We start from the raw sequence: 288,358 nt of genomic DNA on the forward strand, positions 1-288,358 counted from the left end.
CTGACCACCATGAGTCTGCACTGGGCCTATTTACTGACCACCACGAGCCCGCACTGGGCCTACTTACTGACCGCCACAAGTCTGCACTGGGCCTACTTACTGACCACCATGAGTCTGCACTGGGCCTACTTACTGACCACCACGAGTCCATACTGGGCTTACTTACTGACCACCACAAGTCTGCACTGGGCCTACTTACTGACCACCATGAGTCTGCACTGGGCCTACTTACTGACCACCATGAGGCTGCACTGGGCCTACTTACTGACCCCCACAAGTCTGCACTGGGCCTACTTACTGACCACCATGAGTCTGCACTGGGCCTACTTACTGACCATCATGAGTCTGCTCTGGGCCTATTTACTGACCACCACGAGCCCGCACTGGCCTACTTACTGACCACCACGAGTCCACACTGGGCCTACTTACTGACCACCATGAGTCTGCACTGGGCCTACTTACTGACCACCACGAGTCCACACTGTGCCTACTTACTGACCACCACAAGTCTGCACTGGGCCTACTTACTGACCACCATGAGTCTGCACTAGGCCTACTTACTGACCACCACGAGTCCACACTGGGCCTACTTACTGACCACCATGAGTCCACACTGGGCCTATTTACTGACCACCACGAGCCCGCACTGGGCCTACTTACTGACCACCACGAGCCCACACTGAGCCTACTTACTGACCACCACGAGCCTGCACTGGGCCTACTTACTGACCATCATGAGTCTGCTCTGGGCCTACTTACTGACCACCACAAGTCTGCACTGGGCCTACTTACTGACCACAATGAGTCCTGACTGGGCCTACTTACTGACCACCATGAATCTGCACTGGGCCTACTTACTGACCACCACGAGCCCGCACTGGGCCTACTTACTGACCGCCACAAGTCTGCACTGGGCCTACTTACTGACCACCATGAGTCTGCACTGGGCCTACTTACTGACCACCACGAGTCCACACTGGGCCTACTTACTGACCACCACAAGTCTGCACTGGGCCTACTTACTGACCACCATGAGTCTGTACTGGGCCTACTTACTGACCACCATGAGTCCACACTGGGCCTATTTACTGACCACCACGAGCCCGCACTGGGCCTACTTACTGACCACCATGAGCCCGCACTGAGCCTACTTACTGACCACCACAAGCCCGCACTGGGCCTACTTACTGACCATCATGAGTCTGCACTGGGCCTACTTACTGACCACCACAAGTCTGCACTGGGCCTACTTACTGACCACAATGATTCCTGACTGGGCCTACTTACTGACCACCATGAGTCTGCACTGGGCCTACTTACTGACCACCACGAGCCCGCACTGGGCCTACTTACTGACCGCCACAAGTCTGCACTGGGCCTACTTACTGACCACCATGAGTCTGCACTGGGCCTACTTACTGACCACCACGAGTCCATACTGGGCTTACTTACTGACCACCACAAGTCTGCACTGGGCCTACTTACTGACCACCATGAGTCTGCACTGGGCCTACTTACTGACCACCATGAGTCTGCACTGGGCCTACTTACTGACCCCCACAAGTCTGCACTGGGCCTACTTACTGACCACCATGAGTCTGCACTGGGCCTACTTACTGACCATCATGAGTCTGCTCTGGGCCTATTTACTGACCACCACGAGCCCGCACTGGCCTACTTACTGACCACCACGAGTCCACACTGGGCCTACTTACTGACCACCATGAGTCTGCACTGGGCCTACTTACTGACCACCACGAGTCCACACTGTGCCTACTTACTGACCACCACAAGTCTGCACTGGGCCTACTTATTGACCACCATGAGTCTGCACTAGGCCTACTTACTGACCACCACGAGTCCACACTGGGCTTACTTACTGACCACCACGAGTCCACACTGGGCCTATTTACTGACCACCACAAGTCTGCACTGGGCCTACTTACTGACCACCATGAGTCTGCACTGGGCCTACTTACTGACCACCATGAGTCCACACTGGGCCTATTTACTAACCACCACTAGCCCGCACTGGGCCTACTTACTGACCACCACGAGCCCGCACTGTGCCTACTTACTGACCACCACGAGCCCGCACTGGGCCTACTTACTGACCATCATGAGTCTGCACTGGGCCTACTTACTGACCACCACAAGTCTGCACTGGGCCTACTTACTGACCACAATGAGTCCTGACTGGGCCTACTTACTGATCGCCATGAGTCTGCACTGGGCCTACTTACTGACCACCACGAGCCTGCACTGGGCCTACTTACTGACCGCCACAAGTCTGCACTGGGCCTACTTACTGACCACCATGAGTCTGCACTGGGCCTACTTACTGACCACCACGAGTCCACACTGGGCCTACTTACTGACCACCACGAGTCCACACTGGGCCTACTTACTGACCATCACGAGCTCGCACTGGTACTATTTACTGACCACTACCTGTCCACACTGGGCCTCGATGCCTTTGCTGTCATTGCTGTGAGCTCCCAGGCACTTCAACAAAAAGTAAGTAAAATAAAACAGAAGAAAAGAAAAAAATGAAAGGAAAAGTGGATGGAGCGAACCAGCCCCAGGCTCAGAAGCCCTACTCTACCTCCATCTTACCGGAAGTATGGGGTTTATGACATGATACATTTGCTCACTGAGGAAATGGTTGAATTGCCTGCTCAGACTGTTATCGTTTGAATATAAACAGCCAGCTAGGAGCAGTATTGGCAAGAAGCCTCAGGGTGTAACTGAACTGAAACTGGAGAACAGGACTGACAAGAATTCTCTGAAGATCATCAGAAATTAATAAGACAAGAAAGCTCAAACCATTGTCAAAATGAATCCCGATTATTTCTTCTTTATTTCTGTTTTTGAAGGAAGTTTCAACAATGAAACTGTTCAAAATCTAATGCACACACTGGACCCAACCATGTAGAATTATGTTTAGTTAACAATGGGGCTACTTCAACTTGGATTTAATAGATCATGTACTGAGTCTCAAAGCAGGAGTAATTTTCTGTTTAAATTAAAAAGCAGCCAGCAGACTTTAAGAGAAATGTTGGCTTCTATGACTGGAAGTGTCAGAGTCTAACTTAAAGACTGGTGGTGATTTAATAGCCTGTTCTGAACTAAAGTCTCTGTGGATGACTGCCTGCATTTTGTAACATACATGTGTCAGCAGGATGAGAAAGGTCTTTCAACTTCATGAATTTCAATTCTTCCAGAATATTCCATTTACAATCTATGGAGCTCTTGGGAAAAAGCAGGTGGCTGGACTCATTGGCTCTTCCTACCAAAGCCCAACAGGCATAATGGGCTGAATGGCCTCCTTGAGGAGAAAGTGAGGTCTGCAGATGCTGGAGATCAGAGCTGGAAATGTGTTGCTGGAAAACGCAGCAGGTCAGACAGCATCCAGGGAACAGGAGAATCGACGTTTCGGGCATAAGCCCTTCTGCAGGAATGAGGAAAGTTTGTCCAGCAGGCTAAGATAAAAGGTCGGGAGGAGGGACTTGGGGGAGGGGCGTCGGAAATGTGATAGGTGGAAAGAGGTCAAGTGAGGGTGATAGGTCAGACTGGGGTGGGGGCGGAGAGGTCGGGAAGAAGATCTCAGGTTAGGAAGGCGGTGCTGAATTTGATGGATTTGACTGAGACAGGGTGGGGGGAGGGGAAATGAGGAAACTGGTGAAATCCGAGTTCATCCCTTGTGGTTGGAGCACCTGGAATGACAGGTCTAACATATGAGGAACGGCTGAGGATACTGGGATTGTATTCATTGGAGTTTAGAAGATTGAGGGGAGACTTAATAGAGACGTACAAAATAATACATGGCTTGGAAAAGGTGGATGCTAGGAAATTGTTTCAGTTAAATGAGGAGACTAGGACCCGTGGACACAGCCTTAGAATTAGAGGGGGTCATTTCAGAACAGAAATGCGGAGACATTTCTTCAGCCAGAGAGTGGTGGGCCTGTGGAATTCATTGCCACGGAGTGGAGTGGAAGCCGGGACGCTAAATGTCTTCAAGGCCGAGATTGATAGATTCTTGTTGTCTAGAGGAATTAAGGGCTACGGGGAGAACGCTGGTAAGTGGAGCTGAAATGCGCATCAGCCATGATTGAATGGCGGAGTGGACTCGATGGGCCGAATGGCCTTACTTCCACTCCTATGTCTTATGGTCTTATAGACAGAGAACACAGGGGGCTAACACCTTCAACATATTGTCTAGCTATCACCATTGTTAACAGCTAACCCAAGAATGTAACTTTAAAAAAAAGGGTTTTGTGATTTACACATGAAAGAAGTGAAACTATCACTGTATTCTAACAGATGAAAGGCTTAACAGACAATCAATTCTTCAATGTATAATTTCAGTTACATCACACTGCAAATTTTTGCTATAAATTCTGTGTTACGATCGAGCCCTCCACTACCACCTGATGAAGGAGCGTCGCTCCGAAAGCTAGTGTGCTTCCAATTAAACCTATTGGACTATAACCTGGTGTTGTGTGATTTTTAACTTTATAGAAAATTACACTGTGTATATATCTTGAGTTATAGAAGGATGCAGCACAAAATGAAGCCATTTGCCCCCCTGTACTCTGCTAGCATTGTGGTAGATATTCAGTTAAACCCAACCCTCTGCTTTTCCCCATATCCAACCCAAGGCGTTGTTATCCTTCATCCAAGATTGTGCACAGAATTGGACACGATTCTTCAGCGGTTTCATAAGGACACCCTTACATTTGTACTCTGTTCCCCTCCTAACAAAGACCAGAGTCTTTTTAACAGCCTTCTCAACATTTTATTCCTTCACGGGATTGCTGGCTGGCCCAGAATTTGTTACCCATCATTATTTGGACTAGAGAGGACAGCAGTGAGCCTGCTTCGTGAGCTGCTTCAGTCCATTTGTTGTAGGGAAATCCACGATGCTGTAGAGAGGAGAGTTCCAGGTTTTTAATCCCAATCCAGTGCTGGTGAAGATATCGTGATACAGATTCCAAGTCAGGAGATTGTGCGACTTGGAGAGGAACGTGCAGGTCATGGTGATCTCCTGAATTTGTTGCCCTTGTCCGTCTCAGTGCTGAGGTCACAGATTTGAAGGTGCTGTCTAAGTATCTTTTTTGAATTTCTGCAGTGCATCTTGTTGGTAGTGTATACCGCTGCTACGGAGTGTCGGTGCTGGAGGGAGTGGTTATTTCAGGTGGTCCTGTCATGTTCAAAGTTTGTTTACATACCTCCTCAGATGCCTCTCTCCCGACACTATTAGAGTTATAGTCATACAGTATAGAAACAGGCCATTCGGCCAACTATGTCAGTGTCAAGCAACAAGCACCAATCTACACTAATCCCATTTATCTGCTTGGGCCACAGGTTACCATGCCCTGGCATTTTAAGTGCTCATCAAGATGCTTCCTACATGTTGTGAGAATACTTGCCTCCACCAACCTCTCACACAGCCTTTTCCATATTTCTACCACCCTCTGGATGCAGAAGTTATTTTTTAGATCTCCTCTCAACCATTTACTCCTCACCTTAAACATGGTCGGTCTGCTCTTAGACACATCTGCCATGGGAATAGATTCACACAATTTAATTTCATAAGTTTGTATCCCTCCTCAATCATATCCCTCCTCAGCCTCCTCTGTTCTAAGGGAAACAAATCCTGCCTATCCAGTCTCTCCTCATACTGTCCATCCCAGTGACATCCTGGTGAATCTCCTCTGCACCTTCTCCAGTGGAATCACATTTTTCCGACAGTGTTGTGACCAGAACTGCACACAGTATTGCATCTGTAGGTACCTGATGGGGGAGCTGCGCACCAAAAGCTAGTGCTTCCAAATAAACCTGCTGGATTATAACCTGGTGTTGTACAATTTTTTATTTTGTCCAACCCAGTCCAACATTGGCTCCTCCATATCACCTGTAGCATAACTAATGTTTCATAAAGTCATTCTTTGCTCTTGTATTCTATGCCCTGGCTAATGAAAGCAAATATTTCCTAAGTCTTCTTCACTACCGTGTCCATCTGTGCTGACACTTTCAGAGATCTATGTATTTGAACAGCAAAGGTACGTTTACTGTTCATTACCCCTTAGGACCTACAATTCATTGTGCATCTCCTTCCCATATTAGATCTCCCAAAATGCATCACCTCATGCCTATCAGGATTAAATTCCATTGCTGTACCCAATATACTGGATGATCAGACTGTAGTCTGAGACCATTCTCCTCACTATGAACAGCACCAACAATTTTTGCATCATCTGCAAACTTACTAATAAAATGCCCTAAATTCACATTCAAGTCGCTAATGCACATTAATAAACAGTAAAAGGTCCCAGAACCAATCCCTGCGATGCACCACTGGTCACAGGCTTCCAGTCACTTAAACATCTCTCCATCTTCCCCCACTGCTTCTTATTTGTAAGCCAATTTTGGATCCAGTTTGCCAACTCTCCCACGGGCTCTTGACCTTTTGAGAAGTGCATGTAAACAAAATCAACTGCATTACCCTCATCAATACCTTTTCAAAAAACTTAAATAAATTTGTCAGACAGGCTGTCCCTCTAATAAATCCATGTTGACTATTCCTCATCATCCCTCCTTTAATTAATTCATTAAATGTGTGTGCTTTCATGGAACATCACTAGTCCCTGTTGAGAAGGTAATGATGATCTTTCTTTTTGATTAGCTGCAAGCCTTGTGGTGTAAGTCCACCTACAGTGCTGTTAGTTCATATATTCTGTCCTCATTCTCCCTAGCAAAACATATCATTTCATTGTTCTTTGCATCAAATTACATCTAAATTCATTCATTTTCACCTGGCTACATCTTCCCAAGGAATGTGTTTACCCCATTTATTGTTTGCTATTCTTGAGAAGCCTTCAGAAATGAGATAACGAGAATCCAGAGAAAGTATATTCCTGTCAGGGTGAAAGGAAAGGCTAGTAGGTATAGGGAATGCTGGATGACTAAAGAAATTGAGGGTTTGGTTAAGAAAAAGAAGGAAGCATATGTAAGGTATAGACAGGATAGATTGAGTGAATCCTTAGAAGAGTATAAAGGCAGTAGGAGTATACTTAAGAGGGAAATCAGGAGGGCAAAAAGGGAACATGAGATAGCGTTGGCAAATAGAATTAAGGAGAATCCAAAGGGTTTTTACAAATACATTAAGGACAAAAGGGTCACTAGGGAGAGAATAGGGCCCCTCAAAGATCAGCAAGGCATCCTTTGTGTGCAGCCACAGAAAATGGGGGAGATACTAAATGAATAGTTTGCATCAGTATTTACTGTGGAAAAGGATATGGAAGATATAGACTGTGAGAAAATAGATGGTGACATCTTGCAAAATGTCCAGATTACAGAGGAGGGAGTGCTGGATGTCTTCAAACGGGTAAAAGTGGATAAATCCCCAGGAAGGTCCACAGGTGTACCCGAGAACTCTGTGGGAAGCTAGAGAAGTGATTGCTGGGCCTCTTGCTGAGATACTTGTATCATCGATAGTCACAGGTGAGGTGCCGGAAAACTGGAGGTTGGCAAACATGGTGCCACTGTTTAAGGGCGGTAAAGACAAGCCAGGGAACTATAGACCGGTGAGCCTGACCTCGGTGGTGGGCAAGTTGTTGGAGGGAATCCTGAGGGACAGGATGTACATGTATTTGGAAAGGCAAGGACTGATTCGGGATAGTCAACATGGCTTTGTGCATGGGAAATCATGTCTCACAAACTTGATTGAGTTTTTTTGAAGAAGTAACAAAGAGGATTGATGAGGGCAGAGCAGTAGATGTGATCTGTATGGACTTCAGTAAGGCGTTTGACAAGGTTCCCCATGGGAGACTGATTAGCAAGGTTAGATCTCATGGAATACAGGGAGAACTAGCCATTTGGATACAGAACTGGCTCAAAGGTAGAAGACAGAGGGTGGTGGTGGAGGGTTGTTTTTCAGACTGGAGGCCTGTGACCAGTGGAGTGCCACAAGGATCGGTGCTGGGCCCTCTACGTTTTGTCATTTACATAAATGATTTGGATGCGAGCATAATAGGTACAGTTAGTAAGTTTGCAGATGACACCAAAATTGGAAGTGTAGCGGACAGTGAAGAGGGTTACCTCAGATTACAACAGGATCTTGATGAGATTGGCCAATGGGCTGAGAAGTGGCAGATGGAGTTTAATTCAGATAAATGCGAGCTGCTGCATTTTGGGAAGGCAAATCTTAGCAGGACTTATATACTTAATGGTAAGGTCCTAGGGAGTGTTGCTGAACAAAGAGACCTTGGAGTGTAGGTTCATAGCTCCTTGAAAGTGGAATCACAGGTAGATAGGATAGTGAAGAAGGTATTTGGTAGGCTTTCCTTTATTGGGCAGAGTATTGAGTACAGGAGTTGGGAGGTCATGTTGCAGCTGTACAGGACATTGGTTAGGCCACTGTTGGAATATTGCGTGTAATTCTGGCCTCCTTCCTATCGGAAAGATGTTGTGAAACTTGAAAGGGTTCAGAAAAGATTTACAAGGATGTTGCCAGGGTTGGAGGATCTGAGCTACAAGGAGAGGCTGAACAGGCTGGGGTTGTTTTCTCTGGAGCGTTGGAGGCTGAGGGGTGACCCTATAGACGTTTAGAAAATTATGAGGGACATGGATAGGATAAATAGGCAAAGTTTTTTCACTGGGGCCGGGGAGCCCAGAACTAGAGGGCATAGGTTTAAGGTGAGAAGGGAAAGATATAAAAGAGACCTAAGGGGCAACTTTTTCACACAGAAGGTGGTATGTGTACGGAATGAGCTGCCAGAGGAAGTGGTGGAGGCAGGTACAATTGCAACATTTAAGAGGCATTTGGATGGGTATGTGAATAGGAAGGGTTTGGAGGGATATGGGCCGGGTGCTGGTAGATGGGACTAGATTGGGTTGGGATATCTGGTCGGCATGGACGTGTTGGACTGAAGGGTCTGTTCCCATGTTGTACATAGGGCCACATTTCGAGTACTGTGTGCAGTTCTGGTCGCCTCATTTTAGGAAAGATGTGGAAGCTTTGAAGAGGGTGCAGAGGAGGTTTACCAGGATGTTGCCTGGAATGGAGAATAGGTCATACGAGGATAGGTTGAGAGTGCTAGGCCTTTTCTCATTGCAACGGCGAAGGATGAGGAGTGACTTGATAGAGATTTATAAGATGATCAGGGGAATAGATAGAGTAGACAGTCAGAGACTTTTTCCCTGGGTACAACAGAGTATTACAAGGGGACATAAATTTAAGGTGAAGGGTGGAAGGTATGGGGGGATGTCAGGGGTAGGTTCTTTACCCAGAGAGTGGTGGGGGCATGCATTGCGCTGCCTATGGGAGTGGCAGAGTCAGAATCATTGGTGACCTTTAAGCGGCAATTGGATAGGTACATGGATAGGTGCTTAAGCTAGGACAAATGTTCGGCACAACATCGTGGGCCGAAGGGCCTGCTCTGTGCTGTATTGTTCTATGTCCTATGTTCTATGTTGTATCTCTATGACTCTTTTCGTCTGTTTCTGCAGTTCATTCATCTTGGGAAAGGTTGCTAGCTACATCTTGAGACGGCATCATTCCACGTCAACCATGGCTAACCAGGAAACTGTCTCACTCTTACCAACTACGATAGACATATGGGAAGGATTTGGAGAGAAATAATTGATCTTATGTGGCTCTGATATGAATATGGCACCTTCCATGGTCCTAAAGTCCAGGACTTAAGAGGAATTGAACCTGAAATAAGAATTCCTGACTTTGTGTGTATGCCTTTTATAATTAAGTCCTTGATGTAGAGAAGATTTTATTCGGACCTAATATGTTAAGTCAGTCCTAACTCTAACCCTATCTCAATCCAGTCACAATCCAGTTATTGGATACTTCAGCTCTGAGCTGCTTTGTGTTTCTGGCCTGACTTTTACTGTAAATCCTGGCAGAAGTGTGTCTTGCATAAAGTAATTGTTATTCAAGTTAGAGCAGCTGATTCAACAACCTCAGGAAAATGTTAGTGTGGCTTATTACAAACATATGAAAAAGGAGCCAAAGCAATCCTGCTCTGCCATTCAGTAAGATCATATTCGATCTTTGTGAATATTACATTTCACTTTCCCATGTAGCTCTAGTAATCCTCGATTGCCCCCCCTAATGAAAATCTATTGGTTTGACCCCACATTCACCACTTTCTGAGGCATAAAGTCCCAAGGTTGCACAGTCCTCTGAGAGAGAAAAACATTCTCCTCTGGTTCTGACAAGGAAACCCATAATTTTAAACCAGGGAATTGAGAAAGGATGGGGAAATGTTGGATTCGAGGTGTGGAGAAGATTTCTCAGAGTGATTTGAGGGGTGAGGGACTTCAGTCAAGTGTACAGATTGGCAAACAAGAAATGTTGTCCATAGGGAAGCGAAGGCTGAGAAGAGGCATTCCATATAATGAGGAGTCCGAACAGGCGAGATAGGGTGGCACTGTTCTCATTGGCAGAAGCATCTGGAATCAGAGGGTACTGAGTTAAGGTGATAAAAGCACAGACACAGCCTAAGGGAAAATCTTTTTCATTCAGTGAGTGGTTAGGATCTGGAATCCTGAAAGTGTGGTGATGACAGATTTAATTCTGGGCTTTCAAAAGGAAATTGTATAAATATCGAAAAAGGAAAGATTTACAGGGTTATGAGAGAATTGCTGTTGTGTGGACTTGCTAAAGTTGTTCCACAGTGAACTACATGGACATGGCAGGCCAAACAGTCTCATTCTGTGCTGTAACCATGGGAAGACTCGATTTGATTTTGTAAATAAGGAATATACCTCGATCACTGATGATAACTCTTGAGCATAACATCACTCCAGCCAGCCCAGGCTGTGTGCTATCTCTTGAGAAGCACATCTGAAATCTCTCGTGGAGTGTAGTGCTAATAATTACTTTATATGAAGCATATCACAAGATATAAGATGCTAGAAGTATCTTAATACAATATTAGATCAGTATAGTTAATGCTCGGCAAAATTAGCTTATGTAATTGACAGAGGATGATAGGAGTAAATTATCATTCGTGTGAAGTAAAGATGATGCATTTGTAAAGTTTCCATTTCTGAGCTGTATGCACCCAGAAGCCCCCGTGTGGAGTTGAGGAGTTGAGTTAGTTGAAAAGATTGGCTATAGATCACTCTCGTGATGGTCAACAGAATAATAAAATTTTATGAATTGAAAATTAGAATTATAAAAGGGGGCACAGTGGCTCAGTGGTTAGCACTGCTACCTCACAGTGCCAGGGACCCGAGTATGATTCCAGCCTCAGGCAACTGTCTGTGTCGGGTGAACACATTTTCCCTGTGTCTGTGTGGGTTTCCTCTGGGTGATCCAGTTTCATCCCACAATCTAAAGATGTTCAAGTCAGGTGAATTGGCCGTGCTAAATTGCTTGCAGTGTTAGATGCATTAGTCGGAAGGAAATGAGTCTGGATGGGTTACCCTTCAAAGGATCGGTGTGCACTTGTTGGGCCAAATGGCCTGTTTCCACGCTGTAGGGAATTTAATTTAATCTAGTATTGAATGTGTGAGCACCAGCTGATTATATAGACTGAGCTGCACTCAAAAAAAATTAATACCAGCCCTTAATAATGTCCAGTCAAGCAATGAACTGTTAAAAGCTGTTATCAGATATGTTAAAGCAGGGCACTCAGAAAAATTTAGAGTCAACATTGTTTTATAGTCATAGTGCGAAAACAAAAGCACATTTAGCCAATTTATTGGAGTTCTTTGAAGAACTAACATGTACTGAGTACGAGGAGGGATATATTGACAACATCAAAAGATATTGCAGAAAGTAATCTAAGGTGTAACAAATTGGCATGGATAGAAGGTTAGCTCATTAATGGGAAAGAGAGAGCAAGTTAAAACAGGACACTTGCTGGTTAGCAAGATGTAAATGAATGGTGTGCCTCGAAGATTCAGGTAATACTCCAACTTTTTACAATTTATAAAAATGATTTGAATGAAGAGTTGATGATATGGTTGCTAAATGTGCCGATGACACAAAGATAGATATGTGAAGAGAGCATATGGAGAGATATAGATAGACTAAATGAATGAGCAAAGTTCTGGCAAATGGAGTACAATGTGGGAAAATGTGAAATTGTTCATTTTGGCAGAAAGCATAAAAAATAAGCACATTATCTGAACTAATGAATGATTTTATTTATTATCATTTGCATCTTACAGTGAGTAATGTCAGTAAAATACAGTGAAAAGCTTCAACAGTTGCCCACAATCTGGTGCCATTTTGAATAGTTTAAGAATAAAAAGGATAAAGCAAATAACTGAAAGAGTGCTTTGACTTCTGAGCCGGCTCACCAATGAAACCTGCACCAGACCCTTCAATGTAGGAGGGGCCATTCTTTAGGCGCCATTTCTTCGCCAGTGGACCCACCTCACTGAAGCTGCCACTGATGCCGATGCCGGGTCCTGTGCTGAGCCCACACTCACCCACAACAAGGGTCCCCAGCTCTGGTGCTGCCTCAGAGATGCCAGGAGTCCTGGCTCTGGGCATATCACACTGTCGCTGCTGCAGAAACCGCCTCACCAATGCTAGGAGTCTCTGCTCTGGTCTACTGCAAACAAGAGTCCCTGGCTCCATGGTCATACCAGGCCACTGTCTCACCAAGAGTCCCACTCTGGCCATCCATGATGCCGTCATTTTGAAAAGTCTGCTGCCCCTGCCACCTCTGATCGCTGGAGGAGATCTGCCGCTACTGCTGCTGTAAGGCCCGAATGGCGTGAGGACATCTTTGCTGCCAATGCCATGCTGCCGCCACCTCCGATCACCAGGAGGAGTCGCCATCCTGCGCACGGACCTATATACCTAATAAACCGATTTCACTGATTTACCCACCAGAAAAGGCTCCAAAGAAAGAAAAAAATGAAAGGAAAAGAGTAGAAGTAAAAAGAAAGAGAAAAATAAAATTGTGAGGGCTTGCAAAATTGTGAGTAGCGGAAGGGAGATCTGCGCCTTCATGCATGAATCACAAAAGGTCAGTATTCAGTTACTGCTGATGAAATATTGCAGCCTTTTGTGATTCAACTTGGATTCAAACATAGCAGGTTATGCTTTAGTTATAGAGGGCATTGGAAAGACTCCACATCAGGAATACCATATCCAATATACGCTCTCATATGTAAGGAAATGATGTTGGGGGAGTACTTCAGAAAAAGCTTACTGATTTCATTGTGGCTATCCCTTGAGGTTGAGGATTATGGTCTTCATTCCTTGATCTATTTATGGGCTTTCAGGTGGCTTAGGAGTCCAATCTTGGCTTTGAGAGTTATTCCGCATTCAGGACAAGTTGTTCCAGATGGCACATCAGGCTTTGCTTGTTGATTCCTCATTTTCCATTTTCTTCTCTTCTCTTTAGTTCTGCACATCTGTTGGCTTTGAAAGTTGTTGTTCCTTCTCAGATGATGGTTTACCAGAGTTTCCTGCCGTTGCCATTGGTTGCCCAATTGTTGATGTCGATGTTATATTTCTTCATGTTGGCTTTTAAAACGTCTTAAATCTCTTCTGCTGTCCGCCTCTTTGACGTTTGCCTTCTTTAAGTTGGGAGTAGAAGATTTGTTTCGGCAGATGTTTGTTTTTCATCCAAACAACATGACCACTCCATCTTAGTTGGTTCTTGATGATGTAGGATTCAATGCTTGTTGTTTTTGCTTCATTCAGCAGGCTGACGTTGGTTCTTCTATCTTCCCAGCTGATAGTCAAGATGTTCCGAACGTAGCATTGATGGAACTTTTCAAGTGCCTTCAGATGTGGTTGGTACATTGTCCAAGTTTCTGGTGCGTTCAGGAGTGTTGGGATTACTACTGCTTTGTACACTAACATTTTAGTGTCTGTCCGTTTGTCACTATCATGAAAGATTCTTGTTTGGGGACATCCAAAAGCTGTTCCAGCGCATTTAAGATGATGTTGGATCTCGTCATTAAGGTTGACACTGGAGGAGAGGTGACTTCCAATATATGGAAAGTGGTCCACATTTTCCAGGGTTGTTTCACCAAGTTGAATTGATGGTTGCATCTGATTTGTCTCAGTTGGTGATGGTGATCTGAGTTGTCTTGGAATTGATGGTAAGTCCAAGTTTTGTGTGTGCACAGTTGAAGGCAGTCAGAATGTATTGTAGGTGGTTTTCTGAGAGGGCTGCAACACTGTTGTTGTTTGTGTATTGGAACTCAGTGAGGGAGCTCATAGCTGTCTTGTTTTTGGACTTGAGACGGACAAGATTGAAAGCTCTGCCATCTGGTGTGTAGACAATTTTGATTCCTGAGGGTAGATCGTCCTTGATGACGTGGATGCAGTAAAGATGGTGAACAAGGTTAGGGCAATCACGCATCCCTATTTTACTCCTGATCTAGCTTGAAAAGGCTCACAGTTCCTGTTGCTGACCATAACTGTGACAAGCACGCCATCGTGGAGGAGTCTCAGGATTCGAAGGTACTTTTTAGGGCATCCCATAGGAGTTTCCTTGATGCCAAGTCAAAGGCTTTGGTGTGGTCGATGAATGCCACATACAAAGGTTGCAATTGTTCATGACATTTTTTTTTGTAGTTGTCGCATAGTGAAGATGATGTTGAATATTCCTCGTGGTGATCTAAGACCAGCCCATGTCTCCGGAAGGATCTTCTCAGCTAAAGGCTTAAGCCAATTGTTCATGACGCCGGTGAGGATCATTCCTGCTGCTGCTAACAGGGAAATTCCACTATAGTTACTGCGTTCAGATTGATCACCTTTCCTTTTGTAGATGGTAACGATTGCTGAGTCTCTAATGTCTGCGAGTCCGTCTTTGTTTATTCAGATCGCAATGAGAAGTTGATGCTGTTGGTGTTGAAGCAGATTACCTCCAATTTTGTAGATTTCAGCTGGTGTTCCATTGAGTCCAGTGGCCTTGTTATTCTTCAAGGTTTTGATGGCTTCCTTGACTTCTTCAAGTGTTGGTATTTTGCTTAGGGAGTTGTCAACGGGATGTTTTGGAATGTTGTTGATCACATTCCTGTCAAATGAGACAGTTTGATTTAGAAGATCTTCAAAGTGCTCGCTACATTTGGAATTGATGGCAGCATTGCTCTTCAGGATGGTTGAACCATCTTTGATTTTGAGAGGGGCTTGACCATGTGGATGGGCCAAAAATAGCACTAGGTGAAAGTGAGTCCTGCAGATGCTGGAGATTAGAGTCGAGAGTGTGGTGCTGGAAAAGCACAGCAGGTCAGGCAGCATCCAAGGAGCAGGAGAGCTGATGTTTCAGGTTCCTGATGAAGGGCATTTGCTCAAAATGTCAACTCCCCTGCTCCTCAGATGATGCTTGACCTGTTGTGCTTTTCCAGCACCACACTCTGGACAAAAATAGCATTAGTTGCGTTGAAGAAGCCTTGGATGTTGTTGGCATCTGCTAGCTGTTGGATTTCTCGAGCTTTTATCCTCCACCGTTGGCTTTCAGGTTTCAGGTGCTCTTCTGGACTGGAGCCTTGCATTCCTGTTAGCGTTTCCTCTCTGTAGCCGATTGTTGGTCATTTTGTAAGGTGATGAAAGCGCTTCTCTTTTCATCAATAAGTTGTTGGAATAGTTTGTTGTTATCATCGAACCAACCCTGATGTTTTTTTTGTCTTGAACCCAATTGTTTCTTTGCAGGAGGTGATGATAGTGTTCTCCAATTGATTCCAGTATTCTTCTACGGATGGTGGGATTTGTTGAGGTAGTTGTTTTTGAAGATTTTGTTGGAACTTCTGTACATGGTTCATGTCTTGGAGGATGTCAACACTGAATTACGTAGAGTGTTCTGATTTTGTTGTTTCCTTTTGTGCTGAATCTACATTCTCACGGTGGACAAGATGAGTCGATGGTCTGCCCAGCACTCGTTGGCAACAGGAACAGCTCTTGTTATCAGTACGCTTGTTGGTCCTGAGATCGTACGATGATGTAATTGATGAGGTACCAGTGTTTGGAGCGTGGTTGCTGCCAGGAGACCTTATGCCTGTTTTTCTGGCGAAATAGAGTTTTGTAATCACCAGATTGTGTTCAGCAAATTTGGTGAGGAGGAGTGTTCCATTGATTTACATGTATTTGGAAAGGCAAGGACTGATTAGGGATAGTCAGATGGCTTTAGTGTGTGGGAAATCATCTCTCACAAATCTGATTGGACTTTTTGAGGAGGCTACCAACAGGTTAGATGAAGGAAGAGTGTGAGATGTTGTCTACATGGACTTTGGCAAGGCCTTCGACAAGGTTCCACATAGTAGACTGGTCAATAAGGTTAGATCACATGGGATCCGGGGGCCAATTAGATACAAAATTGGTTTGAAGGAGAAGACTGAGGATGGTGGTAGATGGTTGATATTTAGACTGGAGGCTTGTGACAGCGGTGTGTGACAAGGATTGGTGCTTGGTCCATTTGTGTTCATCGTTTATTTCAAAGATTTCGATGAGAATATAGGAGGCACGGTTAGTAAGTTTGTGGATGACATCAAAATTGGTGGCATAGTTGACAGTGAAGAAGATTAGCTAAGAGTACAATGAGATCTTGATCAGCTGAGCCAATGGGCCGAGCATTGGCAGATGAATGCAATAAGGAATAATTTAGATAAATGCAAGGTGCTGCATTTTGGTTAGACAAACCAGGGCAGTGTATACTGGAAGGGCCCTAGGGAGTGTTGTTGAATAAAGGGACCCAGGGGTGCAGGTTCATAGTTCCTTGAAAGTGGTATCCCAGGTAGACAGGGTGGTGAAGGTGTTTTTGCTTGACTTCATTGGTCAGAGCATTGAGTAGAGGAGGTGGGATGTCACATTGTGGTTGTACAGTACATTGGTGAGGCTAATTTTAGAATCCTGCGGACAATTCTTGCCTTGCTATAGGAAAGATATTGTTAATCTCGAAAGGGTACAGAAAACATTTACAAGGATGTTGCCAGACTGGAGGGCTTGTGTTATAGGAAAGGCTGGATAGGCTGGGACGGTTTTCCCGAGAGCGTAAGAGGCTGAGGGCTGACCTTACAGAGGTTTGTAAACTCACAAGGGACATAGCCAAGGTCTTTTTCCTTGGGTAGGGGAGTCTAAAACTAGAGGGCATGGGTTTAAAGTGAGAAGGGAAAGATTTATAAGGGACCTTAGGGGCAACTTTTTCACAAAGATGGTGGTGCGTGCATAGAATGAGCTGTCAGAAGAAGTGGTAGAGGCTGGTACAATTACAGCATTTAACAAACATTTGGACAGGTACATGGATAGGAAAGGCATAGAGGGATATGGGTCAAATGCAGGCAAATGGGACTTCTTGGATAATTTAGGATACCTGGTCAGCACAGATAAGTTGGACAGAAGGGTCTGCTTCTGTGCTGTATGACGCTATGACTTAGACTAATACCTGGAATGGGAATGTTGTCTCATGAGGAAACATGTACAGGCCAGGCTTGTGACCACTGGAATTTGGAAGAGTAAGAGGCAACTTAATTGAAACAAGTAAGTCCCTGAGCGGTTTTAAAAGGATAGATGTGGAAAGATGTTTCCCCTTGTTGGTGAATGTAGAATGTGGGAATTCTGTTCACAACTTAGAGGTCACCCATCTGAAAATATTTAAACACTGAAAGACTGCAGAAAGCTACAGAGCAGAGGGATAGTTGCGTTCTCACGCAAGGATCACAAAAAGCTAGCATCCAAGTTCAGCAGGTAATAGGGAAGGCAAGAGGACCATTGACTTTTATTTCAAAGGAAATTGAATTGAAAAATAGTAAAAACGTGTTGAAACTATACAAGGCACTAATTGAGCCACAGCCGGAATACTGTGAACAGTACAGGTCCCCATACCGAAGGAAAGATATACTGGGATAGGAAATAGCCCAGAGAAGATTCACTAGGATGATGGGTATGCAGGACTGTCGTATGAGGAGAGTTGAGTAGACTGGGCCTGTACTTATTGGAGTTTAGAAGGGTGAGAGGTGACTTTATTGAAGCATGCAAGATTCTTAGGGGATTTGACAGGGTAGATGTCGAGATGTTGCTTCCCTTTGTGGGGGAGTCTAGGACCAGAGGGCATAATCTCAGAGCAAGGGGTCACCCATTTAAGACAGATATGAGGAGTAATATTTTCTCTCAGAAGTAGTCAATCTGTGAAATTCTTCACCTCAGAGGGACATCGAAGCTGGATCATTAAGGATACTCGAAGTTGAGATAGATTTTTACTCAATAAGGGATTCAAGGGTTAGGAGAAAAGGCAGAAAAGTGGAGAGGAGGATCACCTATGATCCCACTGAATGATCAGCAGACCTGATGGGCTGAATGGCCTACTCCTGCTCCTATATTGTAATGGGTCTTTCTGTGTCTTAAGACAGGATTGAGGAAATTTTCTTCTAGCACAGGGTTATGAAACTTTGGAATTCTTTTCCTCAAACAGGCAATGAAAGCATCGACCGCCTCAACCTGTCCAACTCCCCCACTCCAACCTCTCACCCTCACAACGCGCAGCCCTCCAATCCTTCTGCTCTAATCCCAACCTCACCATCAAGCCAACAGATAAAGGAGGCGCAGTGGTAGTCTGGCGCACTGACCTCTACACCGCTGAAGCCAAACGCCAACTCGAGGACACCTCTTCCTACTGCCCACTCGACCATGACCCCACCCCCCATCACCAAACCATCAATTCCCAGACCATACAGAACCTCATCACCTCCGGAGATCTCCCACCCACAGCTTCCAACCTCATAGTCCGGGAACCCCGCACTGCCCGGTTCTACCTCCTTCCCAAGATCCACAAGCCTGACCACCCTGGCCGACCCATTGTCTCAGCATGCTCCTGCCCCACTGAACTCATCTCTACCTACCTCGACACTGTCTTATCCCCCCTAGTCCAGGAACTCCCCACATACGTTCGAGACACCACCCACGCCCTCCACCTCCTCCAAGACTTCCGTTTCCCCGGCCCCCAACGCCTCATCTTCACCATGGATATCCAATCCCTCTACACCTCCATCCGCCATGACCAGGGCCTCCAAGCCCTCCATTTTTTCCTCACCAGACGTCCCCAACAGTACCCTTCCACCGACACTCTCATTCGTTTGGCTGAACTGGTCCTCACCCTTAACAATTTCTCCTTTGAATCCTCCCACTTCCTCCAGACCAAAGGGGTAGCCATGGGCACACGTATGGGCCCCAGCTATGCCTGTCTCTTTGTTGGCTACGTAGAACAGTTGATCTTCCGTAATTACACCGGCACCACTCCCCACCTCTTCCTCCGCTACATTGATGACTGCATTGGCGCCACCTCGTGCTCCCGCGAGGAGGTTGAGCAATTCATCAACTTCACCAACACATTCCACCCTGACCTTAAATTTACCTGGACCATCTCTGACACCTCCCTCCCCTTCCTGGACCTCTCCATCTCCGTTAGTGACGACCGACTTGACACTGACATTTTTTACAAACCCCCCGACTCCCACAGCTACCTGGATTACACCTCTTCCCATCCTATCTCTTGCAAAAATGCCATCGCGTATTCCCAATTCCTCCACCTCTGCCGTATCTGCACCCAGGAGGACCAGTTCCACCACAGAACACACCAGATGGCCTCCTTCTTTAGAGACCACAATTTCCCTTCCCACCTGGTTAAAGATGCCCTCCAACGCATCTCGTCCACATCCCGCACCTCCGCCCTCAGACCCCACCCCTCCAACCGTAACAAGGACAGAACGCCCCTGGTGCTCACCTTCCACCCTACAAACCTCTGCATAAACCAAATCATCCGCCGACATTTCCGCTACCTCCAAAAAGACCCCACCACCAGGGATATATTTCCCTCCCCACCCCTTTCCGCCTTCTGCAAAGACCGTTCCCTCTGTGACTACCTGGTCAGGTCCACGCCCCCCTACGACCCACCCTCACATCCTGGCACATTCCCCTGCCACAGCAGGAACTGTAAAACCTGTGCCCACACCTCCTCCCTCACCTCCATCCAAGGGCCTAAAGGAGCCTTCCACATCCATCAAAGTTTAACCTGCACATCCACTAATATCATTTATTGTATCCGTTGCTCCCGTTGCGGTCTCCTCTACATCGGGGAGACTGGGCGCCTCCTAGCAGAGCGCTTTAGGGAACATCTCCGAGACACCCGCACTTTTCAACTCCCCCTCCCACTCTGCCGAGGACATGGAGGTGCTGGGCCTCCTCCACCGCCGCTCCCTCACCACCAGACGCATGGAGGAAGAACGCCTCATCTTCCGCCTCGGAACACTTCAACCCCAGGGCATCAATGTGGACTTCAACAGTTTCCTCATTTCCCCTTCCCCCACCTCATCCTAGTTTCTAACCTCCAGCAACACGATCCCCTTGACTTGTCCGGACTTGTCCGACCTGCCCAGCTCCTTTTCCACCTATCCACTCCACCCTCTCCTCCCCGACCTATCACCTTCATCTCCTCCCCCACTGACCTATTGTACTCTATGCTACTCTCTCCCCACCCCCACCCTCCCCTAGCTTATCTCTCCACGCTTCAGGCTCTCGGCCTTTATTCCTGATGAAGGGCTTTTGCCCGAAACGTTGATTTTGCTGAAGCTCCTCGGATGCTGCCTGAACTGCTCTGCTCTTCCAGCACCATTGATCCAGAATGAAAGCAGTGTCGTTGAGTTTGTTTAATGCAAAGGTAGATAGATTCTTGACGAGCAAGGGGGTGAAAGGTGATTGGGTGGGTGGGAATGGGGAGTTGAAATGTCAATCAGATCAGCCATGATCTTATTGGACAGCAGAGCAGGCTCAGCAGGCTGACTGACCTGCTCCTAATTGGTACCTTTGTATGAAGGGTAACTGCATTGTACAAGACATAACTTCACTGAGGGAATTAATTTCTTCAGGTCAGGTGGATGAAATGAACATCCTAGAAAAAAATATGGACAAATTGATTCCATGTTTTTGTGAGGTGTAGTGCAGCAGAGTGGTGATGGTGTTTCCACTTCCAGAGTAAATCAAAACTTCAGGCCACAAATTAAAGATAGCCACTAATCCACCCTTCTGAAGAAGCCGCTGATGAATTGACTATATGTTACTGAGACAGCATTCAGAAACTCACTTCTTCAAGGGAATAGGTGAGGTGAACAGCACAGGTGTCTTGAAGGGGAAGCTAGATCATTACCTAAAGGGCAAAGAAGGCGACGATGACAGGATGACACAAACGAAGGATTGAGGAACTGATGGTTGTGGAGTATAAATGCCAGCAGAGGCCAGTTTGGCTGATGGCCTGTTGGGCAAGGTCATGTTGGCCTTTGTTTCAAAAGGTGTGGAAGATACAAGGTAGGGCAGTAGTGAGACTACAGTTGGAATACTGTCAACAGTTTTGGGTTCTTTTTTGAAGGAAAGATTTACTCACAATTGGAGGCAGCCCAGAGAAGGTTCACTAATCTGATAGTAAGTATGGAGGGACTGCCTTATGAGGAGAATTGAGTAGTTAGGCCTGTACTTGTTGGAATAAAGAAGAATGAGAGGTAACCTCATTGAAACATACAAAATTCTTAGAGAATTTGACGGTGCAAATGTGAAAAGATTGTTTCCCTTTCTGAGTGAATCTAGGACCAGAGGCATGCTCTCAAATCAAAAGGGGATGCACATTTCAGACAGAGAAGAGGAGGAATTTCTTCTCTCAGAGGATTATGAATCTGTGAAATTCTTTACTGCAGAGGGTTGTCAAGGTTGGGTCATTAGCTATATTCAAATCAGAGACAGACAGATTTTTAATCAATAAGGGAATCAAGGAATAACAAGAAAGTGGAGTTGGGGATTATCATAGAGTCATAGAGACAGAAACAGACCTTTCGAATCAACTTGTCCATGCCAACCAGATATCCCAACCCAATCTAGTCCCACCTGCCAGGACCTAGCCCATATCCCTCCAAACGCTTCCTATTCATATACCCATCCAAATGCCTCTTAAATGTTGCAATTGTACTAGTCTCCACCACTTCCTCTGGCAGCTCATTCCATACACGTACCACCCTCTGTTTGAAAAGGTTGCCCCTTAGGTCTCTTTTATATCTTTCCCCTCTCTCCCTAAACTTATGCCCTCTAGTTCTGGACTCCCCCACCCCATGCAAAAGACTGTCTATTTATTCTATCCATGTCCCTAATGATTTAATAAACCTCTATTAGGTCACCCCTCAGCCTCTGATGCTACAAAGAAGACAGCCCCAGCCTATTTAACCTCTCCCTCTAGCTCAAATCCTCCAACCCTGGCAAAATCCTTGTAAATCTTCTCTGAAACCTTTCAGGTTTCACAACTTCTTTCCGATAGGAAGTAGACCAGAATTGCGCGCAATATTCCAACAGTGGCCTAACCAATGTCTTGTACAGCCGCAACATGACCTCCCAACTCCTGTACTCAATATTCTGACCAATAAAGGAAAGCCTATCAAACGCCTTCTTCACGATCCTATCTACCTGCGACTCCACTTTCAAGGAGCTATGAACCTGCACTCCAAGGTCTCTTTGTTCAGCAACACTCCCTAGGTCCTTACCATTAAGTGTGTAAGTCCTGCTAAGATTTGCTTTCCCAAACTGGAGCACCTCACATTCAATGGTGCAGCAGACTCGATGGGCTGAATGACCGAGGTCTACTTCTGTGTTGTAAATTTCACATACTTCCAGACAGTGAGGATCTGGAGACAGGCAAGACCAAGATGTGAGACTTTTAACTGTTCAGGGATGTGGGCATTGCAGGCCAGGCTGGCATTTATTGGCCATCCCCAAAATGCCCTTAAGGTGGTCATATCAATCAGACACCTTGTGCCAGGTCCAATGACAACAGGGGACACAGTGTGTCATCTTCTCTGTCTCGATATCCGATTCATCACTTAACAAATTACTGTTTAACACAATTGTTTGATAGGTAATAGTCTAAACTGCAATGCAGTATTGATTTGGTGGATTTCTGAAACTGGAACATTGACATTACCTGCAGGGTCACCACTGATCATGAACTGAATTGGGCCAGCCTCATAAATACTTTATCGGGAAAGAGGCTGGATATTGTGTGGTGAGAGGCTCAGCTCCTGAAAAAAAAACACAAGCTTACCTCCTAAATGCAAAGACTGTCTGATCATCTACATCCACATTGTGATAAAGTCATCACACTTTTTCGGTTCAGACTCTGGGCTCACTGCAAACACTCTAATTGTTGGGTGTGCTGCGGTTTTCTGACAGTGAAGTCTTGCCCACAAGAATGGGTGGGAATAGGACATGGATTCTCAAACCTTCAGCTGTGTTTGGGATAGGCAGGAGACATTTACAAATGACGGGTGACACTTGATTCTGGTATTTCCAGCTCCATTTCCACCATTTTTATGGTCATGGGGATCAAAGCTGATGAAGGGTCATCTAGCCTCGAAATGTTAGCTTGCTCTGTCTTCATGGATGCTGCCTGACCCACTGTGATCTCTAGCATTTTTTGTTTCCAATGGTTACACAGTCACTATTAGGCTAGACTTTAATTCCAGACTTTAATTGAATTCAAATTTCACCATCTGCCATGGGGGATTCAACCCCATGTTCCCAAAGCATTAGCCTGGAACTCTTGGTTACTAGGCAGAAGTGGGTACTGCAGATGCTGAAGGTTAGAGTCAAGATTAGAGTGGTGCTGGAAAAGCACAGCAGGTCAGGCAGCATCTGAGGAGCAGCAGCAGGCAAAAGCCCTTCATCAGGAATCTTTCACCTGTGTTGGTAAACAGTGCCATAGCAATGCAAGCACTATTTACATTGGAAGGCGTAAGGGTGCAATCCAGAATCAGACACTAGCAGAAGAACCACGAGACTCCCAGTTTCGGAAACCTCTCATTTATTTACAATTCCAGTCAATCACATGCAGATATTCTCAAATACAACGCAATTAATTAGCAAAACAAAAGCCATCAAAATTTCAAAATAGCAATTAAATATACAAAAATATAGCTTACAAATAGCAATTTTTAAAATATATTCTGCTGCAGAATTCTTATACAAACATGTCTATGAAACTGATAGCCTAAGTTCCATATACATTAGAGAGTAGGTTTATTACAGGGTGTCATTAGAAAGGCAGAAAACCCACCCACAGGAGCATCTGCTTGAGTTACATTGCTACTGCAGGAATAGACACACAGGGTTTCTACTTTAGAAAACGACCTCTTCACCCCACAGCTTGAAGAAATCACATTTTCACTCACTTCGTATTTGTAAAAATTTGTAATACTGGATTATTTAAAGTGGCTTTCATTGCACCTTCAAATGGCTGCCATCATTTCTGTTTAAATCTTGTCGTGAAATGTATTTATTGATAGTGAGATGGGAATGGAAAAAAAAAGGACAATTCAGGAGATGGAGATGAGAGAAAGGTCAGCGTTTTAACAAGGGAAAGGACGACAACAAAAAAGGCAAGGGGTAAAAATGGGAAAAGCCGAGGGAAAAATGGGAAAAAAAACACCAAAAAACTCAAAATATTCACTATTTATCTGTGATTCATGCTTATCTGGAATGGAATGAGCTGGGTTAAGATGAGTTTAAATTCTCCTAGAAATGCTGGTGGTCTTTTTGTTAGGACATTTTTCTTTATTTCTTTTATGTTGTGAAGTATTAATATATATTAATCAAAATAGTGGCTTCACTTATTTTGAGATCACCAAGTTTTGGAAACACGGCTTGACTTGCTATAAGGACCACAGTGCTCCTGTAACATTACAGATTGACTCATCTCCATCACCTCAGCTTTTTGTTGATTGGGGACAGTGGGGGTTGGGGGTCAGTTTAAATGTCCAATGTAAGATATAAATACTCAACCGAGACACAATTCAAGCTGCAAAAGCCGTAAGCAGTTTCGTCTTTCATAGCCTGTCCTGTTAGAAGTCACTTGGAGAGACCATGAACAGCATAGCAATCTTCAATGCCTCTTTTTTTAACAACTACATTAATTCACAGGATGATGGCATTGCTGGCTAGGTTAACATTTATTCCCCATCCGTAAGGGCAAGAAAGAGTCAACCACATTGGTGTGCATCTGGAGTCATATGTTGGTCAGACCAGGTGACGATGTCAGATTTTCTAAAGGACATTAGTGAACCAGATGGGTTTTTCCAACAATCAGCAATTGATTCATGGTCATCATTTGACACTTAACTCCAGATTGTTATTGAGTTGAAATTCTACCATCTGCCATGGGGGGAATTCGAAACTGGGTCTCCAGAGCATTAATTGGGTCTTTGGGTTGACAGTCAATACTACTAGGCTGCTGCCTGCCCACCAATGAAACACTGCTGACTAGTTTTGCCAATGTACCTCAGCCACTGGGCCTCTTTGGAACCCAAAGATCCTACCACAATCCCACGAATTTCTTTCATATTAGCCCTCCACGGTTACATCAGGGAGCAAGAGGCTTCAGGCAGAAATGTAAAGGTGAACTTTATGGATGTAGTAACCCTGGTTGTTGGGGTGATTGACTTCGATAAAACAGAGAACTGTGGTTGCTGGAGATCTGAAATAGAAACAGAAATTGCTGGGAAGACTGGGCAGGTCTGGCAGCATCTGTGGGGAGAAAGCAGTGTTTCCAGTCTGGTGACTTCATCAGAAGTTTACTTTGATGCTGTTACTGCACAGATCCTTTAATTAGGCACCAGTCCTATTTTCATGGGACTACAGCTATATGAGTGCAGCTCACACTGCATTCAACACCAGTTGCCTCTGTATCCTCTCTGCAGTGTTGAATAATCTATATTCGTCTGGACTACTCTGTGTGGAGCTTAGCCACTATTGGTATATGCCACAATGATAGGTGGGGGGGGGGGGGGGGCGGGTAATGAGGAAGCAGGGAAGCCACAAAAGGACTTGGACAAACTAGGAGGGTAGGCAAAGAAATAGCAGATGGAATACAATGTGACAAAGTATGAGGTTATGCACTTGCTAGGAAGAATAGAAGCACAGACTATTTTCTCAATGGGGAAAGGCTGCTGAAATCTGAAGCACAAAGGGAGTTAGAAGTCTTAGTTCAGGATTCAATTAAAGTTAACATGGAGGTTCAGTTGATAGTCTGAAAGGTAAATGCAATGTTATCATTCATGAGGGCTGCAATACAACAGCAGAGATGTGCCGCTGAGGCTGTATAAGACTCTGGTCAGGCTATGTTTGGAATATCGTGAGCGGTTTTGGGCCCTGTATCTAAACAAGGATGTTCTGCTTGGACGGGGGGGGGTGTCCAGAGGAGTTTTACAAGAATGATCCCAGGGACGTGGGGCTTGTGAAATGAGGAGCGGTTTAGGACTCTGACTCAATGGAGTTTAGAAAGATGAGGGAGATCTTATTGAAACTTAACAGAACGAGTGGACGTCAAGAAGATGTATCCACTAGTAGGAGAGACTATCAGCCTTGGGCACTGCCTCAGAGTGAAAGGTCAACCCTTCAGAACTGTGACCAGGAAACATTTCTTCAGCCAGAGGGTGGTGTATCTGTGGAACTCATTGCCACAGAAGGCTGTGGAGATAAAGTCGAGGAATATATTTAATAGATATAGATAGGTCCTTGATTAGTAAGGAGATCACGGATTACAGGGAGAAGGCAGGAGAATGGGGTTGAGAAACATATTAAACATAGTTAAATGGTTGCTCAGACCTGATGGGCCAAATGGTCTAATTATGCTCTATAACTTATGATCTTGTGGTGTGACTAGCCCTTGCTCTGTGGATAGTTCAAATCTCAAGTTTCTTTAATATGCCCTTGCTAAAATTTAGCATCAGACCTGAAAAGTTTTTAACTGTATTTCGATATTTTTTTAAATGCCAATCTTCTTCCACCCATTTCAGTTTTTCATTAAATTTCATACAAGTGGGAACTGTTGGAGAAATGTTACCACATTTGGTGAATCTAGTCTCTGAGATTTTTTGGTTTGCAGAAAAAACGAGTTTAAGGTATACACACTGATTAAAATAGACTCAATACAGAAAGCCAAGCCATCCTCTGGTCAGTTTGTTTGGGTAAGTTTAGGGTTCAGCTTCTGAATGTCAACTTGGTTCTTGGATTGGAGTGCTCTTCCCTAAGATTACTCACCTTATCACTGTAAACTCTTACCTCAAACACAATGTACTTGGAGAGAGGCATAAGGCTGACCTTTGGCCGAGGTAAGACTGGAGAAACCTTTTAGGTTTTCAGGTCTTAAAAAGAGATGTCCCAGATGTGACTCTGCATTATCCTGGGATCTGTAACTGTGATTTGTAGAGCTCCGGGCAAATGTCTGCCCTTGATTTTGTTCAAACAGAAACAGAACAGAAAAGGTACATCCAAAAGCTTACTCGAAAGCACTTTGCAAAGTAGAATTAGGGGAGTTTCAAATTAGTAAACTGTAATTTGGTGGCACATGCTGATATCTCCATCCAAAACATAGGCAACAGATGAAACAGCCTTGCAGACAGTGTAGTTCAGGCTAATTTAATCAGATTCCCTACAGTGTGGAAACAGACCCTTCAGCCCAACAAGTCCACACCGACCCTCCTAAGAATAATCCATCCAGAACCATTTCCCCTGACTAATGCACCTATCACTATGGGCAATTTTGCATGGCCATCCACCTAACCTGCACATCTTTTGGACTGTGGGAGGAAACCAGAGCAAACCCGTGCAGACACGTGGAGAATATACAAACTCTACAGTCACCCGAGGCCAGATTCAAACTTGGGTCCCTGGCACTGTGAGACAGCAGTATTAGCCACTGAGCCACTATGCCACCCTGGGATAATTTAAGAAGAACTGGAGTGTGTAATGGGGTCATTCTGGACGATCTAAAGTGGCTTGAATGTTCTTCTCTGCAAAGACCTTGTGATTTATGTAATGGGGTGGGAGTAAGGAGGCTGGGGGAGTATCCCTCTACTCTCTCACTCTACCCCTCTCAGACAGAGATCACCTGAAAAATGATAGGAGTGAGGACAGTGGACAAACGCCTGCTCAGTGATGCGGTTGCCCCTGGTGGTTGGGGGGGGTCAACTCAACTCATGACAGTTAATGTGGGAGAATGTTATTAAACTGGAAAGGGGGCAAGAAGCATATACAAGGACATTAGTGATACTGGAGGATTTGAGTTATAAGGAGAGGTGGACAGTCTGGGACATTTTCCCCTGGAGCATAGGAGGTTGAGGGGTGACCTTGACGAGGTTTATAAAATCATGAGGGATATACATAAGGTGAATTGCTGAGGTCTTTTCCCCAGTGTACGGGAATTCAAAACGAGAGGCATAGGTTTGAGGTGAGAGGGGAAAGATTTAAAAGGGACCTAAGGGGCAACATTTTCACACAGTCATGTGCATATGAAACAAGCTGCCAGAGAAAGTGATAGAGGCTGGTACAATTACAGAATTTAAGACATTTGGACAGGAATATGGATAGGAAAGTTTTAGAGAGTTATGGGCCAAATGCAGGAAAATGAGACTAGTTCAGTTTGGGAAACCTGTTCAAGTTGGACCGAAGGATCTGTTTCCATGTTGTATGACTCTATAACCCTCCTGGCAGCAGATGAAAAAAGGTGACAGAATCTTTTGTTTCTGTTGTAAGTCTCACAAATGGAGCCACATGAAACAGGAACAACAGGTAAGTCAGTTTTGGGGGGAAAGCAATGGAAGGTTGAATAAAACAAGTACTGATGAAGATTTTGAAAGCTTGACCTGCCTTGGGAGAGGAGGGAGGTGAACCCGCTGATGTGGACTGCGATTAAGAGCTGGTGCTAGAAAAATGAAGCAACATACTGTGCTGTTGCCAGGCACAATCTCTTCTCTGTCTTGTTCAATGCATCCCAGTTTCAACATAGAAGGCTAGGGTATTAAGCAATGTGTACATGACCATTTTTGAACATGTCAATACTTGTGAATGATCCTGAGGTCATGAGCACTAAACAATCACAAAGGACTGACCAGAAGAAGCAGGAAGGTGCAGCGAAGAGACCACATTGTCTCGCCTGATGAATATAAGGCTCCCCTTCAGGGCCTAACACTGAGTATCTTTGTAAAATAACAATATAAACAAAAAGAAAATTGTAACACAAGCAAGCTTGGTGGCTTTTGAAAAAAAAAGAACGTTCTAAGTATATTAATAGGTCAACGGTAAATATTTACACCATCTGTAGTGAAGGAACATACCTCCCTAACTCTCAAAGTAAACTCTGGAAGATGTGGCTGCTATGTTGGAGGTGTGGTGCTAAAGACAGCCTGCGCCATGAGCTCTATGCGGATGGGACTGGAAGCACAACAGAGGCAGGGGTCAGAAGTGGGGGCAGTTTTAGTTCCACAATAGATTCCTATTAGTTGAAGCAGTGATGAGATTCCAGTAACACGAGAACAGAGGGTTTGGGCTGATTAAACCTCACACCCACGGAAGCTCAAATCTTCCCAAAGCTCACTAAGGAAATATTATTCAACTGGAACAAAATTGCATTTCTCAAAACCAAAACAAAAAAAGGTTAACAATGTTGATGACTTTTTCATGATTATACCAACATATGCAATCCAATGGTGCAATCTGTCTGGCATGCAAAATAGGATGGTTAAGGTGGAAAATTCATGTTGGTAAGATTTACTCTAAGCTTTCTTTTCAAAAAACTGTCAGGGTCTGGGCACTTTGTGGTAAATTTGTGACGTTTGCATGAATTAATCTACTAACAGCTTTGAGACATAAAATAGGATTAGAAGTATTTTTGTTACAATCAAGCTAACCAGTTTTCTCCATTTACCCAGGATTCCTTTGTAACTTGTACAGTTATGACACTGTAGTGTCCAAGACTATTTGAGAAGACACTCTATCACGTCATGGGGGGTGATTAATATAGGCAAACATATATTGTTGTCTCCACATTGATGAGTGCACTCAATTAATTCCCACAGAAATATCAAGAAAAGGGTTTTGAAAAATTTGACCTGAGCAAAGCTTCTAGTTTTGTAAAGATGAATTATCATCATTTTCGGTTGAGTTGATGACCCTCCATTGGCAATGGTGTCTTTGATCAGAGCTACATCTTCACATTAAGCAGTGGATTAATTCAAGTCTTTTAGATGGACAAGATTTCATCAAATGATTCCAAAATTAAAATCAATCTCTTTGTGTGATGAAGCGTTGAGATACGTTTGTTAAATTGTAACGGTGAAGAGAATGTACCTAACTTATATTTGTATGCACAATGAATATTATTGCTCAGAAACTGGCAGTCTTCAACTTGCTACGACATTTAATGCAAAATACTGTGTTCCTTGTGCTATAATTGAGAAGTCATTTATATTTGTAGAATTGTCACCTGATAATGGGTTGCAAGTGGTGCATTTGTTGTCTTTGGAAGTATTTGCTCATATGCTGATTTGAGATGAAAGCCACGCCCCACTATAGGGCACTTCTAGTTACAGCTTTTATTAACATTGTTCACCATTCCTTCATTTCAAGTGGTTTTGATGCTTGTACCAAAATAATTCCTTACTCCCTTGTCCTCGTCCACCATACATCAATCCCCATCTAAGACAGCAGCAGGTTTCTAGGCCTTTCTTAGGGGATGGTTCTGCTCTACTTTCTTCTTCCGAATAGGCATGGCTGTGATTGGGAATTTGTTTGATGGGAAGTCACATGTTTAAGCTTGGTTTTCCAGACTTGTTAAGTGCTTTGTATTATTGTATTTTTAAAAAAAATATAATTCTCAGGTTGTATCTCTTCGACTCCTTGCCTTAGAAATTGAGGCAGTGTAGGACTCATCGCAGACTGACAAACCCAACAATTGGCCATCTTGAGAAACTCTCGGTTGTGGCACCATTCAGGAAGGGATTTCATTTCAGTAGCTCACTGCAGAACAAACTCCCAGCTCCTCAGCAAACAACAATTCACAACCAATGACTTTAGCAAAAGAAGAGCGCATGAGGGAATAATTCCAATTGAATAGGCCTTTGTTCAACTCTTCTCATGAATCTCCTTTCAGGATTCCTTCACATTCTGGGGAGCAGGTAGCAGGATTACATAGAGAAACCATGTCATCAGCATTCTGGGTCAAGATCAGAGGAGTGAATGCCATGACGAGTAGCAAGTCTATTGAGAACCAAGAGTGAAGGCAGGTTACAAATGGCTGAATAATGAATACCACTCTCCATGGGTTTGACAGCATAGGTGTTCTAGTTCTTTGGTATCTTGGTGAAGTAATCAGTTTTAACACACAAGCTACTGTCGGTGGGTTATTTATCTTCAGAAGGCATCAGGTCGTCAAGGAAATCCATACATGGTGAACTTTCGCAGCATTATATGGATTGGTTAAATATGGATCTAGAACATGTTGTTAAACTCTCTGCCGATGTTTCTGAAACTCAGCTGCCTCAGAGGCAAGGATTGAACCTGCCTCATTCCCTCAGACAGAAGGCTCAATTTCACAGTCGGTAATGGACCTGCTAACTCAGCTGATAGTGGAGCCTATATTCTGGGAGAAGAAAAATATCTTACACAAATTATTCAAGGATTCAATCTCCGTCACACCTTGCCTTGATGAGTGCAGGTTGGAATGGTTGGGATATCCAGTCCTGATTTTTGGCTTCATGAATCATAGATGGCAATTTTGGAAATGAGATAAAGCTACCTTCCTATCTGACTCTGTAGGTTTCGTGTCTGGCAAGTTAGGTTAATATCACACCCTCCCATCATCACAATGTCTGACAAAAGGAGGTACTGAGAGAGAGAGAGAGAGAGAGAGAGAGAGAGAGGAGAGAGAGGAGAGAGAAAGTGAAAGAGGGGAGAGAGAGAGAGGAGAGAGAGAGGAGAGAGAGAGAGGAGAGAGAGAAAGGAGAGAGAGAAAGAGAGAGGAGAGAGAGAGAGAGGAGAGAGAGAGAGAGATAAAGTGCACCTGGGTTCGAGAACACTGAGTACATGCCGAGTGAAAAAGACAACCCTCCTGCCTCATTGTGCCTCACTATCAGCAATTAGAACTGGACATTTCTAACTGACTAGAGGGTCTAGTATGTTCAAAGAGAGCTTATAGTTCAGTCCCATTAAAATCACAGTCTCATTAAAATCCTGCCTAGCTAAAAGAAAAAGAGTCTACAATTAAAGGGAGGAAAACAGAGGTCCCAACAAAAAGGAGTGAGAGGAAGGGAGTGAGACTAATTGGATAACATTGTCAAAGTGCTAGAATGGGTATGACGGGCTGCAAAGCCTCCACTGTGCTTTAAAATTTGAAGATTTCTTTATCCCACGGCAGACAGTTGTAAAAGTTCAGCTCACGAGTTAGAGTAACTCAGAAACAATAAGGAAAAAGGCGTTTTAACAAAGTGCCATGTAGCCTGATAAAGAGGGAAAGTGTAAAGCCATCACAATGTTCTGCTATAAAGAACTGGGCATACTGAGATCTGGGGGAGGTTAAACAAAAATATGGGGAACAAAAATGGCATCTTTTTCACTTCAAATGCGATATACTTTTCACTGACATTCTCAAAAAAAGCATTTCGGATAAAGGTCATGTGTAACTCAAATAAGATAAAAATGAATCAATTGTAGGTTCCTAACTGCTGCATCAGCAACATTCTGAATCTCAGAACAAAGCTCCAGCATTCAATCTTTCTTTCAGAATCACCTCTTTATGTTGCTCATTATTGGGAGAGCAGGACAAGGTTGCAATGAATTTGAGGAAATTGGTCTTTAAATGAATGATGTTATACTGTCATACTGCATGGAAACAGACCCTTCGGTCCAACTAATCCATGCCAACAATGCTGCCAAACTAATCTTGCCCCACCTGCCTGCTTTTGGCCCATATCCTTCCAACCTTTTTTTATTCATGAACTTATCCAAATGTCTTTTTAATGTTAGACTGTACCTGCATCTACAATTTCTCTGGCAGTTCATTCTACACACGAACTATCCTGTGTAAAAAAGTTGCCCCTCGTGACCTTTTTAAATCTTCCTCTTCCCACCTTAAAAATATGCCCCAGAGTTTTGAACTCCCCAACCCTAGGGAAAAGATCCTTGCTATTCACCTTATCTCTGCCCCTGATGATTTTATAAATCTCAAGAAGATCACTCCTCAACCTCCTACGCGACAGCTAAAAAAATGTCCCAGCCTTTCCAGTCTATTTTTATATATCAAAACCCACCGTTCCTGACAACATCCTTGTAAATCTTTTCAGACCCCTCTCCCTTTTAATAATATTCTTCCTCTCGCAGGGCAACCAGGAATGGACACAGTACTTCAGAAAAGGCCTCACCAACATCCTATACAAACTCAACATGACATTTTAATTCTTGTATTCAAAAGTCTGAGCAATGAAGGCAAACATCTAAATGCCTTCTTAACCATCCTGTCTACCAATGACACAAATTTTAAAGAATTAGGCAAAGGTCCACAAGGCTTTCATTAGCTGTGCTGGTACACATCCCAGTGCTACCTATCTTATTAATACAGATGAGAGGTTCAATGCTAATCCTAGTCTGATTTCAGTTCAGATAGTTTTCGGTTTTCCAAGCAGCTCCACTTGCTCTCTAGCCATTCCCAAACCCACCTCCACCTCTTTCCTTTCTCAACCTACACATTTTTCTCACCTTTCTTACCCAAATTCCTTATTTGTTGTTTTCTTTTAAAGCATTTTTTTTTTAACATTATATTACTTCTTTGCACAGGATCTCACTATCGACCACACTTACACTCTTGGCCATAGGCTGATGTATTCGACAGCTGAGATCGGCTGAGTGGGTCTCTAATTAACACTATAGTGTTCTCTCCACCTGCCTGAGGAGCCTGATTGAATAAACTGACACATCTCAGCTCCTGACCAACCACAGAAAGCATTCACAAAGACTCAAAGTGTTTGAAAACTCTTCTTACAAAATGTTCTTAATAATGCTTTACTTTTAAAAAGGAAAATAAAATCATCTATTCACTAAGGGGATTGTCCCAAAGAGCTCCACTCATTCAGCCATATGTGTAGTGTCTTGAACAGAGTTTGACCACTTTTCCAACCCCTCCCCCAAAAAGAAAGTGCCTCATCATCAAATATTTCGGTGGTTTAATGCCAAGAGGCTCTGGCTGAGGAATAAAGGGCGGTGAACGATAATTCGGGCATTATCATTCACAGACCTAATATAAAATAGGAGTGAGAGCTTTAACACTTTTGTTTTTGGCAATTTTGTAACTTGGGTTTAAGCATGAAATCATTGAGAAGTCCTGCCTCATGGTTGGCTGCTTTGCATAGTGTCATGTAATGCTCAAAGCTTCCACTTTGTAAAGGCCAAAGTCCATTCCCTTTGTTTGCTTATCCCTTAAAATGTTGACACGCCCCTTTTTGCCACCCGAGTGCTCAATCTGAAGGAACTTTAAGAAAACCCTATGCAGTACACACCTCCAGTCTCTTTTTTTTTGTACCTGTGACAGTTGGAAAAGGGGAGGAGAATGAGTCATTGTAAAGTGCTCCTTCGTGTATAACTCAAGTCAGATTGGCCGCTATGTTGTACTGACAGGTCCAGCAGCACCTCCTGGTGGAACCAGCGACAAAAAAAAAGTGCTTTGGTGTTCGAGACTCTCCAGTCCCCTTGCGGTGTGTCACGGTGCGCCATTAACCACACACTCAGGTTGGGTCCGCAGGATCGCCACCTTGTGAATCGGCTCCATTATACACACGGAAAAAATGAAACAACAAATGAACAAAAATAATGATGATACAAAAAAGAAAATCCTTTCTCTTGAGTTGAAATGCGAGCTGCGTGTGCTACACGAGGTTGTCCGTTCCACTCATAGCTCCTGACTCTTGGTTATTTTGGAGGACAGGTGTATTACAGAGTGGACAAACTTTCCTTACTTCGAGCCACTTGATCAGACACCTATGAAAGAGAGAAGCAGAAAAGAAAATACACTTATTTCTCAGTACACTGGGCTCTGTATTTTTGGTGTAATTTATACTCATGAAAACAAAAGAGATATCAGCCATTGACAGTACAACATCTTATATTCCATTTTGCACAATTAGAAGTTCAGGAAAGTCCCTTCTCCCTCTGTCCCACCAATCTCATATAGCAGTAATAGGGCAGCACACTGGCTCAGTGGTTATCACAACTACCTCACAACACTAGGGACCCAGGTTCGATTCTGCCCTCAGGTGGCTGTCTGTGTGGAGTTTGCATGCTCTCCCTGTGCATGTGTGGGTTTCCTCCCACAGTCCAAAATGTGCAGGTTAGGTGGCTGGGCTAGCCATGGGAAATGCAGGAGAAAGTGAGGGATGGTGATCAGAGTCGAGAGGGTTGATGCTGGAAAAGCACAGCAGGTCAGGCAGCATCTAAGGAGCAGGAGAATCAATGTTTTGGGCATAAGCCCTTCATCAGAAATGCATGGATAGGGTAGGGGAGTGGATCTTGGTGGGATGCTCTTCAGAGGATCAATGCAGACTTGATGGGTCAAATTACCTGCTTCTGCACTGTAGAGATTCTATGACTTTACTGTTAAATTTAGACTAATTTTATAACAATATAAAAGTAAAAGCAGGAGCAAACCTTTAGCCTTTAAGCCTGCTCTGCCAATTCAACAATATCACAGCTGACCTTCTCTGTCAGCTTTCCCTTCCAGCAATATTCCCCAATTCTCCGAGTATCCAAATCTCCGACTATCCTCAGCGATTGGCTACCCAGGGCTCTCTGGGTACATAATTCTAAAGAATTATCATCCTTAAGTGAAGAAATCTATCCGCATTTCAGCCCTGAAAGGCTGATGGCTTATTCCAAGACTGTGACATTAACCAGGCCACTTATTAATGCCCAGAAAGGAATAGGTCAATGTCTCAGCTTCCAGAAGCATTACTTTCTTGGAATCATTGAATTTTAAGGCAATAACGCACCGTAGGGATGTAGAGTCATAGGGTCTTACAGCCCGGAGAGAGGCCTTTTGGCACAAGCTGGTCCATGCTGACCAAAATGTCCATCCACGCTAATGCCATTTCACTGCACTTGGCCCATATCCTTCTAAATCTTTCCTATCCATGTATTTGTCCAAATGCTTTTTAAGCGTTGTTAATATACCCACGTCAACCACCTCCGCTGGCACCTCATTCCATATGCATACCACCCTCTGTATAAAAAAGTTGCCCCTCAGGTTCCCTTTTATTCTTTCCCCTCTAACCTTAAACTGATGCCCTCTTGTCCTCCATTCCCCAACCCTGGGAAAAAGACTGAGTGCATTCACCACAATATGCACCATTCCAGTCTGCTGCACAATTTCCACTGTACTCACTTTCTGTGAAATGCATGTTTACATGGACAGATCCCAAGCTCATCCTTCGGCTTGAACTCCTCCAAGCAGACTGCGCAGATCTGTCAGACACAATAAAACAGTCAGTTAAAAAAAACGACATTTGGAAAGACAACAAAGGCTTACAAAGTAAAGTGGATGATGCAATGACGTTTAACAGAATGTTTGAAGAAAGACTTTGATTATTATAACACTGACCAAGAAATTATTAGGTGTACAACATTCATATGGTAGTTAAACTAAATATAGCATGAGTTTAAAGGAATCAAAACACATAGAAAACTACAATCCCATTAATCCCAACAGCTTTACAGTATTCCCACCAGAGAGACCTGCCTTCTCTATCACACTCATGGGGCTTCTCTGTGGATTCCATTCCCTGTCTGGAGAATCTTACAACCTCTTCCTTGAGTATTCATACAACTGAGCTTAGACCTCTTCAGATTTAAATAACTCTTCCAGATTTTAACCAAACACTTCTGATTTGGAACTTTCAGACTAACTCCTTACACTGAGATAACCCGTTTCAGAACAGTTCTAAAATCTTCTTCAGAAGCAAATGTTTTCGACATCCAGCTTCAGCCAAGACTTCTGCAAAATAGCCCAACTCAAAAGTGCTTTCTTCCAGCCACGCTGTTAACCTAAGCCAAACAAATTTCAGAATCTTCTAAGCTTCACATCACTGCCTATTCTATTCAGACAAAATTCTCCCAGTGTGAACAAAATCCTGTTTCTCTCCAGGAAGTCTCTCTCTCTCTTATTGTTTTTTCAAAGAAATCACCATGGCTACAGAAATAATTACAAGTTAACCATTAAACTTTTGCATAGTCCAAACCCAGATGCTGCTATTTCAAAACCAAACCCTAAGATATTAAAATATATATAAATCACACATCTTACATCACATCATTAATCTCCTAACTTGTGAATGTCCAAACAACACTACTGTTATTATTATAAAATGGAGAACTGTGGATGCTGGAGTTCTGAAACAAAGACAGAAATTGCCAAAGAAACTTGCGAGTCTGGAAGTATCTGTGGACTGAATCTGGTTCTGAAAGGTCTTGAAATGTTAACTCTGTTTTCTCTCCACATATGTTCCCAGATCTGCTGAGCTCCTCCAACAATTTCTGTTTTTGTGATATTTAACTTAATTTGCACTAAGATACTTTGGATGGTCTTCAGAACGTCACAGGATGCAACCCGAACTTACTGAAGCCTACTTTTGGCCATAGTCTTCTCGAAGATGTGGACCTATCCAGATGATATATTTTAAAATTCTTAGCTAATTCAACACGTCACAGCAGATGATTATCAGATGAAAACAGACTTTGTAATGGAATGCTGCATGTTAATGAAAATCCAGCTTCCTTCCATCTACAAAAACTGCTGGGTACGTAGCAAACATTCCACTTCTAGATGGTGTCTTCATGTAGTGGTCCCATGTTGATCAGTGAAGAGGTCATGAGGTGAAGAGGCAGATTCTGACACAAGTGCTGCACACAGAGTTGCTGTGGATTATTGTTCTTAGTACTGGCCATTGTTGGCAAATCACTGGACATCACACTGGTGCACTCCAGGTCTCAGCGAGTGCTCCCTTTTCCCTCTTATGTCAACTGGTGACCAGGCATAAAAGTCAATGTTGAGTGCTGCTGAGTCACATTTGCAAGCCTCCTGGAAGCACAACTTTGGGTGCTGACTGACTGTCTGTCTCCAGCTGATTCCCTATATAGAGAGTCCTTGGGTAGGTGACTGTATTCCATCCTGTGCATGTGGCTGAGCTAGTGAAGCCGCCTCTGTTTGATGAGCTGACAAACTGGGCAGCTCTGCCTTTGAGAGGACTGTCATGTTCCTGATTTGTTTCTGACAGAATATACCCGGAATGCACTGCCGACAGCGAAAATGGAATGGAACAAAAATGCTACAAATGGACAGATTGCCATCACAAGGGTAAAACGAAAATGAGCATTGTTGTGCAGATTTACGCTGATGGCAAACTACCAGGTCAAAAGGTGCAAATATATACACATAAAAAGGGATATACACAAATATATATCGTAACAAAATTGCCTGGATGGAAAAATAGACAATCTCTTTCCAGCTTCCTCTAGTGGTTTGCCCTTTGCAGTGTAATAAGATATAGGTATCTGGCTTAAGCAGGCAGATATTTGTCAAATTTGCTACCTGAGCTGTGTAAGGGAGAGCATTCAGCTAAACTCAGACACTGGCCTAAATGCAACAGAATGGAGAGTGTAACTCCTTCTTATAAGCTCCCCAAAGCACAGGAACATTTGACGGAACGTCACACACGGGTCTCACTGTAAGGTCTGGCATCAAAAGCCTTTGATGCTTTGGTTACCTGACACCCCTTGAAGTGCCATGTGTTTAAGGAGGTCATGTGCTGGACTGGATGCTTTGCCACATAGTCGCAGCTTGGCAGCCATCAACCCTGTAACCACACAATAGGCCTTTGTTCATTACTCAGATTACACAAGAAAGGAAAAGGTGTTTTAATCTCCAGTTTCAATCTCTTATAAATGTTAAACTCCAAAGAGAAATGTGCATACACAAGCCATCTCATACTTTCGGATTTATAAATCGGGCTTCCGGACTGTCTGATGAATGCAAATTTATTGCTACCGAGAGTGATTGCTATAAACAGAGTGGTGCACATTGTTCATGACAGGAACATTTAATCCACATAGTTAGAACTCATTTACTGAACAGCATTATTTCCCTGCCACCTACTCAACTTCAAATATTAAACATAGAAACCAGGAGCAGGCGTAGGGAATTCGTCCCTTCCAACCTGCTCTGCCATTCAATGTGGTCACAGCTGACCATCCATCTCAATGCAACAGTCCCGCTTTCTGCCCAGACCCCTTGGTGCCTTTAAAATGTAACAATTTATCAATCTCTTTCTTTTGAGAGGATTGTCATGTTCCTGATTTGTTTCTGACACGATACACCCGGGATGCACTGCCGACAGTGAAAATGGAATGGACCGAAAATATATTCATTGACTTGGCTTCTATAGCCTTCTGTGGGAGAGAATTCCACAGGTTCGCTATTTACTGAGAGAAGTAATGTTTTCTCATTCCAGTCCGAAATGGCCTCCACTGTATCATGAGACTGTGTCCCCTAGTTCCAGACTCTCCAAACAGGGTAAATATCCTCCTTGCATTCTAATCTGTCCAGTTCTTTTGGAATTCTATGCATTTCAATCAGGTCCCCTTTCATTCTTCTAAACCATAGTGATTATGGGCCCAATTGAAACGACCTCTCCTCATCAGCGTAGTGAATATCCACTGCACTCCCTCTATGGCAAACAAATCCTTTCTCGGATAGGGAAACTAATATGCATCTAATACTGCAGATGTGGTTTCAACAACACCCTATAACTGCAGTAAGAGAGCCTTACGTCTGAGCATAAACACCCTTGCAATGACGGTCAATATAGCATTTTCCCTCCTAAATGCTTGCTGCACCTACCTGCCTACTTTTATTGACTGATGTGGAGGAGCTGGTGTTGGACTGGGGTGGGCAAAGTTAAAAAGCACACAACACCAGGTTATAATCCAACAGGTTTATTTGGAAGCACTAGCTTTCGGAACGCTGCTCCTTCCTCAGGTACTGACTTGACAATCCAGGTTTGTTCAATATATCACTTCAGTTACATGGCACTGTAATCTTTTGCTATAAATTCTGTGTCTTTTGATCTTATACTCCACAACCACCTGGCACAACTTTACTGAGCAGCTTAAGGGAAAAGTCAAGGAGCAGCGTTCCAAAAGCTAGTGCTTCCAAATAAACCTGTTGAACTATAACCTGGTGTTGTGTGATTTTTAACTTGACTGACTGATGTACAAGGGGCACCCAGATCCTTTTGTACATCCACACTTCTTTATCAGCATTTAAATAATACCCTTCCTTTCTTCTTTTCACATTGTACTGCCACAGTGTCCTCAGATCAGGTCAAATCACAGCTACCCTGTCCACCCCTGTAGCCTCAGTGGCAACTATTCCACACTTGACTCTTCCCTTAAACTGCCAGTAAAGTTGTGCCAAGACATGGATCCCATTACACGTAAACAACATGACCATGGCAAGCAAACAAACATTTGAACTGAGAGACTCAAGTGTTGAAAAGCATTTCTTGCAGGGCAGGGGAAGGGCTCTCAGAGGAGAGCTATAGCTCTCTGAATCTCACATGAGCACACTGCTGTCAGAGGTGAACTTACTGAACCAGAAAAGATTTGGATGAGGTTTGACAAGGTAGTTGCTGAGACCATACAACCCCATGTGGGAATCGAGAATTTGAGGTGCAGTTTTATATTAACAAGTTTTCCACTTAACATGGAGATGAGGCAAAACTTTGTCTCTGAGGGCCATTAATGTTTGGAATTCTCTTACTCAGAGAACAGTGGAAGCTGGGTCACTGAATAAACTCAGTATGGAATAAGACAGATTTTTGATCGATAACAGAGTTGAGGGCTGTGGGGTTGTGCAAGGCAAGAGAGTGCCATGGAGTTATGGCCACAATCAGACCAGCTGTGATCTTACGTTGTGATGCTTCTAAAAGACATTCTCAGCAGTGCTATCCTAACATTCTGCTCTCTTCTCAGTGTCTTGATGGCTTCCTGTGTGCGGTGTAGACATGACCTTTCACGCAGACAGCAAACATGTTAAATAAACTATTAGGTTAGTCACATCTCAACTAATACTGCAGAATTAACTACCTAATGAGGAAGTGAAATGTCAGGGTAGGGGAATACAGCGAGAATGATCAACTACAGGATATAGCACACGAGGATTTAGGGAAAGCTGAACATTTGCAAACTGGGGTAATTTTAACCTAACCGATGGGACCATGTATAATGCTGTTTTTAATGCTGTCAAAATGAGGAAATGAAATCTTATCTTTATTAGTCAGTTTAAAGAGAGCACAGTCACTTCCCAGGAACAAAATGTTGCTAATATAAAAAATGCACTAGGAAGTTAACAAAGGTGGGAAGTTAGGTGAAAGTGACGACTGCGGATGCTGGAGATTAGAGTCGAGAGTGTAGTGCTGGAAAAGCACAGCAGGTCAGGCAGCATCCGAGGCGCAGGGAATCGATGTTTCGGACAAAAGCCCATCATCAGAAATGAGGCTGTGAGCCGAGGGGGTGGTGTGATAAATGGGATGGGAGTGGGGATGGGGGGGAGGTAGCTAAGACTGCGTTAGGTAAATGGATGTGGGAAAATAGTGATTAGTCAGAGGGGAGGGTGAAGTGGATAGGTGGGAAGGGAGATTGGCAGGTAGGACAGGTCATGAGGATGGTGCTGAGCTGGAAGGTTGGAACTGGGATAAGGTGCGGGGAGGGGAAATGAGGGAACTGGTGAAGTCCACATTGATGCCTTGGGGTTGGAGGGTCCTGAGGCGGAAGATGAGGCGTTCTTCCTCCAGGCGTCAAGTGGCGAGGATGTGGCGGTGGAGGAGGCCCAGGATCTGCATGTCTTCGGCAGAGTGGGAGGGGGAGTTGAAGTGTTCGGCCACAGGGCGGTTGGGTTAATAGGTGCGGGTGTCCCGGAGACATTCTCTGAAACGCTCTGCGAGGAGGTGTCCAGTCTCCCAAATGTAGAGGAGACCGCATTGGGAGCAACGGATACAGTAAATGACATGTGTGGAAGTGCAGGTAAAACTTTGATGGATGTGGAAGGCTCCTTTGGGGCCTTGGACGGAGGTGAGGGGGGAGGTGTAGTCGCAGGTTTTGCAATTCCTGCGGTGGCAGGGGAAGGTGATAAGAGGGAGGGTGGGTTGGTGGGGAGTGTGGACCTGACAAGGGAGTTGAGGAGGAAATGTTTTTTATGGAAAGTGGATAGCGGTGGGAAGAGAAATATATCTTTGGTGGTGGTGTCCGTTTGTAAGTGGCAGAAATGGCGGAGGATGATGCGGCATATACTGAGGTTTGTGGGATGTAAGGTGAGGACCTTGATGTGGTTGGAGGGGTAGGTTTCGAGGGCAGAGGTGCGGGAAATGGATGAGATGCACTGGAGTGCATCATCAACCATGTAGGAGGAGAAATTGCAGTCTTTAAAGAAGGAGGCCAGCTGGTGTATTCTGTGGTGGAACTGGTCCTCCTGGGAGGTGGAGGAATTGGGAATAAGTGATAGCATTTTTTTTACAGGCGGCAGGGTGGGAGGAGGTTTAGTCCAGGTAGTTGTGAGAGTTGGGTTTGTAGAAAATGTCAGTGTTGAGTTGGTCACCATTGATGGAGATGGAGAGGTCCAGGAAGGGGAGGGAGGTGTCTGAGATGATCCAGGTGAACTCAAGTCGGGGTGGAATGTGTTGGCGAAGTTGATGAACTGTTTAACTTCCTCGCGGGAGCACAAGGTGGCGCCGATGCAGTCATCAATGTAGCGGTGGAAAGGTGGAGAGTGGTGTGTTACCGTTGAAGGAGATGGAGCTGGAGAAGGTGGGAAGTTGCATGTCATTTGGGAATCAGTCTTGATGTGAACCACATCAGTGCTATTCATGGTAATTCAACTTGCTACAACTGCATTTGTCAAATTTAAACCTGTGTAATGGGACAGCTTTTGGTAATAAGGTTTGCAAAGTTTGTATTATTTTGATATACAGTGTGACTGTTCCATATTGTTCTGACCAGTCTCTTGATGAAGTTCTAGAATTTTTTACAGTTCCCGATAATCAAGTTTCTGGGTGAGGAGGGATGAATGGCTTCCCTTTTATACTCACCTACACCCTCAGTGGATCACAGGGAATTGACTCCTTCCCTTAGAGATGCCTTTCTCACAGTCCAAATGAAGTTATGAATAAAAATGAGCCAATTTAACCAGGTTATCTCATGTTAACGAAGACTTCCTAAACACAAGAAGTGTATAATCCAACACTCATTTACATATCTTAGAAATGAAACTAAAATGATAGAAATTAAAACAGATACACAAGTCTAAATTCTGCAAAGAATAGATTACGAAATGTTATGATCAATAATACTTGCAGCAGTGATATTAGTTAGTGAGCAGTCCATTTCAAGTTAAGTAAAATTATTTTGTCCTGTTGCCAGTCCAAAATTGGTGTTTTAGGGAACAAGTAATTTTCTGTATCCTTTTTACCTGCAGTGCTGGGGTGTGTAATGGCTGTCCTCAATCTCTGACTTTACTATATGCTAATTGACTAACACACATAGACTGGGGCTGCAGAGGGTTTTAATCCCAGGAAAGGTGACAACACAAGTCTGTGTCTTAACCGATACCCCCAGTTTGTAACATAACTCATAAGAGACAATTTCCTGTTGAATGGGTGTAATTGGATCAAGTTACATGTGTCTTTTTGAAGTCTCACTCTTTGAAACTTCATTAGCACCTACAAAGGTTCAGACAGGAAATCTCATGCTCCACTGTTACTTCAAACGCCAGAATTGGCTGGCAATGTTTATGAAGAAAGTACGCCTCTTCCAAAGGTTCAAATGACCTTATGTAATTCAAGGTTCCACTTAATAATCGTGACAATACAAGCTGCAGTCTAGTTTGGAGACTACTTCTCAGAAGTACCAGGATGAATGTGGATATCATACATAGTCTAGTGTAACTGAAGGAAGGTTAGGGTTGAAGTACTCCTTGTCTGCCAGTAGTGTCGGACATCATGATGAACTTTTCTCAGATTTTGGAATTTTGGATTGGGGAATCAAACTATTTTTTAAATGAGAGAGCTGTGAACTGCCCATACCTCATGATACGGATGCATTTGTCATCGTTATTATATGAGGATGTTAACTCAATTCTCAACATACAGCAGATATCAAAACCCAAGAAATGAGTCGATGGTGATCTGCATTTGATTGCTACATCACACTCACCCTCCTGCATTTAGAAATCTAATATATGCAAGTGTCTTGCTTGGAATTCCAATTGCATAGTTGCATGAGGTAATCATTCTACAGAGCTGGAGCCAAGAGTTGTAAATCTGTTCTACTCCAAATAGTGTTCAGCTTTCATCTGTACATTCAGAAATTAAGCAGCATTCATTATAAACCTGGCATCATCCCTCTCCCTGGGCCATGCTCTGAAGTTTCTTCTTTTCAATCTCCTGCTCTCTAAACATGGAAAATTATAAGATTTAAGCAGTCAGTATATTTTTTAAAGCCTCCATGCTGGGGAGTTCTGGTTGACAAGTGATGTAGTATGGGTTAGAGAAGCATATCACTAGTGGGTCATATCATTTAGATTTATTAGCATTTCCCCAAGGGCTATTATTTGTCATGATGAATGCGAGGCTGAGTGTCAAAGGCTATAACTATTTTAACAGGGGGATCTGAGCCAGTGAAAGTAACATTTTAAAGGTTTACTTCTATGAGATGATAAGTTGTCTTGGATATGTGGTCTGAACAGAAGTTTGATTATTTATGTAAGAGATTAACCATTTGATGAAAATTAAAAACTTTGAATGGGATTCTTGCATTCACTTTCAAATATTTTTGAGTGAAAAGCTGTATTCATTTTGTTTTCATCTCCATGTGGCTTCTGAGGTTTGCCCATGATGAATATTGGGTGAGTGGCTATGGAAGTGACGTCAGGGTTTAAGGGGCATGAGGGGTGGGTTGGGGTGAATAACATTGGGCATGAAGAGCCATGGAAATGGGGGGAGGCATGAGTTTGAACTGGGGACTAATAGAGGTCATGGGATGGGGGAATTAGGGATTTGCATGGGGTGAGCACTAGAGGGCCTAACTGGTCTAGGATAACTTGAACAAAGTCCCAGGAAACAGTTGCCCTTCTAACAGTCTGCTTAGGGCCACTCTATCCCACCCTGATCTCCCTGCAGTGAAAATTGTCTAGTTTCTCTTTAAAGGAAGGCATAGTTTACTGGGAATTTCTGAGTTGTGTTATCTGCCTCAGTAGACACAATCCGGTCTTAAAATCACAAAACAATTTACAGAATTGGTGGAAGTTAGAGCTGGACATCATCAGCATACACGACTCCATGTCTGTGAGGCACCAGGTGGGAAAAGAAAGAAATAAGGGTGGGATAACATGTACATGGGGGGAGGTGCGGGGAGCAGGCTACTCAGCCCATCGAGCCAATTAATTAGATCATGACTTACTTTGGAGGGATCCTAGTATGGCACTGTGGAGTGAGTACAGAAGTTAGAGACTGTGTTCCATTGAACACATGGGTAAAAATAGGATAAATACTGGTCTTGACAGAGACGGTCATATCATGGGAGTGAATTAATAAAAGGGCAACAGAGCTGAAACATAGAGGAGCAGTGCTGTTAGAGAATAGTGTGGTCAATGCTGCTAAAAAAAAGGCAGTCAAGTAGGAACAGTGCTTCATGTCTACAGGTCTGGGAATGTCATTCAGTACCTTACCTGGGATTGTTTTGGTTCCATGGATATAGAACATTAAAAGGATTAACACAAGTGTTTCAGAGAGATGGGCACTAGATGTGGGAGTAACAACGATGCTCACAGCCTGGAGAGGAACGGGATTTGGCAACAACAAAAGCCTTGAGGAAGACTTTCCTGCAAGGAGGATGGATGGGGTGATGTTGGAGGTTTGGAAATGGAGCTTGACAGCAGGTGAGCAAAGGAAACCCTCCAATGTCAGCTAACCTGGGACCAGGGAAAGAAGCTGGCGATCTGTAGTGTAGTGGGAAATGCGATGCTGGAGCAGGAGACTATTTCATGAAAAAGAAATACACTCATTTAGGGAAAAGGAGAGATGGGAAACGAACAGAGAGCGGGGAAATTCAGAACAGTGCTGAGCACTGGAGCTCAGCTTAGAATTCTATCATGTCACACTGCTGCAGAGAGATTAATAAATTCTTGATCTTGCAAGGAATTAAGGGCTACGGGGAGAGTGCAGGTAAGTGGAATTGGAATACCCATCAGCCATGATTAAATAGCAGAGTATACTCGATGGGCCGAATGGCCTTTCTTCCTATGTTTTATGGTCTTATAGTCTTATAAATGCCTAAATGCATTTGTCTGCTGTTTCAGAGAAAATGCTAAGTTCAAACAGATTAATAAGACTAACTGAAACAGATTAATAAGACTGACTGAAACAGAAATTTGCTGGGTTTCTGGAGCTATGAGCAAAGTGAAGGCTTTAATATTTTGCCCATCCTGTGGTACTGTGTGCACGGCTAACCAGGAATAGCAAACTAGGAATTTCCCACTCTTACTGGCTGCCTTTTCAGTGCACTGGCTGATGAAACAACCTGCTTGCCCAACATGCCTTATTTGTACACCCAAGTCCGGGAACGGGACTCGATCTGTCAGCCTGAGGCTCAGAGACAGGGCATGCTACACCATGTGAAGTTCCTTGCGTAAACCAGCACCCCCCCCCCCCCCGCCCCCCCCCCCCCCCCCGTAAGCTTACAGTTGTACATTTGAAGAACTGTCTCATAACATTGCTCCAAAATAGGCTTTCTTTTTTTAAAAAAAAACTTGCCCTCTACCATCACATTCCACGGATGGAACTCCCGTTAAACAGTAAACTTTTATGTCAATACATTTTCCAAGCAACAACATTGTCACCAGCCACTGTCCTCAAACAGCTCCTTTAACATTCATAACTTAGCGCTCAAAACACTCTGTTCCCTTTGAAACAATGAATCTTTAATCTCTGCATGCTTGAAGCAGAATAGTGTCACCATAACTTGTACATTTTCAACCTTGCATATCCATTGTTCAAAAGACAAATATGTTACCATTTACCCTGAATATGTTCCTATTTGCTGCACTGCATCTCAATAAGAGTATTGCTTGTTCTTCAAAGAAATGAAATGCATTCTTCCTGTTTAAAAAGGTCAGTATCTACTTTTCAAACTTTTTGGATGCAGGGAGAAAATTCCTAAGCAAATACAGGAGGTCATGTTACAGTGGTACAGGACATTCATTGGTTAGGCCAATTTTGGAATACTGCGAGCAATTCTGGTCTCCCTGCTATAGATTAGATTACTTACAGTGTGAAACAGGCCCTTCAGCCCAACAAGTCCACACCGACCCGTCGAAGCACAAATCACCCAGACCCATTCCCTTACATTTACCCCATCACCTAACACTATGGGCAATTTAGCATGGCCAATTCACCTAACCTGCACATTTTTTTTTTGAACTGTGGGAGGAAACCGAAGCACCCAGAGGAAACCCATGCAGACACAGGGAGAATGTGTAAACTTCTGAGGCGGGAATTGAACCCGGGACTCTGGCGCTGTGAGGCAGCAGTGCTAACCACTGAGCCACCTGGAAGGATATGTTGAAATTGAAAGGGTTCAGGAAAGATTTACAGGACATTGCCAGGGTTAGAAGGTCTGACCTATAGGGAGAGGCTGTTTAGGCTGGAGCTATTTTCCCTGGTTTAGGCTGGAGCATTGGAAGCTGAGGTGTGACTTTATAGAGGTTTATAAAAGCATGAGGGGCATGGGTGGGATAAATAGACAAGGTCTTTTTCCCGGGTAAGGGAGTCTAAAACTAAACAGCTAGGTTTGAGATGAGAGGGGAAAGATCTAAAGGGGGCCTAAGGGACAACTTTAGCACACAGAGGGTGGTGCGTGTATGGAATGAGCTGCAAGAGGAAATGGTAGAGGCTGGTACAATTCCAACATTTAAAAGGCACCTGTGTGGGTATATGAATAGAAAGGGTTTAGAGGGATATGGACCAAATGCTGGCAAATGGGACTAGATTTATTTAGGATGTCTCGTTGGCATGGATGAGTTGGACCAAAAAGTCTGTTTCCACGCTATACATCTCTATGACTCTAAATAAGGATACAGTCAGACACTGCTGGAACTAACACATTCCCATGGACAGTGTGTTAACCCTGACTTTCTCTCAGGGATAGCATGCCAAACTTGGCACATCTGTATCAGTCTACTAACATCATAGGTAGATTTCCAGGCATACCCTTGCCGCCGCCCCCCCCCCCCCCCCCCCCGAATTGAGGTAAATTCCAAATACCTCAATTTAGCAAGGTAAAAGAATGTTGTGGAAAATCCTTCATGATAATAACTTTACACAAAATCATCTCGTCTGCCACCCAAAAACTGAATTGTCAAGAATCATAGAGTCATATAGATGTGCAGCATGGAAATAGACCCTTTGGTTCAACTTGTCCATCAGAAGGTAGTGGGAAGGGGATACACAGGACTTTTCATGTTGTTAACAAGGGACACTCCTGAAAGCAAGTCACACCTTGCAGGAAAGTGAACTGGATGATTATCAGATCAGTCATGATCTAACAATGGCAGAGCAAACTCAACGGGCTGAATAGCCTACTTCTGCTCCCATGTCTTAAAGTCTTAACCCCTCCCAACCTCTCAAGCAGCCAACCAATAATTTACTTCCTCTGATCTTTGTACTCTAGGGGAAAGATTAGGAGATCTACTCTAGTCATCCAAATACTGCTAGTGATACAGAATCTCAAAAATCAAAGGAGACCTTCCTGGGATCTCCCAATAAATCTCCATTATTACAACCTGCGATGGCAACCCAAGTAATGAATCAATACTGGTGACCCAGGGAACAGAAAGTTGAGCTGGGAATGCAGCACCAAACTATCAGGTTGTTCACTGAGAGAACAGGAATGACAGATTCACCCTGATCTTCTCAGAAGAAACACATTGAAAGAGAATGGGATTAAAATGGAAGAGGTTTGGCAATCTCTAAATGGAGTTATAGCGAAGGATGACAAACACGAATGAAAGGATTCATCTCTGTTTGCACTTCAGGCCCATTAAAATAGTGGGAGTCCACGTAAAAACTGAGGGGTGTGAGGGGGTTTGACTTTTCAGCAAGTCTCATGAATCACCCATTTGAAAAAGAATGCTGGCGAGACTGCACAAACTAGGTGAAGACAGAAAGCATGTTTGTGTGCCATCTGCACATAAATGACTGCAATCAGTTGGAATTGGAGTCAATCACTTGACTAATGGCTGTGACAGCTGAAGCTGTTTATACTTTGTACAAACACAGGACATCCATGGATTATTCTGTTATCACTGGTATTTAGGATTCCCTGTGATTCTACTAGAACAGGATCAATTGTGGTTTTGAAAATGTAGGCTGATCGAATTTGTTAGGCACAGGCTTTAAAGATTCCAGAGATTGGCCGCGACACATCCCAGCTAAAATCTGAGCAGCAAAACCAGCTTAAAGGGATGAATGGCTCACTCCTATTACTACATCACTCGGTTCCTACATGGCAACTCCAGTCTTCAGATGTTCGGGACAAGGTGGGAGCTCTGTTTTCCAATGAGACATTGAGAACACTTGGCACAAACCAGACTGTCTCTCGGCATCACTGGTGCCTAACTGAAGAGTACTGGTGACTTTCTGTAGCCACCACCTTCACCTCTTTCCCTGAGGTTTGCAGCTATTTTGGTGGATGAGTTCACACCCTTACACACAGGTCTGAAGGGATCACAGCACAAAACAGGCCATTCAACCCCAACTAGTTGACTGCATTGTTTATATTCCAAAACAACTTTCCCCAATCTTTCCTTACTTAACCCCATCAGATAAACGTTCCACTGCTCGTTCCTTGTCTCTATCTATCTTCTTCCAAATGTATGTTATTCATCTCAATGATTCCTATGGCAGCAAGTTCACACAAATCTCTCAGCAAAAATGCTGTTCCTGATTTCCCCAGTCAATTAATGGTAACTAGCTCAATTTGTGATCCAAATTGTCTGTTTATCCTATCCATGCCCCTTATGATTTTACAAACCTCTATAAGGTCACCTCTCAGCCTCCAACACTCCAGGGAAAACAGCCCCAGCCTATTCAGCTCAAACCCTCCAATCCTAGCAACATCCTTGTAAAACGTTTCTGAACCCTTTCAAGTTTCACAACATCCTTTCGATAGGAAGGAGACCAGAATTGCACGCAATATTCCAAAAGCGACCTAACCAATGTCCTGTACAGCTATAACTCCTATACTCAATGCTCTGACCAATAGGATATCTGGTCGGCATGGAGAAGTTTGACCGAAGGGTCTGTTTCCGTGCTGTACATCTCTATGACTCTATAACAGCAATACCTTTTTTTATGTCAGCATCAATATATGTTTTCATGCAATCCTTAATATGGAGAAGTGTCCCAAGGTGTTTCACATTATAAAACAAACACTGAGTCAGATAATGAGATATGTGGTCAGATCATCATTACTTTGGTCGGTTTTATGGAGTATCTTCAAGGAGAAAAGCAAACTAAAGAGATGGAGAGGTGTGTGGCCGGAATCTAGGTAACTGAACGCACAGTCATTTATATAACTGGGAAATCCAGCTACTGTGGAAATTGTGGTACTGAGGGATATTACAGAGATAGAGAGGGCTCAGGGTTATGCAGGATTTGAAAACAAGCTTGAGCATTTTAAAGGGAAAAAGTGAGGACTGCAGATGCTGGAGACCAGAGCTGAAAAATGTGGTGTTGGAAAAACACAGCAGGGCAGGCAGTATCCGAGCAGCAGGAGAATCGACGTTTCGGGCATTTGAGCATTTTAAAGTCAATATATTGGTAGCCACCGCAGACCAGTGATCACAGGAATAATAGAGGAACAGGATTTGCTGTGAATTTAGGTTTTCAGATTTATGACGAGTATAATGTGAAATCCCAGCCAGGAATGCATTGGCATAGTCAGGCCCAGAGACAATAAAGGCAAAAGTAAATGTTTTAGTATTAGATAAGTTAAGATGGAGTAATGCCTACTATGGACAGCCCAGATTCAGGGAGGATGTGATCTCTGGTGGGGAGTCTAGAAAATGAGGTAGACCATTAGGACTAAGGTGAGGAAACATTTCTCCACTCAGACAGTGGTCGACCTATGGAATTCTCGACCACAAAAGGCTGTGGAGGCAGGGTCATTAAGTATATAAGAAAAAAATGGACAACTTTTTATATAATAAAGACACCAAAGGATAAGGACAGAAAGTGGGAAGTTTGATTAGGAACAATGGACACTCTGGAGGGCCACAGAATGTGTTAATTTCACTGTATTGCAAATCTGGTGATAGTGACTGATTTGGTTTGGCTTGTTTTGTCTGTGTTGTAGCATTGAGATAGAGAATCAGCCATGGTCATACTGAATGGTGGAGTAGGCTCAAAGGGCCAAATGGCCTACTCTGGGTCTTATTTTCTATGTTTCTTAATCTTCAAGACCTCGATCAGCTCAACGCTCACATCAGATTCACCAGTAAGAAAAACAAGCAGAATCATTCTCCATGCAATAGACATTCATCTTCTCATCGGGTTGTGTGTAATAATGGCTTTGGCAGCAGTAAAATTAAAATGGCCCCTTTACTCTCCGCACAGGGAGCTCAGATTACTTTGCTATCCATGGGACTAGATTTGACCCCTCTATTGGAGTATTTGAAGGTGGATGGTGGCCTTCCCATCACCTTCTCTCCCATACTGGCCTGGTTCCCACTCTATGGTGGGGAGGGCAGCCTGCTTGACCTTTGGCCTATTGAGGTCTTTAAGTGGACAATTAATGACCACCCAAGAGTTTCATTCTGGCTCTACCATTACTTTTACCTCCAGCGAGGGAAGGTACAGGCTAAGTTAGTACCCCAGCTGTCTTTTCTGCATGGGCTAGTGTTGGGTAAAGGGGCTGAATGGGGAAGGGAGAACGGGAGGTCAGAATGAGATTGGTGTGTGTTTGATTTTAACTTGGTGTCAAGTTGTGGCATATTCGTTTGAAGCAGAAGGCTGTGGGTTCTTGTCCAATGTGAGGTAACTTCCCGTCTCTCAGTTGTACAAATTTCGAACAAGTCTGTTGTAATAATATCTTTGCACAGTTAAGGAACCACAGCCAGCGCCAGCACTGCACAATTTAGATTAGATTAGATTACTTACAGTGTGGAAACAGGCCCTTCGGCCCAACAAGTCCACCCTGACCCGCCGAATCACAACCCACCCATACCCCTATATTTACCCCTTTACCTAACACTACGGGCAATTTAGCATGGCCAATTCACCTGACCTGCACATCTTTGGACTGTGGGAGGAAACCGGAGCACCCGGAGGAAACCCACACAGACACGGGGAGAATGTGCAAACTCCACACAGTCAGTTGCCTGAGTCGGGAATTGAACCCGGGTCTCTGGCGCTGTGAGGCAGCAGTGCTAACCACTGTGCCACCGTGCCGCCCAATTCCAGCTATCATGTTAAGAGAATGTGACCTCTGCATCTTTGGGTCATCCTTTGTTGCTCTTTCACTTCCTCTGTCTTTGTAATACCCCTGGATAGGCTCAGTGGGCTATCTGGCAGCTTCCTGTTGACTGTGAAACACTCAGTGATCCACAGAAAACTTTCCTATATCCTTGACAGATCTTTTTAAATATCCAGAAATGCTATTATAAAACCACCAAGTGCTTATTTCCCTACCACCAAATCATCCTTGATAGTTTTCAGCTATTATCCACCACCCATAATCACTCATGTTCCGAATTAATCAAATCACATGCAATGCCTGGCAAGGGCAAATCCTGAATGAATTAAATCTCCCATTAAGGTTGTCGAATTAAGTCTCATTTGACACCATTCTGGTTAGTCAACCGTTTCAAGGAAGGTGTCACAAGTTCATAAAATTGGGAAAAGGTGAGGAACCCCACTTTGCACAACAATCTAGCAAGGGTTCACAGGCCTCTACTGAATTTACAGACTGTTTTGAAAGGATTCCAGAGTGGGTGCATGTTGTAAAGGTATTCCATCACACAGCAAAGACATTGAGCTGCATTGTATATTGTGTGGGAACAGTGCTGTTTAGGAAGCCTGGATGGCATGGACAAGTTAGGCTGAAAGGTCTGTTTCCATGCTGTATGACTCTATGACCTCAGTTTATAGAGTTTTAACAGGTTGGAAAGAGGCCCTTTGGCCATCATGTTCATCTTTCTATTCTAATCCAATTTTCTAGCACTTGGCCCATACTTGGTATGCAATAATGTTTCAAATATTCACGTACATACTTAAGAGTTTTTTTCCATTGAGAGTTCCTGCCTCTTTTGGTCAGTGAGCTCTAGCTACCATCAAGCTAATTCTTGTTTACCTTAAATCCACTCTAAACCTTTTGCGCCTGTCCTTAAAAAACAGTCCCCCTGGATTTTTAACATCCTACTAAAGGGAAAAATCTGGTGGCTAACTTGCATCCATTTCTTTGGCTTGGCCCAGTTAATATTTTGCATGATTGCCCTTTAGTTAGTCAGAGGTACGGACTTCCTTCCATCTCCAGGAGGAGGCACATTTTAGTCGTACCACTGATCTTCGGCTTATAACAGCGTGTCCTATAACACTATTCAGTAAACTCTGATCATAAGTATAATGTCTTCAAGAGACAACTATTTAAAGGCAGTTTATAAACTAAAACCAAAAACAATAAATTTCACCTTTGTTGTAAATAAAGGAAATGTTGAATTTCCAAAATATTGCCTGGCATGTTAGATTTAAAACCTGTCTCAGACACAGGACACTTCCTTTAGTGGTGAAATCTGCAGAACACGAGCTAAAAATAGGACGGAATCCTAACTCTCAAAGGCCAGCGAGTAAACAAGTTGAGCTGCATCGTCTTCGCTTACCAGACCCTGAATAACAAGGAGAAAACAAATCAAACTCGATCATGGAGAGATTGGTTCTTACAAAAGTGGAAAATAGGAGCAGAAGTAGAGCAGTGAGCCCTTCAAGCCGGCTCCACCATTCAATACGATGATGGCTGACCATCCAACTCTGCGCCCTGTTCCTTCTTTGTCTCCCTGCCTGTGGTACCTGTAGCCCGAGCAGCTTTGTCTAACTGATTCTTGAAGCCATTCAATGTTTTGGCTTCAGCCAGTTTCGGAGGCAGAGAATTCCACTGGCTCCCAACTCTCTGGGTGAGGCAATTTCTCCTCATCTCAGTTGTAAATACCCTACCTTGTATCCTTTGATTGAAACTCCTTGTTCTGAACTCCCCAGACACTGGGAACATCTTTTCTGTGTTTACCCTATCTAATCCTATTAGAATTTTACAGAGTTCGACAAGATAACCCTCTTCATTTTTCTGAACTCCAGTGATCATGGTCCTAACTGATTCTGTCTCTCTTCATATGCCAGTCCAGAAATCAGTGTGGTAGACCAGCAGCAATGTGGTTGACTTTTAGTTGCCTTCTCGGATGGGCAATAAATGTTGGTCTAGCCAGCAACATCCTTTTCGTGTGAATTAATAATTTTAAAAAAATCCTGCACAATGGGACTGAATACCAAGTGGAGTGTAAAATAAGATCTGATCATAGTCTCCCATAGTCTCAGTTTATATAAAGTACAAATCTTCTATTTCAGGTGTAGTACAGAAAAACAGGTTACAACTGGGCTCAGAGTTAAACGGATCAAAGAGTATGGGGAGAAAGTGGGAACAGGATACTGAGTTGGATGATCAGCCCCGAACATAATGAATGGTGGAGCAGACTCGCAAGGCCATATGGCCTCCTCCTGCTCCTACTTTCTATGTTTCTATAGCTACTGAATACAGGAAGGGTCAGGACTGGAAGGGTCAGCAAAGTCAAAAAGGTTCGGTGATACTAAACAGACAACCTAAGTAGGCAGTGGAGGAAGAAGGTGTGGAAAAAAAATTCAAGGAAATGTGAGGAAATGGATCACTGAGATGTATTAAATTTATTCCCGAGTGACTTCAGAGTATTCCCCTTGCCTGTACGTTCCTATATCAGTCAACGATATTTCAACAACATCGAGAGCTGTTCTTATCAACACACAGGAGTTTCTGATTTCCCAACAGAAAGGTGTGGCAGATACATAACTTAAACACTCATTTCATTATCATGTGAACAGTGATGTAGAACATATAATAAAAGGCCAAAACACACTGTCCTTGCTGTATAAACCATAAATACAAGTCACATTTTACTGTAGGCTGTTTTATAATGACCCACTTAGTTACATTAGCATCTTGTGTATAAATAAAACTGCCCAAATAGGTACTGGGCGACAAAATTGACATAATCTCTTTCGCAGATAAGGGACACTCTCCTGAACAATAATACGTTTGCATCTGGTGATTTGTAGGTGAAACCCAAGACGATTGGGTCATATTATAGTTCCGACAGCCTGCCAGAAAATGTCAACCTAACCTATCATGTCATCTGTTGGACACTATCTCACACACTCACAGGCCTGCCGCCCTCACTTAACAACATGCTTTCCTTCCTCAACACACAAAACCAAAACAGACTCTCTGCTCAGCCATTATTTCGGACATGGCCACATTTATTGCCTACCACCAGTTGCCTCAAGAAGATAGTAACAGGTCTTCTAGATTGCCCTTGCTCTTGGCAGGCCACCTCAAAGGGCATTACTGCACAGTGTGGGACAAGAGTAGAATAAATATGAAGGCAGCCCTATTAATAGGGACAACAAAAGAAAGACAGTAGCCATTGTCAGTTGCCAGTGCCAAATTTTATAGAGAGCTTAGTGAAGGATGAAGCTCAGTTACAGGGTATCACATTGTAAAGCAAAATACTACGTTTGCTGCAAATCTCAAATTAGAATAGAAAGTGCAGGAAACACAAAACAGGTTGTGCAGCATCTGTGGGAAGAGAAACTAAGTGAACAGGCTGGACAGGAACTCTGACATAGGGCACATTTTTGGGTGCAGGCCTCATGCTGACATGATTTCTGATGAGCCAGTCGATGAGCAACCAGGAAGCATGCTCACTAGCCAATTAAGGACGGAGAGCATTGGTGAGTGGCGAGGTGGTAAGTGATTTGATACTGGCGTACCCCTCAGGCAGAGTGGCCACTAGGAGGCAGTCCAGCTCTGACAGATTGGCAGCTCCCTGTGCCAGAGGTAAGAGAGAGTACGAGAGGGAGAGAGAGAGGATGGTTCAAGGTGAAGGTGCCCTTAAAGATGATGGGAAAGGTTGGATGAAAACTGGCCACTGCTGCTGGACAGGAACCTTCAGGACACCTGGGTGGCACGGTGGCTCAGTGGTTAGCACTGCTGCCTCACAGCACCAGGAACTTGGGTTCGATCCAGCCTTGGGCAACTGTTTGTGGGGAGTTTGCACATTCTCTCCGTGTCTGCATGGGTTTCCTCCGGGTGCTCCGGTTTCCTCCCACAGTCCAAAGATGTGCAGGTTAGGTGAATTGGCCATGCTAAATTGCCCATAGTGCTCAGGGATGTGTAGGTTAGGTGCATTAGTCAGGCGGTAAATATAGTATAATATAGTAGGGGAATGGGTCTGGTTGGGTTACTCTCCGGAGGGTCGGTGTGGACTTGTTGGGCCGAAGGGCTTGTTTCCATACTGTAGGGATGCCATAAGTATATCAATAGGTTTCAAGTTATTTTGAGACAGTCAGTTACAAGTGCCTAAAAATGGCACTCTAGTAATACTGTATTCTCTTATATGGAGCTGTTTCCTTTATGTTTCCTCTGAGACGCAGAGAGAGCTGGTCAATTGTGTTTTTTACTATGTGTTGTTCCAAATTTTAGGTACTTGTAGGCGTCCTGTTTTGCCGATCAGCTGGCATAAAGAGCAGCTTGCACACCTGAGAGACTGAATCCTGGCACTGATGGGTATCGCTCAGGAGTGAGTCAGGTTACTAAACAACAAGGCTCACATTTCACTACGACAAGTGCCTGCTCCAACAATCCTGGGTTGGCACACAAAGCTTAGCTTTGATTTAAATATCTGAGCACAAAGCTTCAGAGTTCTGGGTGAGAGTTCGACAGGAAGGAGTGACAGCTGAATTGTTGCTGCTGGTGGGCTTTGAAAACTCCTATAAAACACTGAGTTTTAATTGTAGCAGCTTGTGCTCCAAGAACAATTTGTGCAGTGTCAGAGTAACCTCACAAAAACTCTTTGCACTTTTGCTTTGTTATTTTCTGGAGAGGCTACAGCCAGCGCTTTCAGCATGGACCATAGACAGAAGGAAGCTTTCATCTTAGGTCATAGAGATGTGCAGCATGGAAACAGACCCTTCGGTCCAACTCATCCATGCCGACCAGATATCCCAACCCAATCTAGTCCCACCTGCCAGCACCCATTCAGTTAATTATTTTGACCTAGGCAGAAGTCCAGGTGTAAGAGACAGTTTTATTTCTCTCTCTCTTCAGTTTAAAGTTAAGTGTTTCATCGCTGGACAAATTTAGGTCACTGAAAAATCTCTACAGATGATGAGTGTCCTTGAGTTTTCCAAAAGTTTAGAAAAGTTTCCTAAACTTCTGCCACATTTTTCCAGTATTTTTACCTAACTCTAGCTAAGAAGCTGAGTCTGTGGAGTCGAAGATCAAAGATGGGTTCACAATATCAGCACCAAACTTTTCTCAAGAGATTTATCTTCTTAATGTTGATGTTAACGTTAAGCTTCCGTCTGTAGTATTATTCATAGCTGAAAAATGTGTTGCTGGAAAAGCGCAGCAGGTCAGGCAGCATCCAAGGAGCAGGAGAATCGACGTTTCGGGCATAAGCCCTTCTTCAGGAATCTCCTGCTCCTTGGATGCTGCCTGACTTGCTACGCTTTTCCAGCAACACATTTTTCAGCTCTGATCTCCAGCATCTGCAGTCCTCACTTTCTCCTAGTATTATTCAGCTGCCAATGGAGTTTCGAAGCAGGAGATCCATCCCATCAGCAAAGAGATAACTTTCTTTCCTAACTGCCCTCAGCATGTGGATCAATTATAGACTCAGTTTAGTAGCAAATACTCATCCCTGTGGATCACTGTAGGTTCAGTTATTTAACGATAAATGTTTACTTATGATGCCTTAATGATTATGTCCTTTGAGGAAGCCATGTTAAAAAGCTTTCGAGAACCATCCTGCAAGGGAGGCATTGATGCCTTTTACAACAGGGTTTACAATGGAAATATTAAAAAGTTAAAGGTCTCATTGGTGATTAATAGATAAAGAACCACTCCAACGATGACATCAAGAATATGCAAGTTGACTGCTTTGCTGGTGAACTAAAACTGTCCAATTGCTGAATCACATCTAATGTTAGACACGGTGTTGAGAGTTTTGCAAACAAAAGTTGATTGGGTAGATCATGAACCATTGATGTAGGAGCAGAATTAGGCCATTCAGCCCATTGAGTCTGCTCTATCATTCAATGTTTTTCACCCCGATTCTTCTGCCTTCTCCCCATAAACCTTCATCCCCTTACTAACCAAGAATCTATCTATCTCTGTCTTAAAAAGTCAATGACTTGGCCTCTACATCTCTCTGTGGCAACGACTTCCACAGATTCACCACCCTCTCGCTGAAGAAATTGCTCCTCAGCTCCATTCTAAAGGTCATCCCTTCACTCTGAGGCTGTGTCCTCGGATCCGAGCCTCTCCGACTAGTGGGAACATCTTCTCCATGTCCACTATCCAGGCCTCTCAGTATTCTGGTACTTTCAGTCAGGTAGGGTCTGCTTGTTACACTTGAAGGCACTTCCTATTTGATACAATCTGCCGGTCTTTGGGGCTTTTAAGGCATAAGTGTAACATACCTGGCATCATTCAGCAGCCCAAGAGACAGAAAGTAAGGCATGTCTTTATATACACCTCCCACCAATGAGGCTAGTGTCTAATCATTTTATCATCCGAGGCAGGTGGGACAACACTTGACAATGCAAAGACAGAGCAAGCTATAGATGATCTGTATCATTAGAATGGCAGCACAATCATCAGCACAATAAAATTTCAGGAGCTTGTGCTGTTACCAACATTTGAGAGCAGATACATTTATGGCAATTAAATTCTGTTTTGGAACATTACACCTTTTTTTTTTATCAGTTGCACCATACTTGCTGCGCAAATAGAACTTTGAAGGGCCAAAGTGGGTAAAGCTGTCCAAGTTATTCAGAACAAATTCTACCAAGTTAAATTATAAAATCCTTCGCAACATGTTTACTGGGAGGTATCACTATCGACCTCTCTAGACTAGGACAACAAGAAGGTTATCTGGAAATGCAGCCAGATCTTGATCAACTGGGCCACAGGGTTGAGGAATGGCAGATGAAGTTTAACTTAGATAAATGCAATTTGGTAAGGCAAACCAGGGCAGGACTTACACAGTCTACGTAGGTCCCTGGGGAGTGTTATAGAACAAAGAGGTACAGTTTCATAGCTCCTGGAAAATAGGCTCACAAAGTAGACAGGGTGGTGTAGAAGATTTTCAGCATGCTTGCTTTCATTGGTCAGAGCATGGAGTATCGGAGTTGGGATGCCTTTTTGAAGCTGTACAAGACGTTAGTGAGAAAACATCTGGAGTACAGCACGCAGTTCTGGTCACCCTAATATAGAAAGGATATTACTAAACTGGAAAGAGTGAGATCAGGACTTACTTAATGCTATCTGGAGTGGAAGGCTTGAGTTATAAGGAGAGGTTGGATAGGCTGGGAGTTTTCTCCCTGGGGTGGAGGAGACTGAGGTCTATAGAGGTCTATAAAATCATGAGAGGCATAGATAAGGTAAATAGCTGACAGCTTTTCCCCATGGTAGGGAAGTCTAAATCTAGAGGGCATAGGTTTAAGGTGAGAGGCAATTTTTTGACAGTTCAGAAACGTTTAGACAGGTACATGAATGGGATAAGTATGGAAGGATATGGACCAAAGAAAAGCACAGCAGATCAGGCAACATCCGAGGAGCAGGAAAATCAACGTTTTGGGCGTAAGCCCTTCATAAGGAATATCGACTCTCCTGCTCCTCGGATGTTGCCTGACCTGCTGAGCTTTTCCAACACCACACTTTTCAACTCTGATCTCCAGCAGCTGCAGTCCTCACTTTCTCCTTGGGATAGCAACCAAACACTGGCAAATGGGACTGGTTTATATTTTGAAAACTGAGGGACATGGGCAAGTTGGGCCAAAAAACCTGGTTCCATACTGTTAACCTCTAAGATTTTAACTTGGTTAGACCTTTCTCTGTCTCACCACCCTACTAACGCGTGTTTCTTGGCCAATAATTATCTAACCTGTGTTACAATGAGGAACTTAGAAAGTGTTGCTCGGTATGCAATGGGAATTAGTCACACTATATTTACACTAACAAAACCAGCAGAGCAGCTTCCTGTCAGTCAAGTGTAAACTCTGATATGCAAACTATGGAACAGAGCTGAAAAGCTGAGAGTTGATATTATACAGGTACCTGGTGAGATATCATATGGAGTACTGTGCATAGTTCTGGATTCTATCTTATACAAAGGAATGCATGGAAAAATGTGCAATAAAGACTTACAAGAATGATACCAGAAATGAGATGTACAACAAATACTTCCACTTGCAAGGTTCATAAATGTAACATAGTCCCTAATAAATCCACACAACATTCAGGAGCAAAGAGATGAAAGGCCCAGGTAAAGTCTAAGGCTGAGCTATCTACACTGCTGCACTGCCGAGTGCTAATGATTTTAAAGAAGCTTGAAGGAAACAAAATTATAAGGGCAACTAAATCCTCATTAAAAAATACACAAAACATTTTCCTTACCTCATGCAAATTAAGTTCTTTTACTTTCTCTTTCAGTATGACCTGTAAGATAGAAAGAATCGCAATGTGTCAGACTGATATAAATGACCTACATTTAACTGTCACATCGGCACTAATCAACCAAACTCACAAATATTCTACTGTAATACTTGGAAATTACTGATAATGACAAACTAAAACCTTGATGGTTATATCTGACCATTAATGAATTATGTTGCATAAAATGTACAGCACAAACTAAGATCCAACCAGTCAGTGCTGCTGTTGATGCTGCACACCAGTCTTCTCTTATTGGCTAATATCTCTGACTTTTCGCAAATTTTTTTTCTCTCTCTTGTATTTTGTTAGCTTCACTTTGAAACCATCTTAGTTTTTGACCCAACCACCTCCAGGGTAGCACATACCACATTACAGCCACTCTCTGACGAAATACATTTCTCCTGTTGGTCTGACTATTGGCTTTGCAGGATTCATGCGCCCCGATTTGAATTTCCTCACAAGTGGAAACATATTCTCTACATAGATCCTGTCGTCCAGAACTTTTAAACCCATATCATGTCAAATTGAAGGGTAAGGTTTTCACTGTAGGCTTCAGGCTCAAATTGGTAATCATTAAGTGAGGTCTAATAAGGGAAGGAGATGGAAGGAGATGCACAATGAATAGCAGATCCCTAGAGAGTACTGAAAAGCAAAGGGACGTTGAAGCACAATCCATAGATCTTTGAAGGTGACACCAAAGACAGACAAGTTGGTGACGATGGCACATGAGATGTTTGCCTTCAAGAGGCCCAGGGTAGAATATAGGAGCAAAGAAGTCTTGTTACAACTTTATAAAACATTGGTTAGGGCACAGATAGAATACTGTGTACAGTTCTGGTCACCAGGCTATCAGAAGGACGTGATTGCACTGGAGAGGCTGCAGAGGAATTGACCAGGATGTTGTCTGGGATGCAAAGTGCCAGTCATGAGCAGACACTGGATAGGCAGGGTTTGTTTTCACTGGAGCAGAGGATGGTGAGGGATGGAAGAGTGTAGAGAAATCTGATTGCGGTTTACAGAATAATGAGAGGTACAGACAAAATAAATCACGAGCATCTTTTTTCCTCGTGGCAGACAGGTCTAAGACCAGACGGCACATGTTTAAGGTGAGGAGAAAGTGGTTTAGAGTAAATCTGAGAAAAAAATGTTGACCTAGAGGGTGACAGAAATATGGAACTTTCTGCCTGAGAGGATGGTCAAGGCAGATACTCCTCCAATATTTAAGAAGGATCTGGATGAATACTTAAAATGCCAGGATGTAGTAAGCTATGGTCGTAGCAGGTAAATGTAGATTGGTGTTTGTTGGTTAGCATAGACATGTTGGCTGAAGGGCCTGTTTCTATACTGTCTGACTTAATAATTAATAAGGCAAAGGAAGTTCTGGTCTTTATTGCTAAGGAATTCTGTTATAACTGTGCAGGGTATTGCTGAGGCTAAGCCTGGAGTACTGCATACAGTTTCAATCCCTATTTTTAAGAAAGGAGACACTGGCGTTGGAGACAGGTTCAAAGAGATACAGGAGAGTGATTCGTAGGATGAAGGTGCTGTCTTAACCAGAACTGCTAAAAATGTTAGGCTTTTATTCTTTACAGTATCAGAAAAAAGTGTGGATTTTGAGGGGGCTGGACAGGGTAAAATGTTGAGAAGATGTTTCCTTTAGTGGTGGCATCTTGTACCAGGGAAATAGTTACAGGATAAAGGGACACTCATTTGAAATTGAGCTGCAAAGGAATTTCTCCTTTCAGAGGGGGATGAGTGTCTGGAACTCTCTGCCCCAAACAATTCTGGAGGCTAGATCACTGAAACGTTCAAAGAAGACGTCAATGTATGTTTAAATATCAAGAGTTGAGGGCTATCAGGAACTGGCATAAAAGAGATGAGACCCGAAGCATGAGTGATGGTCTGATAGAATGGTGAGGCGCCCTGTCTTCATTCCTGATGAAAGGCCTTTTGCTCCTCAGATGCTGCCTGACCTGCTGTGCTTTTCCAACACCACTCTAATCTAGACTCTGATTTCCAGCATCTGCAGTCCTCACTTTTGCCCTTCCTGACAGAATGGTATGGCAGGCAGGATGAGCCAAATAAATTATTCCTGCTCCTATTGCTTACGTTCGTGTGCAATGTGTTATCAACACCATTTGGTTTTCTCAGGCCAAATTTGTAAAATACTTAATGAATATTAGGAGGGCTCAGCTGCTAAATTAAAAATCGATCAAAAATAAAGGATGAATTGAACAGTCTATTCTTAATCCTAAAGTGTTGGTCAAGTTCTGTAGAGTATGATTGATTCCGAAGAATTTAACAAATGAGCAAGAATTAAGGGTTTTAAAAATTGACCACTTTGTAAAATATGGGTAAATTTTGCAATTAACATTTAACTTTAACCATAATCTGTTTTTTTCACAGTTAGCCTGTAGTAAACAAAGCTGTCTGTTCATGGCTGTTGCACAGTTTGTTAATTAGGTGGCTGGATATAACTGGTAATTATTGTCAGTAGGGGTGGAATTTGGCGATTGAAACTTTTGCAAAAATAAATCCAGGAAGCTTTTGTTAATGCACGACGTGAGAACAGCTGAGGTTTTGAGACATTAATTAAAATCGATAGTCTAAACTAGGTTCGAACTAAAAGGCCCAACAGCTTTTTTTAGATCTAAAAAGCAATGGAGCCCTGCTGCTTGCAATTAGGGCACCATGTAGGAACTTCAGAACATTTTAAAGTCATAGTCACAGAGTCATACAGCATGGTAACAGTACCCTTCGGTCCAAACTCGCCATGCTGACCAGGTTTCCTAAACTGAGGTAGTCTCATTTACCTGTGCTTGACCCATATCCCTCTAAACCTTTCCTAAACATGTATCTGCCCAAATATCTTTAAAATGTTGCAATTGTACTCGCCTCTACCACTTCCTCTGGCAGCTCGTTCCAAACACGCACCACCCTCTGCATGAAAAGGTTGTCTTTCAGGTCTTTTAAATCTTTCCCCTTGCACCTTAAACCTATGCCCTCTAGTTCTGGCTTTGTGGGTCATGACAAACGACAAATAAAAGGAAGATGTGCCTTGTGCAGGTGTGCTCATGCCTGAAAGCAAAAACAAGAGAAAACGAGAAATGTGCAAAGGGAAAGAAGCAAAATGGGAAATAGAGTGACATTGTTAATCTCAGCGCAGAAGCCTGTAAAGCACTTAGTCAAAAGATGAGATGCTATTCTTTGAGCTCACACTGAGATTCAGTGAAACACTATGATAACCAAAGGCAGAAGGGTTAACATGCAAGCAAGGTGGACCTTACATGACTAATTCTCTGTCATTTAATTTCTCCCATCTGCCATGTTATCACTGAAATTCCCATTTGTTCTTTTCCCATTCACTCTTTATCTCCAATTTTTCCCAGTTCTGATGAAAGGTCACTGAGCTGGAATGTTAACCCTGTCTTTCATCCACAGCTACTGTCAGACCTGTCAAATATTTCCTGTCGTCATTTTCTGCTGTCATTTCGGATTCCAGCATCCGCCGTATTTTACTGAGGGAGATTTGGTAGAGAGACTAGGAAAAGCTGTTCCCATTAACTCTCAGAGGAATGACTAGGAGACACAGATTTTGGGCAGGAACATTATCTTTTGGTTGATAATGACCCTGGACTCACTGGCTATGAAAGTGAAGGAGACAAGTGATACATAATTTGAAAAGCAAGGCTGGACAGTTGAGGGAAATAAACTTGCACGGTCAGCTAAGAGAAGGGGAATAAAATTGACTGAATTGACTACAGTGAGCAAGCACAAACATCATGGGCTGAATGGTCTCCTTCTCTGTGGTAATGATTTCATTTCTGTGTGGATAGATTCCAGGTATCAGGTGCTGAATGAATAGAACTCTAGTGTTACAGGAGTTTGAAATGTGCAATCAATCTTACAGATATTATCTCTTTATGGAAATGCTACAGTAACATTTCTGCCTCAGGAACAAATTAGTCATTGGGTTAGCACCCATCAGTAACACACAGCTTTTGAACACAACAGAAAAAAGCCACACTGTAAATTACTAATAGATCACCCTCATAGCCATGAGGTAACTATTGTTTGTGAGTTCTGTGTACAAAGCAGTACTTCAGTTGTTGTGAACGGAACACACTATACTTGTATAACTAGTATTTACTCCTAAATCAGGAATAGTACAATTACATGCAGAATGAAATCACAGTTATTCTCCCAAATAATATGCTTCAATTTAGGGGAACATTCCCTATTTTTGTTTCGAATGCCAACAGGCAGTGGTTAGCACAACTACCTCTCAGTGCCAGGGACCCAGATTTAATTCCAGCCTCGGGCGACTGTCTGTGGGAGTTCTCCCTGTGTTTGCGTGGGTTTCCTCCAGGTGCGCTTCTTTCCTCCCACAGTCAGGTTAGGTGAATTGGCCAAGTTAAATTGCCCATAGTGTTCAGGGATGTGTAGGTTAGGTGCATTAGCCAGGAGAAATGTAGAGTAATAGGGTAGGGTAATGAGTCGGGGTGGGATATTCTTCGGAGGGTTGGTGTGGATTTTTGGGCCCAAGGGCCTGATTCCACACTGCAATAATTCTAATTCTAAAAGGAGGGAATTTGTTGAATTTGCTCACTAATCTAGACCTAAATAAGGGTAATGTTAGGATCAAGGGCAGTCTGTTGTACCCCATAAAACCTCACCAAACTGGGTACTGGCCAGCCAGGTCCTCCTATCACAGCAAGAAGACTGCCCTTGGATGCTTGATGCCCCTCTGAAGCTAAGACCATAAGGAATAGGAACAGGAATAGGCCGTATGGCCCTTCAGCACTGCTCTGCCATTCAACAGGATCATGGCTTATTCTACATTCCTCACGTTTACTCCCCCCCGTAACCTTGTACAGATCAAGAATCTATCTATCCTAACCTTAAATATGCAGAATGAATCTGCTCCCACACCTCTACTGACAACGACTTATAAAGAGCCACAACCCTCTGAGAAGAAATTCCTCTACATCTCAGTAAACTGATGCCTCTTTATTCTGAGACTATGCCCTCTCGTTCTAGACTCTCCCATGAGGCGAAACACCCTCTCAGCATTTACCCTGCCAAGTCTTTAAGAACCCGATGTGTTGCAATGAGATCACCTCCCATTCTTGCTAATGAGCCTTTGTCCTTATGGTGGACCAGACCTCCTATTGGGATGATAGGGCTGTTAGTCAGCATACTCCACTGGTCAATGGCCAATGTAGAAGCTCTGTCTCAATATCAAACTAAAAGAAATGTCCCCGAACTTGGCGTTATTTAATATAAACACAGCCCCTGAGGTATGCCCATGGTGGATGCATGCTCCTATGCAGTGCTCCTATAACATTCTTGTACAACCCTAAGTAGAAAAATCGCATTTTAGAAACATTGCTGAAAGCGTTGGCAAAGTAATCGCATTAGTCAACACATTTTAAAAGTTCGCAGTTTAGAAACAGCGTCCTTAATTCGTCAATTGTGGTTATGAAATGCGGGTTATAACAGAATGACCTGAACTGAGTTTGCATAGAGGGTAAAGAGTTCATGATGGGGGCATGGGTGATTAGAGAATGAGTTGGCATGGAGGATTTAAGAGTTCAATGGGAGGGACAAGGTGGGAACACGCTGGAGAATATTACCTCATATGTTTTCTACCAATTATTAAAACAACAATTGGTGGACAATTATTCAAAATATTCATTTTCATTAATTTATATTTAGATGGCTTTCTGAGGACACCGGTGCTGCTGCAGATCTTTTATGTGCCCTCTGGTGAGGGCTAGAGGGCCTCGAGTCTCACAATATCCAACTGGGAAAAAATCCCAGAGAATTGAGATGGCCTTTTTTAATCTGGCTACCGATGACGATTTACCAGGGTAGTGGGCCCAACTCCATTCCACACCATTCCCTCCTGAGTGGATATCATGCTACTAGGGGGCATCTCTAGCAAGGGGAGGGGGGGGTTAGGCAAATCTGGAAATTCCCTGCCTTGAACTGCCTACTTCAGGATCAAAAAAATCAGGCCAACATGCCATTCTTTATTGGGAGAGGTCCAATGTGTTTCACAACGACTGCAGAACATCGATGTCAATGATGAAATTATGTGAGGGGGTGGAACTGGAGTCTTTCCACATGTTGACTGTGGTTGATGGAGAAAAACAAAGTTTGTGAACACAAGTAAGGAATATCATGTACAGCTTTGCACAGTGACATCACGTGTGAGTTACTTATTGAAAGAATGCCTTTAGGCAACTGGTTGTCTGAATAGGTTAGATTCCATACAGTATGGAAACAGGCCACTTGGTCCAACAAGTCCTCACTGACCCTCCAAAGAGTAACCCACCCAGACCCATTCCCCTATATTTACCCCTGACTAATGCACCTCACACTATGGGCAATTTAGCGTGGCCAATTCACCTGACCCGTACATCTTTGGAGGAAACCGGAGCACCCGGAGGAAAGACACAGGAAGAATGTGGAAACTCCACCCAGACAGTCGCCCGAGGTAGGAACTGAACCCAGGTCTCTGGTGCTGTGAGCCTGATCGGTTTTGTTTTTCAACACTGAAAATAGAATTTTGACAGTTCAGATTACAAGGTGTTTTTTAACAACCTGCAAATTATCTTCATCAAATGATTCTGGATGCATTTATTTCCAAATTCTGACAGGGGATAGGGTCATGGCACAATATTGATCCCAGTTTGACATGTGTTTGGAATTGGACTCAGCTACCTGATGTGGGAAATGGTCACAGATTAGCGAGATATAGTTCACAGCCTTTACTCAAAGCACTCCAGGTGAACTCAAAGCGTTTGATGCTGACCGTGCACATTTGAAGGGTTCCATCACTCAGGGTTCACCTGCCTTAACTTGGTGAGCACATAACTCACACAAAGGAAGGAACTGCCATTTTATTGAGTGGATGTTAGCAGATTTAGGATACCATCACCTGTCTGTTCCATTGAGGGGAGAAATGGTCTTACCTGTTTATATGCATAAAGCTCCTTGTGTGCTTGATGTCGTAACCTGCACAGAAAGGAACGAGAGAGAGAGAGAGAGAAGTTGGTCAGTCCTACAGCTGACAAGTTGTTGCTCTTGTAATTGAATAGTTCATCCCCCAATGTCATTTGTTGCAGAAGTCCACATAGTCAACTAGTGAGAGGCAATGCCCATTGATCATAGTGGATCATTTGTGCTATAACCCTGGTGTCAGAAAGACAATGAATAAATGTCCTGTTGCTGAAACTCAGAAAGGGAGATGAGAACCCGATGTGTCGTCAGCGTGTCTAGATTGTCAGTAAGGCTGTGCATATAAATGTTTGCTCAAAGTTCCACACCACCAAATCTCTATGAGGGTGGCACAGTGGCTTAGGGGTTAGCACTGCTTCCTCACAGCATCAGGGAACAGGGTTTGTTTCCAGCCTCGGGCGACTGTCTGTGTGGAGTTTGCACATTGTCCCCGAGTCTGCATGGGTTTCCTCGGGGTGCTCCTGTTTCCTCCCACAATCCAAAGATGTACAGGTCAGGTGAATTTGCCATGTTAAATTGCCCATTGTGTTCAGGGATGTGTAGGCTAGGTGCATTAGTTGGGTAAATATAAGATTAGAGTGGCGCTGGAAAAGCACAGCGGGTCAGGCAGCATCCGAGAAGGAGAACCGACATTTCGGGCAAAAGAAAGGGCTTTTGGTCAAAACGTCGATTTTCCTGCTCCATGGATGTTGCCTGACCTGCTGTGCTTTTCCAGCACCACTCTAATCTTGACTCTAATCTCCAGCATCTGCAGTACCCACCTCCCGTCCAGGGGTAAGTATAAGGTAGGGGAATGGGTCTGGATGGGTTACTCTTCAGAGTCGATGTGGACTTGTTGGGCCGAAGGGCCTGTTTCCACACTGTAGGAATTCTAATTCTATCACTAACACAGGGCAGTATAGTAGCTAGAAGTGAATCTCACGATTGAGAGGGTTCAGATAAGCTTATAACTGGCTTTGGGCAGTCTCTTCTTAGTTCCCTTATGCACAACTCCATTGAATTCAGCAATGATGTTTAACAGCCTTCACAGATTGAACTCATCCCTGCTGAACAATAAGAAATTACAATTATTCTCTACTCTTAATTATTCAAAATGCAAACTATCACCATAGGAGCTCAGTTATCAATGGTGTGCCGCAAGGATCTGTTTTGGGGCCACTGCTGTTTATCCTTTCATAAGTGATCTGGAGGTGGGCATAGAAGGATGGGTTTGTAAATTTGCTGATGACATTAAGGTAGGCAGAGTTGTGGATAGTGCCGAAGTTGTGGGTGACAGAGGGACATAGATAAGACACAGAGCTGGGCTCAGAATTGGCAAATGGAGTTTAATGCAGAAGTGTGTGAGGTAGTTCACTTCGAAAGAAATAACAGGAATGCAGAGTACTGGGCGAATGGTAAAATTCTTGGCAGTGTAGATGAACAGAGAGGTCATGGTGTCCAGGTGCATAAATCCCTGAAAGTTGCCACCCAGGTTGATAAGGTTGTTAAGAAGGCATATGGTGTGTTGGCGTTTATTGGTAGGGGATTGAGTTTCAGAGCCATGAGGTCATGCTTCAGCTGTACAAGACACTGGTAAGGCCGCACCTGGAGTATTGCATGCAGTCTGGTCACCGCATTATCGGAAGGATGTAGAAGCTTTGGAAAAGGTTCAGAGGAGATTGCCTGATATGGAAGGGAGGTCTTACGAGGACAGGCTGAGGGAACTGAGGCTGTTTTCATTGGAGAGAAGAAGGTTGAGAGCTGACTTAATCGAGACGTATGAGATAATCAGAGAGTTAGATAGGGTGCACAGTGAGAGCCTTTTTCCTTGGATGGTGAAGGCTAACACAAGGGGACATAGCTTTAAATTGAGGGGTGATAGATTTAGGATAGATATCAGGGGTACTTTCTTTACTCAGAGAGTAGTAGTGGTGTGGAACGGCCTGCCTGCAACAGTTGTAGACTCAGTAACGTTAAGGGCATTTAAATGGGCGTTGAACATAAATATGGATAATAATGGATCGGTGTAAGTTAGGTAGGCATCAGATTAACTTTGCAGGTTGGTGCAACATTGTGGGCTGAAGGGCCTGTACTGCGCTGTAACGTTCTGTCAGGTCGAAGAACACAATTATAACTTTCGTTAGTGCAGTTCTTTTGAGACAGGATAAGCAGCCTATTTTAGTCCCAGGGTGGTGTGTGGGAGGAAGCACTATGATCGATTCTGACACTATCCTTATCCAAAAGCACATTTCACCATAGGGTAACAATCAGAACCAGCTCCCGTTGCCCCTTACTTCCATCAGCTACCACCTTCTACTTCACGTTCATTCCTATTTCCACAGGCTGAGCTAAGTTTGTCCAACATGGAGCAGTGTGATGGATTTCAGGTGTGGATGTCTGTCTTCCATTATTGCTGGGCTGTGATTTTACCCTCACACATCCTAGGCGGATCTGAGACCAGGACGGCTTGAAAGTACATTGTTGTTCTTCCATATGGCCTGTATTTTTTCCCAGATATAGAATGAGAATGGTGAGCAGTATCATTAGCAGCACTTCCTAATGCTGTGACCTCTGCCACCGGGAAGGAATTCAGCTGCAGCGTATGAACATCATCATTCCCAAGACCCTCCCTGAGGTGCACACGATCCTGCCATTGTTCCTTCATCATCGACTGGCCTTACATCCCGGAATTCAGTCCCCGACAGCATTGTGGAAACACTTTCACCACATAAACCAGAGCTGTTCAAGAAAGTGGGCCATCCACCACGTTCTCAAGTGTCACTAGGTTTGGGCAGTAAGCACTGGTCTTTCCAACAGCATTCACATCCAAACAAGAACGTGATATATAACACATGGGTTGTCATGTGATGCCTCACCAGCGATGTTTTTGCTGATAATAAAAACCCTGTACTTCAGATTATTTGTTTAACAAGATTGAAGGATATGACCTCAAAGACACAACTGTCAGGGCAGAGTCCCACGTGCCCGATAATCCGAATCAGAATATTATCCACAGTGGCCCGTTAATATACAGAGCACTTTGTGAATGATTAATTAAGTTTTAATTCCTTCACTTCAGAAAATGCCTTTTGGTGAGGGGTTTCCTGTTCACTGACAGCAGCTATTGAGGACAGGTGCTTACCAACTGTCTGAAATCACTTGAAGAGCCGACACTTAGCTCACTGGAACTGTTCTCTGCACTGACTCTGCCCACTCCTGTGGCCCATTCAAAGGCAGGATTATCACTGATGCAGCGAATACAATACGAATTCTGTCAATTCACTGGGTCAGAAGAGAGGCACCCTTTGGCTCAATGGTTACCCTCAGAGGCAGGAAGTGCAGGTTTTGAGTCATGTTGCAGACAGTTCTGGTACATGGATGTCCTGAATTCTGGTTTGGTGCACTTGCGTTGATTGGTCTGGACAGTCTCAAATCCCCCTTTCATCTGAGAGGTTATGGGAGCTCATCAAACTACTCTGCTGATTGGATGTAACCACTCACTGGGTTAGACTGTGGCTTGTCAAATGTGTTCAACAGCCTCTCAATCCTTCCATCACTCCCCGCAGCAACATGCGAAAAAAATTATTAAAAAAAAAAAATTACTTTCCTCAGGAATGCTAGCAGCCCTTTGGCACCAAACCCAATGACTGTCAACGCTTTGGTTTGTAGCTATTCCACAGTGTTGATATCACAACCCAGCCTGATCCTGCCCTTGGTGCTCACATTTACAAATTATCCAGCTTGAGTTATGATTCCTCCCTTTCCAGTGGAGAAGATACCGGAGACAATTAGACTGCTCACACTGCTAACTTATGACATCTAACTAACCAAAAGGCCTTTTGAGTATCAAATACACTATCAGCAATAAACTAGTAATCTCCTATCAAGCCATCAACACCCACCCTGTCTCATTGAGAATATATTCTGTTTCAAATTTCTGGTCACTGTGTAGAGTAAATCAGTAAAAGTTCATGAGTACTTGTGATGATGACAACCCCTAGAAGGTGCATGGGGAATCACTAACTAATCCCCCTATGGAGTTGCTTGAGTATTAGCTCCCTTGGTAACAACAGTGGCCTGCCAGTTGGAACTCATTACCTGAACCTTTTAGAAAGCAGACCCAGATCTGAAATACTCAATTAGGAGGCTGCATGTCTAAAGGTCCTGATTCAATTCAGGGTTTTGACAGATTAGGCACGTAGCTTTCCGTTTCAGTATTCCTTCAAAGGGACTCTCCTATGGTGCAGTGTAGTGTCCCTACACCTGGACTGTGAGGCCCAGGTTCAAGGCCCATCTGCTCCAGAGGTATGTAATAACACCTTTAAACAGGCTGATTAGAAAAACAGGTCAAATAAAAAGATTATAAAGCAAACCCAAGGATGGGACTACAGAGCTGTCTCTCCCTAGGTGGGACGAACCTATGTTTGGATGTGAACATAAGAGGTACAGTTAGTAAGTTTGCAGATGACACCAAAATTGGAGGTGTAGTGGACAGCGAAAAGGGTTACCTCAGATTACAACAGGATCTTGACCAGATAGGCCAATGGGCTGAGATGTGGCAGAATTAGTTAGAAGGAGTTTAATTCAGACAAATGCGAGGTGCTGCAGTTCGGGAAAGCAAATCTTATCAGGACTTATACATTTAATGGTAAGGTCCTAGGGAGTGTTGCTGAACAAAGAGACCTTGGAGTGCAAGTTCATAGCTCCTTGAAAGTGGAGTCGCAGGTAGATAGGATAGTGAAGAAGGCGTTTGGTAGGCTTTCCTTTATTGGTCAGAATATTGAGTACAGGAGTTGGGAGGTCATGTTGTGGCTGTACAGTACATTGGTTAGGCCACTGTTGGAATACTGCGTGCAATTCTGGTCTCCTTCCTATCGGAAGGATGTTGTGAAACTTGAAAGGGTTCAGAGAAGATTTACAAGGATGTTGCCAGGGTTAGAGGATTTGAGCTATAGTGAGAGGCTGAACAGGCTGGGGCTGTTTTCCCTGGAGCGTCGAAGGCTGAGGGGTGACCTTATAGAAGTTTACAAAATTATGAGGGGCATGGAATGGGTAAATAGGCAAAGTCTTTTCCCTGGGGTCAGGGAGTCCAGAACTAGAGGGCATAGGTTTAGGGTGAGAGGGGAAAGATATAAAAGAGACCTAAGGGGCAACGTTTTCACGCAAAAAGGTGTATGGAATGAGCTGCCAGAGGATGTGGTGGAGGCTGGTACAATTGCAACATTTAAGACCCATTTGAATGGGTATATGAATAGGAAGGGTTTGGAGCGATATGGGCCGGGTGCTGGCAGGTGGGGCTAGATTGGGTTGGGATATCTGGTTGGCATGGACAGGTTGGACCGAAGGGTCTGTTTCCGTGCTGTACATCTCTATGACTCTATGTATGCAGTATTTTGGCAATGAATAATAAATGATGTTCCTTTCCAATAGGGCTTCCTGGGTTATTATAAGCATTAGGAGAAAGTGAGGACTGCAGATGCTGGAGATCAGAGCTGAAAAATGTTTTGCTGGAAAAGCGCAGCAGGTCAGGCAGCATCAAAGGAGCAGGAGAATCGACGTTTCGGGCATAAGCCCTTCTTCAGGAATTAGGAACCTGAAGAAGGGCTTATGCCCGAAACGTCGATTCTCCTACTCCTTTGATGCTGCCTGACCTGCTGCGCTTTTCCAGCAACACATTTTTCAGCTTATTATAAGCATTTACAGGAAACACCATTATATGGAAACCTATTTATGTATATTAGACCAAATACTATCTGAATGAGGGAACTTTGATACAATTTTGGTATTTTCTTCTCAATGCCAATCAGGGACATTGTATTCTGGAAGAGATGGCAAGCAATGTTCACAGGTGGGCACGAAAGATTCAACAGTATTACTGGGGCAAGACAGGTCATGGCAAATAGTGACCCTTTGAGCAGTACCACTGAAAAACTGCTGCTTGTTGGACTTTGACAGGCACAGGTTGGCTTTGGTATGTGGCTTTATTCCTGATGAAGGGCTTTTGCCCGAAACGTCGATTTTGCTGAAGCTCCTCGATGCTGCCTGAACTGCTGTGCTCTTCCAGCGCCATTGATCCAGAATCTGGTTTCCAGCATCTGCAGTCATTGTTTTTACCTATGGTATGTGTATGTGTGTGTGAGACCCACCCTCCCTACGTCTGTAAGGGAGTCTGCCAGCATTTACTGTGTTGCGTTCCACATTGTGGAGGCTCTCTCTTGTTTAGTCTGTTGGTGAAAGTGCTATCCTCAACCATGACTGCATCGCAGGGAGACAGGAAGCACAGTCCAAACTCCCCTCACCTTTACCTCACCTCTAATTTTGCAACAGCATCTCCCCAACCCAGCCAAATCACAGCCCACTGCCAAAACTCACACTGCATGTTAAAATGTACTGTGTCATCAGGAAGTTTCAAAGTATTTCATAACCAATTAATAACTCTTGAAGTAAAGACACTTTTGTTCCTGTAGACAAATGCAGCAACCAATGGGTGCACTACAAGATTCTAAGAATAGCAAATGAGATGAAACAAAAGTGGATCTGTCCTTGTGCTGTTGATAAACTGAGGCGCATTAGCCAGGCTTGGAGAAACCTCTGTGATTAGGTGCTATCTGATAGCTCTGGCTATCTGAACTACTTGAACAACTGCTTAGTTTAATTTTTTAAAAAATCATTCTAGGCCTGTATTTATTGCCCATTTCTAATTGTCCTTAAGTAGGTGATGATGAGCTGTCTACTCGAACTGCTGCAGTTCTTACGGTGTAGTTGTACAACCATTCCACTGGGGAGGGAATTCCACATTAATGATCCAGTGACAATGAAGGAATGTCCAAGTCAGGATGGTGGTATTCCCATATTTCTGCTACTGAGTGAAAGTAATGAAAGGCTGAATGTTGTGGATGTGGTTCTACTTAAAGAGACTGCTTTGCCAAGAAATGTTGGAGCTGCACTTATCCAGACAAGTGGGGCTTTCCATTTGAGGCGTCAGGAATTACTTCAGTATTCCTAGGCTCTGACCTGCTGCTATAGCCACTGTATTTATATGACTAGTTCAGCTCAGTTTCTGGTCAATGGCAAATCCCAGATAATGGTCCACCAGTGGCAGACGTCTCTTCACTAGCTAAAACTCTAAGCTCCAAAATTACATCATTAAATTCCCCTGTTTCTCTAGCTCTTCTTTGTAGCTGTTCATAGAATCCCTACAGTGTGGAAACAGGCCCTTCGGCCCAGCCAGTCCATACCAACCCTCCGAAGAGTAACTGACCCAGACCCATTCTCCTCAGACTAATGCCCTAACCTACTCATCCTTGAACACTAGAGTAACTTAGCTTGGCCAATTCACCTAACCTTCACATCTTTGCGATTTTGGGAGGAAACCAGAACACTTGGAGGGGAGAATGCACAAACCCCACATAGACAGTCGCCCGAGGCTGGAATCAAACCCAGGTGCCTGCTACTGTGAGGCAGCAGTACCAATCACTGAGCCACCCAATTCTTTGATTAATCATTTGATCTTCTTCCCTGATATCTCCTGTGACTTACTGTCAAATTTAACATCAACTCCTATATTTATATTACACTCTTTTGTAATAAAATCCCAAGGTGAGTGATCGAGGCATGATGAAACAACATCAGTCTCATGCCTCGTGATCCAATCTGAGTTGGGGAGGAGGTGGCAGTGATGAAGAGGTTGTGGGTGAAATACACCCCTATACAGATTCAGTGTGAACGACCCTGCCTGGAATGGTCAGTGCCAACAGCACATTGACAGCAACCCAGCAACGATAGAAACTAAGACCCATTTCAATGTCAGACACATGAGAGTTTGGTGGAGAAAAGTGCAACTGAATGGATTCCTTTCGGGTCATTATGCTTGTTATGAGTCTCCGACCATCCGATCAACGCATTGTTCTATTCCTTCCTGCTTCACAGATTTATCGAGACCCCTAAATCTATCTGTATTGACTCTCACAACATGCCATAGTGGACTTGCACTCACTAGACACGCCAAGCAGAACATTATGGCCTCTGCTCCCCACACACTGAGGAGAAATTAGCAGCACCACATCTGAGAATGGGCTAAGGGTTACAACCTTAATCAGAACAATACTGTTTAACTTTTATCCAGCATGGGATGCTTTATTACACAAGCCTCAATAAAACACCCGTCCAGCTGACCTTATCCAAGCAGTAATAAGAGAAACAGTCAAGGTCAAAGAGCGAGGATGATGCACAGGGGTAGGGTGGGTTAGTTTGACTGACGCTGACAAACTGAAACCTGTTTTTCAAACTGCGACACGAACAGACCTATAAAATCAAACAGTGTCATCTGAGAGTGTCATTTATAACAAGGCCTGTGAGTATAATGTGTCAAATCAATTAAAGCGTTTGAGGAGAAGGAGTCAAAGAGTCACAGAGATATACAGCATGGAAACAGACCCTTCGGTCCAAATCATCCATGCCGACCAGATATCCTAAATTAATTTTGTCCCATTTGCCAGCATTTGCTCCACATCCCTCTAAACCCTTCCTATTCATATACCCATTCAGATGCCTTTTAAATGTTGCAATTGTACCAGCCTCCACCACTTCCTCGGCAGCTCATTCCATACACATACCACCCTCTGCGTAAAAACATTACCTCTTAGGTCCCTTTTATAACTTTCCCCTCTCACATTAAACCTATGCCCTCTAGTTTTGGACTCCTCCACCCTTGGGAAAAGACCTTGTTTATTTCCCGATCCATGCTCATGATTTTATAAATCTCTTTAAGGTCACCTCTCAGCCTCTGACCCTCCACAGAAAACAGCCTGACCCTGTTCAGCCTCTCCCGATAGCTCAAATCCTCCAACCCTGGCAACATCCTTGTAAATCTTTTCTGGACCCCTTCAAGTTTCACCAACATCCTTCCTATAGTAGAGTGACCAGAATTGCACGCAATATTTTAAAAGTGGCCTAACCAATGTACTGTACAGCTGCAACAAGGCCTCCCAACTCCTATACTCAACGCTCATACCAAATGCCTTCTTGACTATCCTATCAACCTGTGACTCTACTTTCAAAGAACTATGAACCTGCACTCCAAGGTGATTCTGGTCACCAACACTCCCCAGGACCTTACCATTAAGTGTATAAGTCCTGCTCTGATTTACCTTTCCAAAGTGCAGCACTTCACATTTATCTAAATTAAACTTGATTTGCCACTCCTCAGCCCATTGGCCCATCTGATCAAGATCCCGTTGTACTCTGATGTAACCTTCCTCATGTCCACTGCACCTCCAATTTTGGTGACATCTGCAAACTTACTAACCATACCTCCTATGCTCACATCCAAATCATTTATATAAATGATGAAAAGCCGTGGACCCAGCACTGACCCTTGTAGCACACTACTGGTCATTGGCCTTCAGTCTGAAAACAATCCTCCCACACCACCCTCTGTCTTTGACCTGGTCAATGCAAGGTTTGTTGAGACCCTAAATTTTACAGCACAGTCAACTGTGCTCACAGCTCTAGGCTTCACAAAGCCTCTTTCCACCCTTCTCATAGAGCTCGATCATCATTTGTTTCAATTTTTTCATCAAATGCTGTCAAAGCCAATATCCCCTCCCCGTCCGCAACTGCCCTTGACAAATTAGTGTAGGGGCAGTCACAGTGGTGCTGGGAACGGAATGCCAGGATTTTGTTCCAGTCATATATTTCCCAGTCAGGATGGTGAGCTGCTTGGGAGCGATCTGTGGGTGATGGTGTTGCCACGTACCCCTGCTGCCCATGTCCATTTCGATGGTCGAGTTTGGGGTTTGGTTGGAACTGCCTGAGGAGTCTTGGTGAGATGCTGCAGTGCATTTTTTCTTTATATTCTGTGATGGGGTGTGGGCATCCTTGCGAGGCCATTGTGGGATGTCAATCCTTAATTATTTTTGTATTGAGGGCATTGACGGAGGGGAATTAAGTCTCAACTATATTGCTGTGGATGCACTTGTAGGTCAGACCAGATAAAGACTGTGGATTTACTTCCCTAAAAGGATCTGTGAACCAAATGTGCTTCTACGACAATCAATGATACCTTCATGGGTCCATCACTGAGGCCAGCTTCAAGGATATTGTTACTCAACCTGCTTAGATACTTTATGACACATCTCTGGGGCAGGTGGGTCTTGAACCCGGGACTCTTGGCTGAGAGGTAGGAACTCTACCACTGCACCACAAGAACCCTTGAGACTAGCTTTTTATCCAGATTTCCGAATTGATTTTAAATTATACACCAAAGGCTGTGCTGGAATTAATCCATCCCCAGAGCATTAGTCTGGATAGCTGCATTGCTCATCTGATGACATCACTACTAGGTCACCTTCCGCCCAATAAACGGTTCGCATTACTGACACTGTGGGTTGGTAGTGGAGGGTTGCAGGTCAAGTGGGTTCCTTTGTCCTGGGGTGGCTCAGTGGTTAGCACTGCTGCCTCACAGCACCTGGGTTTGATTTCAGCCTCAGGTGCCTGGAGTTTGCACATTCTCCCTGTGTCTGCGTAGGTTTCCTCCAGGTGCTCCAGTTTCCTCCCACAGTCCAAAGATATGCAGGTCAGGTGAATTAGCCATGCTAAATTGCCCATAGTGTTAGGTGCATTAGTCAAGGGTAAATATAGGTTAGGGAGATGGATCTGGGTGGGTTACTCTTCAGAGGGCTGGTGTGGACTTGTTGGGCTGAATGGCCTGTTTCCACATTGTAGGGATTCTAATTCTAATCAAGCATTGAACTTTGGGAAGGTTGCTGGAGCGGCACATCCAGGCAAGTCAAGAGAAGTCAGGCCCAAGCCTACATGTTGTCCAGATCTTAAACATTGGATCATATAAACAGGAGTAGGCCATTCAAGTGTTCCAACATTCAATGAGATTGTGCTTGATCTGTGGCTGAATTCCATAAACCTGCTTTTGGCTCATATATCCCTTAATACTTTTGAGTAACAAAAATTAATCTGTCTCAGATTTAAAATTAACAACTGATCCAGCAAACTGTGCTGTTTGTGCAAGGGAGTTCCAAACATCAGCCACCTTTTGTGTATAGATGTTCTTTCTAAAATCTCTCCTGAACTGAGTCTGACCTAATTCTCAGACTATACCCTCTAGTTGTAGAATCCCCAATCAATGGAAACAATTTATTTTTATCTACCTTGACTTTTCCTGTTAATATTCTGAAGACTTCAATCAGATCACTCCCTAACCTTCTAAATTCCAAAGAACACAGGCCTAATTTGTATTGTCTTCTCAAAACCTCTGAAGTACAGGTACAGTTCTTGCAAACCTATGTTGTATGCCCTCCAAGGCCAATATATCTTAATGAAGGTATGGTACCTTGATCTGCTTACAATACTCCAAGTGGGGTCTAACCAGGGTTTTGTATAACTACAGTAAAACATCTGCATCCTCGTACTCTCGTCCTAAAGATATAAAGGCCAGCATTCCATTAGCTTTCTTGATTACTTTCTGCACCTGTTTGTGATATTTTAGAAATGTGTTCCTGAATCTCCCATTCTCTTTGCACTGTATTTAACTTCATACCGTCTAGAAAGTGCCTCGAAATATCCTTTCTCGACTTAAAATATGTAACCTCAAACTTGATCACATTGGAGTCTATCTGTGGAGTCATGAATATAAGTTAGCTCGCTGAGCTGGAAGGTTTGTTTTCAGACATTTCATCACCATGATTAGGTAACATCATCAGTGAGAGTCTCCGGTGAAGTGCTGGTTACCTGGTATGGTAGTGAAACATCTGAAAACAAACCTTCCAGCTCAGCGAGCTAACTTACTTACTTATCATCAATCTGAGCTGCCAATCTTCTCAAAAATCACTATTTAATGAATATTGCTGAAGGTTGTGTTAATATCCCCATTTCTGACGTTGAACCGAGCGCAGGCGGCTCGGTTCAAAATATCTCCTGCCTGCTCTCCATATTCTTTGATCTCCTTAATAATCATGAACCTGTCTCTGATTTAAATACACTCAATGACTTGGCCTCCATAGCCCTCTGTGGCAATGAATTCTCCAGTTCCACCTTCTGGCTTAAGAAATTCCTCCTCATCTCAGTTCTTGAGGGTCATCCTTTCATTCTGAAGCTGTGCCTTCAGGTCCTCGTCTCTCCTAACTGGTGGAAACATCTTCTCCATGTCCACACTATTAAGGTCTCTCAGTATTCCTTCAATCAGCTCCTCAATTGGGTCAGCACTGGGCAAAAACAACCACATAACAAGTCCAATTTTGCCAGCTCTTGGCCCAAAGCCTTGTATGCCTTGCCAACTTAGCATATTATACCAGTGATATATCGGGGGAAATGTTTGAGATGCTTCATGAATGCCAGTGTCATGGCAGCACTAGAGCAACATTTGTAGAACACTGCTAGTTCTGAAATATAGACCTTCAGTACTATAGGTGAGATGGGGCAGGGCCTCTGTTAAAGCCTCTCAACCACAGCATTTACAGTATTCAGATCTTTGAGTATTTCTTCATATCACGTAGAGTGATTTGAATTAGCTGAAGAGTAACATCTGCAATGTTGGGAAACTCAGGATGAAGAGAAGGTTAAGTCGTAGTCATATCACTGTCTGGTCATCTATGGCCCAGGCTAATGTTCTAGGGAGATCCTACCTCAGCAGCTGATGGCATTGGATAAACAAATCTGGAAATAAAAATCCAGTTTACCCATGGCGAACATGATACTATCATCGAGTGTAGAGAAAAAAATCTACTGTCCTTCCCTGATGTGGGGAACAAATTATTCTAGACTCATGGCAATGTGATTGGCTCTTAACTGCTCCCTCAATTGACCAAGCAAACCACCCAATGGCAATTAGGGTTGGGTTGACTCCTCATTTTTCATGACGCCTGGTACTGCTCCTGGCAGGCCCTCCTGTACTGTTCATTAAATCAGAGTTTAGGATAATGGTAGAATGGGGGATATGCTGGTCCATGACGTACAGCTTGTGACTCAATGCAGTTTTGGGTTGCTAGATCTGATCAAAATCTATCCTCACTGTGAAGACCGAACTTAACTTCCTTAAGGACCATTGTCATGTCATTCCTATTGATACTGTGTTGAATTGAACATTGCTAAAAGGGACACAAAGTTGAAGCTTTTCATTTTGTACTTATCAGGAGTTTAACATCAGAAAGCAAAATTTGAAAGGGTACATCAATACAACATATGAAGAAAGTACTGATACTCTCATGAGCAGATGCATCTGCGACAGGTAGGTGGGTGAGGGAAAGGCCTAGCACGTCTTTCCCTCTTGTTGGTTACTTTAACACCTGATGCTGAGCCAATCTAGCAGCAATGCAGCTTGGCCTGTCGTGCTGCTACCAATACTCTTGTGGTGGACATAGAAACCCCTGCCCAGAGTACGTTGATTATCCTTGCCAAGCTAAGCGCTTCTCTGAATTAGTGATCAAAAGGAGGAGCATTGATTCATCAACAATGGGGTTGAGGACAGGTTGTAACCAACAAGAAGTTTAATTTTCACGTTCAATGTGGAAATCAAATGGATACTCTGTTTTTCTCTTCAGGCCTGAGCTCCATTTTTATTTCAGATTTCTCGCATCTGCAGTATTTTGCTTTTACTAAAATAACTGATTGTATCATGTTTTGCTGGTGCACAGCAGGTCTTTCCTGCAAAATCTTTCACACCCACCAGAACAGCCAGCAAGGGCCTTTGTTTAATGCCTCTTGACCAAAAGAAACCATTGTCAGCAAAGAAGTGTTCCTGGCGACCCAGGAAATTCTGGGACCCAGGTTCAGATCCCACCGTGGCAGATGGTAGAATTTGAATTCAGTAAAGAATCAGCAATTAAGGGTCTAATAATGGCCGTGAATATGTTGTTGATTATCGGAAAAATCCGTCTGGTTCACTAATGTCCTTTAGGGAAGGAAACTGCCATCCTTACCTGGTCTGGCTTACATGTAACTCCAGACCCACAGAAATGTGGTTGACTCTTAACAATGTAGGATGGGCAATAAATGCTGGCCTAGCCAGCGTTGTCATCATCCTGTGAATAAATTTTTAAAAAAGTACTGCCTCATGATTTCATTTACAATGGGTCAAAGTCACCAATAACATGAAGGACACACACCAAAGCTAAAAAAAATCTTGTTTACTGGCATTTGCAGTTAGATAAATTAAATCCACTTTTATAACCTGCAATTATAAATACAAATTAAACCGTAGTTTGCTGAAGTAATTAGCAGAACCTTGATTAAGATAAAACAAACATGTGGCACACCACTTGTGTATTTTGCCAACCTGAAACAAGCCAATTTACGGCTTGTGGGCGGCACGGTGCCACAGTGGTTAGCACTGCTGCCTCACAGCACCAGAGACCCGGGCTCAATTCCCGCCTCAGGCGACTGTCTGTGGAGTTTGCACATTCTTCCCGTGTCTGCGTGGGTTTCCTCCGGGTGCTCCGGTTTCCTCCCACAGTCCAAAAATGTGTAGGTTAGGTGAATTGGCCATGCTAAATTGCCCGTAATGTTAGGTGAAGGGGTAAATGTAGGGGAATGGGTCTGGGTGGGTTGCACTTCAGCGAGTCGGTGTGGACTTGTTGGGCTGAAGGGCCTGTTTCCACACTGTAAGTAATCTAATCTAATGCCTATTCTCTGATTCCTGTTAGTCAGACAATTCTATCCATGCCAAAATGTTACCCTGTATAGCCTGAGCTTTAATATTCCACAATAACCTTTGATGTGGCACTGTTCATGAGAACTTCAAACTAGTTAGAGGGGAGGCAGTGTCTGGGAGAGGGGAATTGTAGGTTTATAAAGCAAGTGGATATGGCAGAATTACAGAGCTGCTATTTGGATAATGATATCCAGAGTGGGCACAGGAAGGGACAAGTCTACAAACATAGATAAACCATGAGTAACAAGGTCAAAGGGCAAAATTTGCCTAAAAGGAGAAATGAATGGTTCTTTACTTGAATGTAGTATTTAGAATAAAATAGAGGATTTAATCACACAGATACAGCTTACTGAATGATTTTATAACCATTACGGAGCTATGGTTTCAAGGATTTCAAAGCTAAGAACTAAATATTTGGAAGTATGTGTCTTTTGAAAGGAGAGACAGAAAAGAAAGTGTGATGGGGTAGCATTGTTGGTATAGGATGGAATAAGGTTTATAGCAAAAAAATGATCTTGTATCAGGAGACATTAGTAGGAGTACTCTATAGGTCCCCTAAAAGTAGTTACACTGTATGACAAAGAATACATCAGGGCATAATGAAGACATGTAACAAAGGCAGTACATTAATCATGGGTGACTTTAATCTTCATGTTGATTGGGATTGTCAAATGAGGAAGAATTCACAGAGAATATTCTGGACAGTTTTCTAGAATAATATGTTGTGGATCCAATCAGGCATCAGGCTATTTTGAATCTGGCAACGTGTAATGAGGCAGATTTAATAAAGTACATCAAAATAAAAGATCCCCTTGGAAACAGTGACAATAACCCGGTGGAATGCAGTATTCAGTTTGAGAGGGAGGTATTTGCTAAACTTAACTAAAGGTAATTACAAAGGATTGAGGGCAGATCTGACTCGAGTAGACTGGGAAAGGAGTTTAGCAGCAAAGATGGTTGAGAAAGAACGGCAGATGTTTAAGAAAATAGTTCATGGATCACCGTGAAGATACATTCCAGTTAGGAAGAATCGTGTTCCTGTCCTTCCTAAATACCCTGCACCCATCAAGATTCAGGGCCTCCTCAATGTCACTGTAATGGCTACCAGATCATATATACCACTCATTTATATGTGTTCTCAGGTCAGAGAGAGGGATTTTGTTTTTATCACTTTACTGGCTTTGTAAATAGTCTTCCTTGTTGACTGACTTTTAGATTGATACTCTACACCCTTTCCTGACATGGTCTGTTTATCATTTCGCACATTAATATCATTCTCTTTGGCCTTGAGTCTATGCTTTGATTTGCTACGTATCTCCTGATTTGATCCTTTGCCCCCAGTACTCAGCTTGAAATTCTCTCTACTTCCCAAGTTATGTGGTTGGGAAGAGCACCGGCCCCAGCACAGTTCACAAGGAGAATGGTTCACTGGTACAGAACCCACTTTCCCCAGTTCTAGTGCCAGGGTCCGACAAACTGAACCCACTTTTCCCACACCGTTTTTGAGCTACACATTCATCTCTCTCTAATTTGATTTGTCCAATGCCAAGTTGTACTTGGTTCTGATAAGGACACACAGATTAAGACTTTTCAGGTTCTTCTTCTTAATTTGACACCTAGGTCCTCACACTGACAATGTAGAACCTCGTTCTTTGTCCTTCCAAACATCACTGTGGACTACATTTACCCTTCCACTGCAAGCTCCTCTACAGCTCTGAAGAGACGTCCTGAACCCTGGCACTGCCCAATTAATACAGCCATCTGGAGTCACACGCTGTGCTGCAGACAACACAGCCAATCCCCCTCACCATATAACCACTACATTTCTTCTCTTTCTCCTCATTTCCTATGCCATGGTGTCAAGGTCAGTTCGTTGATCCTCTCTGTAGTCCTCACTCTCATCAAGAGAAGCTGCAAGAACCTCAAACCATTGAGTAATTGCAAAGGCTGTGATTCCTGAACTGCTACCCACTGGGTCCCCTTGTCCGCCCCACTCACACTCACAGTCTCCTGTTCCTGAACACTGATCACATCAGATGACACAAACCTCAGAGGTAGGACACCTTCTTGGTACAAAGATTCCAGGTAACCTGCTCCATCTTGTGGGGCTTGTCTGAAACTTTGCTTCCCGTGCCTGATCGCATATTAAGAACCTCCTATTTATCATTGTGGAACTACCTGGGCTCCTGGTCCAGCAAAATCTCAAACTGAGAATGTTTCTTTTTGTTCTCAAATCCTTTCCTGGCTTCATGTGTTGCCGGCTTCAGGATCTCTTCATTCTTCCAGTTCTGACCTCATGCGCACCCTCACTTTTAATTGGTCCAACATTGGCATCATTATAAACGCTGACTAGGTTCTGAGATCTGGAATTCCCTTCCTGAGCATTTCGGTCTCTCCACTGCCTGAGAGTGTGGTGGAGGCAGGTTCAATCGAAGTATTCAAAAGGAAATTAGATGGTTGTTTGAAAAGGAACAATGAGCATGGCGAGGGAGTGAAAGCAGTCGAAACCGCATGGGCTAAGATGCTCATTTGGAGAGTCAGGGCAGAGAGAATGGGCTGAATGGCCTCCTTCTGTGCAGTGACAAGTCTGTGATTAAAACCGACTGGTGTTATTCAGTTTTTGGTCACCAGTTCTAATGTCTCCTTGTGAGGCTCTGTGTTCAATTTTGTCTGATATCATACTTGGGCTGTTTTACTACATGTTATTTAAAGGCAGGCTGCGCTTTTTTCTATTAGCTATTGCCGTAAAAATTACAATCTACTTTTGCTGAGTTGACTTGAAGCCATCCCTTACCTGATTAAGTAACAGCAGAACAGTAAACTGAGGATGAAGACAAAGATTGCTGTCCCAAAAACCACAATGTAGATATTGAGCGGAAGGTTCTGGAACCCTATGTTTGGCATCCTGAAGTTGTACTGCCGGAAATCAGTGCTCATGGATAGCCTGCAAAAGTGGGAGGAGAAAGAGAGAGCTGCTGGTTAATATTTGTCACCAATGACGTTGCTTGCACTGCAGCGTGTCCCACTGTAATTTCAATGATTGACAATGGACAGAAAAATTAAACAGTTGTCCCCCTAAAGATTGCACAGTGTACAAAGTACAGGTTGCTCCAGAGCTCCGGAATTGATTGAGTGGATTGCCCACAGTGTACTGTTCCAGTCACGAGTATGGTGTTTACACTAGTACACTGTCTCAACCATGCTAGGCATATCTCAACACTGTCTAGACTGTATTGGTCTCCATTCCTGAAATGGTGTACTCCCAGCACCTCATCCATTGTACTTGTTATGGCTTACCCTGCATACCATTATTGACTGCACTCATTTCTACCTGGTGCTGCTCTTGCGGTATTACCTTGACCTATCCACTGTGTTTAATAATTACATAAGGCCCACAGTTGAATAGGTAGTGCCAGTTTGGAAAGCTGCACTTACTAATGAACAAGTGTGAGAGCATTCAGATAGAAGCACTGAAACCGATTCCAGGTAATGCCTGCCAAAGCTGCTCTGACACAACCAAACAACTGAATACGCATTCCCTTGCTGAGAGACACAAAAAAAGCCTAGTCTACACTTCACCAACAAACTCTGGGATCCCCCAACCTCTCGTCACCTTCTCTTGCCACAGTCACATGGATGTAAATCTGTGATGGAATTAAGGAGGAAAGGCATTACTCTACAAATCTAGAACTAGGGGGTCACTGGTTAAAAATCACTGGCCAACCGTTTAAAATTGAGAGGAGGCGAAACATTTTCTTTCGGAGGGCAGTGGGCTTTTGGTACTCTTCCTGAAACATTGGAAGCAGAGTCCGTCAATACTTTTATACCAGAGATAGACAGACTCTTGTGAAACAAGATGGTGAAAGTCTATCAGGGGAGGCAGGAATGTGGACTGAATTTATAATCAGATCAGCCATGGGATCATTAATGATACAGCGAGCTTGAGGGGCTCAATGGCCCACTTCTGCTCCTGTGTACACAAGGATATAGGATAAACAGATACAAGACAGCCCAATCCCTACTTTACAAGGCCCACTCCCGCTCCTGTGTGCACTAGGATATAGGATAAACAGATACAAGACAGCCCAATCCCTACTTTACAAGGCCCACTCCCGCTCCTGTGTGCACTAGGATATAGGATAAACAGATACAAGACAGCCCAATCCCTACTTTACAAGGCCCAATCCCGCTCCTGTGTGCACAAGGATATAGGATAAACAGATATAAGACAACCCAATCCCTACTTTACAAGGCCCACTCCCGCTCCTGTGTGCACTAGGATATAGGATAAACAGATACAAGACAGCCCAATCCCTACTTTACAAGGCCCACCCCTGCTCCTGTGTGCACTCGGATATAGGGTAAACAGATACAAGACAGCCCAATCCCTACTTTACAAGGCCCACTCCCGCTCCTGTGTGCACTAGGATATAGGATAAACAGATACAAGACAGCCCAATCCCTACTTTACAAGGCCCACTCCTTCTCTTGTGTGCAATAGGATATAGGATAAATAGATACAAGACAGCCCAATCCCTAATTTACAAGGCCCACTCCCGCTCCTGTGTGCACTAGGATATAGGATAAACAGATACAAGACAGCCCAATCCCTACTTTACAAGGCCCACTCCTTCTCTTGTGTGCAATAGGATATAGGATAACAACAGATACAAGACAGCCCAATCCCTACTTTACAAGGTCCACTCCTGCTCCTGTGTGTACTCGGATATAGGATAAACAGATACAAGACAGCCCAATCCCCACTTTACAAGGCCCACTCCTTCTCTTGTGTGCAATAGGATATAGGATAAAAACAGATACAAGACAGCCCAATGCCTACTTTACAAGGCCCACTCCTGCTCCTGTGTGTACTCGAATATAGGATAAACAGATACAAGACAGCCCAATCCCTACTTTACAAGGTCCACTCCTGCTCCTGTGTGTACTCGGATATAGGATAAACAGATACAAGACAGCCCAATCCCTACTTTACAAGGCCCATTCCCGCTCCTGTGTACACGAGGATATAGGATAAACAGATACAAGACAGCCCAATCCCTACTTTACAATGCCCACTCCCGCTCCTGATTGCACTAGGATATAGGATAAACAGATACAAGACAGCCCAATCCCTACTTTACAAGGCCCACTCCCGCTCCTGATTGCACTAGGATATAGGATAAACAGATACAAGACAGCCCAATCCCTACTTTACAATGCCCACTCCCGCTCCTGATTGCACTAGGATATAGGATAAACAGATACAAGACAGCCCAATCCCTACTTTACAAGGCCCACTCCCGCTCCTGATTGCACTAGGATATAGGATAAACAGATACAAGACAGCCCAATCCCTACTTTACAATGCCCACTCCCGCTCCTGATTGCACTAGGATATAGGATAAACAGATACAAGACAGCCCAATCCCTACTTTACAAGGCCCACTCCCGCTCCTGATTGCACTAGGATATAGGATAAACAGATACAAGACAGCCCAATCCCTACTTTACAATGCCCACTCCCGCTCCTGATTGCACTAGGATATAGGATAAACAGATACAAGACAGCCCAATCCCTACTTTACAATGCCCACTCCCGCTCCTGATTGCACTAGGATATAGGATAAACAGATACAAGACAGCCCAATCCCTACTTTACAATGCCCACTCCCGCTCCTGTGTGCACCTGGATACAGGATAAACGGATACAAGGCAGCCAAATCCCTACTTTACAAGGCCCACTCCCACTAATGTGTGCACTAGGATATAGGATAAACAGATACAAGACAGCCCAATCCCTACTTTACAAGGCCCACTCCCGCTCCTGATTGCACTAGGATATAGGATAAACAGATACAAGACAGCCCAATCCCTACTTTACAAGGTCTACTCCTGCTCCTGTGTGCTCTAGGATATACGATAAACAGATACAAGACAGCCCAATCCTCACTTTACAAGGTCCACTCCCGCTCCTATGCGCACTAGGATATAGGATAAACAGATACATGACAGCCCAATCCCTACTTTACAAGGCCCACTCCAGCACCTGTGCGAACCAGGATATAGGATAAACAGATACAAGACAGCCCAATCCCTACTTTACAAGGCCCATTCCAACACCCGTGAGCACTAGGATATATGATAAACAGATACAAGACGGCCCAATGCCTACTTTACAAGGCCCCCTCCAGCACCTGTACGCACCAGGATATAGGATAAACAGATACAAGACAGCCCAATCCCTACTTTACAAGGCCCACTCCTGCTCCTGTGTGCACTAGGATATAGAGTAAACAGATACAAGACAACCCAATCCCTACTTTACAAGGCCCACTCCCGCTCCTGTGTACACGAGGATATTGGATATACAGATACAAGACAGCCCAATCCCTACTTTACAAGGCCCACTCCTGCTCCTGTGTACACGAGGATATGGGATAAACAGATACAAGACAGCCCAATCCCTACTTTACAAGGCCCACTCCTGCTCCTGTGTACACGAGGATATTGGATAAACAGATACAAGACAGCCAAATCCCTACTTTACAAGGCTCACTCCCACTCCTGTGTACACTAGCATATAGGATAAACAGATACAAGACAGCCCAATCCCTACTTTACAAGGCCCACTCCCGCTCCTGTGCACACGAGAATATGGGATAAACAGATACAAGACAGCCCAATCCCTACTTTACAAGGCCCACTCCCACTCTTGTGTGCACTAGGATACAGGATAAATAGAATTAAGACAGCCCAATCCCTACTTTACAAGGCCCACTCCTGCTCCTGTGCGCACTACTATATAGGATAAACAGATACAAGACAGCCCAATCCCTACTTTCCAAGGCTCACTCCCACTCCTGTGTACACGAGGATATTGGATAAACAGATACAAGACAGCACAATTCCTACTTTACAAGCCTCACTTTAGGATAGATGTACTTTCACACAAAATGCAATGTGCTGTAAACATTTTTTTTCTATTCTGTAAATGACGCAGTCTGAATTGCTCAATCCTTTTTTTTGTATTTTATTTTAATTATTGTATATAACTATGTTCACTTATGTACATATTTGATTTGTATCATAATCGTTTACACAATTTGGCCCCAGGCACCCTGATGGTTTAACAAATCAATTACCTTTGATTGAGTTTTTTGTCTATCTACCTATCCTTCCATCTGTATATGTCCCTTCTGGCCTTTCCATCTATCCTGGCCTGCCAGTCAACTGCTGCTAACTTCACATACCAGTGCTACTGTCTGAATTATGTGATGTTGTTACCTCAAGTTACATAGGATCAGTTGGTGTGGAATTTACTCACAGGTGAGATTCCCTGGGCTCTCTTCCCACCGTAAAAATTTACTTGTACGCTGAACTTGTCACTGGACCCCCTACGCCAGGTACTGTTTGTCCTGGGTACTTTGCTGTTTTGCACTACCTCTCCAGCTGTGCTCAGCCAGGCCCTAACTCAAAAAGACACATGGGGTATGGAGTTACACAGCATTCAAAAGCACAGGACACGAAGTGTGTGACTGAATACATGTTGTGGACCTGTTTGATAAGGTACAGAGATAAAGTCAGTGGCAGGTTTTTGGTGTTTTGGGTTTCACAACATCTAATAGTGGGTTTGTATTTATAAAACATCATATACCACAAATACTCATTAAAACCTTTTAAAAATATGTACACCTAACCTTTAAGATAAAGTCATTGGTGTAGGAGATCCTGTGGCAGCCGATTCCCTTTTGTTTACAGGTTGGTTTGTGCAGTTGTGTGCAAGGGCAGCTTTTTTTTAGCTTTCTTGGAGTGTGGACATTACTGGCAAGGCCAACCTTTCTAGCCCATCCCTAACTGCCCCTGAATTGAGTGGCTTGTTGGGGCAATTTCAGACTCAACCACCCTGCTCTCGAGTCACACAGAGACTGGGTCAAGAAAGATGACAGATTTCCCTTCCGTTAAGGAGAGAAGTGATTGAGGCAGGTCCATGTAACAATCAGTGACAGTTTCACAGTCACCGTCACTAATTTTCAATTCCAGTTTCATTATTAAATGTAAAGCCCACAATGCTACTGTGTTGGGGATTTGAATCCTTGCCCTCAGGGCATTCGAACAGAGAACAAAGAAGAACAAAGATAATTTACAGCCCAGGAACAGGCCCTTTGGCCCTCCAAGCCTGAGCCGATCCAAATCCACTGTTTAAACCTATCACCCAATTCCTAAGCATCTGTATCCCTCTGCTCCCCACCTACACATGCATCTGTCCAGACGCATCTTAAATGAATCTACTGTGCCTGCCTTTACCACCTCTGCTGGCAATACGTTCCAGACACATACCACCCTCTATGTAAAGTACTTGCCGTGTGTATCCCCCTTAAACTTTTCATCTCTCACCTTGAAAGCGTGACCTCTCGTTATTGAATCCTTCACCCTGGGAAAAAGCTTTTCGCTATCTACCCTGTCTATACCCTTCATGCTTTTGTAGACCTCAATCAGGTCCCCCCTCAATCTCTTTTTTTCTAATGAAAACAAACTTAATCTACTAAATGATATATTGGATAACTCTTTCAGTCACATTACCACAGGGCCACCATTTCCTCTCATTAGGAGCAGAGCTGTTTCTGTTGTTTAACTCCACAACACAAGGTTGGGAAGCAGGGTAATGTCTTCTTACAGAAAGCACAGAACAACTGAGCCTGTAAGGTCAGAGATGTCCCACTGTGTGGCAAGCACAACACTGGAAACTAATGTAATAAAGAGAGAACAAAAATAAAACCAGCATTGCTTTTTTTAACAATCAAGTAATGTCCCTAGCTCCCCTGTAACAATCAACATGTATCAATGCTGAGTGTGTCAGGACATTTAGCTCTGACAGAATTTGTCTGAACAAATAACGATGATGCATGCAAGAATGAAGTGAAACTAATGTAAAGAGAAACATTTACAAGTGAATTTTAAATTTGAAAAACACGTGCCACTTCTGTGCTCCCAATAAACCTCATGTTAATGGCAATGGAGTTAAGTAAGAAAGTTGTGGCCATCAATCTGATCCTTCCTATTTGTCCAGGAAGATCCTTTCTATCTGTATGATAGCCATCTCCTGTGAGTGTTGCCGGCACTTTCAATTTTAACTGGAATTACATGGAAAAATGTAGGAATGTGGAAATCTCTGATTACGCCGTTGTGAAAGACACACTATTGATAACCCCGACCCTGGAACACGCTGTCTGACTTGGGTTAAAGGGTTCCAAAGACGATAGAGTGTAACTGAGGTCAGAAAGATTTTGTGAATTGTATTGTGAGGTTGAACTTGAATTGTAGCTCGTTGGTGTTACTCAACAGTCAATTGAGAAACATAGTTTCTTTAATTTCCTTGTCTTCTCCCACTGATCGGAACAGCTTCTTATTTTGTTTGTACAGACTGAAGAAGGGACCACTCCCATTCATCCTCAAAACCAAATGTCAAACAATGCTTGGGTTTACAATTCAATGTGCATTAATTACTGGCTCACATCTAATCCAGTGTCTGTCACTACCTGGATTATATTCCAGTGTCTGTCACTCACTGGATTATAATAGATTAGATTACTTACATTGTGGAAACAGGCTCTTCGGCCCAACAAGTCCACACCGACCCGCTGAAGCATAACCCACCCAGACCCATTCCCCTACATTTTACCCCTTCACCTAACACTACAGGCAATTTAGCATGGCCAATTCACCTAACCTGCACATTTTTGGACTGTGGGAGGAAACCGGAGCACCCAGAGGAAACTCACACAGACACGGGGAGAATGTGCAAACTCCACACAGTCAGTTGCCTGAGACAGGAATTGAACCCAGGTCTCTGGCGCTGTGAGGCAACAGTGCTAACCACTGTGCCACCGTGCCACCCACTAATAGTGCCTGTCATTCCTGTCATTGTAGAGTCATAGAGGTCTATAGCACAGAAAAAGGCCCTTTGGTCCATTGAGTCTATGTTGATCAAAGCAGCCCCCGAACTATTTTAATTCCATTTTCCAGCACTTGGTCACAGCCATGTATGTCATGGCATTGCAAGTACACATCTATCTATTTCTAAAATGTTATGAGGGTTTTTGTTTCTTTCACCCTTACAGACAGTGAGTCTAGATTCCCATCAGCCTCTGAGCGAATTTCTTTTTCTTCATTCAGAGGATGAGGCTGTCACTGGCTGGGCCAGCCTTTATTGCCTAACCCTAATTGCCCAGAGGGCAGTTCAGAGTCAACCACATTGCTGTGAATCTGAAGTTACTTGTAGTCCAGGCCAGGTAAGGACAACAGTTTCCTTTCCTTAAGGACATTAGTGAACCAGATGGGCTTTTTCCTGACAATTGACAATGGGTTCATGGTCACTAGTACTCTTAATTCCAGGAATTTATTGAGTTCAAATTCCATTATCCGTCATGATAATATCCAAGCCTGGGCTCCTAGAACATTAGCCAAGTCTTTGGATTAATAATCTAGCATTAATACCAATAGGCCATTGCCTCCCCTATATTTCTGCACATGGCCTCTAAACCTCTTGCCCCTTACCTCTATTTCCCTGGTCATTAAACACTCCATCAAGGAGAAAAAAATCCTTCCTGTTTACCTAGTCTAGGCCTGTCATAATTTGATACATCTTAATTATTTCCCTCCTCAGTTGCCTCTGCTCAAAGGAAAATAACCCCATCGTCTATACTTCCCACTGCCTTGGGAAAGCAGTCAATATAATCAAAGACGCCTCCCACCCCAGTTATACTCTCTCCCACCCTCTTCCAGAAGATACAAATGTTTGAAAACTCATACCAACAGATTCAAGAACAGCTTCTTCCCCGCTATTATTAGACTTATGAACAGACCTTTCATATATTAGAGTACACCTTTCTCTACATCTTCTCTATAGCTATGACACTATATTCTACATTCTATTACCCTGATGTACTTATGTAAGGCAGCTCCTTTGAGCTTACCCACCCCTCTCGTCCTATACCTATGTCCTCTAGTAACTGACATTTCCAGTTTGGGAAAAAGACTCTTGATGATCCATGCTATCCATGCCTCTCATAATTTTATACACTTCTTTCAGGTCACATCTCAGTCTCTAACGAAAACAATCCAAGTTTGTCCAACCTCTCCTTATAGGTAACACCTTTCAATCCAGGCAACATCCTGTTAAGTCTCTTCGACACCCTCTCCAAAGTCTCCACATCCTTCCTTTAGTGCAGCGACCAGAAGTGCACACAATACTCCAAATCTGACTTGTCTGGTTAGCACGCAAAACAATACTTTTTACTGTATCTCGTTACATGTGACAATAATAAATTGAATTGAATTAAATAATAATTAAAACCCTCCAGCTCAGGCAAAACCTGGTAAATCTCTTTTAGAACAAAAGCATAGAACATAGAACAGTATAGCACAGGAACAGACCCTTCATTTACCATGTACGTACCAACCATGAAGTTTGATCACATGCACCAACTGGTTCAGGACAGCTTCCTCCCTGTCGTTATTAGTCTGATAAATGGACTCTTTAACTTCAAATAATGCTGATCTTGTTAATGTTGATCTTGCCGCGTGCATGCCCTGTGCAGTGTAATCTGTATACTTCTGTCCAAGTTTCTTTTTTCTCACCTTATGGTCTGTACATTCTTGCTTACTATGATCTGCCTGTTCTACTCATAAACAAAACTTCTCACTGTCCTTAGGTGCATGTAACAATAAATAATCAAATGATGCCATTCTAAACTAATTCCATCTGTGTCCACATGGTCTGTAATCTTCTATTCCCCGTCTGATCATATATTGGTCTAAATGCCTCTTAAGCGTTGCTATTGTATCTGCTTCTATCACCTCCCTTGGCTGTGCCCTCCAGGGACCTACCACCCTCTCCAAAGCCTCCACATCCTTCCTATTGTGCAGTGACCAGAAGTGACACAATACTCCAAATGTGGTCTGACCAAAGTCTGATACAATTGCGACATGACTTGTATCCCAAAATCCCTCTGTATTTCTGTTGGTACGTAAAGGTCTGGCCATTAACAGTATACTTTCCTCTCGTATTTGACCCCCCAAAATATATCACCTCACATTTGTCTGGACTAAACTCTATCGGCCATTTCTCTGCCCAACATTGCTGTTGATCTACATCCTTCTGCACCCTTCCTTACTATCCACAACTCTACCAATTTTCGTGTCATCCGCAAACTTACTAATCTGACCATTGGCATTTTCATCCAAATCATTTTTATACATTACAAACAACAAAGATCCCAGCACTGATCCACGGAGCAACACAGGTCGCAAAACTCCAGTCATAAAAACACCCCTCCATAACGACCCTCCATCTTCTATAATCTTTGAGGTCCAACTTTTCAACTTACTTCTGAATTCCATACAGTCTGTTTTTAGGACCATCTCTTATTTTACCTGTATCATTTGTACCAACATGTACCATGACCACTGGCTGTTCACTCTCCCCCTCCAATAAGTCCTGTAACTGCCCTGAGACGCCCTTGACACTAGGGTGGCAACATACCATTGTGGAGTCTCATTTGCAACCATAGAAACACCTGTGTATTCTCCTTACAGCTAAATCTTGTTTGACTATTTCATTCCAACACATTTTAATCTTTCCCTGTGCAGCAGAGCCAATTTCCTCTGCAGTTAAATCACTCCTGTAATGTGGATTTCAGAACTGCATGCAATATCCTCGCTGTGGCCTAACCAACCTTATATATCGCTCCAGCATAACCTGCATGCCCTTAAACCAAAAAGAGAAAAGCAATTATCCCATGTTCCTTCTTAACCACTTTATCTACCTGTCCTATTACATTAAGGGGCCAGTGGAGATGCACAACAAGGTCTTATGATCCTCAGTACTTCCCAGCGTCCCACTGTTCATCATGTTGTATAATCTAGTGTCTGTTGTGCCCTGGTATATAATCCAGTGTCTACTGGTCACTAGTTTATATTCCAGTGTCTGTAAGTTACTGGTTTATAATGTAATGTCCATAATGTGCAAATTTGGAAATGATATAAAATTTTTGGGAAAAGCATTTACAGCAGATTATTGCAGGTGTGAAGGTTAAAAGACCATGTCTGGAATGTTCTGTTTTTGCTTTAAGTGTGGGTCAGGTGTTTTTAAGGATGAGTAACTTCCTGCCCTCATCAACGAGAAAGCACATGGATGACGAGCCGAACAGGCACTGAAGTGTGACCGGCTCCCCAATCGATCAGGTGCCCTGGCCGAGAAGTCCTACCCTGCCTGATTCTGGCAAATTGGATGTTGGCAGCTAGTGAAGATGCAGAGAATTACTGGAGGCTGAAGTTGCTCACAGTGCAGATTGGCACTGGAGAGAAGCCAAGTGGTACATAAGGATCTCAGTCAGGTGTTTAATAAGGTTCCCCATGGTAGGCTATTGCACAAAATATGGAGGCATGGGATTGTGGATCATTTAGCGGTTTGGATCAGAAATTGACTAGTTGTAAGAAGACAGAGGGTGGTGGTTGATGGGAAATGTTCATCCTGGAGTTCAGTTACTAGTGGTGTATCGCAAGGATCTGTTTTGGGGCCCCTGCTGTTTGTCATTTTGATAAATGACCTGGATGAGGGTGTAGAAGGGTGGGTCAGTAAATTTGCGGATGACACTAAGGTTGGTGGATAATGATGATAGTGACGAAGGATGTTGTAGGTTACAGAGAGACATAGATAAGCTGCAGAGCTGGGCTGAGAGGTAGCAAATGGAGTTTAATGCGGAAAAGTGTGAGGTGATTCACTTTGGAAGGAGCAACAGGAATAAAGAGCACTGGGCTAATGGTAAGATTCTTGGTAGTGTAGAAGAGCAGAGAGATCTCTGTGTCCATGAACATAGATCCCTGAAAGTTGCCATCCAGGTTGATAGGGTGTTAAGATAGTGTGTTAGCTTTTATTAATAGAGGGATTAAGGTTCGGAGCCATAAGGTACAGCTGTACAAAACTCTGGTGCGGCCACATTTGGAGTATTGTGTACAGTTCTGGTCACTTCATTATAAGAAGGATATGGAAGCTTTGGAAAGGGTTCAGAGGAGATTTACTAGGATGTTGCCTGGTATGGAGGGAAGGTCTTATGAGGAAAGGCTGAGGGACATCAGGCTGTTTTTGTTAGAGAGAAGAAGATTGAGAGGTGACTTAATTGATACACAGAAGACAATCAGAGGGTTAGATGGGGTGGACATTGAGAGCCTTTTTCCTCTGATGGTGATGGCTAGCATGAGGGGACATAGCTTTAAATTGAGGGGTGACAGATATAAGACAGATGTCAGAGGTAGTTTCTTTACTCAGGGAGTAGTAGGGGTGTAGAATGCACTGTCGGTAACAGCAGTAGACTCGCCAAGTTTAAGGGCATTAAATGGTCATTGGTTAAACATATGGATGAAAATGGAATAGCGTAGGATAGATGGACTTCAGTTTGGTTCCGCAAGTCAGTACAACATCGAGGGCCGAAGGACCTGTACTGCGCTGAAACTACGTTCTAAGTAGTTCTTAAAGGGTTGGTGGGATTGCAGGGTGAGATGGTGAGAAGGGAATGGGGTGTTTAGTGGCAACGGCAGTCAAAGTGGCTTTCAGTAGCCAATCCGTTGCCCACACCATCTGTGTTGCCCAACCTCTCTCCCCCATCTTGGGAAAAATGTGGATGACCCTCCCCAACCTGCGAGCAGTCATGTTAACAGTAATGTATCTTACCACAGTCCATGTGCGGCAGTGACTTCCAGAACGAGACACCAATGCATTGGCATGGCGATGAGCAGGTGAGGAACCTCCGAGGGAACACTGCCTTGGCAGGGAGGTCACCATGGTTTCTCTGTCGGGAAATCAGACACTTTTCTCACCCATCGGGATGGCGAGTCACTGGGCTGGTGTCCAGTAGAGGCCTATCCGTGGTTGTGAACCGACCACTGAAAGGCCTTAATTGGTGGCGAGTCGGCAAAGGCCATTATGGACCTTCCCATCCAGAATGTAATTCTGGACGCAGTAGGAATGGCGCAGGTACCTCTCCTGAGCTACCTGAATATGTGATCTTTCTGTCATCTTCCCTGTGGCCACTTGTCAAGTGGGAAGGGTTCCTGTCACACGGACTTCAGTAAGGCATTCGACAAGGTTCCCCATGGGAGACTGATTAGCAAGGTTAGATCTCATGGAATACAGGGAGAACTAGCCATTTGGATACAGAACTTGCTCAAAGGTAGAAGACAGAGGGTGGTGGTGGAGGGTTGTTTTTCAGACTGGAGGCCTGTGACCAGTGGAGTGCCACAAGGATCGGTGCTGGGTCCTCTACTTTTTGTAATTTACATAAATGATTTGGATGCGAGCATAAGAGGTACAGTTAGTAAGTTTGCAGATGACACCAAAATTGGAAGTGTAGTGGACAGTGAAGAGGGTTACCTCAGATTACAACAGGATCTGGACCAGATGGGCCAATGGGCTGAGAAGTGGCAGATGGAGTTTAATTCAGATATATGCGAGGTGCTACATTTTGGGAAAGCAAATCTTAGCAGGACTTATACACTTAATGGTAAGGTCCTAGGGAGTGTTGCTGAACAGAGAGACCTTGGAGTGCAGGTTCATAGCTCCTTGAAAGTGGAGTCGCAGGTAGATAGGATAGTGAAGAAGGCGTTTGGTATGCTTTCCTTTATTGGTCAGAGTATTGAGTACAGGAGTTGGGAGGTCATGTTGCGACTGTACAGGATATTGGTAAGGCCACTGTTGGAATATTGCGTGCAATTCTGGTCTCCTTCCTATCGGAAAGATGTTGTGAAACTTGAAAGGATTCAGAAAAGATTTACAAGGATATTGCCAGGTTTGGAGAATTTGAGCTATAAGGAGAGGCTGAACAGGCTGGGGCTGTTTTCCCTGGAGCGTCAGAGGCTGAGGGGTGACCTTACAGAGGTTTACAAAATTATGAGGGGCATGGATAGGATAAATAGGCAAAGTCTTTTCCCTGGGGTCAGGGAGTCCAGAACTAGAGGGCATAGGTTTAGGGAGAGAGGGAAAAGATATAAAAAAGACCTAAGGGGCAACTTTTTCACACAGAGGGTGGTACGTGTATGGAATGAGCTGCCAGAGGATGTGGTGGAGGCTGGTACAATTGCAACATTTAAGAGGCATTTGGATGGGTATATGAATAAGAAGGGTTTGGAGGGATATGGGCTGGGTGCTGGCAGGTGGGACTCGATTGGGTTGGGATATCTGGTTGGCATGGACGGGTTGGACCGAAGGGTCTGTTTCCATGCTGTACATCTCCACAACTGTATGTGAGTGCCCCAATTCGAAATACTTACGATTGAGCTGCTGTAGTTTGAGGTTGTTAGTTGAGCTTTGCAGTTTGAAGGAAGGAGAGGAAGCATCTGCTTTGCTTCTTTCCTGTTCACTGAGCCCTCTCTTGGTGATAGAGGCAGAGAATGTTCTTCAACTGAGAAACCTGGCATTATATTGTTCAATTCCTCCACAGGAAAGCAGGCTTTACAGCAAATAATACGTATTAGCTTATTATCATGTTTCAAGCAAAGAGGCCAGGCATTCAGCATAACTGGACAATTCCAGGGTTTATTTTCCACAAATGTTTTAATTCTTTCATGGGATGTGGGTGTCGGTGTCGAGGCCAGCATTGATGGCCTGCGCCTTGAACAGAGGCTAGCTAATGGTTAACCATGTTCCTGTGAGTCTAGAGTGACACACAGGTCAGGCTGGGTAAAGACGGCAGATTTTCATCCCTATTGTACATTAATGAACCGGGTGGTTTTTATGACAATTGACATGGTCACTATTCAAGTAGCTTTTAATTCCAGATTTTATTGAATTCCAATCTCACGATCTACCTTAATGTAACTTGAAACCATATTCCCTCGACTATTAGCCCAGTGACATTTATCCTATGCCACGGTCTCTCCTAAACCCCATGTGCCCTGACCTCTCACCAGAGTATTTGTTGCCTTACATTGGTTCCCTGTCTGTCTGATTTCTTGGAGCACACAGGAAGGTGGAGTTGAGACCACAATGAGACCAGCCCATGCTGTTACTGAATAGCAGAATTGGCACGAGGGGCTGAATGGCCCACACATTATTTAAGTTCAATGTTGATATGTTCCAAGGGTAGTGTCTTTTCTAAAATTCTATCCCTTGTATCCAGATCTCTCTGCGGCATTCCCTGTTCTACCATTTCCAGCCAGCTCCGAGACCCTGACCTCCCTCAATTCCAGCCTCCTGCACATTTCTGCCCCACCAGTGCTGACCATACCTGGAGCTGCCTAGGCCCAAAATGCTGTGTTAGGTCTCATGGCCAGTTTGTCAGCGAGCCTTTAAAAGAAGCACTCGTATTATCATCACCGCATGGTAATATGTAAGAAGAGAGTATAAAACCATCTCATACTCCATTTTAACTCAGATTGCTTGAAGCATCACAGTCTACTGGAAGTAGGTTCCTCCATTGCAACTAATTGCTTATGCTCAGCCAAGACAGTTAAGTGTCTGAGGAAAGCAGTGTATATAACTACTAGTTAGTTATAATAAATGTCTGTTGCTTCTTCAAACAGCATTATTCACAGTTGTTTATGCAATGGGAGATAAAGTAAGCATCAGCTGCATCAGATAAAACACCTGGATGGAGGCAGACTCACAGCACCTTATTTCTCAGAAAGTAACAAGGAAGGAGGCTGAATGTGCAAAGGTCACAGGAGTGCAGAAATATAGAGCAGTTTCTGAAACGGTTGGCATACACCCCTCCCGTGAAAAACTGGTTATTAACCAGGATAAGAGGTTGGGTCAATCTGAACTTTACAAAGTGCTTTTAAAATGCACCCTGTTGCCAACAGTCTGATGGAATCTTATGTAAGACAACATGCATGCCAGGAAATATGTTGAACCTGTCAATCTGGTCATGGAGACAATTTAGAATGCTAAGTTACAAGTCTGGTACATGAGACACTTTTTACAATGAATTATTTCAAACTCAGTGCAGAAAGAGGCCATTTGGCCCAACAGGACTGTAGCAGCATTTACATTTCCTCCTCTCCGAATTCGCCTCCCCTATCAATGTATCCACTACTTCTTTCTCCCTTGGACAAGGGTGGAACAACAGTATTCAGCTTTCACAGTTAAAAAAAAGCCTCAAAAGTGATATCAATCAAAACACTACAATGAGCCACATCATGCACTGTTGCGGCATTAGTCACAAGCTGGCTCAGAGAACTACTAACCTAGTTGGGCCTGTGGCCTTCACCAAAGCATTGATCCGCTCACATCCTCCGAGATTGTGAGGCCAAGGAAAAGAAGTACATTTCAAGATAACACAGTCAGCAAGGTTTCACTCAAGCCATTTGGAAGTCAAAGCAGAACACAAAAGACTACAGCAGTAGTTTATACTTTTCTGTTGAAGAGGAATAATATGCAAGAGAGAAAACAGATAGGGGTGGAGGAAGGCAGAGACCGCAGTGTGACTTTGAATCATCGAATTGTAACAAAGGAGGCCATTGGAACCATCATGTCTGTACCAGCTCCCAAAATAGCATGGGGAAGTAACTTCAATACAATCACCAAACAATCTCTTTAACAGTTACCAAATACAAGTCAACCAAGCCAGGAAACAAGCAAAAGCTAAAGTACAACTTCAAAAATGTCACCACAAATAACTTATCGCTGACACGCAAAAACCATTGTTGGCATGGACGAGTTGCACCAAAGGATCTGTTTCCTGCTGTACATCTCTTGACATATAAAGGTTTCAACTAATGCTGAGGTACTCCAATTTTTCTGGAAATCAAACTCACAGACAGGAAGTCCTGAAGGGTCATCGCATAAAATCAGAGGTTAAATTACAAGGACAGATGTTACATATTGGGCCTGTTTTTTCTAGAATTTAGAAAGTTAGGAGTGATCTGATCTAAATCTTCAAAATATTAACAAGAAAAGACAGGGTAGATAAAGATGAACTATTTCCACTGCTTGAAACTAAGTACTGCAGATGCTGGAGATTACAGTCAAGAATGTGGTGCTGGAAAAGCACAGCAGGTCAGGCAGCATCCGAGGAGCAGGAAAATCAACATTTCGGGCAAAAGTCCTTCATCAGGAATGAGGCTGGGAGCCTTGGAGGTGGAGAGATAAACGGGAAGGGGTGGGGCTGAGGGGGAAGGTAGCTGAGAGTACAATAGGTAGATGGACGAAGGGGTAAAGGTGATAGGTCAGAGGGTAGGGTGGAGCGGATAGGTGGGAAGGAAGATGGACAGATGGGACGAGTCATGACAATAGACAATAGACAATAGGTGTGGGAGTAGGCTGCCCCACCATTCATTATGATCATGGCTGATCATCCTTAATCAGTATCCTGTTCCTGCCTTATCTCCATAACCCTTGACTCCACTATCCTTGAGAGCTCTATCCAACTCTTTCTTAAACGAATCCAGAGACTGGGCCTCCACTGCCCTCTGGGGCAGAGCATTCTACACACCCACCACTCTCTGGGTGAAGAAGTTTCTCCTCATCTCTGTCCTAAATGGCCTAACTCTTATTTTTAAGCTGTGCCCTCTGGTTCGGGAGGACAGTGGTGAGGACAGTGCTGAGCTGGAAGGTTGGAAAAGATTCTATAACTAGGGGGCCTAGTCTGAGAATTCGGGTCTGACCATTCAGGAGAAGTATTAGGAAACACTTTGACACACAAAGGGTGGGAGAAGTTTGGAACTCTCTTCCACAAACAGCTGGATCAACTGTCAATTCTAAATCTGAGATAAATACATTTTTGTTAAGCAAAGATATTAAGGAATCTGGGCCAAAGGCATCTATATGGAGTTAGGCCACAGATCAGTGATGGTTTCACTGAATGGTGCAACATACTTGAGGGGCTGAATGGCGTACTCCTGTTCCTATGCTCCTAAAGGTTGGGTGGGAGGCTGAACAGTGAGGAGGATGCAAAGATGCTTCAATGTGATTTGGACAAGTTGGGTGAGTGGACGAATGCATGGCATATGAATTATAAAGTGCATAAATGTGAGGTTATCCATTTTGTTAGCAAAATCAGGAAGTCAGATTATTATCTGAATGCTGACAGATTGGGAAAGAGGAGAGGTGCAACAAGACCTGGATGTCATAGAGTCATAGAGACGTACAGTGCAGTAATAGACTCTTTGGTCCAACTCATCCATGCCGACCAGATACCCTTAATTAATCTAGTCCCATTCGCCAGCACTTAGCCCATGTCCAAGTAAATCATTTGTCCTTGTAAACCAGTCTCTGAAAGTGAGCAAGTGGTGGTGACTTTCATAGCGAGAGGATTCAAGTGCAGGGGTAGGGATGTCTTGCTACAATTGTACAGGGCTTTGGTGAGACCACATTGAGTCACAGAGATTGACTGCACAGAGAAAGGCCCTTCAGCCCATCAGTCTGCACCAGCCAAAAACAACCACCTACCTATTCTAATCTCATTATCCAGCATGTGGCCCACAGCCTTGTAATTGCTCTCATAATTTTACACATATCATGTCCCCTTCAATCTCTTCTGCTCCGAGGAAAACCCAATCTCTCCTCATAACTGAAACTCTCCAGCCCAGGCAACATCCTGGTGAATCTCCTTTGCACCTTCTGCAGTGCCAGCTCATCCCTATCACATCGTACCTGCAGTATTGTGTGCTGCTTTGGTCACCTTACCTGAGAAAGGATACTCTGGCTATGGACAGACTGCAATAAAAAGTTTACCAGACTGATAGCCAGTGTATAAAAAGAAACTGGATTGGTTAGGACAATATTCACTAGAATTTTGAAGAACGAGGGGGGAATCTCATAGAAACTTATAAAATTCTAACAGGCAGGGTACAGAAGAAGCATGTTCCTGATGATGGGGGGAGTCCAGAATTAGGAGTCACAATGTAAGGATAAAGGGTAGGCCACCTACCACTCAGATAGGGAGAAATATCTTCACCCAGAGAGTGATGGGCCTGTGGAATTTACTGTTCGAGAAAGTGGTTGAGGTCAAAACGCTGAAAGTTTTCTCAAAAGAGATAGATACAGCTCTTATAGCTAAAGGGATCAAAGGATATGTGGAGAAAGTGGAAACAATTTACCCTGGATGGTCAGACATAATCATAGTGAATGATGGAGCAAGATTAAAGGGCCCAATGGCCTTTCCTCTTCCTATTTTCAGTGTTTAATTGGTGATGATTTTTCATAGTTCAAGGTGGTAGGGAAATGGGCCCGAGGATATACTCAGCTGTAAATTGGGATTTGTATTTAGAATCCAAATTGAAAAAAAGAGAAAGAATGAGAAAAGAATGTTACCCTTGATCTCACACAAAACCAGGTTATAGATACTTTGGAGTGCTTCCAAATAAACCTATTCAACTATAACCTGGTATTGTGTGATTTTTAACTTTGTCTACCCCAGTTCAACACTGGCATCTCCAAAACATCCCTGCACCCCCCCATATTAAATTGCTTTCAATGGCAGTATCAAAGGTATTGAAAATTAACAAGTCGCCCTTGACAAAATTAAACGAGGCAGTCTTATTTCTCAAAGAAAGAGCCATGTAAATAGGACATTATTTTTAACTCTGATCTTTGTTGCTGCTGTTCTTTACCACAGAGGATGGTGTTGACAGTGAGACACTCTTGACATCTGCCTTTGACAGCACACTAGATAACACAGAAAGGCCCTTATAAAAGCTCCAAATATCCTGCCCCATGGTTTCCAAAGTTACCAGACAAATCTGTGGAATGCACACAGGCACTTTCAAAACTAACACTGACTAACGGTAACACTTTCTGTTTGCTCATTTGATAGAGGACTCTCCTGGAAAAACAGGAACAAGTTGGTCAGGGCTCCGCCAACAGCAGACAACTAAGGCCCGGTTGGCGACTCTCAAAAAGAGAATGACACAATGGCTGGTACAGCAATACTTGGTTCCTCAGCCCAGAAGATAAGAACGTGTTTATCAATACTCACCTGTGCATCTTGCTCACTTGGAACTTCATTACCTTGTGCGCAATGAAATGTGGGCAAAATTATGCCTTAGAGTCTGATGCATACAAACACCGGAATTCAGTACATGAAGCAGATCTCTGTGTTCGATTTGGATTTAGCTCCGCCCTCTTCAGCCACAAACTCAGCCACGAAGTTTGAATGTCAATGTCATTTAACTCTTTCAGTGTGGGCTTTGTATGTCAGTGCAACAACGATTTCTGCTGTTCTCAGCAGGAACATTGCAAAGTTTGGTTGGAGGTATCCCTGGAAATTTCACAACTTGGTCTTGTCTCCTACTGCCTGGCCAAAAGTGAGGACTGCAGATGCTGGAGATCAGAGTCTAGATTAGAGTGATGTTGGAAAAGCACAGCAGGTCAGGCAGCATCCGAGGAGCAGGAAAACCAATTTTTCGGGCAAAAGCCCTTCATCAGGAATGGAGGCAGAGAGCCTCCGGGGTGGAGAGATAAATGGGAGAGGGGTGGGGGTGGGGAGAAGCCAGCAAAGAGTACAATAGGTGAATGGGGGTGGGGGTTGAAGGTGTTAGGTCGGAGAGTAGGGTGGAGTGGATAGGTGGAAAGGAAGATTGGCAGGTAGGACAGGTCATGAGGACAGTGCTGAGCTGGAAGTTTGGAACTGCGGTAAGGTGGGGGGAGGGGAAATGAGGAAACTGTTGAAGTCCACATTGATGCCCTGGGGTTGAAATGTTCCGAGGTGGAAGATGAGGCGTTCTTCCTCCAGGCGTCAGGTGGTGAGGGAGTGGCGGTGAAGGAGGCCCAGGACCTGCATGTCCTAGGCAGAGTGGGAGGAGGAGTTGAAATGTTGGGCCACGGGGCGGTGGGGTTGATTGGTGTGGGTGTCCTGGAGATGTTCCCTAATGCGCTCTGCTAGGAGGCGTCCAGTCTCCCTAATGTAGAGGAGACCACATCGGGAGCAACGGATACAATAAATGAAATTGGTGGGTGTATAGGTGAAACTTTGATTGATATGGAAGGCTGCTCTGGGGCCTTGGATGGAGGTGAGGGAGGAGGTGTGGGCGCAGGTTTTGCAATTCCTGCGGTGGCAGGGGAAGGTGCCAGGGCGGGAAGGTGGGTTGTTGGGGGGGCGTGGACCTGACCAGGTAGTCACGGAGGGAATGGTCTTTGCGGAAAGAGGTGGGGAGGGAAATATATCCCTGGTGGTGGGGTCTATTTGGAGGTGGCGGAAATGTCGGCGGATGATGCAGTTTATGCGAAGGTTGGTAGGGTGGAAGGTGAGCACCAGGGACGTTCTGTCCTTGTTACGGTTGGAGGGGTGGATTCGGAGGACGGAGGTGCGGTATGTGGACGAGATGCGTTGGAGGGCATCTTTAACCACGTGGGAAGGGAAATTGCGGTCTCTAAAGAAGGAGGCCATCTGTTGTGTTCTGTGATGGAACTGGTCCTCCTGGGATCAGATGCGGTGGAGGCGGAGGAATTGGAAATAGGGGATAGCATTTTTGCAGGAGGTACGGTGGGAAGAGGTGTAATCCAGGTAGCTGTGGGAGTCAGTGGGTTTGTAAAAATTGTCAGTGTCAAGTCGGTCATCATTGCTGGAGAGGGAGAGGTCCAGGAAGGGGAGGGAGGTGTCACAGATGGTCCAGGTGAATTTAAGGTCAGGGTGGAATGTGTTGGTGAAGTTGATGAATTGCTCAACCTCCTCGCGGGAGCACGAGGTGGCGCCAATGCAGTCATCAATGTAGCGGAGGAAGAGGTGGGAAGTGGTGCCGGTGTAATTACGGAAGATCAACTGTTCTACGTAGCCAACAAAGAGACAGGCATAGCTGGGGCCCATACGTGTGCCCATGGCTACCCCTTTGGTCTGGAGGAAGTGGGAGGATTCAAAGGAGAAATTGTTAAGGGTGAGGACCAGTTCAGCCAAACAAATGAGTGTCAGTGGAAGGGTACTGTTGGGGACGTCGGGAGAGGAAGAAACAGACGGCTTGGAGGCCCTGGTTATGGCAGATAGAGGTGTAGAGGGATTGGATGTCCGTGGTGTAGATGAGGCATTGGGGGCTGGGGAAACGGGAGTCTTGGAGGAGGTGGAGGGCATGGATGGTGTCTCGAATGTATGTGGGGAGCTCCTGGACTAGGGGGATAGGACAGTATCGAGGTAGGTGGAGATGAGTTTGGTGGGGCAGGAGCAGGCTGAGACAATGGGTCGGCCGGGGTGGTCAGGCTTGTGGATCTTGGGAAGGAGGTAGAATCAGGCGGTGCGGGGTTCCCGGACTACGAGGTTGGAAGCTGTGGGTGGGAAATCTCCTGACATGATGAGGTTCTGTATGGTTTGGGAGATGATGGTTTGGTGATGGGGGATGGGGTCATGGTCGAGGGGGCGGTCCTATTGCCTGGCCCATCGTTCTTTCACCAGTGCCAACATTTTGCTTTCTGACTAATAACAACAGATTGTTCAGACAAATTGAGACCATATCCGTATTCCCTCAGCTACGCCGGAGAGATTGATCTCTAATTCTTTCAAATCCAGGAATCCTATCCATTAGACATCTCCCAGAGACTGACAGTACTCCAGATTCCACGGATGGATTGTGGGCTGGGGAAAGGTCTTGCAGTCAGACCAACAGCACAGTAAGACTGGTTTCAAAGGGTGATAACACTTGGGAGTAGTGTCTAATGGAGACTGTGTTGGGATAGTCCAAAGGAAAACTGGTCTAGTTTAGCTTCACACTGCATAGCCATGACTGACAAATCACGGGTTTGGATAGCTACCATCGGTTCTGAGGAAGGGTCACTCGACCTGAAACGTAAACTCTGATTTCTCTCCACAGACACTGCCAGACCAGCTGAGCTTTTCCAACATTTTCTATTTTTGTCTACGGTTTGGGTAAACCTATCTAGTATATTCACAAATGACAAGGGGAGGTGGTGGGATAGTGGTAATGTGACTGCAGTAATAATCCAGAGGCCCAGAGTAATGCTGAGGGATGTGTCAATTTTGAAAAGGAGCCATGAAACAATCATTGGTTATCATCAAAACTCATCTGGCTCACTGAAGTCCTTCAGAGACCGTAATCTGACCTGTTCTAGGCTACACATGACTCCAGATGGATAGCAATGTGGTTGACTCTTTACTGCCCTCTGGCAAGACATCATACAGGGTCAATTAGGGATGTGCAGTGTGACACCACTGTGCCTGGCCCACCAGGGTCTCATTGTCTCACACCAATTACTCAGAATTTGCAGACAGTTGTTCAGATAAAATTTGGCCCTGAGTTACAGAATGACCAGAAGGCCTGGTCAGCTGCCTTGCTCCTATACAAACAGATATTTTGGACCAACCTACCAGATCTGAACAAGTAATGATTTCACAATCCAACCCAAAAACAGCACCTCTAACAGTGGAGCACACACAAAAAGAAAAACTAACACATACAGTCATAGAGATGTACAGCATAGAAACAGACCCTTCGGTCCAACCCGTCCATGCCGACCAGCTATCCCAACCCAATCTAGTCCCACCTGCCAGCACCCGGCCCATATCCCTCCAAACCTTCCTATTCATATACCCATCCAAATGCCTCTTAAATGTTGCAATTGTATCAGCCTCCATCACTTCCTCTGGCAGCTCACTCCATAAACGTCCTTACCATTCTTCAATGGCACCACATTAGCCAACCTCCAGTCTTCCGGCACCTCACCTGTGACTATTGATGATACAAATATCTCAGCAAAAGGCCCAGCAATCACTTCTCTCGCTTCTCACACAGTTCTCGGGTACACCTGAGCAGGTCCTGGAGATTTATCCATCTTTAGCGTTTCAAGACATCCAGCACTTCTTCTTCTGTAATCAGGACATTTTGCAAGGTGTCACCATCTATTTCCCTACAGTCTATATCTTCTATATCCTTTTCCACAGTAAATACTGATGCAAAATACTTGTTTAGTATCTCCCCCATTTTCTGCCGTTCTACACAAAGGGCACCTTGCTGATCTTTGAGGGGCCCTATTCTCTCCCTCATTACCCTTTTGTCCTTAATGTATTTGTAAAAACTCTTTGATTCTCCTTAATTCTATTTGCCAAAGCTATCTCATGTCCCCTTTTGCCCTCCTGATTTCCTTCTTAAGTATACTCCTACTGCCTTTATATTCTTCTAAGGATTCACTCAATCTATCCTAGCACCATTGATCCAGAAACTCAATTTCATTAGTCATCCAGCATTCCCTATCCCTACCAGCCTTTCCTTTCAGATTGGAATAAAAACAAGATGTACTGGAGAAACCCAAAAGCTCTGCCAGCAACTGTGGAGACAGAGAGAAACTGAGTCAATTCTTCTTTAGAACAATCATATCTTTTCTCAAAATCTTAACTATGTTTCTCTCCCCTGTGAAGTTTCTCTCATATTTCCTGCTTTCCTTTTAGATTTCTGACACCTGCAGTGTTGGCTTTTATATGACACATGCTGTATTAGTGAGTGAGTGAGAGATATTGCATTGAACTGTCAGCTTAATTCCCTGGGTTTAGAACTAGAATTTAAACTATATAGTCAGAGAGTCATACAGCACAGAAACAGACCCTTCGGTCGAACCTTCGGAACCATCTCCTAATGGTTCCATTGGAGAGGTACGATCCAAAGTGGAGCTGAAATTGACAAAGGGGGTGAAATTACATTGTGCAATACTAATAGGATCATCAGAACTAGGAGCAGGTATCAGCTCCTCAGTCAGTAATATCGGAGCTGATATTATTATGGCTTTAACACTAATTTCTTGTCCATCCTCACAGTCTTGACCCTTGCAGAACAAAGGTTTGCATAATACAGCCTTGAATACATTCAATGCTATGGCCTTCATTGCTTTTTCTAAAGATTAATGACCCTCTGAGTGTTTGCAAGAAGGAGCTAATTATAGCTCTTTAGAGCTAAAAAGATCAAAAGGACGTGAGGAGAAAGTGGGAACAAGACACAATGTTGGATGATCAGACATGATCAGGGTGAATGAGGAAACAGATTCGAAAGGCTGATGGCCTATTCCTCCTCCTATTTTCAGTGATTAATTGGTAACAAATGTTTACAGTTGTGGGTAATAGGGAGAAGGTTCTGAGGACATGCTCAGTTGTGAATCGGGAATTGTATTTGGAATCCAAATTGAGAAAAAAGACAAAGAGCGAGCGATGAATGTTATCCCTGAGCTCCTCATATTAAATTGCTTTCGATGGCAGGTACTAAAGGTATTGAAAACCAGCCTCGATACTCTCAAGCCGCCTCAGATTCCATACCTTCCGACAGATCATCATGAATAAGTACTGAATGAGTTAACTTCAAACTCAGTATTGCCTTTGTTAAAATAACAGAACTTGGAAATCATTAATATACAGTCACATCCATGAGTAATGTAGCAGAGTGCAATTTTAACCCTAACCCCTGTCCTGATTCAACACTAAATCATGAGCACCTGACTCCATCATCAGATTTTAACAAAACAAAATAAATCCTTACAAAGAATTAGAGAAAAGTGCGTGGCCAATTGCAAACATTATTCATGCCCTCAGCAGCTTTCTGCCTTGCTGTTAAATGTTTCCATATTAACAGCCTCTCTGGGTAATACATTGCATACAAATGTTCATGAAGTTATGCAGTGAGTAGTTAAATCTGACCTGTGCACCATCTCTACTGTCAAAACATGAGCCTTTCATTCCCCACTTACAGATCTTAGCACAATCTTCAACATATTATTATACTTGCCAGTGAGACCAACAGTTTTTTAAAAAGATGCATTTCCGAATGATTGTTGGTAAAGTTAAAGGTAAAGATTTCATGTTCTGGCACTTATATTCAATCAAACTAAACACAATTTGGACCAAACATCACTTAACAACAAAACAATGCACTAAAGAGAGGGAAGATTCACATTAACCAATTAACATAATTGGTTACGGTTCACTTCACAAACACAAACAATTGTAAGAACATCCAATAAATACGTACAACATTACACAGATGGGTCCTCTGTGATTCCCAGTTCTCTGCCAGCGTTACTTCTTCCTGCCACACTCAGTCTAAAATTTCTAGTGTCCTTCAAAATCTGATCCACACTGCCTGAGTCATCCAGTTCCAATTTTCCCGAGTAAGGCCCAACTAGGTGACTCTTTGTTCCTTAAATCTCATAAAGTCCTGTCTGTTCTTTCCCTTTTTCTTCTGAACACATAACAAACTCTCTCCAAGCAGCCTGCTTAGCTTCTCCACAGCTGCCGTCGTTTTGTCTCACACAATCTCTCTCACTCTTTCTACCTCAGAACGGTAGCTGTTCCTTTTCTGTGAGGTGCTGTGTAAACATCTGAAAACCTTTGCTTTATATCCCAAAGGGCTTCTGTTATTTGTTTCGCCCCCATGGCAATCTGATCACATGGGTTCTGAAGAAGTCATATGGACTTAAAACATTAACTCTTAGAGTCATAGAGATGTACAGCACGGAAACAGACCCTTCGGTCCAACTTGTCCATGCCAAACAGATATCCCAATCCAATCCAGTCCCATTTGCCAGCACTTGGCTCATATTCTTCTAATACCTTCCTTTTAAATGTTGTAATTATATCAGCCTCCACCACTTCCTCGGACAGCTCATTCCATACACGCACCACCCTCTGTGTGAAAAAATTGCCTCTTAGATCCCTTTTGTATCTTACCCCTCTCAGCTTAAACCTATGCCCTCTAGTTCTGGACTCACCCACCCCAGGGAAAGACTTCTCTATTTATCCTATCCATGTTCCTTAAGCTTTTATAAATCTCTTTCAGGTCACCTATCAGTGTCTGACCTCCAGGGAAAACAGACTCAGCTTATTGAGCCTCTCTCTATAGCTCAAATCCTCCAACCCTGGTGACATCCTTGTAAATCTTTTCTCAACCCTTTCAAGATGCTGCCAGACCTGCAGAATTTCTCCAGAATTCTTGGAATTTGTTTCACAAAGGCATGTCTCTGAATTCATGTCTTTCTGAATTCCTCAGTTTTACCTTAAATTGAAGAGAGACGTTTAAAATAAAACTGCCTCTAACTTCATAACAGTACTGAACACGAAGACAGTTACCTCAGAGTACAACGGGATCTTGATCAGAGTGACAGATGGAGTTTAATTTAGATTTGGAAAGGTAAATTAGAGCAGGACTTATACACTTAATCAAAAGGTCCTGGGGAATGTTACTGAACAGAGACCTTGGAGTTCAGGTTCATAGTTCCTTAAAAGTGCAGTCACAAGTCGACAGGATAGTAAAGAAGGTGTTTGGTCTGCTTGCCTTTATTGGTCAGTGTGTTGAGTATAGGAGTTGGGAGATCATGTCGTGGTTCTATAGGACATTGGTTAGGCCACTTTTGGAATACTGCATGCAATTCTAGTCTCCCTGCCACAATAATGATGTTGTGAAACTTGAAAGTGTTCAGAGAAGATTTACAAAGATGTTGCCAGGGTTGGAGAATTTGAGCTGTAGGGACAGGCTGAATAGGCTGGGTCTGTTTTCCCTGGAGCATCGGAGGCTGAGGGGTGACCTTATAGAGGTCTATAAAATCATGAGGTGCCTGGATAAGGTCATGGTCTTTTCCCCAGAGTAGGGTAGTCCAGAACTGGAGGGCATGGGTTTAAGATGAGAGAAGAAAGATTTAAAAGACACCTAAGGGGCAACTTATTGATGCAGAGAGTGGTACCTGTATGGAATGAACTGCCAGAGGAAGTGGTGGAGGCTGGTACAATTACAACATTAAAAAGGCATCTGGATGGGTATGTGAATTGGAAGGCGTTAGAGGGATATGGACGAAATGCTGGCAAATTAGGCTAAATTAATTTAGGATATCTGGTCGGCATGGACAAGTTGAACCGAAGGGTCTTTTTCTGTGCTGTACATCTCTATCACTCTAATATTTTTAAGATGTAATTTATCAATTCTTTTAAGTAACTTGAATCATCTCCATCTGTTCTTCTTGGGAGAAAACAACTCCCGGTTTTTGCAAACAGTTAATTCAGATAATGTTGGTGTTTATGCTGCATACAAATTCATTCCATTTTAATTCATTTACATTGTTCAGTATAACCTTCTATTCCTTTCATCTTCATGTATTTAACTGCTGCTTAAATGGACCTAAAACCATTTGCCTCTGTTATTCGGTACAGTGACCTGAGCCACATTCTAACAATATTAGATCAAGCAGTTTCTCCCATACTCCTTACTGGAGTTACTAGTGACTGCCTTGTATTTATCACCCAGAGTTTGAAACCGTCACAAATGAACACCTCTGATCTACATTTGCCTTATCAAATCCCTTCAGAATTCTGAAGAACTCTGTTGGGTTCCCCCATTATTAGTCTTCTCTTTTCTTAAGAAAAGAGTGTCAGCTGGTTCAATCTTTCCTGGTTGTTATAACTTCTGAATCCTGATACCATTCCTGTAAATCTCTCTTGCACTTTCTCTAGTGTCTCTACACCCTTTCTACAATGGAGGTGAGACCTCAGGGTTCTTAAATTGCTGGATCAATACTCAGACATTTTGTACATCAACCTGTTGCCATATGGAACGGAAGGATTTCTGCAGAAAAACAATGACCATGAACAAAGAACTGGAGAAAACAAGGATATTAACAAATCACAGTCAGCTGAAAGATCTGACTGATTAAAAGTGATAGGCATGCAGAAGAAGTTACAAGCGCTTTCACAACTGTAATATCTTTCTGCTATCTACTTTCCAACTGTGGTTGAAGACTTGAGACATTAAGTGTGAAAAAACAGAAGTGTCTCTTATTAATACAATAACCAAGATGGAAAAAGGAGCAAAAACCAAGGTTTACTGGAACATCCTGCTACGGGGTAAATCCTTTTACATAGTCCTCACCTATTGTGGAAATGAAACTTTATTTTGCCAATTAGCTGCTGATTTCCTCCTTAAATATCCGACCTCCAGATTACTCTGTTTTGAAGTAAATGATAATATTGAATTTGTTGGACTGCCAATCAGGCAATGCCAGAGGCAACCGGTTTGAGTTGTCATGGTCAGTTAAATGTTTAAACAGATTAACGAACCTAGTTTATAAGCTACTTGGGCTCTGCATTCATAGATTAGAATTTTACTTCAGTCTTTCACCTGTCCTAGCGCAGAGAGTCAGATGACCTCCTATGTCTGAAGACATGAGGCACACAAAGAATACTCTTGAATCCAACAAGACATTTTTTTAGGAATTGTTCCAGATGTCCAAAATCCAAGGTATTTTACTTTCTTCCAGGTTGAACAGTGACATGTCGCAGAGGAGTTATACATGAGTATACCTGATAACAAAATACATTTTGTTGAAGCTATTCTAGATTTAGATTAGATTCCCTACAGTGTGGAAACAGGTCCTTCAGCTCAACAAGTCCACACTGACCCTCCGAAGAGTAACCCACCCAGACCCATTTCCCTCTGACACCTAACACTATGGGCAATTTAGCATGGCCAATTCACCTGGCCTGCCCATCTTTGGACTGTGGGAGGAAACCAGAGCACCCGGAGGAAACCCACGCAGACACAGGGCGAATGTGCAAACTCCACACAGTCAGTCGCTCGAGGCCAGAATCGAACCTGGGACCCTGGTGCTGTGAGGCAGCAGTGCTAACCACTGAGCAACCGTGCCGCCCCATGAGGGCATTTTGCTAGAATACCAATTCAAGGGCAAAACCAGTATTTATACTGCATATGAGATGAGTGCTGATTCCACGTGACAACCAATCACCATTTCCTCTCATGCAAAATGAATGTTCTTTCCACTAACAGTGGTTTCTTGCAAAATATCCTGATGGATGCAAGACAAAAAGCTTCAACAAACCATGCCCTTATTCAGTAATACTCGAGCTCTATTACCAAAAGATTAAGAGTAATATCTCACAGAAATATCAATATATAATCCAGGAGAATAGCCATACAATAATTAAAGGTGGTTGGAGGAAGAATGGTTAAAAAGAAATTAATGTGTATGAATTCCCTTTTTGAAGACGGAAATTATAGCGTTACTATATCGCAAATTGAAGCTGCAAACATTTGAGTTCATTTAATGTCATCATGCTCATTCCTACTGGTTGTCTAGCAACTACTGGAACCAAGCTTATGGTAGTTCCTGTTGACGAAATGGAATTTGAGTTATTTTTCTTTCTGACGGTTCCATTGAAATAGGTTTATGGTAGAGGCCGAGCACAGTATTTAAATGGAATGTATGTGGCGTTAACGTGCGGGTGGTCTAAGCTTACACAGTCCATCAAACCTTTGGTGTGTGACAACGGCGAGAGGCTGGATCAATGTCAAGTTCAAACAGAGCTAGGCGTCCCTTTCATGTTGGTTAGTGGGCTGCTGTTCTTTGTGTCTCCACATTTAATTAAAACACTTTGACAGCTTTCTGAAGATTAATTTCTATCGGGTAAGGGTTAAAAAGATTTAGGTGCAGCACGTACCAACTACTTCAATGAATGTGCATTACATAAGTATTTTAACAGCGAGGGCAGTCAACCTCAGAGAGCTCTAACTAGCTCACTGGAGCTCTTCGTAAACAATTACAGATAGTGCAGCTGCTTAAGAGTTGGCGGTATTTTGCCAAGTTTAGAGAGGAAGGGTATAACCGTGGCTTGAACTCTGCTGATTTCCTGTGGATTTTCATAATCACAAAATTAAACTTAAGTAACTTTGGTTTCTCATGCCTACACTGGCTCACCATCTGGCAACACATGAGAACATCATCAGCTGCAAGTTCTCCTCCAAGCGGCTCACCATTGTGACTTGGAAATGTATTGTTGTTCCTTCAATTGTCGCCGAATCAAAATCCTGGAACTACCCCCACCTCAGGTCATTATGGGTCAACCTACAGCACGTGGACTGCAGTGGGTAAAGAAAGCAGCTCACCACTATCTGCTCAAGGACAACTAGGGACAGGCAATAAATGCTGGCCCAGCCAGCATCTCAGGAATGAATGAAAGAAATGCTCTCCTGGATTTTTCTGAGGTTTCACTTTTCCCTGGCTCTGTAACCTCCTCCCACCCCAGAACCCTCAGAGTTCCCAAACTTCCTTCAGATCCTGCTGACTGAGCATTCCAGGTTTCAATCTCTCCACAGCAATTCAGGCAGCATCCGAGGACAGGCAAAATCGACGTTTCGGGCAAAAGCCTGATGAAGGGCTTTTGCCCGAAACGTCGATTTTGCCTGTCCTCGGATGCTGCCTGAATTGCTGTGCTCTTCCAGCACCACTGATCCAGAATCTGGTTTCCAGCATCTGCAGTCATTGTTTTTACCTCTTCAATCTCTCCACCACAGGCCTTCAGCTGTTAAGGTCCTCAATTCTGGAATCCCCGCCTAAAACCTGGCTTCCTCTATCTCTCTCCACCACGTACTATGTTTTCAAACCCTCTTCTTTGAGTAAGCTTTCGGTCTCATATCCTATAATCGCTGTCAAATATTGTCTGCACAACTGATCAAATATTTTCAAAGTGTAATCACTTGTGTCAAGTGGAAAACAAAGTAGACAAATTTCATGCTACAAGCTGCCTCAAAAATTAACAGGATAAAGAGCTATTAACCTGTTCTTTTTCTGAAATTTGTAAGAGCAGAATTACAAGCATGAGTAGACTATTCAGCCCCTTGAAGTTGCAGTGCTATTTGATAAGGGCTGATGTGAATGTGGTACTTACTTCCTGTCTAACCCCTTCCTGATAAGTCAAGAAACTATCATACTCAGCCTTGAACACACAAAATGACTCTGCCTCTTCACTGCTCTCTGAGCTGCAGCTGAATGGTGGGTAATCAATGGCCAAAGATAACTCGCTTTAGCTTCTTCAAAAGCGCATCAAAGGGTATTTTACATCTGCATGGGAGGACAGACTGGACCCTGATTCCATGTTTAAATAGAACATGAGTTGGCACTCATGACACCATCGCACTCCTTCAGTACTACACTGGAGAGTGTTATTGTACACTGTTGCCCTGAAGACCTGAAATGAGACTTGACCCACCATCTTCTACTCACAGGAGACTGAGTGCCAACTGAACTACTTTCAAGGCTGAATTTTTGGTTCCCAGTAAGGTGCTGATGAATTGGAATGTTTGCTTTGAACAAGGTTGGCCACTTGTGACCTCCTGTGTCTGCCAAGGATATATTGTGTGGTGGGGCAGGGAGTCCGGAGTTGAGAATATTAGTTAGTAAGGCACTGCCTCACACGCAATCAGCACCATTTTAACATTCATTGCTTAATCATTCATAGGCAGTCCCTCACAGGTGAGTATGACTCTCTCCCACTGTCAGGGTGAGTCTGTAGGTGGCTGTACAGACCAATATGGCTACCACAGGCTCTGTTATACTCAGGCAGAAGGTGGTCACAGGAAGGGGTGAGTGAGGCTTGGCTATGGCAGCACGCTCCTTTTCATTTTAACATAAACACATTCTGAGCAACATGTGTAATGTTGAACTGACATTCAAAGGCCCAGCCAGGTACAATCTAAGGGTCTTTGCTAGTCCTGTACATTTTCAGCCAATCGCAGTGCTTTAAAAATTAAATGGGACAAGTTTTATTTAACGCTTTCATAGGATGTGAGCATCATTGCTAAGGCCAATATTTGGTGCTCATCCCTAGTTGCCCTTGTACAGGTGGTTTGCTAAGTTATTTCACGCGGAAGAAAGGAATCAATCACATAGGCACAGACCGAGAGTCATATTTTGGCCAGACCTAGTAAGGGTGGCCTTGTGAACCTGAGTGAACTTGTTTTTTTTAAACCTGTCTTTTGAACCAACCTGCTTAGAGATGTTATTATGCATCTCTGGAGCAGGTAGGACTTGAACCAAGAACTCTTGATCCAGGGGTAGAGACATGAACAGTGTGCCTCAGAAGACCCCTATTACTGCAACATAAGGGGGCCCTCCAGATGGGTTTTATGTTAATTGGCAATAGCTGCATTGTCACCATTACTAAGAAAACCTTCAATTACAACTGGATTTAAACTTTGCAGCTACCAGAGCAAGATTTGAACTTGTTTCTGTGAAACTTTAACCTAGCTTTCTAGATGACATGTCCAGTAGCATTAGCACTATGTCATTGCCTTCGCTGGCTTAATGCTCCTTAACTCTCTGCTGCCTGTGATAGAAATAGCTTATTTGTCCTATACAGCACTCTACCCTCCCGTCAGTATAATCGAATCAAAGAATCTTCCAACACAGCAGGTGGCCATTCTACCCAACTGTGTCTGTGCTAGCTCTTTGAAGGAGCTCTCCAATTTGTTCCACCATCCTGTGTGTTCCCCATGGCTGTGCAAATCCATTTAAAACAACTTCCCTTTTACCATGAATCTGTTTCTACCACCCTCTCAGGCCGCATGGTACAGATTAAAACAACTTGCTGAATTTAAAAGTCTCTCATCTGCCTTGGATTTGGATACTAATTATATACAATCTGTGTCCTCTGGTTATTGACTCTCCTGCCTCTTGAAACAGTTCCTCCCTGTTTAATAGAGTCGAATCCTGATGTAACTTTGAACACATTCATTACTTTCAGGAGTAAAGTCCTGGATTCTATGATCAATTCACAGAACTGAAGTCCCTTACCTCTGGGACTATTCCAGCAAGTCTCTTCTGAGCCCTACTCAAGGATTTGACATCCTTCCCTGATGTGTGGTGCCCGGAACTGAACACAGTCCTCCAGCTGCCTGAATATCTATTTCTTTCATTTTGAATAGCTTCAACTTTCTGCCAGACTTGCAGAGAGCAAGCTTGCACTGGGTATTGGCAGGGGGGGAAGGTGGAAGGCGACAGCCTCCACGGCTTCCCCTTCCCCTTCCTTCCACACTCTTTCCCATACACACACCATTCTCAGCCTTTTAGGCTGGACCTGAGCAGGAGAGAAAAATTATCTTGAGCTTGCTCATGGCAGGATGCCAGACTAGTGACTCAGGGCACATCCAGGGCAATGCCAACATGTTGTCAGCTCTCTCTCTCGCTTTCTCTCTCCCTCTCTAACTGCCACACACTCTGCATGGAGGGATTGGGTCAAAAGCAGGATGCTTTGAAAATGCACCACTGAAGTCCTTCCAAAGATGGAAATTACAAAAGTCACGTCTGTTTGAGATGGCTGATTAATGTGTGGCAAGGAACAAATGTTTATTAGCTTCAAATCCCAGGGGCTCTTGCAGACTGAAATGCTGACCTTTGCTCTCAATCATATCAGATCAAGGGGATCTCCCAAAGGTTTGTTTAGTTCAGTCAGAAATATGGAAGGTCCTCCTGTAACCTCACTCACAGCCCTCGACAGGACACATGGACAAAGCCCGTCTGGTGTGGAAATACAGGAAAGCTATATTGACCTCGGAGGGGATAATGCAGAGTTATCAGAATGAATCGTGTAATGATCCAGTCTGTGCTAGCTCTCTGAAAGACCTCTACCCACTGAGCCACACTCTCCTACTCTTTCCCCACAGGCCAGCAAATTTCCAGTCGGAGTACTCATCCAATTCGTTTTTGTGAGTTATTCCTCAAGCTGTTTCCATTCTCCTTTCCGGCAGTGTGTACAAAACTCACTGCATAATGCCGTCTCCAGTTCCTTTGCCAATTGCATTTGGATTCTTTGACTCCCAAAGCCCTTTGCCACTAGAAACCACTTCTCCCTATTTACTCTATCAAAGTTTTTTTTAAGAGGTTGAATATCTCTATGAAACCCTGCAAGTACCTAAAAACATTCAATTATGAGGACTGGTTCCACATTGCATTCATGTTTAAATGGCAGAGGCACAAAGGCATTTAAAAATATTAGGAATTCAACAGAAATGATTTCCTCTAGTGGGGAGAGTCCAGGTCAAAGTGACACCAACTGGGTCTGAAATCAGAAAGTGACTACTTTCCACAAAGGGGTATGGGGAAATCTGGAATCTTTCATCCAACAAGTTGCGGACGTTGTATCAATTGACATATTTCAGGAGAATTGGCAGATTTAGTTGGCCAAGAATCAACAAAAATATATGGAAGAAAATTTGGTAAATGGTTTGAAGCTTAAATCTGTTATAGTCTAATTGAAAGGGACAGCAGTTTGGAAGGAGTGAATGGTCTCCTCTTCTTTCCGATGAAGAACAACAAACTCACCTTTTCTCCTGTATTCCTCGCAGCATTTGGTTGATGCACCTAAAATCTTACTTTCCCATAACCCACTGACTCCAATTTAGCTGAAAGGTTCAGACCTTCCTTAATACATTATCAGTGCTCACCTCAAAAACAAGCACAAACATTCATTCTAATCCTGCCAGAACTATCACTGGGCCTTGTGCAGCTGTGGTTCAGTGGGTAGCTTTTAAATCTGAGAGCCAAGTCCAGTTACATGAAATCGTGGTGTGGCGCTGAGGGAGCCCAGCACTGTCAGAAATACCAATTTTAGATACACATCCCTGTTTGCCCTCTCAGCTAGATATTAAAAAAGAACCTCAGGTTGCAAAACAAAAACAAAACTGAAACTGGTGAGGATGATGGAAGAAAAGTCAGCTTGTATTTTCCCACACTGGGTTAATTACTTTGACTGGCTGTTCTGACTCATAATTAAGAAAATATAAACACACAGTTTAATCTTCACAGAGTATGTATATTCCTGTTATAACTTTAGTTTCAGTTTCAGTTTCCTGTCCAGGGTGAGCTGCCCTCCCTCAGACTAATCACTGTGCACTGTGGATGACCTTTACATACAATGGTCTAAAGAGAGGATTTCAGGCATTGTTTAGCACCCATTTGATTTTGAAAGTAAGCACAGCAAAATCCAGAAAGGCATTGATTAATAGCGCAAACATCACCAAGGGGCACTCTGTTCTAATTCTCTGCGACCAGCTCACCAAAGGATGTCAGATTAATGTTACATTTTCACTCAGTGAACCTGGGATGCACATACCCAAAATCCTCGAACTATTTGGTCCATAGTTTCTCTCCCCCTCTTTGAAAGTAGTACCACTCCCTTGGTTCTTGCCATGTAGCTCTGCAGTTCTTCCAGCTGGTCAATTTGATTTTCTTTTGCTAAGTTTCTATTACCAGCCATAGACAAGTTAGCACAGGAGGAATTCAATCTGTGCCCAATTTAGGTTCACTCTGCATCGATGTGTGTCAATCCTATTTCCCTCTATCTTCAATATCTTTCATTATTGTTTTGCCCAATTCATTCACAGTCAGGCTTTCAGCAGCTACCTAAGTACACTAATAAATCCTTGTATCAGAAAATTCTTCCAAACTTTTATTTCAAGCTCCCACAAAGCAATCTAGCTTTGGGATCTTTTAAAATGCTGGCTGCCTGTGAGAATTTAAAGGAGAAAGCGAGGACTGCAGATGCTGGAGATAAGAGTCAAAAAGTGTGGCACTGGAAAAGCACAGCAGGTCAGACAGCATCCGAGGAGCAGGGGACTCAACATTTCGAGCAGAAGCTCTTCTTCAGGAAGCATCCTGATGACGAGCTTATACTCGAAACGTCGACTCTCCTGCTCATCGGATGCTCATCAGCGATTAGGCACTTTGCTGGCATCCCTAATCCTGGTAGCTTGACTCAGTGCAAGTACATTAACTGTGGAAACAAAGCAAAGCAGAGTCATGTTCACAAAGGTATCTGAACTGAAAGGCCTGTGCAGTAGCAAGAAGGTACTGCATTGTCAGATGCCTTCACAGAATCCCTACAGTGTAGTTGAAGGCCCATTGACTCTACACAACCCTCTGTAAAGCATCCCATCCAGACTACCCCCAATCCCTGTAACTCTGCATTTCCCATGGCTAATCCACCTAACTTGCACATCTTTGGACTGTGGGAGCAAATCCCCGCACACATGGGGAGAATATGTAAACTCCAAACACAGTCGACCGAGGTTGGAATTGAACCCATGTCCCTGGAATTGTGAGGCAGCAGTGCTAACCACTGAGCCACCATGCTGCCTTCTTTACTAAACATTTTAAACTCATTCTTTCATGAGTGAGAACATTGCGACACTATTAACTCCATCCAGAACTCTCCTGGTTTTAAATATTGCTAAAAGTTCTCTCTCAGCCTCTTTCTCTCAAAGAAGAAAAGTTCTAACTTCACCAACCTTAATAGAAATTCCTCACCCCTGGAACCATTCTCTCCAAAGTCTAATGCGCTCTCCACAATTCCTTCAATCCTTCTGAAAGTGCAGTGCCCTGAACTGGACATGACGTTCCAGCTGAGGTTGAACTGCTCAACATTACATCCTATCTTTTATGCTCTCTGCCCCTACTTCAAAACCCTCCGTTCATGCATGCTTTATTAAACGCTCTTTTAGTTGGTCTTCAAAGACATTTTCTGAAACCTCCTTAATCTTACTTCTGAATGGTATGCGTTCAATATCAGAGCTCAGGTGGTGAGGCAAAATACTGATTAAAATGTGATACCAGTGACAATGCGAATCTTTTACAACTGAAAGATGATCTCATTGAAGATAGCATAAGCTAAATAAAATCTTGCTGTGAAAGCACATTCTTTTTTTTGTTCATTCACGGGATGAAGGCAGCATTAGCTAGATCAGCATTTAATGTCCATCGCCTCATTGCCCAGAAGTCAGTTAAGAGTCAACCACATTGTTGTGGGTCTGGAGTCACACGTAGGCCAGAACTGGTAAGGATGGCAGTTTCCTTCCGTAAAGGGCATTAGTGAACCAGATGGACTTTTCCCCAATTGGCAATGGATTCATGGTAACCACTAGACACCTAATTCCAGATGTTTATCGATTCAAATTTCACTATCTGCCATCGTAGGATCAGAACCCAGGACATTACCTGGGTCTCAGGGAGAGTAGTCTAGTAATAATCCCAGTAGGCCATTGCCTCCCCATCTGCTGAGAGAAGAGAAATTTACACTGAAGAAAACAATTAGCCTGTACAAAAACTTACAGGTAATTCATCATCAGCTATGTGTATTAATGGGAGAATGGATGAAGCTTTGCATTATCCTGAGAGTCAGTCTAAGCCAAACAAGAACAATATAACCTGAGGGAAACCTAAATTGTAAGGAAAGACCAGCTATTAACAGGGAGTAGCAAAACTGTGTGGTAGACTAAAAGACAGCAGAAACAAAGCTGAGCATCGAGTATTTCCCTTGGAGTCTGCTAAATTGTGATTCTGATACAGAACTCCCATCTACACTGCAGGAAAAAATATTTTGCTACCAGAAAATCCATGGTCTTTTGAAATGGCTATCAGACCATGTGACTCTGACTGATTGGGCCAGCATTTATTGCCCATCCCTAATTGGCCTTAAGAAGATGATGATAAGTTGTCTTCCTGACCTGCTGGTGTCTACGTGCTATAGATAGACCTACAAAGCCATTTCCAGGAGGTAATTCCAGGATTTTGATTCAGCAACACTGAGGGAACAGCAATGTATCCCCAAGTTAGGATGGTCAGTATCTTGGGGAGGTACTTGCAAGTGGTGGTATTCCCATGACCTTGCTTCCTTCATCCTTCTCAATGGTAATGATGGGGATTTGGAAGGTACTGGCTGAGGAGCCTTGGGGAATTTCAGCAGTGTATCTTGCTACTGAACACCAGTGGTGGAGGGATTGGATGCTTGTGGATGTGGTGCCAATCATGCATGTTAATTTGTTTTGGATAGTTTCAAGCTTCTTGAGCGTTGTTAGAGCAGCCAGGCAAATGGATGATATTCCATAAAACTCCTGAGTGGTATCTTAGTGGACAGGTTTGGCAATTCAGGGGATGAATTGCTCATAGAATCATACAGCACAGAAACAGACCCTTCAGTCGAACTCGTCCATGTTCCCAACCTAAACTTTTTGCACATGCCTGTGTTCGGCCCATATCCCTCCAAACCCTTCCTGTTCATGTACTTGTCCAAATGTCTTTTAAATGTTGTAATTATGCCTGTTTTCACCACTTCCTCTGGCAGTTCATTCACGCACAAATCACTCTGTATGTAAAAAAGTTGCCCCTCATGTCCTTCTTAAATCTTTCTCCTCTCACCTTAAAAATATGCCCCCTACCTTTGAATTCCCCACCCAAGGGAAAAGACCCTTGAAATTCACCTGATCTATGCCCATGATTTTATAAACCTCAATAAGGTCACTCTCCACTCTCCTATATTCCAGAGAAAAATGTGCCAGCCAATTTTATAACTCAAATCCTCCATTCCCGACAACAACCTGGCAAATGTCTTCTGAACCCTCTCCAATTTAATAATATCCTTCCTATAGCAGGGCGACCAGAACTGTACACAGTTCTCCAGAAGTAGCCTTACCAATGTCCTGTACCACCTCAACATGATGTCCCAGCTCCTATACTCAAAAGCAATGAAGGCAAGCATGCTAAACGCCTTCTTAACCATCCTGTCTATATGTGAGACAAATTTCAAGAATTATGCACCTGAATCCTAGGTCTCTCTGTTCTACAGCACTACGCAGTGCCCTAACATTAACAGTATAAATCCTGTTCTTACTTGTTTTACCAAAATGCAATATCTCGATTTATCCAAACTAAATGCCAACTGCCACACTCCTCAGCCCATTGACCCAAATGACCAAAATCTATTTGTAATCTTAGATTACTTTCTTTACTGTCCACATTACCACCACTTTTGTTGTCATCTGCAAACTTACTAACCATACCCCTCATATTCTGATCCAAATAAAAATGACAAACAAAAATGGACCCAGAATTGATCCCTGTGGAACACCACTGGTCACAGGGCTCCAATCCAAAAAACAACGCTCCATCACCACTCTCTGTCACCTGTCATCAATTTTGTATCCATTTGGCAAACTCTCCCTGAATCCCATGTCACCTAACTTTACTAATTAGTCTACCATGCAGAACATAGAACAATACAGTGCAGAACAGGCCCTTCGGCCCTCAATGTTGCGCTGACCTGTGAACTATTCTCAGCTCGTCCCCTTATACTATCCCAGCATCATCCATGTGCTAATCCAAGGATTGTTTAAATCTCCCTAATGTGCCTGAGTTAACTACATTGGCAGGTAGGGCATTCCACGCCCTTACCACTCTCTGAGTAAAGAACCTGCCTCTGACATCTGTCTTAAATCTATCACTCCTCAATTTGTAGTTATGCCCTCTTGTACAAGCTGTCGTCATCATCCTAGGAAAAGGACTTTCTCTGTCTACCCTATCTAATCCTCTGATCATCTTGTGTGTCTCTATCAAATCTCCTCTTAGCCTTCTTCATTCCAATGAGAACAGAACTAAAGGCGATGTAAACAACGTCCACTGCTCTGCCTTCATCTATCCTTTTGGTTACTTCCTCAAACAAAATCAAGTTTGTGAACGATGATTTCCCTTGCATAAAATTATGGTATCCATAATCATTCCTTGCCTCTCCAAATAGATATAAATCCTATCTTTCAGAATCACCTCCAAAAAGCTACTGACCACTGGTGTTAGGCTCACAGGTCTATCGTACTCAGGCTTCTCCTTAAAGTTTTTTTTTAATGGCCTATGTGCTGCAAGATTCTTAGTCTCTGACCTGATCTGGTAGTCACTGTATTTAAATGGCTAGTCCTCTTCAGTTTCTTGTTAATGGTAAACCCCAGCATGTTGGTAACGGGGCTCAATTATAGTAATGCAACTGAATATCAAGGGAATGTGGTTCGATCATGTCTCATTGCAAATGGTCATTGCCTGGCATTTCTGTGCCATGCAAGTTTCTTGACACTTGTCAGCCTAAGCCTGGATACAATTGAGATTTTGTTGCATTTGCACACGGACTGCTTCAGTATCTGAGGAGTCACGAATGGTGCTGAACATTATGTAATAATGGGCGAACATCCCCACTTCTGACCTTATGGTGGAAGGAAGGTCACTGATGAAGCAGCTGAAGATGCTTGGGTCTTGGATACTGGGGACTCTTGCAGAGATATCCTGGAGCTGAGATGACTGAGTTCCCAACAAATACAATCATATTTCTGTGTGTCAGGTATGCCTCTAACCAGTGGAGAGTTTGCCCCCTAATACCCATTGACTCCAGCTTTGCTAGTAATCCTTCATGCCACATTCAGTCAAGTGTGGCTTTACATCACCTCACCTCTGGAATACAGCTCTTTTGTCCATGTTTGAACCAAGGCTGTAATGAGGTCAGGAGCTGAGTAGCTCTGGCGGAATCCAAACTTGGCGTCACTGAGCAGGTTGTTGCTGAGCAGGTGCTGCTTGATGGCACTGTTGATGACCCCTTTCCATCACTTTACTGATGATCGAGAGTAGACTGATGGAGAGATAATTGGCTGGGTTGGATTTGTGCTGCTTTTTTGTGTACAGGACTTACCCGGGCAATTTTCCACATTGTTGGGTAGATGCCAGTGTAGTAACTGTACGGAAACAGCTTGGCTAGCAGAGTGACAAGTTCTGAAGCACAAGTCTTCAGTACTACTGCTGGAATATTGTCATGGCCTAGAGCCTTTGCAGTATCCAGTGCCTCCAACCATTTCTTGATATCACGTGGAGTGAATCGAATTGGCTAAGATTGGTAACTGTGATGCTGCGGACCACTGGAAGAGCCTAAGATGGATCATCCACTCAGTACTTCTGGCTGAAGATTGTTGCGAATGCTTCAGTCATATCTTAATGACATCCCTAGTGAATGTAATTTACATATCATGTGCCTTACAAAGAAATTCACCTTTTAAAAAAGGGGCAACAAAAACAAGTGAGTTGACGATCTCCCTTTACTTAAAGTAATAAGCACTGTGTGAAACAATAATCAATCAATACACTTGGCAATTTTTTATGAAGCTTTCAGAGAGATTCTGGACAGATTTGCTTGAAGAGGCAAGGGAGTTCATGTCGTGAATACCAGTCTGTACAGCTGAAGGCACAACCCTTCATCTGGGCTCAGGGGTGGGATCAATGAGAGGATTGGGAGATTGGAAGATACCCTGTCTAAATTGCCATCTTGTGTGCACTCCGACTGCATCGAAATAGTGGTGGCACAGTATCGGTTTGTCATGGAAATCTTATCCTGCTGGAAAATATAAACAAAACAGGTACAAGCACATCAGACCACGAGACCTCTTAAGCAGCTCCTCAATACTCGGAAATCCACCCACTGTGTGTAACTTGAGGTTGCTGCACACACTTCTATGGTAACTGAAGCCTCATCCTCTTTGATTCGCAAATCAGGCAGCTTTATTTTCATCCAGGCTTTAACTTAATTAAAGGAACTTATTTTCGTGTTTGGAATAATTTATTTGCTGCTTATTTACTGGCAATACAGGACTTTTCAGACACATTTGTCAATCTGATTTCGAGTCATAGAGATTTACAGCATGGAAACAGACCCTTCAGTCCAACTCATCCGTGCCAACCAGATATCCCAACCCAATCTAGTCCCACCTACCAGCATCTGGCCCATATCCCTCCAAACCCTTCCTATTCATATACCCATCCAGATGCCTTTTAAATACTGTAATTGTACAAGCTTCCACCACTTCCTCTGGCAGCTCATTCCATATACGTACCACCCTCTGTTTGAAAAGGTTGCGGCTTAGGTTAGGTCTCTTTTATATCTTTCCCCCCTCACCCTAAACCTATACCCTCTAGGACTCCACCACTCCAGGGAAAAGAACTTGTCTGTTTATCCTATCCATGCCCCTCATGATTTTATAAACCTCTATAAGGTCACCCTTCAGCCTTCGCTGCTCCAGGAAACACAGTCCCAGCCAATTCAACCTCTCCCAACAGGTCCTTCCAACCCTGGCAACATCCTTGTAAATGTTTTCTGAATGCTTTCAAGTTTACAGCATCCTTCCGATAGGAAGGAGAGCAGAATTGCACGCAATATTCCAAATGTGTCCTAGCCAATGTCTTGTACAGCCGCAACATGATCTCCTAACTCCTACACTCAATGCTCTGACTAATAAAGGAAAGCATACCAAACACATTTTTCACTATCCTATCTACCTGCAACTCCACTTTCAAGGAGTTATGAACCTGCACTCCAAGGTCTCTTTGTTCAGCAACACTCTCTAGGACCTTACCATTAAGTGTATACATCCTGCTAAGATTTGCTATCCCAAAATGCAGCACCTCGCATTTATCTGAATTAAACTCCATCTGCCACTTCTCAACCCATTGGCACATCCGAACAAGATCCTGTTGTAATCTGAGGTAACCTTCTTTGCTGTCCACTACACCTCCAATTTTGGTGTCATCTGCAAACTTACTAACTGTACCTCTTATGCTCTCATCCAAATCATTTATGTAAATGACAAAAAGTAGAGGGCCCAGCACCGATCCTTGTGGCACTCCATTGGTCATAGGCCTCCAGTCTGAAAAACAACCCTCCACCACCACACTCTGTCTTCTACCTTTGAGCCAGTTCTGTATCCAAATGGCTAGTTCTCCCTGTATTCCGTGAGGTCTAACCTTGCTAACTAGTCTCCCAAGAGGAACCTGGTCAAATGCCTTACGGAAGTCCATATGGATCATGTCTACTGCTCTGCTCTCATTAATCCTCTTTGTTACTTCTTCACTCAATCAATTTGTGAGACATGACCTCCAATGCACCAAGCCATGCTGACTACACCCAATCAGTCCTTGCCTTTCCAAAGACATGTAAATCAGGATTCCCTTCAACAACTTGCCCACCACTTTTCCTTACCACCCTTCTTAAATAGTAGCTCCATCTTAGCCAACCTCCAGTCTTCCGGCACCTCACCTGCGATTATCGATGATACAAATATCTCAGCAAGGGGCCCAGCAATCACGTCCCTAGCTTCCCACAGAGTCCTAGGGTATACCTGATCAGGTCCTGGGTATTTATCCACTTTTATGCATTTCAAGACATCCAGCACCTCCTCCTCTGTAATATGGACATTTTTCAAGATGTCATCATCTATTTCCCCACATTCTATACCTCCCACGTCCTTCTCCACAGTAAACACTGATGCAAAATACTAATTTAGTATCTCCCCCACCTCCTGGGGCTCCACACATAGGTTGCCTTACTGATCTTTGAGGGGCCCTATTTTCTCTGATTTGAGTCATAGTTTTGATGGCTACTCTTCATAAAGGTGCCATCCTTTTACAACATTAACCACTATGCAAAGCTTTCTCAAAAGCTGAGTGGAGGACATAGAATCCAAGTTAGATTTAATGCCTTATTTCCTTTAGAGAGTTCAACGAAAGGTCAGAACTCTGGATGCTACAAGGTTCTTTACTGCTAGTAAATGGAAGTGTTATGCAGTGTTCAGTGACCAGCCATCACTGGGATTTCTTATCGTCTTTCCTTAAACTGGGGGCTCCCTTTCCAGAACACAAGAAGAAGATAAAACAAAACCTAGTTCCCTGCACAATCCTCTCTCTCTCTCAAAGAGCCTACAACTATGATTCAGATCGCCTGTGGAACAGATTGTCTGAAGCACTTTCAATGGCTTAACACAGAAATGCTGCCATCTTAACAATGTTTTCCTGCCTGGTATTCACCTGATAGTTATCTTTAACTTGTAAAAGATAATTCTTCTGTTGCACTCTCTCACTCAGACAGGCACTTCCTGAGGGTGTGCTTTTCCAGCCACTGAGTAGTCAGAAAATGTTGGAGATATTCTGGATGATGGAGTCAGATCTCCAGCACACCTGTGTGAAATGTATGCAATTTTTAAAGTAAAAGTATGTAAAAGAACAGCCAGAGAAATGGGAGGATATGGAAAACAATTTGTATTCTTCACTTTCTCTCCAATCATGTTCACTACAGCCTTTGTGCCCTAATATAAGTCAATGATTATCAATATCTGTTCTTCCCATCAGTTTCCAGTGGGAGATAGGTCTCAAGTGGGCACAACCTTCTCACTCACTGAGGCTGAGGTGGAAGGCAGCAGATTCAATTGCAGCTTCTGACATGAACTGGATCATTATTTGATGATAAAGAATTTCTAGAGCTATGAGAAATGAAATGTCACTATCCCCCTGCAACTACTTCCTCAATGTTGGTGATTTTCTCAAATAGAGGGTTGGGGTAGACATGATGGGACAAAGTGGCCTCTCTCTGGGTTGTAACTATTCTAGTGAGGGGGAGAGGCAGGAGGGTGGCCATTATTGTGAATTTCCTGAGGGAAACTTTGTTGTAGCATTTGTCCTGGAAATCCCAGGAAAGCCCTGGGATTTTCCCATTCCTCATGACCCTTCTGTGTGGGAGATATCCACCGAATCATCAAGTGGAGGACAGGAAAACCCCTGATATTTTTAAACTCAGACTCACTTTAGAAGCAAATTCCCGCTTGTCTGTGCACGCGTCTGATTGTGCAAGAATATGTGTTTGTGTGCCTCTGTATGTGTGAGGGTGTGAATGTGTATGCGTGTGTATGCCCGTGTGATGGTTTGTGTGTGTGTGCGTGTGTGTGAGTCTGTGTGAGAGCATGTGTGTGTGTGTCCCATCATTCTCCTTTACTGATAGGATTATGTTGCTGTTAAGCTCTGGCCCAGATAACTGGCCTCTTCACTGCACCTAAATATTTTAAGTCTGGCCTCAACCCCATAACATTTTGAAAAAACACAATTACAAAATAAATAGATAATTTCAACAATTAAGTATTCCAATAAATTCTTCCCTTTTTGTCAGAAAGAGTGTGGGGAGAAAGGTTTTTACAATAGTTAAGCGAATCGGTCTTCCTCAAGTTGGTTAATATTTAGGGAGTCTAGTAATGGTCAATGAGGGAATTGTAATTGTCCCTGACATTGACAATAGTGAAAGTGAATTGCTGATATCCTCCCATGAATAAATGTCATACTAAACTGGCAAACAATTGCAACAATTGAATTGTCAACACGGACCATACTGGCAAAAAGCCCGGTCAACCATGAGCGGGCCACCACTTACATAGCTGCTGTCAATGGCTTGAAGTGCAGCACAGCTCGCAATTTCTTTCTTGCAAGGTGGGAATGTTGGAAAAACCTCATCAACTTAAAATCAAGCAGTCAACAGGGAAAGGGTTTTGTGGATTTACTGTAACACTTTAAAGGAGTGTAAAGGAGTCAGAGGTCTTTCAAAAAGGGAAAGGATTTAAACACAGCCTGGGAAAGTCAGCTGTCTCTGAAGACCAAAAGGCATGAAACCCAATGCAGCTGCAAGGTGACTGACTTGAAGCCTGAAACTATCTAATACTCACAAGCCAAGTAACAGTGAGCCATCAGAACCTGGCCACTGGAAGTATGAGAATACAGAATGTTTCCCTGTATAAAGTAGAAAGGAAAACAAATGCATCCTGTTTATCAGTGTCTCTAAAATCAGTTGCACATTTTAAGCTGGACTTTCGTTTTTTTACTCCTTAGAGCATCGACCCTTTGACTTGGAACTAAATCACTCTTTGTTTCACTGTCACTAGGTCAAAACCCTGAAATTCCCTCTGTCACAGGACTAAGGATATCCCGACAGCTACAGTTCAAGAAGGATTAGATTAGATTCCCTACATCATGGAAACAGGCCATTTGGCCCAACAAGTCCATGCCGACCCTCCAAAGAGTAACCCACCCAGAGCCATTTCCCCACCCCTGACTAATACACCTAACACTATGGGGCAATTTAGCATGGCCAATTCACCTGACCTGCATATCTTTGGGACTGTGGGAGGAAACCCACGCAGACACTGGGAAGATGTGCAAACTCCACACAGACAGGCAGGAATCAAACCTGGGTCCAAAGGTGCTGTGAGGCAGCAGTGCTAACCACTGAGCCACTGGGCCGATCCTCAACGTCACCTTCCCAAAGGCAACTAGGACTCAGTGACAAATACTGTATTTCTCAGAGATACTGTCATCGCATAAGCAAATAAAAAATGCATAAAATGTGAATTTAATTTCTTCTCTTTTTATCTCTATTTATACCAGTCTTTTCTCATAAACACTTGGTTACTCTTATATACATTATTAACTCCCTCTTCAATTTCTGTTTTTGGCTTGGCTCTCTGTTGTATTTTTGACATGACACTATCATGTGCACACTTTTTCTTCTTCACCTTATTCTCTATCTTCCTTTTCTCATCAGGGAGCTCTGGGTTTGTTTGCCCTATATTTTCCTATTGTGGGAAAGTAACTCAACTGTGATCAAATCATCTCCTTGTTGAAGGCAGTCCATTATTCACCTATGGTTTTTCCCATCAGTTCCAGTCTATCTGACCCAGCTCTGTTCTTGTCCCACTGAACTCAGCTTTCCCTTAATTAATTATTGTTACTCTTGGTTATTCTTTGTCCTGTTCTACTGTTATCCCAAATGATACAATGACCACTGTCCCCTAAATGATACAACATAACCTGTGGTATAATATGAGTTGCGGGTGGCAGTGAGGAAAAGATGGTTGATAGGGAATGTGGGGAACACACCTTTGTCAACAGTCACAATCACAACTCTGCCCCGAATGATCAGTGACAGTATCATACTGACAGTCACCCGGGAACCATAGAAACGTAAGTGTAATTAATGTGGGACACACAAAAGTTTGGGACATGGCTTTCTGTCATGCTTCTCTGCTCTGGTGAAAATGGCACATGCACCCAGAAATTGGAAATGTTGCTCCTTAACATGACACTGTTCATTTTTGTGTTGGTGTGAAAGGGATCGTGTCGGGATTTACGAAAGCAGTGGCCAGTTAACTCTAAGGTAAGGCATGCTGTTTATATGGTTAGAACATGTTGTTTATATATATTTTAATAGCATTTCTTTTGGTTTTTGAACAAGTGATATGTGTGTTTGGCCTGTGTCTACGAAAGGATTTATTCATGAACAGAAGTATTTCTGGAGCCATGGTGGTTCCTTTTAAGACACAGTACAAGAGAGACTTCCTGGTCGTTAATGGGGTTACGTTTTCATTGAGTCAGTTTTATGAAGTTAAAAGTTAGGTTTCAGTTAGAAGTTTCTAGAATGGAACAATATTTAGCTTAGGACAAACATCCAGAGCTTGAAGAAAGCTCTGTTGGTGTATAATTTGCAGAAGTCTTGGCTGGATCTGGATGTGTAAGACATTTTCTCCTGTAGAGATTTGGCCAGGTTTGACAGTCAGAATCCTTTCCCAAAGAGTTGAAAGGTATATTGCTAGGGGGCACGCATTTGAGGTGAGAGGGGACAGTTCAAAGGAGAAGGGAGGGGCAACTTTCCTTTTAGGCAGAGAGTGGTAAGAGTGTGGAACAACTGCCAGGGGTGGTGGTGGTGGGGGGGTAGATATGAAAGGGCATTTAATCAGCTTTTGGATAAGCACTCAAATGTCTCTTCCCTTTATTCATAGGCGGGATGGTTAGAGAGTTTGTAGTTGGATACCAGAACTGGTGGTGGTGCAGTAGACAGCAAAGAAGGTTACCTCAGAATACAATGGGACCTTGATCAGATAGGTCACTGCAATAGCTTACCAAAGCTTTTCTTAGGCACAAAGCCACCCTCCCATGCAACTGTCGACCTCACTGTTCAGGTGATAGAGGGTGGAGGTTAGAAAAACTTTGGTATATCACTGCAGTACATCTGAGAATGTGGGAGTGAATACTGAAGAAGGTGGATGGAGTGCCTTTAGACAGCCTGCTGAGTCCTAGACAGTGTCAAGCTTCGAGAATATGGTTAGAACAACACTTATCCTGCCAAACAGAAAGCATTTCTTTCCACTTCTGACTTGCACTGAGTTCATAATGCTGTTGAATCTGCAGTGAGGACTGCAGATGCTGGAGATCAGAGCTGAAAATGTATTGCGCTTTTACAGCAACACATTTTCAGCTCAGTGTTGAATCTTTTTGGCTTGCACGTTTTTTTTGATTTGATTCATCTGAGCAATTAAGTTGTCTCAACACATACCTGCTCGAAAACACGTATCAGCAGGGGAGAAAGAGGCTAAGAAATAGCTTTGGCAGATAAGGTTAAGGAGAATCCAAAGTTATTCTATAAGTATATTAACAGTAAAAGAGTAACTAGAGAGAGACTAGTGTCCCTTAAAGATCAACGAGGCCATCTATGTGTGGAACCACAGGATGCTAAATGACTATTTCTCATCAATATTTATACCATGGAGAAAGAAATGGAAGATAGGAGTCTTGAGGAAATAAGTAGTGCTGTTTTGAAAGGAGTTCATGTTACTGAAGAGATGATGCTATACATAAAGGTAGATAAATCCCCAAGACCTGAGCTGAGAAAGTCAGGAATCAGTTGTACGAAGACTCTGGAAAGATGCTACCACATTCTCAGGACCAGGAATTTAAACATTGGATAGGTTAGCCTTCCAGATGTGAAGGAAATTCTCTCTGGTGTGAGTACTGCAAAGGTATGTTATTAGGATTAATGTGATTGCCTTTTAGTGTTTGTTTTGAAATCTTTAAACTTTTTTTGGCTTACTCGATTTCATTTTCATTTCCTTAGCATTATTAATTTCTGTTTCATTAAAACCAAATCTGCAGCATTGTATGTTTGTGTTCCAGTGAAACAAAGGTATGAAGTATCAAATCAGATTTCAGTGATTGCCCTAGAATTACAGGTAGTTCTTCTAAAATGTGATGGTTATGTTCTTGCGTGACACCACTTAAAGTGTTGGTGAGTAATTGCATTACAGCCACTGCATGATTTAAACATTTGCGCTTTTGAAACAGTGTCCCCAATTCGTCAATCATGTTCCAGCAAATTTGCACTCAACGAAATGCGCGTTATAGCAGAACGACCTGTGCATCAATTGAGTTCATAAGAATTCATTGGCTGCCTCTATTCCTGTTGATATTAGGTGTGTGTTACAGCATTCCGTCTAATTCCTTTTCTTCTCCGATGTCTGTGCACAGCCTACACTTCTGGCATTGGGAATCAATGCTGAGATCAGCATCAGCACACTGTTTACCACACACGGAATACTGAAACACTGCTGAACAGGAACAATGGGAAGAAACACAGTAAACCTGGTAGGAGCAGGCCTGACTTTCATGTTTTACTTTGGATGGCAGCAAGGCCTTTGAAAAAATATGGTACTTCGTTGGCTCCAGTCCTCGGAGATCAAGAGTTCTTGGTAAGGCGTCATTTGTAATGTTCAAAAGTAGTTACAAAAGTACATGTAAAGTGCATAAATGTCTTGGACCTGTCAACAGACCTGTCAAAATTAATAATCAAAACTATGAAAAGCAACTTTAAAGAGGACACCTCAGGAAGGACATACTGGCACTGGAGCGTGTCCAGTGGAGATTCACATGGATGATCCCTGGAATGGTAGGCCTAACATATGAGGAACGGCTGATGATCCTGGGATTGTATTCATTGGAGTTTAGAAGATTAAGGGGAGATCTAATAGAAACTTACAATATAATACATGGCTTGGAGAGGGTGGACGCTAGGAAATTGTTTCCGTTAGGCGAGGAGACTAGGACCCGTGGACATAGCCTTAGAATTAGAGGGGGTAAATTCAGAACAGAAATGCGAGACATTTCTTCAGCCAGAGAGTGGTGGGCCTGTGGAATTCATTGCCACAGAGTGCAGTGGAGGCTGGGACGCAAAATGTCTTCAAGGCAGAAATTGATAAATTCTTGATGTCACAAGGAAATAAGGGCTACGGGGAGAATGCGGGTAAGTGGAGTTGAAATATCCATCAGCCATGATTGAATGGCGGAGTGGACTCGATGGGCCGAATGGCCTTACGTCCGCTCCTATGTCTTATGGTCTTATGGACCTGTGAAGGGAACCTGCCAGGTGTGTCAAGAGGATCCATCAAAAATGTTAAGATGACCTGTCAGAAGTGTTAAGGTATCCTGACAAATACAACCATCAAGCACTTAAAGGTCCTACCCATTAAATCTTTGAAAACTATGTTGGGACTGTTAAAACTAATCTCTGTTTGCTGTTGAACTCTGTTGACATAAGCCTACAGGTTACCATTACTGGAGGACTAATTTCACAACTTCCGCAATCAGAGTAAGCCACTAGCCAATTCAGTTTGGCAACTCCAAGTGGTTACAGACTCTTTAAACTGGGATTAGAAATGAATTCCCAGGTTTGTTGCTTCAAGGAAATGTGCATTTAATTTAAATATTTATTCCTACTTTTCTTATATTTGTCCTATTCACTATGTAGTTGAAGGAAAATAAATGTAATATAATGAAGTCTGAAACAGACACATCTCATCTCGTCGCACGGTCTACCCAAAGTAGATCTGAGTTAGCATGGTAAATGTAAGGGCAAAATTGGTGAGTGGGGTCATGGCTTGGTATGAGTTGGAAATGGGGACATAAAGGGCAATTGGGTTTGGTATAGGGGAATACAGGCTAGCATATAGGATGTAAGTGTTAAACAAGTGGATATAGGCGCATAAATTGGTGTGGAGGGAATGGAGGAGTATAGGAGTGGATATAGGGGCTTGGATTGGTATGGAGGGGATGTGAGGGTACAGGGCATGAAGGTGACAAGAGTTGGCATGGATGAAGTATGGTGAGTGTGAGGCGGCTGAGGTGAGATGAGGGGAGAGTTAGAGGGCTGTTTATGTTTTCTTTTGGTACGGTATGATACCAGTACACCAATGCACCGTTTTTTTGTCCACACTACCTCCATACCTGGTAATGTACTTTAAGCTCAGGATTTCCTGACCTGATTTGTAATACTGTCCCCCTCTCTAGACTGAGAATCTGAGAATCATGCAGCCATTTGAAAAAGGTGCTCTGACAGTACACTAGGCTGGCAGCCAGGGGGGTGGGGGGGGGAGGGGAGGTTAAAGCTGGAATGTCTCACTGACTACCTAACACCGTAGTTATTATTCATTAGGTTCATGTGCTTTCACCTATAAGCACAAACAAGAAGCACTTTTAAAAAGCAAGGACTGGCAGATTTTAGACTATTAATCTGGGATTTATTGAACTAATACACCTAGATCTTAGCTGGAATGTGTGTTGATCTGCTCGTGATCATTACCAAACAAATAATACAGATTAGTCAACTGTCTCCTTCCGCAATCTAAAACCCATAACACTTATTTTAACAAAATATACAGTTATTTTAATTCTCACCCTGTGTTGCCTGCTCCTTCAGCTTTCCCTTACTCAGATACAGAGATGAATACAGTAATTGGGTGGTACAATGGAGTTGCTTGGAAACAAGGTCAAAGTGTATGGGCGTGGGAATGTGCAGCTGCAACATCCTCATTTCGATAACATTAAAACATGCGAGTCTGGTAAAAATGACAAAGTAATTAATTAACAGCTTATTATTTACTGCTACTTTCTAATAAATGAAATAAATGTACATCATTTTTATGATGTTATACATTGGTCATCAATAAAACGTTGCTATATTTAATTAAATAGTAATTATTGCCCTTTAAGTCTTATATATCAGACTATATACTAACTCTTAATATGTTTTTCTTCAATTTATTCTTTCACAGGAAATGGGTCTCACTGGCTGGGCCAGCATCTATTGCCCGTCCCCAGTTGCCCTTGAGAAGGTGGTGGTGATCTGCCTTCTTGAACAGCTACAGCTCAACTGCTATGGGTTGACCAATAAAGGAAATGGCCGTGTGTTTGGAGGGTGTTGTCTGAGGATCTCTGGTGAATTTCTGCAGTGCACCTTGTATACAGTAGACACTGCTGCTACTGAGGATTGGTGGAGGGAGTGAATGCTTGTGGATGTAATGCCAATCGAGTGGTCTGCTTTTATCCTGGATGGTGTCAGGCCTCTTGAGTGTTGTTGGAACTGCACACATCCAGAGCAAGTGGGGAATATTCCATCATACTCCTGCCTTGTAGATGGTGAACAGACTTTAGGGAGGCAGGAATTGAGTTACTCGGCGCAGCATTCCTAGCCTCTGACCTGCTTCTGTAGCAACTGCAGAGTCGAGTCCAGTTGGGTTTCTGGTCAATAACACCCCAAGGGTTGACAGGGTTGTTTCTTCTGTTGTCTCTCCCGGTGCCTGGGTTGACCCCAGGTGGTTTATCCAGTTTCACTTCTTTGTTGAGACTTTGTAGCAACTGATACAAAATTGATTGGCTTTCTAGGCCATTTCAGAGAGCAGGTGAGAGTCAACCACATTGCTATGGGTCTGGAGTCACATGTAGGCCAGATGGGGTGAGGATGGCAGATTTCCTTCCCTGAAGTACATTTGTGAACCAGATGAGTTTTTCTGACAATTGACGATGTTGATAGTGGGGATTCAATGATGATAACATCATTGAATGAAAAGGAACAGTGTTTAGATTGTCTCTTATTGGAAATGGCCATTGCCTGGTATCTGCCCGAAACGTCGATTTTGAAGCTCCTCGGATTCTGCCAGAACTGCTGTGCTCTTCCAGCACCACTGATCCAGAAATCTGGTTTCCAGCATCTGCAGTCATTGTTTTTACCTCCGAGTTTGCCTGGTATTTGTCAGGCATGGATGTTATTTGCCACTTGTCAGCCTAAGCCTGGATACATCCAGATGTTGTTACAATTGCACAAGGACTGCTTCAGTATCTGAAGAGTCATAAATGGAGCTGAACATTGTGTAATCATCAGCAAACATCCTCACTTCCGACCTTATGATGGAGGGAAGGTCATTGATGAAGCAGCTGGAGATGGCTGGGCCTAAGACACTACCTTGAGGAACACTTGAAGAAATGTCCTGCAGCTGAGATGACTGACGTCTAACTACCATGATCATCTTCCTAGGTGCCAGGTATGACTCCAACCAGTGTGGAGTTTTCTCCTGAGACCCACCTCACTCTGCCTGGGCTACTTGATGCCATACTCTGCTGAATGCAGCCTTAATGTCAGGGCTGTCACTCTCACCTCACCTCTGGAATTCGGCTTTTTTGTCCCTGTTTGAGCCAAGGCTGTAATGAGGTCAGGTGCAGAGTGGCCCTTGGCAGAACCCAAACTGGGCGTCACTGAGCAGGTTATTACTGAGCAGGTGCTGCTTGACAGCACTGTTGATGACACCTTCCATCACTTTACTGATTGAGAGTAGACCCATGGGGCAGTAGTTGGCAGGATTTGATTTGTCCTGCTGTTTGTTTACAGGACATACCTGGACAATTTTCCACAATGTTGAGTAGATTCCAGTGTTGTAAATGCACTGGAACAGGTTGGTTATAAAAGCCGCAAGTTCTGGAGCAAAAGTCTTCAGTACTATTGCCAGAATGTTGTCAGGGCTCATAATCTTTGCAGTATTCAGTGTCTGCAACCATTTCTTGATATCACTTGGAGCTGGGGACCACTGGAAGAGACTGAGATGCATCATCCATTTGGCATTCCTGGCTGAAGATTGCTTTTTCACTGAGAGTTGGGCTCTTCCATCACTGAGGATGGGGGTATTTATGGAGTCGCCTCCTCTACTGAGTTGTTTAATTGTCTATGATCATTCATAACTAGATGTAGTAGGATTGCAGAGGTTGGATCTGATCCGTTGGTTGTGGGATTATTCAGCTCTGTTTACCATCTGCTGTTTGGCATACAAGTAGTCCTGATTTGTGGCTTCACCTGTTTGACACCTCTCTTCAGGTATGTCTGGTGCTGCTCATAGCGTGCCCTCCTGCACTCTCTATTGAACCAGGGTTGATCTCCTGGCTTGATGGTAATGGTTGAGTGAGGAATACGCCAGGCCATGAGGTTACAGATTGTACTGGTATACAATTCTGCTGCTGCTGATGTCCCCCAGCACCTCGTGGATGCCCAGTCTTGAGTTGCTAGATCTGTGAGACTACTAGTCTGTGAGACAGCTCTCCCAGTGTTGGTACTAGCTTCCAGGTGTTAGTAAGGAGGACTTTGCAGGGTTGACAGGGTTGTTTCTTCTGTTGTCTCTCCCGGTGCCTGGGTTGACCCCAGGTGGTTTATCCAGTTTCACTTCTTTGTTGAGACTTTGTAGCAACTGATACAAAATTGATTGGCTTTCTAGGCCATTTCAGAGAGCAGATGAGAGTCAACCACATTGCTATGGGTCTGGATTCACATGTAGGCCAGATGGGGTGAGGATGGCAGATTTCCTTCCCTGAAGTACATTTGTGAACCAGATGAGTTTTTCTGACAATTGACGATGATTTCACGGTCATCATTAGACTGATAACTACAGACATCTTTAACTGAATTCAACTTTCACTATCCATGACAGCAATCAAACCTGGATCCTCAAAACATTAGCTGTCATCAAACTCAATACAAGGCTGGTTTTAACTAGCCTGTTTGCACCCGTTCAGATTTGTGAATGCACGCATATGACTGGAGAAGGATGTTAACACCGGGTCCTCCAATTTTTAAAAAGAGGAATTAGAGATTTAGGCAATAATCCAGTGATTTCTTTGGCACACTGAGCTCTGCGTGGATGTGGATATCCAATGAGGAAAGGATTCTGTTTGACTGACTTTGTCTTCAACGTCATTGCCATTAACTATCAATCAGCTCTCGAGAGCTTTACCATCAACACTCGTCCTTGAAAGATGTTTACTTGCCTGAGGCACCAGTAAATAGGATTTCCATTGAAGAGACATAGCTCGGTGAATAACAATGTTCCCAGAAAAACTCCAAGGGAACGTTTGGAAAAAGGAAAACACAAAGCTTTGAAGCCAATTGTGTTGGGAAATTGTTACTTGGCTTTGATTAATTAAACATCCAAACTTCCTACTCCAAATCAGATGAACTTGAGTCTCTTTGTTTGCCAAGGTAAGTTTGAGGGTTTGCCAAGAAGGTTTTATGAGGTAAGGTTGAGTCTGCATCGATTGACATTTAGAAAAATTAATGATGGTCCTGTTGAAACATGGAAGACCCTGAGGGAATGTGACAGAGCAGATGGTGACAGGATGCTTCTCCCTGTGGAAGAGACTAAAACTGGGTGGTACAGATTAAAGATAAGAGGTCTCCTACTCATGATGAGGAAAAGTCGTCTTGTCTCAGAAGATTGTTGGTCAATGGAATTTTCTTTCTCAGAAAGCAGTGCAGGTGACATCACTGAATACCTTTAAGTCTTCTTCAGATAGCCTGTGGATTTGTAAAGGAATCAAAATTGTGGACAGGAGAGTAGAGAACACAATCAGATCAACCATCTTCTTGTCAGAAAGTGGAGCAGATTTGAAGCAACAAGAACCTACTCCTGCTCCTAACTGACTTATTTGTGCATGGTATGAGTTATTCTGAGACTGGTTAACCTTCCCTTGATTTTCGCAACTAACTATTAAAAACACAGACATGTTGGGGGAAGTTCTCCCCCACAAAATGTGGAGAACTTTAAAATGAATCAATCAGTTGCAGCAACATTTTTGTCTTACAATCTTATATTCCTGTTAACTATTCCCTCTCTTCTCCACTGAAAACACGCATCTATATTACACCTTCACCACCACCATGCAACACAAAACACTTTAGAATCAGTCAAGCACCTTTTAAAGGGTGGTCACTGACGTATTGTAGGAAATGTGGTAGCCAATTGCATACAGTAAACTCCTCCCCCCCCACCCCCCCCAAAGTGCAACGTGATAATGACCAGCTTTCTGAGTGATGTTGGTTGAGGAACCTGGATACCAGAGAAGACTTCTATGGTCTTCTTTGAAATAATACCATGGGATCTTTTACATCTCACTGGAACACAGAGGTAGGGCGTTGGTTTTACGTCTCATCTGAAAGAAATGTAATCTTTAATTGCCTTTCTGTCCACGCTTTGTACCATGTTCAGTGCTATCCTGGATTATCCCAAACACCAATACACTCTCTCAATTCTCATCCCCTTCCACACTTCATTATGTGGACAATCAACACTCAACAACCTGCCTCCATTTTAGTTTACTCCTTCCCAGATACTCACAACAGCATCATACATTTATATAGAAATTTCAACATTTGCAAAAAATATCCTGAGACACATTAAAAGGGAATGTAAACAGTCAAATATTTATTACTGAGCCACGTGAAGACACAGCAAAGCAGGTGACCAAAAGCTAGGTCAAAGAGACGGCTTTAGAAAGCATCTTAAGAGTTCAAAATAGAGAGCTTTATGTTGTGAGTTTGATTCCAACAGAGTGTTTCACGTGTTGTGGCAATGCTTATGTTATCTCCCATAACACAAAAAAAACTGGGTGTTGTAGTATTGAAAAATCCAACAATGTTTTATTGCGGCTATCCTATTATGAAGCCATTGAGTTACAATGAGAGAGTATGCTACTAATGGAGTGTCACGCTTTAAGTCATCCTAATTAAGATGGAGATTGCAATCTTTAAACAGTCAGGTCACATGCTATGAAAATATCATAAGCATGTCTCTTAAAGATACACTTACATACCTTGAGACACAACATAGCGTCTTTTTTTCCTGAAAATAAAAGCACATACTAAAAAGATAAACACGCTTGTACATAGGCACAAGTTGTCAATCCGATAACTGTTCATGCAGGTAAACAGTTTACAACACTAAATTTCAAAAAATCAATATAACATTTATAAGTTTGACTTATGGTGATCAAATACATGCCTGAAGAGGTACATGTTGGTCTCTGTTGCACTTGTTTAATCACTCGGTTGTCTTGTTGCTTGGTTTGCTGCTGTATCACTAACAATCATCACTGGACTGTTCTTCCTCCCTCCCTCCACTTATGATTGTGTGCTCAACGTGGTCTGAGCTGGGTTCCATCCCTTTACAGTTCAACACCATGATCAGCAATGACGCCATGTGATCTGAGCTGGTTGTACATTTTAGAAAACTTTGCTGTTCTCCAAGTATTTGGATAAATACATTGTGCAAGCCATCCTTCCATCTCCATGGACTCCATCTACACTTCTTGCTGCCTCAGAAAAGCAGCTAACATCATCAAAGACCCCTCCCAACCCGGTTATAATCTCTTCCAATCTCTTCCATCAGGCAGAAGGTACAAAAGCTTAAACACACGTACCAATAGATTCAAGAACAGCTTCTTCTCTGCTGTTATTAGACTTCTGAATGGACCTTTCAAATTTCAAATTTAACGTTGAGCTCTCCCTTTGTGCATCTTCTCTGCAGGTGTAACATTGTATTCCTCGCTCTGTTCTATGACCCTTATGCACTTTGTGTGATCTGCCAGTACTGCACACAAAACAAAACGTTTCACTATACCTAGGTACATGTCACAATAATAAATCAAATCAAATCAAAAGTATTTGTATATGGATTGTGAACTGTGCTCTCTGTCCAGTGTGCTGCTTTTGTAGTTCTCTACTCGCTCAGTTGTCATGTATCTCTTTCATTCTCTTCTTTAAGCAAGAATTTCCACTCTCTCAGAATGGTAAAATAATTGAAGGGTAAGGCCATTCATACTTGCCTTCTAAGCATCGGCTGTGCTGGAGATGGTAATTCCTTCTCCATTGGCATTGCGCGAAAATATAGCAGTACAGTGTAAGAATCTTGGTTGTTACTTGACATCTATTAATCATGGCTTTGATAGTGCATATCATACGTCGGTTGGATCATTTGAGCGTGGACAATGAGTTGATGATGTTAGAGGGTCACTTCCCACTAGTAAGCCTTGAAATAGTGTGCCAGTTCACTGCGGTTCATTGTCAAAGACAATCTGTCAACATCTCAAATAAATTGAAAACAGTGCTGCTCATGTCGCTGACAGTCATACCCATCCTATTGCCAAGTTGTCTTAACAATAGGAAAGTTAGAGAAATAATCTGTCTTCAATGTGCACTATAACTCTATTAATACTTCTGTCTAAGGAATGGATGGAATATCGTGAGGATGTAGAGGCTCCCTCTGCTGCTGGGGTTGGTACATGAGGACATTGTGAAACTTGAAGGGGTTCAGAAATGATTGACAAGGATGTTGCCAGGGTTGGAGGATTTGAGCTATAGGGAGAGGCTGAAGAGGCTAGGCCGGTTTTCCCTGAAGCATCGGAATGCTGAGGGGTGCCCTTATAGAGGTTTATAACATCATGAGAGGCATGGATAGGGTAAACAGAGAAAGTATTTTCCCTGGGGTAGGGAGTCCTGAACTAGATAGAGAGCATAGGTTTAGAGTGAGAGGGGTAAGATATAAAAGAGACCTAAGGGGCAACATTGTCACACAGAGGATGGTACGTGTATGGAATGAGCTGCTATAGGAAGTGGTGGAGGCTGGTATAATTACAACATTTAAAAGGCATCTGGATGGGTAAATGAATAGGAAGGGTTTAGAGGGATATGGGCCAAGTGCTGGCAAATGGGACTAGATTAGGTTAGGTTATTTGTTCAGCATGGACAAGTTGGCCTGAAGGGTCTGTTTCCGTGCTGTACATCTCTATGACTCTATGACATGTGCCATGTCTCACATGCATTCACAAGTCATCTCCTGATTCATTCTGGCCAATATACCACTTCACATATTTGCCCTCTGGATGTTCAATATCCGTGTTTAAAATGGACATGATATCTTGGTGTAATGCTTTAGTGTCTGCCCTTGAAAATGACTTGTCATTATACTGCCAGTTAATCTCTATATGGCCAATATGAACAAATTCCTCAAATGGAAGGTGGAACTTCAGCTCTCCATTTGTTCTAAAGGACTTCCATATTGGACAGTGGGCACCAACATTTCAGGGCACACTCCATAGGCATCCCACATCCAAGGACATTGGTACTTACATTGTGCCAACCTCTAGGAACCTTCATGGCACATCTCTGATCAACTTCCAGGATCCTTCTGAACATCAAAGCTGTACCTCGGACTGTACCACCAACTCTCATTCTAACGTTACAGTAAGGACATTGTGTGCTCAGGGACTCAGATCCTGGACTGGACCGGGGGGGCATTTCCAGACTCTTCAGTTGCTCTCTTGACCGTCTGTTACTGTGAACCTACCTAAATGGTCACAGTATTTCTGCCTCGCATTGTACTGACTTTTTGTGCTTTGCCCCTTTCGCCAGTCATAGCAGGCTAACAGTGCTGCTGTAATGTTGTGCTGTTTAGTCCAGACACATAGTTAGGAAGCTTGCACTGGTAATCAACAGTCTTCAGTCGTCAGGTCAAGGTGGTTTGCCCTTGCTCAGGGATTCCGGCACAGGGTCAGTCAAAGGTCAGTACCAGACAAGGAACTTGGGAATGGTCAGATTGCCAGTCTAGGTGGTCAGAGTCAGTGTACTCTTCACATATGGGGTGAGGAGCCGAATGTTGGGGCAGTTCACCAGCCGTCTTTTTGCCATAATTGGGGCTGTTTCTTCCCAGATTAAGAGAGAGCTGGTACTACAGGAAATAGTAAGAGGAGTATATCGGTCAGCCCGTCAAGCTTGCCCCACCATTCACATTCAACAAGATCGGACTGATCTGCACTCCTCTTCTACACCAGCTCAGCAAAGCTGTCAACTCCCTGCTTACTCAAAAATCTATCGACCACCTCTTTAATTACACCTCGTGATCTAGCGATGAATTATGAGACCGTTATATCCTCTTCTCACATATTACAATGCAGTGATGATAACATGAGTGCTTCTTTTAAAGGCTTTCTGACAAACTAGCCCTGAGACCTAACACAGCACTTTGGGCTGATGCAGCTCCAGGTATGGTCAGCACTGGTGGGGCAGAGATGTGCAGGAGGCTGGAATTGAGGGAGGTCAGGGTCTTGGAGCTGGCTGGAAATGATAGGACAGGGAATGCCGCAGAGAGATCTGGACATAAGGGATAGAATTTTAGAAAAGACACTACCCTTGGAACATATCAACATTGGACTTAAAGAATGTGTGTGCCATTCAGCCCCTCGTGCCAATTCTGTTATTCAGTAACAGCATGGGCTGGTCTCATTGTGGTCTCAACTCCACCTTCCTGTGTGTCACCCTTGACTCTCTTGTCTATCAGAAACCAGTGCGAGAGGAAGCCACTGTAAGGCAACAAACATGCCAGTCAGAGGTGACAGGGACTTGCTGTGAGTCAAGATTGTGCAGCAGAGATTTGTATGAGCTCAGATTTACAAAGAGTGAAAGGTAGGAGCAGAAGCACACTGGGGGGAGTGATCGAGTCTGGAAGTAACAAAAGTTCCCAAAATATCTTACCTTCCTCATCCAGCAAGCTAGGGAGTTTTCAGCATTTCAATAATTATCGAGTGAGTAAGTGTTTCATGTCATAACTCTAGAGCAGTCATAATAAAGGAGGAGCATCTCTCTCTCTGCAGAGTGGCTAGAATGTGGAACTAACTTCTACTCGCGAGTATCTCAGACACAAGCAGCATAGAAATAAAGCAGAAAAGAATAAACGGAGAGTTTGACAAAATTAGAGTGAAAAGAGGCTCAATTGAAGTATAAACCTGGGAATTATCCAGTTGTGCTAAATGGTGGATTTCTCTGCTGGAAATTGATTATAAATTATTATGTGATGTTTGTGTAAAGTCTGCTTTTCAGTCTATGGATAGCAAACATCCATGGTGCCAGGTTTCTTGGTTGCGGAACATTTTCCATCTCTGTTGCCAAGAAAGGGCACAGTGAACAGGAAGGAAGCAAAGCAGATGCTTCCCCTCCATCTGTATCTAACAGCCTCAAACCACAAGCAGCATGAAATGGTTCTGAATTTGGCACATGTTTTGACAATTATTTGGCAGCCACACTGACAATGATTCACTGTCTGAGAAATGGAACAGAAAATGTCGAGGTGCCCGCTAATTCCACTTGGGAGGATGTCGTTGTGTGGAGGGGTGGGGAACAATGGAGTTTCCAGGACTGGATTAAAGGCCTTTAATTAACCAAAACTTGCATCAAATAAAGATTATCCCTCACCTCCCACGTCCTGCGTTTTTTCCTAATATATGCAGGAAATTAAACATTTCATCCCAGTTTCATAGTGAATAAATGATAGCTTCTTCTCAAACTATAAATGAGAGAATTCTAGAACTGGAGAATCAAGAATGGTTAGGAATGTGTACAGTGTTCGTCTCCTCATGGAAGGACACGTGTAAATATGTTGGAGACAGTTCAGAGAACATTTACTGGACTATTATCTGGAATGGACAAGTTGACTTTTGGGGAAAGATTGAACAGACTATGTACTGGGGTTCAGCACAGCAAAGCAGCCTGATTAAAACATGTAAGATTTTGTGGGGTTTTAGCAGGGTGAATCTTCCTCTTGTGGCAGTATCTAGAATTAGGTGTTGCTGTTTAAAAATAATGAATTGTCCATTTCTGAGCGCGATGACGAGAAATACTTTCTCATGGAGGGTCGGAGTCTTTGAAAGCAGAGTCTTCAAGGCAGGGCTAAGAGATAAAGCAGCGTGGTCCAATCCCACTTCTAATTAGTCTGCTTGTATGGTTGATCCCTTATCTCAATGCCATATTCCAACACCATACCCGTTGATGCCTATACTATCTATATCTGTCTTATTCTTGAATATACTCAGTGCCTTGGCCTCCACAGCCTTCCGTGATAGAAAATTCCACAGGCTGACCATCCTGAATGAAGAAATGTTTCCTTATCTCAGTCTTAAGTAGCTTACCCTGTATCCTGAGACTCCTGGTTCTGGACTCCCCAACCAGGGAAACATTCTCCCTGCACCTGGTCTGTCTAGACCTGTTACCATTTTTTATATTTCAATCAGATTCTCGTTCATCCTTCTAAACTCCACTGAAGACAGGCCAATTCGATCCAATCTCTCCTCACTCAACAGTCCTGCAACCCTGTCATCAACCTACTGAATCTCCCCTGGTCTCCCTCTATAGCATGTAAAATGTTAGCAGGTATGGAGAACACAACTGCATGCAGTACTCTATTTAAAGTCTTACCAAGGCTCTGTATAACTGCAGTAAGACATCTCTACTTCTGAACTCAAATTATTTAGATTAGATTCCCTACAGTATGGAATCAGGCCCTTCAGCCCAACAAGTCCACACCGACCTTCCGAAGAGTAACCCACCCAGACCCGTTCCCCTATTCTACATTTACCCCTGACTAATGCACCTAACACTATGGGCAATTTAGCATGCCCAATTCACCCGACCTGCACATCGTTTGGATTGTGAGAGGAAACTGGAGCACCCGGAGGAAATCTATGCAGACATGAGGAGAATGTGCAAACTCCTGTGCTGCCCTACAGGTCAACGTAGCACTTGCCTTCCTAATTACTTGCTGCACCTGCTTGTTTACTTACAGTGACTGGTGTATGAGGCCACCCACATCATTTTATACATCTATACTTCCTAATACATCAGCATGTAAATAATACTCTTCCTTTCTCCTCTTCACACCGCACTGTATACTTTCTCCTTTCTCCATTACATCCACCATGTCTTTACCAACTCACTCAGCTTATTTAAATCACCTTGATACATCTTTGCCTCCTCCTCTCATAATCCCACTCAGTCTTGTATCATCAGCAGACTTACAAGGTCATTTATATAGTTTCATGACTAACTAAGGCTGAACCTGTGGAATCCCATTATTCACCGGCAGGCACCCAGAAAAAGCCCCATTTATTCTCATCTCTGTTTCCTATCAATCAATTCTCAATCAATGTCAATACATTAACCCCAGAGACAAAATATCCCCTATTAATGTTAGACTAACTGGGTCTTAAATTCTCATTTTTGTCTCTCCCTCCTCTTTGGAATTGTGGGGTTACATTTACCACCCTCCAATCTGTAGGAACTGCTCCAGTGTCTGTTGGAGTTGGAGTTGAAATTTAGTTTTGAATATCCAAACCAGCTGCCCCCACCACACTGCCCTATGCCCACAGGCCTGGCCTTATTTTTCATTATTAACCCTTCAAATGCCTATCTATCTCCTTTATGAAAGTCTGATTTGAACCTGCATGCACCAGCTTCTCAGGCAGAACATTCTGGTTCCAATCACTTGCTCATTTTCTCAAGTTGCCTTTATTTCTTTTGCCATTCAGCTTCAACTGATGCTCTCTACTTTGAGACCATTCTGCCCATGAGTATTGTTTCTCTCTGTCAAACCTCCTCTCAAGCTGGTCTTCACGAAAATGAACAGCGCCATTTCAAAACTTCAAACAGGTCACAAAGCCAGAGGCAACTGGTGCAATTTCACACACTATCCTATTATACAAACAAGTGCATTTTGCACATTATTTCATGATCATTTTCTAACAGTATGGTAAAGAAGCTGAATAATTCACAACTTGCCAGTTTACAAAGATTTTACAGAGCCTTATTTTGATAGTTGGATAATAAAGTAACCCACGTAAAAGGCATGATTTGGAGGTGCCGGTGTTGGACTGGGGTGTACAAAGTTAAAAATCACACAACACCAGGTTATAGCCCAACAGGTTTATTTGGAAACAGTAGCTTTCAGAACGCTGTTCCTTCATCAGGCGGTTGGTCAGCACAACCACCTGATGAAGGAGCATCACTCTGAAAGCTAGTGCTTCCAAATAAGCCTGTTGGACCACAACCTGGTGTTGTGTGATTTTTAACTAGGTAAAAGACATTTGTGAAATGCATTTGGAAATCAGATACAAGCTGTAAAAATATTTGATCAAATGTTCATTTCCTTTTTAACTGTCACTACAGTTCAGTGAGAAGGAAGATTTGTAACGGGCTGACAAGGGAGTTTCATCTTTTACAATTCAAAGCTGGCAGAAGCAAAGCATTTTACAACCATCACTGCTGCGTTTTCACAACCTACACTGGCAGCTGGTTAAGCGATACACCTTGATTTTAAATTATTCATCCAATTTTGAAAAGCATTGTGCTCGATGTAACCTCCTCCAGCCCACAAGTTATCTGCACGCGTCTGACTCTTGACTTCCTTAGTAGGCCTGACTTTAACTGCCCCACTATTAGTGGTCATGCATTCAAAGGATGAGATCTGAAGCTCAGGAACTCAAGCAAAGGACTGCAGTGACACAGGGGGCAGTGAATCAACATGCCTCCAGGCTCTGGGCTCGGGATGAAAGCTCCGCTTTTTAAGGCTTCGTTAAAAATCACACAACACCAGGTTATAGTCCAACAGGTTTATCTGGAAGCAATAGCTTTCAGAGCATTGCTCTTTCATTAGGTAGCTCATGCATTGGTGTAGGATGTGAGACAGCCTGAGCTGATGGGCCTGTTTTACCCTGTCTGTTGGTTTTCACTCTCACTGAGAACAACTGAGCATTACTTCAAAACAGATGTCCTGATTCACAGTGGCCTGCTTTATACAATGGCCTTACACAACAGCCCACAATCGTTGGATCTTGCAGTATTGGCTCCACAGACAGAAAAAGGGAGAAAAGTTACGGCCTCCTGACACACACACACACAGACCAAATAGGCCCAGGGACACTCTGTGTCACCTGAAAAATAATCCACACATTTCTATCCTTTAGCTCTTCCTCATCTTCAAACATAGAACATCTGCGCAGATTCTCCCCTTTCTGGTCAACTCTTTTCTCATACATTTTACTGCCTTTGTTTCTTTATATTTTATTTTGCAGTTTTTTAAGAAGTTTTTTTTAACGAAGCATTTGCAGTTTAATTTTCAGCATCGTTGATTGCTTGTAGACCTTTATAGGATGTGACAGGAACATAGGTTACCAATGTGTTGAGTTTGGTCAGACAATCCTCATCCGCATGGCACCTTCGGGGTGAACGCATACAAATGCGCCATGGGCCATTCATTATACCTTTGGCACAAGCAGTCTTGTTCAAATGAGTATCTTGATGAAGGGTCCTGCCCGAAACATCAAAACTCCTGCTTCTCTGGTGCTGCACGACGTGCTGTGCTTTTTCCAGCTCCATACATTATCGATTCTGACTTTCCAGCATCCGCAGTCCTCACCATCTCCAAATGAGTGTCAATACAGGCATCAGAAATATCCATTTCCTTCACTGCAAATTTACAGATTTCCTTAACGGCATGTGGATAAAACCCACACCATTGATACATTTGGGGACATTTATGATGTATTCCCTTGTAACCATCTTGGTAATGGCTGGATGGCTCTTCTTTTAGTCTCCACCTTTCTTAGTGGGATCCATCTCGTCAGAAATCTAATTAGCTTCTCCCCCTGATTCCCCCCGACTCCAGATTTGCTACGGGTTGTGTGACCTACTATCAATTGCATTTAAGTAGCACCTGTAACACAGCAAGAACGGAAATAACGCCACAGAGGCCAGTATCCACCATCAAGTCAGCCTTTATTTACACATGAACTGTGACTTTAATACTGTCTCATTCCGAGCCAGCTCCCAGACTGTCAGCATCACTGACTCTCCCCTTTTATTAATCTGTCAGCCAGGGCTCCTGATTGGACCAGATTAACTGTTCCAATCAGGGAACTCACATACTCTGAGGTCCAGCTGGCTGACATTGTTACAGGACATCCCAAGATGCTCCACAGAAATAATGTCACGCAAAGATTTGCACTGAGCTCTGTGACAAGATATTAAAATAGGTTTTAAGGGTGTCTTAAAGGAAGAGGGTGGGGGAGAAAGGTGGAGAGATGAAGTGCCATGCTGCTGAAGGCACAGTCAGGAAAGGATGCTCAAGGAGCAGAATTGGAAAGGCACAGAGTTCTCAGAGGGATGGAGAGTTTACATTTGCAGCTTTGACTCCCTCTTTCTCTCTGAAGTGACTGCTCCCCTGCTTCATTTCTAGTTGGTACCTGGGCGATCACTGACTCTCTCCTGGGTCCTATGTCCCACGACAAACAGGTCCTCCATGTCACACAACCTGGAATAAGTCTGCTCCCCTCACCTCCCTACACAGAGAAGCCTTTCATCCCAGTAACACTAAGATAGTGTCACACAAACCACAGCAGCTGCTACTTGCTGCTCTGGCTCTGCTAACATACAGCAGCTGTGTGGAATATTCTGTTCTGATGACTGGTGTAAAGTGATTTCTATATACTGCATCTGACGGTAGATTTGGATGAGAGTAGCCATATTCACTGAGACTGCTTGATCATGGTATTTCTTGTGGTATCTTTAGGTGAAATCCTGGCTGGTCTGGAGATGTGTGGGGGGGGCGGGAATGTAGAAGGAGTAAGGAGTGAGAGGAAGAAAGGGGCACGTAATGTGGAGGGCTGCTGGTGTGTCTTAATCCTTTCAGGTAAGTACATATCTGCCTTTTTTTAAAAAACAACAACTTGCATTTATATACCACCTTTGACGGTGAAAGGTGAAAGGCATCCCAGGATGCTCCAAAGAAGGCAATCAGAAGGTAACTGGAACCAGTTTTAAATAAATATTTTTTCCTGGAATCTAGCTGGCACTTATTGCCTATCCTTAATTGCCCTTGAGCAAGTACAGTAGAATCCCCGTATCCACAAATATGGTTTCCGTGGTTTCAGTTATCCATGGTTTATCACAGCCCAAAAATATTCCATGAACATTCCAGAAATAATTCCAGGGAGCTGCTGGGAAGTTAAGTTTCCCATTTAAATGATAGGGTTCGTTACTACCCGCAGTTCGGGGCATCTGCGGTAGATCTTGGAACGTAACACCCGCAGATACGGGAGATGGGACATAGGAGTGGAAGTAAGGCCATTCAGCCCATTGAGTCCACTCCGCCATTCAATCATGGCTGGTAGGCATTTCAACACCACTTACCCGCACTCTCCCCATATCCCTTAATTCCTTGCGAGATTAAGAATTTATCAATCTCTGCTTTGAAGACATTTAACTTTCCGACCTCTACTGCGCTCCTTGGCAGTGAATTCCACTGGGCCACCACTCTCTGGTTGAAGAAATGGCTCCTCATTTCCATTCTAAATTGACCCCCTCGAATTCTAAGGCTGTGCCCACAGGTCCTAGTCTCCCAGCCTCATGGAAACAACTTCCCAGTGTCCATCCTTTCTAAGCCACGCATTATCTTGTAACTTTCTATTAGATCTCCCCTCAACCTTCTAAACTCTAATGAATACAACTCAGGATCCGTTCATCGTATGTTAGGCCTACCATTCCAGGGATCATGCCTGTGATTCTCCGCTGGACACGCTCCAGTGCCAGTATATCCTTCCTGAGGTGTGGGGCCAACAATTGGACACAGTATTCTAAATGGGGCCTAACCAGAGCTTTATAAAGTCTCATTAGCACATCGTGTAGTATAGAGACAAGGATATAAAGGGATATCAGGGAAGGTCAACAGAAGCTTGGTCAATAAGGTAGATCTTATGAACATCTTGAAGAAAGTTAGAGCTATTTTGTGAGTAAATTCCAGAGATCAGTTCATTGATAACTGAAGGCTGTCAATGACGGAACATATGATGGTGATAGGGGAAGATGGTGACATCAACGGTGTTAGCACTGGACTAGCAAGTAGAAGTCCAAGGCTAACGCTGTGGAGAAATGGGTTCATTTCTCAGGAACAGCTGCAGTACTGGAGGAGATTAGAGCGATAAAGGAGAGGTGGGAAAATCTTTCAAATCACTCTGCCTCTGATGCAGTATACCTTTTATGTGAAAAAGAATGTTCTGAGATTGCCTTAAATGAATTTAATTATAATTCTGTTATTAGGTATATATTCCTCCTCTGCATAGATTCTGTTCTGGACTGAACTAATCCAGTATTACCAAGATGGCAATATCCACCCCATCGATCCAATCTTTCCAATATGCTAAATACTCTTTAAAGTCCTTATCTGTAGGAATACTCTTTAAAGTCCTTATCTGTAGGAAATATAATGTGGGTTTGACCAACTGAAGTATAACTCAGCCCTTTGCTTTCAAATATCATCCTCACAAAGCATAATATGACTTACTTCAAGATTGCTTGAAAGGTTAAGGGGTGTGGAGGAGCGAGCAGGAGACTGGGATTGTGTAGGACGGGGTGAAGGTGGGGAATGGGGTGGTGTACTGACCCAAACTGAACCGAATGGGAGTGATTTTACAGGGAATACAATTTGAAAACTGACACTGCTGCCCTGAAATGAACTGGAAATGGGGACCTGTGATGGAAAATTCTTGTACTCCAGTAATTGGGAACATTTTCATTCCAAGTATGAGGTAGACTGCAATAAACCCTTCAATCATTTGCAAATTATACACATGGCTTTCTCCGGGAAACAGCAGAAAGCAAGGATCCTATTAGCAACCATTAACATTGAAAGAGAAATCCAAACACATTGTTGTAATTAACTGAACTACACCACACTATTTCATGTTTTAAATAATATCAAACTATATTGCACATAAAAGCCTAAACAAATCGAGTGCTGTTAACTTAATATGATTTCTAACAACATATGTTATGCACACTGTTTTACACATTAGTTCTCCCAATAATTCTCATACTTCATAATGTTTACTTACTTCTGACTGATTCCACACACAGATATGCCACAGCCCCCTGGAATTTACTTTCATTCCCTTTAGTTCTCAGAGAGAAGATCATTATATCAGTTGTTTATTCTGGTTGACTTTCTAATGCAGTCAGCCTTATCAAGACAATAAACTGATCCCACTTACCCAATTTGAGGTATGACTCAGTGGGTAATACTCTCAGGTACTCTCAGAGATCTCACCTGTCAAAAATTTGTGGATTTGAGTTTCACTCTAGATATTAAATCATACAACTCGAGGTTGGCACTCCAGCTTTTAGATGAGACTTTAGACCTGGATCCTCCTCTCTTAGGCAGATTTAAAAGATCCCACAAAATTATTTCAAAGAAAAGGCTACAAGCCTTGATGACCAGCCTAGGGCTTTGCAAACTGTGGGCTGTGACCCCAGAGGTCAGTCACCAAACGTTTGGTGTTGCGAGCTCTGATTCAGAAAAGGCTGCCGTGCAACTCTGAACAAATGCGAGTAGTTGAGAGGCTTCCCTCTTTAAATCCTGCAGCCTAACTGCCTGATCTTAAATCCTGTTCTAAAAAACATCATGGCAAAGCTGATGCTTTTCACTGAAAGAGTTTTCTTGTTGCCTCTTGCTCTTAGAGATCTCGCACTCCCTCCTCTGCTCTCTCATTCCTCCAGTCCCTATTGTCAACTAAAGTCCCAGCAACTCCTGAGTGTCAAAATCAGGGCACAATAGGGAAATATTGGAAAGCACTGACTGAGCCTACTGTTATTAAATTCACAACAGCTTCACTTCGCTGTTTGAAGGAGCCTGCTGTGTAAAAATTGGCTGCTGCACTCCCTACATTACAACAGTGATCGCTTTAAAAGGAGGTCATTGGCTGTAAAGTGCTTTACCATGTCCTGAGGTCATCTAAATGTAAATCACGCTTTCAACATTCCCTGACACGGTCAGCATTTCACACATTAGTGATCTGTAGCTCAATGCCAGCACCCTTCACCTGTGAGTGAGATTTCCCACTCCTCAGACTTGAATATAAATTATAAGTAGAAACTGAACTGTAAGAGTCATAGAGATGTACAGCACAGAAACAGACCCTTCAGTCCAACCTGTCCACGCGGACCAGATATCCCAAGCCAATCTACCACCACTTCCTGTGGCAGCTCATTCCATACACGTACCACCCTCTGTGTGAAAAGGTTGCCCCTTAGGTCTCTTTTATATCTTTCTCCTCTCACCCTAAACCTATGCCCTCTAGTTCTGGACTCCCCGATCCCAGGGAAAAGACTTTATCTATTTATCCTATCCATGCCCCTCATAATTTTGTAAACCTCTATCAGGTCACCCCTCAGCCTCCGACACTCCAGGGAAAACAGCCCCAGCCTGTTCAGCCTCTCCCTATAGCTCAGATTCTCCAACCCTGGCAACATCCTTGTAAATTTTTTCTGAACCCTTTCAAGTTTCACAACATCTTTCTGATAAGAAGGAGACCAGAATTGCACGCAATATTCCAAAAAGTGGCCTAACCAATGTCCTGTACAGCCGCAACATGACCTCTCAACTCCTGTACTTAATACTCTGACCAATAAAGGAAAGCATACCAAATGCCTTCTTCACTATCCTATCTACCTGCGACTCCACTTTCAAGGAGCTATGAACCTGCACTCCAAGGTCTCTTTGTTCAGCAACACTCCCTAGGACCTTACCATTAAATGTATAAGTCCTGCTAAGATTTGATTTCCCAAAATGCAGCACCTCGCATTTATCTGAATTAAACTCCATCTGCCACTTCTCAGCCCATTGGCCCATCTGGCCCAGATCCTGTTGTAATCTGAGGTAACCCTCTTCGCAATCCACTACACCTCCAATTTTGGTGTCATCTGCAAACTTACTAACTATACCTCTTAAACTCTCATCCAAATCATTTATGTAAATGACAAAAAGTAGAGGACCCAGCACCAATCCTTGTGGCACTCCACTGGTCATAGGGCTCCAGTCTGAAAAACAACCCTCCACCACCACTCTCTGCCTTCTACCTTTCAGCCAGTTCTACATCCAAACGGCTAGTTCTCCCTTTATTCCATGAGATCTAACCTTGCTAATCAGTCTCCCATGGGGAACCTTGTTGAACGCCTTACTGAAGTCCATATAGATCACATCTACTGCTTTGCCCTCATCAATCTTCTTTGGTACTTCTTCAAAAAACCCAATCAAGTTTGTGAGACATTATTTCCCATGCACAAAGCCATGTTGACTATCCCTAATCAGTCCTTGCCTTTCCAAATACATATACATCCTGTCCCTCAGGATTCCCTCCAACAACTTGCCCACCACCGATGTCAGGCTCACTGGTCTATAGTTCCCTGGCTTGTCCTTACCACCCTTCTTAAACAGTGGCACCACGTTTACCAATCTCCAGTCTTCTGGCACCTCACCTGTGACTACTGATGATACAAATATCTCAGCAAGAGGCCCAGCAATCACTTCTCTAGCTTCCCACTGAGTTCTCAGGTACACCTGATCAGGTCCTGGGGATTTATCCACCTTTACCCGTTTCAAGACATCCAGCACTTCCTCCTCTGTAATATGGACATTTTGCAAAATGTCCCTATCTATTTCCCTACAGTCTATATCTTCCATATCCTTTTCCTCAGTAAATACTGATGCAAAATATTCATTTAATATCTCCCCCATTTTCTGTGGCTCCACATAAAAGCCACCTTGCTGATCTTTGAGGGGCCCTATTCTCTCCCTAGTTACCCTTCTGTCCTTAATGTATTTGTAAAAACCCTTTGGATTCTCCTTAATTCTATTTGCCAAAGCTATTTCATGTCCCCTTTTTGCCCTCCTGATTTCCCTCTTAAGTATACTCTTACTTTCTTTATACTCTTCTAAGGATTCACTCGATCTATCCTGTCTCTACCTGACATTTGCTTCCTTCTTTTTCTTAACCAAACCCTCAATTTCTTTAGTCATCCAGCATTCCCTATACCTACCAGCCTTCCCTTTCACCCTAACAGGAATATACTTTCTCTGGATTCTTGTTATCTCATTTCTGAAGGCTTCCCATTTTCCAGCCGTCCCTTTACCTGCGAACAACTGCCTCCAATCAGCTTTCGAAAGTTCTTGCCTAATACCGTCAAAATTGGCCTTTCTCCAATTTAGAACTTCAACTTTTAGATCTGGTCTATCCTTTTCCATCACGATTTTAAAACGGATAGAATTAAGTTCGCTGGCCCCAAAGCTATCTTTTTGAAGAAACATTAAATTGAGGCATTCTGAGGTTACTGGAAAGGTCCAGTAACATTACAGAGTTCTGCCTCATGTCCCAGCCAATATTTATTCTTCAATCAACATCACTGAGAATACATTATCTGGTCGTTATCTTGTTCTTGTTTCTGGGATTTCGCTGTAATACAAATTGACAGCTATGTTTCCTGTGTTACCATAGTGATTAGACAGAAGATCTTTAGGATGTTTTGGAGTTGAGAAAGCACAGTGTAAAGATTTTTTTTCCCATTTAGTGTCATAGTCATAGAGATGTACAGCATGGAAACAGACCCTTTGGTTCAACACATCCATGCCTACCAGATATTCTAACTTAATCTAGTCCCATTTGCCAGCACTTGGCCCAAAGCCCTCCAAACCCTTCATATTCATACACCTATCCAGATGCCTTTTAAATGCTGTAATTGTACCAGCCTCCACCACTTCCTTCCAGGTGAGACAGACGTTCATCTGCCTCTCTTCCAACCTAGTTTACTGCATCAGGTGCTCCCAATGTGGTCTTCTCTACATCGGGGAGACCAAAAGTAAACTTAGGGAATGGTTCACCGAGCATCTCAGATCTCCCAGTCACTGTACATTTTAATTCCCCTTCTCACTCCCTTTCTGACATGATCATATTTGGCCTCCTCCATTACCACAACAAACCAAACCACAAATTGGAGGAACAATACCTCATCTCCCACCTGGGCAGCCTTTCGCGCGGAGGACTCAACATTGAGTCTCCAATTTCAAATAATCTCCCTTCCCATCCCCCAACTCCGTTCCCAGCCCCTCCTCCTCTCTTCCACTGCTCCCTACCACCAACCGGATTCATACCTCCCACTGACCAACCAGGTCGTACCCTCTGCCTGTTTTCACCTATCCCTACTTCACCACCTTGCCCCTGCCATCTCCTTTATCTGCAGCTCCTCCACATCAACTCCCAGTCCTGAAGAAGGGTTACACCTGAAACATCGACTTCTCCATCTCCTGATGCTGCCTGGCTTGCTGTGTTCTTCCAGCCTCTGATCTGTCTACTCCACCACTTCCTCTGGTAGCTCATTCCATACACACATCACCCACTGCATGAAAAAATTACCCCTTAGGTACCTTTTAAATCTTTTCCTTCTCACCTTAAACCTATGCCCTCTAGTTCTGGACTCCTCTGCCCCAGAGAAATACCTTGACTATTCACCTTATCCATGCGCCTCATAATTTTATAAACCTCTACAAGGTTACTCCACAGCCTCTGACACTCCAGCGAAAATAACACCAGCCTATTCAGCCTCTCTCTGTAGCTTAAATCCTCCAACCCCTGGAGTTTTGTCATATCTCGTACGCTGTTTGTAAGGTGCGTGTCTATCCTGAACAAATAGACTTAATTTGCACTCAACTCAAGAAGATGTGGCCCCAGTCCCAACATTTTACAAAAAGCAACCAATATTCATGACTGAGAGAATAGCTGTACAGAAGCTGTTGTTAGCAAGCATGTGAGACAAAACAGTTATTGTAATGGAATCAAGTGTGACACATAACTGTTGAAAGGCTTATCATTTTATTTTTAAAAGCTCTGAAACAGCTTACCCTCAGGGCTGTAGGAAGCAGTTTTGAAACCGCTCTGTCCCCCCAACCCCCATCCTAGCCCAGGACAACAGACTCTCGTGCAAGTTAATATGGTGATACTCTTGCAACAATGCTTCCCTTGTGAAGCTCTGGCAAACGTCCAAGCTATTAGTCAATTTATCTTGGGTTGTCCACTTGATTTACTCAAATGCAGAATTAATACATGACAATTGATCAAGCGGCACTGAATAGCTGCCATTTGAACTGGCAACACAACCCCTGATTTTCTCAATCACTAACAGCAACACCTCCTTACCCCTAAGTGGGTCACCTGTTTACATTGGCAACATGGTGGCCTAGTGGTTAGAACACTACAGCAGGGACCTGGGTTCAGTTCCATCCTCAGGCAACTGTCTGTGTGCAGTCTGCACATTCTCCCTGTGTCTGTGTGGGCATGCTCCAGTTTCCTCCCACAGTCCAAAGCAATGTATGTTAGGTGGATTGGCCATGTTAAATTGCCCATAGTGCCTAGGCTGGGTGGATTAGCTATAGGAAATGTGGATATGGGTGGAATGCTCTTCAGAGGGTTGGTATGGGCTGAATGGCTGGCTTTCACACTGTAGGGATTCTATGATTCTTCTTTGAGTATACACATTGAGTTCACGTATGTCAAGCCTTTTTTTAACATGGATTAAATTTATAGCAGCTTTTAAAGCAGAATTTCATAGGTACACACACACAGTTGGAGAGAAGTAAGTTTCACTGCAATGGGACAAGAATATTACTATTGGGGAAGTTTTTTTTCCTGAGAGCTGGCAAAGACACGATGGGCTCTTTCTCTGCTCTAAGCTTCTATGAAGCTCACAGCATAAGCTTCTCCTTCTCCAGAAACACACAGCAATTATAGCTTGAACTGACACTGTCCCGCTCAGTACATTGCTCCAGGAACACAATTCAAAATATGGTTTCCATGTTGGCCAGCTGACTTCCTTTCCTGCCTCCTTGTGTTGTTCCTCGTGTTTGAATCCTTCATCGGTCATCTGGCAGTCAACTACTGGTGTTTTTCAGTTGACTCCAAATAATATTTAGGTAAAAGCAAGGGCTGCAGATGCTGGAAACCATATTCTAGACGAGAGTGGTGCTGGAAAAGCACTGCAGTTCAGGCAGAATCCGAGGAGCAGGAAAATCGACGTTTCGGGCAAAAGCCTTCACCTTGATGAAGGGCTTTTGCCCAAAACATCGATTTTCCTGCTCCTCAGATGCTGCCTGAACTGCTGTGCTTTTCCAGCACCACTCTCGTCTAAAATCCAAATAAATTTTAGAGGTTCAAATGAGGTTGTCTCAAAATGATAAGCTCCAGTTTACTATCAACATCACGATGAGGGAACAGAGCTTATTGCTGCTCTCTGAGGGTTATCACTCTGCTGTTAACATTTCTGAAACCAGAGGCTCACTATCTAATTAATCATTAATGTTCACTGTACAGTGTGAAACTCCTTGACTCACACAGTAAATATGTATTAGACTTGCTGTAGAAAGTTTGGACAGTAAATCATTCTTCTTAATGGATTAACGAATCTCAAGTACCGCAGATTAACCTCTCTAACAATGAAAACTGTTATAAGTGTGGCATCCAATTCCTTTAGCTTTTAATTGATGTTGGAGGTTTTGTTTTTAAATGCAAACATGTCTTCACCCTCCCTCTTCAACCCATCGTTATATCTCTTGCAATCTCACTTCCTTTACCTGACCCGACATTGAATGTAACTTACCATGCTGCATTCAGATACTGTGCTGTTCAATTCAGCTTACAGAGGAAATATGTCAATGCCTGAAGATAACCCATTCCCTCTCACACTGGCAGCAATCTGCCCACTGACATTTTCTGAACTACCCATTCTGAGTTGTAACTACAAACTGCTGGGGCAGGTGGGACCTGACCCCAGGGCTCATAGAATCCTAGAATCCTTACAGTGAGAAAACTGGCCCTTCAACCTAACAGGTCCACAGTGACCCTCCCAAGAGTAACCCACCCAGACCATTCCTCTACCCTATTACTCTATATTTATCCCTGACTAATGTACTTAACCTACACATCCCTGAATACTATGGGCAACTTAGATCGGCCAATTCACCTAACCTGCACATCTCTGGATGTATTGACACTGTCCCACGACCGAAGTGTCATAGAATTTAAAGGCTGGTGCTACTCAATTGCTGACTGCAATAAATTCTGTTCCCTTAATGGCTTCTTTGAAAGAAAACGAGCTCAGGTTTCTGATACCTAGAAATATCTCCATTTTACTGGTGTCATTTTAAAACTCGTATCAGGCGACGTTTCTTTCAGCTCGTTTATGTAGAAGTTTTCAACAAGGATCAGGATTCTGGGCTGAAGTCAATTAATTAACAATAAACTGTTAACTGATTCCGAAGCTGGAATGAAGCAAACCAGAAGCAGTGGTTACAGATGAGATTGATTAGTGATGAACAGTATGGGGTCCGTTGAGGGAGGCTTTATCCAATTGCATCATAATGAGACTAGGAGAGTCCTCATTAAACATGAGTCATTCTGCCTTACTGACAGAGCTGTAAAACCCAGTCAAGGCACAGACAGATCAGGAATGTGGGAAAACAAACACCAGTAAAACCAAACTGATCTACTTGAAAAATGTGGCAGCATAACAGCTTCAGAAAAGCAATAACAGGCTGCGTGAGGGGAGAAAGGAAGGGAATACTAGTACAGTTTGAAGGTATAGAGAAGGAAATGAAATCTAGTACAACAGAACTTATAAAACAGTTGCAGCACAGAAGGAAGCAATTTTTTTAAAATAATTGCTCTCTGTATGTGCCAGGCATTGGCGGCATATATTTATTAAGTTTAATCATAAAGTGGGACTTGAGCCAAATGCTAGACAGACCTAATTAGGGTGATAGATTGTCTTTACTGAGGGACATTAATGAATCAGCTGGGGGGGGGGGGATTCCAATCGAGCAGCTTTTCCTAGTTATTTTCAGGTGCACTGTATCTGATCCCACAATTAACCCCCCCCCAAAACTGAAATTTCAACTCATGACCTTAGGCTATTATTATGGTTCCCCAACCCCCGCCCCCCCCACCCCATAATGGGCGGCACGGTGGCACAGTGGTTAGCACTGCTGCCTCACAGCGCCAGAGACCCGGGTTCAATTCCCACCTCAGGCGACTGACTGTGTGGAGTTTGCACATTCTCCCCATGTCTGCGTGGGTTTCCTCCGCGTGCTCCGGTTTCCTCCCACAGGTTAGGTGAATTGGCCATGCTAAATTGCCCGTTGTGTTAGGTGAAGGGGTAAATGTAGAGGAATGGGTCTGGGTAGGTTGCTCTTTGGAGGGTCGGTGTGGACTTGTTGGGCTGAAGGGCTTGTTTCCACACTAAGTAATTTTAACCTAAAAAAACCTGATAAACTGGTTCTTTACCACAGAAATCAGATGTTACCACACCCATGTCAAATGTGAGGAAACCATTGAAGAGATTAGGCTAACTAGGCCAGTATTCTTGGTTTACAGCGCAGTTTACTGATGCCCCTCCCCCAACACCGAGCTCAGCTTTAACTCCCTGAAAACTATAAGGGATCTGGCTTCCCATTCTTCCACGTGCTCTCCCCATCACCATCCTAAGATTAATAAATGATTCGGAAAAATTGAACAGCAGCCAAAACCTTTCCACTTCTCAGATAAGGCACGTTGGAATCTTATTTATTCATTTGATTGTATGAACATTGGTAAAGCCACTTTCATTGGTCATTGGTGGCAGATACATTGGCAATGAGCCTTTTGTTTGTTTAATCGACTACATTTACTGAACATCACGACTCAAGACATCGAGAGTGGAACTGGAAGCAGGAACCATTACAGTAAAAAGTGACCAAGTTCCTTTCTCTGAACGGCCTTAACAACCTTCGGGGTCCTTTTGGCAATTTGTCTGCTTTTGCACTTTCTGTTCTCGGTGCCACCTAAAGATCATTCAATTCAATTTCACAAGTAATTTGGCTCAATCTGAATTTACAAGGTTGCTGTGAGTTTAATGGGAAGAGGAACTGAAGGTGCCCTGATGAAGAGCTTTTGCCCAAACCGTTGATTCTCCTGCTCCTCGGATGCTGCCTGACCTGCTGTGCTTTTCCAGCACCACACTCTCAACTCTGGTCTCCAGCATCTGCTCACTGTCTTCTTATTTAAAGTACATCAGGCTTTACCAAGTGTGATAAAGGTATGTCATATATTACCATTTGGATTTATATTACCATTTGGATATATATTATCATTTGGAAATTTGCATTTTTAAAATACAGACAGAGCAGTTCGGCTTCCGCTCTGTGAAGGTGGCTTGTTTTTATAAGAGACCAGAAAGTCATTTGGGAAAGTCATCAAAATACATCATTTTGAAGAAAGCATCTGACATAGTAAGTGCCCAGCCAGCCAGTGTTAACACCGCTGGGTTTATGACACATAGAAAAACAAATGATCAAGGGACATTGGACGTTTCATCTGATTTCAGCTCAGAATGATCAGACTTTAGTTTCATGACATAAGAATGCAGTTCCATTTCAGCGGTAGAATCGGGTGGGGTTTTTGATCTAACAGTGTGGTAAAAACTACAGGTCGTGAAAGTTTGTTGGAATCTCCTGGCTTGCCAAAACTGAAAAGCTATCCAGGCCCTCAGTACCAAATGGAGATTTAAGCCATCAGAATTAGACAGAAATCTTACAGCAGTTGCAGCTCGCCAAGAAGGAAAACTGGCAAACATCAGTTCAGTAAGAAATTAAAGAGTGAACATAGGAATGATATTTCTCCAGGATTGAGTATCTGAGAAGGAGATCACTGGGGAGTGTATTTTTTTGCTGTTCATGTTGACTTTTTCAAACTGACCTGCGTGTAGCTTTGCAGAAAACAAGGCACACTTTGTCAAAACAAAAATCGCGAAAGAACTGCAGATGCTGAAAAGCGGAAACAAAAACAGAAATTTCGAAGGGTTCTGAAAGATCACTGGACCCAAACTCTGATTTCTCTCCACAGGTGCTGCCAGACCTGCTTTTTTCCAGTAATTCACATTTTGTCAAAGCTTTTAATCTTGCATTTATCAGGACAGTTCACAAGTATATCAATTCAAGAAGAAACCTGACATTCATGCGGCATGAGAGTCCAGCTTGGTTTGCAAGTGGATTTGAATTGGTAAAAGTATTGCCATGGGAGATGTACCAATTAATGATGATTGGCATAATCATAATTAAATCAACAATTATGCACTTATCAGGATTTCTCAAATCATACAATTACTAAATGAATACACAGAAGCTAGTTTTTGTTTCATATCTGAAAATAAACTTGTGCTCTTATGTTACAGAAACATGGGCAGCTCAATTGAATATGCCTATCCTCCACGATAAAACAATTTCAAAAATAAAATTCATGATCTATTAAGCCGGTTTCATTTCGGTATTTAACCATCAGTTAAGGATAACACCACAAGCGAAACATCACGACCTGCAACCTACATCACTTAGTACAGATTTTGCACTAATAACTCTTTTAAAAATATACTGCTGGAGGGGGAAATCGCTGTTTTTTCAATCATCATCCTGTTGTCGATTATGTTAAAGACAGAAACACATGAATTAATACTCATTCCAATGTTTTATCAGATAAATACAGATATATAAACATATCACCATAAATTCATGCTTTGGGAAAGAAGAAACTGTATAAGGAAATGAAAGTTTAATGAAAACCAGGAGTGGTTATGAACCCGGGTCCTAGAACATTACCTGACTCTCTGAATCAATAGTCTAACAATAATACCATGGACCAGTGCTTCCCCAATTAAAACTCTTTGCAATGGTGAATGCCTCTATGAGCTCACCTCGTAACCTTTGCTTCAAAGAATATCTGTCGACTTGACTAACAATCCGAATTCCAGTATCATCGTGATGAAGTTTCCTTGCATTCTCTGCAGTCTCAACATTCTTCCTAAAGTACAGAGTGCAGTTGTTCACAATAGTCTTCCAAAGGGTTAGCAAGTGATTTGTTCTTTTGCTTGTAATCAATTCTTGTTTCCAAAGCTAAGTATCCTTCATGCTTTCCCAACTATTTTATCAATTTGCCATGTCACGATCAAAGATATTCTGCTTGTTCACTTATTCTTTCATGGGATGTGAATATTATTGACAGAGCCAACATTTGCTCCATAGAATCCCTACAGTGTGGAAACAGGCCCTTCAGCCCAACAAGTCTGAACAGTAACCCAACCGGACCCGTTCCCCTACCCTATTACTCAACATTTACCCTGACTAATGCACCTAATCTACACATCCCTGAACACTTTGGTCAATTTAGTACGGCCAATTCACCTAATCTGCACATCTTTGGACTGTAGGAGGAAACTGAAGCATCTGAAGGAAACCAACACAGTCATGGAGCATATGCACCATTTTCCCCCAAGACTTTATTGTGAATATGTACCCTTAGTTACTCTTATTCCTAATTCAAAACAGTACTATTTAACTTCTACTGCTTTTCCATATTATTCCTCCCAAAACCCTTCACATTAAACGTACACATATGCCCGATACGTCGATTCTCCTGCTCCTTTGATGCTGCCTGACCTGCTGCGCTTTTCCAGCAACACATGTTTAAGCTCTGCCAAGCATCTGCCCATTTCATCAGTCTGACCGTCTGCCTGTCTACTTCTGAATTCTTGCCATCCTCCACATTGCTTACTATGGTGTCAAGTTTTTCGCCATCCACACATTTCGTATTCATACAGGTAGTTCGCCTATAACACCACAGTTGCGTTCCAGTGAAACTTCTTTTGTCAGAAACTTGCTTCATAGAAATAATGGGGTCAATGGGAAAAGTGGGGTTAGGGGCAGACCTGCAAAAAACATCATGCATGATCTCGCAAACATCACCCAAAAATCACCCAACATATAGCACAGCCTGAATGAAGGTTGAAATCATATTTGTTCATGGAAAAAAAGTTAATTTGAAAACAGAGTACATTTTAAAAATGTAACAAAGCTGCTCTCTGTACAGTACCTCTCACAGGAAGCTGCTCTGTCAGCAGCTGACATCAGCACATGTGGAGAACAAAGCATGTGAACCGATTCCCGCTGGAATCACGCTATTGTGAACGGAGGTAAGCCTTCTCCAAAATACCCGCTCCCTAATTCTTCAGTGACGTTACAGCCAAATCGCGCTTCCGAAACACATGTTATCCCAGAACGGACCTGTATTTCTTCATGCCAAGTACAGGTTGTTTGCGTATAAGGTGTTCATTTGAAACATGAAGGGCGCGACGAAGAGAATGCTTTTCAAACAAGGTTATTACAAAATACAATGGAGCACCGCAAGTAACTATTACAAATATTGCAAGAAAAATTAAAGGAATGTTCATGAAAGGATCCAGGGAAAGGTGAGGCAATTGCATTAGAAGGGGCACAGCCAAGCGAAAGATACTCTTGAGTCATCTCCTGAGCAGGCAGACATACCAGCCTGGCTTGGCTTCTGGTTAACAATCCATTAACTGGGGACTTTTCTTATCCTCTGTTACAAATTTTTGCCCTGTGCTTTACTCAGTTTATTATTGACAGTGCTGGTGTGACAGGAATTTGATGTGTTTTATGATTTGGGAAGTTTTCTGCTAATTTATCTGGATATGTGCATAAACTTCACAGGGTTTGAAGAAAATTGGTCATTCCAGTTTGAACTGGAAGCCTGAGAAAGTTATATTATCCAATATACATCTTATGTTTGCACATGATTTGGAGAAGCCGGCGTTGGACTGGGGTGATACAAAGTTAAAAATCACACAACACCAGGGTTATAGTCCAACAGGTTTAATTGGAAGCACACTAGCTTTCGGAGCAACGCTCCTTCATCAGGTGGTTGTGGACGGCTCGATCGTAACACAGAATTTATAGCAAAAATTTGCAGTGTGATGTAACTGAAATTATACATTGAAGAATTGATTGTCTGTTAAGTCTTTCAGGGTTAACAGACAATCAATTTTTCAACGTATAATTTCAGTTACATCACACTGCAAATTTTTGCTATAAATTCTGTGTTACGATCGAGCCCTCCACAATCACCTGATGAAGGCGCATCGCTCTGAAAGCTAGTGTGCTTCCAATTAAACCTGTTGGACTATAACCTGATGTTGTGTGATTTTTAACTATGTTTGCACAGATTTCCACAAACACAACATGCCTTTAAGCATGTGTTTCTTCTTAACTCACTAAGTGCCGGACTGATCTATCAGAGGTTAGCTTTTCCTACGAACAAAACAACCAATGATTGAATTTTTCCCAGGTCAAATAAGAATCATCGATTACAGTTGTTTATAAATTTGAACAATTCAAAACACAAATATGAGTTTGGAGCAGGAATTGACCATTTAATCCTTCAAGCCTGCTCTGCCATTTTATAAGATCATGCCTGATCTGACTTTAACCTCAATTTTGCATTCTCACTGACCGCCCCCAAAAGTATTCAATAACCTTGCGTCCTCAAGGAAGACAGTTCTAAAAACCTCATGACCCTCTGTGAAAAACAAATCACCTCATCTCTGTCAGAAATAGGTGATGACTGACTTTTAAAGAGTGCACTCTATTCTAAGTTCTCCCACAACAGGAAACATCCTCTCCATATCTAAGTGTCAAGTCCCCCGGATCTTATATGTCTCAATCAAATTCTACTAAACTCCATAAGCTATACCTGCCCACCCCTTCCTCATATGACAACCTGCCTATTCCAGATATTAGTTTAGTAAACATTTTGTTTCAAATGTTTCCAATGTGGTGACATTGTTCCCTAAATGAGGAGACCAATACCATACACAGTGCTCCAGATTTGGCCTCATCTGGCCCTTGTATAACTAAGGCATTACCTCCCTATATTGCATTCAATCACCCTTGTAATAAATGATAACATTCTACCAGTTTTCCTATATTACTTGCTGAACCTACATACTCACCTTTTGTGGTTCATAGACTGGGGCACAGAGATCCCTCGAATCTCAGAGTACTGCAATCTCTCCCCATTTCGATCACAGAAATGTTATGGTGCGGAAGGAGGCAATCCAGCCCATAAAATGCTTCAATTCTATCCCACCTACCAAAATTGGTATATTCCTACATTATATGCCATTGCTAGATCTTTGCCCAATGACTGAACGTTCTCTTCATAACAAAGAATGAACACACAGTTTTCCCAGATCTCCCTCAAAGAAATCATTATTTTCTAGGTAGTCAGCAATATCTCAATACGTTCCCCTGATAATTGAAGAATCCTATTGCACACATATAACCTACTGAGAGAAACAGCGTTTCATTAACAATCTTACTCATTTGTGAAAGCTGTAATTAAGGTTGGCTTGTGTAAATATTAATTGCAGTTCTGGATGCCAGAACTGCCACTGTAGTAAATAGCATCCCTGTAACACCAACACCTCTCCCCTCACGCCCAACACACACACTCACACCAATCTGCATTCACGGACTGGTTCCAATTGCTGATGTACTTATCCTGCAACTTTATCAGAGATGTACAACAGTTTTTACTGGTCTTTCCAGGCATTTTTCACACCTACCTGGAGCCTGTTTGAGAGCCCAGAGCCTCTCCCAGCCATTTTTGTTTCAGGATTAATTTCTGGGAGCTGAGATCTGGGAGCTTTCTGTGGGACTCATAATCACAGCTTAGCAAACGTAATTGTTCGGTTTGACCGTCCAAGCACAATACTAAGGGAGTGCTGCGCTTTCTGAGGTACACTCTTTCAGAAGTGACATCAATTGGAAACATTGTCTGCCAGCTGGGAAGGTTTGCATAAGGCCTCATGATTCTATTTCCAAGGAGAATGGAGATAAGGGGATGTGGGGGGAGTGCCCTGGCCAGTATTCATTCTTCAATCAAGATCATAAAATAGAAGAACTGCTTATTATCATTTTGCTGTCTGTGGTTGCCTGCTGTGTGCGAGATGCAGTCTTGGTACACATCAAACATATTTCAATGGAGTTCTTGCTGGTGGTGAAAGGCGCTACAAAAACCCAAGTAATTTTTTTTTCTCTTGTAACAAAAGTCATTTTTAACAATAATTTAAATGTTTTTCAACCACAATGTTACATCGCAAGAAGTATAAGTCTCACAGAGTGCAGAATAAACATGTGACACATTCAGAACACAAAAGAACCAACTCTTTCAAACAGTACAATTGCTGCTTCCCTCACTAGGTAGCTCACTAAGAGTTACCAAGGTGTTGGTTGTGGCTGGGAGCCTCCTGCCTGTCTACCGGACTTTTCCTTACCATCTTTCTTAAATAGTGGCACCACATTAGCCAAACTCCAGTCTTCTAGCACCTCACCTGTGATTATCGATGATACAAATATCTCAGCAAGGGTCCCAGCAATCACTTTCCTTGTTTCCCACAGAGTTCTAGGTTACATTTGATCAGGATTACAGGTGCTGGAAAAGCACAGCAGTTCAGGCAGCATCCGAGGAGCAGGAAAATCGACGTTTCAGGCAAAAGCCCTTCATCAGGAATACAGGCAGAGTGCCTGAAGGGTGGAGAGATAAATGAGAGGACGGTGGAGGTGGGGAGAAAGTAGCATAGAGTACAATAGGTGAGTGGGGGAGAGAGTGAAGGTGATAGGCCAGGGAGGAGGGCGGAGTGGATAGGTGGAAAAGAAGATAGGCAGGTAGGACAAGTCATGGGGACAGTGCTGAGCTGGAAGCTTGGAACTGGGGTGAGGTGGGGGAAGGGGAAATAAGGAAACTGTTGAAGTCCACATTGATGCCCTGGGGTTGAAGTGTTTCGAGGCGGAAGATGAGGCGTTCTTCCTCCAGGCATCGGGTGGTGAGGGACCGGCGGTGAAAGAGGACCAGGACCTCCATGTCCTCGGCAGAGTGGGAGGGGAAGTTGAAATGTTGGGCCACAGGGCGGTGTGGTTGATTGGTGCGGGTGTCCCGGAGATGTTCCCTAAAGCGCTCTGCTAGGAGACGTCCAGTCTGCCTAATGTAGAGGAGACCGCATTGGGAGCAACAGATACAATAAATGATATTGGTGGATGTGCAGGTAAAAGTTTGATGGATGTGGAAGGCTCCTTTAGGGCCTTGGATGGAGGTGAGGGAGGAGGTGTAGGCGCAGGTTTTGCAATTCCTGCGGTGGCAGGGGAAGGTGCCAGGACGGGAGGGTGGGTTGTAGGGGGGCGTGGACCTGACCAGGTAGTCATGGAGGGAACAGTCTTTGCGGAAGGCGGAAAGGGGCCGGGAGGGAAATATATCCCTGGTGGTGGGGTCCGTTTGGAGGTGGCAGAAATGTCGGCGGATGATTTGGTTTATGCGAAGGTTGGTAGGGTGGAAGGTGAGCACCAGGGGCGTTCTGTCCTTGTTACGGTTGGAGGGGTGGGGTCTGAGGGTGGAGGTGTGGGATGTGGATGAGATGCGTTGGAGGGCATCTTTAACCACATGGGAAGAGAAATTGCGGTCTCCAAAGAAGGAGGTTATCTGGTGTGTTCTGTGGTGGAACTGGTCCTTCTGGGAGCAGATACAGTGGAGGCAGAGGAATTGGGAATAAGGGATGGCATTTTTGCAAGAGGTAGGGTGGGAAGAGGTGTAATCCAGGTAGCTGTGGGAGTCGGCGGGTTTGTAAAAAATGTCGGTGTCAAGTCAGTCGTCATTAATGGAGATGGAGAGGTCCAGGAAGAAGAGGGAGGTGTCAGAGATGGTCCAGGTAAATTTAAGGTCAGGGTGGAATGTGTTGGTGAAGTTGATGAATTGCTCAACCTCCTCGCGGGAGCACGAGGTGGCGCCAATGCAGTCATCAATGTAGCGGAGGAAGAGGTGGGGAATGGTGCCAGTGTAATTATGGAAGATGGACTGTTCTACGTAGCCAACAAAGAGACAGGCGTAGCTGGGGCCCATATGGGTGCCCATGGCTACCCCTTTGGTTTGGAGGAAGTGGGAGGATTAGAAGGAGAAATTGTTAAGGGTGAGGACCAGTTCAGCCAAACGAATGAGAGTGTCGGTGGAAGGGTACTGTTGGGGACGTTGGGAGAGAAAGAAACGGAGGGCTTGGAGGCCCTGGTCATTGCGGATGGAGGTGTAGAGGGATTGGATATCCATGGTGAAGATGAGGTGTTGGGAGCCGGGGAAACAGAAGTTTTGGAGGAGGTGGAGGGCGTGGGTGGTGTCTCGAACATATGTGGGGAGTTCCTAGACTAGGGCGTTGGGGGCAGCAAGTTCAAGTTCTTGTGATGTGTGATCTTTCCATTGGATTTTGAGGTTGGATAGCTAGGACATTTTTTCCCTCGACCGTCGGAGGCTGAGGGCTGACTTGATGGCACTATGGTTTAACCTCATGTGACTAATAAAATCATGAGGATCTTTTACCTAGGGTATGTGAGTCCAAAACAAAAGGCATAGGTTTAAGCTGTGGGGAAGATTTAAAAGAGACCAGAGGGGCAACTTCTTCACACAGAGGGCGGTGCATGTATAGAATGAGCTACCAGAGGAAATTACAGAGGCAAGTATAATTACAAAATTTAATAGACATTTGGACTGGTACAGGAGTAGGAAAGATTTAGAGGGGTTTGGGCCCAATGCAAGCAAATGGGACTAATCAAGTGTAAAGAGCATGGTTGGATAGAATAGAATCTCCACAGAATGGAAACAGGCTATTCGTCCCAACATTGACTCTCCAAAGAGCATAGGTAAAAACGAGGTAAAAACAATGACTGCAGATGCTGGAAACCAAATTCTGGATCAGTGGTGCAGGAAGAGCACAGCAATTCGAGGCAAAATCGACGTTTCGGGATTCCTGATGAAGGGCTTTTGCCCGAAACGTCGATTTTGCCTGTCCTTGGATGCTGCCTGAATTGCTGTGCTCTTCCAGCACCACTGATCCAGAATCTCCAAAGAGCACCCCACCCAGCGTCACCACTTCTCCCCTAATCTTGAAACCTGCATTTCCCATGGCCAATCTATCAACCCACACATCTTTGGACTAGGGGAGGAAATCAGACCACCTGGAGGAAACTCACGCAGACACAGAGAGAATGTGCAAACTCTACATAGTCACCTGAGGCTGGAATTGAACCCAGCTCCCCGGTGCTGGGAAGCAGCAGTGCTAACCACTGAGCTACTGTGCCACCTTGGTTAGCATGGACAAGTTGGGCCAAAGGGTTTGTATCCGTGTTGTATCACTCTATGACTCTATATTGCTAATTTGTACTGATCTGCTCACTTTAGGGGAATACCCAGCTGACTCGACACCCAGGTTCTGCAGAGAATAAGTGCATTCAAATGGACAAAAAATGTTTCTGGATTTTAGATTGTTGGATTCAGTGCTATGGAGAAGACTTGCTTGTTCTTCTTAATAAGGAAACTGCAGCAGGACTGGTAATCACCCAGTCAAGGTGAGGTAATGAAAATGCCTCATTGAGAAATTAATTAGATAGTTGGATGGGAGACCACTGGGTAGATGGTTAACAATGTCATCTCACTTCCTTCATGCGGCAGTGAACAATCAATTTTGATGTCTTTTCTGCTCATTGCTTAGTCACACCTATCTTTGTCCCACCTGTTTCCCAGCTCTGGGTGTGGTGATGTAGCTTGGTGGGTAAACCAGAGGCTCAGGCAGCACTCTGGTGAAAGCTGAGTTCAAATCCCACCATAGTTCCATTTGAACAAATGGGATGATTTCAGGAAATGTTAGCACAAATCATGTTGGATTGTTGGAACTTCTCAGCTCCCCCCATTGCTGTCTTTTATGGTGGGTGGGGGGGAATGCCATTTTTTTTCCTGGTACTAGGCACATGTGACTCAATCCAGTTCTTTACCAGCTGCCCTCTGAAGTGGCTTAGCGAGCAAGCTCCACATCCTTTCTATTACTGGGACTCTTTTATTCAGAGGAAGAGGCTATGTCAGTCTGCCATGAATAGGGAAATGGAAACTGCATCCCTGTGATATTACCTGCAATATTCTTGATAATATTCTCATTCACACTGGTTCCTAAACAATAGGGTAAAGTGAAGGTAACAACAAAGGCTTTTAAAGCAGATACAGCGAGTTACACGCTTCATCCTGCAGACTCACCAAAATATAGGCATCAACAGAGCTCAAAAAGAAGTAATGTTTCTAAGATGAAATAATAGGCAAGCAGAAAGCAAAGGTAATAAAATGTCAACAGCCTTGTTTGTAGAACAAACAGAAACTGCTAATCTTGAGATACTGTATCTGGTGCAGGTCTAGGTTTCTGGCGTTCTGAGCTAAAAGCTCCAGGAAGAGGGGGAGAGAGAGATCAGGAAGCTTCAGCCAAGGAGTCCACTTCAGTCAGAGCCATGTTTCAGGGAGACCGGGTCATGGGAAATATAGCCTCGGCCCACCTGCTTCCACAGAATGGATGTCTGGAGACCAGCCAAGAATAGATCATGGTGAAGTCAGGTGAACCACTGCTCTTTTAAAAACCTGGTCTCACGCCCAGACACCTGGGAATCACTGGCCCAAGACCGTCCAAAAAGGAAGAGGAGTATCTGGGAAGGTGTTGAGCACCCCAAGACTTGCTGTCAGGAAAAGGTGGAAGTCAGGGGAGAACAGCGAAAGAAGGGCACAGCCACACCAAAGCCCCACCCCCACCACCCCTTCCCATGACCACCACCTGCCCGAACTATAACAGAGCTTCTAATAACCACATCAGTCTGTACAGCTTCATAGAGAGTCACTGTGATAGTGAACAAGAGTCATCCTCATCTGAGAGGGGCTGTCAATGAATGACACCTACCAACCTATTTTACACAGGACAGAAGCACAACAAAGCTCCAGTGACAATATGCTCCACTTTTAAAAAAGCCTCAAAGAAAACAATCACTAATTCATAAGGTTCTCCTTTGAAAAAAAAATCTTTTGCTGCAGGGCAACTATCCTGAAGTTCATCCAAACCCTTTAAAATGATAACAATAGAAACTTCAAGCACTTGAAACCTCTTTATCTTCTGTCAATAATTGTTGCTCAATGAGCAGTAAAGATCACAGAGCCAGAGCTTTCAAACAAGCAATGCTTTCCCTTGGGCCCACCTGCTTCCACAGAATGGATGTTTGGAGATCAGCCAAGAATAGATCATGAGGCTCTGAAGTCAGGTGAACCATTCCTCTTTTAAAAAAATTGCCTTGATTCCACAAAAATAGCAGAGGACTCAGACACACCTGTCTTGGCACTGGAGCTGTCCAAGTCAGGGGTACGAGCTCTGGACATGAATCACAGCTCTGGAGAATGCAGGCCACAATGTGGAGCACCAGTAAACATTCTTCCTCAGTTATCTCTCTTTAGTCCTGCTCCTCGGATGCTGCCTGGCCTGCTCTGCATTTCCAGCACTACACTCTCAACATTTGTCAATCACAGAAGCGTATTCAGGTTTTTGTTACATTCTGGGTTAAGGAATCAGGCCCCAGTCTGGAATGGGAATCAAATCCTATGTGAGAATCATAGAGTCATAGAGATGTACAGCATGTAAACAGACCCTTCGGTCCAATCTGTCCATGCCGACCAGATATCCCAACCCAATCTCGTCCCACCTGCCAGCAACCGGCCCATATCCCTCCAAACCCTTACTATTCATATACCCATCCAAATGCCTCTTAAATGTTGCAATTGTACCAGCCTCCACCACATCCTCTGGCAGCTCATTCCATACATGTACCACGCTCTCTGTGAAAAAGTTGCCCCTCAGGTCTCTTTTATATCTTTCCCCTCTCTCCTTAAACCTATGCCCTCTAGTTCTGGACTCCCTGACCCCAGGGAAAAGACTTTGCCTATTTACCCTATCCATGCCCTTCATAATTTTGTAAACCTCTATAAGGTCACCCCTCAGCCTCTGACACTCCAGGGAGAACAGCCCCAGCCTGTTCAGCCTCTCCCTATAGCTCAAATCTTCCAACCCTGGCAACATTCTTGTAAATCTTTTCTGAACCCTTTCAAGTTTCACAACATCTTTCCGATAGGAAGGAGAACAGAATTGCACGCAATATTCCAAACGTGGCCTAACCAATGTCCTGTACCGCCGCAACATAACCTCCCAACTCCTGTAATCAATACTCTGACCAATAAAGGAAAGCATACCAAATGCCTTCTTCACTATCCTGTCTACCTGCGACTCCACTTTCAAGGAGCTATGAACCTGCACTCCAAGGTCTCTTTGTTCAGCAACACTCCCTAGGAGTCCCATTAAGTCTATAAGTCCTGCTAAGATTTGCTAAGATTTGCTATCCCAAAATGCAGCACCTTACACTTATCTGAATTAATCTCCATCTGCCACTTCTCTGCCCATTGGCCCATCTGGTTAAGATCCTGTTGTAATCTGAGGTAACCCTCTTCGCTGTCCACTACATCTCCAATTTTGGTGTCATCTGCAAACTTACTAACTGTACCTCTGATGCTGACATCCAAATCATTTATGTAAATGACAAAATGTAGAGGGCCCAGCACCAATCCTTGTGGCAGTCCAGTGGTCACGGGCCTCCAGTCTGAAAAACAACCCTCCACCACCACCCTCTGTCTTCTACCTTTGAGCCAGTTCTGTATCCAAATGGCTAGTTCTCCCTGTATTCCGTGAGATCTAATCTTGCTAATCAGTCTCCCATGGGGAACCTTGTTGAATGCCTTATTGAAGTCCATATAGATCACATCTTCCGCTCTGACCTCATCAATCCTCTTTGTTACTTCTTCAAAACACTCAATCAAGTTTGTGAGACATGATTTCACACACACAAAGCCATGTTGACTATCCCTAATCAGTCCTTGCCTTTCCAAATACATGTACATCCTAGCCCTCAGGATTCCCTCCAACAACTTGTCCACCACCGACGTCAGGCTCACCGGTCTATAGTTCCCTGGCTTGTCCTTACCACCCTTCTTAAACAGTGGCACGACATTAGACAAGCTCCAGTCCTCAGGCGCCTCACCTGTGATTATTGATGATACAAATATCTCAGCAAGAGGCCCAACAATCACTTCTCTAGCTTCCCAAAGAGTCCTAGGGTACACCTGATCAGGTCCTGGGGATTTATCCACCTTTATCCATTTCAAGACATCCAGCACTTCCTCCTCTGTAATCTGGACATTTTGCAAGGTGTCACCATCTATTTCCCTACAGTCTATATCTTCCTTTTCCACAGTGAATACTGATGCAAAATACTTGTTTAGTATCGACCCCATTTTCTGCGGCTCCACACAAAGGCTGCCTTGCTGATCTTTGAGGGGCCCTATTCTCTCCCTAGTTACCCTTTTATCCTTAATGTATTTGCAAAAACCCTTTGGATTCTCCTTAATGCAATTTGCCAAAGTTATCTCATGTCCCCTTTTTGCCCTCCTGATTTCTCTCTTAAGTATACTCCTACTGCCTTTATACTCTTCTAAGGATTCACTCGATCTATCCTGTCTATACCTGACATATGCTTCCTTCTTTTTCTTAACCAAACCCTCAATTTCTTTAGTCATCCAGTATTCCCTATACCTACCAGCCTTTCCTTTCACCCTAACAGGAATATACTTTCTCTGGATTCTCGTCATCTCATTTCTGAAGGCTTCCCATTTTCCAGCTATTCCTTTACCTGTGAACATCTGCCCCCAATCAGCTTTTGAATGTTCTTGCCGAATACTTGGCCCATACCCCTCTGAATCCTTCCTATTCATATACCCATCCAGATTCCTTTTAAATGCTGTAATTGTACCAGCCTCTACCATTTCCTCTGGCAGCTCATTCCATACACGCACCACCCTCTGTGTGAAACAGTTGCCTCTTAGGTCCCTTTTAAAACTTACCCTTCTCACTTTCAACCTATGCCCTCTAGTTTTGGACTCCCCCTACTCCAGGGGAAAGACCTATTTACCCTATCGATGCCCCTCATGGTTTTATAAACCTCTTTCATGTCACCCCTCAGCCTCAGACACACCAGGGAAAAAGCCCCAGCCTATTCAACCTCTCCCTATAGTTCAAACCCTCCAACCCTGGCAACATCCTTGTAAATCTTTTCTGAACATTTTCAAGTTTCACAACATCCTTCCAATCGGAGGGACACCAGAACTGCATACAGTATTCCAGAAGTGGCCAAACCAATCTCCTGTACAGCTGCAACATGATCTCCCAACTCCAATACTCAAAGCATACTGTCTGTGTGGAGTTTGCACGTTCTCCCAGTGCGGGTGTGGGTCCTGTCTGGGTGCTCCGGTTTCCTCCCACAGTCCAAAGATGTGCAGGTTATGTGGGTTGGTCATGCTAAATTGTCTGGGGATGTGTAGGCTAGGTTGATTAGCCATGGGAAATGGAGGTTACTGGGAAAGGATGAGGGCTGGGTCCGGGTGGAATGCTGTTTGTAGGGTAGGTGCAGACTCAATGGGCCGAACGGACTCTTCCCATACAGTAGGGATTCAACAATTCTAATATCTGCTTTGATGGATTCTTCATCACCTGACTCTGAATTTGGTTACAGTGGTTATGAATAAAATTTCAGAGTCCTAATTATCCAGAAGATACTCAGTTTGCCAAAAGACCTGAAAGAAGTGTTCAACGCCATGATATATACAGACACATTGTTTCAGACAGAGACTGTGCACAGCTTAAAACGTAGCTGAACCAAAATTACAAGGGACATGAACTGATAGGGCATGTGCTATGTTGGACCCTGGAGCACCTATTTCAATCTGAGACTTTGTTTTTTTACAGAGCTGACCCAGTGTCTTGGCCAAATGCCTCCCTCAATGCATTATAATTCAAAAGAATTCCAGCCATTTATTTACTTTTAATACAACTTGTGTGCTATATGTAAATGTATAGATTGTTTTTTTTCTCCTTTCTGAAAGTGTGTACTCGTGCTAAGGAACAGGTCCACCCAAGTGATCACTCTTCATGTCTGTGTTTATACAGCAGTGAATGGGGTGAGGCATTGCAGCCAAACACAAACTTCTCTCTATCCGCCCTCTGTTCTTTAAGGTAATGGTTCTTAAAGAATTAATGTTTTATGTTGCATTGAGCTGCACCCAATGAACTGATGTCAATCAGTTTCTGGGTGGATACATTTGAGTTCTATGAAAACACTTGAAGAGACACATGTATTTTGTAGACTTCCTGATCGTCTTTGGTAATGATGCCTGACTTACACAGTGTAAACTGTATCCATTGCAATCATGCAATATAAGATAAGATATTAGAACATGAGGAAAACATTATTGGGATTGGGAAAAGTCAGTGAGGATTTATGAAAGGCACATCATGCTTCACAAATCTACAGCAGTTTTGTTGAGGATGTAACTAGTAAAATATCTAAGGGAGAATCATTGGATGTAGTGTATTTGGATTTTCAGAAGGCTTTCCACAAAACCTTTCAGAAGAGATTAGTGGGGCAACGCTAAAGCAGCTGAAATTGGGGTAATACATTAGCATGGATTTGGAATTAGGTGACAGGCACATAATGGAGCATGAGAATAAATGTTTTTCCTCCAATCGGCAGGCAACGACTAGTGGGATGCCACAGGCATCAGTGCTTGGTCCCAGCTATATAAATGACTTGGATGAGGGAGCCAAATGCAACATTTCCAAATTTGCTAATGACACAAAACTAAATGGCAAGTTCAGTTGTAGGGATGCAAGTAGGCTTCAAGATGATTTTGACAAGTTGAGTGAGTGGGTAAAGATATGGCAGATGCAGTACAATGTGGTGAAATGTGAAGTTGTACACTTTGGTGTGAGGAGCAGAAAGGAAGAGTATTATTTAAATGGTGATATATTGAGAAATGTGGATGTACAGAGGGTTCTTGGGTAAACAGGCAGGTGCTGTGAGCAAATGGTACATTGGCTTTCATTGCCTGGATTTAAGTTCAGCAGCAGGGATGTCTTACTGCAAATATACAGGGCCTTGGTGAGAGGATACCTGGAAGTAATGCGTGCAGTTTGGTCTCCCGACCTACAAAAGGAAATACTTGCCACACAGACAGCATAGCTGAGTTTCACCAGACTGTAACAGGATGGCAGGACTGTCCTATGAGGAAAGATTGATTCACCTGAGACTGTATTCACTAGAATTTAGAAGGATGAGAGGGAATCTACTTTGGTTGGGGATTCTCAAACCGGGGCCACATTAGGACTGAGATCAGGTAAACTTTCTTCACTCAAATTGTAATGATCATGTGGAATTCACTGCTACAGAAGGCTATGGAGGCTAAGTCACCGAATATATTCTAGGAAGAGATCGATAAATGTTTAGATTTTAAAGAGATCAAGGGATATGGGGAGAAAGTGAGGATATAGCATTGCATATCCCCATGACGCTACTGAATGATAGAGAAAGTTCAAAAGGCCTACTTTCGCTCCTAGTTTCTACGTTTCTAATAAGCTACCTTGTTATCTCAGACAAGTGTCTCTTCAGTTTAGATTCAGTCATGGTCTATCCTCCACTGAAGTTAGACTCAGTGTAATAAAGGCAGAATTGTAATAGAAAACTACCCAGACCAGAAAACCACAGGCTACTGACAATGATACCAGAGAATACATCAACCAGGATGTACTTACATTATCATTATCTTTATGTTCCTGAAAAATCTTGCATGATCAAATTCTAAAACTGTCCCTGACCACTTTGAATGTCACGTACACTGCGGTTAACATGAAACGAAGCGAGTCTTTACTATTCCACTTAACATCTCCTCTACCGAGGCGATAACCTCTTATATGCTTCCTATTACAAGACTGGAACTGCATTTCCAATGTCAGCAGAGAGCCCACATTACAGAACGGTTGGACCCACTCCTGTAGTGGAGCGTTTGGACCCAGGGATTTAACACTTCAAACGTAGCTGTGACCCAGATGAAGCTGGGAGGAGTGAATGAAGGTGACAGGAAGCTACAGTCAACTTGTTAACGATAGGATGCAGATGATCTCACGTGGCTTTGATCTTCTATGAAGCTATGTGAGTTATGCTAATGGTATCTGAGACAATCTCTGACTGATTCTCAAACCTGCTGCACAAGTACAAAAGTCAAATCTCTCCATTGTGCATCTGTGGCCCAAAAATGCCATAGAACACACAATGACACAACATCTGCTTCGCAAATACATAGAAGATGTCACAGTTATACACTTCTGACATTGTTATCCAAATAAGCCTCCTTGTAGAGCAGACTCAGAGGGGCTGAATGACCCTCTCATTGTTCATTGATAAGTACAGTATTATCATCGTTAGTAATTTACATTGACATCAGCCATAACATAGGAGAGGGGTAAAATTAGAGACAAAGATTTTCTAACATTCCCACATAGCTCAGCTTGCTGAGACGATGGAAGAAAAATATTAGGGAGACCCACTATCCATAGACATCAATTCCAAGAATCAATACACAGAATAATCTGTTATAAAGCAGAGGTAGACTCCCCCCTTCTGGGAATTAAAACCGAAACACCCAAAGAGGAACTCCTCAACCTATAATTTATAAAAAGAATGTGAAGAGTGTTGCAACCTGTTTTTTAGAAACTTCCAGTGGGAAAATAAAATAAATTCTTGACACTCACTTCAAAATCAACATGCATACGTTTATTTAACTAACTCTAACAGTGAACAAATTAACTAAACTAATAACAAACTGAATAAACCCCTTCTAAGTACTAACTATTCCTGAATAAAACAAGATTCTAATAGTGTGCTGTTCCAATAAATAGAAATCCCACTCATATACAAAAATTGGAATTTGGTCTCTCAAAATTACTGCCAGATTATGTGTCTTCTGGAATGTTCTATGCCTCTTTCCATCAAGTCTTCTGTCAGGAATGCTTCCTCTGATTCTTCTGTCAGGAACACCTTTTTCCATCATTGGTACCATTTTGTTTCAGATGTTGCTTTCTCTAATACATAGTTGACTGTGAGAGCCAATTTCTGTTTCGAGAGCTAAGGGCCATTAGCTCTGGTGAATGGTAGTTAGCTCTGGGGTCTTTGTCTAACTGTCCCTTTCTTTTATATCCTTCATGATATATCAATATTTCTTACAATAGGATTGGTCCTATGTTGTCAAAACCATCAGATTTAAATTTAGTAGGTCCTTGGGATCTAAGGGCCTGGCTCAAATGATTGGCTAAATTCAAAACTTGTTTTCTTAGTCAAAATTGCTGCTTGGCCTGCTAACTGCATGGCCTTTCAATAGAAATGTTTCAGTTCAGACTCTCTGTGTACTGCCAAACTCAGGCTGCTGCTCACAGACATCCATTTTAAATCTCTAACCAGAAAATGCACATAATCTTTTAAAGGGACCGTGCAATGCTTCCCCATTTTACAACTGTACAAACACCAAACTCTAACTTCCTGCCTCCCAATCTACATATACTCTCCCCAAATTTGCAACACATGGAGAACAGAAGAGGCCCTTTAGCCCATCAAATCTGTACCACCAAAAATGTAGTAAATCTTTACCAGTCCTTTGTTCTGGGCCCATAACCTTAAGAATAAAAAACAATTAGCAGGAAAAAAGAAATTGGGCCCATGATCTTGACCACCTTGAAGAATAAAGGCATCTAACATCTTGGTTTAAAAGCTGCCAAAAGCTGCCATCTTGACAGTGAAGCTCAGCTGAAGTACCAACTGTGAGCTCAAATGCAAGGGCACGTGAAATTTTGAGAATCTTCACAGCTACAAGTCTCCCCCAATGACCAAACAACATAACAGACTAGATTCACAATACTCCATCTGTGTCCGAAAGATCCACCAAGCATCATAACACATAGGGTCTCCAATACCCTCCCCTGTCGAGGACAGCCACTAAGCACCATAATGCACTGGATCCACAATACTCTCGCCATGTCGGAGAGATCCACCAAGCACCATAACACACTGGATCCACAATAGTCTCCAAGTGTCAGAGAGATCCACCAAGCACTATAACCAACAGGATTCCCAATACTCTCTGTGTCTGAGATCCACCAAGCACTATAACCCACAGGATCCCCAATACTCTCCCATGACCAAGTGATCCACCAAGCACTGCCAGCATTCTACCGAATGGCACCCAAAAGGGCGCCCAAAACCCCAAAGTTTCCTTTGGGCTAACAGCAAAATACTGCAGATGCTGCAAATCTGAAACAGAGTTAATTTTTCAGATCCACTATGAGTCTTCTTTGAATCGAAGAGCTTTCTCCCCAGTTCTCTGTGTTTATTTCCTTAGGACAATGGAACTCAACACTGCCGCTGGCTGCAGAGAACTGTCAATGGACACCAGATAGAGTGGGCACCAGCTACTAAGGGGGCTCAGGCAGATGGGCAATGCACCCAGTTCCAAATGCTCTGAGGGAGGGGCCAGTGTAACCTGCTGCACTCTCTGAGATATGCTCCAATCTCTCAGCACAGGGGGATGGTGTGGGAGTCTGTTTCACTGACAGGCAGCCTGCTGAAAGTCCAACTGCCCTCACCAACAAACACACCTACCCACAAATACACACCCACCCACATACACACACCCACCCACATACATACCTACACACACTCAAACTCTCTCTCACACACACACAAACACATATAAAGGGGCAACCCCTTCAAGACAGCGACTGGTAGAGAAATAGAGACCAGCTTGAGTCAAACACAAGGCAAAAACGAGGACTGCAGATGCTGGAAACCCGAGTCTGAATTAGAGTGGTGCTGGAAAAGCACAGCAGCTCAGGCAGCATCCGAGGAGCAGAAAAATCGACGTTTTGGGCAAAAGCCTTTCATCAGGAATTGAGTCCTGAGTCAAACACAAGTCTACCACCAGTGTCACTCTGGTCTGGGATTTTGCAATTGCGGTCTGGAAAATCTTCAGTCTGCCAAAGGGTTGAGGCGGGGCGGGAACATTCAGAGCCCCAACAACTGAGCGATTGATTGGCTCAGGGACTCTGCCCAGCGATGGAGTGGAGTTTCTCTGCCATCTGCACACAGTCTGCTCTCTCTCCCTGGAAACCAGTGTAAAATTACTCTGCTCCATACAGCATCACAGAGTCAAAGAGAGAGGGCTGGAAACAGCCCCTTCCCAGTTCATAGAGCACTGCACAGCCCCCAGCTTCACTGAATGGGAAATAAGCAGGTTTCTAGGAGGTGTTTCATCCATCTTCTCAGGACTGTCCTTCAGGACTTGCCACTACCACCTCTTTGCAAAAGTTTTCGCAAAAAGCAAAACAAACACATATGCATATTAAAGAATGCGCAATTTAAGATCAATGTCTAAGGGTGAGTTAAACGTTCGATGTTTAAAAAGACAACTATTCAATTTTTTAAAAATATCAACATATCATCAGAATAGTCTTGTCCAGGCTGGGAATACTGGGAAGGGGTTACCCGCTGGGTTATCTATACAGCTATATCATAATATATGATAACCAAGTAAGGCAATTCTTCACAAATTCGCCTTTAATTACATTCCTGCAAAATAATATATATATTTTAAAAAGATACACCTGAAAACTCACCAAAATTGCAACTCGTTCTGTAACACGAAAGCGAAATAAATCGTTCCTGTCCGCAGTATTTTGTCTTGCAGAAATTAAAATGTGTGTGGTTTATTTTGTAAATTATGCAGTAGTAATGAACGTAGCGCTCTCTCCTTCTCTCTCCAGCTCTGGGATGGATTACAGAGGTAGCGAGACAGACTCAGTGACAGGAATAGCAAGGCTCACCCGGACAGAGCAGGCTGCCGCTGCTGTTCAAACCTTCCTTCTCGATTTAAGGTTGCACTTGTTTTGTTTTTAAACCCCACCTCCCCCCCCTCCTTCCAAAAAATAAATAAATAACGTCGTGATTCTGGTGGGGGCCCTTCTCACTTTTGTCTGATTAATCTCTGCACATGTGGGTGAAGGAGGAGGAGAGGTGGTCTCGCAGAAAGACTTTAACGCACGTAGCCAGCCAGCGCTGTCTGCCTGCTCTCTGCTGTGAGAAATCAGCGTCAGCAAACAGGAATGTTCTGTGTGGCTGAGGGGAGAGAGAGAGAGAAAAAAATGTACAGGGGATTTATAGGTTCACATTCCCTCACACCCGCAAACGAACACGCCTTCTCTTGTCCACAAAGCCTTCTTTTTGGACCAGGGATTTTTTTGTTTTGGTCAGTCGATTTGCTGGCTGAATTATGTTGTATCTTTTCCCCTCCGCTTGGCTCAGCTCTGAGGTACAAGCTCAAGCATGACTTTGTGTTTAGGAAGTGCTCACAGCACTTGTCCAGGTCCTAAATGCATCAGTGAGTGCCCAGTCCTGGATCTTTCTGTGCTGGGGCCCCCTGTGCAAAAGCACAAACACACACACACGCACCACGATCCTGCGCCTTTTTTTTACACACATTCCCTCCTCCCCCTCCTACTTATCTGGGAGGCTGTGCCCACCATATGATCTTAGACAATCCTGCTACCAGAAACTGAAACGATTTGCCGGGAAAATCAGGGTGAGTTTATTGGACCTGCTCTAATCAGTTTAAATGCAACTTGTGGTGACCAAAAGGACTGCCCCACCCTGAGGTGAGTTGGAGGAGTGGGTTTATTTGACGAGGTGGGATGAGGGTACCAGGTAGGAACTGTGCCTGTCCTCTCATGAACTCAAAATAACTATGGATACTGGAAATGTGAAACAGACACAGCATGCTGGAAAAACTTAACTGTTTTAAATTTCCTACAGTGTGGAAACAGACCCTTCGGCCCAACAATTCCACACTGACCTTCCCAAGAGTAACCCACCCAGACCCATTTCCCTCTGACTAATGTATCTAACAGTAGGGGCAATTTAGCATGACCAATTCACCTGTCCTGCACATCTTTGTGGCTGTGGGAGGAAACCCACACAGACACAGGGAGGATGTGCAACCTCCACACAAACAGTTGGCCAAGGCTGGAATTGAACCTGAGACCCTGGTGCTGTAAGGCAGCAGTGCTAACCACTGTGCCACCCCTTAAGAAAGGCAGGCTTGTCAGGGATTTGAACCCAGGATTTCTCGCAAGTCTGCGTGGTAGAATACCCAAAGTGAGAATCATACCCCTAGACCAACAAGCCACAAGCCACTTCACAGGTTGATAAAATCATGAGGGACAGAGATAAGGTGAATAGCAGTGGTCTTTTTCTCAGCATAGGAGAGTCCAATGCTAGAGGGCCTAGGTTTAGTGAGAGAAGAAAGAATTAAAAAGGACCCGAGGGGCCGCGTTTTCATACAGAGGGTGGTGCGTGTATGGAATGAGCTGCCAGAGAAGGTGGTGGAAGCTGGTACATTTACAACATTTAAAAGGCACCTGGATGGGTATATGAGTTGCAAAGGTTTGGAGAGATTTGAGCCAAGTGCTGGCAAATCAGTCAGAGTATTGAGTACAGGAGTTGGGAGGTCATGTTGCGGCTGTACAGGACATTGGTTAGATCACTGCTGGAATATTGCAAGCAATTCTCATCTTCCTACCGAAATAATGTTGTGAAACTTGAAAGGGTTCAGAACAGACTGAACAGGCTGGGGCTGTTTTCACTGGAGTGTCGGAGGCTGAAGGGTGTGACCTTACAGAGGTTTACAAAATTATGAGGGGCATGGATAGGATTAATAGACAAAGTCTTTTCCCTGGGGTCGGGGAGTCCAGAACTAGAGGGCATAGGTTTAATGTGAGAGGGGAAAGATATAAAAGAGACCTAAGGGGCAATGTTTTCACACAGAGGGTGGTCCGTGTATGGAATGAGTTGCCAGATGAAGTGGTGGAGGCTGGTACAATTGCACCATTTAAAAGGCATTTGGATGGGTATATGAATAGGAAGGGTTTGGAGGGATATGGACCAGGTGCTGGCAGGTGGGATTAGATTGGGTTGGGATATCTGGTCGGCATGGACAGGTTGGACCGAAGGGTCTGTTTCCATGCTGTACATCTCTATGACTCTAAATGGGACGAGATTAATTTAGGATATCTGATTGGCAAGGATGAGTTGAACCGTAGGGTGTGTTTTTGTGCTGTAATTTATATGACTATGGTCTAGCAGCATGAATGGAGACATATCTCTCATGGTAGTGAAAGTGTGCCTGCGAAGTTCTGGGTCTATAGGTATGTCAGGAATAAAGGAATTAGAATGAGAATTCCTACAGTGTGGTAACAGGCCCTTTGGCCCAACAAGTCCACACCGACCCTCCAAAGAGTAACCCACCCAGATCCATTCCCCTTGACTAATGCACCTAGCCTACACATCCCTGAACACTATTGGCAATTTAGCGTGGCCAATTCACCTAACCTGCACATTTTTGGATTGTGGGAGGAAATCGGAGCACCCGGAGGAAACACACACAGACATGGGGAGAATCTGCAAACTCCACACAGATTAGAATGACTAGAGTAAGATTCGGGACAGTCAAGGACAGCAGTGGGAAGTTGTGTGTGGAGTTGCTTGGCGAGATAGGAGAGGCGCTAAATGAATATTTCTCATCAGTATTCACATAGGAAAAAGACAACGTTGAGGAGAATATTGAGATACAGGCTATTAGACTAGACAGGATTGAGGTTTATAAGGAGTAGGTGTTCCCAATTCTGGAAAGTGTAAAAATAGTTAAGTCCCCAGGGTTAGATAGGATTTATCCTAGGATTCTCTGGGAGGCTAGGGAGGAATTTGCACAGCCTTTGGCTTTGATCTTCATATTGTTATTGTCTACAGATATAGTGCCAGAAGACTGGACGACAGCAAATGTTGTCCCCTTGTTCAAGGAAGGGAGTAGAGACAACCCTGGTAATTATAGACCAGTGAGCATAACTTTGGTTATGGGTGAAGTGTTGGAAAAGATTATAAGAGATAGGATTTATAACCATCTGATAATTTGATTAGGGATAGTCAACACAGTTTTGTGAAGGATTGGTCGTGCTTCACAATCCTTATTGAATTCTTTAAGGTGATCAAAAAGGTGGATGAGGGTAAAGCAGTTGATGTGGTATATATGGATTTCAGTAAAGCGTTTGATAAAGTTCCCTATGCTAGGCTATTGCAGAAAATATGGAGGTATAGGATTAAGGGTGATTTAGCAGTTTGAAGCAGAAATTGACTTGCTGTAAGAAGACAGAGGGTGATGGTTGATGGGAAATGTTCATCCTGGAGTTCAGTTACTAGTGGGGTACTGCAAGGATCTGTTTTGAGACCACTGTTGTTTGTCATTTTTAAAAATAACTTGGATAAGGGCGTAGAAAGATGTGTCAGTAAATTTGTGGATGACACTAAGGTTGGTGGAGTTGTGGATAGTGCGAAAGGATGTTGCAGGTTACAGAGAGACATAGATAAGCTGTAGAGCTGGGCTGAGAGGTGGCAAATGGATTTTAATGCAGAAAAATGTGAGGTGATTCACTTTCGAAGGAGGAATATGGAAGTACTGGGCTAATGGTAAGATTCTTGATAGTGTGGATGAGCAGAGAGATCTCAGTGACCATATGCATAGTTCCCTGAAAATTACCACCCAAGTTGATAGGGTTGTTAAGAAGGAGTATGGTGTGTTAGCTTTTGTTGGTATTGGAATTGAGTTTCGTAACCATGAGGTCATGTTGTAGCTGTACGAAACTGTGCAGCCGCACTTGGAGTATTGCTTACAGTTCTGGTCACCACATTATAGGAAGGATGTGGAAGCATTGGAAAGGGTTCAGAGGAGATTTACTAGGATGTTGCCTGGTATGGAAGGAAGATCTTATGAGGAAAGGCTGAGGGACTTCAGGCTGTTTTCGTTAGAGAGAAGAAGGTTGAGAGGTGACTTAATAGAGACATATAAGATAATCAGAGGGTTAGATAAGGTGGACAGGGAGAGCCTTTTTCCTTGGATGGTGGTGGCTAGCACAAGGGGAAATAGCTTTAAATTGAGATGATAGATATAGAACAGATGCCAGAGATAGGTTCTTTACTCAGAGACTAGTAAGTGCATGGAACACCCCGCCTGTAACAGTAGTAGACTCACCATGTTTAAGGGCATTTAAGTGGTCATTGGATAAATGTATGGATGTAAGTGGAATAGTGTAGGTTAGATGTGCTTCAGATTGATTTCACAGGTTGGCGCAACATCGAGGGCTGAAGGGCCTGTACTGTGCTGTAATGTTCTATGCCCTATATTCTAAGGCTGATAATGGGACACGGCACTGCTAACAGAAGGGATCCACTAAGATGTCCCTGCTACTAATGCTTCCTGTGTCCCCCCACTACCATTCCGCTTCCTCACACGCTATTGCCTCGGGGTCCCTCACTAATCCTGGAGTTCCGCAGAGTGCATTGCCAGCAGCAGCGTGCGCTCACACTGGCGAGGAATAGGTGGCAGCCAGTGGGTGGCTGTCAGCTCCTGGGGCCTGGGGTTTCCATCAGCAGGTTCCCTGATTCCAGCAAAGCCCCAACCCCCTCCCCTTCCCCGACTAGCATTCCCTTTCAATGGCAACGTAGGGCTCTTGCTAGATCTTCAGCTATTCTTCACTTGTGGAACATGGCATCACTGACTGGGCCAGCACTTATTGCCTGTCCCTAGTTGCCCTCGAGAAGGTGGTGGTGAGTTGTCTGCTTGAACCATTGCCCTGTTGAACTGCTGTGGGTTGACCCAGAATGCCATTAGGGTAATGTCAATGAAATATATTTTAAAAATTAAGTCGTTATAATTGAATAAAACCACGAAGTAATTAATTTTGCAGGTTAAGAATGTCAGGATAGCTGGTATGTCACAGCTGTGGCAGTTGTCAATGTCGGTGTGGTTCAGAGCAAACTGGGTCTGCAACGAATGTCTGAATTGCAAATAGTTTTAGCTCATTATTTATTTTAGCTCAGATGCTATGATGTATCAGGAGAGGGAAATTTCATGGGCAATCACATGTCTTAGATTTATTTGTCTGGTTTTGTCTGAGGTCAGCAGGAGAATATGATTGTGACTCAAGCAGGTAAGTGGATCCAGAGGGCAAGATCCACAGACTTTGCAATGACCAGCAGATTTGAGGTTTTTTCAGCTTGTCTGGAGGATAGTGAGGGCTGCAGGATGGATGATCTTATTGAATGTGGCACCATGGCACAGGAAACCATTCATGCAGCGGGGAGGCCATAACCTGAGCCGTATGCAAATTGGGACTAAGGAAGAATCAGATTAGAGAGATGAATACGTACTTCAAAGACCGGTATGGGAGAAGTGGTTTCTAGTTTGTGAGGTACTGGGGAAAAGGGATACATACCGATAGGATAGTTTCCACCTGAACCATGCTTGGGTCAGCATTCTTTGCAACTGTATTGTTAGAGATGTAGAGAAGATTTTAAACAAATTTAGGAAAACATGGAAAATTAAAGAGTAGAATCAAGGCAATATTAATGTGGGGAATAATAAACAGAATGTGACAGGAAGGTATATAGTCTACAAACTGCAGAGTAAACTCACAAGTAAGATGAGAATTTACGAAAAGAATCAAATGGTACAACTAAAGGCTCTTTATCTGAATGCACATAGCATCCAAAGCAAAACAAACAAACCAAATGCAAATAAAAATGAAAAGTACAATCTGGTAGCCATTACAGAAACATGGCTGCAGGATGACATGGATTGGGACCCAAACTTTGAACAGCACAGGACATTTGGGAAGGACAGAGATGAGGAAAAGGTGGAGGGTGACTCTGTTAGTTAATGATGGTACAGAAAACTTTGTTTTAACTGACACCTTATGAACCAGAACTCTTGATAAACTGCAAAAATGATATATCTCAAATACCAAAAAGTTGCATTATTATTTAAGTAATTTACGTTGTAAATAAAGTATAACAGTGATGTGAATACCCCCTACATTATATTTCTATTACTTAGTGTGTGTTTTTACATTGATTTTATGGACTTCTTGATTACCTGGAATATTTGATCAATCAACACACTCCTGGTCTCAAAAGTGCCAGATGATAAAAGGTTTACTGTATTAACAAATTGGGGGGGGGGGGGGGGGTGACCTGCGTTCAGGAAACCAGGATGTAGAAACAGTTTACTTAAAGATGAGAAATGATACAGGCAAGAAGTCACTGATGGGAGTGATGTCTAGGCACCCTAATTGTAACCAACAATAGAATGGAGTATAAAAGAAGAAATAATGAGAGCTTGTCAGAAAGAATGTCAGTAATCATGGGAGTGAATGTAGGTTTGCTTGCTGAGCTGGAAGGTTCATTTTCAGATGCCTCGTCGCCATAACATCTTCAGTGAGCCTCCAGATGAAGCACTGGTGGTGTAGCCCGCCTTCTATGTATATGTTTGGGTTTCCTTGGATTGGTGATGTCATTTTCTGTGGTGATGTCATTTCCTGTGGTTTCTACAAGATTCACAGAGTCATAGAGATGTACAACACGGAAACAGAGCCTTCGGTCCAACCCGTCCATGCCGACCAGATATCCCAACCCAATCTAGTCCCACCTGCCAGTACCTGGCCCATATCCCTCCAAACCCTTCCTATTCACATACCCATCCAGGTGCCTTTTAAATGTTGCAATTGTACCAGCCTCCACCACTTCCTCTGGCAACTCATTCCATGCACGCACCAGCTTCTGGATGAAAAGGTTGCCACTTAGGTCTTTTTTATATCTTTCCCCTCTCACTCTAAACCTATGCCCTCTAGATCTGGACTCCCCCACCCCAGGGAAAAGACTTTGTCTATTAATCCTATCCATGCCCCTCATGATTTTATAAACCTCTATAAAGTCACCCCTCAGCCTCCGACGCTCCAGGGAAAACAGCCCCAGCCTGTTCAACCTCTCCCTGTAGCTCAAATATAGGGATGGCACAGTGGTTAGCACTGCTGCCTCACAGCGCCAGAGACCTGGGTTCAATTCCCGCCTCAGGCAACTGTCTGTGTGGAGTTTGCACGTTCTCCCTGTGTCTGCGTGGGTTTCTTCGAGGTGCTCCGGTTTCCTCCCACAGTCCAAAAATGTGCAGGTTAGGTGAATTGGCCATGCTAAATTGCCTATTGTGTTAGGTGAAGGGGTAAATGTAAGGAAATGGGTCTGGTTGGGCTGCTCATTGGAGGGTCGGTGTGGACTTGTTGGGCCGAAGGGCCTGTTTCCACACTGTAAGTAATCTAATCTAATTGAAATCCTCCAACCCCGGCCTACAAATCTTCTCAAAACTCACTATAATCGTGGGAGGTTTTAATCTACAACTGGACTGAGAATATCAGATGGCTGAAGGTAGCCCAGAAGAGGAGTTCATAGAAAGTTTTCTGGAAAGCTTTTAAAGAAAATCACATTCTGGAGCTGACCGGAGAGTAAGTTATGTTACACCTGGTGTTGTACAATGAGATAGGATTAATTAATAAATCCTGATAAAGGCACTTCTTGGTAGCAGCAATTATAATTTAATTAAATTTTACATCGTGTTTGGGGGAGAGAAGCTTAGAAGCAACACAAGTATTTGAAGCTTGAATGTGAGAGCCTGAAGAAATGAATTGACAATCCGAGGTCAGGGAATAGGTCAATAACAATCGGTTGCAGATATGTTCAATTTATGAAAGTAAAGCTCACATGAGGGAAGAAGTGAACTTGTACAATATCTTACATGACCTCAGGGGCTTCCAAAAGCAGTTTAAAGCTAAGCAAGTATGATTTGAAGTCACTGATGTAATGTAAGAAACATGGTAGCTAATCTATGTACAGCAAGCAGCCCCCATTCAACACCCCCTCTCCCTCACCACCAACAACCAGATTCCTCAGCTGTTCCAAACAAAGCATTGGCCTATGTTCTCCACTTCCATTGTTCTATATCAGCAATGTAACCAGGACCTTCAGAGGATGCACTGGCCCCTTTTTATCTATCTGTAAATCTATCCCATCAAACAAGGTTAAGCCATCACGATAAAAAACTGTGACCACCTATTAGCTGTCTTTGGGGCTTGACCACTTTCAACAGACACCTCAGCTGGAGACCTTACAGTCAGTCTGCAGTAGTGAGTAGACTGGGATCTTTCTTGATTAACCTTAAAAATACAAGCCATAAGACAGTGCTATTTTCTGGATCTGTAGATTGGAAGAAGCAAAAATTGCCCTTAGTAGAGTGATATGCTCTTCTTATCGGATGTGGGAGTTTAGTGAGAGTTTACGTGGTACTGAGGATTATATCTGCAATAAATGCTGTTGGTTTTGAATCCTATCGAATGGATAGGTTGGAGAGACAGTTAGGAGCAATGAGGAATTTACAAGAGCAAGGGGATGTGATGGATGGCAGTTATAGGAAGGGAGAAAAGTTACAGATACAGTCACATAGTTGGGTTAACTCCAGGAAAGGCAAGAGAGGGAGGCGGGTAATGCAGGAGTCTTCTGTGGCTATCCCCATTCCAAACAAGTATGCTGTTTTGGAAAATGTAGAGGATGATGGATTCTCAGGTTAATGTAGCACGACCAGCCAGGTTTCTGGTATCGAGACTGGCTGTAATGCAATGAGGGGTACGTTGGGTTCCAAGAGATCAATTGTGTTAGAAGACTCTCTAGTCCAAGGCACAGACAGACCTTTCTGTGGCCAGCAGAGAAAAAGCAGATTGGCGTGTTGCTCCCTGGTGCCAGGATCAAGGATGTCTCAGAGAGGGTGCAGTATGTTCTCAAGGGGGAGAGGGCCCAGCAAGAGGTCATTGTACACATTGAGCTAATGACATTGGAAGGGAAAAGGATGATATTCTGAAGGGAGAATATGGAGAATTAGGCAGGAATTTAAAAAGGAAGTCCTCGAGTGTAGTGATATCTGGATTACTCCCGGTGCTGCGAACGAGTTAGGGTAGAAATAGGAGGCGAGAGCAGATGAAAACATGGCTGAGGAGCTGGTGTGTGGGAGAAGGATTCACATTTTTGGATCACTAGAATCTCTTCTGGGGTAGAAGTGACCTGCACGAGATGGACGGATTGCACCAAAATTGGAAGGGGACGAATATACTGGCAGGGAAATTTGCTAGAGCTGCTCAATAGGATTTAAACTAGTGAGGTGGTGGTTGAGACTCAGGGAGATTGTGAGGAAAGAGATCAACCTGAGACTGGTATAGTTGAGAAACGACGCGAGTCAAACAGTCAGGAACAAAGTAGGACAGATAAACTGCATTTATTTCAATGCAAGAGGCCTACCAAGTGAACTCAAGGTATGGTCAGGAACATGAGACTGGGATTAGATTATATTAGTTACAGCATGGAAACAGGCCCTTCGGCCTAACAAATCCACACCAAACTGCCGAAGCGCAAAACACCCAGCATGGCCAATTCATCTAACCTGCACATTTTTGGATTGTGGGAGGAAACCACACAGATAATGTGCAAACTCCACACAGTCAGTTGCCTGAGGCAGGAATTGAACCCGGGTCTCTAGCGCTGTGAGACAGCAGTGCTAACCACTGTGCCACCGTGCCACCCACATATCATAACAATTACAGAAACATGGCTCAGGGATGGGCAGGTTTATAGCTCCTTGAAAGTGGAGTCGCAGGTAGATAGGATAGTGAAGAAGGCATTTGGTATACTTTCCTTTATTGGTCAGAGTATTGTGTACAGGAGTCGGGAGGTCATGTTGCAACTGGAAAGGACATTGATTAGGCCAATTTTGGAATTATGCGTGCAATTCTGTTCTTCTTCCTATCGGAAAGATGTTGTGAAACTTGAAAGGGTTCAGAAAAGATTTACAAGGATATTGCCAGGATTGGAGGATTTGAGCTACAGGGAGAGGCTGAATAGGATGGAACTGTTTTCCCTGGAGTGTCGGAGGCTGAAGGGTGACCTTATAGAGCTTTCTAAAATCTTGAGGGGTATGGATAGCATAAATAGATAAAGTCTCTTCCCTGGGTTGGGGAGTCCAAAACTAGAGGGCATAGGTTTAAGGTGAGAGGGGAAAGATATAAAAGAGACCCAAGGGGCAATGTTTTCACACAGAGGGTGGTACATGTATGGACTGAGCTGCCAGAGGAAGTGGTGGAGGCTGGTACAATTGCAACATTTAAGAGGCATCTGGATGGGTATATGAATAGGGAGGGTTTGGAGGGATATGGGCCAGGTGCTGGCAGGTGGGACTAGATTGGGTTGGGATATCTGGTCGGCATGGACAGGTTGGACCGAAGGATCTGTTTCCATTCTGTACATCTCTATGACTGTATAACTGGCCACATCTCCCCCAAAACGATGACCACTGTTAAAAATCCACATTTTAAAAGTCTTCCATTGTTTGTTTAATTTGTGGGAGTCACTGCTAAGGTTTATCATTTATTGTTCCGATTTTGATACAGCTGGTGGCATAATGAGCAATATCAGGGGCAGTTATGTGCCAACCATGTTTTGGTGAGACTGGAGTGACATATAGGTCTCATATAGGCCAGAATAAACAAAAACAGCAGGTTACTTTCACAAAAAGATATTAACAAATCAATTGAGATTTTACAACCATTTCAGAAAAATACAATCTTTGGATTAATGTGTCTTCAAATCCTCACATTTTTATGGCATAACATGATCTTATATTCTCAGCATTGTGAGCTGAGCAGCCACGCCACAACACTCCTGACTTCCTTTATTAAATGAGCTTAGAGACAAGCTGCTAAAGCTAAAGGGCTGTCAAACTAATTACAATACCATTTTGTGTGGTAACCATCACACTGTTTTACTTCTTAACCAGAAATTTACTTCAAAGGAAGCAAGCATGATTCCTAGCCTTTCTGATTTAAATCAACACAGTAGCACCATGGAAACAAGCAAGGTACATATACGCAGTGGAGAATGCAGTGGGGAACTTATGCTAACAATTCACTACTGGAAATCTTTGTCATAAAGAATTGGATGTCACAGCCAGTGAACTTGGTGAAAGAGCCTGGTGTCATTTTCATCTCAATGAGCATGTGCGTGGGTGAAGTGATTTCTTTCATTTGGCAACTGGACTGAATATGGAATTTGTTCACTGACAGCATTGTGGGTGTTCTTACACTTGGACTGCAGCAGTTCAAGAAGGCATCTCACCACCACCTTCTCCAAAGCAACTGACCACAGGCAATACCTTGCCAGCAATAGGCACATTTTATGAAAGACTAACAAACGAAAATTCCATCACTGTCCCTCGTCAGGAGGACATGCATAACTTGCTGGGTACTTTCCTTAGTTCTCCAGAGTGTGGGGCAAGAAACGTGCATATACCAAACTGAGCATCTCTTCAGCTTCAAGAGTGTTCGGTTCTTGCTCCTAACCAATTCTCCTCATAATTATTTGCAAAGCTCATTCCTGGACAGACAATCTTCAGAAGTCATTGTCCATATTGGCACAAATGACATAGGTACAGAAGAGTGCAGTGACAATTCAGGGAGTTAGGTAGTAAACTGAAAAGCAGGACCTCTGGGATAATAATCTCAGGATTACTCCCTGTGCCATATGCTCCTGAGGCTAAGAACAAAGCCATACTCCATTTGAACACATGGCTAAAGAGCTGATGTGGGTGGGGAGGCCTTCAGATATGTGGATCATTGAGATGTCTTCCAGGGTAGATGGGACACAACGGACGGCTTGTATCTCAACTGGAGGGTCACCAATATCCAGGTGGTGGGGGGGTTTGATAGTGCCACTCGGGAGCGTTTAAACTAGTGTGGCAGGGAGCTATAACCAGAGCAGAAGGTCAGTAAGTGTAGAGACTGGGGAAGAGCTTGAGATTAAGGCAAATCTCACTAATAGGAAGAACAGTCAGGGAGAGCTCGCTGAGCTCAGCGAAACTGGAGGATTGGACTTTATTTGCTTTGATGTAAGATGTATAACAGATGGATGCACTTAGAACCTGGATTAATGCATGCAATTATGATGTTGCTATCATAGAGACATGGTTTTAAGAAGAATAGGATTGGCAGCTTAACATTCTGCAATGTTAGATGAGATAGAGGAGGAAGCAAAAGAGGTAGGGAGTTGCATGACTGGTGAGGGAGCATATCACGGCTGTGTTGAGGGGGGACACCTGGAGGGATCTTGCAGCAAGTCATTATGGGTAGAATTGAGGAATAAGATGGGTGCAGTCACAATGCTGAGATTGTACTACAGATCTCTCAGCTGCCAGTGGGAGATAAAGGAAGAGGTATGTGTGTGGAAAGATGTGAAAGATGTGTTGGAGTGAATAATTTTAACTTCTCCCATATTGACTGGGACTCCTTTAGTGCTGAGGGTCTTAGGTGAAGAGCAGTTTGTTAGGTAAGTTCAGGAGAGTTTTTAAAACAGTATATGGATAGGCCAGTGAAGGAGGAGATCGTATGGACCTGGTATTGGGAAATGAGCCCAGCCAGGTGATCAAAGTTTCAGTGGGGGAGCATTTTGGGAATAGCGACCATACATTTTCGGATACTTACAGATAAGGACAAGAGTGGATCTCAGATGATATTTAATTGGCAGGTCAATTATAACCAAATTAGTCAAGAACTGGAGACTGTGGATTGGGAGCAGCTGTTTGAGGGTAAATCTATATCTGATAGTTGGGAGTCTTTTAAAGACCAGTTGATTAGAGTGCATGTTCCTGTGGAAATGAAAGACAGGAATGGCAGTATTTAGTGAATTAGTCATCATTAATGCCAAGTTACGGGATATGGTGGAAGAGTGAGCCAGGGTGGGATGCTCTTCAGATGGTTGGTGCAGACTCATTGGGCCAAATGGTGTCTATCTGTACTGAAGGGATTCTGTAATTATATGATTCAGTGACCTCCTGTCATCATTAGAGGAATTTTGTTTTATTCATTCATGGAATGAGGGCATCGCTAGCTAGGCCAGATTTATTTATTTATTTTTTTTTTTATTTTTTTTTTCTTTGAAAGGGAGGGTAGGGACTAAGTAATATTCCTGTTTATTTTTTTTTTTTTATTTTACACCCGGGACCAGCCGGGTAATTTTTTTTTTAATTTTACACCCGGGACCAGCCGGGTAATTTTTTTTTTTTCTTTTTTTTTTTCTTTTTTTTTTTTTCCTTTAAACCCCCACACTACCACCTAAGTGCGATAGTGCTTATTTTATCCCCAGCACCCATGGTGTGTGTGTGCAGGTGTGAGACACAGTGAAAGACACAAAGTGCACCAATCTTTTATTCAATTTCCACCACCAGGAAGATAGGAAAACACCCGGGTGGCCAGTGACAAACACTGCCCTTCACATCAGGGGACAGTGCTGTGTGATCAAAACAGTGAAGGGGAGGGGAGGGATGGGACTAAATCAAAATAGAATTGGAGGGAGAAATGATGCACTCCACTCCCTGCGGCGCCCACCTCTCCCTGAACAACTCCAGGGTGTTGGTGGACACCGCGTGCTCCTTCTCCAAGGACACCCGGGCTCTAACGTAACCGCGGAAGAGGGGCAGGCAGTCGGCCCTAACGACCCCCTCCACGGCCCGCTGCCTGGACCTGTTGATGGCCAGTTTGGCCAGGCCCAGGAGCAGACCCACGAGGAGGTCTTCAGACCTGCCCTCCTTCCTCCGTACCGGGTGCCCAAAGATCAGGAGCGTGGGACTGAAGTGCAGCCAAAAACAGAGGAGAAGGTTTTTAAGGAAATCAAAAAGGGAGTGCAAACGCCCACACCCAATATACACGTGGTCCACGGACTCCACAGCACCACAGAACAAGCAGTTGGGCTGGGAGTCCGTGAACCACCGCAATCTGCGGTTGCAGGGGACTGCTGCGTGCAACACCCTCCACCCCAGATCCCCGAGAGAAAGGGGGAGGACTCCCGCGTAGAGAGCCCTCCACTGGGGATCCCCACCGCCCGGTGGCAAATGGGCACGCCAAGGCTTGTCCGGACGGTGGATGAGGGAGAAGAGGTGGATGGTGTGCAGCAGCAGTCGATACAGGGCTCTTCTTTTTATTTCTTTAAACAAAACAAAATTAAAATTTCGGAGGCGGCTCAGGTTGTGGGGCACAGGCTCCCGCGGGAAGTACGGGACCTTGGGGCCAATGTGAAATTCCGTCCGGGCTGGGGTGTAGGCCAGATTTATTAGGCGAAAGTGACGACTGCAGATGCTGGAGATCAGAGTCTAGATTAGAGTGGTGCTGGAAAAGCACAGCAGGTCAGGCAGCATCCGAGGAACAGGAAAATCAACGTTTCCGGCAAAAGCCATTCCTGATAAAGGGCTTTTGCCCGAAATGTCGATTTTCCTGCTCCTCGGATGCTGCCTAACCTGCTGTGCTTTTCCAGCACCTAATTGCCCAGAGGAATCTGGAGTCACATGTCGATCAGATCAAGTAAGGATGGCAGTTTCCTTCCCTAAAGGACATTAGTGAACCAGATGGGGTTTTCCTGACAATCATTATTAGCCTTTTAATTCCAGCTTTTTTTTCCCTCTTTTTATTGATTTAAATTCCACCACCTGCCATGGTATAATCCCCAGGACATTACCGCGCTCTCTGGATTAATAGTCCAGTGATAATACCATAGGGCCATTACATCTCCTGCATGACTAAGCAACAATGAAGGAATAGAAATATATGTTAAGGTGATTGGAGAGAGATTTTGAAATGGGGATATTTGCCACTTGTGTACTCGGCACTTTATAATAATTTGATTTGTTAGGACCTCTCAAACTCAGTTTTTGGTATTTTTCAAACTCAGTCTCAGTAACACTGGAGATTAACTTTGTGACTCTTCTTTGGGGCATGAGTACTATTTTTGTGCTTCAGGGATCAGAACCAGACAGCCTAACCTGTTGCAACACATTCCTCCGTATTACAAAAGTGAAGTATTTTCCAACATTGAAATATCTTAACACAATATTTTAATTGCGTTTACTGTGCAGTGTACATGGAAGTCACATCTGCTTTCTATTAGGTTTCTTTGCCAAAGAATACAATGGTTGCTGTGCGCTGGTGGAGAGAGGGCTTTAGTCTGTGGTGAGCTGCAGACCACGGTTGAATAATAGGGACTTTTGGAGTTTTGACGGAATGCTTTCTCCTCTCAGAAGATGTAATGGGAGGAGTCCATAATAATGCAGATGATGTTAGAAGGGAATAAACTTTATAAACCAAAGTCTTTTCTCATTCTGTGCTCGTTTACATTCTTATGTATTTGTTCTTCGGAGACATTAGATTATTGTTGAACGTAAAACCCTAATGTGGAGCTGGCCTCAGGTTGAAGGGATCTTCTGGAATTGCTATCAGTTGTCTGCAGGGCTGGGCGAGGTGGGGGATGGAGGCCTGATCAGAAAATCATTTCCCAGAGTGTTTTTCGCTGAACTTATTGACCTTTGCACTTTCATTTGGGTTCAGCTTTGGGTTGGAAGGCTATGTCAGGGAGGGATGGTAGTGAGGAGAGTCTAGAAACTTTGCTCCAGGCAAGGTCAGCCGTTTGGTCTTTTCCTGTCCATTAATTTTGCACATTTATCTTAACTTCAGGAAACTAAGTTGTTCCTTAGCTCGATGATCAGCACCACTGTTTAAGACTTAGGCCTGCTGTTCATAGCTTCTTGAGTTGAACAGTGTCATTGTACCCTTAGTTGGTTTGAAGTTCTAACTTTGATGATTGAATTTACCTCATCCTGTTCAAAGGAGGGCATAGCCCCCAATGTTCACATTGTCAGGAGTTAACCTCCTAAGGTGATCCATTAAGCTGGGACAACATTCAGTTTGAAGTGAAAGGCTTTATCCCACAGTCATGGATCAGGTAAAATCAGTCACTCGATAAACTTATATTTCCGTAATAACTAAACTAAACTAAAAAACACTCAGCGGGTATCTGCGAAATGCATCTCCTGCACCTCACCTTCTTTAAAAGACAGTTTTTAAAAAAATTGTTCATGGGATGTGGGCATCGGTGGCTAAGCCAGCATTTATTGCCCATCCCTAATTGCCCAGAGGCCTGTTAAGAAATAACCACATTGTTGTGGGTTGGAAATCACAGACCAGGTAGGTACAGCAGTTTCCTTCCTTAAAGGTCATTAGTGGACCAGATAGGTTTTTCTGATAATCAACAATGGATTCATGGTCATCATTAGACTCATAATTCCAGATTTTTATTGAATTCAAATTCCACCATCTACCAGGGCAAGACTTGAATCTCGGTCCCCAGAGTGTTACCTAGATCTCTGGATTAATTGTCCAACAATAATACCACTAGCCCATCACCTCTCCAGACGTATACCTGGACAAGCACTGTCAGTCCAGATCTGCCTTAAGTGATTCCTAACATTTGCACCATACATGGCTGCCCTTGACTTATTGTACCTGGATTGCCAGAACAAGAGCAGGTCTGTTTCACTTTACTTAGGCCTGCTGGCAGCCATGACAAGCTTTCCAGGCTTTGTATTTCTGTTAAACAGCAGGGCAATACAAAAGTAACATGAGCCTGGTATCGCTGCCTGAGGGGGCAAACCGCATAAAGGCCAGGCAAGGCATTGCAAGGTAAGGTCAGGATGATTGGAGCATCCGGCTAGCGACTGAATTAAGAGAACAAACAAACACTGATGGAGATGGAGAGGTCTAGGAAGGTGGGGGAAGGTGTCAGAGATGGTCCAGGTGAATTTAAGATCGGGGCGGAGTGTTGGTGAAGTTGATGAAACCAACACCACTCCCCATCTCTTCCTCTGCTACATTGATGACTGCATCGCTACCACCTCATGCTCCCGCGAGGAGGTTGAGCAGTTCATCAACTTCACCAACACATTCCACCCTGACCTTAAATTCACCTGGACCATCTCTGACACCTCCCTCCCCTTCCTGGACCTCTCCATCTCCATCAGTGACGACCGACTTGACACCAACATTTTTTACAAACCCACCGACTCCCACAGCTGCCTGGATTACACCTCTTCCCACCCTACCTCCTGCAAAAATGCCATCCCATATTCCCAATTCCTCCGCCTCCGCCGTATCTGCTCCCAGGAGGACCAGTTCCACCACAGAACACACCACGTGGCCTCCTTCTTAAAAGACCACAATTTCCCTTCCCATGTAGTAAAAGATGACCTCCAACACATCTCATCCATGTCCCGCACTTCCGTCCTCAAACCCTACCCCTCCAACCGCAACAAGGACAGAACCCCTCTGGTCCTCACCTTCCACCCTCCCAACTTTCGCATAAACTGCATCATCCGCTGACAGATGAAGGAATTGCAAAACCTGTGCCCACACCTCCCCCCTCACCTCCATCCAAAGTCCCAAAGGAGCCTTCCACATCCACCATAGTTTCACCTGCACTTCCACCAATGTCATTTATTGTATCCGTTGCTCCTGATGCGGTCTCCTCTACATTGGGGAGACTAGACGCCTCCTAGCTGAGCACTTTAGGGAACATCTCTGGGACACCCGCGCCAATCAACCACACCGCCCTGTGGCCCAACATTTCAACTCCCCCTCCCATTCTGCCGAGGACATGTAGGTCCTGGGCCTCCTCACCGCTGCTCCCTCACCACCCGATGCCTGGAGGAAGAACGCCTCATCTTCCGCCTCGGAACACCTCAACCCCAGGGCATCAATGTGGACTTCACCAGTTTCCTCATTTCCCCTCCCACCACCTTACCCCAGTTCCAACCTTCCAGCTCAGCACCATCCTCATAACCTGTCCTACCTGCCAATCTCCCTTCCCACCTATCCACTCCACCCTCCTCTCTGACCTATCACCTTCATCCCCACCCCCATCCATCTATTGTACTCTTGGCTACCTTCTCCCCAGCCTCACCCACCCATTTATCTCTCCACCCTAGAAGCTCCCTGCCTTCATTCCTGATGAAGGGCTTTTGCCCGAAACCTTGATTTTCCTGCTCCTCGGATGCTGCCTGACCTGCTGTGCTTTTCCAGCACCACTCTAATCTTGGGTCTGAACTCCAGCATCTGCAGTCATCACTTTTGCCTCACCAACATTCTGTACAACCACAACATGACATCCAAAGCATGCCAAATACCTTCTTTATCACCCTGTCTACCTGTGACACAACTTTGAAGGAACTATGTACTTGAAACCCTAGGTCTCTCTGTTTGACAACACTATCCAGGGCCCCACCATTAACTGTGTAAGTCCTGCCCTTGGTTGTCTTACCAAAATGCAGCACCTGGCATTTGGGCAAATTAAACTCCATCTGCCACTCCTCGGCCCATTGGCCCATCTGATAAAGATTCTGTTGTGGTATTACATAACGTTCTTCACTGTTGCAATTCAAACCAAATCTGGCCAGAGCTCATATTGCACAGATCCTGATGAGATTCAGCCTGAATAATGTATATCGCATTGACATGTGGGATATTAGGACTCACAGATGGAGCCGGAATCAGAAAAAAAATGCAGCAATATCCCTGAAAACCATCACTGCTCTGTTAAAAGTAAAGCCACAACACATAAGGAAATTATCAATTTCAAGACACCACAATATTTAAATTGTCCCCTAATGACAGGCATATGTTGGCAACAAATTATTTTGGAAAATTAACTGACACACATAGTAATGTACTAAAAGCCATCACTGAAAACACATTTTCTATGGACTGGGAAGGTCACTGTATATTTGACTTTAACCCAATCATTGTACTTCATGTAATTCACAGTCAGTGAGATCCTTTGAGATGTGGTCACGTATAAATGTCAATCTTTATGAAATAAAACTGTTCAGTATTAAAATATCCAATTAATCGTGTTAATTACAATAATAATGTTCATGAACTACATTTGGTTAAAATATTCAAAACTGCTCTTTCCCTTTTACAGCCACAGTCCACAAAGTTTCCGTCCCTGCCACTCGGTATAATTTTGTCTCTAAAGGTGTTTTACCTGATACAGAGATGCTTCTGTTATCTCCCACTGCTTCCCAATCTTTTACAAATGGAAACAGCTTTTCCTTATTCCCAATGTCCAGATCCCTCATAATTTCAAATACCTCTATAAAATCCGCCCAAGCCTTCTGCTTTCCCAGAAAAACAGTCCCAACTTCTTCAATCTATCCTCATAATGAGTTTCTAATTGCTGGAAGAATTTTTGTAAACCTTGAGAACAGCTTCAACCTTGTAATCTAGGGTGTTGACCTGTAGATAAAGAAGATTATCTTGCTCTTGATGTGGGTTGGATAATGTGCTCGGTGTGTCAGATGTAATCATCCTGGTGCCTGGTTGGTATCAAAGTCAGAGCCTTGGAGATTGCTAACTGATTCGATGGTATCACATGTGATCTGTTGCATCACAGTGTGGTTTGAATCTGGTGAATTGTGACGATATTAGGGTCGGGAGTACACTGGTAGCCTTACCACTGATGGACAGTTGGTATCCACCCAGATTTCAGGAAGCCAAGATGAGTTTGCATATTGGCACTGCAGGCTGACCCTGCCAATACATAGAATTGGTGATCCCTTGTTTGCTGGGAGACAGTCTCTCACAGGTTGTGCACTGAAATACTACTTACTGAGGTGCATACCTTTTGAGGTACATGATGGCAATATGTTGACACTAGTTCCTGTGTCATTTAAAAATTTCTAATTTATGTTTATTATTTATGTAAACCTTCCTATTTAATATTATGATATTCATGTTTATAAGGTGAAGGCAAAATCACCATAGTCCCAAAGGACCATAGGGTTCCTCTGTCATTAGAGATTGTTGGTTGTTTGTCCTGAGGGTCAGCACACCTCAGGCAAGGGGAGAGGTCAAGAAGGTGCAACAGTCACGGTAACCTCAAAAACCCGACAAGCAGGTTAACAATAAGGAAAGCATAGATCATAACACCATAAGACATAGGAGTGCAAGTCAGGCCATTCGGCCCATTGAGATCACTCCGCCATTTAGTCATGGCTGATGAGCATTTCAATACCACTTACCCTCACTCTCCCCGCCTCCCTAGTTCCTTGTGAGATCAAGAATTTATCAATCTCTGCCTTGAAGACTTTAACGTCCCGGTCTCCACTGCGCTCCGTGGCAATGAATCCCACAGGCTCACCACTCTCTGGCTGAAAAAATGTCTCCTCATTTCCTTTTAAAATTGACCCCCTCTAATGCGAAGGCTGTGCATCCAGGTCCTAGTCTCCCCACTTAATGGAAACAACTTCCCAGCATCCACCCTTTCTAAGCCATGCATTATCTTGTAAGTTTCTATTAGATCTCCCCTCAACCTTCTAAACTCTAATGAAAACAATCCCAGGATCCTCGGCCATTCATCGTATGTTAGGCAAAAGCTTGATCGTACCACTGAAAGGTCACTGCACAGACTTTACTATGAATCCCATTAATGTGTATGCATTTGCTTTTCACTGTTGCTACTCCATTACCTTGGTCCCTTTAAAACTGTTGCTTTAAAGCATCCAGGCTTATCATATCAAGATTTTGTCTGTCAGTGGTGCTGACACCGAAAGAGGAGAGATGACATCAAGCAAAGTGTCTTTTCTGTTTTGCTAAGGATTTGAAGAAAGAAAATGTCAGAATCACCTGTTATCTGGACAAAGAACTGGATGTGGATGACCTGGCATTGAAGAATTCTACAGACATTTATTGCTGCTGGCTATGATATGAAAAGACGACATTGATTGGCACATCAGTGTCTGGACTAACATTATCTTACAAGTATTAGGTTACAAAAAGCAGCATGCTTCCAGGTGATCCTCAAGTTTTAAGTGATCTCCAAGGTAAGATGTAGTAACGGAGCATCCTACCCTCAGGCCACATGTCATCATGTGGTGAATATAACATCAGCATGTCTCTTAAATTTGGAGATGCAGGTGTTGGACTGGGGTGTACAAAGTTAAAAATCACACAACACCAGGTTATAGTCCAACAGGTTTAATTGGAAGCACACTAGCTTTCGGAGCGACGCTCCTTCATCAGGTGGTAGTGGAGGGCTCGATCGTAACACAGAATTTAGAGCAAAAATTTACAGTGTGATGTAACTGAAATTATACATTGAAGAATTGATTGTCTGTTAAGCCTTTCATCTGTTAGAATACAGTGACAGTTTCACTTCTTTCATGTGTAAATCACAAACTTTTTTTTAAAAAGTTGCATTCTCAGGTTAGCTGTTAACAATGGTGATAGCTAGACAATATGTTGAAGGTGTTAGCCCCCTGTGTTCTCTGCCTATGCCATGATGTTTAGATTGATTCTAATCTAAAAAGTGAGATAACGGAGTTTTACATGAATTCATGCAGTTTTTGAGCAAAGTACAATGTAACCTGCAAGTACAAATTCACCCCACAAAGTATATGTGTGTGTCTGTCTGGGTTGGGGGTTGTGAGTGTGAGAAAGTGTGTGTGTGTGTAGTGAGTGCAAAGTGTCTTAAGTCTGTGTGGGGGTGCATGTGTGAGTGTGGGAGTATGTGTATCTGTAAGGGTGTCTGTGCGCGTGTCTGTGTATGTGTGTGTCCGTGTGTATGTGTGTATAAGAGTGCCTGTGTGTGTGTGAGAGTGTGTGTATGTAGTATAAGTTCGGTACCCATAGGGAAGGCCTCAACCGGGACCTTGAGTTCATGTCACATTACAGGTGACCACCATTGCACTATACACACACACAGACACACTGTTTCCACTCCCTCACTGCTGCCACACCCTCATTGCCGCCACACCCTCATTGCCGCCACACCCTCACTGCCGCCACACCCTGCCGCCACACCCTCACTGCCGCCACACCCTCACTGCCCCCACTCCCTCACTGCCACCACACCCTCACTGCCGCCACTCCCTGACTGCCGCCACTCCCTCATTGCCGCCACTCCCTCACTGCCCCCACTCCCTCACTGCCACCACACCCTCACTGCCGCCACTCCCTGACTGCTGCCACTCCCTCACTGCCCCCACTCCCTCACTGCCACCACTCCCTCACTGCCACCACACCCTCACTGCCACCAATCCCTGACTGCCGCCACACCCTCACTGCCCCCACTCCCTCACTGCCACCACTCCCTTACTGCCGCCACACCCTCACTGCCACCACACCCTCACTGCCGCCACTCCCTCATTGCCGCCACTCCCTCACTGCCCCCACTCCCTCACTGCCGCCACTCCCTCACTGCCGCCACTCCCTCACTGCCGCCACATCCTCACTGCCGCCACTCCCTCACTGCCGCCACATCCTCACTGCCGCCCCTCCCTCACGGCTGCCCCTCCCTCACTGCTGCCCCTCCCTCACTGTTGCCACTCCCTCACTGCCGCCACTCCCTCACTGCCACCACACCCTCACTGCTGCCCCTCCCTCACTGTTGCCACTCCCTCACTGCCGCCACTCCCTCACTGCCGCCACTCCCTCACTGCCGCCACTCCCTCACTGCCGCCAAAAACTCACTGACGCCAAAAACTCACTGACGCCAAAAACTCACTGCCGCCCCTCCCTCACTGCTGCCCCTCCCTTACTGCCGCCACATCCTCACTGCCGCCACTCCCTCACTGCCGCCCCTCCCTCACTGTTTCCACTCACTCACTGTTGCCCCTCCCTCACTACTGCCACTCCCTCACTGTTTCCATTCCCTCGCTACTGCCACTCCCTCACTGCTGCCACTCCCTCACTGCTGCCACTCCCTCACTGCTGCCCCTCCCTCACTGCTGCCACTCCCTCACTGTTGCCCCTCCCTCACTGCTGTCACTAATTCCCTTCCTGACCTGCCCATTGCTTCTCATTCATGGGTTTTGTCTCTCCCACATTCGCTGTTGATAGGTCACTGCACCAGAGAGGACCAGTCTGCAATTGGAGAAACAGCTCCTCGTGAAATCTGACTGTCCGTGGGAGAGGAATGACTTTTCTCTGATTGGTCACCCTCATGATTGGGAGATTTCAGGGATTTGGGGAAGGCCCCCCTCACTGTCACCTGTGGGTGTGTTCTGAACATTACTTGTCCTACAGTTCAGGACTTTGAAATTCTTTGGTATGGTCATCAGAAAGACTGCAGCGAGGTCGAGACACACAAGGAGGAATCATTGACCATCTGTCAGTCACATTGGTTAGCATTTGCCAATTTGATTAAAACCATTTTAGGGCAATGTCAGAACTGAAAACCTAAGGTTCTGATGATTGACAAGTCACCTGGAGCATTAACTTTGTTTCTCTCTCCACTGTTATGCTGGACCTGCTGAGCATTTCAAGCATTTTCTTTGCGTTAAATGTCACAGAACATAGAACGTTACAGTGCAGTACAGGCCCTTCAGCCCTCGATGTTGCACCGACCTGTGAAATTAATCTGATGCCCATCTAACCAACACCGTTTCATTATTATCCATATGTTTGTCGAATGCCCATTTAAATGCCCTTAACGTCGGTGAGTCGACTACTGTTGCAGGCAGGCCGTTCCACACCCCGACTACTCTGAGTAAAGAAACTACCCTGATATCTGTCCTAAATTTACCACCCCTCAAGTTAAAGCTATGTCCCCTCGTGTTAACCTTCACCATCCGAGGAAAAAGGCTCTTCCTGTCCACCCTATATAACCCTCTGATTATCTTATATGTCTTTATTAAGTCACCTCTCAACCTTCTTCTCTCCAACAAAAACAGCCTCAGTTCCCTCAGTCTTTCCTCGTAAGACCTTCCCTCCATACCAGGCAACATCCTAGTAAATCTCCTCTGAACCCTTTCCAAAGCTTCTACATCCTTCTTATAATGCAGTGACCAGAACTGCAGCCTTACCAGTGTCTTGTACAGCTGAAGCATTACCTTGTGGCTCCGAAACTCAATCCCCTACCAATAAACACCAACACACCACAGGCCTTCTGAACAACCCTATCAACCTGGGTGGCAACTTTCAGGGATTTATGCACCTGGACACTGAGATCTCTCTGTTCATCTACACTGCCAAGAATTTCATCATTAGCCTAATACTCTGCCGTCCTGTTACTTCTTCTGAAATGATCTACATCACAACTCTTCTGCATTAAACCCCATTGCCACTAATCAGCCCAGCTCTGTAACTTATCTATGTCCCTCTGTAACCCACAACATCCTTTGGCACTATCCACAACTCTGCCTACCTTAGTGACATCCTCAAACTTACAAACCCATCCTTCTACGCCCACCTCCAGATCATTTATAAAAATAACGAACAGCAGTGGCCCCACAACAGATTCTTGCGGAACACCACTGGTAACCGAGCTCCAGGATGAACATTTCCCATCAATTACCACCCTCTGTCTTCTTTCTGCTAGCTAATTTCTGATCTAAACTGCTAAATTACCTTCAATCCCGAAACTCCGTATTTTGTGCAATAGCCTACCATGTGGAACCCTATCAAATGCCTTACTAAAGTCCACATAGACCACATCAACCACTTTACCTTCATCCACCTGTTTTGTCACCTTCTCAAAGAACTCAATAACGTTAGTGAGGCATGACTTACCCTTCACAAAACCATGTTGACTATCCCTAATCAAATTATTCCTTTCCAGATTATTGTAAATCCTATATCTTATAATCTTTTCCAACAGCTACCCACAACTGAAGTAAGTTTTACTGCTCTATAATTACCAGGATTGTCCCAACTCCCCTCCTTAAACAAGGGAACAATTTGCTATCCTCCAGTCTTCTGGCACTGCTCCTGTTGACAATGATGACATAAAGACCGAAGCCAAAGGCTCTGCAATCTCCTCACTGGCTTCCCAGAGAATCCGAGGATAAATCCCATCCAGCCTAGGGGTCTTATCTATTTTCAGATCTTCCATAATTGGTAAAACCTCCTCTTTTTCAACCTCAATCCCATCTAATCTTGTAGCCCAGATCTCCGTATTCTCACTAGCATCCCCCTTTTCCAATGTGAATACTGATAAAAAGTATTCGTTAAGCGAATGTCCTATGTCCTCAGATACCACACACAACTTGCCACTACGATCTTTGATTGGCCCTAATCTTACTCTTTTATTCCTGATATCCGTATAGAAGGTCTTAGGGTTTTCCTTGATCCTATCCACCAAAAACTTCTCATGTCCCCTCCTGGCTCTTCTTAGCCCTCTCTTCAGATCTTTTCTGGCTAACTTATAACTCCCAAGGCCCCTAACTGAGGCTTCATGCCTCATCCTCACATAAGCCTTCCTCTTCCTCTTGACAAGAGCTTCAACTTCTTTAGTAAACCATTATTTTAGATGTTAGCATCTAAAATATTTTTGATTTTGTAGCTCGTACTGTATATGTCTTTTATATTCTGTTTCTCTATTAATAAACCCTAGAGTAGAACATCCTTTATTGTCACATGTACTCCATTGTAAAAGTACAATGAAAAGCTTTTACAATGTCTGTCTCTTATGGCGCCATCTTAGATTCAAGTACCTCAGTACAAATATTGGATACAAAAGAGGAATCAAAAAGTAGTTGCATTATTTTACAGAGTTTGAAAAATAAGTTAGAAATGGAACATCATTAAAGGATTGAAATTACAGTCAGGTAAAAAATTTCAAATAAACATTACATTGTAGCAGCTCAGTGCAGAGCCTCTGCAGGTCACCTGACCACCCGTGCCAGACTGCAGTCCAACAGCCATCCCCATTTCACTCCAAGGCTCCAGTCTGCTCTGTTCCGGTACTCAGCTGCTCCAAGGTAAGTTCCAGGACTCCCTCCCTCACGTTGGTCGCCCCCCCAGCACTCGCCGCTCACGTGCTACTCTGGGATTCACTGCCCGCTCCCACTGTTGCTCCAGGATTTGCCTCTGGGGCTAAGGGGAGAGAAAAAAGAGAGAGAAAGAAAGAAAAAGAAAGAAAAGGGACAGACAGAGCTCCAGCTGAGGTGTCTTACTCCGCCGCCATCTTGCCAGAAATGCAAGTAACCCTTACACTTTTTATGATTTGGAGATGCCGGTGTTGGACTGGGGTGTACAAAGTTAAAAATCACACAACACCAGGTTATAGTCCAACAGGTTTAATTGGAAGCACTAGCTTTCGGACTATAACCTGGTGATGTGTGATTTTTAACTTTACACTTTTTACCCATCCTTATCAGCTGCTGTGCTACCTTTAAGGTTTATAACCCAGGTTATCTCACTGTTTAGCTGATGTAATCACAGTGCTTTTGGGAAGGGTGTTCCAGGATTTTGACATGAAAGGAACAGCGATATAGTTCCTGGTGTGTGTCTTGGAAAGGGACTTGCAAGTGATGGTATTTCCACTTGCCTGTTATGTTCAGGGTCTTGGTTTGGGAGATGCTGCCAAAAGTGCCTTGAGGAGTTGCTGCAGCGCATCCTGTCGATGTGACCCTGTTTCCACTGTGGAAGAAGTAGGTGTGAAATCTGGTGGGTAAAGTACCAATCAAGCAGGCTGCTTTTCCCATAGATAATGTTGAGCTTCTTGAGTGTTGTTGGAGCTGCACTCATCCAGGCAAAATGGGGAATATATCATCACACTCCTGCCTTGTCCCTTGTAGATGGCAGACAGACACTGGGGAGTCAGGAGGTGAGTTACTTGCTTCTCTGTTTCTGGTCTGCTTGTATAACACAGTATTTAGGACCATAAGAAACTACAGAAGTTTGTGTGCACAGCCCAGACCATCACAGAAGCCAACCTTCCATTCCTGGACTCCATTTACACAGCCCATTGCTGTGGAAACGTTGCCAACATCGTCAAAGACTCATCACACCTAAGTACAACCTCTTTGTTAGGCAGAAGATACAGAAGCTTGAACACACACCAGCAGGTTCAGGAACAGCTTCATGCCTACCATTATTACACTGATAAGTGGCCTCTCTGACTTTAAATAATGCTGATCTTGCTAATGTTGATCTTGCCAGCGCAGACCCTGTGTGATGTACCCTGAATGCCTCTATCCTTGCTTTTTTTTCTTTTCACCCCATGATCAAGACATCCTTGCTTACTATGATCTGCCTGTACTGCTCATTAACAAAGTTTTTCGCAGTACTTAGGTACAAATGACAATCAGTCGGCCAATCAATCAATCAATCAATTTATATAGAATCACAGAGTTCCTACAATGTGAAAGCATTTCACTGGACAGAGTTATTGGTGATGAGTTTAAACCTCCTGGAATTGGTCCAAATAAAGATGACAGCATTAATGTCCATACATATGCTAAAGGCACCCAATTGTATTCAAGGATCTGGTACATGTATATGATCATACAAGTTAGGAGCAGGAGTTGACCCTTTGGACCCTCAAGCCTGTTTGACCATTTGTTAAGGCCATGGTTGATGTAACTGTGGCCTTAAGCCACTTTCTTTTCTACGCCTCTGTGATCTATCACAGAGGGCTCAATATATCAATGTTGGCATGTGACTGGCTGTTTACTGCTTGGTTGTTACAGTTTTGCTGAAGAACTCCCTGAAGCAGTGAAATTGCCAGTTTCTAACAAAGTTGAACAATAGCAACCCACTCACTGCAGCTTGACCTACTTACTGTCCACTGAGCTGCCAGTAACTCCACCAGCACACAGGCTCTGGCACAGACTTCATCTATTCACTGCAGCTGCTCTGGCTTCCCAGCCAGCACCATCTGGTTGCCTCATTTGTCCTCTTCAATGCCAGGACAATCTCTAAAGCTTAAGAGCAAATAGAAATGCATAAGTGAGCAGCTTTTCACCTTAAATTTGACTGGAGATGAGTGGACAGCAGCTATAAGTTTCCTGACCTTGCTCACCAAGCTCAACTCCAGCTCTAGCAATGTTCTGCTTAATGTAGAACACTGTCACAAGTCACTTCTTTATAAAAGTGAGTTAGACCTCTTATTTTTCAACTAATGGTGTCTTCCTGAAATCAGGGGATCTGTGGAAAATTGGAACCAATGCATCAGTTATCTAAGTAGCCATTACTTTTAAGTCCCTTGGAAGAAGTTCATTAGGACCAATCTTCTCAATCTTCTCTTCTTCCAGGAGAACAGTCCCAACCTCTCCTATCTATGTTACTCAAGTTCCTAATTCCTGGAAGAGCAGGGTTGAAGTATGAAGAGAGACTGGACTGGTTAGGACAATGTTCACTGGGGTTTGGTAGAAAGAACAGAGAACTCATAGAAGCCTATAAAATTCTAGCAGGACTAAGCAGGATAAACACAGAAAAGGATGTTCCTGATGATTGGGGATCTCAGAACTAGGGGGTCACAGTTTAGAAATACAGGATTGGTCATTTAAGTCTGAAAATGAGGAGAAATGTCTTTACCCCGAGAGTGATGAGCTTGTGTAATTCTCTGCCACAAAAATGCTAAAGGTCAAAGCAGTGAATGTTTTCAAGAAGCAGTTAGATATGGTTCTAAGGGCCAAAGGTTATGGGGTACTGAGTTGGATGATTAGCTGTGCTCATATTGAATAGTGGAGCAGGCTTGAAGGTCAAAATGGCCTCCTGCTGTTCCTATTTTCCATGTTTTTGTGTTTCTCAAGGACCTAGGAACCAGTCAGTTACAACTCCAACCAGGAGTCAGTCCCATTTCCCCAGTGATTGTAATTTTCTCAAGTTGCTCACTCCTTTGCATTTCCTGCTTTACAATAATGTCTGGGATTTTAGTAGCATCCTCTATTGTGAAGTCCTTTGTAGAATATCTATTCAGTTCATCTGCCATCTCCTTACTTTCCATTATTACTGTTATTAATTGCCCAGACTCACTTTCTATAGGACCACCACTCACTTTGTTAACTTCTTTTAGGAAATTTCTATAGAAACTTTTACAATTTGTTTTTATATTTCTAATTAAATTTCTCTCATGCTCTGAATTGTTTTTTTAAAAGCCAGGAATTTTGTTGTGTTTTATATTTTATCCAACTTTCTAACCTGCCGTACATTTTTAGGTAAATATCAGATCTAAAAACAATTGATGCTATCTTTAACTTTTTAACTTCACCAAAGATGGGTCCTCCTCTTCACATTTCTCTTTCTTGTTGAAATGTATCTATTCTGTATATTCTGAAATATCTCCTTTAATGTCTGCCACTGCATCATATTGTATCTATTCCTTAACTTAATTTCACGTTACCTAGCTGGAGCTTTCATGCCCTCATAATTGCCCTTATTTAAGTTGAAAATACTAAGCTTAGACTGACACATCTCTCCCTCAAACCAAACAAAAGTGCAATCACATTATGTCACTCTGCCTATGGGTTCCTTCACTATGAGGTCACTAACTAATCCTATCCCATTGCACAATGCCAGGTCTAGTATAGCCTGCTCTAACATTGGCTCCAAAATGAATTGTTCTGAGAAACTATCCCAAAAACATTCCCTGAACTCATGTTCTAGACCTCATTTTCTCGTCTGATATTTCCAGCCTTTATGTAGTTTATCGTTTCCATCACTGTAGCATTCTGACAAGTTCGCATTATTTCTTCCTTTACACTCCATCTGAGAATGTGTTAGGGGCCATGTAGAACACTTTCACAAGTCACTTCTTGGCTTTATCATTTCTCATCTCCATCCAAACCATCCTGGTTTCCTGAATTTGAGTCACCCCTTCCTTTGTATTAATCATCCTTCTCTTGGGGACCTTGCAGCCTTCAGGTCTCAATATCAAATTCAATAATCTTAGAGCTTGAACACCTTACAGTTAATGTTAAGGTCCTGGGGCGTGCTGCCAAACAAATGGAGCTTGAGGTGCACGTTCATAGTTCCTTGAAGGTGGAATCACAACTGGACAGGATGGTGAAGAAGGGGTTATTTTTCATTTCAAAAATATACTTTATTCATAAAAATATTTGGTATCTATACAATAGGTGATGCCGTTCATATGCGTACATTGCATTTCTTTACGTACAGAGATCGGACTTAATCATTTGTATATACAAGTCTGCATGTTAACCATCCAGATGTTTAGCTGAGACATCAGTGGAGCTCAATTACTGTGTGGGCCCCCTGTTCTTAGGCAGGCAGATGTTACACAGTGGTCTTTCCCCACCACGCCTTGGCGGCAGCTGCCCCAAGCTTCAGCGCGTCCCTCAACACATAGTCCTGGACGTTGGAATGTGCCAGTCTGCAACACTCAGTTGGGGTAAACTCCTTCAGCTGGAAGATCAGCAGGTTTCGGACCACCCAGAGAGCGTCCTTCACCGAGTTGATGAGCCTCCAGGCACAGTTGACGTATGTCTCTGTGTGCGTCCTGAGGAACAGGCCGTAGAGCATGGAGTCCTGCGTCACGGAGCTGCTTGGGATGAACATCAACAAACACCACTGCATTCCTCTCCAGACTTCCTTTGTGTAGGCACATTCCAGAAGAAGGTGTGTGACAGACTCGCCCCCCCCCCCGCACAGCCACTTCGAGGGCAGTGTGCGGTGCAGCAGAGAGTCCGGGTGTGCATAAAGGATCTCACAGGCAGAGCCCTTCTCACCACCAGCCAAGCCATGTTTTGGCGCTTGTTGGAAAGTTCTGGTGATGAGGCATTCTGCCAAATGGCTTTGACAGTCTGCCCAGGGAACTGCTCGACAGGATCTGCCCTCTCCTTTTCCCGAAGGGTCTCAAGGACACTATGTGCTGACCACTTCCTGATGGACTTGTGGTCAAAGGTGTTTTTCTTCATAAATTTCTCCACGAAGGACAGGTGATACGGAACGGTCCAACTACTCGGAGCGTTCCGCGGTAGCAAGGCCAGGCCCATCCTTCGCAACACTGGGGACAGGTAGAACCTCAGTACGTAGTGACACTTGGTGTTTGCGTACGGGCACAGCTTGATGCAGCCACACACAAAGGTGGCCATCAAGGTGAGGGTGGCATTGGGTGTACTTTTTCCCCCGTTGCCCAGATCTTTGTACAGCGAGTCCCTTCGGACCCGGTCCATCTTTGACCTCCATATAAATTGGAAGATGGCCCGGGTGACTGCAGCGGCACAGGTTCTGGGAATAGGCCAGACCTGTGCCACGTATAACAGCAATGACAGTGCCTCACACCTGATGACCAGGCTTTTTCCCGTGATGGAGAGTGACCGTAGCTTCCATCTGCCCATCTGCCTCACTTTGCTGATACGCTCCTCCCAAGACTTGGCGCACGCCCCAGCCCCCCCAAATCAAATACCCAGCACCTTCAGGTGGTGGGTCCTGACGGTGAAGGGGATCGAGGATTGGTCGGCCCAGTTCCCGAAGAGCATGGCCTCGCTCTTGCCTCAGTTGACCTTGGCCCCCGAGGCCCATTCGAACTGGTCACATATGCACATGAGTCTGCGCACGGACAGCGGATCCGAGCAGAAAACGGCGACGTCATCCATGTACAGGGAGGCCTTAACCTGCAGGCCCCTGCTGCCAGGAATAGTCACCCTTCTCAGGCTCGCATCCTTCCTGATGGACTCTGCAAATGGCTCTATGCAACACACAAACAAGGCAGGAGAGAGAGGGCAGCCCAGCCTGACTCCAGATCTTACAGGGAAGCTATCTGATCCCCACCCATTGATTGAGACTGCACTGACAATGTTGGTGTAGAGCAGTCTGATCCAATTACAGATTCCCTCCCCAAAGCCCATTTTGGAGAGAACAGCTCTCATATACCTGTGTGATATCCTGTCAAAGGCTTTCTCCTGGTCCAGGCTGATCAGGCAGGTGTCCAACCCCCTGTTCTGCACGTAGGCGATCGTATCCCTGAGGAGCGCGAGACTCTCAGCGATCTTCCTGCCCGGTACAGCACAGGTTTGGTCAGGGTGAATCACCGACACCAGAGCAGACCTGACCCAGTTGGCGATTACCTTTGACAGAATTTTGTAATCTGCATTCAGCAGTGAGATTGGTCTCCAATTTTTGAGTTCCTCCCTCTCCTCCTTCCGCTTGTAGATGAGGGTGACGATGCCTTTCCTCATGGATTCATTCATGGTACCTGCCCGAAGCATACTGACATACACCTCCAGCAGGTCCTGGCCAATCAAGTCCCACCGAGCAGAATAGAGCTCGACCGGTAAGCCGTCGCTTCTGGGAGTTTTATTCTTTTCGAAGGACTCGAAGGCCTTGGTCAGCTCGTCCAGAGATAGTGGCTGGTCCAGCCTCTCCCGTGTTCTGTCGTCTAAGACCTCCGTGATAGAGGACAGGAACGACTGGGAGGCCGCGCTGTCGGTCGGCTTCCGTTATACAGACTGGCATAGAAGGATTTACTGATCCTCATGACGTCAGACTGAGATGGCGTTATCGAGCCATCCTCTTCTTTCAGGCTGCTGAGCACGGAGCTCTCTTTGTGCACCTTCTGGAAGAAGAAACGTGAGCACGTCTCGTCTTGCTCCACCGAGCGGACCCTGGACCAGAAGATTATCTTGGAGGCCTCCGAGGCAAAGAGCGAGGCTTGCTGGCCCTTCACCTCCTGGAGGTCCTCCATGACATCGAACCCCATCGTCTGCAGCAGGAGCAGGTTCTGCATATTTTCCTGGAGCTGGGACAGTTTTCCCCGCCTCTCTCTCGCCTCCTGAACACCTTTGAGGATGAAGAACCTCTTGATGTTCCCTTTTACTGTTTCCCACCAGTCCGCTGGGGACTCAAAGAGGGGCTTCACGGTTCTCCAACCTGCGTAGTCCCTCTTGAGCTCCTCAATGTTTCCCGGGGTCAACAGCTTTGTGTTCAGCTTCCACGTTCCCTTACCAGCCCGCTGCTCGTCCTGTAGGTGACAGTTGGCCAGCAGGAGGCAGTGGTCAGAGAAGAACACCGGCTTGATGTCGGTGGATCTGACCGAGAGCATTACACTTGCCTTCATTGGTCAGTGCGTTGAGTATAGAAGTTGGGATGCCAAGTTGTGACTGTAAATAACATTGGCCACTTTTAGAATACTATGTTCACATTTAAGGTTAGAGGGAGAAAGTTCAAAGGAGATGTGAGGGGCAAGTCTTTTACACAGAGGGTGGTGGGAGTCTGGAATATGCTTCCAGGGTGGTGGTAGAGGCAGATACAGTAGCGTATTTAATATGCTTATTCATAGATAAGCATATAAATATGCAACGACTGAAGGGATATGGACTAGGGCAGACAGAAAGGATTAGTTTAATCTGGTATCATTTCATCACAAGATCATGAGGCCGAACGGCCTGTTCCTGTGTTGTACAGTTGTATATTTTATGTCCTATGTATGTCTGAAATGAAAGCTTATCATCCTAACCCATATTATTATTCAAGGTCTACGGCATGGTGGCTCAGTGGTTAGCACTATTGCCTCACAGCACCAGGGTCCCAGGTTTGATTCCCGCCTCAGGCAATTGTCTGTATGGAGTGTGCACAGTCTCCCCGTGTCTGCATGGGTTTTCTCTGGCTGCTCTGGTTTCCTCCCACAGTCCAAAGATGTGCAGGTCAGGTGAATTGGCCATGCTAAATTGCCCATAGTGTTAGGTGCATTAGTCAGAGGGAAATGGGTCTGGGTGGGTTACTCTTCGGACTGGTTGGGCCGAAGGGCCTATTTCCACACTGTAGGGAATCTAATCTAAGAAGAACCATTATATCTATTGTCCATTTCTATATAAATAAGATTTAGGAGTGAAGGTTTACCATTCCCCATTTCCAACAGTGAATTTTACCCTTTATGAAAAGCGAAAGGACTCCGACCCAGTTAGTTAGAAGCCCATAGAGACAGGGCAGGAAGACAATGACATCCAAGAAAAGTTATAAGGTGAAAGGAACAGGGCTGTGGGAGATACACAGAAAGGGTAGGAGGATATTTATTCCAGGTTTGAAAAGAAAATCAAACAATGAGACTACAGGAAAATCATGTGACAGTTAGTTGCTGAGTAACTTCTGTTACGGGCTCTGTTTAAAATGTTGGAATGCTGCGTGCAATTCTGGTTTCCCTGCTATAGGAAGGATGTTACGAAACTTGAAAGGGTTCAGAAAAGATTAACAAGGATGTGGCCAGGATTGGGGGTTTGCGCTAAAGGGAGAGGCTGAATAGGCTAGGGCTGTTTTCCCTGCAGTGTCGGAGATTTATAAAATCATGAGTGTCATGGATAGGATAAATAGACAAAGTCTTTTTCCTGGGGCGGGGGAGTCCAGAACGAGAGGGCATAGGTTTAGGGTGAGAGGGGAAAGATATAAAAGGAACCTGAGGGACCTGGTGCATGTATGGAATGAGCTGCCAGAGAAAGTGGTGGAGGTTGGTGTAATTAAACATTTAATAGGATAAGTACATGAATAGGAAAGATTTAAAGGGATATGGGCCAAATGCTGGCAAATGGGGCTAGATTTATTTCGGAAATCTGGTCAGCAAACACAAGTGTGTTCCAAAGGGTCTGTTTCCATGCTGTACATCTCGATGACTCTATGAGTGAATTGAGTAAAAATGTAATTAATTTAACAATCTATATTACCTAGCCTATAATTATTTAAGAATCTTGAGCAGAAAAGAAGCTAATGATATTATAATATATTTTCGAATTACAGTATCATCTAGTAGAGTTGAGGCCCTTTGAACCACCTTATTCTGAACTGGTCAAGTTCATCGTTTCTAATGCTTAAGGTGGTATGGTAAGCGGCCATGAGAAGTGAGATTATTTAACAATTAATTGATTAATCATGCATTTAGATATTAAATTGAAGGTAAAAAAAGATGGTAGAGCAAGTGACATGTTACAATTTCAGAATAAGGTAGCTAGTATTATACATTTCAACTCTGTGAAAAAGATTCTGACCATGAACCCTATTCATGTATCTCATGATTTTATAGACTTCGATCAAGTCTCCCCTCAGGGTCATCCCTCCAGAGAAAACAATTTGAGTTTTTCTAGTCTTTCCTTACAGCCTATACCCTCTAATCCAGGCAACATCCTGGTAAATTTCTTCTGCACCCTCCAAAGCCTCCAAATCCTTCCTGTAATGTGGTGACCAGAATTGAATGCACTACTCTAAGTGTGGCCTAACCAAAGTTTTATAAAGTCATAGAGATGTACAGCATGGAAACAGACCCTTTGGTCCAACCTGTCAGCTGCAACCTGACATCCTGACTCTTGTACTCAATTCTCTGACCAATAAGAGCAAACATACCATATATCAGCATTCCTTCAGTCAAAATTGGAAACTCCAATCCCAATGGTATTGTCTATCTATCTGCACCAAATGGGACTGTCAGGGTTCAAGGCGGCAAAACACCACCGTCTTCTCAAGGACAACTAAGCAGGGGCAATAAATGCTGCTACATCCCTCGAATGACTTTAAAGGTGAAAGTAAAGCAGTTTTATCATAAAACGTGAGGCCACGTCTTAGGACACTGTCAGCAGTTCTGATTGACTTAGCTTGTGAAGGACAGATTTCCTAAGAAGGACTTCATGAAAGGTTTGCTGGTCTAATTCCTGCAATGAGGAAATTATCCTATTATGAGGAATAGATATATAACTCATGGAGCTTATAAGAATTAGATGTGACCTGATTGAAACACGGTAGGAATTAGGATAGGAATGCTACAGCATTACTGCGTAATGTTTTCCTTTTGTTCTGTAAAACTACAGGACAGCCTAGTTGTGAATTTACTTTCCTCCAGCCAAACAATACTTGTCCTTCATTGAAAAAGGAGCCAATGGATAATATTCCATGTGAGTACCATTCTGTTAATTCAATTATCAAGGAAGCAGCTCACCATCCCTCTGGATCGTGGACAAAATGGCAGAGATTCCCACCCAAAGCCAATATTATGTTAAAAGGCACTTGCCAATACTGTGCCAATTAAACCCCTAAAGAAGCAATTCAGGTTTCTTTAGAAAAGAATGATATAGCTGGGTCAAATGAGATCCTTCATTTCAAACAAATGTTTGTGATTATCGTGGATGGGAAGTTCTGGCTGTAGATTAAAATGATTAAATGCTTCATTGGACATAGTCCTTGTGTTGAGGGTAAGCAAGGGTTAATAGTATAAGGTTGAACAGTAGAGGCCTGAGTATATAGATATTGGATAAAATGGATTGCTGCATTCTGCTATGATTTCTTTTAAATTGCAAAGCTGCGCTATTTGGTGCATAACACCGAGCGTTTCAACTTTGCGCTGTCAGTGTGGAATCTTCTCCACTGATAGACATACTGGAAAATCACAGCTACATTAACCATTAATACAGCTAAAGGGAAAACTTTAGCTTTCCAATGTGAAGCCAGCAGATTAAGCCTTTCAGTGCATTGTGATGAAAAACTGAAGATATTGACCATGCCAAGAGTTACTATCTGATTAATTAATTCATCAGAATTTAGTTAATCAAATATCTCCTCTGATTTCCTTTTCACTTGCTGTGTCAAGAAATAATGCTCTCCTACAACCTCTTCTATCAGGCAGAAGATACAGAAGCCTGAACACACGCACCAGCAGGTTTACGAACAGCTTCTTCCCGGCTGTTATTAGACTGATGAATGGACACTTTAGCCTCAAATAATCTTGACCTTGCTGATGTTGACCTTACCTAGCACACGCCCTATGCAATGTAACCAGTATGCCTCTGTCTAACTCTTTTTACAACCTCTGATCTGTACATCCTTGCTTACTATGATCTGCCTGTACTGCTCGTAAACAAAGCATTTCACTGTATTTTGGTACATGTGACAATAAATCAACCAATCAATCAATACTTGCATTTATATAGCACATTTTGTAACCTTCAGTCATGCCAAAGCACTTCACTATCTTTTAAGTATTCCTGTTGTTCCCTGAGGTGTTTTCTGGTATCTAGAGTTATAAGAGACTATCAAAACCTCTGAAGAATATTTAACCTGATGTAGTTCTAATTCATGACAAGTGATTGATAGTAATCATAATATCCTGAATACATTAACTTTTCATTCTTTTAAATTATGAGTTATATTTTCTGCTGATTAATAGGTGACATGGTTTTGGCAGATGATCCAATTTGACCAGCCAGAAGGATCCTTTCCATGATAATTAATTGGGATCTTAACCATCTATTAATTTTTTGTCCAGCAATGAAGCTGCACTGTAAAACAAGACCTTTACACTTTGGTGAAATTGCCATTTGACTGTTTTAATGAATAGTCCATGATCACATTTGGCAGAAAGCAGTAATAGGGAGTTAAATTGGAGCGCATATAATGGAAAATCTGACGTCCTTCCAAATACACAGTATTTGACCACAGCTGTGAAGCAGTCTCTACTGTTTTCTTGCCACAACATGTTGTATTACAATCTCCTTCTATTGACCTAACACACCCCCGTTAAATCATTGCATTGGATCTTTACAGAAATGCCCAAGGTAATAATCATGTATTTATATATTATGTACTGCAAAATGTACAGAATACATTATTCAATATCTGTACCACATAGGTTGAGAATAATAGTCTCATGGATACTTATGGATAACATAGCAATCTAATTGCACTAAAGTTTATTGATTCAAGTAACTCTTTGTTGCAATTGATCAATTTTAATGTGGAGTCTTTCAGATTAGGACACTGATCTGTGTGTTGTAGAAGATAGTGGAGAGGGAATCAATCCTTTATAAACACTACAGTTTCACAACGTTTTGGAGTAGTGTTTGTTTTGGAAATGTTCAATCAGATGAAGCCCTGTACCTCATCCACATGCTCATCACCAACACCCAAACATTTCCTCAAGTTGAAACAGACTGTTTGCTATTTTAATGCCCAACTTCAGCTGTGAATTAAACTGCAGATCCGGAGAACTGAGCAGAAAATATTCGCTGACATTCCAGTGCATCCCTGAGGAAGGAGGTGTACTAATTCAGGTGTTATCTTGTGAATGAGACATTAAACCTTGACCACGTCCATATCAGTTAGGAAATAGATGTAAAGGAGCACATGACATTATTGTAAAGAGGCACAGGGCAGACCTTCCTGATGACTCAGCTAATGTTTATCTTTTGAGGCTAAATCATTAAAACAGTTTATCAGGCCAATATCACATTGCATGTATAAATTGACTGCTGTGTTTCCCACATTACAATAGTAACAACAGTTTTGGAGTATTCTTTGGTTGTGTATCACACTGGGTCATTCTCAGTTTGTGAAAAGGTTCTATAGAAATACAAGTCTTCAAAGTCTTTTATTTTTCACTGTTCATCTATTATCCAAAACTTGCAGCTTTGAAGGCGTGTTGACTTTACACTACTTCAGCCTCTCTACCGCTGAAGCACCTTGTCATTTCAATGCGAATACTTAGTGCAATAGTGTAAATTAGCAAGAGAAGATTAAGAGTGAGGAACAACATGGATGCATGACTATGTAGCACTGTAGAGCTTACAGGAGATATGCAGGAAATGTAAATATCAAACACTAGAAGTAGTCCCTTAAAGATGTGTGGCTTGTTACACAGTTGATATTCCTTCCATGGTTAGAATCCCTATAATGTGGAAACAGGCTATTTGGCCCACCAAATCCACACGAACCCTCCGAAGAGTAACCCACCCAGAGCCAATCGCCTACCACTCTACATTTACCCCCTGACTAATGACACTATTGGCAATTTTGCATGGCTAACTCACCTAACATGCACATCTTTGGACTGTGGGAGGAAACCGGAGCACCTTAGACCGCTCAGCCATGCTACCATGCTCCTTGCTGGCAGCAATCCTCTATTAACCCCAGCTTTAACATTGCTGAAAAAAGAGAGAACTTGCTGAAATGTTTTGACTTGCACTCACTTGGCCAAATTTCAAACGATCATAACAATGTATACCACAGGAGAAAAGGGTGCTATCTGGTTGGTAAATCAACTCTGATTAGCATATCTATTAGCATGGAGAAAGCAATGGGGAACTATTGATTTCCATGGTCCTGGATAATTCAAAAAAGGGGCAAGGCTGGAACATTTTGTTTGCAGAGAATGTGTACTTCTGTATGAATATTAATCACCCCTGGCAAACATAAGTGAGCAGACTATTACCTTGTCTAATTATCTCAACTTATTACTTTTGTTATTGTCACACTTAGTATTGTTCAGAAAGTTCTGACCAATTATAGAATCATATTGGACATTTTGTTTTGAGTTTTGCAAATGTGGGCTGCTTGACTAAAATCTATACTCTGCCGATTATAACTAATTAAAGTTGGAATTTTTACAGCTCCAATGCTATTAGATTGGCACTATCAGGGAGGGTCCTTGCCTTTTCCTCAACTTACAGGTTTGACACAGAAATGGAACACCTCAAGGTTATCTTGTACATTCAGTGGCAATCTTGGTAAAATAATTTGTTCACTGTATATCCCAGAAATTCACAAATTGGCCATATTTCTAGAAAGGAAAGGCACTTCAAAAGTTTGAATAATGAACTTTGCAAGCTGCTTTATGGTGCTAAATGCAGTGCCCATGTGAGTGACATTTACAACTGACAGGACCGATGAAGAGCTTATACTCGAATCATCGACTGCCCTGCTCCTCGATGCTGCCTGGCCAGCTGTGCTTTTCCAGCACCACACTGTTCGACGAGGTCTGACACAACTGGCTTTCATTAAAAAAGATGTTCAGCTGACCAAAGACCTCAGCAGTGTTGTATATGTATTTCAGTGCTGCGATGCCAAGTATGTCAGGTCCATGTCTTGACAATTGCCTAATCAATTCAAATAACATGTGCCTTCAGTTTGTCTGAACTCCTCGTCTCCCAAAAGCTTGCCATATCATCCTCTGCACTAAAACATTATCCTAGCTCTTGATGCATTCAGTTTAATGTAATTGTGCTCATCTATTACCTTGTGTCTTCCGATCTCTGCAATCTTTTCCAAGCCTTATACCTTCTATATCTCCTCTAAGCCTTATATCCTTCCCAAACGCTCCACTCCTCTGGTTCTGTCCATTAGTCCATCCTGTTTCCTTTGCTATGCCACTGGTGGCTCAGCCTCAGCCATCTTGGTCTGACTCTTTAGAGCTCCCACAACATGTCTCCATCTTCAAAAACCTTATCATATTGATCCCTTTGACCAAGGTTCAGAATTACAAAACATCAGTGTGCAATAACAGCGCATAATCAGGAAAGCTAATGAGATATTATCCTTTATAATGAGAGGAATTAAACATAAAAGTAAGGATGTTATACATCAGTAATACAGGTCACTGGTGAGACCACATCTTGAATGCTGGGGGCAGTTTTGGTCTCCTTATTTGTGAAATAAATTGAGATGGTTCAAAGTTAAAAATCACACAACACCAGGTTATAGTCCAACAGGTTTAATTGGAAGTACTAGCTTTCGGAGCACCGCTCCTTCATCAGGTAAAGAAGCGACGCTCCGAAAGCTAGTGTGCTTCCAATTAAACCTGTTGGACTATAACCTGGTGTTGTGTGATTTTTAACTTTGTACACCCCAGTCCAACACCGGCATCACCAAATCAGGAGATGGTTCAGAGGAGGTTTACTTGATGAAAACTGGAAATGAGCAAGCGCACATGAATAGCTTCCAGAGTCAATTCACTCCTTCATTGTGAAATTACACTTTCAGCCACACAGGCTGGAAGAACATTGAACCTGGTGGACAATTACAAAGGATGAGGCTTTTCCACCTCCTCGATCATCCTGCCTGCCTCATTCACAGTCTAGGTCTCTGCTTCTGATTTGAATTCTGTATGTCCTGTCTCCTCTCCCGAGGGTCTGACTCATGCAGGATTTCGGCCAGAGTTTTCCCAGTTTCAGTTTGAGTGTTTTGTCGAGTGGGATTCATGACACCCAGTCCTCCATGACTTGCTATAACTTCCATTCTTCACCTCATTAATTCAAGCAAATTCAAGAATTCATTTAATATTTTTAAGATGGAAGAAGACCACTCTATTGGATGGTAGAGCAGGCTTGCGGGTCTGATTTAAGAGGTTCCAAGTGCTTGTAGGTTCAGTTACTCATGCTTTAAAGTTTCTAGGTGATTGACATCAGTGTTGCCAGTTTGGAAACACAACTTTTTTTTTATTCACAATGAAAAAGTTTTGAGGATTTTTTTTATCCATCCTGTTATTGTTTCCATCCAGTATAGACAAGGTCAGTGGCCAGGCAAGTGCCACAGACTGGGATAGGAGGCATGACGTCAACCTTTCGAACTTATATTGAAACACAGTTCCGTCCTGCAGACTATGATTCACAACACATCTGCTGTGCTGACACCCACCTGTCATCGAGTCATAGAGTCATAGAGATGTACAGCACTGAATCAGACCCTTCGGTCCAACCTGTCCATGCCGACCAGATACTCAACCCAATCTAGTCCCACCTGCCAGCACCCGGCCCATATCCCTCCAAACCCTTCCTATTCACATACCCATACAGATGCTTTTTAAATGCTGTAATTGTACCAGCCTCCACCACTTCCTCTGGCACCCCCCGAAGTCCACCCTCCATCCAGTGAGAACCAGGGGGTACCCACTACCCCACAACTACAGACAACTGAGAGCTGCGATCCTCTGACAGTCCTATTGTCAGACACAGAACTGGACGGTGCGGACCCTTGCCTTGGCTCAATGACTCCAGAGCAGGTAAGTGACCACAGTGAGAGCCTGGATAGCTACCTCAGCCCAGCGAGGGTCCAGCAGTTCGTGCTCACCATGGGGATGCAGACAGCTTCCCCAGAGACAGGACAGTCAAATGGACAACAGTAACCCCATACACTGGGATTAAAAAAGGTTCATTTGCTATAGTATAACAGGGCACCCACTCAGTAGGTGGGTTCTGCTGAAGCCACAGTTAAATAATAAGAGACTGGATGGTTAATAAAAGGAACTGTAAATAGGATAACTGTAAATTAGAGTAATTCAATCTGTTCTTTATAATGTTAAGACATGCAATGTATATATCTATGAACGACATGACAAATTGTACAAGTACCAAAGATTTATTTCTATGAATAAAGTATATTTTGAAATAAAAAAAAGGAGCAGGGGAATTGATGCCCTGGGCAAAACCGTCCCCACCAGGAATTCCTGATGAAGGGCTTCTGCCTGAAATGTCGACTCCCGCACTCCTTGGACACTGCCCGCCCCGCTGTGACGCCCACACCCTCAACACTTACCAAATAAGCCAAAGATGAAATAAGATGAAATAAAATGACAATCAATTTATGGTCATTAATTAGGCTTGCAGTGTGGCTTACCTATTCATTCCAGTAGCTACATGCAGTTAGGTGTGAGGATGTTGAAATAATTGCACAGAGGCTGGTATCCTGTCACCAAGCCACCCTTTATTTACACACGAACAGTCCTTGACTCTCATACTGCCTCTTCAGTCAGTGGTTAGAGTGCCACAATCTCTGATATTCCCCATTTTATCTTCAGTCAGTGCTCCCTGTTTGGATCAGGCTAACTGCCCCAGTCAGGGAACTCATAGAACCTGACTCTGTGAAGATTATGGAGGATTATGCCTTTCTCTCCAATGACCCTGCCCGCTTAAGAGTGCCCATGAGTTGAATCAGCCTGCACCCTTCCAGGGGAATGAGATTTGGAACCCCAGAATTGGGACATGTCCACCATCTCTAAAGGCTTCCCTGCTCACAGAATCATAGAGTCATGGAGATGTATGGCACGGAAACAGACCCTTCGGTCTAACTTGTCTATGCTGACCAGGTATCCTAACCTAATCTAATTCCTTTTATCAACACTTGGCCTATATACCTCTAAACCCTTCCTATTCATGTACCCATCCAGATTCCATTTAAATATTGTTAATGTACCAGCCTTCACCACATCTTCTGGCAGTTCATTCCATACATGCACCACTCTCTGCGTGAAAATGTTGCCCGTTAGGTCCTTTTTATATCTTACCCCTCTCATCCTAAACCCATGCCCTCTAGTTCTGGACTCCCCTGATGTGAAAAAAAGACCTCAACCAGACTCAGCAATAATCCTGACTGTTGTGTTCCCTGCTACCTCAAGCAACAAAAACCTCTAATCCTGAGAGACACCCTGATCATATTTTCAGATTTATTCATCACATTGGTTATCGCCATGTCATTTTTACATCTCCCCGACATCAATAATTTGGCGTGGATTTTCTCCTACCTTTGACCTCCAGTGCTCACTCCCATTGACCTCCAGTGCTCACTCCCATTGACAGCTTGTTGCTTCAGTACTTTCAACCTCATCATTATTACTCAGGGACATAGTGCCCAACTTTTAGTAAGCTCTCTGCTTCCTAGCATGGGGCCCAGAAACCGGAATTTTGACTGCGACCACTTGCACTGAACTGGGTGCAGAAACATTCCCACTCAAAGCTGCCAAAACCTGATGACTTCACCAATTCCTGGTGTGCAGATACTGTCAGAAGACAAAGGGATGATCTCCTCCAGCCCATGACTAAAACCTTCCACAATGTGTACAGCTAGAAAAACAGTGACATCAGCTGCAAGGGATAATGAAAACATCTTTTCTCAGAGGTATAAGATTTCATTCAACACTTTAAGAAATGTGGGGCTGGTGTCAGTTGTGAGGGAGGATTGGAAGGAAGGTGTGGGTTGGAGAGCCTGTTGTTTTCTCATGGCCCTGCCATCTTGGCAGAGTGCTGTATGTTATATAACCAGCTGGAAAGGTTATTATCTGGAGGAGTCTGCTGATGGTGCACAGACAGTCACTTGGACTGTCTCACTGAGAGATAGAAGGAAATGCACTGTCTAGGCAGGGGCATGGAAGTTCTTGTGTAATCTGCATATAGTTCAGGAATGCAATAAACGTCTCATTGTTGACTTAACCTGACTCATACAAGCGAGGCCTGAGAGGTGAGTGAGCCTTCCCCAGCCCAGCCCAGCCCCAACATCTGCCACAGACCACTCCAGAGGGGCAGCAGCAATCCCAACAGGGAAGGTGGCTGACAGTCCTCCTGCCTAATGCCCAGTTCAGCTTTTACCTTCCCCTGGCATTTAGGTAGTGATGGGGCAAGAGCCCATTGCTACGTTAAAAGGAATAAAATAAACCAGACTTCAGCCCTCACATCCCTCAACCCTAATCCATTTCCCATGCCCAGCCATCCTAACCCTGTAGTGATTATAATGAGTTCAGCCAACTGGACCTCATAGAAATGAGTACTCTAATTGGGGCTGTTAATCTGATATTATCAGGGACCCCTGGTTGACAAATATAAACAGGTGTGAGGTGGAAGGGATGGGGGCTTGCTAGGTCTGTATTGTCTAATGTACAAATGTCATTGTCACTGTCTTGTCATATGTGGAACTGGGATTTGAGGTTTGTCCTCCTCTCCCTGTAAAATGGTTGAACGGTAGGGTTTGGGGCCTAGCTTTGCTGCTCCTCTCCCTTGTAAAATTGCAGTCTCTTGTGTACAGCTGTTAATGTTTTTTGTAAACTGTTTTGTAACTTGTTTAATAAAAAAAATATAACCAGGAGAAAGAAAAAAAAATATAAACAGGAGATTCAGAGTCTCCTCAGTTTAGGGGACTGACTCTGTGTTGACTGCTGGTACAGTTGCTTTCTGCTTCCCTTCTTTTCTGGAGGGGGAAAAACCTGATTCCTGAACTGGCTGAATTATTTAGCCAGTTTGTTAACTGGCATTCCTTTTAGTGAGGACTGATTGTTAAACTCCTGATGCACATAATGTGTTTCAGGTGTAACTCAGCTCTCATTAGGGGGTTGTTGCTTCACTGGCTGGTTACAGCCTGTGTGTTACTCTTTTTGAGAAAAGGATAATGTTAGTTTCGTAGTAGGGCTTAGCCCTTGGACTCTAGTTTTCTTTGTATGTGTCTTCACTTTTTATTGGTGTTTGGACTGAGCCCTTGTGGAAGACATACATTTTTACCAGAGGAGCTGTTCCTGTGGGGAGGCCTAGCCCTGGGACTCTGAAGATTGAACACGTGTGTGTGTGCTGGGAGGAGAGCACTTGCTGTATCCTGGAGTTTGGGAGAACACCTTTCCTTTGGGAGTGGACCAAACCCCTATGAGTTAACTGCACCTGTACAATGTACTGTTCCTGTGAGTGGGCCTGGTTTTCCAAGGCTGGGCCAGGACTCAATGGAGACTGAACACCTGTGTGGTGTGCATTTGCTGCCTTCAGGAGTGGACTCTGCCCTTGGTTGTGGACTCTGTTTTTAGCAATAGACTCTGCAGTTTGGAGTGGACTCTATTTCTGACAATGCACATTGTTTACGGGAGTGGACTCTTCCTGGAAATGGATTCTATATTTTGAAGACTGTATAGATTTGGACTGTGTACCAGAAAGGACTCTTTGTTTTGGTAATTAACTGTATTGTGGTGTTTCCTGGGTCTATCACCTGCATTGTCTCGTGTGTCACTGGGTCTGGCAGGCCTTGCTGTGAGCTGGGAGGCTCATGGGTCGTCCTGAGAGCCTGAGGGTGGGTAGGCCATCCTGTGAACCTGAAGGTTGGTAGGCTGTCCCGAAAGCTGTAGGATGGGTAGGCCACCCTGATGCCAGTTGCCCCCAGAGCCAGATGGTGGGTAGGCCGTTTTCGGGACGACAGTGCTCAGAAGGGGTAATTGGGACGGGCTGTCCTAGAGGTGGTCGAAAGGTGTGTCAGAGCAGCTGAGAGCCAGAAGGTGCATAGTGGCGGGCTGAGATTCGGAAGGCTTGTGGGCTACCCTGCATGCTGTCATCCCAGGGAAGGGGACGGGCTGTCCTAGACGTGGATGGAAGGTGTGCTAGGATAGCCCACTGGCCAGATGGCGCATCAGGATGGATGAGAGCCCAATGGTATGTAGGGGCAGACAGAGCCAGAAGGTGGGTAGCCGTCCTCAGTGCTGTCACCCTGGGCAGGTACCAAGGCGGGCTGCCCCAGAGGTGGTCGACAGGTGTCAGGGCGGACTGAGAACGAGAAGGGGCATGGGCTGGACTGAGAGCTGGAAGGTGTTGGGGTGGGCTGCATTAGAATGGTGGGAGGGATGGGGGCTTGCTGGGTCTGTATTGTATGCACCAGTTTATGTAACTGGATTGTCCTTTTATGTACAAATGTCATTGTCACTATCTTTTATATGTGAAACTGGGATTTGAGGTTTGTCGTCCTCTCCCTGTAAACTGGATGAACGGTAGGGTTTGGAGTCTGGCTTTGCTGCTCCTCTCCCTTGTAAAATTGCTGTTGTATACAACTGTAAATGTTAATTTTTTTTTTGTAAACCTGTTTTGTAATTTGTTTAATAAAATATTATAAACAGGTATGAGGTGGAAGGGATGGGGGCTTGCTAGGTCTGTATTGTCTAATGTACAAATGTCATTGTCACTGTCTTGTCATATGTGGAACTGGGATTTGAGGTTTGTCCTCATCTCCCTGTAAAATGGTTGAATGGTAGGGTTTGGGGCCTGGCTTTGCTGCTCCTCTCCTTTGTAAAATTGCAGTCTCTTGTGTACAGCTGTAAATGTTTTTTGTAAACTGTTTTGTAATTTGTTTAATAAAATTAAAAAAAATAAACAGGAGATTAAGTCTCCTCAGTTTAGGGGATGGAATCTGTGTTGGCTGGTGCTACAGTCAGTATGTTACTGTTAGTTTCTGCTTCTCTCTTTTTTGGAGGGGGAAACCTGATTCCTGAACTGGCTGAATTATTTAGCCAGTTTGTTAACTGGCATTCCTTTTAATGAGGACTGATTGTTAAACTCCTGATGCATATAATGTGTTTCAGGTGTAACTCAGTTCTCATTAGGGGGTTGTTGTTTCACTGGCTGGTTACAGCCTGTGTGCTACTCCTTCTCTTTTTTGAGAAAAGGACAATGTTAATTTTTGTGGTAGGGCTTAGCCCTTGAACTGTAGTTTTCTTTGTTTTTTTTGTATGTGTCTTCACTTTTTATTGGTGTTTGGACTGAGTCCTGTGGAAGACATGCATTTTACCAGAGGAGCTGTTCCTGTGGGGAGGCCTAGTCCTGGGACTGGGCCTTTGAAGATTGAACACCTGTGTGTGTGCTGGGATGTGAGCAGTTGCTGCATATTGGAGTTTGGGAGAAGACCTTTTCTTCAGGAGTGGACCAAACCCCTGTGAGTTAACTGCACCTGTACTATGTACTGTGTTCTTGAGTCTGGCTCTCCAAGGCTGGACCAGGACTCCATTGAGACTGAACTGTGTGCTGTGGGGTGTGTATTTGCTGCCTCCAGGAGTGGACTCTGCCCTTGATTGTGGACTGTTTTTAACAATGGACTCTGCAGTTTGGAGTGGCCTCTAATTCTGACATCGCACATTGTATACTGGAGTGGACTCTTCCTGGAAATGGATTCCATATCTTGAAGACTGTATAAATTTGGACTGTGTACCAGAAAGGAGGTTTTTTTTTTTGGTAACTAACTGTGTTGTGGTGTTTCCTGGGTCTATCACCCACACTGTCTTGCGTGGCCCTGGGTCTGGCAGGCCTTGCTGTGAGCCAGGAGGCTCATGGGTCGTCCTGAAAGCTGTCACCCTGAGAGCCAGAGGGTGGGTAGGCCATGCTGTGAATCTGAAGGTTGGTAGGCTGTCCTAAAAGCCAGAGGGTGGTTAGGCCACCCTGATGCCAGTTGCCCCGAGAGCTAGATGGTGGGTAGGCTGTTCTGAGCACTGTCGTCCCGATAAGGGGTAATCGGGACGGGCTGTCCTAGAGGTGATCGAAAGGTGTCAGAGCAGCCGAGAGCCAGAAGGCACGTAGGGGCGGGCTGAGATCAGGAAGGCTTGTGGGCTACCCTAGACGCTGTCGTCCCAGGGAAGGGGACGGGCTGTCCTAGAGGTGGCCGAAAGGTATGCCAGGTTAGCCCACTGGCTGGATGGTGCATCAGGGTGGGTGAGTGCCCAATGGTACGTTGGGGCAGACCGAGAGCCAGAAGATGGGTAGCCATTCTCAGCGCTGTCACCCCGGGCAGGCTGTCCTAGAGGTGGTCGAAATGTGTCAGGGCGGACCAAGAGCTACAAGGGGCATGGGGTGGATCGAGAGCTGGAAGGTGGGTAGGGGCCGGCTGCCTTAGAGTGGCTGGAAGGTGGGAGGGACGGGGGCTTGCTGGGTCTGTATTGTCTGCACTCTTGTATGTAACAGTATTGTCTAATGTACAAATGTCATTGTCACTGTCTTGTCATATGTGGAACTGGGATTTGAGGTTTGTCCTCCTCTCCCTGTAAACTAGTTGAATGGTAGGGTTTGGGGCCTAGCTTTGCTGCCCCTCTCCCTTGTAAAATTGCTGTCTCTTTGTGTACAGCTGTAAATGTTTTTTTTTTGTAAACTGTGTTTTGTAATTTGTTTAATAAAATTAAAAAACAGATGTGTGCACTGATTAGAGTGGTGCTGGAAAAGCACAGCAGGTCAGACAGCAGCTGAGGAGCGGGAAAATCAATGTTTCGGGCAAAAGCCCTTCATCTGGCTTCAGGAATGAGCCAGAAACATCTATTTTCCTGCTGCTCATTCCTGATGAAGGGCTTTTGCCCGAAACGTTGATTTTTCCTGCACCTGCTCCTGATACTCTGGTACTTAATTCTGAATGAGGCAGTACTAATGTCAAGGACTGTTCATGTGTAAACAAAGGGTGATTTAGTGATGGATTCTGTGTCTCTCTGACAATCCTTAGTACCCCATCGACCCTATTCCCATCTACCCACTCTCATAATTCCTCAATCTTTATTACAATTTGTGCCCCCTATAAACTGGCAGGGTCCTCCATGTTTTGAACTCCCCCACCCTCAGGAAAAGACCTTGGTTATTCACATTATCGTTCCCCTCATTATTTTATAAACCTCTATAAGGTCACCCTTAACTCCTCTGCTTCAGTGAAAACGCCCAGCCAGTTCAGCCTATCCTTGTAACTCATCCCTTTAGTGTCAGTAACATCTTTACAAATCTTTTTTGCAACTTTCAAGTTGGTAACATCCTTCCTATAGCAGGGCAACTGGTATTATATACAGTATTCCAAATGTGGCCTTACCATTGTCTTGTACAGCTGTAACATGGTATCCCAATTCCTTCACTCAATGCTTTGACCAATGAAGGCAAGTGTGCTAAATGCCTTCTTCACCATCCTGTCTACCTGTGATGCCACTTTCAAAGTACCTGCACTCCTCAGTCTCTCTGTCAGTCTAGGCCCTACCATTAACTGTAAATCATGCCCTGCTTTGTGTCATCAAATGAAAATGGAACTGCTATTCATTGGCCTACTGGCTCAGTTACATGGAACATAAAACATAGAACATAGAACAACACAGGGACAGGCTTTTCCATCCACCATGTCTGTGTCAATCATGATCGTCCATATTTCTCTATTCTCTGCCTGTTCATGAGTCTGTCTAAATGTCTCAAACTTCACGATCATATCTGCTTCTACCACCTCCCCAGCAGAGCATTCCAGCACCTACTACCCTCTGTGTAAAAAAAAAATAAAAATCCTCGCACATCTCCTTTAAACTTCCCCACAGCTCACCTTACAAGAGAGTCTCCTATCACAATTGCTCACTTGGACTTTGCCCGACCCTGCTTTACAGCAGAGCAGGTCACAGTGCTAAAGGTCTGGCTGCTGCTGCTACTTTCCATTGAGAGGCAAATCCCCCAACAGGAACCAAAACGGAATATGTGTTCGAGAGGGGATAGCTACAGAAGTCTCCTGCACTACCTGCCTGCCTCTCCTGATGGTCACCCATGTACCTACCTGTACCTGTGGTGTGACCACCTCTTTGAAGTTACTACCTATTACATTCTGCCTCCTTATGCTCCTCAGTTTTTCCAGCTGCTGCTCCAACAAATCCATGTGGTCTCAGAGGAGCTGCAGCCAGACACATAGTCAGTAGGGACTGCTCCCTAATTGCCCACATCTGACAAGAGGAGCAGCCAGTCCATTGATTGCCATCTCTGCTGCTTTTAGCAACTGTTGGACTGAGGGGGAGAAAGAATCTTACCTTGCCTTTACATTGTTGCTGCTTGACTTGTGCAGCAAAGCCTGGTAATTACCCAGGTCTGCACCTAGATTTTGCCAGCAGCACCTCGACCTCAAAGCCACCCCTTGCAAAAATGGCTGCAAGAAGCCACACCAATGCCTCCCTCTCCCACTTCCCTCAACTCCCAGCATTTTCATCTCTTGCTTTCCTCAGGTCACAGGTTTCCAAATATATACATACTATTTTAATAATAGTTTGGGAAAGGAACATATTTGCAATTTAACTCTTGTTCTGTTTTCAAAAACTTCCCTCCCATGTCTATTCCTGTCTCTTGCTTCTTAGCACACAAATACTGTACTTGCTTTTGTCAAAGTTGCAGAATATCCAAAGTCATAAGTCATGCATTGCTAATTAAAAATATTTTTGCCGCTTATCATGTATCTCATATTATGTAACAATACATTTGAAGTTTTTCTTATGTAGGCATACAGTTCTTCTCAACACAATTGTTGACATAATTATCCCTGGTGCTTTCTTATATCATCACCTTTCAGACATTACCTAAGCTAATGATTCTGAAAGGGTTAATGTTGGAAATTGCATTAAGCTCCACCTAATTTGATATATAGTGTTAGGTGGGGAAGTCTGGAGAGAGCTCAGTATCTTTAAGGGGACAGAGGCATGCCTCTCAGTTATCTTCGGAACAATACTGAACTAACTCATGTCATACATTCAATAAAATAAACCTTGTTAAGACACCAGACTGTTTTCCCAGTGATCATCTACCACTGGAAACAATGAGGACCATGGACCCACTCAAAGAAAGTAGAATGGTGACAGTGGGGAAGGCTCACCTGACCTGAAACTCTGATTTGCTTCAGAGTTCTTTTGGCTTTCATTAATGGTGACAGCAACCTTCTATCCAGACATTCCACCGCAGAGACCCCTAAAGCCTTTTCACTTTGGTGTTATCATTCCTACCCATCAATCTCCCCAATGCTGCCTGACCTGCTGTGCTATTCCAGCTCCACATTTTATGGACTCTGACTTCCAGCATCTGCAGTCCTTACTATCTTCAATCTTCTCCCCTTCTACCCATCTGCCCTGCAAGCCAGATCCCGCCCCACCCCACATTGTAAGGAGTGCTGTGTTGGAGGGAGTGCTGTAAATGTCTGTGCTCTCCATCCCAGCTCTTAGATTTAATGGCAACTCAGCATAACAATTAGCTTTCATTAGAAAAATGCTGTCATGTCTTCTGCTCACTAATTTCAAACATTGTTATGTCCTGTTTTGCAGCTTAGTTATGTAGGTCATGATTTGTGTTTTAAGTCAAAATCCCTGACATCATTTCTAGAGCTTCAGTGTCATGTGAGTCAGCTTTTCATAGGGATTCAGAGCATTGTTTATTAATAATCCCAGATTTTAAACACTATCTCTGATGGAGGAACAATTTACTCCCATTGTCTGGATTCCAGAAACTGAATCCAGTTCCACTTTTCACTTACTCCTCCCCATATTTGACTCATTTTCATTTCATTTACCCACCACATTCAAGGAGGATTTAGTGGTAGTAACATAATTGAAAATCAAAAGATGGTTGTTGAAATGTCTCTTATTGCTGATGGTCATAGCCTGGCATTTGTGTGGCACAAAGAGTAGTTTTAATTTTTCATTCAAACCTGGATATTGTCAAGGCCTTGGTGCATTTGGGTGTGGACTGTTTCAGTACCTGAGGAACTACAAATGATTAGATTAGATTCCCTACACTGTGGAAACAGGCCATTTGCCCCAAAAAGTCCACACCGACCCTCCAAAGAGCAACCCACCAGGTACGTATCCCTCTGACAAATGCACCTAACCCTATGGGCAATTTGGCATGGTCAATCCACCTGACTTGCACATCTTTGTGATTGTGGAAGGAAATCCACACAGACACAGGAAGAACATACAAACTCCACACACAGACAGTCGCCGGTTGCTGGGATTGAACCTGGGTTCGTGAGGCAGCAGTGCTAACCACTGAGCCACCATGCCACCTGCAATGCTAAACATTGTGCAGTCATCAGCTAACATCCCCACTTGTGACCTTATAATGGAGGGACTGTCATCGATTCAGCAGCTGAAGATGGTTGGGTCTAGAACACTACTCTGAGGAACTCCCACAGAGATTTTGTGGACTGACCTCCAACAACCATAACCATGTTGATTTATGTCAGATATAACTTTAAGAACAGAGAGTTTTCCCCCGATTCCCTCTGACTCCAGTTGACAGTAGATAAAGAATGGCTAATCTTTAAGGAATAAATGCATGTATTGCAATAATTACATATACCTTATTGGTGCAAAGATACAATTGAAGTGACAGAAAAATGGTTGACAAAATAGATTAATGTTGGTGTTAGAACCACAGTGGTGTCATATAAAGTTGCAAGAAAAAATAACAAGCCTGAAGATTGGGAGCAGTTTAGAATTCAACAATGGAGACCTAAGAGATTCATTATGTCGCGTATTCATTAAGTAGAGTATAAGAGTAAACTTGCAAAGGACATAAAAGTGGACCATGAAAGTTTCTAGAAGTATGTAAACAGAAAAAAGTAGCTCTCTTATGGCTGAAATGGAAGAAATTATAATGGAGAACAATGAAATGATGAGAAATCAGACAATTACTTTACTCCTTTCTTCATAGAAGTCATAAATAACTTCCCAAAATACTGCGGGAGCAAAGGTCTATTCAGCAGGAGGATTTGAAGAGAATTAGTATTTGTTTTAAAAAAAAGCTAGAGAAATTAACGAAACTGTTAATTTAGATCCCTGGACACTAAAGGAGGTGACAGTGGAAATAATGGATGTTAGCTTCCTTCTTCCAACATTCAGTTGCTGCTGCAAAAACCCGGACAAATTGGATAATGGCAAATGTAAACAAAAGGATAAAGGGAGAGAAGGGCGATTACAGATCAATTAGCCTCCCATCACAGTTAGGTCACAAGCAAGAATTGATTATACAGAATGTGACAACAAAGCTCTTTGAAAATAGTAAGCAAAGTCAGCATGGATCGATGAAAACAGAATTGTATTTGCCAAACCTCCTTGTGGTTTTTTGAGGACATAACTAGGAGATAGATATAGATAAGGGGAAAGCGCTGGTTGTGATGTATTTGGATTTTCAGCAAGTTTTTGATAAAGTCCCACAGAAGGTCAGCATGCAAGGTTAAAGTATATAAGATTGAGTAAGTATACTGGCACGGATTAAACATGGGTTAGCAGAAATAGTACAGTATGATTTAAATGACAATAAATTGGGAAATATTGATGGTTCACTAGTCTGATTCCTGGGGTGGAAGGTTTGTCATGTGGAGGGATTAGAGTTGGTTTGTGTTCACTGAAGTGGAGGAGAATGAGCGGGAATCAAATTGAAGTCTATAAAATTCTGACAGGACTGGATAGATTGGATGCAAGGATGATATTCCCTCTGGCAGGGATGGGGTTGGGAGTCCAGAACAAGGAGCCACAGTCTTAGGATACAGGTTAGATCAGTTTGTACAGAGGGGAGGAGTAGGTTTTTAATTCAGAGGATGGTACACTTGTGGAATTCTCTATTACAGAATGCTATGGAGGCCAAACCACTGAATATATTTATGAAAGAAACAGATTCCTGTTGACTAAAGGTGACGAGGAGCATGGGGAGAGAGTGGGAGTATGGTGTTGAGGTAGAGAATCAGGTTGAATGACCTACTTCCCCTTGTTTCTATATTCCCATGTCATTAGGGATGGGCAGTAAATGCTGGCCTTGGCAGTGACACCCATGGCCTGTGAATAAATGAAAATACTTCAGTCTAGCTGAAAATTAAATATGGTCCCAATACCTGAGAGCACCACTGTAGTGCTTGTTTTGCATTCCAGTTGAGCCCTAACCTCTCTTGTAAAGCTTATATTTGTCTCCTCTAAATTACTGGCCTGTGCTTTCTTAATTTTCACAGATTCCCTACAGTGTGGAAGCAGCCACTTGAGTCTACACCAACTCTCTGAAGAGCATCCTACCCAGACCCACTCCCCTACTGTACATCCCTGCATTCCCATGGGTAATCCGCTTAACTGCAGATCCCTGGACACTATGGGCAATTTAGCAGGACCAAACCTAGACATCCTTGGACTGTAAGGAAGCCAGGGCACCCAGATGAAATCCACAAAAGCATGTGGAGAAAATAGCAAACTCCACACAGACAGTCACCCAAGGCTGGAATTGAACCCAGAATCCTGGTGGTATGAGACAGCAGTGCTAATCCCTGAGCTCCCATAGCACCCATTTGAAGTCTCCGATAAACTGACATGTATGGTGCTCCTCCTTCCTCATTGTATTGAAATCCAGGGAAATTAAATTATCTTCTACTCTGTTTTCACCCTTTTCAGTACCTTGTGTATGGCTGTATCTCTTTCATACCACATTCAGGGGTTACAAACATAAACACTGTCGCATTCCAAGAAGAAAGCACCTACATTTCAATAATCTACTGCAGATTAAATAAGGAGAAGCCTCCCATAGGCAGCAAACGAGAAATAAAGGGCACCGATTAAAGACGATTAGCACAAACACCAAAAGAGGTACATTTGTATTTCAGTCACTGTGTTATTCGGAAATGGAATGATTGTGAGGTTGGAGGAAGCAGACTCTGTACCAACAATCAAAGGACTGTATTATCAGGAGGGAAATAGTTACAGGGCTATGGGGAAAGTCCGGAAGAGTCAGATTGATTGGATAGCTCTTTCAATGAAGCGTAATAAGCAAGATTGCCTCCTTCTGTGCTTTATGATTCTACATTTGACAGCAAGTGAATCCAATTTGAAAATCAGTCATTGCTGTTGCATTTGAAAATGTGACAGCTAATGTGAGCATAACAAGAGCCAGGATATTTTTGTTGCCTCACTAAACAAATAGACACAAAGAACTGCGGATGTTGGAAATCAGAAACAAAAACAGAGATCAGGGCAAAAACACAGCAGCTTTGTGGAGAGAAAGCCGAGTTAACGTTTCAGGTCCAGTGACCCTTCCTCAGAACTGGGTGCACCTGGGTGAAGGCTGTACATATGCTTGAGAAAGAATGTGTGTTCATGTGTGTGTACTGGGGAGGGTTTGTGGGTGGGTGGGTGGGTGGGGGGAGGGAGAGGCAGCTGTAAACGATAGGCACAGATGAAGCCTGGAGAGAGAGTTGAGCAGACAAAGGAGTAGATAAAGGTCAGCCTGGGAGAATGAGTACTGCTAATGGGGGCCATTAGTGGCTGACAATGGGTAGTGTGTAATAACAGACCGTGTGGTAACAAGGTCAGGTGTGTGGGGATTGGGGTAAGGACATGAGAGATGGTGTCTCAAGCCCTAAAATTGTTGAACTCGAGTGGAAAATGATGTGCTGTTCTTCCAGCTTGTGCCAAGCTTCTCTGGAGCTCTGCAATACATTAACATGAGAATTGGCTAATTAGTAGAATACAGAGGGTTGGGATAACAGGGACGTTTTCAGGAGGCAACCTGTAACTAGACGAAAGTGAGGACTGCAGATGCTGGAGGTTAGAGTCATGAGTGGGGTGCTAGAGCAGGGGAATCGACATTTCGGGCAAAAGCACTTCATCAGGACTGCTCCAGAGATCAGTGCTGGAGCTACAATTAATTAGAACACATTTTAGGGGCTTGACAAAGAGGATGTGGAGAATTTGTTTCCCTTGTAAGAGAGTCTAGGAGCAGAGGGTATAATCTCAAAGTAAGGGGTAAGAGGTGACGAGAATTGTCTTATCTCAGATAGGTAGTGAATGTGTGTAAGTTTTTAACCACTGAGGGCTATAGAGCTTGTTAAGAATATTCAAGACTCAGGGAGGTTTTTAATCAATGAAAGAATCAGGGGTTATATAGGGAAAAATCAGTAAGGCAGAGTTGAGGATTATCAGACCAGCCAATGATCTCATTGAGTCTACTCCACTATTCAATGGGCTGAACGGCCTATTTATGCACCTACATATTGTGGATACCAGTGTGATAATATGTGAGCATAAAGTAATGGGATACGTGACTCCTCTATCTCCCCACCCCATCACCTAGCAATTGTCTTACCTCTTCAGAAAGACAACTTTTTTAAAAAAATCGACAATTATTTGTTGAAACGGTGAGGTGCTGTGGGGCTGCAGCAGAAAGAGGGCAGAAAATTTAGAAGATCTCACACCTTGAATTCTGATGGACTGAAGTTGTCAGGGCTAACGGCTCCTTAGCCTAACATCAAGGCCCTTAAACAGATCCCTATCTGTGTGGAGCTCTGGAGCAATCATGAGGGTCTTTTTGTGCAGTTAAGAATGTGGGGAATAGGTGACAGGAACAAGAAAAACAACATGGAAATGTTTCCATTCTGTGAGCATGGAGCAGGCAGTTCCGTGGAATCCTCACCAGACCCGAGCACCAATGGACCAGGAGCACTGAAGCAGCAGATTAGATTCATTCGGTTCAATCTCGCGACTTCTCATGCCATTTTCCTCTCCCACACTGAAACTTTCCAAAATTGAAAAACAAAATGAAGGAGAATTAAATATCTAATTTCAATATCTTCTGTGCTTGCTGTACATCGGGGCCACCTATTGAGGTTGCTTTGAAAACCTTGCTTTTGGATGGATGATTGTGGGCAGTTTGCATTGCTTTTAGAATCAGAACATGTAATTAGATTAGATTAGATTCCCTACAGTTTGGAAACAAGCCTTTCAGCCCAAGTCCACACCGACCCTCCGAAGAGTAACCCACCCAAACCCATTTCCCTCTGATTAATCCAAAGGATACAAATCCAATATGACTCTTCTTTACAAGGTCCCCACAGAAGGTCATCTAAAGAGGTAGCTGCTACTCCTTGTAATTTTCATCGACTCGCTGTGAAGTTCCCAGCCTCTGTGCTTCCTGGTGGCACAAAGTCTGCATTGTGATGTTTAGAGGAGCTCTCCAGCCAGGGGATGAGGCAATTGAGGACAGGGCTTGTAAGCCTGGCTGACAGAGGCAGCAGATTGCATTAGGTAGCAGTTGTCAACTCCCGCTGTGGTGGGGTGGGTGATCTGTTCCTCAAGCAGATGAGAATGTAATGAAGCTGGTGTCAATGTCTGGGGTGAATATGTTTCTGTGCAGTCTAATATTTGTCCTTCTGATGAAATAATGTGTTCATAATGACCTGAACATATCATGGACATTTTGTCAGGAAGAGAACACTGTGGACATTTACATTCCTTACATCTTCCTTTACCGATCACATTTTTCAGGAGGTTTGCATCCATCCCAAATCCAGCATCAAAATTGTCAAGGAGAATCAACGTATCTCCTTTTGGGATATGGGACAGATCAAAGCTGGAGAGTACCTTTTTGGTGCCATCCAAAGTTTTTGGGTTGGAATGTGAGCGCCCATGACAGTGGTATAGTGCATCGGGGTTAGGGTGATCAGAAAGTTTGTGAGGCAAGAGGAGGTCTCACTGAGACAGCCATCAAGTTCGTGTTTGTGGCAAAGCTAACCCAATGGAGTTGGAGTGCTTCTTCAGATTTAGCTTTTCAGAAACAGCTGTATACCACCCTGTAGTTTGAGCTGGCCTTCTCCTGCCATATGTCATGTCATGGGGCTGAGTTTCCCAGAATACAATAGCAGTGCGATATTCAGATCAGGGATTGTACACTGATGATCTTTAGATATTTAGATTTTAGATTACCTACAGTGTGGAAACAGACCCTTTGGCCCAACAAGTCCACACCGACCCTCCGAAGAGAAACCAACCCCCCCCCCTATATTTACCCCTGACTAATCCACCTAACACTATGGGCAATTTAGCATAGCCAATTCACCTAAGCTGCACATATTTGGACTGTGGGAGGAAACTGGAGCACCCGGAGGAAACCCATGCAGACATGGGGAGAAGGTGCAAATGCCACACAGACAGTTGCCCGAGGTGGGAATTGAACCCGGGTCCCTGGCACTGTGAGGCAGCAGTGCTAACCACTGAGCCCCTGTCCGTGACAGCCCGCGAGTTCCAAGCTTCCAAGTCCCCCTTCACAATGAGGAGTTTGAAAATACTGCTATGTGCTTATTTGTCATGTGCAGAAGCTATTATACATTGGTTAACACATAGCCATGCCAGCCTTGGGGGAGGTAATGGCCTAGTGGTACATTTGCTTATTGTTAATCCAGAGACCCAGATAACATTCTGGGGACCTGGGTTCGAATCCTGCTATGGCTGATGGTGGAATTTAAGTTCAATAAATATATGGAATGAAAATTTTAATGATGACCATGAATCCATTGTCGATTGTCTGGAAAACCCGTCTTGCTCACTGCTGTCCTTACCTGGTCTGGCCAACATGTGACTCTAGACCCACAACACTGTGGTTGACTCTTAACCGCCTTCTGGGATGGGCAACAAATGGGCACTGCCATGTCAGAATGGGGGTCCTGAGCCACACCCAACGATGGATCATATTGAGTTGACCACAATGGCACAAAGTATCATCACATGAGAAGGAAGGAGGTGTCTGTGGAAATGTATGTACAGTGTTAAATTCTGTTTGATGGCTCTCCTGTGCAGAGGCTCGGAATGTTTTGTTACTTTCATGGACTTGCGTCAAGACAGGTTGTTGTTTTGGAAACTGTGCCACATTTTGCAACACCAATTCCGATTGTGAGACTTGGGAAATATATACAAGGGCTGAAAATGTGTTGCTGGAAAAGCGCAGCAGGTGAGGCAGCATCCAAGGAACAGGAGAATCGATGTTTCGGTCATAAGCCCTTCTTCAGGAATCCACAACACTGTGGTTGTGCCCGAAACGTCGATTCTCCTGTTCCTTGGATGCTGCCTGACCTGCTGCGCTTTTCCAGCAACACATTTTCAGCTCTGATCTCCAGCATCTGCAGCCCTCACTTTCTCCTCAAATATATACAAGGAGTCCATAGAATCAGGAGAGGAGATTGCCTTGGAAACTTTTGTGAGGGCTGCCCTTGAGGGTTGCTGACACAGACTAACCTGCAGCCCCATTCAGCACACAGCCTGCATTTCCTGCATTTGCAGAACAGGGGCTCGGATACCGAAAGGATGTTCCAGCAGGAAATTGCTCATGTTCTCTGAAAGCTAAAGGCTGGGTCTTGTCATTGGTCTGAATCACTTTGAGAAGTGTTTTGGTGCCCTCCAGTGGGCATCTGTGATTCGAGAAAAAGAAATGCAGAGTAATTCCATCTGGGAATGTGTTCCAGGGGCGGAGTGTCACAATATGTTGCACACCGGACCTGTGTAGCCAGGCTTCTAGAGTGCCAAAGGGAATATCCATTTATTTGCCAGTCTCCCTGCAGATGAAAATTACGCCAGGGCTGCCAGCTCACAAAATGTGGCACCATTTCAAGTGAGGATGTTTGGCTTGTGGGAAAATGCACAACAGATCGTACTTTAAAAGATTAGTGATGAAACCCTAGAAATTCTGTTGCTAGAAAATTAAGGAACATAGAATCAGAGCATTGTATAGCACAGAAGGAGGCCATTCAGCCCATTGTATCTGTGTCAGCGTCTGGAAGAATGATTCAATTTGCCTCACTCTCTGGCACTTTCTGTATGGCCTTGAAGATTAACATGTTTAAACTTAATAAGTTGATTAGGCATGATGAACTTTAAGATAAATATATCAGTCTCTTTTGTCATTGTGTGATGGTCAAAGTATTCCGGGCTCTAAATTGACCCCAACAGACCCCCTCCACCCCGCGACCCTGGTATGAGAGAAGTAGTCGTGATCATGACCATAAAATACAGGTGGAGAGTGAGGCCATTTGGCCCATTAAGTCTGCTCTGCTGATCAATCAAAGCTGATGTGCTTCTCAAACCCATTCTCCTGCCTTCTCCCCATAACCTTTGACCCTCTTACCAATCAAGAAGCAGCCTATCTTGGTCTTAAACACACTCAATGACTTGGCCTCCATACCCCTTTGTGACAATGATTAACTGAAGAAATTCCTCCTCATCTCAGTTCCAAAGAAACATCCCTTCACTCTGAGGCTGTGCCTTCAGGTCCTAGTCTCCCTTGCTGGTGGAAACATCTTCTCTAAATCCACTCTATCCAGGCCTCTCAGTGTTCTGTAAGTTTCAAAGAGATCCTCCCCTCATCTTTCTAAACTCCACTGAGAACAGACTGAGTCCTCAACCCATCCTCACATAGTCAAATACTTCATCCCTGAGACTTTTCTTGTAAACCTCCAAGCCCACATCCTTCCTTAGTACGGAGACCAATACTGCTCATAGTATTCCAAATGTGACCTGACCAGAGCTTTAAACAGCCTTGGCAGTACATTCCTTCTCTTGTACTCTAGCCCTCTTGAGATGAATGCTAACATTGCATTTGCCTTTCTTGCTGCCAACTGGACCTGTATGTTAACTTTAAGTGAATCCTGAACTAGGACTCCTAAGACCCTTTGAGCCTTCAAAATCTTCCTAAGCTTTTCCCTATTTACAGAACAGTCTACACCTATATTCTTCCTACCAAAGTGCATAAATGTGAGGTGATGCACTTGGGCAGGAGAAACAAGCCAAGGGAAGACATGATGAATGGTAGGACCCTGGGAAGCAGTGATGATCAGAGGGACCTTGGCGTGCCTGTACACCAGACCCTTAATGTTACAGAACAGGTGGTTAAAGTGATTAAGATGGGTCACTTGCCTTTATTAGCCGAGGTAGAGAGTTCAGGAACAGAGAGTTTATACCAGAATATAACATATCCGTTACACCACAGAGTATTGTGTGCATTTCTGGAATTCCCACTATAAGAGGGATGGGATTTCACTGGGGAGGGTGCAGAGGACATTTCCCAGGATGTTGATTGGGCTGGAAAGCTTTAGTTGTGAAGAGAGATTGGACAAACTGGAACTGTTTTCCTTGGAGCAGAGGAGACTGAAGAGGGACATGATTTTGAAGTATAAAATATTGAGGGCCATAGATAAGATAGACAAGAAGACACTTAGAGTCATAGTCATAGAGATGTACAGAAAGGAAACAGACCCTTTGTCAAACTTTTCCATGCTGATCAGATATCCAAACTCAATCTAGTCCTACCTGCCAGCACACGGCCCATATCCCTCCAAACCTTCCTATTCAAATACCCATCCAGATGCCTTTTAAATGTGGCAATTGTACCAGCCTCCACCACTTCTTCTGGCAGCTCATTCCATACACGTATCACCCTTTGCGTGAAGAATTTGCCCCTTAGGTCTCTTTTATATCTTTCCCCTCTCACCCTAAACCTATGCCCTCTAGTTCTGGACTTCCCCACCCAGGGAAAAGACTTTGTCTATTTATCCTATCCATGCCCCTCATGATTTTATAAACCTCTATAAGGTCACTTCTCAGCCTCTGACACTCCAGGGAAAACAGCCTGTTCAGCCTCTCCCTATAGCTCAAATCCTCCAACCCTGACAACGTCTTAGTAAATCTTTTCTGAACCCTTTCAAGTTTCAGGGATCAATGACCAAGGGACATAGATTTAAGATAAGGGGCAAGAGCTTTTTGAAGGAGCTGATATAGGAATGAGCCATTTCTCTCTGTTTAAATTCTGTCTTCTGGTAACATTGGTGTAGTATACCTGAAAATTACATTTTTTTCTGCGAGTGCATAGATCAGTAATTCTGTTATACGGCACTCAAATTGTGTAAATAGATTAAATTCTCTGTCTTAAAAGATAAGCTAAAATATTTAGGGAGGAGAAAGTGAGGACTGCAGATGCTGGAGATCAGAGCTGAGAATGTGGTGCTGGAAAAGCACAGCAGGTCAGGCAGCATCCGAGGAGTAGGAGAATCAACGTTTCGGGCATAAGCCCTTCATCAGGAATCAGGAAGTGAAAAGATTCAATCAAGCATAGACTTGTTGATTTTTGATGCCAATTGACATGAGAGCAAATGAAATCTCAGCACTGACTTTTCCTAGGTCAGGCGGAACACAGCAGTTTCTGCTCCCTTGTCCCACAACCCATACTGTCGACCCTGTCATCCGGCATCTTTCAGCTTCCCTCCCACCGTCAGTTAGGTTAGTTATCAGAACTCAATTGAATTGGATCAGCAAGTCTCAAAGAGTAGAGGACACTGGTTATGATTGTCTGTGCAGGATACCTGCCCCATCAGTGTGGTCCAGGAAAAGGCCTTTGACAGGATATCGCACACTTATATGTGGGACGTGCTCTCCAAAATGGGCTTTGGGGAAGAAATATGAAATTAGATCTGACTGCTCCACACAAATATCGTTAGCACAGTCTCAATTAACAGGTGGGAATCAGAAAGCTTCCCGATCAGATTCGGAGTCAGGGAGGGCTGCCCGCGCTCTCCTGCCTTGTTCTTGTGTTGTGTGGAGCTTGTTGCTGAGTCCATCAGGAAGGATGCAAGCCTGAGAGGGGTGACTTTTCCAGGCAGCGGAAGCCTGCATATCAAAGCCTCCCTGTACGTGGGTGGTGTCTCTGTTTTCTGCTGGGATCGGCTGTCAATGCTCAGACTGAAGAGCATCGGCGACCAGTTCAAACTGGCCTCAGGAGCCAAGATAAATTGTGGCAAGAGCAAGGCATGTTCTTTGCTGCATTCTTTCAATACATTCCAACATTTTACCCGTAATAGATGTTGAGTTAACTGGCCTATAGTGCCTGTTATACTGGCAGTTTTCCAATCCTCTGGAACTCGTACAGAATCAAAGGATTCCTGGAAGATTACTACCACTATATCGATTATCTCTGCAGCTACTTCCTTCAGTTGTCTGGGATAAAACCCAACAACTCCAAAGAACTTATTTAGCTCCATTAGTTCTGCTCGCAGTTTTTCTCAATTGATAGTTATTAGTGTTTATTTCCTCTCCTCCTTTTGCCGCTTGATTAGTTTGTGTTTTTGTTGGAATGCTGGTCGCATCTTCTACTGTGAAAACTGATGCAACAAATTTAATCAGCTTTCCGACAATTCAGAACCATAGAACTGTCATGGCCGCACTCTCTTTCTTTTTGTGTATCTAAAGGAGCTGTTGCTATTCATCTTGCAATTATTACCCTCAAAGTTTATCTTCTCCCTCTTAATGAAATGTGACTATCTTGAGTAACAGGAGTTTGTGATAGTTCCAAACCAGAGGTGTTGCGATAAAGCCCTGAAGGGGTTATTTAAAGCTGAGTTTGTTTAAACTCATGTGTATAATAGCGCCAGGAAGAAGCTATCCCGCTGTTCCAGTCTATAAGTTAAAGTCACAGTTAAACCTGTTGAGGCATTAGAGACAAGGGTTCCAGTGTGAGTACATTACATGGTGTTTTTAGGTTTTAAGTAAGGTCTGTTTTGAGTACGATGCAAAAGCTGTTGTTTTCTTTTTAATTTATAAGTCAGTGTTTTGGGACTAATGGTATTATATTTTTACTATGTGTTTAAAATGTTTCAATTTGTGCTATAAGTAGATAGATTAGTTTATTCTATTTAACTGCTATTTCTTTCATTCATAAACGTCTGTTTCACTGTTAAAGCAAAATCTGCACCTATATATATTTGCCTTTCAATGACAGACCACATTGTTCAAACCAAAACCAAAACCGAATATGACCTACCAAGCCAGATTACCGGCTGGAAACATGTCCTGTAGTAACATCAACTGGGATTGTAGCAGTTGCATCAGCAAAACATGAAATCAGTGGAACAAAGAACTGACTGCTTAATGACTTCCTGTCTAACGTGCTTGGTGGGTCAGAGTGGAAGCAAATCCTGGCTTGGTTTAGACTCTTCTCCAAGAAGACAGTGTTGAAACCCCGTTAAGTCATTGCCATTTGAAGAGTTGGTTCACTGTTCACTGAAATCACTGGAAAAGATCTGTACCTTACCTTTAGTGCTTGGATCGTACCTTGGCGTACAGGCAAAATAGATTAGTTGTTGTGGCTTAGGTGAAATTACTGGTCCCACCCCATTAATCCATAATTGCCACAGGTTACTGGGAACCCATTCATTCAGCCACCTATCACACTTCTTCATCTCCTTCCATTCGTAAAAGCCTCTTTGTTATCGAGATCCCTGCGTACTGCCTCTTTGAATGAAGCAGCATTCTAAATATCTGATGGTGTGTGTGAGCAAAGAGTAGGTAGCTGGCAAGGCTGTCCATTAAATTCTATGCTTGCTAATTGTGTTTGGATTTGAGATCCCAATTGTTGTTAGCGGGTATGAAAGCATTAATACTGAGGAAGTCCATAAACAGCACCAACTAGAAAGAGTCATTTTGGACTTGTGTCAGAACAGCTCAGAATCTCGAAGGAGTGAGATCCAATGTCTGGCTCTGTTGGAAGTTTCTATATCAATGTCTAACACCAATGTAGCTCAATGTAATACCAATAATGCAATATATCAAGTTAACCACAAGACACTCTTCTATTTAAACCAGGAAGTGTTCTTCCTCAATCACACTGGACTGAGTAGGTTCTTCACTTTCCTATCGTCAATGAGGATGTTAACAGCAACATTCTTCATTCAAGCAGCTCATTCAGTATCAGGAACTGGCATGAGCACACAACAACAATCTCAGTTTGTTAGTTTAGAAATTAAAAAGGTAATCAAAGACTAGGTCCTACCAGTGCCATACAGTATTATAATGCTGGAGGTTTTGTGGAAAATGCAATCTAGGTGACAGTGTGTGTGACACAGATTGGTGAAGAAACAGACCATTTGTGGCCACACATTTCAAATATGCTCTGTTTGCAGCCCAGCGCATCTTCAGGATTGTTCAATGAACACAGACTGTGTCATCACAGTTAAACTGTAACACGAGTTGTTCATCATGGTCTGTCGGTGAAATATGCATCTGATCAAAGAGGCAGAATGCAGGGATCTCGATAACAAAGAGGTTTTTATGAATGGAAGGAGATGATGAAGTGTGACAGGTGGCTGAATGAATGGGTTTCCGGTAAACTGTGGCAATTATGAATTGCAGTCTGGCAGATTAACTGGCACACTCCATTGTTCTACTTAGGTCAAGCACTGCACTTACTTCACAGGAATTTCGCAAGTTCATTACTTTGTTTCCAAACAATACAGCATTGACTTTGTTTCTTGTTGGATTTCCAGGCGTGATGTTTTTCACAGATGATTCCCCCTGCATGGATTTTCACATCTGTAAGTATACGTACACTTTCTGTCATCTGAGCAGTAGGACCTGGTGAAGTGTCAGACTTAAGAAGCAACCATCCCAAGGATGATAGAGGTTATACTGGTGAAGCATTGATCACCTCTGAAAAACATCTTGGATAACAGCAGCAGAGGCGAGGGATGCTTTGATCCTTACGTTCATGAGTGCGGTGAGGTGGTGCAATGCTGAGGACAAGAATGAGTGGTATAACCCACTTCCTTCAGGAATCTGTACTTGATCCTGCTAGATAGTGTAACACTTTGGCAATCAACTTCCTCCAATAGAATTGTCAATGCCAGTGACAAAGGGAGTGTTATGCGAGCAACAATCTTTTCGTGACACTGCTGAGAGTGTGAACAAATCTGCCTCTTTGGTCAAATAAACACAGAAGATAGCTGATGACATCCAATGAGGGGAGATAAGCTGCATATAACTCCCATGGGATCCATTCGTATACGGTCTATAGGTTTACGACATGTTCTACCCATATCACAGACCTCTCCTGCTATAACCCTACTCTCACTGATGGGTAATGGTGACTTTCAAGTATCAAAATGGAGCCACTGTGTGAAGGGTTTTTGTGAAACTTTGCCTCAGTAACATTCCTTTCAGTTACTGTAACAGCATATCCACATTATAACAGCTATTGTACATCATGTGCAGTTCAGGTTGAAATGAACAAATCTGTTCTGAGCAGTGAGAACTGCATGCGTCGTTTACAATATTCAGAGAGTAATGGGCACAGTGGTGGAAGCCAATCCTGCAAACACCAATAGAGGTCTCCAAATACTGTAAATAAGAGAAAACATGGACTTTGATTCAGCCATTGTGAAATTATAACTCTGTGCATTTCAAAGAGCTATTATGAAGCAACTCCTTTGACTCATTGTAAAGAGGAAGTGAGATCTTCAAATATTTGGGTAAGTTTGTAATAAAAGTTGATTCAGGGGAACTGGGTCTGTCAGTCCTGCTCTGCTGCTTCTGTGTCATTCCTATCTTGTGACGGTCACTGTGTGTCATACTGCTCTCATCTGCATGGCCTGTGTGGAATATGGTGGACATGTGTGCATCCTACCTTCCTCAAAGGTCAGCAAGCTCCTTGATACAGATAGCTACAAAAATAACTGTGTTTTACAAACAACCCAATCTCTGAAATTGCCATCTGAAACCTCTTCAATGCATGAACTTCCTCTGAGGTACACTTATATCTCCTTTCGAGGCTCCGTGTCAAATTTTGTTGCAGCACGATCCAAAGAATTTGTAAATATAGGTACCACCATCATCAGCTGTAGGGACAAATGTCATTTTTGCTGCGATCATGGGAATGTTGGAACAGAGAGGAGCTATTGTTCACACCACATGATATTCTAAACCTGTTTGATCAATAGCTGTCCTTTCCACAGCATCCCTTCTAGTATGAATCTGGGTCGGGATTGGATGAGCGAGCATTGATGTTGAGAAGGCTTCCATCATAGAGTCATAGAGATGTACAACACAGATACAGACCCTTCGGTCCAACCCGTCCATGTCGACCAGATATCCCAACACAATCTAGTCCCACCTGCCAGCACCCGGCCCATACCTCTCCAAACCGTTCCTATTCACATACCTATCCAGATGCCTTTTAAATGTTGCAATTGTACCAGCCTCCATCACTTCCTCTGTCAGCTCATTCCATACGCGTACCATCCTCTGCGTGAAAACGTTGCCCCTTAGGTCTCTTTTATATCTTTCCCCTCTCCCCCTAAACCTATGCCTTCTAGTTCTGGACTCCCCGACCCCAGGGAAAAGACTTTGTGTATTTACCCTATCCCATGTCCCTCATGATTTTATAAACCTCTATAAGATCACCCCTCAGCCTCTGACACTCCAGGGAAAACAACCCTACCCTGTTCAGCCTCACCCTATAATTCAAATCCTCCAACCCTGGCAACATCCTTGTAAATCTTTTCTGAACCCTTTCAAGTTTCACAACATCTTTCCGAGAGGAAGGAGACCAGAATTGCACACAATATTCCAACAGTGTCCTAACCAATGTCCTGTACAGCCGCAACATGACCTCCCAACTCCTGTACTCAATACTCTGACCAATAAAGGAAAGCATACCAAACACCTTCTTCACTATCCTATCTACCTGCGACTCCATTTTCAAGGAGCTATGAACCTGCACTCCAAGGTCTCTTTGTTCAGCAACACTCCCTAGGACCTTGCCATTAAATGTATAAGTCCTGCTAAGATTTGCTTTCCCAAAATGCAGCACCTCATATTTACCTAAATTAAACTCCATCTGTCACTTCTCAGCCAGTTTGTAACTTCAATCTATATTAAACAGCATGAACCACACACAGAGATCAAAGCTGCCCTTGCAGCTGGGATTATCCAGGAACCGCACGCCTCAACAGCTTCAAAACATTTAGTCAGTGAAAGAAAATTTTACAAAACTCAGTTCCATTGCTCACAGGGAACTCCTTGCTGCATTGCTTTGGCCAACTGTCACGCACTGGAGGACGCAGGAGGTGTTGCTTCAGCTGACAAACATCCTTATCATCGCAAAGCTGACTCTCTCTCTCTCTCCGTTTCCGTTGTCTATCCCTTGTGCTTCCGCAGAGTTTCTGAGCTTCAAGGAGTGTCCTCTGTCTGAACGATACGGTCTGAAGCCCCAGGCCCTTCATAGAAATCTTGTCTCGATGGCCAGCTGAGGTTCTTATTGGAAGGAGGTGCCCACTTTGGGTTCCACCATCTCTGGGTTTTTTTTGCATCTGTCACGGCATTCCGTGGAATTTGAGTGACCAGGCTCCCCTACATCTTCCCCACATCATGAAGCACCTGGAATCTCTGCAGTAATGGGAAGCTCTACATAGTGATACCGGTCCAGTGTTTGCAGATGCACGTTTTCCTCGTGCATTCGTGTAGCAGCCATTGACAGCAGCGGCTACAGGGATAACCACAGCTTCTGATCCACTGGGGAAGGTTGCAATGAGCCTCTGTGGGCAATATCCGAAACAAAGGAGAAAGCGAGGACTGCAGATGCTGGTAGATCAGAGTCGAGAGTGTGGTGCTGGAAAAGCACACCTGGTCAGGCAGCATCTGAGGAGCAGGAGAATTGACATTTTGGACATAAGCCCTGATCAGAAATGAGGCTTGTGGGTCAGAGCTGAAAGGTAAATAGGAGGGGGTGGGGTTGGGAGGAAGGTAGCTGGGAAAGCGATAGGTAGATGAAGGTGAGGGAGAAGGTGATAGGTTAGAGGGGGGAGTGATGGACAGGTCCGGAGGGCAGTGCTGAGTTGGAGGTTTGAAACTGGGATAAGGTGGGAGGAGAAGAAATGAGGAAGCTGTTGAAATCCACATTTATCCCATGTGGTTGCAGGCAGAATATGAGGCGTTCTTCCTCCAGGCGTCAGGTGGTAACAGTTTTGTGGTAGAGGAGGCCCAGGACCTGCATGTCCTGGACGGAGTGGGAGGGGGCGTTGAAGTGTTCAGTCACGGGTTGGTGGGTACGGGTGTTCCAGAGGTGTTCTCTGAAATGATCTGTAAGAAGGCATAGCTTTAAATTAAGGGGGGGTAGGTATAGGACAGATGTTAGGGGTCGGTTCTTTACACTTAAGAAGGAAATCAGGAGGGCAAAAAGGGGAAATGAGATAGAGTCATTGAGATGTACAGCATGGAAACAAAACCTTTGGTCCAACCCGTCCATGCCAACCAGATATCCCAACCCAATCTAGTCCCACCTGCCAGCACCCAGCCCATATCCCTCCAAACCCTTCCTATTCATATACCCAGCCAAATGATTCTTAAATGTTGCAAATGTACCAGATACCCCCACTTCCTGTGGCGTACCAATACACGTACCAATCTCTGCTTGAAAAAGTTGCCCCTTAGGTCTCTTTTATATCTTTCCCCTCTCACCCTAAACCTATGCCCTCTAGTTCTGGACTCCCCAACCCCAGGGAAAATACATTGCCTTTTTATCCTATCCATGCCCCTCATAATTTTGCAAATGTCTATAAGGTCACCCCTCAGCCTCCGACACTTCAGGAAAAACAGCCCCAGCCTGTTCAGCCTCTCCCTATAGCTCAAATCCTCCAACCCTGGAAACATCCTTGTAAATCTTTTCTGAACCCTTTCAAGTTTCACAACATCTTTCCAATAGGAAGGAGACCAGAATTGCACACATTATTCCAACAGTGGCCTAACTAACGTCCTGTATAGCTGTAACATGACCACCCAACTCCTGTACTCAATATTCTGACCAATAAAGGAAAGCATACCAAACACCTTCTTCACTATCATATCTACCTGTGACTTCACTTTCAAGGAGCTATGAACCTGCACTCCAAATTTTCTTTGTTCAGCAACACTCCCTAGGCCTTACCATTAAGTGTATAAGTCCTGCTAAGATTTGCTTTCCCAAAATGCAGCACCTCACACTTATCTGAATTATACTCCATCTGCCATTTCTCAGGCCATTGTTGCATCTGATCAAGACCCTGTTGTAATCTGAGGTAACCTTCTTCATGGTCCACCACAAAACTCCAATTTTGGTGTCATCTGCAAACTTACCAACTGTACCTCTGATGCTCGCATCCAAATCATTTATGTAAATGACAAAAAGTAGAGGACCCAGCACCGATCCTTGTGGCACTCCACTGGTCACAGGCCTCCAGTCTGAAAAACAACGCTCCACCACCACCCTCTGTCTTCTACCTTTGAGCCAGTTCTGTATTCAAATGGCTAGTTCTCCCTGTATTCCAAGAGATCTAACCTTGCTAATCAATCTCCCATGGGGAACCTTGTCGAACGCCATACTGAAATCCATACAGATCACATCTACTGCTCTGCCCTCATCAATCCTCTTTGTTACTTCCTCAAAAAACTCAATCAAGTTTGTGAGACATGATTTCCCATGCACAAAGCCATGTTGACTATCCCTAATCAGTCCTTGCCTTTCCAAATACATGTCCTCAGGCACCTCATCTGTGACTATCATTGATACAAATATCTCAATTTGTATCCCAGCAATCACTTCTCTAGCTTCCTACAGATTTCTAGGGTACACCTGATCAGGTCCTGGGAATTTCAAGACATCCAGCACTTCCTCCTCTGTAACCTGGGCATTTTGCAAGGTGTCACCATTTATTTCCCTACAGTCTATATCTTCCATATCCTTTTCCACAGTAAATACTGGTACAAAATACTCGTTTAGTATCTTCTCCATTTTCTGTGGCTCCACACAAAGGCTGCCTTGCTGATCTTTGACGGGCCCTATTTTTTCCCTAGTTACCCTTTTGCCCTTAACGTATTTGCAAAAACCATTTGGATTCTCCTTAATTCTATTTGCCAAAGTTATTTCATGCCCCCTTTTTGCCCTCCTGATTTCCCATTTAATTATACTCCTACTTCCTTTATACTCTTCTAAGGATTCATTCGATCTATCTATACCTTACCTATGTCTATACCTTACATATGCTTCCTTCTTTTTCTTAACCAAACACTCAATTTCTTTAGTCATCCAGCATTCCCTATACTTACCAGCCTTTCCCTTCACCCTAACAGGAATATACTTTCTCTGGATTCTTGTTATCTCATTTCTGAAGACTTCCCATTTTCCAGCCGCTCCTTTACCTTCGAACATCTGTCCCCAATCAGCTTTTGAATGTTCTTGCCTAATACTTGGCCCATACCCTCTGAATCCTTCCTATTCATATACCCATCCAGATTCCTTTTAAATGCTCTAATTGTACCAGCCTCTACCATTTCCTCTGGCAGCTCATTCTTTACACGCACCACCCTCTGTGTGAAACAGTTGCCTCTTAGGTCCCTTTTAAAACTTACCCTTCTCACTTTCAACCTATACCCTCTAGTTTTGGACTCCCCCTACTCCAGGGAAAAAACCTATTTACCCTATCGATGCCCCTCATGGTTTCACAAATCTCTTTCATGTCACCCCTCAGCCTCACACACACCAGGGAAAAAGCTCCAGCCTATTCAACCTCTCCCTATAGCTCAAACCCTCCAACCCTGGCAACATCCTTGTCAATCTTTTCTGAACATTTTCAAGTTTCACATCCTTCCAATAGGAGGGACACCAGAACTGCATACAGTATTCCAGAAGTGGCCAAACCAATCTCCTGTACAGCTGCAACATGATCTCCCAACTCCAATACTCAATGCACTGACCAATAAAGGCAAGCATGCTATCTGTGTGGAGTTTGCACGTTCTCCCAGTGCGTGTGTGGGTCCTGTCTGGGTGCTCTGGTTTCCACCCACAGTCCAAAGATGTGCAGGTTATGTGGGTGGGTTGCTAAATTGTCTGGGGATGTGTAGGCTAGGTTGATTAGCCATGGGAAATGGAGGTTACAGGGAAAGGATGAGAGGCTGGGTCTGTGTGGGATGCTGTTTGTAGGGTAGGTGCAGACTCAATGGGCCGAACGGCCTCTTCCCATACAGTAGGGATTCAACAATTCTAATATCTGCTTTGATGGATTCTTCATCACCTGACTCTGAATTTGGTTACAGTGGTTATGAATAAAATTTCAGAGTCCTAATTATCCAGAAGATACTCAGTTTGCCAAAGGACCTGAAAGAAGTGTTCAACTCCATGATTTATACAGACACGTTGTTTCAGACAGAGACTGTGCACAGCTTAAAACGTAGCTGAACCAAAATTAGATTAAATTACTTACAGTGCGGAAACAGGCCTTTCGGCCCAACAAGTCCACACCGACCCGCAAACCACCCATACATTTACCCCTTACCTAACACTACGGGCAATTTAGCATGGCCAATTCACCTGACCTGCACATCTTTGGACTGATTACAAGGGCCATGAACTGATAGGGCATGTGCTATGTTGGACCCCGGAGCACCTATTTCAATCTGAGACTTTGTTTTTTTTTTACAGAGCTCACCCAGTGTCTTGGCCAAATGCCTCCCTCAATGCATTATAATTCAAAAGAATTCCAGCCATTTATTTACTTTTAATACAACTTGTGTGCTATATGTAAATGTATAGATTGTTTTTTTTTCTCCTTTCTGAAAGTGTGTACTCGTGCTAAGGAACATGTCCACCCAAGTGATCACTCTTCATGTCTGTGTTTATACAGCAGTGAATGGGGTGAGGCATTGCAGCCAAACACAAACTTCTCTCTATCCGCCCTCTGTTCTTTAAGGTAATGGTTCTGAAAGAATTAATGTTTTATGTTGCATTGAGCTGCACCCAATGAACTGATGTCAATCAGTTTCTGGGTGGATACATTTGAGTTCTATGAAAACACTTGAAGAGACACATGTATTTTGTAGACTTCCTGATCGTCTTTGGTAATGATGCCTGACTTACAGTGTAAACTGTATCCATTGCAATCATGCAATATAAGATAAGATATTAGAACATGAGGAAAACATTATTGGGATTGGGAAAAGTCAGTGAGGATTTATGAAAGGCACATCATGCTTCACAAATCTACAGCAGTTTTGTTGAGGATGTAACTAGTAAAATATCTAAGGGAGAATCATTGGATGTAGTGTATTTGGATTTTCAGAAGGCTTTCCACAAAACCTTTCAGAAGAGATTAGTGGGGCAATGCTAAAGCAGCTGAAATTGGGGTAATACATTAGCATGGATTTGGAATTAGGTGACAGGCACATAATGGAGCATGAGAATAAATGTTTTTCCTCCAATCGGCAGGCAACGACTAGTGGGATGCCACAGGCATCAGTGCTTGGTCCCAGCTATATAAATGACTTGGATGAGGGAGCCAAATGCAACATTTCCAAATTTGCTGATGACACAAAACTAAATGGCAAGTTCAGTTGTAGGGATGCAAGTAGGCTTCAAGATGATTTTGACAAGTTGAGTGAGTGGGTAAAGATATGGCAGATGCAGTACAATGTGGTGAAATGTGAAGTTGTACACTTTGGTGTGAGGAGCAGAAAGGAAGAGTATTATTTAAATGGTGATATATTGAGAAATGTGGATGTACAGAGGGTTCTTGGGTAAACAGGCAGGTGCTGTGAGCAAATGGTACATTGGCTTTCATTGCCTGGATTTAAGTTCAGCAGCAGGGATGTCTTACTGCAAATATACAGGGCCTTGGTGAGAGGATACCTGGAAGTAATGTGTACAGTTTGGTCTCCCGACCTACAAAAGGAAATACTTGCCACACAGACAGCATAGCCGAATTTCACCAGACTGTAACAGGATGGCAGGACTGTCCTATGAGGAAAGATTGATTCACCTGAGACTGTATTCACGAGAATTTAGAAGGATGAGAGGGAATCTACTTTGGTTGGGGATTCTCAAACCGGGGCCACATTAGGACTGAGATCAGGTAAAGTTTCTTCACTCAAATTGTAATGATCATGTGGAATTCACTGCTACAGAAGGCTATGGAGGCTAAGTCACCGAATATATTCTAGGAAGAGATCGATAAATGTTTAAATTTTAAAGAGATCAAGGGATATGGGGAGAAAGTGAGGATATAGCATTGCATATCCCCATGACCCTACTGAATAATAGAGAAAGTTCAAAAGGCCTACTTTCGCTCCTAGTTTCTATATTTCTAATAAGCTACCTTGTTATCTCAGACAAGTGTCTCTTCAGTTTAGATTCAGTCGTGGTCTATCCTCCACCACTGAAGTTAGACTCAGTGTAACAAAGGCAGAATTGTAATAGAAAACTACCCAGACCAGAAAACCACAGGCTACTGACAATGATACCAGAGAATACATCAACCAGGATGTACTTACATTATCATTATCTTTATGTTCCTGAAAAATCTTGCATGATCAAATTCTAAAACTGTCCCTGACCACTTTGAATGTCAGGTACACTGCGGTTAACATGAAACGAAGCGAGTCTTTACTATTCCACTTAACATCTCCTCTACCGAGGTGATAACCTCTTATATGCTTCCTATTACAAGACTGGAACTGCATTTCCAATGTCAGCAGAGAGCCCACATTACAGAACGGTTGGACCCACTCCTGTAGTGGAGTGTTTGGACCCAGGGACTTAACACTTCAAATGCAGCTGTGACCCAGATGAAGCTGGGAGGAGTGAATGAAGGTGACAGGAAACTACAGCCAACTTGTTAACGATAGGATGCAGATGATCTCACGTGGCTTTGATCTTCTATGAAGCTATGTGAGTTATGCTAATGGTATCTGAGACAATCTCTGACTGATTCTCAAACCTGCTGCACAAGTACAAAAGTCAAATCTCTCCATTGTGCATCTGTGGCCCAAAAATGCCATAGAACACACAATGACACAACATCTGCTTCGCAAATACATAGAAGATGTCACAGTTATACACTTCTGACATTGTTATCCAAATAAGCCTCCTTGTAGAGCAGACTCAGAGGGGCTGAATGGCCCTCTCATTGTTCATTGATAAGTACAGTATTATCATTGTTAGTAATTTACATTGACATCAGCCATAAGATAGGAGAGAGGTAAAATTGGAGACAAAGATTTTTTAACGTTCCCACATAGCTCAGCTTGCTGAGAGGATGGAAGAAAAATATTCGGGAGACCCACTATCCATGGACATAAATTCCAAGAATCAATACACAGAATAATCTGTTATAAAGCAGAGGTACACTCCCCCCTTCTGGGAATTAAAACCGAAACACCCAAAGAGGAACTCCTCAACCTATAATTTATAAAAAGAACATGAAGAGTGTTGCAACCTGTTTTTCAGAAACTTCCAGTGGTTAAATAAAATAAATTCTTGACACTCACTTCAAAATCAACATGCATACGTTTATTTAACTAACTCTAACAGTGAACAAATTAACTAAACTAATAACAAACTGAATAAACCCCTTCTAAGTACTAAATATTCCTGAATAAAACAAGATTCTAATAGTGTGCTGTTCCAATAAATAGAAATCCCACTCATATACAAAAATTGGAATTTAGTCTCTCAAAATTACAGCCAGATTATATGTCTTCTGGAATGTTCTATGCCTCTTTCCATCAAGTCTTCTGATTCTTCTGTCAGGAACACCTTTTTCCATCATTGGTACCATTTTGTTTCAGATGATGCTTTCTCTAATACATAGTTGACTGTGAGAGCCAATTTCTGTTTCGAGAGCTAAGGGCCATTAGCTCTGGTGGATGGTAGTTAGCTCTGGGGTCTTTGTCTAACTGTCCCTTTCTTTTATATCCTTCATGATATATCAATATTTCTTACAATAGGATTGGTCCTATGTTGTCAAAACCATCAGATTTAAATTTAATTGGTCCTTCATATCTAAGGGCCTGGCTCAAATTGATTGGCTAAATTCAAAATTTGTTTACTTGGTCAAAATTGCTGCTTGGCCTGCTAACTGCATGGCCTTTCAATAGAAATGTTTCAGTTCAGACTCTCTGTGTACTGCCAAACTCAGGCTGCTGCTCACAGACATCCATTTGAAATCTCTAACCAGAAAATGCACATAATCTTTTAAAGGGACTGTGCAATGCTTTCCCCATTTTACATCTGTACAAACACCAAACTCTCACTTCCTGCCTTCCAATCTACATATACTCTCCCAAGATTTGCGACACATGTTGTTCAAAGAGGGGAGTAGGGATAACCCTAGTAACTATAGGCCGGTGAGTCTCACTTCTGTTGCGGGCAAAGTCTTGGAGAGAATTGTAAGGGATAGGATTTATGAACATCTGGATAGGAATAATGTGATCAAGGATAGTCAGCATGGTTTTGTGAAGGGCAGGTCGTGCCTCACAAACCTTATTGAATTCTTTGAGAAGGTGACTAAGGAGGTAGACGAGGGTAAAGCGGTAGATGTGGTGTATATGGATTTTAGTAAGGCGTTTGATAAGGTTCCCCATGGTAGGCTACTGCAAAAAATACGGAGGTATGGCATTGTGGGAGAGTTGGAGGTTTGGATTAGGAATTGGCTGGTTGGAAGAAGACAGAGGGTAGTAGTTGATGGTAAAGGTTCATCTTGGAGTGCAGTTACTAGCGGTGTTCCGCAAGGATCTGTTTTGGGACCATTGCTGTTTGTCATTTTTATAAATGACCTGGAGGAAGGGCTAGAAGGTTGGGTGAGCAAGGTTGCGGATGATACGAAAGTCGGTGGAGTTGTTGACAGTGAGGAAGGAAGTGTCAGGTTACAGCGGGATATAGATAAGTTGCAGAGCTGGGCAGAAAGGTGGCAAATGGAGTTCAATGTAGGTAAGTGTGAGATGATTCATTTTGGTAAGAGTAACAAAAAGATGGGGTACTGGGCTAATGGTCGGATACTTGGTAGTGTGGATGAGCAGAGGGATCTTTGTGTCCATGTACACAGATCTCTGAAATTTGCCACCCAGGTAAATAGTGCGGTGAAGAAGGCATATGGCGTCCTGGCTTTTATTAGTAGAGGAATTGAGTTCCGGAGCCCTGAGGTCATGTTGCAGTTGTATAAGACTCTGGTGCAGCCGCAGCTGGAGTATTGTGTGCAGTTTTGGTCGCCATACTATAGGAAGGATGTGGAGGCACTGGAACGGGTGCAGAGGAGGTTTACCAGGATGTTGCCTGGTATGGTAGAAAGATCGTATGAGGAAAGGCTGAGGCACTTGGGGTTGTTTTCATTGGAGAAAAGAAGGTTTAGGGGTGACTTGATAGAGGTGTACAAGATGATTAGGGGTTTAGATAGGGTTGACCATGAGAACCTTTTTCCACGTATGGAGTCAGCTATTACGGGGGGGCATAGCTTTAAATTAAGGGGGGGTAGGTATAGGACAGATGTTAGGGGTAGGTTCTTTACTCAGCGAGTCGTGAGTTCATGGAATGCCCTGCCAGTAGCAGTGGTGGACTCTCCCTCTTTATGGGCATTTAAACGGGCATTGGATAGGTATATGGAGGATAGTGGGCTAGTGTAGGTTAGGTGGGCTTGGATCGGCGCAACATCGAGGGCCAAAGGGCCTGTACTGCGCTGTATTTTTCTATGTTCTATGTTCTATGGAGAACAGAAGAGGCCCTTTAGCCCATCAAATCTGTACCACCAAAAATGTAGTAAATCTTTACCAGTCCCATGTTCTGGGCCCATAATCTTGAGAATAAAAACAATTAGCAGGAAAAAAGAAATTGGGCCCATGATCTTGACCACCTTGAAGAACTTTGAGTGCGAGCAGCAGCTAAGGTAAGACAGTTTGTTTTAAAATTACTTACCGGTAGCGGGCAGCGGTGTTTTTTTCTCTCTTTACAGAAAGAGCGGGAGCAGCAGGGGGAAGTGACGAAGACCGGAGGGGCAGCCGGGTAGGTTTTTTTTCCCTTTAAAAGCGCGCAGGAGAAGAACCCGAGGCACTACAGAGGTAGTGTCTCCCACCCACCCTCCTCCTCTAACCTAAATAATAAGACCCATGTGGTAAGTAGGTAAGTACTGCATTTTGCTTGTTGTATTCCTTAGACCCAGTTTTTTTTAAAAAAGGTTATTTTCAGAGGGATGGCAGTGAAGGCAGTGCAATGTTCCTCTTGCAACATGTTTGAGGTGAGGGATGCCATGGACGTCCCTGCTGATAACACTTGCAGGAAGTGCACCCATCTCCAGCTCCTCCAAGACCGTGTTAGGGAACTGGAGCTGGAGTTGGATGAGCTTAGGATCATTCGGGAGGCAGAGGGGGTCATAGGTCGAAGCTTTAGGGAAGTAGTAACTCCAAAGATGGCAGATAGATGGGTGACAGTGAGGGGGACTGGGAGGAAGCAGCCAGTGCAGGGACCCCCTGCGGCCGTTCCCCTCAAGAACAAGTATACCGTTTTGGATACTTGTGGGGGGGACGACTTACCAGGGGCAAGTAACGGGGCTCAGGCCTCTGGCACGGAGCCTGTCTCCGTTACTCAGAAGGGAAGGGTGGAGAAGAGCAGAGCAATAGTAATTGGGGACTCAATAGTTCGGGGCACAGATAGGAGGTTTTGTGGGAACGAGAGAGACTCACGTTTGGTATGTTGCCTCCCAGGTGCAAGGGTACGTGATGTCTCTGATCGTGTTTTCCGGGTCCTGGAGGGGGAGGGGGAGCAGCCCGAAGTCGTGGTCCACATTGGCACCAATGGCATAGGTAGGAGGAGCGCTGAGGATGTTAGGCAGGCTTTCAGGGAGCTAGGTTGGAAGCTCAAAGTTAGAACGAACAGAGTTGTTGTCTCTGGTTTGTTACCCGTGCCACGTGATAGAGAGTCGAGGAATAGGGAGAGAGAACAGTTAAATGCGTGGCTACAGGGATGGTGCAGGAGGGAGGGATTCCGGTATTTGGATAACTGGGGTTCTTTCTGGGGAAGGTGGGACCTCTATAAACAGGATGGTCTACACCTGAACCTGAGGGGCACCAGTATCCTTGGTGGGAGGTTTGCTAGTGCTCTTGGGGGGGGGTTTAAACTAACTCTGCAGGGGCATGGGAACCCAGACTGTAGCTTTAGGGTGCAGGACCTGGAGTGTAGGGAGGTTAGGAACATGGCATCAATTTCAAAGGCGGGTGCCTGTAACAGGAAAGTGGTTTGAAGTGTGTATACTTCAATGCAAGAAGTATACGAAATAAGGTAGGTGAACTTGCAGCGTGGGTTGGTACCTGGGACTTCGATGTTGTGGCTATTACGGAGACATTGGTAGAACAGGGACAGGATTGGCTGTTGCAGGTTCCAGGGTTTAAATGTTTTAGTAGGGTCAGAGGTGGGGGTAAAAGAGGGGGAGGTGTGGCATTGCTTGTCAAAGATAGTATTACAGCTGTGGAAAGGACGATGGATGAAGACTCGCCATCTGAGGTAGTTTGGGCTGAGGTTAGGAATAGGAAAGATGAGGTCACCCTGTTCGGGGTTTTCTACAGGCCTCCTAATAGTCCTAGAGACGTAGAAGAAAGGATTGCGAGGATGATTCAGGAGAAGAGTGAAAGTAATAGGGTGGTTGTTATGGGGGACTTTAACTTTCCAGATATTGACTGGGAAAGCTATAGCTCGAGTTTGTTAGATGAGTCGGTGTTTGTCCAATGTGTGCAGGAGGGTTTCCTGACACAATATGTAGACAGGCCAACAAGAGGTGAGGCCATACTGGATTTGGTTCTGGGTAAAGAACCAGGCCAGGTGTTAGAATTAGAGGTAGGTGAGCACTTTGGGGACAGTGACCACAATTCGGTGACCTTTACTCTAGTGATGGAGAGGGATAAGTGTTCACTACAGGGCAAGAGTTATAGATGGGGGCAGGGAAATTATGATGCTGTGAGGCATGACTTAGGATGTGTGGCCTGGAAAAGTAAGCTTCAAGGCAAGGGTGTAATTGATATGTGGAGCTTGTTCAAGGAGCAACTATTGAGTGTCCTTGATAAGTATGTGCCCGTCAGGCAGGGAGGAAAGGGTCGTGTGAGGGAGCCGTGGTTTAATAAGGAATTGGAATCCCTTGTTAAATGGAAGAGGGCGGCCTATGTAAAGATGAGGCGTGAAGGTTCAATTGGGGCGATTGAGAGTTATAAGGTAGCCAGGAAGGACCTGAAGAGAGAGCTAAGAGCAGCAAGGAGGGGTCATGAAAGGTCCTTAGTTGGTAGGATTAGGGAAAACCCTAAGGCTTTCTATAGGTATGTCAGGAATAAAAGAATGGCTAGGGTAGGAATAGGTCCAGTCAAGGATAGTAGTGGGAAGTTGCGTGTGGAGGCTGAAGAGATTGGGGAGACACTGAATGAATACTTTTCATCAGTATTCAAGCAGGAACAGGACATTGTTGTCAATGTGAGTACTGAGTCACAATTAAGTAGAATGGATGGCTTTGAGGTATGTAGAGAAGAGGTGTTGGAAATTCTGGAAAGGGTGAAAATAGATAAGTCTCCTGGGCCTGATGGCATTTATCCTAGGATTCTCTGGGAAGCAAGGGAGGAGATTGCAGAGCCATTGGCCTTGATTTTTATGTCCTCGTTGTCTACAGGAGTAGTCCCAGAAGATTGGAGGCTAGCAAATGTGGTTCCCTTGTTCAAGAAGGGGAGTAGGGATAACTATAGGCCGGTGAGTCTCACTTCTGTTGTGGGCAAAATCTTAGAGAGAATTGTAAGGGATAGGATTTATGAACATCTGGATAGGAATAATGTGATCAAGGATAGTCAGCATGGTTTTGTGAAGGGCAGGTCGTGCCTCACAAACCTTATTGAATTCTTTGAGAAGGTGACTAAGGAGGTGGACGAGGGGAAAGCAGTAGATGTGGTGTATATGGATTTTAGTAAGGCGTTTGATAAGGTTCCCCATGGTAGACTACTGCAAAAAATACGGAGGTATGGCATTGAGGGTGAGTTGGAGGTTTGGATTAGGAGTTGGCTGGCTGGAAGAAGACAGAGGGTAGTAGTTGATGGCAAAGGTTCATCTTGGAGTGCCGTCACTAGCGGTGTTCCGCAAGGATCTGTTTTGGGACCATTGTTGTTTGTCATTTTTATAAATGACCTGGAGGAGGGGTTAGAAGGTTGGGTGAGTAAGTTTGCGGATGATACGAAAGTCGGAGGAGTTGTAGACAGTGAGGAAGGATGTGGCAGGTTACAGTGGGATATAGATAAGTTGCAGAACTGGGCAGAAAGGTGGCAAATGGAGTTCAATGTAGCTAAGTGTGAGGTGATTCACTTTGGTAAGGGTAATAAAAAGATGGGGTACTGGGCTAACGGTTGGATACTTGGTAGTGTGGATGAGCAGAGGGATCTTGGTGTCCATGTACACAAATCTTTGAAAGTTGCCACCCAGGTAAATAGTGCGGTGAAGAAGGCATATGGCGTACTGGCTTTTATTGGTAGAGGAATTGAGTTCCGGAGTACTGAGGTCATGTTGCAGTTGTATAAGACTCTGGTGCGCCCACATCTGGAGTATTGTGTGCAGTTTTGGTCGCCATACTATAGGAAGGATGTGGAGGCACTGGAACGGGTGCAGAGGAGGTTTACCAGGATGTTGCCTGGTATGGTAGAAAGATCGTATGAGGAAAGGCTGAGGCACTTGGGGTTGTTTTCATTGGAGAAAAGAAGGTTTAGGGGTGACTTGATAGAGGTGTATAAAATGATTAGGGGTTTAGATAGGGTCGACAGTGAGAATCTTTTTCCACGTATGGAGTCAGCTATTACAAGGGGGCATAGCTTTAAATTAAGGGGGGGTAGGTATAGGACAGATGTTAGGGGTAGGTTCTTTACTCAGCGAGTCGTGAGTTCATGGAATGCCCTGCCAGTAGCAGTGGTGGACTCTCCCTCATTATGGGCATTTAAGCGGGCATTGGATAGGCATATGGAGGATAGTGGGCTAGTGTAGGTTAGGTGGGCTTGAATCGGCGCAACATCGAGGGCCGAAGGGCCTGTACTGCGCTGTATTCTTCTATGTTCTATGTTCTATGTTCTATGTAAGGCGTCCTGTCTCCCCGATGTAGAGGAGACCACGCCGAGTGCAACGGATACAGTAGATGACATTGGTGGAGGTACAGGTAAATTTCTGTTGGATGTGGAAGGATCCTTTGGGCCTTGGACAGAGGTGAGGGGAGTGGTGTGGGTACAGGTTTTGCACTTCCTGCGGTGGCAGGGAAAGGTGCCAGAAGTGGGGAGTGGGCTGGTGGGAGTGTGTGGACCCTCGTCAGATTTCTCAGCTACCTTCCCCAGCCCCATCCTCATCCCCTCCCATTTATCTCTTAGCCCCGACCTGCAAGCCTCATTCCTGATGTAAGGCTTATGCCTGAAACTACACTCTCAACCCCAATATCAGAAACAGTAAAGTGATCACTCAACAGTCACAGCACATACTGATAACATTTGAACAGCACCCTCCAGTTACTGGGATAGGGAGACCCCCCCCCCTTGACAAGGAAGCCGGTGGGTTGTCTCTGCATGGATGTTGTGTGTCGTTGCTCTGATTCAGATGCCTGTTGCTCAAGCCTTTTGGTGCACATACACTATCAAAGTTATACGTGTGACAGTGATAATGAGGACCACTACTTCACACCCCAACTTCAATTGTGACTGTATATAATCGCATGATAAAATATGTAAATAAGAACCAAAAATGTTAGGAATACTTAGTGTACTAGACACTAACTGTGCATTGAAAAATTGAGTTAGATGATGATATCCTGAACAGGAAGAAGTTGGAGATGTAACAGATTAAGACTTAAGAAAGAAAAAAGTGAGCCGGAAAATAAAAGCTAAAGGGATGGTTTTTGATGGAATACGAGACTGGGAGAGATTCCATGAAAAACATGGAAGATGGTGCAAGGCAAAAAGGGGAGGGTAATGAGAAAAGTAAAGAAAGAGAAGATGTGAGAAAGGGAGATGTAAATGGGAACAGCAAAATCTTCCCAACTGTTGCTGTCCCAAAAAAAGTGGGCCCATGCTTATGACCCTTAATTATTGGCCTTGATATGTCTCCAAAAGGTGGTAACATAATCAATCGCAAGATGAGGTACAGTTCCTCAAACTCATGGTGAGATTTACAGAAACAGGGTGGAAGATTACAATGTGGGAACAAGGAATTAAAATGCCAGGCAACAAGATGACACTCTTAAAGGGAAGGAGATGTTCAATTAAGTGGTCACCTAATCTGAGATTGGGCAAATGTGGAATAGTTTGCCATGCAAGCAGTGAATGCAGTGTACAGAATTGGCAGAAGTATCAGTAAATCACGGTTTCACCTGGAAAATACGCCTGGTGAGAAGAGAGGAGTTAAAAGCTATAAGGAAATGGAATGTGTCTCCAATACTTGAATTGGAAGGTGCTATGGGAAAACAAGTGGGTAGTAATGGAATTGGGGAATAGGCCAGGTATCACACAGGGACCACTCCATTGAAATGTTGAAAGGTAGTGGTGCAGTGGGGGGTATGTTTTGTTTCTGGTGTCACTCTGGAAGTGGTGGAAATTAGATTAGATTAGATTACTTACAGTGTGGAAACAGGCCCTTTGGCTCAACAAGTCCACACTGACCCTCCGATGGGCAACCCACCCAGACACCTTCCCCTCCATTTACCCCTTCATCTAACACTACGGGCAATTTAGCATGGCCAACTCACCTGACCTGCACATCTTTGGACTGTGGGAGGAAACTGGAGCACCCGGAGAAAACCCACACAGACACGGGGAGAATGTGCAAATGGCAGAGAATGATCCACTTAGTATGGAGGCAGGGTGAGATGAATGGTGGGGAGAGGGAGAATTTATTGTGGTTCTGGGAGGGAAGACAGAGGTGCAGGGAATGGAACATAGAAGCTGAAAGACCCTTTATACCAACATGAGGGATAAGGTGAAGGGAGGGTGTCATTTTTCTAGGGTGGGGGATTTCAAGACTGGGGACGTATTTTTAAGGTAAGACGTGAGGAGCAACTTTTTTGTGCAGAGAGTGGTTCATATGTGGAATGAACTTCCATAGGGAATGATAGTTGTGGATACAGTTACAACGTTTGAAGAACAAGCAGGAGAATCGACGTTTCGGGCAGAAGCCCTTCATGAGGAATGGAGCCTTCCCGAACCGTCGATTCTCCTGCTCCTCGGATGCTCACTGACCTGCTGTGCTTTCCCAGCAACACACTCTTGACTCTGATCTCCAGCATCTGCAATCCTCACTTTTTCCACCGTTAAAGAACATTTGGATAAGTACGTGAATAAATCATGTTTGGAGGGATATAGGCCAAGCGCAGGCAGGTGGGACTAGTTAGTTTGGAATTGTAGTCAGCATGGACTGGTTGGATCAAAGGCTCTGTTTCCATGCTGTATGACTCTATGAGAAAGGATTTTGGGTAATCTAAGATGGAGGACGGAAAAAAATTGTGGCTCTGACAGCTGCTCCATTTTTGAGGTATTTTAGGTGTTGGAAGTGACTTCCTTGAATTCCAGGGGCAGTAATTACTTCTTTTTTAGATTACTTTTTTTTTTAGATTACTTACAGTGTGGAAACAGGCCCTTCGGCCCAACAAGTCCACGCTGACCAGCTGAAGCGCACCCACCCAGACCCATTCCCCTACATTTACCCCTTCACCTAACACTACGGGCAATTTAGCATGGCCAATTCACCTGACCTGCACATCTTTGGACTGTGGGAGGAAACCGGAGCACCCGGAGGAAACCCACGCAGACACGGGGAGAACGTGCAAACTCCACACAGTCAGTCGCCTGAGGCGGGAATTGAACCCAGGTCTCTGGCGCTGTGAGGCAGCAGTGCTAACCACTGTGCCATCGTTTTATAAGCTGTAACATTGTTTTGGAACTTTAGGGGGAAAAAGATCAAAAAACTGCACTTCAAAAAGGAGGAAGAGATCATAGGCAGCAACCACATGGTCACTGTGAGAGAGAGAGAGAAATAAAGAAACCTATACTGTTGTCTGACACAGCATTGAATCTGCACAGATACTGTCTTTGTTGTTTGAATTCATAGTATTTCTGGACATCGAAGTGTGTATTAAGAAAAATTAACAAACAGAGAAATTCACAGCTGATCCTGGAGGAACGTGTGTGGAAGAGCTCACCGCACAGGAACAGAAATGTGCATGGTTCTTAAGTATAATCTTGCTTTTTTTTAATAGTGAGTAGAGTAGGTTCTTTTTGGATATATGTTTTATTGAAATTTGAATATTACTTAAAATTTAAAAATATAGAACATTGATACTAAGTTAGCCTGGAGCAGTGTTTTTTAGAGCGGCAAGACTGCAGATTGTTAAGGTGCAAAGACGGCCTTTAGTAGTGTGATATGCTCTTCCTGTAGAATGTGGGAGTTTAGGGAGAGTTTCCATGTTACTGATGGTAATGTCTGCAGGAAGTGTCTTTGGTTGTGAATCTTATCAGATCAAATGGATCGGTTGGACAAACAGTTAGAAGCAATGAGGAATTTACAAGAGCAAGGGGATGTGATGGATGGCAGTTATAGGAAGGGAGAAAAGTTGCAGATAGAGTCACATAGATGGGTTAACTCTAGGAAGGTAAGAGAGGGAGGCATGTAGTGCTGGGGTCTTCTGTGGCTATCCCCATTTCAAACAAGTATGCTGTTCAAAGTTTGTGCGAAGACTTGTAGCTCGGGTGCTCGTTGTTGTGGTTCTGTTCGCCGAGCTGGAAGATTTTGTTGCAAACGTTTCGTCCCCTGGCTAGGCGACATCATCAGTGCTTGGGAGCCTCCTGCGAAGCACTTCTTTGATGTTTCCTCCGGTGTTTATAGTGGTCTGTCCCTGCCGCTTCCGGTTGTCAGTTTCAGCTGTCCACTGTAGTGGTTGGTATATTGGGTCCAGGTCGATGTGTTTGTTGATGGAGTTTGTGGATGAATGCCATGCCTCTAGGAATTCCCTGGCTGTTCTCTGTCTGGCTTGCCCTATGATAGTAGTGTTGTCCCAGTCGAATTCATGTTGCTTGTTGTCTGTGTGTGTGGCTACTAAGGATAGCTGGTCGTGTCGTTTCGTGGCTAGTTGATGTTCATGTATGCGGATTGTTAGCTGTCTTCCTGTTTGTCCTATATAGTGATTAGTGCAGTCCTTGCATGGTATTTTGTACACTACATTCGTCTTGCTCATGTTGGGTATCGGGTCCAACATTACTATCATAGGGCAAGCCAGACAGAGAACAGCCAGGGAATTCCTAGAGGCATGGCATTCATCCACAAACTCCATCAACAAACACATCGACCTGGACCCAATATACCAACCACTACAGCGGACAGCTGAAACTGACAACCGGAAGCGGCAGGGACAGATCACTATAAACACCGGAGGAAACATCAAAGAAGCGCTTCGCAGGAGGCTCCCAAGCACTGATGATGTCGCCTAGCCAGGGGACGAAACGTTTGCAACAAAAACTTCCAGCTCGGCGAACAGAACCACAACAAGTATGCTGTTTTGGAAAATATAGAGCGTGATGGACACTCAGGGGAATGTAGTATGAACAACCAAGTTTCTGAGACCGACACTAGCTCTAATGTACAAGGGGCACATCAGGTTCCAAGTGATCGATTGTGAAAGGGGACTCTCTAATCAGGGGCACAGATAGACATTCCTGCGGCTGACAGTGAGAAATCAGAATGATGTGTTTCCTCCCTGGTGCCAGGATCAAGGATATCTCAGAGAGGGTGCAGAATGTTCTCAAAGGGGAGAGGGACCAGCAGGGAGTTCGATGTACACATTGGAACCAATGATATAGGAAGGTAAAAGAATGAGATTCTGAAGGGAGAATACAGGAAGTTAGGCAGGAATTTAAAAAGGAGGTACTCGAGGGTAGTTAAATCTAGATTATGCCTGGTGCTGTGAGCTAGTGAGGGCAGGAATAGATTGATAGAGCTGGTGAACGCATGGCTGAGGAACTGGTGTAGGGGGAAGGGTTCACATTTTTGGATCATTGGAATCTCCTCTGGGGTAGAAGTGACCTGTACAAGAAGTACACGTTGCACCTGAATTGGAAGGAGATACTAGCAGGTAAATTTGCTAGAACTACTTGGGAGGATTTGAACTAATAAGGTGGATGGGTAGGACCCAGGGATTTAGTGAGGAAAGTGATCAATCTGAAACTGGTACCGTTGGGAAAAGGGGCCATCAAGGCAGGCAGGAACAAAGCAGAGAATGAGATAAATTGAACTGCATTTTTCAATGCAAGAGGCCTAACAGAAAAGTCAAGGACTCAGGGCATGATTAGGAACATGGGACTGGGATATCATAGCGATTACAGAGACATGGCTCAGGGATGGACAGGACTGGCAGCTTAATGTTCCAGGATACAAATGATATAGGAAGGATATAAAAGGGGGCAAGAGAGAAGGGGGAATGGTGTTTTTAGTTATTTGGGTTGAACTGAGAAATAAGAAAGGGATGATTACCTTATTGAGATTGCACTGTAGACCCCGCAATAGTCAGTGGGACATTGAGAAACACATTTGTAAGGAGATGTCCATTATCCATAAGAATAATAGGGTTGTAATGATAGGGGATTTTAACTTTCTGAACATAGACTGGGACTGTCATAGTGTTAAGGGTTTAGATGGAGAGGAATTTGTTAGGTGTACAATAACATTTTCTGATTCAGTATGTTGGTGTACTTACCAGACAAGGTGTAAAACTTGACCTACTCTTGGGGAATAAGGCAGGGCAGGTGACTGAGGTATGAGTGGGGGAGCACTTTGGGGCCAGCGAGCATAATTCTATTAGTTTTAAAATACTGATGGAAAAGGATAGACCAGATCTAAAAATTAAAGTTCTAAATTAGAGGAAGGCCAATTTTCACTATATTAGGCAATGAACTTTCAAAAGTTGTTTGGGGACAGACGTTCGCAGGTAAAGGGATGGCTGGGAAATGGGAAACCTTCAGAAATGTGATAACGAAAGTCCAGAGACAGTATATTTCTGTTAGAGTGAAAGGCAAGGCAGATAGGTGTGGGGAATGCTGGATGAGTAAAGAAATTGAGATTTTGGTCAAGAAAAAGAGGGAAGCATATGTCAGGTATAGACAGGATAGATTGAGTGAATCCTTAGAAGAGTATAAAGGCAGTAGGAGTATACTTAAGAGGAAAATCAGGAGGGCAAAAGGGGACATGAGTTAGATTTGGCAATAGAATTAAGCAGAATCCCAAGGGTTTTTACAAATACATTAAGGACAAAAGGATAACTAGGGAGAGAACAGGGCCCCTCAAAGATCAGCAAGGCGGCTTATGTTGGAACCATAAGAAATAGGGTGTGACTAAACAAATATTTCACATCCCTTTTACTGTGGAGAAGGACATGAAAGATACAGAATGTGGGGAAATAGATGGTGACATCTTGAAAAATGTCCATATTACAGAGGAGGAGATGCTGGATGTCTTAAAATGCATAAAAGTGGATAAATCCCTAGGACTTCATCTGGTGTATCCTAGAACTCTCTTTAGGGAAGTGATTGCTGGGCTCCTTGCTGAGATATTTGTATCATTGATAGCCACAGGTGAGGTGCTGGAAGACTGGAGGTTGGCTAATGTGGTGCCACTATTTGAGAAACGTGGTAAGGACAAGCCAGGGAACTATGAATGAGCCTGACGTTGGTGGTGGGCAAGTTGTTGGAGGGAGTCTTGAGGGACAGGATGTACATGTATTTGGAAAGGCAAGGATTGATTAAAGATAGTCAACATGGCTTTGTGCATAGAAAATTATGTCTCACGAACTTGATTGAATTTTTCGAAGAATTAACAAAAAAGATTGATGAGGGCAGAGATGTAGATGTGATCTATCTGAACTTCAGTCAAGCATTCGACAAGGTTCCTCATGGTAGACTGGTTAGCAAGGTTAGATCAAATGGAAAATAGGGACAACTAGCTATATAAATGATTTGGATGTGATAATAGGAGGTATAGTTAGTAGGTTTGCAGATGACACCAAAATTGAAGGTGTAGTGGACAGTGAAGAAGGTTACCTCAGGATCTTTATCAGATGGGCCAGTGGGCCAGGGAGTGTCAGATGGAGTTTAATTTAGACAATTGTGAGGTGCTGCCTTTTGGAAAGGCAAATCAGGACAGGGCTTATACACTTCATGGTAAGACCCTAGGGAGTGTTGCTGAACAAAGAGACCTTGGAGTGCAGGTTCCTAGTTCATTGAAAGTGGATTTGCAAGTAGACAGGATCGTGACAAAGGCATTTGGTGGGCTTTCCTTTATTGGTCAGTGCATTGAGTATAGGAGTTAGGAGGTCATGTTGCAGCTGTACAGGACACTTTTTGAATATTGTGTGCAATTCTGGTCTCCCTCCTATCAGGTATGTTGTGAAACTTGAAAGGGTTCAGAAATGTTGTGGTTCTGTTCGCCGAGCTGGAAGATTTTGTTGCAAACGTTTCGTCCCCTGGCTAGGCGACATCATCAGTGCTTGGGAGCCTCCTGCGAAGCGCTTCTTTGATGTTTCCTCCGGTGTTTATAGTGGTCTGTCCCTGCCGCTTCCGGTTGTCAGTTTCAGCTGTCCGCTGTAGTGGTTGGTATATTGGGTCCAGGTCGATGTGTTTGTTGATGGAGTTTGTGGATGAATGCCATGCCTCTAGGAATTCCCTGGCTGTTCTCTGTCTGGCTTGCCCTATGATAGTAGTGTTGTCCCAGTCGAATTCATGTTGCTTGTTGTCTGCGTGTGTGGCTACTAAGGATAGCTGGTCGTGTCGTTTCGTGGCTAGTTGATGTTCATGTATGCGGATTGTTGAACATCAACTAGCCACGAAACGACACAACCAGCTATCCTTAGTAGCCACACACGCAGACAACAAGCAACATGAATTCGACTGGGACAACACTACTATCATAGGGCAAGCCAGACAGAGAACAGCCAGGGAATTCCTAGAGGCATGGCATTCATCCACAAACTCCATCAACAAACACATCGACCTGGACCCAATATACCAACCACTACAACGGACAGCTGAAACTGACAACCGGAAGCGGCAGGGACAGACCACTATAAACACCGGAGGAAACATCAAAGAAGCGCTTCGCAGGAGGCTCCCAAGCACTGATGATGTCGCCTAGCCAGGGGACGAAACGTTTGCAACAAAAACTTCCAGCTCGGCGAACAGAACCACAACAACGAGCCCCCGAGCTACAAATCTTCGCACAAACTTCGAGGGTTCAGAAAAGATTTACAACGATGTTGTGAGGTTTGGAGGGTTTGAGCTAAAGGGAGAGGCCGAATAGGCTGGGGCTGTTTTCCCTGGAGCATCGGAAGCTGAGGGGTGACTTTATAGAAGTTTATAAAAGCATGAGGGTAAATAGACAAGATCTTTTCCCTGAGTTGGGGGAGTCCAGAACTAGAGGACATGAGTTTTAGGTGAGAGGAGAAATATTTAAAAGAGACGTAAGGGGCAACTTTTACATGCAAGGGGTGTATTCATGTATGGAATGAAGTGGTGGAGGCTGGTACAATTACAACACTTAAAAGGCATCTGGATGGGAATATGAATAGGAAGGGTTTAGAGGGATATGGGCCAAGTGCTGGCAAATGGGACTTGACTAATTTCAGACAGCTGGTTAGCATGGACAAGTTGGACCGAAAGGTCTGTTTGTGTCCTGTACATCTCTATGACTGTATGAGTCTATGAAGACTTTTTGGAAATTCTGGTCAGGAAGTTGGAGTCATCAGAAAAGATAGGAGATGGCTAAACTATGAGAATAGAATAAAGTCAATATTGGAATCGTGGGAGAATGACATTTGAAGGATTGTGGTCTCTATTAAAATGAGAATGGAAGATTTTATATCTCCTGAGATTTGAACCTTTTGCCATTGTGGAAAGAAAAATTGTCTTATGTTCTTTTCCAATCGCCTTCAATTTTGAAAGTTCATGTAAACTTTTAAAAAGATTTCCTGATCCCCAAAGGACAAAGATTCAACCTGAAAGTAGAATTTGATTTTGGGAGAGAAATGAAACAGGCAGGATCTCATTAACATCTGTTTGACCTGATCATAGAATGGTCAGAGTGAAGAGATGATAAGACTAGCTGGAAAAGGTAACAGCACCAGTGAGGGTAGCAAGCCTTCTGGAGGGGAAGATGGTAACCAGGTAAACGAGAAACGTGATAACCTTCAGAAAGGCAGGTCTTCATGTTAGTCTGGATGTCATAAACTGGTTGGGTCAAAAGTCCATTTGTGTGGTATATATTCCAACAATTTGAGGGATAATTTGAGACAATCAAAGACACCTCTGTCCAAGTGGCCTAGAAATTTGACCACATCCACAAATGCAAATGATTCAGGTTTGAGCTTACACTGTCTGGTCAGTAGTGGGGGGGGGGGGGGCTGGAGTGAGGGCAGTGATTAGATTAGATTACTTACAGTGTGGAAACAGGCCCTTCGGCCCAACAAGTCCACACCGACCTGCTGAAGCGCAACCCACCCAGACCCATTCCCCTACATTTACCCCTGCCCCTAACACTGCGGGCAATTTAGCATGGCCAATTCACCTAACCTGCACATTTTTGGACTGTGGGAGGAAACCGGAGCACCCGGAGGAAACCCACGCAGACACGGGGAGAATGTGCAAACTCCACACAGTCAGTCGCCTGAGGCAGGAAATGAACCCGGGTCTCTGGCGCTGTGAGGCAACAGAATGAGAAGGGCTCATTCCTGAAGAAGGGATCATGCCCGAAACGTCAATTCTCCTGCTCCTTGGATGCTGCCTGACCTGCTGCGTTTTTCCAGCAACACATTTTCAGCTATGTCCAGAGATAGACATAGGTGTATACTTCTTTCTGCTTTACCAGTGTGGATGGCCACTAACTGCAGGCTGGAAATATACCAATAAGTGTTATACATGATGTTGGGGTGATCAGTAGAGCACTAGTCACTTTCTTAACTGAACCCTATCATCAAACACAATTATTGCAGCTTGAAGTTTTACTTACCCTTTTACTACCATCATTGCTGTTTTTGCTGTAGGTTAACTTCATCTTCTAATCAAACTTCTTTCCTTGCGAACAACAGTAGACTTTAGCTTCACATGGCCCATCATGGTAGTATGTTTGACCTTTCACAAACAGGAACAGAAGTAGGCCATTCAGCCCCTCAAGCCTGTTCCACCATTTACTGAAATTGTGGCTGATTCATGACCTAACTCCACATACCTCCCTTTGCTCCAGATCATCCCTTAATCTTCCAAATCCTACAGAAACTAGGCCTAATTTGTAAAATCTCTTCTGAGAACTTGACCCCTGAAGTGCAGATATCTTTCTTATAAAACTACATCGTACTCCCTCCAAGGCCAATATATCCTTCCTGAGGTGTGGTGCCCTGATCTCCTCACAGTGCTCCAAGTGGGGGCGAACCAGGATTTTGAAAAACTACAGCATAACATCTGCATCCTTTTACTTCATTTCTGCACATATAAAGGCCAGCACCCCATAAGATTTATTGATTATTTTCTGCACCTTTTCATTACATTTTAAGTATCTATGTATCTGCTATCGCTTTGTCTATCTACTGTATTTAACTTCATACCAGCTAGAAAGTACCCTGATCTAGCCTTTCTCGACCCTCACATTTGCTTACACTGAACTTCACCTGCTAAACTTTGGCTCATAAGCCATTGTAATTTTATGCTATCATCTACACTGTATATGATGTTCCCTAAATCAATGTAATCAGCAAATTTGGATATAGGACTTTCTATGCCAATATCCAAGTTGTTAATAAATAATATGAATAATTGAGGGTTTAACGGAGTTCCTTGTGGGACACTGCTGGTCACAATCTGTCAATTTCACGACCTACACATTATCCCAACTTTCTGCTGCCTACCACTCAACCATTTGGAATATTGCATGCAATTCTGGTCTCCTTCCTATCGGAAAGATGTTGTGAAACTTGAAAGGGTTCAGAAAAGATTTACAAGGATGTTGCCAGGGTTGGAGAATCTGAGCTATAGGGAGTGGCTGAACAGGCTGGGGCTGTTTTCCCTGGAGCGTCGGAGACTGAGGGGTGACCTTATAGAGATTTACAAAATTATGAGGGGCATGGATAGGATAAATAGACAAAGTCTTTTCCCTGGGGTCGGAGAGTCCAGAACTAGAGGGTATAGGTTTAGGGTGAGAGGGGAAAGATATAAAAGAGACCTAAGGGACAACGTTTTCATGCAGAGGATGGTACGTGTATGGAATGAGCTGCCACAGGAAGTGCTGGAGGCTGGTACAATTGCAACATTTAAAAGGCATCTGGATAGGTATATGAATAGGAATGATTTGGAGGGATATGAGCCGGGTGCTGGCAGGTGGGACTAGATTGGGTTGGGATATCTGGTTGGCATGGACAGGTTGGACCGAAGGGTCTGTTTCAATGCTGTACATCTCTATGACTCTATGAATGTCAGTAATGTGCCCTCAATGTCTTGGGCTTCTACCTCAGTTAGCAGTCTCATATATTGAATTTTATCACAAACCCTCTGGAAATCCATTAAAACAACAACCCTAGACATTCCACTGTCCATTACCTTAGTCATCTCTGCAAAAAATTCACTGATGTTTATCAGGCGTGACCTACCTAACATGAATCTGTCCTGGCTCTCCCTGATTAACTGAACATTTTCAAGGTGTTCAGTTTCCCATCCTTGATTATAGACTCTGACAATTTCCCAACCACAGAGGTTCAGCTAAGTGGCCTGTAATTACCTGGTTTTCCCCTTTTGCCCTTTTAAAAAGCAAGGTGTCATGTGCAATGTTCCCATCTCCCTCTGACAGAGTGGGAGCAACTTCAGGCATTGATATCACACCTCCCAAATCCTATTTTTGACTCAATCAATTACTTTTAAAATCATCCAATCATAGAATTTTACAGGAAAGAAGGAGGCCATTCAATTTACCATTTCTGTCCGGTCTCTTGAAAGAGGTACCCAGCTAGTCCCATTCACCAGCCCTATCTTCATTATCCTCTAACTTAATCACTTTTAAATATATATCTAGCTCTCTCCTGTGGAATCTGCCCCCACCACTCTCCCAGGCAGTACATTCCAAATCCTAACAACATTCTGAATAAAGAAGTGCTTCCCCCCATCTTACTCTTAACTCTCTTGCTGGTTATATTGAAATTGTGACCCTGAATTACTAACTGGAGGAAACTGAACATTGTCCTTTACTCTGTCAACATTTTTCATAATTTTGAACACTTCAATGAGGTCACCTCTTAATCTTCTCTGCTCCAAGATGAATAAGACTAATCTCTCTAATCTTTCCCTGTATCTAAAATCCCTCATTCCTGGGATCATTTTAGTAAGTCTCCTTTGAATGCTCTCCATGGATTTAAGATTCTTCCTTAAATAAGGTACCCAGAACTGAACACAATACTGCAAATGTGATTGATCAATGATTTGTAGAGGGGTATCACTTTTAGTTAAATGGAGTTAAATTTATTTAAGTGGAGTTAAAACTGAGCTTGTGTTGATAGAAAGCTCATCAGTTATTAAGCACTCTATATTCATGCTTAAGTTGCCCATTATACACAATAAATTGGACTTGTTTCTGGAGGGTGCGGTGGTTGCTGGGATATAACCCTGTTACTTAGTTCAATATAAGGAGCATCACTGAAAAAGGCAGGAAGGAAGTCAGTACTTTTTTTTCACTCTGTAATGTTTGAATGGTCTCCTTCTGTACCATAATGCCTGCCTGACTCCAGGACTATATAATAATTGCCAATGGCCTATTTGCCCTTTATTGATATGAGTATACAGCATTCATTATTTTATTTGTTCTGTGCTCTTGAACTTTATTGACTGGAACACCACAGTCACAGTTGATCGCCTTATGATTCTGTTTCTGGTTTGGTTGCCAGAAGCAATGACACCAAAGACCTGCTGTTGAACAGGGATTTGTTTGAAAAGCTAACACAAATAATCGAGTTCACATGGAACAAAGCCTAACACCACAATGACTCTCCCCCCCAATAAACTGTGATCAACTCACGTCCAGCAAATTGTATAACCAGGGATTTGAAAACACAAGAACGTAGCTTTCCTTCCTCAGGTTCAGATCAGTAACAAACAATGGCATTGTAGTAAATGCAGTAAATGAATGTAACATAGAACATAGAACATTACAGCACAGTAGGCCCTTCGGCCCTCAATGTTGTGCTGACCTGTCATACCAACCTGAAGTCCATCTAACCTACACTATTCCATGTACGTCCATATGCTTGTCCAATGACGACTTAAATGTACTTAAAGTTGGCGAATCTAGGCAGGCAAAGCATTCCATACCCTTACTACTCTCTGAGTAAAGAAACTACCTCTGACATCTGTCCTATATCTATCACCCCTCAATTTAAAGCTATGCCCCCTCATGCTCACTGTCACCATTCTTGGAAAAAGGCTCTCCCTGTCCACCCTATCTAACCCTCTGATTATCTTATATGTCTCTATTAAGTCACCTCTCAACCGTCTTCTCTTTAACGAAAACAGCCTCCAGTCCCTCAGCCTTTCTTCGTAAGACCTTCCCTCCATACCAGGCAACATCCTAGTAAATCTCCTCTGCACCTTTTCCAAACCTTCCACATCCTTCTTATAATGCGGTGACCAGAGCTGCACACAATACTCCAAGTGCGGCCGCACTAGAGTTTTGCACAGCTGTAGCATAATCTCATGGTTCCAGAACATGGGCGGCACGGTGGCACAGTGGTTAGCACTGCCTCACAGCGCCAGAGACCCGGGTTCAATTCCCGCCTCAGGCGACTCTCTGTGTGGAGTTTGCACATTCTCCCCGTGTCTGCATGGGTTTCCTCCGGGTGCTCCGGTTTCCTCCCACAACCCAAAAATGTGCAGGTTAGGTGAATTGAACATGCTAAATTGTCCATAGTGTTAGGTGAAGCGGTAAGTGTAGGAGTATGGGTCTGGGTGGTATATGCTTCGGCGGGTCGGTGTGGACTTGTTGGGCCGAAGGGCCTGTTTCCACACTGTAAGTAATCTAATCTAATCTAATCTAATCTAAACTCGATCCCTCTATTAATAAAAGTTAAAACACTGTATGCATTCTTAACAACCCTGTCAACCTGGGTGGCAACTTTCAAGGATCTGTGTACCTGGACACCGAAATCTCTCTGCTCATCTGCACTCCCAAGAATCTTACCATTAGCCCAGTACTTTGCATTCTGGTTACTCCGACCAAAGTGAATCACCTCACACTTGTCCGCATTAAACTCCATTTGCCACCTCTCAACCCAGCTCTGCAGCTTATCTATGTCTCTCTGTAACCTACAACATCCTTCGTCACTATCCACAACTCCAACGGCCTTAGTGTCGTCTGCAAATTTACTACCCCACCCTTCTACGCCCTCATCCAGGTCGTTTATAAAAATGACAAACAGCAGTGGACCCAACACCGACGCTTGCGGTATACCACTGGTAACTGGACTCCAGGATGAACATTTCCCATCAACCACCGCCCTCTGTCTTCTTTCAGCAAGCCAATTACTGATCCAAACTGCTATATCTCCCACAAACCCATTCCTCGTACTTTTGTACAATAGCCTACTGTAGGGAAACTTATTGAATGCCTTGCTGAAATCCATATTCACCACATCAACTGGTTTACTCTCATCTACCTCTTTGGTCACCTTCTCAAAGAACTCAATAAGGTTTGTGAGGCACGACCTACCCTTCACAAAACCGTGCTGACTGTCCCTAATCCAATTATTCTTTTCTAGATGATTATAAATCCTATCTCTTATAATCTTTTCCAACACTTTACCAACAACTGAAGTAAGGCTCACTGGTCTATAATTACCAGGATTATCTCTACTTCCCACATTTGCTATCCTCCAGTCTTCTGGCACTATTCCTGTAGACAATGACGATTTAAAGATCAATGCCAAAGGCTCGGCAATCTCCTCCCTTGCTTTCCAGAGGATCCTAGGATAAATCCCATCTGGCCCAGGGGACTTATCTATTTTCATACTCTGCAGGATTTCTCATACCTCTTCCTTGTGAACCTCAATCACACTTAGCTGAAAATGTGTTGCTGGAAAAGCGCAGCAGGTCAGGCAGCATCCAGGGAACAGGAGAATCGACGTTTCGGGCATAAGCCCTTCTTCTTCCATTCCTGAAGAAGGGCTTATGGCCGAAACGTCGATTCTCCTGTTCCCTGGATGCTGCCTAACCTGCTGCACTTTTCCAGCAACACATTTTCAGCTCTGATCTCCAGCATCTGCAGAACTCACTTTCTCCTCAATCACACTTAGTCTAGTAGCCTGTATCTCAGTAATCTCGACAACACTGTTGTTTTCCAGAGTGAATACTGTTGAAAAATATTCATTTAGTGCTTCCCCTATCTCCTCTGACTCCACACACAACTTCCCACTATTATCCTTGATTGGCCCTAATCTTACTCTCGTCATTCTTTTATTCCTTAAATACCTATAGAAAGCCTTAGGGTTTACCCTGATCCTATCCGCCAACAACTTCTCATGTCGCCTCCTGGCTCTTCTGAGCTCTCTCGTTAGGTCTTTCCTGGCTACCTTGTAACCCTAACTCAGCCTTCACATCTCATCCTAACATAAGCCTTACCATGGCTCCCGCGCTCTACAGCTTCCTCCCTGCCTGACAGGTACATACTTATCTAGGACACACAGTAGCTTTTCCTTCTAATGTGCCTATCCCCTGCAGTTTCGTTCCCCATCCTATACTTCCTAAATCTTGCCTAATCGCATCGTAAATGCCTTTCCCCCAGCTATAACTCTTGCCCAGTGGTATACACATATCTCTTTCTATCACTAAAGTAAACATAACAGAATTGTGATCGCTATCTCCAAAGTGCTCACCTTCTTCCAAGTGTAACACCTGGCCAGGCTCATTACCCAGTACCAAATCTAATGTGGCTTCGCCCCTTGTTGGCCTGTCTACATACTGTGTCAGGAAGCCCTCCTGCACACACTGGACACAAACTGACCCATCTATAGTACTCGTACTATAGTGTTCCCAGTCAATATTTGGAAAGTTGAAGTCCCCCATGACAACTACCTGTCTCTCTCCCTCCTATCGAGAATCATCTTTGCTATCTTTTCCTCTCCATCTCTGGAACTATTCGGAGTCCTATAGAAAACTCCCAACAGGGTGAACTCTCCTTTCCTGTTTCTAACCTCAGCCCATACTACCTCAGTTGACGAGTCCCCAAACATCCTTTCTGCAACTGTAATACTGTCCTTGACCAACAATGCCACACCTCTCCCTCTTTTACCATCTTCTCTGTTCTTACTGAAACATCTAAATCCCGGAACCTGCAACAACCATTCCTATCCCTGCTCTATCCATGTCTCTGAAACGGCCAAAATATTGAAGTCCTAGGTACCTACCCATGCTGCAAGTTCACCCACCTTATTCCGGATGCTCCTGGTGTTGAAGTAGACACACTTCAAACCAACTTCTTGCTTGCCGGTGCCATCTTGCGTCCCTGAAACTTGATTTCGGACCTCCCTACTCTCAACCTTTTCTATACTCAAACTACAATTTTGGTTCCCATCCCCCTGCTGGATTAGTTTAAACCCACCCCAATAACTTTTGTGAATTTCCCCCCCAGGATATTGGTACCCCTCTGGTTTAGATGAAGACCATTCTGCTTGTAGAGGTCCCACCTACCCCAGAAAGAGCCCCAATTATCCAAGAATCCAAAACCCTCCCCCCCCCCCGTTCAACTCCTCTCTCTCCCTATTCCTTGCCTCACTGTTCTGTAAATGGGATAGACTGTGGCAAATGCTCTGGCTGAATATTATTGCTAACAGGACAGAGCTGATATACCTTGTCAGGTGTGAATACATCACACTGAGAACAGACCAAAAATGGAAATATAGATGTGTGACATACTTTGAGAAGATAGGTCATTCCATTATTATGCCCCCCAAGATCCACAAGCCCAACTACCGTGGCCAACCCATCATCTCTGCATCCTCCTGCCCCACCGAATTCATCTCGTCCTCTCTTGACTCCATCATCTCCCCCTTAGTTCAGGCTCTTCCCACATATATCCCTGACACCAACCATGCCCTCCATCTTTCCAGTAACTTCCGGTTCCTCCTCTGGCAGCTCATTCCATACACAGACTGTGTGAAAATGTTGCCCCTCAAGTCCCTTTTAAATCTTTCCGCTCTCACCTCTAGTGAGCCCTCTACCCTTGGACAAATACAGTCAGTCCAACAGCAACTGGTGAGAGATCAGATGGGTGATCCCTTGTTGTTATTAAATTAACTCCCTGGTCTAACTGGTGCAGATTTTAACCTGGAGCAGCAGCCTTTGATGAAGCTTTTGGTCAGCTGTCATAATATGATAGCACAGTGTCAAATTTCAAAGTTCATCCATGGTTTTGCTATCATTTCTCCTCCAGTCCGAAAGCCCTCCACCCCTCCTGACCTTTGGTGCATCCTCCATTTTAATTGCTCCATCCAGGGTAGAATTGCCTTCAGTTGCCTGGGTCTTAGAATCTCAAATGCGCTCTTGTAACCTCTCTACCTCTCTTTCCTCCTTTAAGTCCCTCCTTAAAATCTATCGCATTCATCAAACATCTGTCCCAATATCTCCTTATGCATCTTGGTGTCCAATATCAGTTAACTCCCTGTGAAGCATTTTGGGGTGTTTTACTATGTGAAAAGGCACCACATGAATGCAAGCATGTTCAATTGTCAACAGAGTGGTTACCTATTTGACAGTGAACACAGCAAAAGAAAAATTATGAATGTAATTAATGATATAAATGTGAGTACCTGTATATTGGTTGACTGGATATTTAATGTGCATGGAATGCACATTGTTCTGGTCATGAGGGGCCTTGCAGTTCCAGTACTGGACCCTAAGAACATCAGAGAAGGAGCAGGAGTAGGCCATTCAAACCTTAAGCCTGCTCCACCATCAGTAAGACCATGGTTGATCTGACTGTAGCCTCAACATGACTTTGCTGCCACTCCTCCTTGGCACCTTTGCAGGTCAAAGGGCTGTCTAATCCAGTCTTGAATATATACCAGGACACAAGCTTTAGTGCTGTCTGGGGAAGAGAATGCCAAAGACTGATTCCACTGTCTGGGAGAAGATATTCCTTTTTATCTCAAACTTAAATAGCAAATCCATTATTTCAAAATTGAGTCCCTTAGTTATAGATACCTTCAATGTCCAAAACCTCTTGTGTGTTGCAAATGCATTACAAGGCAAACACATTTCACAGGGTTAAAATTCACACGACATCAGATTATAGTCCAACAGGTTTATTTGGAAGCACTCGCTGCTCCTTCATCAGGTGGTTGAGCATCAGATGAAGGAGCAGCGCTCCAAAAGCTAGTGCTTCCAAATAAACCTGTTGGACTATAACCTGGTGTTATATGATTTTTAACTTTGTACACCCCAGTCCAACACCGGCGTCTCCAAATCATGACATTTCACAGGAGCATTATCAAACAAATGTTAACACTAAGCTGCATAAAGAGACAATAGAATGGGTATAACTTTGAGGCAGTATATGAATGCAAGCTTTGTTATACATTCAAAGGAGATGGATTTATGAATGTCCATGTTGCATTATCACTGTTTAAAAACTTAACAAATTAATCACTGGTTTTCAATGCTACCTTCTTTGAGTTGGGGCTTTTTGAGTTGGATTGAAATTTCTCTGGAAGCGGTTACTTTAAAATATTAAAAACTGTCACTGTTCAGGTAACTGAAGGTACAGATTGATATTTCACCATTTCTCTAGTAAAGCAAAGTGTACAAGGCTGGGTCCAAGATAGCTTTTTCACTGCAATATATCCCTTTTTAAAATTAATGAGACCTCTTCTATTAGATATTCCGTATGAAGGGAGTTGACAATTACTACCATGGAAACCAGACAGCTTCCTTACCTAACTCTCCTGATCCATGAATAGCTACAGAAAAGTGAACAATTACATTTAGCTCCATACTGAGTCAGTAATAGCATCGGTGCCATTTCTTTTAATGTACTCTACACCTTACAGTGAGAAATGTAACAAAGAGATAATACCGGTTGCTTTGATCAGTCTGTATCTCTATCTGTGAGTTTTCCTAATTTTGAGAAAGCACTGCATTCCATATAACACAGTTCACTTCCACAGGATGTCCCAAAGAACGTTACAGCCAATGAAGTCTTTCTGAAATTGTAAGAGAATATGAAGGAGACAGATTATGGTTTAGCCAGTCTGAATGCTTTCTTGGTGAGACTGGCAATTTGACTCAATGACAATATTTCAAGTTGTTTTAAAATCAGATCCAACATCTTAGCCAATTTATTTTCACTCAGAAATCTGCTTTGATCAGTCTGCCAGAATGGGGTGCAGGGGCAATTGAGCAGGGAGGTTGGTGCCTGTAACACAGTTTATCTGATCTTACTGACATCACATCAAAATTGCTGGCTTCTATTACAGGGTCTTCTGCCCTAAATCATTCCAGCACACACTGCTATTGAGTTCTGTTATGGGCAAGTGTACTGTTGTAATAGGAGTAGGGCACTCAGATCCTGTTCTGCCAATGGCTCCATTTCTTTCAATAGCCTACCTAACTCTATCTATTGCAGTCCTGACACCTTCAAGGTTTGCTCAGGTATCAGCTGTCCATACAGATCCACATGAGTGGATCAAAGTGTGCACATTATATATATATATATGCATATATATATATAATACCAAATGAGGAGAAGGATTGGTTAGTTCAGTTGGTTGGTTGGCTGATTTGTAATGGAGAGTGATGCAGACAGTACGGGTTTGAATTCGCACCAATTGAGATTACCATGGAGGTCCCACCCTCTCAGACCCTCAGGTTAGACCACCACTTGTCTAATAAGAGAACAGCCGTATGGTCCTTTAGGATGATGGTGACTTTTCCTTGACTGGATGAGGGTATGTGAAAAGCTTTCCATTCCGACCTCCTGGATGTCCAGTATCAGGCACTCCCTGGCGAGGGTAAACCTGCTCTATCTCTGTCAATGAATTTCACCAGGTGACATTTTTAACACCGCTGCTCTGGCAGAACGAGATTACCATTTAGCTGTCAAACTGATGCCATGGACTGAAGCTGGGTTGGGTTTGCTGAAGCTTCTTTTGATCATCAAAGTCAACTGTTGAATCAGATTTTAAAGCCATCTCATAGAACATAGAACATAGAAGAATACAGCGCAGTACAGGCCCTTTGGCCCTCGATGTTGCGCCGATCCAAGCCCACCTAACCTACACTAGCCCACTATCCTCCATATGCCTATCCAATGCCCGCTTAAATGCCCATAAAGAGGCAGAGTCCACCACTGCTTCTGGCAGATCATTCCATGAACTCATGACTCACTGAGTAAAGAGTCTGCCAGAATCTGATTGGAATTCAAAGCTGAATAGTCATATCTGAATCATTCCAATGACCACTTTCCCCTTGAACTGCACTTGTGACCAAAATAATTAATTAATTGCTTCAGGTTTGATTTTATCTATGGTTTGCAGGGATTCTTGAGTTTTTAGTTGTGGAGCAGCATTGTATTAATTTTATGTTTGATATCTGAGTGATTTTGCTGGTCTGGGTTGCATCAGACCCACACAAATGGAATTAAAGCTATCTCAAGTTGCAGTCTCACTGAGGGAGATTTCACAACTGAAGACTGTGGAAAGCAAAACAAATAACGTAAGGAGAGGAGGTGGAGGAAGAGGGAATATAAGCTCCAGGGGCTTTTTACAGTTCAGTGGAAATCTATCATGGTTTAAGAATCTCATGAAACATCCTACTGAGAAACCAGCATCTGTAGAATTACTGTTTGACTCTCAAGCATTCACATTTAGTTTTTTTTTCCATTTTATTTACAGGATGTGGACATCAACAGTCAGACCAACGCACCCCTAATTGCCCAGAGGGCAGTTCAGAGTTCACTGCTGTGGGTCTAGAGTCACAAGTAGGGCAGACCTGGTAAGGATGGCAGTTTCCTTCCCTAAAAGACATTAGTGAACTAGACATTTTGTTTCCTGACAATTGACAATGGTTTCATGGTCATCGCTAGATGCTTACTTCAAAACCTTTATTGGATTCACATTCCACCATCTGGCATAGTGGGATACCAGCTGAAATTTCCAGGATATTGCCTGCGTTTCTAGGTTAATAGTCTAGTGATAATACCACTAGAACATTGCCTCCCTCTCCCCGGGTCTGAGGATCCATTCGTGAGGAAGATGGAGGTGAAAGGAGAACCTCAAGTCTGTCAGCATCTGTAGAAGAGCAAGCAACAGGAGGACCCAAAGGCAGTCAGCATCAGTGAGAAGAAGTGAGTGAAAGGAGGACCCAAAGGCACGCGCGCGCACACACACAGACAGACAGACACACACACACACGCACACAGACAGACAGACAGACACACACACACACAAACACACACACACAGACAGACAGACAGACACACACACACACACACAGACACAGACACAGACACACACAGACACAGACACACAGACACAGACACACACACACACACACACACACAGACAGACACACTCATACTAGAGGCATCAGTGAGAAGGAGTGAGTGAAATGAAATGAACCCAGGAGGAGAGTGCTGGCTGTTTGGAACTACTTCTTAATCTACTATAGGGGAAGTTTTGTGAGTGTCTAGAAAATGATTATTATCAATTCTATTTCTAAGGTGATGTAAGGTGTATGATTTTAATGTAATTATTTTGAGTTAGATTTTTGAATTTTAAAATAGTATCAGATGGATTTCTGTCTGTCTGAAGGGATTTACTGATTAATTTGGCAGTTTTTTTCAAATATCAGTGCCTTCTTTTAAAGCAATTTGATAGAAGCAGCCTCTAAAAAGCTAAAGGGTTGTTGTTTGGAGAGTTTATGGTAAACAGGCATTGGGCTTTCTCATGGAAGACTCTGGACTTTGTTTTTAAGCTTAGGCAGAAACACCCATATCTTGGAGAGAAGCTTTTCTGTTTTACTTTAAGTTTGGGGTAGTTCTGCAGAATTCTTAGTTGACGATGCATGTGTAAAGCAGTTGCTCCTGAGAAAGGGAGAAGTTCTGAGTTGTTAAGAAATAGATTGCTTCAGAGTAAGGAGTTTACCAATAGTTCCAGACCAAAAGTGTTTGGATATAACCCTTAAGAGGTTATTTGAAGCTGAGGAAGTTTAAATTCAAGAGTTTGCAAACCTCAGGAAGAAACGATCAGATATTCCAGTCGGGGACTTGAAGATACAGTTAAATTAATTTAACCAATAGAGGTGATTGAAGAAAGAGGTTTTCTCTGGTGTGAGTACTGTAAAGGACTATTTCTGGAATCTGTAACAGGAAAATCTGATTTCGAGATTAATGAGTTATATTTCTAGCCTGCATTTTGAATCCTTTAAATATGTGTTACGTACTATGTCTGGTTTATTCCATTTTATCTTTATTTCTTGTGTGAAATAAATTTTTGGTTTAATGTTAATACAAAATCTTCAAAGTTGCATGCTTGTGTTTTAGTGAGACCACTTTCTTAAAATCAAACAAAACAATCCAAACTCTGCTGTGTGAGATTTCAGACTGTGATCTGACTTACCCAGTAATAATATCATCTGGAATCATAATAATATCAATGAACTGGTCATGTGGTTAGAGCATTGACAATTGGAATTCATCCTCGAAAAGTTCAAGGTAATATATTTGAAGAGGACTGATAAGGCAAGGGATGACACGATTGATGGTAGGACTGTGGAAGAGCAGAGGAAGCTTGGTGTGTGGATCCACAGATCCCTGAAGGTAGCAGGGCAGCTAGATAAAGTGATTAAAAAGGTATATGGGATACTTGCCATTATTAGCTGCGCCATACAAGACTATGGAGGTTATGTTGGAACTGAATAAAATGCTGGTTAGGTCACAGATGGAGTACTGCATGCAATTCAAGTCACAGCTGAAGTAGAGAGCGTGCAGAGGAGATTTACTATGATTCTGTATGGACTGAAGGACATTGGTAAGACTACATCTCAAATACTGTCAGGAATTTTGCTCCTCCTATTTAGGGAGGCATGAAAATGTGTGAGTGAGGGGTGATAATTGAAACCTATAAGATCTTCACTGGTTTTGGTAAAATGCTTGTGGAAATGATATTTCATCTAGTGGCAAATCCAGAACCAGAAGACACTGCCTAAAACTTATGGGTTGCATTTTCGAATATCTTTTTCTTCAGAGGTTTGTGTGACTTTGGGACTCTCTGCCAAACTGTCTGCTCAGAAGGTGGTAAAAGCAGGATCATTGAATATTTACCAGGAGAAGTTGGATAATTTTCTGTTGGACAAGGGAATTAACAGTTGAGGGGCAATTGGGAATGTGGAATTAAAAGCACAAATTAGATTGGCCTTACTTGAATGACAGAGCAAACTAGATGGGCGGAATGGCATAGCCCTGTTCTGAATGTGTACGCTCAGATGATGTGAGAGGCTCCATGTTCTTTCTATTACGTGAAGGAATCTCTCCCACTATTGCCATCTGCTGTCGGTGTGTTTGTGTAGAGTGTCCTTTGTGTAGAGTGTTTCATGTTATCCAATTGTCAGCAATATCACAGAGGGTTCTGAATCTTTATTACCCACTGTTGCACCACAACCTGATACAGGCACTGCATTAACCAGGAGAGTTAATCGAGCAAAGTCGAGGGAGACTAACATTGTTCACTACTGGGGCATCCTCCGGGCTGAGACTGGGTGGAGGAAGTTTAAATTTCCTAAATGGATTCTTCCTGTCAATCACTTGCACTTCAAAGGAAGACCCGCAGAAGCTCTCTGGCTCTTCTGGTGCAGGCATCTCAAAAATTCACACGTGGAGAATTCACCCTTGTGATGTCCAAACATGGATTCTCACCCCATCATTTTGATAAATGCAAAAACTTAATGCAAAAAATACTCAATGGAGTTGTGTGCCGAAATGGAATGGCGGTATCCTAATAGTATTATCATTCGACTGTTAATCCAGAGACCCAGGTAATGTTCTGGGGAGGAAATGTGTTGCTGGAAAAGCGCAGCAGGTCAGGCAGCATCCAGGGAACAGGAGAATCGATGTTTCGGGCATAAGCCCTTCTTCAGGGCTTATGATTCCTGAAGAAGGGCTTATGCCCGAAACGTCGATTCTCCTGTTCCCTGGATGCTGCCTGACCTGCTGCGCTTTTCCAGCAACACATTTC

The 288,358-nt window shown here is 43.7% G+C and overlaps 1 protein-coding gene, 1 long non-coding RNA gene and 1 pseudogene across 6 annotated transcripts; all 3 read right to left on the minus strand.

The window, feature by feature from the left end:
• Positions 1-23,802: 23,802 nt before the first annotated feature.
• On the minus strand, positions 23,803-183,192 carry rnf24 (ring finger protein 24). Of its 4 annotated transcripts, none has more exons than XM_043700148.2 (6): positions 182,753-183,192; positions 85,192-85,341; positions 67,711-67,753; positions 60,692-60,733; positions 36,216-36,295; positions 23,803-34,816 (listed from the first exon to the last, which is right to left on the minus strand). In XM_043700148.2, the coding sequence occupies exons 2-6, from the start codon at positions 85,332-85,334 to the stop codon at positions 34,705-34,707; spliced, it is 420 nt and encodes a 139-aa protein (XP_043556083.1). In that variant the 5' UTR covers positions 85,335-85,341; positions 182,753-183,192; the 3' UTR covers positions 23,803-34,704. The 4 variants fall into 4 exon arrangements, with proteins under 4 accessions (XP_043556083.1, XP_087847614.1, XP_043556021.2 ...); XM_087991488.1 differs by lacking the exon at positions 182,753-183,192 and adding an exon at positions 165,331-165,724; XM_043700086.2 differs by lacking the exon at positions 182,753-183,192 and adding an exon at positions 104,366-104,498.
• Positions 126,005-145,634, minus strand: LOC148152239 (uncharacterized). 2 transcript variants are annotated; one of them, XR_015758484.1, is made up of 4 exons: positions 145,265-145,634; positions 142,156-142,325; positions 136,318-136,478; positions 126,005-126,343 (listed from the first exon to the last, which is right to left on the minus strand). It is a non-coding gene; the product is annotated as an uncharacterized LOC148152239 (long non-coding RNA). The 2 variants fall into 2 exon arrangements; XR_015758483.1 differs by lacking the exon at positions 142,156-142,325 and having other exon boundaries at positions 126,006-126,343; positions 145,265-145,627.
• On the minus strand, positions 149,669-150,175 carry LOC122554846 (large ribosomal subunit protein eL31-like; annotated as a pseudogene).
• Positions 183,193-288,358: the final 105,166 nt, after the last annotated feature.

Source organism: Chiloscyllium plagiosum, unplaced genomic scaffold (genome assembly GCF_037043375.1).
Source record: "Chiloscyllium plagiosum isolate Xiang-an unplaced genomic scaffold, Cpla_swu_hap1 HiC_scaffold_1, whole genome shotgun sequence".
NCBI lineage: Eukaryota > Metazoa > Chordata > Chondrichthyes > Orectolobiformes > Hemiscylliidae > Chiloscyllium > Chiloscyllium plagiosum.

What these genes read in the sequence shown, in the direction of transcription:
- rnf24 (XM_087991488.1), bottom strand. Translation starts at nt 165,389, where the DNA reads ATGCTTTGTTCTCCACATGTGCTGATGTCAGCTGCTGACAGAGCAGCT. An exon ending in TTCTGCTGTTACTTAATCAG is followed by an intron (nt 67,754 to 85,191) that starts GTAAGGGATGGC and finishes CTTTCTGTGCAG; the next exon opens with GTTACGACATCAAGCACACA. An exon ending in AGCTTTATGCATATAAACAG is followed by an intron (nt 60,734 to 67,710) that starts GTAAGACCATTT and finishes TCTATCTTACAG; the next exon opens with GTCATACTGAAAGAGAAAGT.